General features: G+C 44.3%; 1 protein-coding gene and 2 long non-coding RNA genes across 4 annotated transcripts; 1 reads left to right on the top strand and 2 right to left on the bottom strand.

The window, feature by feature from the left end:
* Positions 1-1645: 1645 nt before the first annotated feature.
* On the bottom strand, positions 1646-7033 carry LOC130369546 (uncharacterized). The gene is made up of 3 exons (XR_008892810.1): positions 6954-7033; positions 5899-6050; positions 1646-1852 (listed from the first exon to the last, which is right to left on the bottom strand). It is a non-coding gene; the product is annotated as an uncharacterized LOC130369546 (long non-coding RNA).
* A 137190-nt stretch (positions 7034-144223) lies between these two features.
* On the bottom strand, positions 144224-283610 carry FGF1 (fibroblast growth factor 1). Of its 2 annotated transcripts, none has more exons than XM_056574912.1 (4): positions 283196-283610; positions 157404-157590; positions 156926-157029; positions 144224-149126 (listed from the first exon to the last, which is right to left on the bottom strand). In XM_056574912.1, exons 2-4 carry the CDS (start codon positions 157570-157572, stop codon positions 148932-148934), a joined length of 468 nt encoding a protein of 155 aa, XP_056430887.1. In that variant the 5' UTR covers positions 157573-157590; positions 283196-283610; the 3' UTR covers positions 144224-148931. The 2 variants fall into 2 exon arrangements, with proteins under 2 accessions (XP_056430887.1, XP_056430888.1); XM_056574913.1 differs by lacking the exon at positions 283196-283610 and adding an exon at positions 259603-259870.
* LOC130369543 (uncharacterized) lies at positions 152859-194398 on the top strand. Its single transcript, XR_008892806.1, has 3 exons — positions 152859-152945; positions 193454-193578; positions 193963-194398. It is a non-coding gene; the product is annotated as an uncharacterized LOC130369543 (long non-coding RNA).
* Positions 283611-288358: the final 4748 nt, after the last annotated feature.

Below are 288358 nucleotides of genomic sequence, written 5' to 3'. Positions count from 1 at the left end.
ACTGCTGGTTGGTAATTCTCCACAGGCCTGCAGTGAATTGTAGTTTTAATAACAGCTTGCATGAAAAGGAGCTCCGCTGTGCTGCAATGGGCGGGGTGGTTGATGTGTGGGAGGGAGAAAAGTGACCTCACCCTTACAAACAAGGGATCTTGAGACTTGAAGTTGGAGGGAGGGAACTCCAACAGAAAATCCAGCAGAAGCCTTCTGGAGGACTCACAACACAGCCATTTAGCCCTAAAACAAGCATGAATCCTTCCTGAGCATATCAATTACTGTCTGATAGGTAAATATTAAAGTCACCCTGTGTTGGATTTAACGCACCAGAACGCACATTTAGGTCCTAAGGTGCATTCCGACTATGAAGCTGCCGGGACCTCACCATTAATGGTGGACATCAGTGATCATGCTGATGCCCACCATTAACATACAGATGATCACAGCATCTAAAGCACTTGCCATGCTGGTATACACACATCTGACTGCCTGCAGCACAATCGCGGGGGTCCGATGAGTGAAATAAGCGTTCGTAGCTTTCCTTAGGTATCATTTGAATCGTGTCAATCCACAGAATAAACATATTTATTCTGTTAACATTTATCATTTTCTTTAGCACATAACATTTCGATTGCCTAACACAACCCTTCTTAAGTCTTCTAATGAATGTCCTGCGGCACCTTTTTGTCAATATCTGCATGTAAAGCTTGTGAAGGGAGCTTTATTTGGCCTGCACACCTCAGATGCATGCAACTTGGTTGTGTTGTTCTCTTGGAATTTTCTAACTATCTATCTATCTACTATAGATGTTTGGTTGAAATAAAAGCCATCCATTCTTTTCACTTGGAAATTGGTGTGCCGCTGCTTCTTTGCATATCTATCTATCTATCTATCTATCTATCTATCTCTCTATCTATCTATTTATCATTTATCCCATTCATCCATCCATTCGTCACCTGTATTTATCTATAACATATAGGACAAAACACTGAGCACTGTAAAACCATTACCTTTATCTAAGATTATTTTGGCAATCATCCCATTACAGAGTTCAAGTCATTTTTTAATTTAGACTTTAGCATTTGCGTAACGGAAACTAACACTTTTACAGTACTAGTTAACCAGGGGACATGCTTTCTGCTAAAGTCAATGATACAAAGTAGATATTTCTGGATATCATTAGCTTGTGGCAAATATGAAAAGCAATGTTTGTGGTAAGTTTATAAGTCACAGTAGAAATGAAATGTTACATTTTCTTGTGTATAAAACAACTACAACAACAACGATAATAACTGTAAACTTGTAAATGCCCTCTTATTATTGGTGCCTGGGAATTTGACTTAAACAGAAGTGTGTAAGATAGCGCCGGCAGGAGTCTGGATGAGCCCTAGTGGCTGCTGCTCACAGTGAAATGTGTGTAGTCATCGCACAGCTTATGTTCAGCTGCAATCTGTCATGTGAATAATTTATGGGGAGCTCCCATTCTTTGCCATATCTGTTATCATGTGTTCAGCAGTCTGGGGAGAATTAAAAACAGCCATTTCCTACTTTTGCTCCCTACAGCCTTAAGACATTAGTCAAGGGTATCTACACTCATTCCACACATTTCCCATCCTCTCCAAAGAAATGACACACTCCCGTCAAATTGTTTTATGATGGAAACATCCTGTTCGGATTTTATTTTCTGCTCTCATCGAATCATGCAGAAGAAGAACACATATCCTATGTAAGATCAGTTAATAGGTCTCCCTCTTCCTGCCCCTTCAGGCAAAGGACACTTCCTCAATGTGTCTGAATTGGTTGCAAGTGCTAGCACTCAGGGTGGCCCGCTTGCCCTCCAGCACAGCACGGTGGTAAACTGAAAATTAAACTGGGTTATTTTGCTTGAAGAGGCTTGTTAAATTCATTAGGTCAAAAAAGCACATTCCCAACTCCTGTTCTTTTTCCCGTAGGTGCCCTTCTCACCTTTGCACCCAGTTCAAGAACACTTTTGCCTATTTATGCCAGTTTATGTGAATTCCTATGCCAAATGGAAATTGTTGAAATAATGTGCAATGATAAAGAGAAAAATAGGTAGGAAGATAGATATATAGATACCTGTGAGATGCAAGTTCCGACATAATGCATTCGTGTTACAGGGTGAATTATGGCTGACAGCAGTCAGATGGACAAAATAGCATTCCGAAACCACTGCTTTGGGCACCCCTGATTAGAAGGGTATCAAGTGCCTGTACCCTTGAGCCTTCGCCTCCCAGTGGAATTTAAGGTTACCATACACATGATACCAGAGTGATGATAACCCAATGTTCCTTTGTGACTGACAGCTCATTGTGTCAGTAAATCTGTCCATGCATGCAAAGCCCATGAATGAGACTTTTGCCACTAGGATATCGTGAAACAACTTGTAAACTTTACTTCTTTTGCAAATCCAGAAAAATACAGTCTATTGAATACAGCTTTAAATAGTACAGCTTAGGAGTCAGAAGAATGCAGACTTGATCACTGCCCCTTGAAATTACTCTGTAAGAGCAGCTTTGATTAATCTTATGCAACTTGTAGATGTATGTAGAAGTGACATCTGCAGATATGTGTGCAGTGATTAAGCTCTGTAGTTCTTAAGTCTGAATGACTGAAACTACTGGATGAGGATCTTCACAGGTGGTTAAAGGGGTTTTCCGGCCAAAGAGCAGCACCCACATTGTATGTGGGGGCTGCGTCTGCAGTCTGGGAAAGCTCTTTCTTTCTGGTACTGGGGACTTGATGTGACGCCACGCCGTCATGCCCCCTCCCATAGACATGATGTGGCTTAACGTCATGAGGGGGCACAGCGTTATGTCACGCCCCCCTGTCCCGGAAACAAAGAGCTTTCTGAGACTGGAGATGCAGCTCTGCATAAAATGTGGATGCTGCACGGAGATTGTGGGGGTCCTAACAGCGGGATAGGGGATAAGGTGCCTTTGGCCGGAATACCTAACCATGCTGTCAGGTGCAATATACAGGACTCCATTATCTCTCCCATAAGTGACACAACACTCAGAAAGTTACATCCAAGGAAGTCCCTGACTTAGCAGACAGGCTGGCCCAAAATAGGTAAGGGAAAGGCAGAAAGGTCCTTGTACAATTTCACCTTTCTTAAAAGTACTTTCCTCTTGGAGGCTAAAATAGTGTAGAAATGTATCCTTGCAGTGGGACTAGAACTAGATTAAAGGACAGAACTGTACATATATGGCCTTTATGGAGCTAGCTGAAGCATGGCTAGATTTTGGATTCGTATGAATCTAACTATAGCATGTTGCATTTGGGTTGGCTCCTGCAATTTTTTGACAGAAGCTGACATGTGATCAAATAAATTAAGCTGTTCAAAAAATACAGTTGCAATTTACCTCAGCACTTAAAGGGGTACTCTGCTGCTGGACATCTTATTCCCTATCAAAAGTATAGGGCATAAGATGTCTGATCGCAGTGTCCTGCTGCTGGGGCTCCCCACGATCTCCTGCAACACCCGGCATTCTAAACAAATGCTGGGTCCTGACAGCAGTGATCGTGACATCACGGCCACGCCCTCGTGATGTCACGCCATGCCCCCTCCATTCATGACACACCCCCTCCCATAGACATGAATGGAGGGGAGTGGCCATGATGTCACGATCATGGTCACCGGCTCTGAACATTCTGAAAAAAATGAAAGCTTTCTTCCAGCTGCAGACTGGACAGAGTGCCTATGTTGATCCCGGTCTACAACCAAAAATCCTTACAGTAGCATCAGAAATGGACTGTGGAACAATGGGCTGGTCTATGGATCACGACATGGTGCATGGTAAGTGGGCCAAGAGCTGGCAACAGGATGCATTAAAGGAAGAAGGCAAGCAGGCAGTGTGATTCTCTCGGCAATGTTCTGCTGCCACAACAAAAACATTGTTTATTAATGGTTTTGAACATGACAAAGAATTCAAGGTGCTGACTTGGCCTCCATATTTTAAAGGGGTACTCCAGTGCAAAACTTTTTTTTTTTAAATCAACTGATGCCAGAAAGTTAAACAGACTTTGAAATTACTACTATAAAAAAAAAAATAATCTTAATCCTTCAGGTACTTATTAGCTGCTGTATACTACAGAGGAAATTCTTTTCTTTTTGGTTTTCTTTTCTGTCACGACCACAGTGCTCTCTGCTGACATCTCTGTACATGTCAGGAACTGTCCAGAGCAGGAGAAAATCCCCATAGCAAACATATGCTGCTCTGGACAGTACCTAAAATGGACAGAGGTGTCAACAGAGAGCACTGTGGTCATGACAGAAAAGAAATCCCCCCCCAAAAAAGGAATTACCTCTGTAGTATACAGCTGCTAATAAGTACTGGAAGGATTAAGGGGGGCGTCACCTGAGGAAGCTCGACGGAGTGAAACATATGTAGGGGTTTGGCATATCCCTGGGTAAGGCTTCTTATATCATTTGGTACTGGTTATCTTTTTATTTTATTCTGCTGTGTTACTCACCACTTTGGTCCTATATATATTCTGTTCCAGTATAAGGGAGTTATCTTACTTTTATCTATTGAGCTAGTTACAGCCTCCCCTGGCATATGTCTTCCTTGGTGTTATCCTACTGTGCCATTCTTGTTGTATGTATGTTTTTAATATATGTATTATTCTCAATAAAGATTTGGTCTATTTGATTAAATTTACTATTGTTGGCTAGTATTTCTTTTTTGGTGTAATAATTTACAAATCTGTTTAACTTTCTGGCACCAGTTGATTTAAAAACAAAAGAAAATACATGTTTCTCACTGGAGTACCCCTTTAATGTCTGTTTTATAGCAGCAAGTTTGTGGCTATTGTAAGTTGAGTGATCCCTCAACTTACAATGACCTCAACATACAATAGTTTCAACATACAATGTTTTTTTTCTGGACCATTGTAAGTTGAAACCAGACTCAACATACAGTGTACAGACAGTCCAGATCTGTGTGATGTGTCACAACTGGAGGAACTGAGCAATCAGAATGGGCATTTTACTGGTAAATCACCTGTATTACTGAAGTGCCTGCACTGGCTGGATGTCTGGTAGCGCCCCCTACAGTACAGGGAGGAACTACAAATTCTGTACTACTCCTTACCTGTGCCAGGGTTAGCTGCTCCTTTTGGACACCAAGTAAGGGTGGCTCCATTTGGGACACTGTGTGTACTGTAAAGAAGATCCTGTCCTCTACTTAGACCATTGTTTCCCAACCATGGTGCCTCCAGCTGTTGCAAAACTACAACTTCCAGCATGCCCGGACAGCCATCGGCTGTCCGGGCATGCTGGGAGTTGTAGTTTTGCAACAGCTGGAGGCACCCTGGTTGGGAAACACTGACATAGACAGTGATTTACAGCTCCCAGCAGATCTTTCTTACTTATATATGTAAGGACTTGCTTTATCTATATTAGTTATCTACTTATTTTTCTTTAATCGTCACATTTTCCTATTTTTGGATGACATTTTGGTGGCTTCAGAACCAATTACCAGGTTTCCATAGAGTTATGGTCTCAGCATACAATGGTTTCAACATACAATGGTTGTCCTGGAACCAATTAATATTGTAACTTGAGGGACCACTGTATAGTTTTCTCTGAAGCGGAGTCTATAGTAAAGCTCCAGCTGGCCCATACACCTTAGCTGGCCAGACATCTTGAGTTTTGTACAGCACTAAGGATAAGGGGAGAAATACCCAAGATCATTTAAAGGTGAAACCGGGATCTAAACTTTTTTTTTTTTTATTTCTTTTTTTTTTTAACAAAGGTGATAAAATGCTCAGATGAAATTATTCACATTAACTGCAGTTTCCTTATTGAGCAAACAGGGTTACAATTCATTTGTTAAGTGTAGTAGTCCTGTAACCACAAGTGATTTATACGCCATTCCTTACCTGCATAGGGCTGTTCTGTGTAATCCATCATCTCCGGTGATGCTTTTTCCCTTTGCTCCTGCAACATGTATCATATTCAGAAACAGGCATGCAGCCACCTCTAGGGTATAAACGCCATCTATCATCTGTCACTTCATGATCTCTACAACAGACTCCAAGGGGAGAAAGAAGAAGAAGGTATATCTATTAGCTGGTACTGCTGGTAAACTGAGTCATGGAGGGGAAGTAGAGGGATTTCAGACATTTTTTTTAAAGCTGATGAGATATCCAAGGAATGAGATTCTGTTGCCATTTTGCCGTCTAAAATTGACTTTTTTAGTTGTCTAAAATTCATTCTTCCTTCTTTTATTTCATATTTCCTTTTAACATTTTTTTTTACTGACAAGTGATAAAAAAAATCAATATATGTTTTATCACACAAGATCCCCTTTTATCTGGAACAATGAAGGAAAAGATGTATATAGAAGATTAAAGACCTCCTTGTGTTACCGATGTCCTGCTTTATCTATGACTCTACTAGACAGGAGAGACAGTGACTACCGTATATTCTCGAGTATAAGCCGACCCGAATATAAGCCGAGGCCCCTAATTTCACCCCAAAAACCCAGGAAAAGTTATTGGCTCAACTATAAGCCTAGGGTGGGAAATACATCATCACCCTGTCATCATCCAGACCCCGGTCATTAACACCCCCGTCATCATTACCCTGTCATCATCACCCTGTCATCATCCAGACCCCAGTCATCATCACCCTGTCATCATCCAGACCCCCGTCATCATCACCCTGTCATCATCCAGACCCCCATCATCATCACCCTGTCATCATCCAGACCCCCTTCATCATCACCGCCTGTCAATCCCTTCAATCAGTGGTCTTCAACCTGCGGACCTCTAGATGTTGCAAAACTACAACTCCCAGCATGCCAAGACAGCCATCGGCTGTCCGGGCATGCTGGGAGTTGTAGTTTTGAAATATCTGGACGTCCGCAGGTTGAAGACCACTGCCCGGCCTTCATCATCATCTAGACCCCCCCCCCCTTTAGTTTTCTACTCACCTCCCCTCGGTGGGAAGGTAGGGTGAGCTGGCCCCGGACTAGTGACATTGCCTTGACGACGACGCACAGGGACGTTCATGCGCAGGGACATCCCTGTGCGTCGTCGTCAAGGAAATGTCACTAGTTCGGGAGTGGCCCGGAGCAGAGAAGAGGGCCTCCCAGTGAAGATGGACAGCCCGGAACAGCTAACCCTCCCCACCGGATGGTCCCTGCAGCATAGATGGCCTGGACCAACTCACCCTTCCTTCCCACTGAGGGGAGGTGAGTAGAAAACTAAACGGGGGGTCTGGATGATGACGAAGGCCCGGCAGTGGTCTTCAACCTGCGGACCTCCAGATGTTTCAAAACTACAACTCCCAGCATGCTGGGAGTTGTAGTTTTGCAACATCTGGAGGTCCGCAGGTTGAAGACCACTGAAAGGGATTGACAGGCGGAGAGTTCACTCTAGTATAAGCCGAGGGGGGCATTTTCAGCACGAAAAATCGTGCTGAAAACTCGGCTTATACTCAAGTATATACGGTAAGCATGCGGAAGTCAGAGGTATTTCGTGTACAAGATGTGCTGATATCTAGTACAGTTTGGCCCTGTTCACATGTCTTCACGGTGGAAGCCTCGCTGCTCTGGTGGATTCATCACACAATGGACACCTAGGGCTCCTGATGACCCAACTGACTTGTAAAGGGGTCTTCTGGGTTCCCCAATGTGTCAGTGTCAGTTTGACAAGAAAAATAGCTCTGCATGCAGTAGTATAGTCACATGTCACGAGTGATAGAACTTGCAATCGAAGCGTTCATGCATTTAAACATAGCTTTATTCCTTCCCCATAAAAGTTTTATGGTTGGGTATAAAATACCATTATTATACTCAAAAGGGCTGTATTACATGTATTCTGAATATGCTACTGACTTCCTTATGGAGGAATAGAAAAAGACCACTGGTTTGTTGCAGAATATATTAATACAGTATTATTATTATTATCATTATCATCATCATCATTATTATTATTAATAATACTATAATTAATACTACTACCAATATTAGTATTATGATTTATTTATTTAGTGTTTAGCGCTGAGGAACTGTACATGTGAAGAAGCAGGTTTAATGACATAATATGTAACGGAAAAAAACACAAAAAAAACAAGTACAAACAACATGCCCACAAAGGGCTTACAGTTTACCAAATACTTCCACAACATGTTCTGGAATCCTAACCCACATATTGTAAACCTTTAACTAGCCAGAGCAATAGGTCATCAGTGCAAGAAATCAATGGGTAGAACACTATTCTTCTTAGTTTAAGCACATGCTATCACTTGAAATAGTGACATATAGCGGAGAATAATAAAATATTTAGTAGAAAAACATTACTATTGATGTCTTACAATATTAAAGCAGCAAATGTAATCAAATAATAAAGAAAGAAAGAACAAACGAAAGAAAGAAAATGATACACACCAGTTTAAAGGGGTTGTCCTACCTTTGTACTTTTGGCTTTTCTGGCTCCTCCAGCCTGTTTGCAGCTGCCGGAGCTAGTCAGAAAAGCTGAAAGCAGCCGAAGCTCAGAAGTTCCATGATTTACGTAACTCCCATTGACTTAAAGGGTGATATTCAAATGGCATAGCCCTGTGAGCTATGCTGTTTACATAACTCTTGGAATTACATAAACAGTAGCAGTGGGGCTATGCTGTTTGGGCAACTCCCCATAAAGTCAATAGGAGCTAAGCGAATTCCTTAAAGGGGTACTCCACTGGAAAAAAAATTTAAATCAGCTTATGCCAGAAAGTTAAACATATTTGTAAATCACTTCGATTAAAAAATCTTAATCCTTCCAGTACTTATCAGTTGCTGTATACTAAAGAGGAAGTTCTTTTCTTTTTGAATTTCTTTTCTGTCTGACCACAGTGCTCTCTGCTGACACCTCTGCCCATGTCAGGAACTGTCCAGAGCAGGATAGGTTTGCTATGGGGATTTTCTCCTACTCTGGACAGTTCCTAAAATGGACAGAGGTATTAGCAGAAAGCACTGTGGTCAGACAGAAAGGAAATAAAAAAAATAAATGAATTTCCTGTGGATCATACAGCAGCTGATAAGTACTGGAAGGATTAAGATTTTTTAATAGAAGTAATTTACAAATCTGTTTAATTTTCTGGCACCAGTTGCTTCAGCTGCTTACGGCTTCTCCATTCACCTCCAGCCGCTGCAAACAAACAGAAGATAGCCAGAGAAGTGGAATTACCATGGTGGGACAACCCTTTTAAACCCCCGCTCATGCCCCAGTTGTCCTGCTTACCTCCTTCGTGTCAATTTCAGGAGTACTGACTTCCCAGCAATCACTGACTGCTTTAGGAACTTCGAATTACGATTGTGCAGGGACTGCAGGGGTCGCATGTTGGCATAGCCAGCAGGACCCCCTTGTAGTTGCTTACCGGTACTTCACTACCGCTGCCCTGTTCTGCCGTCCACATAATGGAGTCCATTGAGGAGCATGTCACACACGCCACTCTGCTTCCTCCGTAGCGTTACGCTGGGTGCAGGAGAGTGACGTGTGTGATAGCCTGGGGGGGTGTAGGGTATGGGGAGTGTAGCTGTGCGGTAAATAAAGGGTGCTTGTTAACCCTTGCTATTCGTGACGCCAGGGTGAGGGCTCCTCAGTAATGCTTATCCTATCGCCACCCTTCCGAAGAGAGCGATAGGGAGGTAGGGAATAATAGAATGTCCACAACCGGAGAGTTTTCTTAAACAGGTATAACTTTTACTGAAGGTTTTCTGCAAGCTTCAATAACGGAACAGTCTCTATGCATACAACTGCTTTCTTTGGAGATTGACAAAGGTTGGGACTTTAGCAATTTAGAGTCTTTAGGTATTATGAGCTGTTCCACTGGATTTAGGGGATTAGTTGTGGTCCAGTAGTTACACTAGCTTTAGCGGGGGTAGATTAAAACTCACGGTTTTAGTTCTGCTAAGGCTGGTAGGTTTTTGAGGCCTAGCGTGTCTTTGTAAGTTGCGCAGATCCATCCTGCTAGTCCGGCCTCCACGAGAGCAGCAACCCAAGAGAGCGATAATTGGCTACAGCTCCCTTATATGGGCAGGGGCTGGACTGGTGCTAATTGGTCCATTACTGATGTCAATCACCATTACAAAGATTTGTGGGTAACACGTTACCCAAAGACCTCCTAAGGTCCTCCAACATACCATAGAGGAGATTAACATGGTCACATGACTGAAGGTCCTGCAATGCTAAACAAGGTAAGTACTATACATTATCCTAGATATATACTATTATTAAATATATACATGTATTAACATTGCACAATTAGACTTGAGAAGAGGCGACCTCTACACTAGGTACGGTATGTAATACGGTACCGGGACACCAAACGTGTATGTCACATGCTCCTCCATAAGACTCCATTATACGGACAGGAGAACGGGACAGCGGCAGCGGCGGGAATAAGAAAACGGGGCAGCGGAGCACTTCGCCTTTCAGACCCAGGAGCAGGTAAGCGTCAGCAGCCATGTTTTTTGGGGGGCATGTCGCATTTAGGATGCCCCTATGCTGCCAAAACAGCAAAAAAAAAAACACATGGCATACTATTTTGGAAACTACACCCCTCAAGGAACGCAACAAGGGGTACAGTGAGCCTTAACACCTCACAGGTGTTTGACGACTTTTTGTTAAAGTCGGATGTGTAAATGAAAAAAAAAATTTCACTAAAATGCTGGTTTTCCCCCAAATTTTAAATTTTTACAAGGGGTAATAGGAGAAAATGACCCCCAAAATTTGTAACCCCATTTCTTCTGAGTATGGAAACACCCATTGTGTGGATGTCAAGTGCTCTGCTGGCACACTAAAATTCTCAGAAAAGGAGGAGCGCCATTGAGCTTTTGGAGACAGAATTTGGTTGGAATAGAAGTCGGGGGCCATGTGCGTTTACAACCCCCCCCCCCGTGGTGCCAGAACAGTGGAACCCCCCACATGTGACCCCATTTTGGAAACTACACCCCTCACAGAATTTACTAAGGGGTGCAGTGAGTATTTACACCTCACTAGCGTTTGACAGATCTTTGGAACAGTGGGCTGTGCAAATGAAAAATTACATTTTTCATTTTCACAGACCACTGTTTCAAAAAACTGTCAGACACCTGTGGGGCGTAAATGCTCACTGTACCCCTTATTACATTAAATGAGGGGTGTAGTTTCCAAAATGGGGTCACATGTGGGGCTCTATGAAGGCTTTGTAAACACACGTGGCCTTCAATTCCAGACAAATTTTCTCTTCAAAATCCCAATGGTGCTCCTTCTCTTCTGAGCATTGTAGTGCGCCAGCAGAGCACTTTATATCAACATATGGGGTATTTGTATACTCAGAAGAAATGGGGTTACAAATTTTGGGGGCTTTTTTGCTGTTTTTCCTTGTGAAAATGAAAAATTTTGGATAACACCAGCATTTTAGTGAAACATTTTTTTTTTCATTTTCCCATCCAACTATAATGAAAATTCGTCAAACATCTGTGGGGTGTTAAGGCGCACTATACCCTTTGTTACATTCCGTGAGGGGTGTAGTTTCCAAAATGGGGTCACATGTGAGTATTTATTTTTTTGCGTTTATGGCAGAACCTCTGTAAAATCAGCCACCCCTGTGCAAATCAGCAATTTAGGCCTCAAATGTACATAGTGCGCTCTCACTCCTGAGCCTTGTTGTGCGCCCGCAGAGCATTTTACACCTACATCTGGGGTATTTACATACTCAGGAGAAATTGCATCACAAATTTTGGGGGTCTTTTTTTCCTTTTAACACTTGTGAAAATAAAAAGTATGGGGCAACACCAGCATGTCAGTGTAAATTTTTTTCTTTTTTTACACTAACAGGCTGGTGTAGCCCCCAACTTTTCCTTTTCATAAGGGGTAAAAGGAGAAAAAGCCCCCCAAAATTTGTAGTGCAATTTCTCCCGAGTACGGAAATACCCCATATGTGGCCCTAAACTGTTTCCTTGAAATACGACAGGGCTCCGAAGTGAGAGAGCGCCATGCGCATTTGAGGACTAAATTAGGGATTGCATAGGGGTGGACAAAGGGGTATTCTACGCCAGTGATTCCCAATCAGGGTGTCTCCAGCTGTTGCTAAACTCCCAGCATGCCTGGACAGTCAGTGGCTGTCCGGAAATGCTGGGAGTTGTTGTTTTGCAACAGCTGGAAGCTCTGTTTTGGAAACACTGCCATACAATACGTTTTTCATTTTTATTGGGGGGGACAGTGTAAGGGGGTGTATATGTAGTATTTTACTCTTTATTATGTGTTAGTGTAGTGTTTTTAGGGTACATTCACACTGGCAGAGGTTTACAGTGATCTTCCGGCTAGAAATTTGCGCTGCGGCGAAACCTGCCCGTGTGAATGTACCCTGTACGTTCACATGGGGGGCAACCCTCCAGCTGTTTCAAAACTACAACTCCCAGCATGTACTGACAGACGTGCATGCTGGGAGTTGTAGTTTTGCAACAGCTGGAGGCACACTGGTTGGAAAACCTTCATTTAGGTTCTGTTACCTAACTCAGTATTTTCCAACCAGCGTGCCTATAGCTGTTGCAAAACTACAACTCCCAGCATGTACTGATCGCCGAGGTGCATGCTGGGAGATAGTAGTTATGCAACAGCTAGAGGTACGCAACTACAACTTCCAGCATGCCGAGACAGCTGTTTCGGCATGCTGGGATTTGCAGTTTTGCAACATCTGGAGGGCTACAGTTAGAGACCACTGCACTGTGATCTTCAAACTGTGGACCTCCCAGATGTTGCAAAACTACAAATCATAGCATGCACAGACAGCAAACTGCTGTGTGCGCATGCTAGGAGTTGTAGTTTTGCAAGATCTAGAGGTCAGTATAGAGATCACTGTGCAGTGGTCTCTAAACTGTAGACCTCCAGCTGTTGCAAAACTGCAAATCCCAGCATGCCCAAACAGCTGTCTGGGCATGCTGGGAGCTGTAGTTTTGCAACATGTGGAGGGCTACAGTCTCAGACTGTAGCCCTCTAGATGTTGCTAGGCAACTTACCGACTTCCGTTGGATCCAGGGAGCCGTCCTCTTCTGCCGCACGACATGCCGCCTGTGCCGATCACCGCAGCCAATCGCGTCCAGCAGCCTCAACCGACGGGTAAGTGGATCTTCGGCGCCCGGTCCCCTTCGGTTCCCCATTCGGCCCGGCCTATTGAGGGTGGGCAAAACGGGGAAAACAAAAGGTAACCCCGCCACCCCTGATCTGCTATTGGTCGTCGCGTCTGATGATCAATAGCAGGGATAGGAGAGGTGGCACCCCTGCCACCTCACTCCTATCCCTTCAGGGGGATCGTGGGTGTCTTAGACAACCGTGATCCCCTTATATTCCGGGTCACTGGGTCACCATAGACCCGTATGACCCGGAATCGGCGCAAATCGCAAGTGTGAATTAACTTGCGATTTGCGCCGATTGCCGACATGGGGGGGTCTGATGACCCTCCTAGGCATTTGCGCGGGGTGCCTGCTGAACGATATCAGCAGTCACCCCGGTCTGGTCCCCAACCGGTGCGCGGCGGGGACCAAAATTCCCACAGGCGTACAGGTACGCCCTGGGTCCTTAAGACCCAGGTACAGAAGGCGTATCCATACGCCCTGGGTCCTGTACGGGTTAAAACCCACATGGTGCTTTTCTTGGTGTTTTTTAACTCCCATAGGCTTCTATGGGAGAAAAACGCCACATATTCAGGGACAAAAATGCCATATGGTCAACATGCTGCGACCTTGCAAAACCGCCAAGGAGCTGAAAAACGCCAAAAAGAGTGAAAAAACACCAAAAGGATTTAAAAAAAAAAAACGTGGAAAAAGAATTTTGTGTTTTTTCCTTGATTTACAGTCAACATCTGGCCGCATCGATTTCTCAATGAAAAAATGCCATGGGGGCCGTTTTGGAATTTTTGGGAGGAAAAACGCCCCAAAAAAACGAAGTGGAAACCTAGCCTAAGTGACACAAACTTACAATGTAAGTCTATGGGATTTTCTCTGTCTTCTCTCTCCATTAATTCTTTTGATCATTTGGGTTCTAGACACTTAGACCCAGACAAATCAATACTTTTTAAACTTTTTTCTAGGACATGTGAAAAGTTTTTTAAAGCTACATGTACACTTTTGGTTATGGTTCTAAACAACCCTAATAATGGAAACCAAAGGTCCAGCAGAGAACAGCTTCATTTAAAACTGATTTAAAGTGGTACTCCGCCCTAGACATCTTATCCCCTAACCAAAGGATAGGTTATAAAATGTCCGATTGCAGGGTTCTCGCCGCTGGGGACCCCCACAATCTCAGCAAACTTCACTCTAAGCCAGATGACTGGCGATGCAGGATGGAGGCTTGTAGTGTCCCGGTCATGCCGCGCTCATGCATCATGGCCACGCCCCCTCAATGCAAGTCTATGGGAGGGGGCATGACAGTCATCACGCCCCCTCCCATAGACTTGCATAGAGCGGGCATGGCTGTAATGTCACGCTCTAAACGCTCTAAACTAATACTGGGTGCAGCACGGCGATCAGACATCTTATCCCCTATCCTTTGGATAGGGGATAAGATGTCTACAGGCAGAGTACCCCTTTAACCCCTTAAGGACCAGGCACATACTCATACGTCCGTCGAAATTTCGGTCCCCGCCGCGCGCCGGGCGGGGACCGGACCGCGGTGACTGCTGATATTGATCAGCAGTCACCCCGCGCAAATGCCCGGGGGGGTCATCAGACCCCCCCATGTCGGCGATCGGTGCAAATCGCAAGTGAATTCACACTTGCGATTTGCGCAATTCCGGGTCATTACGGGTCTATGGTGACCCGGTGACCCAGAATATAAGAGGGATCGTGGGTGTCTAAGACACCCACAATCCCCCTGAAGAGATAGAAGTGAGGTGGCAGGGGTGCCACCCCTCCTATCCCTGCTATTGGTGGTCTAGACACGACCACCAATAGCAGATCGGGGGTGGGGGGGTTAACTTTCGTTTTCCCCTTCCTGCCCTCGCACAATAGGCGGGGCAGAACGGGGAAACGACAGAGGACCGGCGCCGGAGTCCCCTTACCGATCTGCGGAGGCTGCGGGCGACGGAGATCGGCGGGTGGCGATGTCGTGCAGCAGGCTCCCTGGATCCTACGGAAGCCGGTAAGTTGCCTAGCAACATCTGGAGGGCTGCAGTTCGAGACCATTATATAGTGGTCTCTATACTGTAGCACTCCAGATGTTGCAAAACTACAACTCCCAGCATGCCCAGACAGCTGTTTGGGCATGCTGGGAGTTGTAGTTTTGCAACAGCTGGAGGGCTACAGTTTGCAGTGTTCTCTATACTGTAGCTCTCCAGATGTTGCAAAACTGCAAATCCCAGCAGATCGGCGGGTGGCGATGTCGTGCAGCAGGCTCCCTGGATCCGACGGAAGCCAGTAAGTTGCCTAGCAACATCTGAAGGGCTGCAGTTCGAGACCATTATATAGTGGTCTCTGAACTATAACCCTCCAGATCTTGCAAAACTACAACAACTAGCATGCCCACACAACTGTTTGCTGTCAGGGAATGCTGGGATTTGTAGTTTTGCAGCATCTGGAGGGTCACAGTTTGCAGTGTTCTCTATACTGTAGCTCTCCAGATGTTGCAAAACTGCAAATCCCAGCATGCACAGACAGCAAACAGCTGTCTGAGCATGCTGGGAGTTGTAGTTGCGATCCCTCAAGCTGTTGCATAACTACATCTCCCAACATGCCCTTCGGTGATCAGTACATGCTGGGAGTTGTACTTTTGCAACAGCTGGAGGCACACTGGTTGGAAAATACTGAGATAGGTAATAGAACCTAACTGAAGGTTTTCCAACTAGTGTGCCTCCAGCTGTTGCAAAAGTACAACTCCCAGCATGCATGGTCTGTCAGTACATGCTGGGAGTTGTAGTTTTGAAACAGCTGGAGGTTTGCCCCCCCCATGTGAACGTACAGTGTACAATCAGACAGACAGGCTTACAGTAAATTTTCTCCTTCAAGTATGAGCTGCGGCAAATTTTTCGCCGCAGCGCAAACTCCTAGCAGGGAACTCACTGTAAACCTCCGCCAGTGTGAATGTACCCTAAAAACACTTCACTACACTACAGCAACACATAATAAAGGGTAAAACACTACATATACACCCCCTTACACTGTCCCCCCAATAAAAATTGAAAACGTATTGTACGGCAGTGTTTCCAAAACGGAGCCTCCAGCTGTTGCAAAACAACAACTCCCAGCATTTCTGGACAGCCACTGACTGTCCAGGCATGCTGGGAGTTTAGCAACAGCTGGAGGCACCCTGTTTGGGAATCACTGGCGTAGAATACCCCTATGTCCACCCCTATGCGATCCCTAATTTAGTCCTCAAATGTGCATGAAGCTCTCTCACTTCCGAGCCTTGTCGTATTTCAAGGAAACAGTTTAGGGCCACATATGGGGTATCTCCATACTCGGGAGAAATTGCACTACAAATTTTGGGGGGCTTTTTCTCCTTTTACCCCTTATGAAAAGGAAAAGTTGGGGTCTACACCAGCCTGCTAGTGTAAAAAAAATTTTTTTCTACACTACCATGCTGGTGTTGCCCCATACTTTTTATTTTCACAAGTGTTAAAAGGAAAAAAAGACCCCCAAAATTTGCGATGCAATTTCTCCTGAGTACGGAAATACCCCAGATGCGTGCGCAAAATGCTCTGCGGGCGCACAACAAGGCTCAGGAGTGAGAGCGCACTATGTACATTTGAAGCCTAAATTGGTGATTTGCACAGGGGTGGCTAATTTTACAGCGGTTCTGACATAAACGCAAAAAAATAAATACCAACATGTGACCCCATTTTGGAAACTACACCCCTCACGGAATGTAACAAGGGGTATAGTGAGCCTTAACACCCCACAGGTGTTTGACAATTTTTCGTTAAAGTTGGATGGGAAAATGAAAAAAAATATTTTTTTGCACTAAAATGCTGGTGTTACCCTAAATTTTTCATTTTCACAATGGAAAATAGGAAAAAAGCCCCCAAAATTTGTAACCCCATTTCTTCTGAGTAAGAAAATACCCCAAATGTGGATGTAAAGTGCTCGGCAGGCGAACTACAATGCTCAGAAGAGAGGAAGTACCATTGGGATTTTGAAGAGAAAATGTGTCCGGAATTGAAGGCCACGTGTGTTTACAAAGCCCCCATAGTGCCAGAACAATGGACCCCCCAACATGTGACCCCATTTTGGAAACTACACCCCTCATGTAATGTAATAAGGGGTACAGTGAGCATTTATACCCCATAGGTGTCTGACAGATTTTTGGAACAGTAGTCCGTGAAAATGAAAAATAAAATTTTTCATTAGCTCAGCCCACTGTTCCAAAGATCTGTCAAATGCCAGTGGGGTGTAAATACTCACTGCACCCCTTATTAAATTCTGTGAGTGGTTTAGTTTCCAAAATGGGATGCCATGTGTTTTTTTTTTGCTGTTCTGACACCATAGGGGCTTCCTAAATGCGACATGCCCCCCAACCAAAATTTGCTCTCAAAAAGCCAAATATGACTCCTTCTCTTCGGAGCATTGTAGTTCGCCCGTAGTGCGCTTCAGGTCAACTTATGGGGTACCTCCATACTCAGAAGAGATGGGGTTACAAATTTTGGGGGGTAGTTTCTGCTATTAACCCTTGAAAAATGGGACATTTGGGGGAAACACACATTTTAATGATTTTTTATTTTTATTTTACATATGCAAAAGTCGTGAAACCCCTGTGGGGTATTAAGGCTCACTTTATGCCTTGTTACGTTCCTCAAGGGATCTAGTTTCCAAAATGGTATGCCATGTTTTTATTTTTATTTTTTTTGCTGTTCTGGCACCATAGGCGCTTCCTAAATGCGACATGCCCCCCAACCAAAATTTGCTCTCAAAAAGCCAAATATGACTCCTTCTCTTCTGAGCATTGTAGTTTGCCCGTAGTGCACTTCAGGTCAACTTATGGGGTACCTCCATACTCAGAAGAGATGGGGTTAAAAATTTTGGGGGGTATTTTCTGCTATTAACCCTTGCAAAAATGTGAAATTTGGGGGGAAACACACATTTTAGGGAAAAAATTAAATTTTTTTTTTACATATGCAAAAGTCGTGAAACACCTGTGGGGTATTAAGGCTCACTTAATTCCTTGTTACGTTTCTCAAGGGGTCTAGTTTTTTTTTTGCTTTTCTGGCACCATAGGGGCTTCCTAAATGCAACATGCCCCCCAAAAACCATTTCAGAAAAACATACTCTCCAAAATCCCCTTGTCGCTCCTTCCCTTCTGAGCCCTCTACTGCGCCCGCCGAACACTTTACATAGACATATGAGGTAAGTGCTTACTCAAGAGAAATTGGGCTATAAATACAAGTATACATTTTCTCCTTTTACCCCTTGTAAAAATTCAAAAGTTGGGTCTACAAGAACATGCAAGTGTAAAAAATGAAGATTGTGAATTTTCTCCTTCACTTTGCTGCTATTTCTGTGAAACACCTAAAGGGTTAAAACACTTACTGAATGTCATTTTGAATACTTTGGGGGGGGGGTGCAGTTTTTATAATGGGGTCTTTTATGGGGTATTTCTTTTTTTTTAAATAATTGTTTATTTTCACAATTTTGAAAATTTCCATAACAAAGGGAAACAGTTATACAAAAATCATATCAACAGGAAAATAACAGTAAAAAATAAGGACAATAAATAAAAAAGGAGAAGGAAGAGTATTGAGGGGAAAGAATAAGAGGTATTGAGTAGTAGACCACAGGGGGGCCTCATCATCACGTGTCCAACCGTCAAATTTCAGTAAAAAGGAGGTCTCAGGTTTATAAATAAGTCAAGCGGCATGGAAAAGATTATTCTGAATTAAGAACAGTAATGAAAGGCAAAAATAAGGAGGCAATTGTAAATTACATAATTTCTAATATGAAGACCCTTCAAATCCACTTCAAACCTGAACTGGTCCCTGAAAAATAGTGAGTTTGAAAATTTTGTGAAAAATTTGAAAATTGCTGCTGAACTTTGAAACCCTCTGGTGTCTTCCAAAAGTAAAAACATGTCAATTTTATGATGCAAACATAAAGTAGACATATTGTATACGTGAATAGCAAAAAAATTTTGGGGAAAATCCATTTTCCTTACAAGCAGAGAGCTTCAAAGTTAGAAAAATGCACAATTTTCAATTTTTTCATAAAATTTTGGGATTTTTCACCAAGAAAGGATGCAAGTTACCACAAAAATTTACCACCATGTTAAAGTAGAATATGTCATGAAAAAACAATCTCGGAATCAGAATAACTAAAAGCATTCCAGATGTTTAAAGTGACAGTGCAAAAATGTGCAAAAAACGCTCTGGTCCTACGGTGTAAAATGGCCTGGTCCTTAAATGGGCACTGTCACCAACTTAATTTTTTGATGTGTTGTAGTACTTATGTACTACAACATATCTCTAATATACTTTTCTAATTTTTTTTTTCATTAAAACGGTTTTAATTACATTTAAAAAACGGCCACTAGGGGTCACCCTCCTACTGGTCGGCTGCAGCCTGGCGTGACGTCACGCCTGAAAAAGGACTGATTTTGGCCTGGTAATCAGTCCTTTTCATTTAGGCTGCTCTTGCTCCCTGCCTGTCAATCAGACAGGCGGGAGCGAGCGCATTGGCTCCCCGGCCACTGGCTGGGAGGCCACTCCTTCCGCACATGGTATCACCGCCGCCGCTGCCTCTGCTTGCTCGCTACCGGACTCTGCAGTATCAGTAAGTACAACGGAGGGAACGGGGTATGCGGGAGGGGGGTTGTGATGGAGGGAACGGGGTATGGGGGAGGGGGGTTGTGATGGAGGGAACGGGGTATGCGGGGGGGGGGGGGTTGACGGAGAGAACGGGCTAGCGCCGTAGCGCCGCATTGCACTAACTTATAGTTTATCTACACAGGGTGCCTCCAGCTGTTTCACTACTACAACTCCCAGCATGCCCTGACAGCCAATAGATGTCAGGGCAAGCTGGGAGTTGTAGTGGTGAAACAGCTGGAGGCACCCTGTGTAGATAAACTAAGGGCGGAAGTCCCCCCCCCCCCCCCCCCCCCAGCAGGTATCAGTGACATGGTGCCTGCTGGTGAAGTCTGCCTGGTAGCAAGCACACTACCAGGCAGACAAAAAGTTATTTTTAATATAGTAAAAATAAAAATTAAAAGAAGGGAGGGGGTTAGGGATAGATTGGCAATAGGCAGGGACGGAAAAAAAATAGGATGGTGGGAGCTACCCTTTAAGGGGTTAAAGGGGTACTCCCGAGGGAAACTTTATTTTTTAAAATCAACTGGTGCCAGAAAGTTAAACAGATTTGTAAATTACCTCTATTAAAAAATCTTAATCATTCTAGTACTTATTAGCTGCTGAATACTACAGAGGAAATTATTTTCTTTTTGGAACACAGAGCTCTCTGCTGACATCATAACCACAGTGCTCTCTGCTGACATCTCTGTCCATTTTAAGAACTTTCCAGAGTAGAAGAAAATCCCCATAGCAAACATATGCTGCTCTGGACAGTTCCTAAAATTGACAGAGATGTCAGCAGAGAGCACTGTGGTCATGATGTCAGCAGCTAATAAGTACTGGAAGGATTAAGATTTTTTTTATAGAAGTAATTTACAAATCTGTTTAACTTTCTGGCACCAGTTGATTAAAAAAAATGAGTTTTCCACCGGAGTACCCCTTTAAGGCCCCTTACTTGGTGTTACAGACAATAGTCAATTGGTTTATGCACAAATACACTATTGGAATGTATTAATGATATGTGAGCAAACATGTTGGCGAGGGAGTTAGGGAATATGCATTTATCCAGCCAACAGCTCGTGAATGAATATAGAATTTTTCAGTCACAACCTTGCCTTGCAATTATGTATGTGTCTTTATAGAGGCAGTGGTCATTTGCATATAGCAAGGCCACACGTGTACCTCTTCTTCTTCAAACGATTCTTTGTTGTTATTTAAGCACATTACCATAGATCCCCATTGTTCAGTGTATTTTACCTTGGCTGTAGATATAATGGTGCCTTACATCACAGCTTGTGTTTTTGCTTAGAGGCACTTTAGGATTATGAAAGATCAGGACATACTGTTTCTTCCGAAATTAATTGCTTTTAGGACTGATATTTTATTAAGTTAACATTGACATTTCTCATTGTTAATAAACTATACTGTATGGCACATACTGTATGGCACAACCTGAAGTTGGCAGCAGCATGGCTAGTACATAAAGTGGCTGAATGACACAGCGTGGAGGTGGTGGCAGCATGAGGAGACCATATAGTGGCTGAATGGCACAGCCTGGAGCTGGCTGCAGCATTAGGAGAACATATAGTGGCTGAATGGCACAGCTTGGAGTTGGCGGCATCATGAGTAGAACATATATTGGCTGAATGACACAGCGTGGAGGTGGTGGCAGTATGAGGATACCACATAGTGGCTGTATGACACAGCCTGGAGGTGGTGAAGCATGAGGAGACCATATGGTGGCAGAATGAGACAGCCCGGAGATGGCAGCAGCAGAATCAGGAGTCCTAAAAGTGACCCAGTGACAGAGTGGTGCTGTGGGTGGCAATACCAGTACCCGCTGATGAAGGTAGGTGACAAAAGGTCTGATGCAGAGGAATGTTTGTAACTCGGGAGCAGCACCTTAAATCTTTTTGGCACTATCCATATTTGTGAAGTGTTGGTGTAGCACCATGGTAAACCTACTTTGATGCATCAGGCATTGGTGGGTGGAAATCCTGGCTGATCCATGCCTGATTCATCTTCACAAAGGTCAATCTCTCCACATTTTATGTTGACAGATGAGTTCTCTTTGGGGTGGCTATGGCCCCCGCTGCACTAAACACCCACTCTGATGGCATACTACTGGATGGGCAGGACAGCTTTTCCAGGGCAAACTATGCTAGTTGCAGCCACAAATCAAGTTTGGCTGCCCAGAAGTCTAGCGAATCTTCAAGGTGTGTTGGCATCACCACCTGCTTGTTCAGGTCCTGCTCCAGATCTACCTGCTGCTGATGAGCTGCTTCACTATGCGGGTGAAGAAAGGTACTCATCAGCAACTGTAGACTCAGGCTGCTGCTGATGGAGCTGGTACTGCTCCTGTCACCCCACCCCTCCCCAGCAGCCTTGGCAGTGGAAGGTGAGCGCAAAGGGCCCCCCGAGTCAGACCTGCGAGAGAATGGACGATGGCACCGATAGGCATAAGCCAACTGACTACGTAGGATGTCTCTGTAGTAGGTCAGTTTGTCCTCACATCAAGAAATCGGTGATGGCTTTTCTCTGTTCGTACAGTTGGTCCAACATATGGAGGGTGGAATTCCAATGTGTGGCAATGTCACAAATAAGACTATGTTGGGGGATACCTTTCTGACCCTGCAGCTCAAGGAGGGTGTGCTTTGCGGTGTACGAGTGACTGAAGTGCATGCAAAGTTTCCTTCCCATTCTTAGGATGTCTTGCAAATGGAGGGAACACTTCAGGAACCGCTTTACAACCAGATTGAACACGTGTGCCATGCAGGGCGCAGGGCTCAACCCTCCTTTGTCGCATCGCAGACAAGATGTTTTTCCCGTTGTCGGTCTCCATGGTTCCCATTTCCAGTTTTCAAGGAGTAAGCCATGCTCTGATTTCTTTATGAATGACTTTTTGCAGTTCCTCTGCCTGTGTGACTCCGTTCTCCAAGGCAAACCATGTAAAGAACAGAGTGACACCGCTGTGCCCTGCACACATGGTATGCTGAAAGGGCACTAAGACTTGTCTGTCCAGTGGAGGCTGAGGACACGGTGGAGGATGAGGAGGCTTAGTCGCACACTGTCACAGGACCAATGACCTGAGAGCGTGGAGGAGGAAGGAGGAAGCGGCATGACCTGTCCAAGTCACTGTTGTGGCTGTGCAGGAACCACATACTGTACACCCAGTGGGCCATAAAGGAAATGTATTATCTGTGACCATAGTTACAGCTCCAGACGTCAGCCCTGCCGGGCACTGCCGGTACACACCAACAGGCTCAAGAACTGTCCCACCTTCTGTTCCACAAAATAATGCAGGGCTGGTACTGCCTTCTTCGCAAAGAAATTACGGCTTGGGACTCTCCACCTCGGCTCAGCACAAGCCATCAGTTCTCTGAAAGGTGCAGAGTCAACCACTTGAAAAGTGAGGGACTGCAGCACCAGCAACTTGGATAGGAGCACATTCAGCTTCTACGCCGTTGGATGAGTGGGTGCATACTGTTGTCTCTTGGACATGGCTTCACCAATGAATTGCTGGCTGAATGACTGACTAAAAGTAGGAGGAGCAGGAGCATCTGGAGTGACAGAAGGAGGGTATGACACACTGCTCCCTTCGGCTGAGGTGGTGGAGCCTTGGCTGGCTGAAAGAGGGAGCGGCGTGGCACTGGGTAATGCAGCAGGCTGCATGTACTTAGATGTAGGTATGTGGTATGCACTTATGAGGGCAGAAAAATGCGCTACAGTACGCTTAAAGAAGTAGTGGAGTAAAAACACCAGCCAGTGATTACTTTTGCCTGGCTTTTCACAGTATCTAGGCCCTTGACAGATTAACAAGTACAAAATAGTACACTATTTAGATGTAGGTATGTGGTATACACTGATGAGGGTAGAAAAATGTGCTACAGTTCGCTTAAAAAACGTATTTTTGCACAACTCCAGCAGTACACAACAGTGCTGCAGCACACAGTCGCTGTGTACTAAACCCAAAATTGCACTCTCTCTCACAGACTATAGGAATGGACTTCTGTGTGTATTATACCGTCTACAGACTAGTATAACCAGCAGACCATTTGTTGTGGAACAAAGAGGGCAGAAATGCGCTGAAAAATGATTCCATCATCCTCTGCTAAGGTTTCTCAAGCTGCGCCAGGCAACACACAGCTCTCTGCCCCTCTTTGTAATATAATGCTGTAAAAAGTGACTGGGAGCTTAATGGCTGCAGTAAAAAATATTTTCAGGGAAAAACACACTGCTCCTTGTCCACCAGAATGCTGATGTGACTAGGAGGTGAAACGCTGCTGGAAAAAGCTTCTCTGTGTAACATACAAAGCTCTGACAGTCCTATTTCTCTGCAGTGAAAGGATGAAGTGACTAACTGGAAAATGGCTGCCCATTATATGGGGCTGTGACATCACAGGGGTGACTGGCTGCTGATGGGCTGCATCCTGCATGTGATTCAGGGTCATCCCACCTACCCTTGTTCCCGCCTTCCCAGAGTTCCTTGCCCCATGTCCTCACATGTGGATCTGCCATTTTAGATACCCTGGAGCTTGAACCGTACTAAATGGAGTTTAATGAAGCGATTCGCGCAATAGAATTGTGGCAATAATCGCATTCGTTACTAATAAAATTTTTCATGAAATTCGTAACAAATTCGGGTTCGTCAGATTCGATTCACTCATCTCTGGTCTGCAACAATGTTTAGATAGGTGGTATATCCACATGAATGCCTGGACCCAAAGTATGCCAGGAAACCATTGCCCAGAGCATCACACCACTTCCAATGGTTTAGGGCCCTATTAGGCTAGGTTCACATATGTCCAGCATCCGGCATTGGTGAAATCAGCCTAGATCTAGACGCAACTGATGCCACAACTGATGACAAGTTGTCATCAGTTGTATGGCATCCGGCATCCATTGTTTCTCGCCGGCAGACGCAGCAAGCTGTGTTCCCCTTTCCGGTGCTCTCCGGCATGTCCAATCATCCAGCGTCAAAACTAAGACACTGAATGATTGTGAACTGTCCTATTCAAATGAATGGGATTAGTTCTAGCATCAGTTTCCCTCAGTGTACGCCAGAGGCAAACAATGCGGATGCCTGATATATGTGAACCAAGCCTTAGACTGCCTCATGCTAGCTGTAAATAAGCGCCAGTCTCACCTATGGCTGATGAATTCTCCACTAGCTACAAGCTCTATTGTGTAAATTGGAAGAAATCCGCCATGAGGCCATGTCTTGCACTTCCGCTTTAACTCCTACGACTTTCCACAGTGTGCACCTAGCACAAACAGTGATTAATTCACCCTATATATGGAAAATAATACATGAATGGTTGAATTATGGCTGTTTAGGTTGTTGGCCATGCTGGGCCATTTGTAAAGGTAGTCATGGCATATGAGGCTCATTATTCACATGTTTACATTCTTTTGCTTAGGCTACAATGTTTGCTTAACCAGTGCTAAGTGTGGCCACTTCATTTAGACCCCCTGCAGGGCAAGTGTTTGTGTTCCATTTTATTCCCTCCTTCCTGAATAACAGTAAACAGAAAGAGGAAACAGGAGTTCAATGGGTGACTCTAATGCTTCAGTGAAGAATCTTTGGTTTACAAATCAAAGTAGGTTTATGATGTGGTCAGGTGTGGAAGAATTTCTTTATTGCATTTACCATGTTCTTCACACAATCCTTATGAGATGAATAGATTTCCTAGTTTAGTATACACTCTCTGTAAATTACAGACTAAGGCTCATATGCAGAAATATAGCTGTGCGTGAATTTCCTTGTATTTTTATGGAGTTGCAAAACCATGAAAGCTCTACATATTTTACATCTTTTGGGTATGTTCACACTACGGATTGTGAACGGAATCTCCGCTCGCAGAATTCCACGAGTGGAGATTCCATTCTGGCGGCCGCCGTGGACCGTGTAGGACCATGCGGCACTGCGCCGTCATCATTGACGGCTATGCGGTGTTCGCGGACTTCCACACAAAGAATGAACATGTTTTTTCTTTGCACGGAACAATTTCAGCGACAGAATTGTCCGCCTGCTGAAATTCCGCAGTGTGAACAGGTCTCGCGGAAACCCATTCACACTGATGTTTATGTTCTCAATGCGTAAATCCGCTGGAATTACGTAGTGTGAGCAACAAGTGTGAGTCTCAGGAAATGGTGTCAGAATAAAAGTGCAAGGCAGGTGTTGTAATATGATGCATTAAAGATGACTACAATCCAAATGTTCATCTCTTTATATCAATATGTTGCTTATTACAATGGAAATTACACATGATTTGTACTGGATGCCTCAAAAGTCTCTATATACTGTATAGGGAATAGTGTATAGGGAATAGTATGACCTGAATAAGTCAACCATGGCAGCCATTGCTGACTGAAGTGACTGTGTCCCCCGGGTACAGAGACTTCTGAATCCCCGAGTGTCAGATGCCATCTAATAATCCATCACTATACTTCATACCATGGGTCTATTTTAGCTGCAGTGCCCACAGTTCTTGGATATATTTATTCTGAAATATTTACCATTGTATTTCTAAGGTTTAGAAGCCAAGAACAAGCTGATGGAAATAAGTAAACTGAAATCTTTTAATCTGATTACTTTGAACAAATCTGCTTGGTTGTGTGGGAAAATATCTTCCCATAGGAACATATTGCGGTATCAGGCATCTATAGCACACATGGCAGGGAGAAGGGAGTCTGAGCAGAACTGGGCCCTCACTCTTAAAGGGGTACTCTGCCCCTAGACATCTTATCCCCTATCCAAAGGATAGGGGATAAGATGTCTGATCGTGGGGGTCCCACTGCTGGGGACTCCCACAATCTCCATGCTGCACCCGGCGTTCGATTAGAGCATCGGGTGCAGCGCCAGAGGCTCGTGACATCACGGCCACGCCCTGCTTGTGACTTTACGGCCATGACCCCTCAATGCAAGTCTAGGGCGGGAGCGTGACATCCATCACGCCCCCTCCCATAGACTTGCATTGAGGGGCATGACCATGAAGTCACGAGCGGGTGGGGCTATGAAATCACGAGCCTCCATCCCACATCACCAGTCATCTGGCACAGAGCAAAGTTTGCTCCGTTCACCGGAAGTCTGGAGTGCCGCAGCCGAGATCGCGGGGGTCCCTAATGGCGAGACCCCCGCAATCCGACATCTTATCCTCTATCCATTGGATAGGGGATAGATGTCTAGGGGCGGAGTACCCCTTTAATGGGGCACAAAGCAGCAGCAAGTATGGCCTCTATGCGATTCATTCTATGTGTTAGGCCCCCATTGTTACGCCGAGCGCTCCGGGTTCCCGCTCCTCCCCGGAGCGCTCGCTTCACCTCCTCCGCTGCAGCGCCCCGGTCACGTCCTCTGACCCGGGGCGCTGCGATCCTGCTGCTAGCCGGGATGCGATTCGCGATGCGGGTAGCGCCCGCTCGCGATGCGCACCCCGGCTCTCCTACCTGACTCGCTCCCCGTCTGTTCTGTCCCGGCGCGCGCGGCCCCGCTCCCTAGGGCGCGCGCGCGCCGGGTCTCTGCGATTTAAAGGGCCACTGCGCCGCTGATTGGCGCAGTGGTTCCAATTAGAGTTATCACCTGTGCACTCCCTATATTACCTCACTTCCCTTGCACTCCCTTGCCGGATCTTGTTGCCTTAGTGCCAGTGAAAGCGTTCCTTGTGTGTCCCTTGCCAGTGTTTCCAGACCTTCTGCCGTTGCCCCTGACTACGATCCTTGCTGCCTGCCCCGACCTTCTGCTACGTCCGACCTTGCTTCTGCCTACTCCCTTGTACCGCGCCTATCTTCAGCAGCCAGAGAGGTGAGCCGTTGCTAGTGGATACGACCTGGTCACTACCGCCGCAGCAAGACCATCCCGCTTTGCGGCGGGCTCTGGTGAAAACCAGTAGTGGCTTAGAACCGGTCCACTAGCACGGTCCACGCCAATCCCTCTCTGGCACAGAGGGTCCACTACCTGCCAGCCGGCATCGTGACAGTAGATCCGGCCATGGATCCCGCTGAAGTTCCTCTGCCAGTTGTCGCTGACCTCACCACGGTGGTCGCCCAGCAGTCACAACAGATTGCGCAACAAGGCCAACAGCTGTCTCAACTGACCGTTATGCTACAACAGTTGCTACCACAGCTTCAGCAGTCATCTCCTCCGCCAGCTCCTGCACCTCCTCCGCAGCGAGTGGCCGCTCCTGGGATACGCTTATCCTTGCCGGATAAGTTTGATGGGGACTCTAAGTTTTGCCGTGGCTTCCTTTCCCAATGTTCCCTGCATCTGGAGATGATGTCGGACCTGTTTCCCACTGAAAGGTCTAAGGTGGCGTTCGTAGTCAGTCTTCTGTCCGGAAAAGCCCTGTCATGGGCCACACCGCTCTGGGACCGCAATGACCCCGTCACTGCCTCAGTACACTCCTTCTTCTCGGAAATCCGAAGTGTCTTTGAGGAACCTGCCCGAGCCTCTTCTGCTGAGACTGCTCTGTTGAACCTGGTCCAGGGTAATTCTTCCGTTGGCGAGTATGCCGTACAATTCCGTACACTTGCTTCAGAATTGTCCTGGAATAATGAGGCCCTCTGCGCGACCTTCAAAAAAGGCCTATCCAGCAACATTAAAGATGTTCTGGCCGCACGAGAAATTCCTGCTAATCTACATGAACTTATTCACCTAGCCACTCGCATTGACATGCGTTTTTCTGAAAGGCGTCAGGAACTCCGCCAAGATATGGACTCTGTTCGCACGAGGCGTTTCGTCTCCTCGGCTCCTCTCTCCTCTGGTCCCCTGCAATCTGTTCCTGTGCCTCCCGCCGTGGAGGCTATGCAGGTCGACCGGTCTCGCCTGACACCTCAAGAGAGGACACGACGCCGTATGGAGAACCTCTGCCTGTACTGTGCTAGTACCGAACACTTCCTGAGGGATTGTCCTATCCGTCCTCCCCGCCTGGAAAGACGTACGCTGACTCCGCACAAAGGCGAGACAGTCCTTGATGTCTACTCTGCTTCTCCACGTCTTACTGTGCCTGTGCGGATGTCTGCTTCTGCCTTCTCCTTCTCTACAGTGGCCTTCTTGGACTCTGGTTCTGCAGGAAATTTTATTTTGGCCTCTCTCGTCAACAGGTTCAACATCCCAGTGACCAGTCTCGCCAGACCCCTCTACATCAATTGTGTAAATAATGAAAGATTGGACTGTACCATACGTTTCCGCACGGAGCCCCTTCTTATGAGCATCGGATCTCATCATGAGAGGATTGAACTTTTGGTCCTCCCCAATTGCACCTCGGAGATTCTCCTTGGACTTCCCTGGCTTCAACTTCATTCCCCAACCCTGGATTGGTCCACTGGGGAGATCAAGAGTTGGGGGTCCTCTTGTTCCAAGAACTGTCTAAAATCGGTTCCCAGTAACCCTTGCCGTAACTCTGTGGTTCCTCCAGTAACCGGTCTCCCCAAGGCCTATATGGACTTCGCGGATGTTTTCTGCAAAAAACAAGCTGAGACTCTACCTCCTCACAGGCCTTATGATTGCCCTATCGACCTCCTCCCGGGTACTACTCCACCCCGGGGCAGAATTTATCCTCTCTCTGCCCCAGAGACTCTTGCCATGTCCGAATACGTCCAGGAGAATCTAAAAAGGGGCTTTATCCGTAAATCCTCCTCTCCTGCCGGAGCCGGATTTTTCTTTGTCTCCAAAAAAGATGGCTCCCTACGTCCTTGCATTGACTACCGCGGTCTTAATAAAATCACGGTTAAGAACCGCTACCCCTTACCCCTCATCTCTGAACTCTTTGATCGCCTCCAAGGTGCCCACATCTTCACTAAATTGGACTTAAGAGGCGCCTATAACCTCATCCGCATCAGAGAGGGGGACGAGTGGAAAACGGCATTTAACACCAGAGATGGACACTTTGAGTATCTGGTCATGCCCTTTGGACTGTGCAATGCCCCTGCCGTCTTCCAAGACTTTGTCAATGAAATTTTTCGTGATCTATTATACTCTTGTGTTGTGGTATATCTGGACGATATCCTAATTTTTTCTGCCAATCTAGAGGAACACCGCCGGCATGTCCGTATGGTTCTTCAGAGACTTCGTGACAACCAACTCTATGCCAAAATTGAGAAATGTCTGTTTGAATGCCAATCTCTTCCTTTTCTAGGATATTTGGTCTCTGGCCAGGGACTACAGATGGATCCAGACAAACTCTCTGCCGTCTTAAATTGGCCACGCCCCTCCGGACTCCGTGCTATCCAACGCTTTTTGGGGTTCGCCAATTATTACAGGCAATTTATTCCACATTTTTCTACCATTGTGGCTCCTATCGTGGCTTTAACCAAGAAAAATGCTGATCCCAAGTCCTGGCCTCCTCAAGCAGAAGACTCCTTTAAACAACTCAAGTCTGCCTTTTCTTCGGCTCCCGTGCTCTCCAGACCTGACCCTTCCAAACCCTTCCTATTGGAGGTTGATGCCTCCTCAGTAGGAGCTGGAGCTGTTCTTCTACAAAAAAATCCTTCCGGGCATGCTGTCACTTGTGGTTTTTTCTCTAGGACCTTCTCTCCAGCGGAGAGGAACTACTCCATCGGGGATCGAGAACTTCTAGCCATTAAATTAGCACTTGAGGAATGGAGGCATCTGCTGGAGGGATCAAGATTTCCTGTTATTATCTACACCGACCACAAGAACCTCTCCTACCTCCAGTCGGCCCAACGGCTGAATCCTCGCCAGGCCCGGTGGTCTCTGTTCTTTGCCCGATTTAATTTTGAGATCCACTTTCGTCCTGCCGATAAGAACATTAGAGCCGATGCTCTCTCTCGTTCCTCGGATGCCTCAGAAGTTGATCTCCCTCCGCAACACATCATTCCACCTGACTGCCTGATCTCCACTTCTCCTGCCTCCATCAGACAGACTCCTCCAGGAAAGACCTTTGTTTCTCCACGCCAACGCCTCGGAATCCTCAAATGGGGTCACTCCTCCCATCTCGCAGGTCATGCGGGCATCAAGAAATCTGTGCAACTCATCTCCCGCTTCTATTGGTGGCCAACTCTGGAGACGGATGTTGGGGACTTTGTGCGAGCCTGCACTATCTGTGCCCGGGATAAGACTCCTCGCCAGAAGCCCGCTGGTTTTCTTCATCCTCTGCCTGTCCCCGAACAGCCTTGGTCTCTGATTGGTATGGATTTTATTACTGATTTACCCCCTTCCCGTGGCAACACCGTTATTTGGGTGGTCGTTGATCGATTCTCCAAAATGGCACATTTCATTCCTCTTCCTGGTCTTCCTTCTGCGCCTCAGTTGGCTAAACAATTTTTTGTACACATTTTTCGTCTTCACGGGTTGCCTACGCAGATTGTCTCGGATAGAGGGGTCCAATTCGTGTCTAAATTCTGGAGAGCTCTCTGTAAACAACTCAAGATTAAATTAAATTTTTCCTCTGCATATCATCCCCAGTCCAATGGACAAGTAGAAAGAATTAACCAGATCCTGGGTGATTATTTGCGACATTTTGTTTCCTCCCGCCAGGATGACTGGGCAGATCTCCTTCCATGGGCCGAATTCTCGTATAACTTCAGGGTCTCTGAATCTTCCTCCAAATCCCCATTTTTCGTGGTGTACGGCCGTCACCCTCTTCCCCCCCCTCCCTACCCCCTTGCCCTCTGGTCTACCCGCTGTGGATGAAATTTCTCGTGACCTTTCCATTATATGGAGAGAGACCCAAAATTCTCTCTTACAGGCTTCTTCACGCATGAAGAGGTTCGCGGATAAGAAAAGAAGAGCTCCCCCCGTTTTTTCCCCTGGAGACAAGGTATGGCTCTCCGCTAAATATGTCCGCTTCCGTGTCCCTAGCTACAAGTTGGGACCACGCTATCTTGGTCCTTTCAAAATTCTGTGTCAAATTAATCCTGTCTCTTATAAACTTCTTCTTCCTCCTTCTCTTCGTATCCCTAATGCCTTTCACGTCTCTCTTCTCAAACCACTCATCCTCAACCGTTTTTCTCCCAAATCTGTTCCTCCCACTCCTGTTTCCGGCTCCTCGGACGTCTTCTCGGTCAAGGAGATTTTGGCTGCCAAAAAGGTCAGAGGAAAAAATTTTTTTTTAGTAGACTGGGAGGGTTGTGGTCCTGAAGAGAGATCCTGGGAACCTGAGGACAACATCCTTGACAAAAGTCTGCTCCTCAGGTTCTCAGGCTCCAAGAAGAGGGGGAGACCCAAGGGGGGGGGTACTGTTACGCCGAGCGCTCCGGGTTCCCGCTCCTCCCCGGAGCGCTCGCTTCACCTCCTCCGCTGCAGCGCCCCGGTCACGTCCTCTGACCCGGGGCGCTGCGATCCTGCTGCTAGCCGGGATGCGATTCGCGATGCGGGTAGCGCCCGCTCGCGATGCGCACCCCGGCTCTCCTACCTGACTCGCTCCCCGTCTGTTCTGTCCCGGCGCGCGCGGCCCCGCTCCCTAGGGCGCGCGCGCGCCGGGTCTCTGCGATTTAAAGGGCCACTGCGCCGCTGATTGGCGCAGTGGTTCCAATTAGAGTTATCACCTGTGCACTCCCTATATTACCTCACTTCCCTTGCACTCCCTTGCCGGATCTTGTTGCCTTAGTGCCAGTGAAAGCGTTCCTTGTGTGTCCCTTGCCAGTGTTTCCAGACCTTCTGCCGTTGCCCCTGACTACGATCCTTGCTGCCTGCCCCGACCTTCTGCTACGTCCGACCTTGCTTCTGCCTACTCCCTTGTACCGCGCCTATCTTCAGCAGCCAGAGAGGTGAGCCGTTGCTAGTGGATACGACCTGGTCACTACCGCCGCAGCAAGACCATCCCGCTTTGCGGCGGGCTCTGGTGAAAACCAGTAGTGGCTTAGAACCGGTCCACTAGCACGGTCCACGCCAATCCCTCTCTGGCACAGAGGGTCCACTACCTGCCAGCCGGCATCGTGACACCCATGCTCTATATACACTATACAGGGGCCTTGATGATGACAGGAGAGAAGGATTAAACCTATCAATTTTAGTCTGCCTGACCCTTTTGTTTTCTGGAAGATAGGCTGCCACCTAGATCTGTTTGGCACCAGGTTACCTACTTCTTCCCATTCACAACATATCAAACAAAAGTCGACTGACAGCTGTTGATGGTGTAAGCATACCTTTGATCTAATAGATAAACTATACATGAATGTTGTGATGATGGTGACATCAATGTCAAATATAGATAGCTCACCGTAAGAGCATGTTCACATATGAGATTTGTAGATATCTCATCCACATGCATTGATTTACAGTGAAGATTTTCAAACTGCAGCATGACAATTATGGTATTAAAAATGCGGGGGGGGGGGGGGGGGGGGGGATTTATTGCAGATTTTGCCCATTGACTAAAATGAGAAAGTTAAAGGGGTTGTTTTATATACAGTATATAACACACACACACACTGGCCACTTTATTAGGTGCACCATGGTGGTACCTGGCATACTTTCTATACAGTGCTGGAAAATCTGCAATAAATCCACAGTTGTTGGGAATTTGCTGTGGAAACACTAAATCTGCACTATAATCTATACAATTTGGTATGGATACGCTGCTGCAAATTTTGGAGTAAAAACTGTGGATTTACTTGGTCAGATATAACTTAGCTAAGCTGCTTTTTGTTATGGGACAGTTAGGTTTTCATACATCAGATACAGGGGTTGATGTACAAAAATAATTTTCTCTGAATTTAAAGGGGTACTCCGCCCCTTGACATTTTGTCTCAATTCTAAAAGAAAGGGGATAAGATGTTTGATCGTGGGGGGGATCTGGCTACTGGGCCCCCTGGCGCTCTGAACATTTATGTTTAGAACACCAGTTTCTGGTGGCCCTGGTTGTGACGTCACGCCCCCTTAATTTATGTCTATGGGAGGGGGCTGTGACGGCGGTGGTCTTTTGACTCAGAGGCCCTCATTTACTATTCTAAACCCAACTTGTTTTGTCGGGTTTTTTTGTCGCATCTTTTTCTGCGACATGTCGCAGACATCGTGCGCCAGTCTGCGACACGATGCAACATTTTTTCCCGACGGACCCGATGTGGATTCTCCCAAACCTGAAAAAGGGGCATAACCCGACATTTCTGAGCTTTCCCACGTATTTATTAAGGTTTCCAACCCGAATTTGTTGAATTGTTGTGGATTTTTTCCCGACAACTCAGAGGAGTTGGAAACCAAACCTACAAAACCCACGTGCGACAAACAGGATGCGACATAATAATAAATACCAGGGGAAAAAAGCAGTCGGGTAAGAAAGCAAGATAGACTTACAACCCGATTTTCTAAGTAAATGAGGGCCAGTTTGTGCAGACAATGAGTCAACAAGGAGTGTTGGGAGATGTCAGCTCTGAAGTCTGCAGAATTGTTAATGCAGCACCTGACAGTAAAACAGGCTGTAACTCCGAATTTGTACAAGTCACTAAATTTACATCTATGTACAGTACTTCAATTTGTAAAGTACATAATGAGGTATGGCATGATCTGCTCATTAAAGGGGTTGTCTGAGGATAACATTTTTTTTTATATATGGCTGGGGGTGATGCAAAATTAAAAATTTTATACTCACCTACCTTAATCCCCTGCAGCTGCCATTCCAATGACTTCCGTTCTCTGATTTTCACCTCTTCTGGTTCCTATAGCTTGTTATGATGCCTCCTAAACTAGGAAGAAGTTGAGTTTATAAATGAGAATTTTCTCTTTTTCTTTGTTTTTCCTGTTCATTTGTGTGAATTGTGTTTCCATTTGCAATTGTCATCCTAAAGAAAGTATATCCAGGGCCGATTTGTATGTGTGAATTCATTTAGAATTGATTTCCAGTTCACGCTTACGTGTTCTGTAAATGTTGGCTTTGAAGGACTGTACCTTTAAGAGCAGCAAAGGATTGATAAGTAGATTGACACGGTGGTCAGAGCATCAGGAAATCAGTTTTTAATACAGAATGCAGATGGCAGGATCCTCTGCTGGTAAAACCACTGAATAATCAATACCCAAATGGAGCTGCACACAGAGGTCTCCAGGCTAATGTCTGCGTGACACATTTTCTAGCAGCATGAAATGATGAGGACGTTCTGAAGGTTATATACAATTGCTACAATCATTTCTGTACATTTTACAACAAGCATGGCCCGATGCAAATGCCAGTGAAACGTGACAAAGAGATTGGCTTCATCTTCCAGCAATATCAACTTTCTCCATATGAACCAACTCCTATTCTTATTAATATTACATATATACGTATTGCTTGTGCATAGGGCATTATAAGAAGCTGGTCTGAGCTTTTATACCAAATTGTAATCATTGGGAGCTCAGACTGAGTTTATTGTGCAAAATGTTGGTAACGCGGATTGAAACTATTCCATGTTTATTTGGTTACTTAGCTTTTTTTTTTTTTTCATTTGTGAAGGTATGTTTTACTCATAAACCGCAGCAAATAATAAGTAGAATATCGTCCTTGGTTTAATTTCAGAGAGGTACCACAGGAAGTATCCTTATATATCCTATTACAAAGCATTTAATTTGTAATGGTAAACGTCTTGATGTCAAGGCCAAAAGCTAATAGGAATTTTTCTTCTCCGACTCTGCACACAAAATTACACTTGATAGGAATTCAAGATTTCTACAAACTCTTTTCAAACTTGCAGCCACGTGGATCCCAGCATGTCTGGTTTACTAAAGAGATTTAATATATGTCTGGCCAAGGAGAACATTTGGTGTAAAAGGATAAAAAGCCCAAGCCTTAAATTGTTTCATATTGTCATAACAAAAAGGATGTGCCAGTACATACAAACACACACGCAAAGCGCAGTTTAAGTTTGTTTTAGTCCCCTATGGGAGGTTTGTGATCCTGAATAGTGCGGAGGCACACATTTGGAAGGGAAAAAGCAAAAAGAAGGCATGAGGAAAGCCTTCGCTCCAGAGGAGTGGTCTGACAAATATAAGTATCGAGTAGGCTACTATGAATCCTTCTGCTGGCTGATGTTATGTCACTACAAACAGTAAAGACATAAAAATGTTCAAAGGTAAAATGTTGGTAAAAAAGGGAGTTCAGTCCTCAGGTTCCACCTGGTTGGGATATGTGGAGGGGGGGAGGAGGAGTGAGGGAGGGAGGGGTAAGAAAGAAAGAAGAAAAAAAGGAAGCCAGGAAAAGGGAGAGAAGGGGGGGGGGAGAATATAGAGAGATGAGGGAAAGGAGTAAGGAAAATCAAGATTGAACCATAAAGGGTGAATAATAATTAATTTATTTGTACTGTGTGATAAAACAGAATTTCGCAAAAGGAGGTGTGGCTTAGGGCCCTTGCGTTCGCCTCCTCCGCACACAAATATATACACAATAATAAATAATAATTTTAAAAAGATCACATTTATCAAATGTATTACCTAATAATAGTAATAAAAAGCTCACATAAAGAATAAAAGAATAATGGAATTTGCTATAAAGAGTAACCCCTTAGTTAATTAGCAATCTTTTCCAATGTCTATAATGGTTACTTTGTGAGAAATAGTCAGCACTATGCACTGTGTTGTAATGCTGTTGAACAAACATGTTTCTGTGGAAAAAAGAAATGTTCCAAATCAATATTGTGTAGCGGCGCTGAGCGCTTTGCACGCCGATCTGCTCCTGTAAAAAAGGTAGAGCAGTTTATAGGTGCAGCATTCTGCTCCTGAATGGAGAGATGCAAGTCTTTTGGCTGCTCCTGTAAAGTAGGAAATGGGACTATGTCCAGCTCGCCCGTTGTTGGGCCTAGCTATCACAACCATGCCCCCTCCCAAAGACTTGCATTGAGGGGGCGTGGATGTGATGTCATGAGGGGCGTGGTCGATCCCCAGCAGTGCGAAAACAGCGTTTGGAACATTTACTTTCGAATGCTGGCCAGTGGAGTACCCCTTTAAGTCAAAAGGGTCATTGGAAACTACTGGGAATCGGTACTGTGTTGTGTTTTCCCTTTATATCAGAAATTATGAAAAAAGATATGAAAGGGGCCAAAGTATAAACCATTTTAGCCCATACCAATTTTAATATAAATTCTGTCACAATCATATTTTCTTGTTCCTCATTAATGTGAGACACAATGAGAAGACTGATAGATACAGATGTCCACTACATCTTTTATAGACATAACACAAAAAGAGTATATAGTGAAGAGAATAGTGAATTAATCCTGTTAACTCTCATAAAATGAGATCAGTCTTTGTATACACTCTAAAACGTTCTCCATCATATTCAGATTTGTCACAAGGAGTGCTGCCAATGGGGGAGATTTATCAAAACCTGTGCAGAGGAAGAGTGGTGCAGTTGCCCATAGCAACCAATCAGATTGCTTCTTTCATTTTCCACAGGCCTCTAAAGAGGCCTGTGGAAAATGAAAGAAGCAATCTGATTGGTTGCTATGGGCAACTGCACCACTCTTCCTCTGCACAGGTTTTGATAAATCTCCCCCAATATGACCATGTGGGCCTTTCACTATTAATACAAGCAATTGATGCATGGTGGTAAACATTTCCGCTTCCTTGTTAGCCAGGACACATTGGCGACATATAATCCTTCAAGTTAAGGTCCAGCTTTTCACATGTGGCTGTGTATCAGCTCTGTAATGTCACAAGCCCATGACTAATTCCATTTGCTGTTTAAATGCTTTCTTGTGCTTGCTTTTACACTTCAGAGATATCCGAGTCCTTCCAATTAGCCCATCTACCTGTCAGGAAAGACTTTCCTGCTTGGAGTTCTTGGCTAGCAAACTTTTCCCAGCTGGCGTGGTCATGCTCCCTGATGGTGTTCAATAAACACACATGGGGTCTTCATGTAAGGGGCTAACTATATATTTACATGAATATGCCACCTATGAAGTCATAGCCATGTATAATGTCTAGTATATGCATAGTCTTTTGGGAGAGAAATGCCAAATGTTCATTGAAATACAATACAAACCAAACTGTGCTTCTTCACTGCACACAATACTGATTGTGTCTAGCCTGGCTGTTGCTTAGTTGTAAATATAAGAGTATATTGCAAAGTTTGGGCTTCCGAGCAATGTTTTAGGCTTTTCTAAAATTCTCCCATGCGTGATCCTTAGGCTTGAATTCCACTTGTTTTTTTTTTCAGCGGTTTTTTTCACTGAAAAAAATGCCAGAAAAAAACACCAGTGCAATTTCCTGCGTCTGACGTTTTTTCTGGCATTTTTGCATTTGAGTTGAGATTGCATATATGGCCCCTTTGGAGTTGTTTTCAAAATGTGTTGGGTACCAAAAAAAAAAAGTATGCAGTAGGGATGGGAAAACCTTTATTTAAGGAACATTTTATTTTTTATAATGAACTTTTAATAAATTTTTAATAAAGTGTGTATATGTGTTACACTTTTTTTTCTTTTACATTTCTTAGGTAGTACTACTACTCCCAGCATGGAACAGACTGTTCCATGTTGGGAGTAGTAGTACCTGTACTAACAGACATATTGCCCCGGATGTCAGTCATGACACCCAATGCGATCGTCCATAATGTAGCAGAGATGTGGAGCGGCTCTATACAGCGCTCGCATCTCTGCACTATACTCCGGCCAGTGATATGAATAGAACATCACTGATTCATATTTCCCACCCAGAGTGGTGATTGGCCGGATGGTTGCAGCCAATCACAACTCTCAGCGGGAAATATGAATCAGTGATTTTCTATTCATATCACTGGTAGGCCAGAGTATAGTGCAGAGATGTGGAGCGCAGGAGAAAGCTGCTCCATCTCTGCAATAGATAGGACGATAGCAGCAGGTGTCAGGAGTGACATTTGCTGTGATCTGTCCTTAACTGCAGGTACTACTACTCCCAACATGGAGCACACTCTGCTCCATGTTGGGAGCTGTAGTACCTGCAGCTAAGGAAAGATCACAGTGGATGTCACTCCTGACACCCGCTGTGATCCTTCTGTATAATTTATAGATGCGGCGGCCGCTGTTCTATCGTCCCCTGTACTGACGTATATATACACCTATTCATATTTCCCGCAGAGAGTTGTGATTGACTGAAACCATCTGGCCAATCACAGCTCTCTGTGGAAAATATGAATACATGTATATATATATGTCAGTGCAGGGGACCATAGAAGAGTGGCGGCTGCATCTATAAATTATACAGAAGGATCACTACGGAACCCGGGGTGATCTGTCAATTAGTACAGGATCTACTACTCCCATCATGGAACAGTGTGTTCCATGCTGGGAGTAGTAGTACCACCTAAAAAATAAAGACAAAAAAGTAAAAAACACACACATACACTACATTTTTATTATTGTCGACTATATTTTTTAGTGCCCTGCCGGCACACATAAATTGAAAATGAATAAAAATTTTGTTATAAATAAAGATATGTCCGGCATCCAACATAGGTGAACTCGGCCTAAATCTTGTCATCAGTTGTATGGCATCCGGAATCCATTGTTTCTGGGCAACGGACATGAGAATGCAGCAAGCTGCGTTCCTCTGTCCGGTTCCCTCCAGCGTGTCCAACCATCTGGTGTCAAAATTGAGATGCAGGATGATTGTCAACTGCCCCATTCAAATGAATGGGATCAGTTCTAGCATCAGTTTCCCTCCGGTGCACGCCAGAGGGAAACTGTGCAGGGAACCGCACATGAACCCAGCATGATATGGTGTGCACTCAGATGAGTGGGAGACCATATAATACATGGTTGCATTAAGTCCTCCAGAGCAGGAGAAACGATTTGCGTAAGTCCTCTACTCTAATGGTACGCTCGTTGAGTTACGAACCTGTTTCCTGCTGCAAGTATTTTGCAGACGATTTTCCCCAGTGGAAAATCCGCAGCAGACCCCATTGAGGTCAGTGTCATCTGCTGCAGATTTTTTGTCATGGAAAACCCACAGCAGCTCAAACCTGCAGTGAGAAACACAATTGTAACCCGCCCATGTGAAGATACCCTTAGTCTGGGTTCACACAGTGTATTTTCACGTGTATTTCATTTTAAAAAAAATGTGCTCTCTGTAAGTCTATTGGACAGTGGTTGTCTGTACACATCCATGTTTTTTTTTACATATTGCGTGCAAAAGCAACTACTTTCCCAAAGAAATTCATTGAGCACAATAATGTTAAAGGGGTATTCCAGGCAAAACCTTTTTTTTATATATATATCAACTGGCTCCGGAAAGTTAAACAGATTTGTAAATTACTTCTATAAAAAAAATCTCAATCCTTCCAATAGTTATTAGCTTCTGAAGTTTTCTGTCTAACTGCTCAATGATGATGTCACGTCCCGGGAGCTGTGCATGATGGGAGAATATCCCCATAGGAACTGCACAGGTCCCGGGACGTGAGTCATCAGAGAGCAGTTAGACAGAAAACAACAACTCAACTTCAGAAGCTAATAACTATTGGAAGGATTAAGATTTTTTAATAGAAGTAATTTACAAATCTGTTTAACTTTCTGGAGCCAGTTGATATATAAAAAAAAAGTTTTGGCCTGGAATACCCCTTTAAACATACAGACTCAATTTAAATCCGCAATTTTGAGGACATGTTTTTCACAATAAAATATTCCTTAAAATACACTGTGTAAACTAAGTCTTAGGCTGGGTTTACACAACGTGAAATTTTAATTTTATTTTGCAGCCAAAATTTTACAGATTTCGAACGCATTTTTGCAGCAAGTCAGTGCGTAAAATAAAATATGCATTAAAGTTTGCACAGTATACACCCAGCCAGATGGGTTTTCACTAGTTTGTTTTTTGTTTTTTTTTTTGCAAAAAAGCGGTAAAAAAATAAACTAAAATAACTGCCGCATTTGAGTTTTTGTGTATAAAAATGCAGCAGCCATATGTTAGCTGGAACTCAGTAGGAATATATGAAACATTAAACCCACTTAATTATTTTTTTTTTTTTACTCTTCACTGGTGTTTTTTTGGATTAGTGCCAATTTTCTAAATGTGCTGCATGAGGTAACTATGATGTTTTTTCTGTGCATCCATTTTTTTTCCCAAGATCGTCAAGAAAAACGTAATGTGGGTTTAACATTTGAAGTTTTTTTTTAACGTTTGTTACTGCTCGTGATCAGTTTTAGGCAAGTTTTTACCTGCGTCGAATCTACTAAAGTGACAAACAAGGAACAACGACAAACAAGGACTAAGGAACAATGACTAAAGTAAGTCCTATTGACTTTGAATGGGGTTTGTCTGGAATCTGTTGTTTCACAGAGGTTGAATGCGTAAAAACTTAGGACATGTAGAATTTTTATCTGCACTTTAGGGTACATTCACATGTGCGTATTTTTGCTGCAGATCTGCTGCAGATTTGCTGCCCATTGTAGTCAATCTGCAGATCTGTAGCAGAAAATATGCATTTGTGAACACACCCTTACTCCTCTAATTTGAACGGGCTCTGCTAGCGGAGCTCCTATAAAGGGAGTTAAATGCTGATGTGAACCCGGCCTTATCTGAAAGCAGTAAAAACAGAAAAATGGTCAAAAAAGCAATTTCCACTAAAATGAAAGAACACCAGACAAAATTTCTGAATAAATGCCAAAACGCAGGAAAAAGCAAGGTCAATATTTTTAAAAATATCTTTATCTAGTTATTTTCCAGTACAATGGGAATCCAGTTTTGGGACAAGATGGACTAGTGGTAAGGGTAAAAATGGATTGTTTTATATGGGTCTAACCCTCTCCAAACTATGCACCTTTTTTTCTGGTTGTATACTATTGACACGTGAGTTAAAGGGATTATGCAGGAAAAAACTTTTTTTTTATATATCAACTGGCTCCAGAAAGTTAAACAGATTTGTAAATTACTTCTATTAAAAAATCTTAATCCTTTCAGTACTTATGAGCTTCTGAAGTTAAGGTTGTCCTTTTCTGTCTAAATCCTCTCTGATGACAGATGTCTCGGGAAACGCCCAGTTTAGAAGCAAATCCCCATAGCAAACCTTTTCTAAACTGGGCGTTTCCCGAGGCAGGTGTCATATATATATATATATTTATATAAAAAAAAGTTTTTTACTGGAATACCCCTTTAACTGCATTGTAGCATTACTGAAAACAGCTGTACACTCTTAGGCTGCCTACACACTATATAATTTCTCTGCTTTAAAGATCCTTTATAATGTTCCGTTAAGTAAACCCTTAAAACCAGCCGTTAAACGGGCGTCACAAAATCCCACATGGCCATTACAAAATCTCAGTCAAATCTATGGAATTTTGTGATTAGCCGTTAAGACCCGTTAATGCCCGTTATGAATAAGAGATGTTACTTTGTGAGGGGAGAGAATTAGTGCATGTACCGTTTTTTCTCCTGTCACAACATAACGTCCATTATTCATAACGGGCGTTAATAGGTCATAATGGCTAATCACAAAATCCCATAGACTTGACTGGGATTTTGTAACAACCGTATGGGATTTTGTAATGGCCATTTAAAGGCCGGTTTTAAGGGTTTCCTTAACGGAACATTATAACGGGTCTTCAAAACTGAGAAATTACCGTATAAAGTGTGACAGCAGCCTTACATACCAATGGGCGCAGTTGGCATTTTATTCTGTTCAGAATAGCCTAAGTAGCACCTCATGGCTTACCAATATACTGGCAGTGTACAGATCCATTATGGAAGTGAGATAGGCTCTGATAACAGTGTGGTATTTATGTCTAGACATAGTCCAATAAAATAATCATAAGTTCTTATTATGTTGAGACCTAATGCATTTGGATTGTATCAGCCCTAATGCATTTGGATTGTATATGTGGCTTATTGAGTATGGTAGTAGCTGATCAACATTAGCATGCGTGTGGTTGACAAACATGAAAAAGATGCCAGGGTGTCTGCTAATGGCAGATCACCTTCTGGAAACATTGACCCAGTCTTACTAAATATGTCCAATTCTTAAATTGTAAACATAGACTAGACAGTCTAAGTATGCGTCAGATGTATCACAGTGGCTCAGGCGATTTGATAAACATGTTACATTTTCAAACTATTTGGTCTAAATGTAGAACACCTACCAGTTGGCTTAAATTGTGGAAGAGTCTTTCCCCGAAATTTTGGCACATTTTTGGCACACAGTGTTGCATCTTAAGCCACACCCATTATACCCAAGCCACGTCGCTTTAATAGGAGTCATACCCCTTTTATGTCACAACAGATAGGTGTCTAAAAGTTTCTAACACATAATAAATGAGGTGCAAGTCATACAAGACTTGTTTTTTTTTCAAATTACACTGGAATTCTAGCACATTTACAATAGTAAAACTGCCCAATGACTGATGTGAGAGAGACACTCTTCATACTATGCACTGTTCTGCTTCCTGCTTACTGCATTGCTTCCATAGATCAGAATAACCAAGTACAGTGGTCCCTCAACATACGATGGTAATTCGTTCCAAACGAGCCATCGTTTGTCGAATCCATCGTATGTTGAGGGATTCATGCAATGTAAAGTATAGGAAGCTGTACTCACCTGTCCCCGCCGCTCCGGACCGCGTCGCGCCGCTCCCGATGGTGTCCCCGCCGCTCGAGATGGTGTCCCCGGGCCTCCGCTGGGCTCTCCGCTGTCTTCTCCGGTCCTCCGCTGTCTTCTCCAGTCCTCTGCTGTCTTCTCCGGTCCTCTGCTTTCTTCTGCAAGGCCTTACTGGGCCTGCGTAGCGACGTCATTATGCCGCTGCGTACGCCATTCCTATTGGATGACGGAACGGCGTGGGCAGCAGCGTATTGACGTCATCGAAGAGGGCCGAGAAGACACCGGAAGACCAGCGCTGGACCCGGAGGGCAACCCGGAGCATCATGGAGGGGTAAGTAATACTTACTGCACCACACGGGGAACATTAAGCTGCTATGCGGCAGCAGCTTAAGCATTTGGCGCTGCCGGATAGCACTTAATGTGATGGCCCCGACATATAAAAGCATTGTATGTCGATGCTGACATCGACATGCGATGGCCTCTGAGAGGCCATCGTATGTCGATTTGATCATATGTCGGGGCCATCGTAGGACGGGGGGTCACTGTATTATCTATAGTACATAAATGGCTCTAATTTTACCAATGCAACAACTATAACTAGTATCTTTTGTCAGTGAGACACCCAGTAGAGAAAGCCAAAACTTTTGGTCCCGTCAATCATTGTTAGAGCTGTCATGTGACGGACCCAGCAATGCTGACAGTTCTCAGACTAAAGCTGCACAATGATAATTCCAGTTATGGGAGGAATATTGAATATTCAAGTCCCCAAGTAGGGCAATAAAAGTAAAAATAAAGTAAAAGAGTAGATAAACAAATATAAAAAGTCACAATAACTATAATAAAATGAAATATAAAGATACACAACTGCCCTTTCCCCCATTCTAAATGATATATGATAAAGGCTGTAGAAACAAAAACTTGCCAAAATTACTGATTTATGTTAATCCCGCCTCTGTAAAATTGATATAAAAAGTGATCAAAATATCACCCCAAAATGGTACCAATAACAACAGAAACCTATCTAGAAAACAACAAGCCCTCACACAACTTTGTTGATAGAAAAATAAAAAAATTCAAACATTATGTCTCTTAGAATATAGATCAACACAGAGCAAATATAATCAAATAACAAAGTACATAAATGAGGTATAGTCATAATTGTATTAACCTGCAAAATAAAATCACCATGTCATTTATACTGCACAGTAAATACCATAAAAATAAAATTTAAAGGGGTTATCCAGGAAAAAACTTTTTTTTAATATATGAACTGGCTCCAGAAAGTTAAACAGATTTATAAATTACTTCTATTAAAAAATCTTAATCCTTTCAGTACTTATGAGCTTCTGAAGTTAAGGTTGTTCTTTTCTATCTAAGTGCTCTCTGATGACACGTGTCTCAGGAACCGCCCAGTTTAGAAGAGGTTTGCTATGGGGATTTTCTTCTAAACTGGGCGGTTCCCAAGACACGTGTCATCAGAGAGAACTTAGACAGAAAAGAACAACTTTAACTTCAGAAGCTCATAAGTACTGAAAGGATTAAGATTTTTTAATAGAAGTAATGTACTAATATGTTTAACTTTCTGGAGCCAGTTGATATATAAAAAAAAGTTTTTTCCTGGATGATCCCTTTAAACAACTTGCCTTACAGAGGCTTTTTGGTAATCCTGCCTCTGTAAATATGCAATAAAAATGTAACAAAATGTCAGACATACTCCTAAATAGTACCAAAACCTCAACTTTTTCCACAGCTCCATTGGTGAAAAAAAAGTTATGGCTCTCAAATTTGGCGACACTTAGAAAATAAATAAATGAATAAATAAAAAAGTTATGGTGTAAATGTGATACACTAAAAAAAAGGTACCGTATTTTTCGCCCTATAGGACGCACCGGCATATAAGACGCAAAATCTAAAAAAATAAAGATTCTGAATCTAACAGTGGTCTTCAACCTGCGGACCTCCAGATGTTGCAAAACTACAGGCTGTCCGGGCATGCTGGGAGTTATAGTTTTGCATCATCTGGAGGTCCGCAGGTTGAAGACCACTGGTATAGGAGGTAGTACTCATGTGTCCCGACCGCTCCGGACCCGTCACCGCTGCCCTGGATGTCGCTCCATCGCTGTCGCCGCGTCCCCGTGGTGTCCCCGACGCTTCGGACTTCTTCCCCGCGATCCACGCTCTCCGTCGCAGTCATCACGTCGCCGTCATCACGTCGCTATGCTCGCCGTTCCTATTGGATGACGCCGTGCGTGACGACTTGATGACGTAGAAGGAGAGCGCAGGGGATCCCGGCACGGAGAAGACACCGAGGAGGCAGGTAAGGTCCCTCCCGGTGTCCTGTAAGCTGTTGGGGACGCCACGATTTCACCGCGGCGGTCCCGAACAGCCCGACTGAGCAGCCGGGTTAGTGTTATTTTCGCTTCAGATGCGGCGGTCAACTTTGATCGCCGCGTCTGAAGGGTTAATACAGGGCATCACCGCGATCGGTGATGTCCTGTATTAGCGGCGGGTCCCGACCATTGATGGCCGCAGGTATTGGCCGTATAAGACGCACCAACTTCCCCCCCCCCAGTTTTGGGGAAGAAAAAGTGCGTTCTATACGGCGAAAAATACGGTAAATATATTAGGTGTTTTACCATAACTGTACCAATTTGCAGAACAAAGTTAACACGTCATTCATACTGTATAGAAAACCATGTAAAAACAAAATAATAATAGAAAACAGAAATAAAAGAACAGATTTTTTTATTTATACCACCTGGCTGCTAAACTTCTAAAAACCCCTAACATCCTAGAAAAGTAAAAGGCTCTTAACAAATGGTTTTCTTTTTGGAACACAGAGCTCTCTGCTGACATCATGACCACAGTGCTCTCTGCTGACATCTCTGTCCATTTTAGGAACTCTCCAGAACAGCATATATCTTCTATGGGGATTTTCTCCTACTCTGGACAGTTCCTAAAATGGACAGAGATGTCAGCAGAGAGCACTGTGGCCATGATCTCAGCAGAGAGCTCTGTGTTCCAAAAAGAAAATAATTTCCTCTGTAGTATTCAGCAGCTAATAAGTACTGGAAGGATAAATATTTTTTAATAGAAGTCTTTAACAACTCTGTTTAATTTTCTGGCACCAGTTGATTTAAAAAAAAAAGTTTTCCACCGGAGTACCCCTTTAATGTCAATGGTAAATTTTGGCCGATTTTCTCGTGAAAAACTCCAACATTACGTAAAAAATTGAAAAAAAAAAAAGCTTTTTTTGTGAATTTCATATTCTTTGTTTGTAAACGAAAGATAGTCATGTCACATAAATTAGTTATTAATTCACATATACAATAGGTCTACTTTATGTTGGCATTATTTGTTAAGAGCCTTTTACTTTTCTAGGATGTTAGGGGTTTTTAGAAGTTTAGCAGGAAAAAATAATTTCCTCTGTAGTATTCAGCAGCTAATAAGTACTGGAAGGATTAAGATTTTTTAATAGAAGTCATTTACAAATCTGTTTAACTTTCTGGCACCAGTTGATTAAAAAAATACGTTTTCCACCGGAGTACCCGTACAAGGTATCGCAATGTGTCAGAATAACTTGGATAAGTCGAAAGCATCTGGAAATAATTTTAACATAAAGTGAGACAGGTCAGATTTGAAAACTTGACTCGGTCTTTAAGGGGTTATGTTATTTTTATCTTAAAGTACAAGTGAAATGTATGCAGTTTTGTTTACCGGAGTCTGTAATGCTGTGCTTGTTGATCTAACGCCTACTTCAGTTGCTCACAAAAGTAAGTGTTATTGGTAGGCCTAGGATGGCGAGTAGGAGACAAAAGTGTATATTACTAATTTTAGCGCGGCCTTGGTTATCCTGAATCCTGTGAGGCTAAGGAGATGATGACAGCTTGTCCCTATAAATGACACTCATAGCCAGTGTGTGAACACGTCACTTGGAAATCTATTCTGCAAGCACGGATTATGCTTGTGTACACGACTCCCTCTAGTGGCCGGAATGAACACACAGGCGTGCTTTCTAACGAATGACAAATATCGAGTCTGTCAACAGTGTGGCGGTACGCTATGGAGGTAGATTAACTATAAATTGAGATTAACATGTGGAAACAAGTTTACCATACACTATATAGCAAATGAATATAATTTGTGTCTGTGTGACAGGCGGTAATAATTCCTGCCGCTCAGGAACCCTGTGATTATCTGGGGTAATGAGGGGGAACCCGCACTTAATTGGCTCTGGTTAATTTCAACCAATAGATCTAGTTTATATCAGGAAAACAGCTGCACTTCCCTAAACAGTAGGTTTGAGTGCTCCCTAAATGTAGGTTTGGTATATGTACCATCCCTCCGACTGTTTCACACGGAGCCAGCAGTGTTCCCAAAGCCACATCTACATTACCCAATGAACCAGTGTGCCTCCAGCAGTTGCAAAACTACAACTTCCAGCATGCCCGGACAGCCTTCAGCTGTCCGGGCTTGCTGGAAGTTGTAGTTTTTCAACAGCTGGAGACACACTGGGTCTGGGAAACACTGCTAAATGAACATAAGTGGCATTTTGGTCTCTAAGCTTAAAGGGGTACTCCCCTGGAAAAAAAAATTTTTTAAATCAACTGGTGCCAGAAAACTAAACAGATTTGTAAATTACTTCTATTTAAAAATCTTAATCCTTCCAGTACTTATCAGCTACTATATGCTCTAAAGCAAGTTCTTTTCTTTTTGAATTTCTTTTCTGTCACGACCACAGTGCTCTCTGCTGACACCTCTCTCCATGTCAGGAAGTGTCCAGAGATTAAGCAAATCCCCATAGCAAACCTTCTCTGGACACTTCCTGACATGGACAGAGCAGAGAGCATTGTGGTCAGACAGAAAGGAAATTAAAAAGAAAAGAATTTCCCGTGGAGCATACAGCAGCTAATAAGTACAGGATTAAGATTTTTAAATAGAAGTAATTTACAAATCTGTTTACTTTTCTGGCATCAGTTGATTTAAAAAAAGTTTTCCAGTGGAATACCCCTTTAAGAGTTACTCCAGCAATCAACAACTTATTTCCTATCTACAGGATAGGGGATAAGTGCCTGACCACAGGGGGGCTGACCTAATTCTCATAGAGAATGCATAGAGTGTGTGAAAACCCACTATGGAGATTGTGAGTGTTCCAGAGGTCAGACTTGCTGGTGTACTTCTTTAAAGGGGTACTCCATTGGAAATTTTTTTTTTTTTTAAATCATCTGGTGCCAGAAAGTTAAACAGATTGTTAAATTACTTCTATTTAAAAAAAAAAAAAAAAAAAAAAAATATATATATATATATATATATATATATTCTTCCAGTACTTATTAGCTGCTGTATACTACAGAGGACGTTCTTTTATTTTTGAATTTCTTTTCTGTCTGACCACAGTGCTCTCTGCTGACACCTCTGTCCATTTTAGGAACTGTCCAGAGTAGGAGCAAATCTCCTTAGCAAACCTATCCTTCTCCGGACAGTTCCTGACATGGACAGAGGTGACAGCAGAGAGAACTGTGGTCAGACAGAAGGATTAAGATTTTTAAATAGAAGTACTGTTTAACTTTCTGTCATAAGTTGATAAAGAAAAAAAGGTTTCTAGCAGAGTACCCCTTTAAATTGAAACTTTGCTTTCCTGTTTCATGAGCAGAATATGTAGCCCAGAACGTGCTGGTTCTTATTGCTGTTCAGGAAAAAATCAGGCATCCTGCATATAGGACTCACACTTAGAGGACTGTATTACCAGGACTATATTTTATAAAAATTATATGTTTTTATAGTCACACAGTAATGCATCTCGTACATGGCCAAAAATATTATTATATCGGGTAGGTGGAAGGACCGGTAAAATATCAGTAGTAGTAGTGATTTTTAAGACAGGTAATGCTCAGATGTAACCAGGGATGTGCACAGACATTTTGGAGGGCAGGTGCTCAAGTTAAAAAAGTTTACTTTACTGTGTGTAGCATGCCTATACTGTGACATCACTGTGTATATTATCTCTGTACTGTGACATCACTGTGTATTATCCCTGTACTGTGACATCACTGTGTATTATCCCTGTACTCTGACATTCATGTGTATATTATCCCTGTACTTTGACATCACTGTGTATATTATCTCTGTACTGTGTATTATCCCTGTACTGTGACATCACTGTGTATATTATCTCTGTACTGTGACATCACTGTGTATATTATCTCTGTACTGTGACATCTCTGTGTGTATTATCCCTGTACTGTGACATTCCTGTGTATATTATCCCTGTACTTTGACATCACTGTGTATATTATCTCTGTACTGTGACATCACTGTGTGTATTATCCCTGTACTATGACATCACTGTGTATATTATCCCTGTACTGTGACATCACTGTGTATATTATCTCTGTACTGTGACATCACTGTGTATTATCCCTGTACTGTGACATCACTGTGTATTATCCCTGTACTGTGACATTCCTGTGTATATTATCCCTGTACTTTGACATTGTCACGATGCCGGCTGGCAGGTAGTGGATCCTCTGTGCCAGAGAGGGATTGGCGTGGACCGTGCTAGTGGATCGGTTCTAAGTCACTACTGGTTTTCACCAGAGCCCGCCGCAAAGCGGGATGGTCTTGCTGCGGCGGTAGTGACCAGGTCGTATCCACTAGCAACGGCTCACCTCTCTGGCTGCTGAAGATAGGCGCGGTACAAGGGAGTAGACAGAAGCAAGGTCGGACGTAGCAGAAGGTCGGGGCAGGCAGCAAGGATCGTAGTCAGGGGCAACGGCAGGAGGTCTGGAACACAGGCTAGGAACACACAAGGAAACGCTTTCACTGGCACAATGGCAACAAGATCCGGCAAGGAAGTGCAGGGGAAGTGAGGTGATATAGGGAAGTGCACAGGTGAAGACACTAATTGGAATCACTGCGCCAATCAGCGGCGCAGTGGCCCTTTAAATCGCAAAGACCCGGCGCGCGCGCGCCCTAGGGAGCGGGGCCGCGCGCGCCGGGACAGGACCGAGGGAGAGCGAGTCAGGTACGGGAGCCGGGGTGCGCATCGCGAGCGGGCGCTACCCGCATCGCGAATCGCATCCCGGCTGGAAGCGGAATCGCAGCGCCCCGGGTCAGTGGATCTGACCGGAGCGCTGCAGCGGGGAGAGTGTAGCGAGCGCTCCGGGGAGGAGCGGGGACCCGGAGCGCTCGGCGTAACAGTACCCCCCCCCTTGGGTCTCCCCCTCTTCTTAGAGCCTGAGAACCTGAGGAGCAGACTTTTGTCTAGGATGTTGTCCTCAGGTTCCCAGGATCTCTCTTCAGGACCACAACCCTCCCAGTCCACTAAAAAAAAAGTTTTCCCTCTGACCTTTTTTGAAGCTAAGATCTCTTTGACAGAGAAGATGTCCGAGGAGCCGGAAACAGGAGTGGGAGGAACAGATTTGGGAGAAAAACGGTTGAGGATGAGTGGTTTAAGAAGAGAGACGTGAAAGGCATTAGGGATACGAAGAGAAGGAGGAAGAAGAAGTTTGTAAGAGACAGGATTAATTTGACACAAAATTTTGAAAGGACCAAGATAGCGTGGTCCCAACTTGTAGCTAGGGACACGGAAGCGGACATATTTAGCGGAGAGCCATACCTTGTCTCCAGGGGAAAAAACGGGAGGAGCTCTTCTTTTCTTATCCGCGAACTTCTTCATGCGTGATGAAGCCTGTAAGAGAGAATTTTGGGTCTCTCTCCATATGATGGAAAGGTCACGAGAAATTTCATCCACAGCGGGCAGACCAGAGGGCAAGGGGGTAGGGAGGGGGGGAAGAGGGTGACGGCCGTACACCACGAAAAATGGGGATTTGGAGGAAGATTCAGAGACTCTGAAGTTATACGAGAATTCGGCCCATGGAAGGAGATCTGCCCAGTCATCCTGGCGGGAGGAAACAAAATGTCGCAAATAATCACCCAAGACCTGGTTAATTCTTTCTACTTGTCCATTGGACTGGGGATGATATGCAGAAGAAAAATTTAATTTAATCTTGAGTTGTTTACAGAGAGCCCTCCAGAATTTAGACACGAATTGGACGCCTCTATCCGAGACGATCTGCGTAGGCAACCCGTGAAGACGAAAAATGTGTACAAAAAATTGTTTAGCCAACTGAGGCGCTGAAGGAAGACCAGGAAGAGGGATGAAATGTGCCATTTTGGAGAATCGATCAACGACCACCCAAATAACAGTGTTGCCACAGAAAGGGGGTAAATCAGTAATAAAATCCATACCAATCAGAGACCAAGGCTGTTCGGGGACAGGCAGGGGATGAAGAAAACCAGCGGGCTTCTGGCGAGGAGTCTTATCCCGGGCACAGATAGTGCAGGCTCGCACAAAGTCCACAACATCCGTCTCCAGAGTCGGCCACCAATAGAAGCGGGAGATGAGTTGCACAGATTTCTTGATGCCCACATGACCTGCGAGATGGGAGGAGTGACCCCATTTGAGGATTCCGAGGCGTTGGCGTGGAGAAACAAAGGTCTTTCCTGGAGGAGTTTGCCTGATGGAGGCAGGAGAAGTGGAGATCAGGCAGTCAGGTGGAATGATGTGTTGCGGAGAGAGTTCAACTTCTGAGGCATCCGAGGAACGAGAGAGAGCATCGGCCCTAATGTTCTTATCGGCAGGACGAAAGTGAATCTCAAAATTAAATCGGGCAAAGAACAGAGACCACCGGGCCTGGCGAGGATTCAGCCGTTGGGCAGACTGGAGGTAGGAGAGGTTCTTGTGGTCGGTGTAAATAATAACTGGAAATCTTGATCCCTCCAGCAGATGCCTCCATTCCTCAAGTGCTAATTTAATGGCTAGAAGCTCTCGATCCCCGATGGAGTAGTTCCTCTCCGCCGGAGAGAAGGTCCTAGAAAAAAACCCACAAGTGACAGCATGCCCGGAAGAATTTTTTTGTAGAAGAACAGCTCCAGCTCCCACTGAGGAGGCATCAACCTCCAATAGGAAGGGTTTGGAAGGGTCAGGTCTGGAGAGCACGGGAGCCGAAGAAAAGGCAGACTTGAGTCGTTTAAAGGCGTCTTCCGCTTGAGGAGGCCAAGACTTGGGATCGGCATTTTTTTTGGTTAAAGCCACGATAGGAGCCACAACGGTAGAAAAATGTGGAATAAATTGCCTGTAATAATTGGCGAACCCCAAAAAGCGTTGGATAGCACGGAGTCCGGAGGGGCGTGGCCAATCTAAGACGGCAGAGAGTTTGTCTGGATCCATTTGTAGTCCCTGGCCAGAGACCAAATATCCTAGAAAAGGAAGAGATTGGCATTCAAACAGACATTTCTCAATTTTGGCATAGAGTTGATTGTCACGAAGTCTCTGAAGAACCATACGGACATGCTGGCGGTGTTCTTCTAGATTGGCAGAAAAAATTAGGATATCGTCCAGATATACAACAACACAGGAGTATAACAGATCACGAAAAATTTCATTAACAAAGTCTTGGAAGACAGCAGGGGCGTTGCACAGGCCAAAGGGCATGACCAGATACTCAAAGTGTCCATCTCTGGTGTTAAATGCCGTTTTCCACTCATCCCCCTCTCTGATGCGGATGAGGTTATAGGCGCCTCTTAAGTCCAATTTAGTAAAGATGTGGGCACCTTGGAGGCGATCAAAGAGTTCAGAGATGAGGGGTAGGGGGTAGCGGTTCTTAACCGTGATTTTATTAAGACCGCGGTAGTCAATGCAAGGACGTAGGGAGCCATCTTTTTTGGACACGAAGAAAAATCCGGCTCCGGCAGGAGAGGAGGATTTACGGATAAAGCCCTTTTTTAAATTTTCCTGGACGTATTCAGACATGGCAAGAGTCTCTGGAGCAGAGAGAGGATAAATTCTGCCCCGGGGTGGAGTAGTGCCCGGGAGGAGGTCGATAGGACAATCATAAGGCCTGTGAGGAGGTAGAGTCTCAGCTTGTTTTTTGCAGAAAACATCCGCGAAGTCCATATAGGCCTTAGGGAGACCGGTTACTGGAGGAACCACAGAGTCACGGCAAGGGTTACTGGGAACCGGTTTTAGACAGTCCTTGGAACAAGAGGGCCCCCAACTCTTGATCTCCCCAGTGGACCAATCCAGGGTTGGGGAATGAAGTTGAAGCCAGGGAAGTCCAAGGAGAATTTCCGAGGTGCAATTGGGGAGGACCAAAAGTTCAATCCTCTCGTGATGAGATCCGATGCTCATTAGAAGGGGCTCCGTGCGGAAACGTATGGTACAGTCCAACCTTTCATTGTTTACACAATTGATGTAAAGGGGTCTGGCGAGACTGGTCACTGGGATGTTGAACCTGTTGACGAGAGAGGCCAAAATAAAATTTCCTGCAGATCCAGAGTCCAAGAAGGCCACAGTAGAGAAGGAGAAGGCAGAGGCAGACATCCGCACAGGCACAGTAAGACGTGGAGAAGCAGAGTAGACATCAAGGACTGTCTCACCTTTGTGCGGAGTCAGCGTACGTCTTTCCAGGCGGGGAGGACGGATAGGACAATCCCTCAGGAAGTGTTCGGTACTAGCACAGTACAGGCAGAGGTTCTCCATGCGGCGTCGTGTCCTCTCTTGAGGTGTCAGGCGAGACCGGTCGACCTGCATAGCCTCCACGGCGGGAGGCACAGGAACAGATTGCAGGGGACCAGAGGAGAGAGGAGCCGAGGAGAAGAAACGCCTCGTGCGAACAGAGTCCATATCTTGGCGGAGCTCCTGACGCCTTTCGGAAAAACGCATGTCAATGCGAGTGGCTAGGTGAATAAGTTCATGTAGATTAGCAGGAATTTCTCGTGCGGCCAGAACATCTTTAATGTTGCTGGATAGGCCTTTTTTAAAGGTCGCGCAGAGGGCCTCATTATTCCAGGATAATTCTGAAGCAAGAGTACGGAATTGTACGGCATACTCGCCAACGGAAGAATTACCCTGGACCAGGTTCAACAGGGCAGTCTCAGCAGAAGAGGCTCGGGCAGGTTCCTCAAAGACACTTCGGATTTCCGAGAAGAAGGAGTGTACAGAGGCAGTGACGGGGTCATTGCGGTCCCAGAGCGGTGTGGCCCAAGACAGGGCTTTTCCAGACAGAAGGCTGACTACGAAAGCCACCTTAGACCTTTCAGTGGGAAACAGGTCCGACATCATCTCCAGATGCAGGGAACATTGGGAAAGAAAGCCACGGCAAAACTTAGAGTCCCCATCAAATTTATCCGGCAAGGATAGGCGTAGACCAGGAGCGGCCACTCGCTGCGGAGGAGGTGCAGGAGCTGGCGGAGGAGATGACTGCTGAAGCTGTGGTAGTAACTGCTGTAGCATAACGGTCAGTTGAGACAGCTGTTGGCCTTGTTGCGCTATCTGTTGTGACTGCTGGGCGACCACCGTGGTAAGGTCAGCGACAACTGGCAGAGGAACTTCAGCGGGATCCATGGCCGGATCTACTGTCACGATGCCGGCTGGCAGGTAGTGGATCCTCTGTGCCAGAGAGGGATTGGCGTGGACCGTGCTAGTGGATCGGTTCTAAGTCACTACTGGTTTTCACCAGAGCCCGCCGCAAAGCGGGATGGTCTTGCTGCGGCGGTAGTGACCAGGTCGTATCCACTAGCAACGGCTCACCTCTCTGGCTGCTGAAGATAGGCGCGGTACAAGGGAGTAGACAGAAGCAAGGTCGGACGTAGCAGAAGGTCGGGGCAGGCAGCAAGGATCGTAGTCAGGGGCAACGGCAGGAGGTCTGGAACACAGGCTAGGAACACACAAGGAAACGCTTTCACTGGCACAATGGCAACAAGATCCGGCAAGGAAGTGCAGGGGAAGTGAGGTGATATAGGGAAGTGCACAGGTGAAGACACTAATTGGAATCACTGCGCCAATCAGCGGCGCAGTGGCCCTTTAAATCGCAAAGACCCGGCGCGCGCGCGCCCTAGGGAGCGGGGCCGCGCGCGCCGGGACAGGACCGAGGGAGAGCGAGTCAGGTACGGGAGCCGGGGTGCGCATCGCGAGCGGGCGCTACCCGCATCGCGAATCGCATCCCGGCTGGAAGCGGAATCGCAGCGCCCCGGGTCAGTGGATCTGACCGGAGCGCTGCAGCGGGGAGAGTGTAGCGAGCGCTCCGGGGAGGAGCGGGGACCCGGAGCGCTCGGCGTAACAGACATCACTGTGCATATTATCTCTGTACTGTGACATCACTGTGTATTATCCCTGAACTGTGACATCACTGTGTATATTACCTCTGTACTGTGATATCACTGTATTATCCCTGTACTGTGACATCACTGTGTGTATTATCCCTGTACTGTGACATCACTGTGTATATTATCCCTGTACTGTGACATCACTGTGTATATTATCTCTGTACTGTGACATCACTGTGTATTATCCCTGTACTGTGACATCACTGTGTATATTATCTCTGTACTGTGATATCACTGTATTATCCCTGTACTGTGACATCACTGTGTATTATCCCTGTACTGTGACATAACTGTGTATTATCTCCGTACTGTGACATCACTGTGCATTATCCCTGTACTGTGAAATCACTGTGTAGTAAGCCTGTACTGTGACATCACTGTGTGTATTATCCCTGCACTGTGACATCACTGTGTGTATTATCCCTGTACTGTGACATTACTGTGTGTAGTATGCCTGTACTGTGACATCACTGTGTGTATTATCTCTGTACTGTGGCATCACTGTGTGTATTATCTCTGTATTGTGACATCACTCTGTGTAGTAAGCCTATACTGTGACATCACTCTGTGTATTATCCCTATACTGTGACATCACTGTGTGTAGTCTGCCTCTACTGTGACATCACTGTGTGTAGTATGCCTCTACTGTGACATCACTGTATGTATTATCCCTGTAATGTGACATCACTAGAGATGAGTGAATCGAAGCAGAGAAACCCAAATTTGTCACGAATTTCATGAAATATTTGATTCACAACGAATGTGAATATCATTGCGATTCTGTCGCACAAATCACTTCATTAAACTCCATTTTACAGAGTTCAAGGACACTTAAAATAGCAGATCCACATGTCAGTACATGGGGCAGGGAATTCTGGGAAGGCAAGGCGGGAAGTGAGGTAGGAGGGATGACTCTGAATCACGTGCAGTATTCAGCCTATAAGCATTCAGTCACCCCTGTGATGTCACAGCCCTATATAATCGTCAGCCATGGACAGACTGTGTGTCTCTGTGTGTTACACAGACACGCTGAATTGATCATAACACAGCTTTCCACTTCCAACTTCTAGTCACATCATCGTTGTGGACAGAGAGCAGTGCTTGTTCTCACTGAGAAGGATATTTACGCCAGCCATTAACCTCCCAGTCACTTTATTCAGCAATTTATCAGAGAGGGGAAGAGAGCTTTTCGTTGCCTCATACATTTCAACAAGCTGCAAAGAGTAAAGAAAGTCCAGCTCACCTCCCGTATTGTGCTATGCATGGACCGGTGCCCGGCCAGGCGCCCCGGATACTGGAAAGTGAAGGAGAAGTCCAGCACTGCAGTGAAGGCAGCTTTATTGAGTGAGAAGCGCACAGTAAAAACACACTAGTCTATTTCAACAAGCTGCCTGAACTTTATTAACCTTAGCAGAGGAGGCATAAATGATTTTTCAGCGCAATTCTGTGTATTTTTACACAAGAAATCATCTGCTGCTTATACTAGTCTGTAGACGGTATAATACCCAGCAGTTCACACCATTCTTAATACTCTGTGACAGAGTGCAATTTTGGGTTTAATACACTTTTTTTTTTTTTGTGGTGCTGCACTGTTGTGTCCTGCTACTGTGCAAAAATAAGTTTTTTCAGCGGACTGAAGTGCAGTTTTCTGCCCTCATATGTGCATACCACATACAGTGCCTACATAAAAGCAGTGTACTATTTGGTATCTGTAACAAGTCTAGATACTGGGAAAGTCCAGGCAAAAGTAATCACCGGCTGGTGTTTTCTGAAAATACGTTTTCCAAGTGTACTGCAGCGCATTTTTTGCCCTCATACGTGCATACCACATACCTACATCTAAGTAGTGCACTTTTTTGTAGCTGTTAATCTGTAGCAAGCCTACATACAGCGAAAGGCCAGGGAAAAGTAATCACTGGCTGTTGTTTTATGAAAATACGTTTTCCAAGTGTACTGTAGCGCATTTTTTTGCCCTCATACGTGCATACCGCATGCCTACATCTAAGTAGTGTACCATTTTGTACCTGTTAATCTGTCAAGGTCCTACATACTGTGAAAGAACAGCCAAAAGTAATCACCGGCAGGTGTTTTAAACATTTTTTTGAAGAGTTTCTAAGCTCATTGTAGCGAATTTTTCTGCCCTCACAAGTGCATACCGCATACCTACATCTATGTAGTGTACTATTTTGTACCTGTTAATCTGTCAAGGTCCATCATACTGTGAAAGTCCAGCCAAAAGTACTCATCGGCTGGTGTTGTACTCAGATACTTTTTTAAGTGTACTGTAGAGCATTTTTCTGCCCTCATCAATGCATACCACATACCTACCTCTAAGTAGTGTGCTATTTTGTTCCTGTTAATCTGTCAAGGGCCTACATACTGTGAAAGGACAGCCAAAAGTGCACACCTCCTGTTGTTCTAGACAAATACTGTTTTAAGCGTATTGTACTCCCCTCATATACACACTAAGTATGCCAGGCAGAGAAGTGCCAGGACGTGCACAGAGGAATGGCAGAGGCCTAAATCCTTAAGGCAGAGGTCACAGCAGACTAAGGGCAAGTGGCAGCAGGAGTCGCAGTGAGAGGCGTTAGCTCCCGTTATCAGCTTGCGGTCGTGTCTCGACCAGCAACCCATCTGCCATCGTCGATTGGTTAACACGGTCATCCTCTTCATCACAAGTGACATCTGACACCCCCAGTCAACAGTCGTTGGGTTCTTCAGACACAACCCTCAGTTGGCATGGCCCGGGAGCAGTCCCTGTCCTCCCATTGCCTCTGTCCTATGCTGTTCCCTATCCTACAGAAGTATCTTATGCTGTGGGTTCAGTTCCACTATTCTCTGAGGACGATCTAATAGAGGACAGTCAGCAGCTACTGTCCAGCCAAGAAGTGGAGGAGACATGCGATGCTTCCTCCGCTAGGTGGGCAAGAAGTGTTGAGGAGAGTGACGTGGGAGGCGGTGTTGCCAAGGTTCAGTGTCCTGAAGCAAACACTGTTGAGGAACCTGAGGAGGACATCAGTGACGTGCAGACACAACTCGATGATCATGAAGCCGATCGCAATTGGGTGCCGGGTGGAGGAGGGGCTTAATCACCATCATCAGGAGAAGAGAGTTGCAGGTTGCCCTTGAGGCAGCAGCTGAGCCAGCAAGGCGGTAGCATGGTTGACAGTCAGCGTGATGGCAGAAGTGGAAATTGTGGAGCCAAACGTGCCCGGGGAAGACTACCTTCCTGGGAGGTAGTGGAACAGGGGTTCCTGGAGAAAGCGGCAGTAGCAGTCAATTAGTGCGGACTGTTGGTGGGAAAATCATCTACTCGGCCGTGTGGCAGTTTTTCATCAAGCATCCGGAGGAGGTTGACATAGCCACATGCAAGATCTGTCAGCAGAAGGTGAAGTGTGGCCAGGGTCCCAATGTTGGCACCACGGCCCTGCGTCAACACATGCTTCGCCACCATAAAGCGGCCTGGAAGAACCGTGGTTCAGATGTAGTGGTCCAGCCTGCTGCATCACCCAGTGACACGTCGCTCCCTCTTTCAGCCCGCCAAGGCTCCACCACCTCAGCCGAAGGGAGCTGTGTGTCATACCCTTGCTCCAGATGCTCCTGCTTCTCCCACTTTTATTCAGCCCTTCCACCAACAATCCATCCAAGAAGCCAGTGGCGTTGCTAGGGTTGGTGTCACCCGGTGCGGTAGAAAATGGTGTCACCCCACACCTACCCCCCTCCACATAATAAAGTTTTTACCCTGTTGTGACGGATGCCACTGGTGTAGCGCATTGTGAAAAATTCCAGTATAATAATTAAATATACCAATTGCCACAGAATGGAAAAGCGCTAAAAAGGTTTTCACCATTTAAAACTACAACTCCCAGAATTACTTAAATGGGTACTCCACTGGAAATTATTTTCCTTTGAATCAACTGGTGCCAGGAAGTTAAAATCTGAATCCTTCAAGTAAGTAATTTACAAACCTGTTTAACTTTCTGGCACCAGTTGATTCAAAAGAAAATGTTTTGCAGCGGAGTACCCCTTTAAGCAGTGGTGAGGTTATGCTGGGAGTTAAGTTTCACTCATCTTAACTGCAGAACTTACAAGTGACTATAGCTCTGATAGGACATAATGAGGAGAATACACAATGATATCAGTGACTACAGGTGACGTCTTCTCTATAGTGAGGAGAATACACAATAATATCAGTGACTACAGGTGACGTCTTCTCTATAGTGAGGAGAATACACAATAATATCAGTGACTACAGGTGACGTCTTCTCTATAGTGAGGAGAATACACAATGAGATAAGTGACTACAGGTGACGTCTTCTCTATAGTGAGGAGAATACACAATGATATCAGTGACTACAGGTGACGTCTTCTCTATAGTCTTTCCTTATCTAATTCAGATGGTATATACCACCGGGTCCAGCTAAATGTTCTCTCTGCAGAACGTGACGCCCAGACGGCTCCTCACTATGTCAGCGCATTCTCATCCTCTATATGAAAATAATTATTATTATTATAAATCTGCCAGACACTGTATCCTCTAAATATAATAAACTAGTATACACTAGGGCTGCACGATATATCGCAAAAACAATCGAATCGCAATTTTTGCCATATATATCGATATGGCCCCCGGGAAAATTTGCGATTATCTGCCCGGGCCGATCCCGTGTGCGGCTGCAGTGCGGGCCGGCCAGGGCAGATAAAAACAAATTTAAATATTAAAAGTCTGTGTTACCCAACCAGTGTGCCTCCAGCTGTTATGAAACTACAACTCCCAGCATGCCCGGACAGCCAAAAGCTGTCAGGGCATGCTGGGAGTTGTAGTTTCACAACAGCTGGAGGCACCCTGGTAGAGAAACACTGATCTAAGTAAAGGGCGCAGGGATAAAAAATAATTAAAACATTATGCTCACCTCTTCCCGGTCCCTGCATCTGTACACCTCCGTGCGGTCCCGGTGTCTCTATACAAGCTGTAGGACCTTTACCTTCAGCCAATCACTGGCCGCAGCGGTGTCACATGTCAAGCCAGTGATTGGCTGAAAGGTAAAAGTCCTCAAAGGTCTGCAAACACACACAAAACTAGAGTGTGTGCTGCCGGGGAGGAGGAATGTGACGGGAATATGTGACAAGGGGTGAAGGATGCAGAATGTGACAAGAGGGGGGAATATGTAACAGGGGGGGGGGATATGTAACAAGGGGGGGGGATATGTAACAGGGGGGAGGAATATGTAACAAGGGAGGGCAGAATGTGACAAGGGGGGGAATATGTAACAAGGGGGGGAATATGTAACAAGGGGGGGAGGAATATGTAACAAGGAGGGGGGGATATGTAACAAGGGAGGGCAGAATGTGACAAGGGGGGAATATGTAACAAGGGGGGCATTGGGAATATGTGACAAGGGGGGAGGGGGAATATGTGACAAGGGGGGGAGGGGGAATATGTGACAAGGGGGAGGGGGAATATGTGACAAGGGGGGAGGGGGAATATGTGACAAGGGGGGGGAATATGTGACAAAGGGGAGGGGGAATATGTGACAAGGGGGGGAGGGGGAGTATGTGACAAGGGGGGGAATATGTGACAAGGGGGAGGGGGAATATGTGACAAGGGGGGGAGGGGGAATATGTGACATGGGGGAGGGAGGGGCAATATGTGACAGGGGGGGAGGGGGAATATGTGACAAGGGGGGAGGGGGAATATGTAACAAGGGGGGAGCAGAATGTGACAAGAGGAGGGAATATGACAAGAGGGGGAGGGGCAGAATGTGACAAGAGGGGGGGGGGGAGATGTGAGATGTGAAATGGGCGATGGGCATAAAATGGGTGAATAGTTGTAAAATTGAGAAGATTGGACATGAAATAAGGGGATTTCACTATTTATTTATTACATTGCATCACATATCGAAATCACAATATTTAGGCCCATAATCGCAATCGCACATTTTTCTCATATCGTGCAGCCCTAGTATACACTACACTCTATGAATATAAACCTCACACACCGTGCCCCCAGCAGTAGCACCCCCATCATCCACCAGCTGATGCTATTACCACAGAACAGGGGGGTAGGGGGAATGGGCGGGCCAACACCCCCCAGCAGTAGCACCCCATCATCCACCAACACCCCCCCCCCCATTCCCCCTTATGGTAATAGAATCAGCTTCTGGATTATGGGGGTGCTACTGCTGGGGGAGGGTGCTGGTGGATGATGGGGTGTTACTGCTGGGGGGTGCTACTGCTGGGGGGGTGCTGGTTGATGATAGGAGTGCTACTGCTGGGGGAGGGGGCGGGTGCTGGTGCATGATGGTGGTGCTACTAATGGGGGGGGTGCTGGTGGATGATGGGGTGCAGCCTCATCATCCACCAGCAACACCTCCCCCCCAGAAATAGCACCCCCATCATCCACTGATGGTGGTGCTACTGCTGGGGGGTGCTGGTGTATGATGGGGTGCAGCCTCATCATCCACCAGCAACACCTCCCCTCCAGAAATAGCACCCCCATCATAAACCAGCACCCCCTACCCAGCTGGATGATGGTGATGCTACTGCTGGGGGGTACTGGTGGATGATGGGGTGCAGCCTCCTCATCCACCAGCAACACCTCCCCCCCCCCCCAGAAATAGCACCCCCATCATCCACCAGCACCCGTCCCCCCTTCTGGATGATGGTGGTGCTACTGCTGGGGGGGGGGGGTTGCTGGTGTATGATGGGGTGCAGCCTCATCATCCACCAGCAACACCTCCCCCCCAGAAATAGCACCCCCATCATCCACCAGCACCCCCCCCCTCTGCTGGATGATGGTGGTGCTACTGCTGGGGGGTCCTGGTGGATGATGGGGTACAGCCTCATCATCCACCAGCAATAGCCCCCCCATCATCCACCAGCACCCCCCTTCTGGATGATGGTGGTGCTACTGCTGGGGGGGTGCTGGTGTATGATGGGGTGCAGCCTCATCATCCACCAGCAACACCTCCCCCCCCCCAGAAATAGCACCCCCATCATCCACCAGCACCCCCCCCCCCCCTTGCTGGATGATGGTGGTGCTACTGCTGGGGGGTGCTGGGTGGATGATGGAGTGCAACCTCCTCATCCACCAGCAACACCTCCCCCCAGAAATAGCACCCCCATCATCCACCAGCACCCCCCAGCAGTAGCACCCCCATCATCCACCAGCACCCCCCCCCCTGCTGGATGATGGTGGTGCTACTGCTGGGGGGTGGTGGTGGATGATGGGGTGCAGCCTCATCATCCACCAGCAATAGCACCCCCATCATCCACCAGCAACCCCCCCCTTCTGGATGATGGTGGTGCCTACTGCTGGGGGGGGGTGCTGGTATATGATGGGGGTTACAGCCTCATCATCCACCCAGCAACACCTCCCCCCTCCCAGAAATAGCACCCCATCATCCACCCAGCACCCCACCCCCCCTGCTGGATGATGGTGGTGCTACTGCTGGGGGTGCTGGTGGATGATGGGGTTGCAGCCTCCTCATCCACCAGCAACACCTCCCCCCCCAGAAAATAGCACCCCCATCATCCACCAGAACCCCCCCCTACCCCCTGCTGGATGATGGTGGTGCTACTGCTGGGGGGTGCTGGTGGATGATAGGGTGCAGCCTCATCAATCCACCAGCAATAGCACCCCCCCCTTCTGAATGATGGTGGTGCTACTGCTGGGGGGGGGGGTGCTGGTGGTATGATGGGGGTGCAGACTCATAATCCACTAGCAACAACCCCCCCTCCCCAGAACTCCCACAGCACCCCTTTTTCTCTGTACCTGGCTGGCTCGGCTGCTCCAACTGTCCCCGGGCTCACTAGTGTGGGGCCTGATCAGTGCGGACGGCGCATCATGTTAGCGCCATCCATCTAGCTCTGCCCGCTGACGTCCCGTCACAAGCGGGGACGTGTGCCGGAGCTACGGGGGGGGGGCAGTTTGGTGCTAATTTGAGGGACGGGGGTGGCTGTCAGCGCTGAGGACTGGGGTGGGATTGTGCTGGTCAGCGCTGAGGACCGGGGGGGGGCTGTTGTCAGGGGGGCACTGAGGACCGGGGGGGGGGGGGGGTGGCGGTTGGTGCTGTCAGCGCTGAGGACGGGGGGGGGGGTGTGGCGTGGGGTGCTGTCAGCGCTGACTGAGGACCAGGGGGGGGGAGATGGGGGGTGGCTGTCAGCGCTAACTGAGGAGGGGGGGGTGCTGGCAGAGTGGTGTCACCCCATCAGCCTGGTGTCACCTGTTCCGCACCCCCTGCACCCCGGTCACAAGTCACAACGCCACTGCAAGAAGCCATGTCCAAGAGACAACAGTATGCGCCCCCACTCATCCAACGGCACAGAAGCTTAATGTCTAAGTTGATGGTGCTGCAGTCCCTCCCTTTTCAAGCGGTGGGACTCTGCATCTTTCAGAGAACTTATGGCTTGTTGCCGAGCCAAGGTGGAGAGTGCCAAGCCGTAATTTCTTTGCGAAGAAGGTTTGTACCAGCTCTGGTGGGCCGGTCCTTGAGCCTGTTTGTGTGTACCAAAGTGCACAGCAGTGCCGACGTCTGGAGCTGTAACTACGGTCAGGGACAATATATGTCCCTTTACGGCTCACTGGGTGAATGTGGTTCCTGCACAGCCGCAACCCCAACTTGGGACAGGTCACGCCGCTTCCTCCTCCACGCTGTCAGGCCCGTTGGTCCTGTGACAGTGTGCGACTCCGCCTCGTCATCCTCCACCGTGTCCTCAGGCCTCCACTACCCGGACAAGTCTCAGGTGGCCCTTCAGCATAACATTTGTGCAGGGCACGGCGGTGTCACGCTGTTCTTCACATAGTTTGCCTTGGCGAAAAGAGTCACACAGGGAGGAACTGCTAAAAGTAATTCGTAAAGAAATCAAGAGGCATGGCTCACTCCATGAAATCTGGAAATGGGCACCATGGTGACCGACAAACGGAATAACATCTTGGCCATGCTGCAACAAGGAAGGGTGAAACATGCGCCCTGCATGGCAACACGTGTTAAATCTGGTTGTCAAGCAGTTCCTGAAGTGCCCCCCCCCCCCCCCCCCCCCCCCCCGATTTGCGAGACATCCTAACAATGGGAAGGAAACTTTGCATGCACTTCAGCCACTCGTACACCACAAAGCACACCCTCCTTGAGCCTGCAGCGTCAGAATGGTATCCCCCAACATAGTCTGATTTGTGACATTGCCACATGTTTGGAATTCCACCCTCCATATGTTGGACCGACTGTACGAACAGAGAAAAGCCATCACCAATTTCTTGATGATCCAAGTGGATAGGGGTACTCTCCTGTGTAACTTCAATGTGAATAAGTGGCAGCTCATACGTGACACCTGCCGTTTACTCAGGCCCTTTGAGGAAAGCCCACATTATGCGTAAATTCGCCAGGATTATGGGGATGAACGACATCATTCCACTGCTTAATTTCCTACAAGTGTTGGAAACGATGGCTGGTCAGTGCAATGGAGACGTTGCGCCTACATCTCACGGGCCACATGAGCCCTGTGGGGGCTGAACTGGAGGAGGAGGATGAGGGGTACAGTAGAGCACAGTTTAGGTTTGATGAGATGGGCGGTGTTTTCTAGTCATCTGACAGGAGTGGAGGAGCATGATCAACTAGAGAAGCTAGAGGGTTATGAGGAAGGCGAGACAGAGGACCCAGAAACACCGTGGCAGTATGCAGTGGAGATCGAGGCAGGGAGTCCCTCCGAGTCACCATTCAGCAGGGGGATGACTTCTGGCTCTCCACCTTATTGGACCCTCGCTACCGGCACAAAATGGGGGTCTTTTTTTACACCCACTGAGAGGGCGGACAAACTGACCTACTACAGAGAGATCCCACATAGTCCAATTGGCTTATGCTTATCGGCGCCATTGTCCATCCACTAGCAGGACTTACTCCGGGGGCCCTCTGCGCTCACCTTCCACTGCCATCAGCATCAGCCTGAGGTTCTACAGTCGCTGATGAGTACCTTTCTTCACCCGCATATTGAAGCAACCTCATCAGCAGCAGGTAGACACGGAGCAGACCTGAACCAGGCAGGTGGGTGGCATACCTTGACATAGCCATGCCAAACAAACATTGAAACATCCGCTGGACTTCTGGGCAAGCCAAACTTGATTTATGACCGCAACTAGCAGAGTTTGCCCTGGAAAAAGCTTTCCTACCCGGCCAGTAGTCTTGGCATCAGAGCGGGTGTTTAGTGCGGCGGGGGCCATAGTTACCCCAAGGAGAACTCATCTGTCCACGAAAAATGTAGAGAGAATGGGAGAGATTTATCAAAACTTGTGCAGAGGAAAAGTTGACCTAGTTGCCCATAACAACCAATCAGATCGCTGCTTTCATTTTCCACAGGCCTTTTTGAAAATGAAAGAAGCGATCTGATTGGTTGCTATGGGCAAACTGGGCAACTTTTACTCTGCACAGGTTTTGATAAATCTCCCCCAATGACCTTTTGTGAAGATGAATCAGGCATGGATCAGCAGGATTTCTACCCACCAATGCCAGATGCATCCGAGTAGATTGACCATGGTGCTACACCAACACTTCACAAATATGAAGAGTGCCAAACAGATTTAAGGCACTGCTCCCCAGTTTACAAACATTCCAGTCACCTTCATTACCAGGTACTGGTATTGCCACCCACCGCACCACTCCATCACTGGGGTCACTTTCAGGACTCCTGATGCTGCTGCCACCTCCAGCCTGTTTCATTCAGCCACTATTTTGTCTCCTTAAGCTTCTGCCAACTCCAGGCTGTGCCATTTAGCCACTATATGGTCTTTCTCATGCTTCAGCCATCTCCAGGCTTTACCATTCAGACACATATGGGCTCCTTATGCTTTCCCCACCTCCAGGCTGTGTCATTCAGCCAATATATTGTTTTTCTGATGCTGCTGGGACTGTCTTGGATATTACCTACAATTTTTTTATGTTAGCACTAGCAAACATACATGCTCAATCGAGATTTCAACCTTGATCTTTTAATGTTAGGGGTTGTGAAGCTCTCTTATGTACGCATCCTGCTGCCTGATCCAGGATGTGTGTTTCAGGAACTACTTGGCTAACTGATGCTGCTGGGCCTGTGAATAAAATTTTTTGATGTTAGCACTAGCTATCATACATGTTGTATACAGATTTCAACATTAACATTTTAATGTTTGGGGTAGTGAAGCCCTCTTGTAAACTAATGTTGATGCCTGCTCCAGGCTGTGTGTTTCAGCAACTATATGGTTTAGTGATGCTGCTGGGCTTGGGCCTTAAATTCTTTGATGATAGCACAAGGTAACATACCTCTTCAATAGAGATTTCAACATTGATCTTTCAATCTTAGGGGTTATGAAATCCTCTTGAGTACTGCTGCTGCCTGCTCCCGACTGTGTGTTTCAGGAACTAATTGGCTTACTGATGCTGCTGGGCTTGGGCCTTAAATTTTGGCATGGTAGCACTAGCTAACTAGTGTTGCTCGCAAATATTCGCAATGCGAATTTTATTCGCGAATATCGCATATTCGCAAATTCGCGATTATTCATGAATATAGCACTATATATTCGTAATTACGAATATTCTGTTTTTTTTTTGTTTTTCCACAGTACACATCACAGTGATCATCCCTGTCTGCTTCCAGTTTGTGTGGTGTAAAGAAGGCTCTAATACTACTGTGTGAGACTGGCGTGCGAAATTTTTGTATATGCTAATTTTTGCATGTGTAAATTTTCGCATTTGCGAATTTTCGCATATGCCAAAATAAAACGAGAATATTACGAATGTGCGAATATATGATGAATATTCGTCCATATATTCGCGAATATTCGCAAATCCGAATATGGCCTATGCCGCTCAACACTATAGCTAACATGCACCTTCAATAGAGATTTCAACATTCACCTTTTAATGTTAGGGGTTGTGAACCCCTCTTGTGTACTCATGCTGCTGCCTGCTCCTGTCTGTGTCATTCAGCAACTACATGCTTTAGAATGGTCTGAAGAAACGCCCGGAGGGGCGTGAAACAATTGTCACTCAGTGTTGCTTCCACCGCCCCGGCGTCCCACACCGCTGTCAGCAGACTGCCGCATCTATAATAAAGAAGTTGTGATCCACCATCCGAACGTGAGTGCCTCCTGATTTCTTCTTTTCTTCTGCTTTGTATGTTGTGACCAGGAGAGGATTGAGCACCGCAAGGATAGTTGGACACATGGTTATGAACGCTGCCTGAGCTCCTGGTGTCAGTGCACATAGTGTACTTAATTGCTACACACAGCAGCTGTGTCGGTTCTGTGTCTTGGTTTTAGACATGCTTTAGTAATGGTGCTGGGCCTAGGTCATTACCTCTATATGTTTATGGTAACACTAGGTACCATACATCTTCAATGGAAATTTCAAAATTGATCTTTTATTCTTAGAGATTGTGAGGCCCTATTGTCTCCTCCTACTGCCACCTCCAAGCTCTGCCATTGTGCTTCCATGTGACTCCTTGTTAGATTTGGCCATTTGTACCCACACGCCGGGGCCCGGGACACTAAAACTTGGGAGTTAAAAGTTTAATTTCAAAATCCTTAATTTAAATTTCAAAATCTTAAATTTAAATTTCAAAATCATACATTTCTATGGTCTCCTCATGCTTCTGCCAACTCCAGGCTGTGTCATCCAATATATGGCTTACTGATTGTCACGATGCCGGCTGGCAGGAGGTGGATCCTCTGTGCCAGAGAGGGATTGGCGAGGACCGCGCTAGTGGACCGGTTCTAAGCCACTACAGGTTTTCACCAGAGCCCGCCGCAAAGCGGGATGGTCTTGCTGCGGCGGTAGTGACCAGGTCGTATCCACTAGCAACGGCTCACCTCTCTGGCTGCTGAAGATACTGAAGAAAGGCGAGGTACAAGGGAGTAGGCAGTAGCAAGGTCGGACGTAGCAGAAGGTCGGGGGCAGGCGGCAAGGTTCGTAGTCAGGGGAGATAGCAAAGGTACTGGTACACAGGCTATAAAACACACAATACGCTTTCACTGGCACTAAGGCAACAAGATCCGGCGAGGGAGTGCAAGGGAGGAGACTAGATATAGCCAGGGAACAGGTGGGAACCAATTAAGCTAATTGGGCCAGGCACCAATCATTGGTGCACTGGCCCTTTAAGTCTCAGGGAGCTGGCGCGCGCGCGCCCTAGAGAGCGGAGCCGCGCGCGCCAGCACATGACAGCAGGGGACGGGAACGGGTAAGTGACCTGGGATGCGATTCGCGAGCGGGCGCGGGGGACCGGGGAGCTGCAGGGAAAGAGACGCCGTGAGCGCTCCGGGGAGGAGCGGGGACCCGGAGCGCTAGGCGTAACAGTACCCCCCCCCCTTAGGTCTCCCCTTCTCTTTATCGGGTAACTGCCTCCCCTGGGATGAGGACACCGGGAAAGGATGGAGGGATTCCTCAACGGCAGGCAGAACCGCAGGAGTAGGAATGGGGAGAGAGGGCAGAGGGCGGGACCTGGCACGGGGCAGTGTGACACCAGGACGAGGGTCATGAGGGGACACAGAAGCTTGCCTGATGGAACTGGGAGGGGGGGAGGGGCATTTCCTGTGGCAGGCAGAGTCCTTAATGACCTTAGGGGGACCAGATACAGGAGGAACCACAGAGTTACGGCAAGGGTTACTGGGAACCGGTTTTAGACAGTTCTTGGAACAAGAGGACCCCCAACTCTTGATCTCCCCAGTGGACCAATCCAGGGTTGGGGAATGAAGTTGAAGCCAGGGAAGTCCAAGGAGAATTTCCGAGGTGCAATTGGGGAGGACCAAAAGTTCAATCCTCTCGTGGTGAGATCCGATGCTCATAAGAAGGGGCTCCGTGCGGAAACGTATGGTACAGTCCAACCTGGCTCCGTTGACCGCGGAAATGTGGAGTGGCTTGACAAGACGGGTCACCGGAATACGGAATTTATTCACAAAGGAGTCCCGAATAAAATTCCCAGAAGCTCCAGAGTCCAGGCAGGCCACGGCTGAGAGGGGAGAGCTGGCTGAAGTGGAAATCCGAACAGGTACCGTGAGACGTGGAGAAGCCGACTTGGCATCAAGAGACGCCACACCCACGAGAGCTGAGTGCGAACGTGCGTTTCCCAGACGTGGAGGACGGATTGGGCAATCCACCAGAAAATGTTCAGTACTGGCACAGTACAGACAAAGATTCTCTTCCTTACGGCGATTCCTCTCTTCCAGGGTCAGGCGAGACCGATCCACTTGCATGGCCTCCTCGGCGGAAGGCCTAGGCGCAGATTGCAGTGGAGACTGTGGGAGAGGTGGCCAGAGATCTAAGTCTTTTTCCTGGCGGAGCTCTTGATGCCTCTCAGAAAAACGCATGTCAATGCGAGTGGCTAGATGAATGAGTTCATGCAGGCTAGCAGGAGTCTCTCGTGCGGCCAGAACATCTTTAATGTTGCTGGATAGGCCTTTTTTAAAGGTCGCGCAGAGAGCCTCATTATTCCAGGATAGTTCAGAAGCAAGAGTACGGAATTGTATGGCGTACTCGCCAACGGAGGAATTACCCTGGACCAGGTTCAGCAGGGCAGTCTCAGCAGAAGAGGCTCGGGCAGGTTCCTCAAAGACACTTCGAATTTCCGAGAAGAAGGAGTGAACAGAGGCAGTGACGGGGTCATTGCGGTCCCAGAGCGGTGTGGCCCATGACAGGGCTTTTCCAGACAGAAGGCTGACTACGAAAGCCACCTTAGACCTTTCAGTAGGAAACTGGTCCGACATCATCTCCAAGTGCAGAGAACATTGCGAAAGGAAGCCACGGCAAAACTTAGAGTCCCCATTAAATTTGTCCGGCAAAGACAGGCGGAGGCTAGGAGTGGCCACTCGCTGCGGAAGGGGTGCAGGAGCTGGCGGAGGAGATGATTGCTGATGAAGTTGTGACTGAAGTTGGTGCACAATGGTGGACATTTCTGACATCTGGTGGGTTAGATGGGCGATCTGTCGGGCTTGCTGGGCGACCACCGTGGTGATATCAGAGGCAACTGGCAGGGGAACCTCAGCGGGATCCATGGCCGGATCTACTGTCACGATGCCGGCTGGCAGGAGGTGGATCCTCTGTGCCAGAGAGGGATTGGCGAGGACCGCGCTAGTGGACCGGTTCTAAGCCACTACAGGTTTTCACCAGAGCCCGCCGCAAAGCGGGATGGTCTTGCTGCGGCGGTAGTGATCAGGTCGTATCCACTAGCAACGGCTCACCTCTCTGGCTGCTGAAGATACTGAAGAAAGGCGAGGTACAAGGGAGTAGGCAGTAGCAAGGTCGGACGTAGCAGAAGGTCGGGGGCAGGCGGCAAGGTTCGTAGTCAGGGGAGATAGCAAAGGTACTGGTACACAGGCTATAAAACACACAATACGCTTTCACTGGCACTAAGGCAACAAGATCCGGCGAGGGAGTGCAAGGGAGGAGACTAGATATAGCCAGGGAACAGGTGGGAACCAATTAAGCTAATTGGGCCAGGCACCAATCATTGGTGCACTGGCCCTTTAAGTCTCGGGGAGCTGGCGCGCGCGCGCCCTAGAGAGCGGAGCCGCGCGCGCCAGCACATGACAGCAGGGGACGGGAACGGGTAAGTGACCTGGGATGCGATTCGCGAGCGGGCGCGTCCCGCTGTGCGAATCGCATCCCCAACGGCCATGACAGAGCAGCGCTCCCGGTCAGCGGGACCGACCGGGGAGCTGCAGGGAAAGAGACGCCGTGAGCGCTCCGGGGAGGAGCGGGGACCCGGAGCGCTAGGCGTAACACTGATGCTGCTGGACCTGGGTCTGTTCCTAAAAATTTAGTTATGGTAGCACTAGCTTCCCAAAGGCTTTGGTTTAAATTTAAAACTTCGTCTTTTTTTCTTAGGGATTGTGAAGCCCTGGTGTCTACTCATGTTGCTGTCAACTCCAGGCTGTGCCATTCAGGCAATATAGCGTTTACTGATGCTGATGGGACTGGGTCTGGGAATAAAATATTGTTATGGTAGCACTAGCTACCCCAAATCTTCTGTTTAAATTTACAACTTCGTCTTTTTTTCTTAGGGATTGTGATGCCCTGGTGTCTACTCATGCTTTTGCCAACTCCAGGCTGTGTCATTCAGGCAATCTATGGTTTACTGATGCTGCTGGACCTGGGTCCGGAAATAAAAACTTTTGTTATGGTAGCATTAGCTACCCAAAATCTTTGATTAAAATTTCAGAATTCATATTATAATCTTAAGTTTGGGAAGGCATAGTGTCTACTCATGCTGCTGCCATTCAGCCACTATATGGTCTCCTCATGCTGCCAACACCTCCACGCTGTGTCGTTCAGCCACTATATGGTCTCCTCATGCTTCAGCCTGATCCAAGCGGTGTCATTCAGCCACTATATGGTCTCCTCATGCTGCCAACACCTCCACGCTGTGTCATTCAGCCTCTATATGGTCTCCTCATGCTTCAGTCTCATCCAAGCTGTGTCATTCAGCTACTATATGGTCCCCTCGTGCTTCCAACACCTCCACGCTGTGTCATTCAGCTACTATATGGTCTCCTCATTAGTGTTGCTCGCGAATATTCGCAATGCGAATATTATTCGCGAATATCGCATATTTGCGAATTCGCGAATTTCGCGAATATAGCGCTATATATTCGTAATTACGAATATTCAGTTTTTTTTTTTTTCTTCACAGTACACATCACAGTGATCATCCCTCTCTGCTTCCAGCTTGTGTGGTGTAAAGAAGGCTGTAATACCACTGTATGAGACTGGCGTGCGAAAATTCGCATATGCAAAAATTAGCATATGTTAATTTTCGCATATGCGAATTTACACATATGTTAATTTTCGCATATGTGTATTTTTGCATATGCGAAAATAAAACGAGAATATAACGAATATGCGAATATTCGCGAATATATGACGAATATTCGTCCATATATTCGCGAATATTCGCGAATTCGAATATGGCCTATGCCGCTCAACACTACTCCTCATGCTGCCAACACCTCCACACTGTGTCATTCAGCCACTGTATGGTCTCCTCATGCTGCCAACACCTCCACACTGTGTCATTCAGCCACTATATGGTCTCCTCATGCTGCCAACACCTCCATGCTGTGTCATTCAGCCACTATATGGTGTTCCTCATACTGATGCCACCTCCAGGCTCTGTCATTGTGCCGCTCTGCGACAGTTATTCTAAAAGTGATGCCAGTAATCTACATGTCATTCTGAATAACAGTATTATTTCACTACCCCAGCACACTCCATATGCGTGTTAGAATACAGCTGTGTTCTACACCCCTGTGCAACACAAAAAGAGAAACACAGCTGCACACCCACCATTTGTAATTTGATCTACTTGCTTCTCAGCATAATTTCAAAAACTAACAGGTTGTTAGTATACATTTTGATCAAAAAGTACAAGCCCACTCGCCACTTCAAGGTCACCTCGTTAGAGTGGGTCCCTAACCTGACACTGGCGTAGCACCCGGTGGCGACCACTGCCTCAGAGACCCCATGCCCAACGGGGGGAGCGACCCAGTGGCCAGGCAGCCCCACTACTGCCCGACCAAGCCCCTGACTCTGGGCCACTCCACCCCACAGACAAAGCATCACATAAAAAATGGCCGCCACAGAGAACCACACCAGTATGAAACCTACCATGTGCTTACTGCCAGAGGGCTGGGAGAATGGTAGGAGGAAACCCTTATGCAGTTTCCTGATAATTAAAGGGGTATTCCAGGAAAAAACTTTTTTTTATATATCAACTGGTTCCAGAAAGTTAAACAGATTTGTAAATTACTTCTATTAAAAAATCTTAATCCTTTCAGTACTTCGGAAGTTAAGGTTGTTCTTTTCTGTCTAAGTAATCTCTGATGACACGTGTCTCGGGAAACACCCAGTTTAGAGGAAAATTCCCATAGCAAACCTCTTCTAAACTGGGCAGTTCCCGAGAAACGTGTCATCAGAGATTACTTAGACAGAAAAGAACAACCTAAACTTCAGAAGCTCATAAGTACTGAAAGGATTAATATTTTTTAATAGAAGTAATTTACAAATCTGTTTAACTTTCTGGAGCCAGTTGATATATAAAAAAAAGTTTTTTTCCTGGATAACGCCTTTAAAAACGCCTGGGCCAAATGTTAGTTTTTGAAATTATGCTGAGAAGCAAGTAGATCAAATTACAAATGGTGGATGTGCGGCTGTGTTTCTCTTTTTGTGTTGCACATTTGTAGTCTCTCCCTTCTTCCATGGCCAGCACTCTGCTCCACCCATTTGGCCCAGGCATTTTTAATTAGCAGGAAACTGCATAAGGGTTTCCTCCTGCCATTCTCCCAGCCCTCTGGCAGTGAGCACATGGTAGGTTTCATAATGGTGTGGTTCTCTGTGGTGGCCATTGTTTCTGTGATGCTTTGTCTGTGGGGTGGAGTGGCCTAGAGCCAGGGGCTTGGTCGGGCAGTAGTGGGGCTGCCTGGCCACTGGGTCGCTCCCCCCGTTGGACATGGGGTCTTGGAGGCAGTGGTCGCCGCCGGGTGCTACGCCAGTGTCATGTTAGGGAACCACTCTAACGAGGTGGCCTTGACGTGGCGAGTGGGCTTGTACTTTTTGATCATACTTGATGTATACTAACAACCTGTTAGTTTTTGAAATTATGCTGAGATGCAAGTAGATCAAATTAGAAATGGTGGATGTGCGGCTGTGTTTCTCTTTTTGTGTTGCACATTTGTAGTCTCTCCCTTCTTCCATGGCCAGCACTCCGCTACACCCATTTGGCCCAGGCGTTTTTAATTAGCAGGAAACTGCATAAGGGTTTCCTCCTACCATTCTCCCAGCCCTCTGGCAGTGAGCACATGGTAGGTTTCATGCTGGTGTGGTTCTCTGTGGCGGCCATTGTTTACGAACAACCTGTTAGTTTTTGAAATTACGCTGAGAAGCAAGTAGATCAAATTGCAAATGGTGGATGTGCGGCTGTGTTTCTCTTTTTGTGTTGCACATTTGTTCTACACCCCTATTGAGGCTCTCTGTAGGCCAGACATAGCCATTTTTTAATAGAGATTTGTCGCAAATAAATTCGGAACAAAACAAATTTTTTCAAATAATTTGCCAATTCAAATTTTTCAAAAGTTCGCTCATCTCTAGACATCACTGTGTGTATTATCCCTGTATTGTGACATCACTGTGTGTATTATCCCTGTACTGTGACATCACTGTGTGTATTATCTCTGTACTGTGACATCCATGTGTGCATTATCTTTGTACTTTTACATCACTGTGTGTATTATCCATGTACTGTGATATCACTGTGTGTATTATCCCTGTACTAAGACATCACTGTGTGTATTATCCTTGTACCTTGACATCACTGTGTGTATTATCCATGTACTGTGACATCACTGTGTGTATTATCCCTGTACTGAGACATCACTGTGTGTATTATCCCTGTACCTTGACATCACTGTGTGTTTTATCACTGTACTGTGACATCACTGTGTGTATTATCCCTGTACTGTGACATCAATGTGTATTATCACTGTACTGTGACATCACTGTGTGTATTATCTCTGTACTGTGACATCCATGTATGTATTATCCTTATATTTTGACATCACTGTGTGTATTATCCCTGTACCTTGACATCACTGTGTGTAATATATCTGTACTGTGACATCCATGTATGTATTATCCCTGTATTTTGACATCACTGTGAGTATTATCTATGTACTGTGACATCACTGTGTGTATTATCCTTGTACTGTGACATCACTGTGTGTATTATCCCTGTACTGTGACATCACTGTGTATTATCCCTGTACTTTGACATCACTGTGTATTATCCCTGTACTGCGACATCACTGTGTGTAATATGCTGGTCAATAGGGCATCAAAGGGCAGCTGCAGAAAAAGGACACGTCCCTTTCTATATCTCCCGGTGTGGTGGCCCAGTACAGGAGTTGCACCCCTGTACACTTGCTGTCCTGTCAGGCAGACTATATTTCGGTGTCCCCTGAATCCCTCTTTAATCTATGTAAATGGTTAATTATACCTCGTGCTACCAATTATAATGTCTTTATACTGTTATGTGCCTTTAAATACTGTTACCAAGTGTTGTAACCAAGGAAGGTACCAGTGATCACGTGACATATAGGGAGACCTATGGGACCCCTCCAGAGTCTCCCCCATATAAAGTCTGGGAGGAGCGAACTAGTCAGTCTAAGCTAAGCTGAGCTACAGTGAAGTCAGGTCCCGAGAGAGAGTGTCTGGTGTCCTAAGGAAGCCCAAGGCCTACCACGCAGCCACGCTTCCACTAATCGAGTGCCCCACAGTTGAATGTCAATACCTGGTAAGCTACATATGGGGTGAAGTCAGTCTAGTCAAGTCAGTTAAGATCAGTCTGTATCAAGTCAGCGTGGGCCTGCAGCAAATTGTCCAAATCCACTATAAGTCCCAGCAAGCCCTAAAGTCACTGGTCACCTCCTTGGGCCTAACTGAGCTGTCAATGCTATTATACCTGTCTACCTCAGTAAAGCTGCTGTTGTTCCATAACTTGGCGTCGGAGTCATTAATTGCCCCGTGCCTAGCGAAGGATACAGCGGCTTACCTTTGGGTGGTGCAGAGGTTAAACCATGCCCTGGCATCACAAATAAAAGGGGTTAATGCCATCTGCCCCTAGGGTATTAACATCTGCCCTCATCACACCCTCACCACACCGGAATGTAACAGTGATTTCGAGGAATACTTTTAACATAATAATAGGCAGCAAAGTAAAGTTGGAAAATCAAGTGCTATATTATCCTAGAGATCATTTTTTTTTTTACCCATATCATGTATAAACACCATTACTAGTCGTAGAGTGCCATATTCCAGCACAGAGGCATCGATGTGTTTGGTTGTTGTAACTTAATCATGTGATCACAAGTTTGGTTTTGTCTTGATTTTCCCTAAATTTCCCAAAATTGCTAATTATCAACAATTGTGCAAATCACTGTAAAAATGTGTCAGCCAAAATGCGGTAAAAACATGTAAGAACAGCCTAAAGGATTCAAATCTTCATTAAATACTTCTTTCACCCTCTAAAAAACCATGTTGAATTAGAAAATGCATCAAAACTGTATGTAGTGTGAATTGACACCAATCCATGTATGAGTCTCAGTTGTTTAGGCTTCTGGTTGCTGGAGTCTTGTCAGGTAACTAGGTCTGTCTTGTCAGGTGAATTGCAGTTATACTGCTTTACCCCTCTCTTTGCAAAAAAGATTCATGGGAGATGTAGGCAGCATGACAAATGCATTTCTACTCTGAAATAAAAAAATGTCTGAGAGCCCATGCCTGCTACATCAGCTATAACAGGTGAGCATAAAACATACACATGAGTCTCTTTATTATTCTCAAATAATAGCCTATGCTGCTTTATCTCAGAATAAAGGTTAAAAAAAAAAAAGTAAACCCTTGAAGAAGTCCCATGCTGATAAGTACAGAAAAACGTATGCCCAATACAGCTCCTGGGATCCTACAAGAACTGAACTTGATGTATGCTTATGTGGTGTCCCGGTACCGTATTGCATACCGTACCTAGTATAGAGGTCCCCAAAGTCAAAGTAACTACGCTCAGGTAGTGTCTCTCAGGTGGGACAGCCCCTAGTCGCCTCTCCTCAATTCTAATTCTCTAATGTTAATACATGTATATATTTAATAATAATGTATATCTAATATAATGTATAGTACTTACCTTGTGTAGCGTTGAAGGACCTTCGGTCATGTGACCATGTTAATATCCTCTATGGTGTTGGAGGACCTTTGGAGGTCCCCGGGTCACGTGTTGCCAACAATCCTTTGTAATGGTGATTGACACAAGTGTGGACTAATTTGCACTAGTCCAGCCCCTGCCCATATAAGGGAGCTGTAGCCAATTATCGCTCTCTTGGGTTACTGCTCTTGTGGATGCCCGACTAGTAGGATGGATCTGCGCAACTTGCAAAGACACGCTAGGCCTGAAAACCTACCGGCCTCAGCTGAACTAAAACCGTGAGTTCTAAACTACCCCTGCTAAAGCTAGTGTGACTACTGGACCGCAACTAAATCCCCTAAATCCAGTGGAACAGCGCATAATACCTTAAAGACTCTAAATTGCTAAAGTCCCAACCTTTGTCAATCTCCAAAGAAAGCAGTTGTATGCATAGAGACTGTTCCGTTTATGAAGCTTGCAGAAAATCTTCAGTAAAAGTTAAACTTGTTTAAAAAAAACTCTCCGGTTGTGGACATTCTATTATTATCTACCTCACTATCGCTCTTGGGAAGGGTGGTGGTAGGACAAGCATTACTGAGGAGCCCCCACCTTGATGTCAGGAATAGCAAGGGTTAACAAACACCCTTTAATTACTGCACAGCTACACTCCCCATACCCTACATCACCCAGGCTATCACATGGCTTTTTGGCATCACAAACAGGATACGGGTGTGTGCCTCCAGCTGTTGCCACCAAGTAAAGTGTACTCCCCCTGTATAAAAAACTGTACCCATGTGTTATGAAGCACCATATAAGAGTACGGAAGGTTGTGTATGGTGCCGCGTGCAGAAAGCACGCGCGAAAAGTAAGGGGGAGAAGAAAATTTTATTGATGCAGAAATGTGTAAAGTGAGAAGTGAATGTATGCTACGATCCTCTGGTCCGGTCAGCAATGCAAGAGTTAACCCGCTGCCAGAAAAGCGCGCAAAGAAAGCCCGTGCTGCGCCATGACCCGCCCCTGGACGTCAAGTGAGCGTATCGCAGCCAAAAGGGAACTTGAATTCGCAGTCGTTGTTTCCGGGGGGAACGGAAGTCGGGGCTGCACCGATGATGACCTTCCAGCCGGCAGCCATTTTGGAGAAGCCCAATATAAAAGGAGCCCTGCACAGTGACCTCTCAGTCTGCACAAGAGAGAGTCGAAAGGTACAGACATGGCGGAGAGCAGCGTTCCACGTGGCGTTCACCCCAAGATGGCACCAGAACAAAGGAAAGTTGCGGCGGTCACAGCCCAACTGTTCCACGATCTTGCCGACCGTTTGCAGCGGTTGTCATTGGATGAAGAGGGGGCCTGCAATCTTCCCCCACTGCCCGATGATGAAGATGACTGGCAGGATACCCATCCAGGGGACACCGCAGGAACACCTGGAGCTCCTTCACCGGTGAGACTGTCCCCTCACCACCGGACATGGGGTTCGTGGGCTGAGATCCCAATGGAGGAATCCTCTGTAAGTACATCATGAAAGGCTGCCTTCTCTTCCTCCACCAGCCCTGAGTCAGAAGTACCCTTGTCCGCTTTGCAGAGTGCATGACTGTGCTCACCAAAATTGCCCCAATGGGTCTTTGGGGATGAACCTGACTTCATTCAGTACATGCATGATGTTCTCCAACCCCTGCCTTGGAAACCCCTTCCACCGGTTCCTAAGGCACAGCAGAAAAGGGCCCGCCAGGAGGCTGAAATAGCAGACTTGATGGAAAAGCTAAAGGCCCGACACAGAGAACTTTCTGCCCCCAAGCATGTGCATCGGGATCATGAAGAGAGGGTCCGCTACCAAGAGAATACCAAAGAGATGGAGGCACTCTTCATATGCATGTGGGACCATCGCAGAGAAGGGGAGAAGCCCTTGGAACGTCGTAGAGCAACAGTGGCCAAGTTCGACAAGGTCAGAGGTTACGGTACCCTTCTTGATTGCCACACCGGCTATACCATCCTCGTAAACCGGCGAGCTGTACAGAGGCCATATCTCCAAAAAAGTTCCATTCCCTGGAGGTGGGTGAGATAGTGGAGTACACCCCCCATCCAGGGCCTGCGAGGAAAGTGGGCTGCCGCAGTCACCAGTAGTGTTGAGCGGCATAGGCCATATTCGAATTCGCGAATATTCGCGAATATATGGACGAATATTCGTCATATTCGCAAAATTCGCATATTCGCAATATTCTCGTTTTATTTTCGCATATGCGAAAATTTGCGTGTGCGAAAATGAACATATGCGAAAATTAGCATATGCAAAAATTAGCATAAACGAAAATTTGCGTATGTGAAAATTAACATATGCGAAAATTAGCATATACAAAAATTAGCATAAGCGAAAATTCGCACAGTAGTATTAGAGCCTTCTTTACACCACAAGCTGGAAGCAGAGAGGGGTGATCACCGTGATGTATACTGTGAAAGAAAAAAAAAAAAAAAAAACACGAATATTTAGCCTGCCCACCAGGTACCAACTAATGTGCTGCGGCCCACTCCCGACGAGGAGGTGGGGCCGAATCAACCAGCACCAACTGTTAACCTCAATCCTACAGTGTCACACTCTACCCTTACTAATGTGGTGTGGGGAGCCACATTAACTCTTTGCCTGCTCGTGATTCTGAGAGGGGTAGAGGCTCTAGGCGAGGAGCAGGATGACATCGCAAGAGTTTCATCTGAGCTGTGACACCTATATTGCTTTAAAGTTTTTTTGTCTTCACAGACTTTCTGCAACATTTAAGAAGTGTGCCTAGCAGGACGATGCTAAGACTGTTCGAGTTGTAACGTAACCATCAAGCTTTTGTGCCTGGTCCTTAGACCAAGAGACTTCTAGTGGTAGGAGATTCGTAAGTGTGTGCCCGGTTAGAGCTGGTAGCCATGAAGTTTAGACTCTTAGTGCAGGTGGACTGCTGATCCTTGCACGCTTGTTTACATGTATATACCTCAATGGTAACGTGACCTTCTTTGCTAAAATTTCACTAATCAGGTGAATGCACCTGAACCAAGTTGGAGTGTCTAATAAAAGTTTATGCTATTGTAACTAAATGTAAATGGTTATTGTACACAGAAAAATTAGCTTTGTACACGTGTATATAAAAAAAATTTAAATAATAGGTGTTGTAGAAGTTGCTAGTAGGTGGCTTTCTCAGCTCCTCTGGGAATAACAGTTCTATCACCCATCACTAACATCTTCTCAAAGGTCCACTAAGGGAGAACTACCCCTAAGGTATCAAGACTGACCTCTCACATAGTACTACACACATAGTGCCTCAAAATAATCACTTAAGTGTACTTACTTCACTTAAACTTAGTACACCAAACAAACAGCAAAAACATCTCACACTCTGTTTTGGGAATTGTAGCTAATGTCATTTTCCAATTCCTGCCATTGTTGTGTACACTAACTCTTCTCTCTCCTACGTGTGCGAGATGCCCTGCCTGGCCAGTAGGTGCTCTTGCGAGCTAAAAGTAATACACGTAATCAAAAGGTGACCTAGGTAAGGTTTATCTGTTGTGTTCTAGGGATAAGAGCGTGTAGCCAAGAGACCCTAGTAGCCAGTTCTATTGGTAGAAAGCCTCAGGCAAGCCAGTAAAGTTTCCAGTGTACTAAACAGGTAGCTAACATGGCAAAAATATATAAAGTGAGATTTAAATTGTCTAGTGAACTTAGGAAAAAGAATGTTAAGTAGGATGTAACTCATGTGAATAATATTATCCTGTTACTAAATTCATGAACCTAACAATCCTGTTCTTGAGTTTACCCAACCAAAAGTATGTACCTCAGAAAATGTTAAGTAGCTTTATAATGTTGTTACCGACTTTCACTTCGTCCCTCTGTCTTAGGGGACAGACGTCAAGGCCGACTTATTTTAAGTAAGGGGGTTTGTGGTGTCCCGGTAACGTATTGCTTACCGTACCTATTGTAAACCTACCGGCCTCAGCTGAACTAAAACCGTGAGTTCTAAACGACCCCCGCTAAAGCTAGTGTGACTACTGGACCGCAACTAAATCCCCAAATCCAGTGGAACAGCACATAATACCTTAAAGACTCTAAATTGCTAAAGTCCCAACCTTTGTTAATCTCCAAAGAAAGCAGTTGTATGCATAGAGACTGTTCCGTTTATGAAGCTTGCCGAAAATCCTCAGTAAAAGTTAAACTTGTTTCAGAAAACTCTCCGGTTGTAGACATTCCATTATTATCTACCTCCCTATCACTCTTGGGAAGGGTGGCGGTAGGACAAGCATTAATGAGGAGCCCTCACCCTGGCATCATGAATAGCAAGGGTTAACACACACCCTTTAATAACCGCACAGCTACACTCCCCATACCGTACATCCCCCACACTTAAATTATTCTCTCTGTCCTCTATATGTCAACAGTTTAAGGGCTTTGAACCACTGAAAGATTCCCTTTCAAAATGGGTATGGCATCTGTAAAAGGGTGGAGATTACATTCAGAAAAAAAAATGCATAGTTTTTGCCACACATTTTTTGTGTAAAACGAAGCCAAATTAAGGGTGCTAACGTAGACTAGAAAGGCCAGATTTTCAAAAGGTTTAAAGGGGTATTTCACCCACAGAAATGTTATCTCCAATGCAAAGGGGGGGGGGGGGGGGTGTCCGGACACTGGGACCCCCGCGATCTCCAGGCAGGCGCTGCAGCCTGATGATCATGGATACCTGGGGACGTCACATTGCGCTCCCTCCATTCATGTCTATGGGAGGGGGCATGACGGCTGTGTATAAGCAGTGACGTACCTACCATTTGGCAAACCCGGCGCATTCCATTATCCTGACAGCCACTGCGGCTTCTTCTGCAGTGTCCATCATGATAATGGAATGTGTCAGGACAGCAGGATCGGCCGCCACAGCAGGTATAACCCCATACCCCTAAATGCGGTATGCACCATGTCTGCAAGGAGCGCATGGGGAGCTGGTCAGGCCAGGGGCTGCTGGGAGCAGATGTGTCCCGCGTAGGCATGCACCTGTGCTCCAAGCCCTGATATCCCTGGAAGTGCACACAGAAGCAGCCTCCAGCACCTCACTGTTTACCAGCACTGGACGGTGAGTTTACTGACTGGGGCCTGAGGAGAGGACACTGAGCATGAAGACACTGTGGTTTCGGAGGGGGATGGGGGATTTGCAGTGTAGGCATGAGAAGACTGGATGGTGTGTGTGAAAAGACCGGGGGGGGGGGGGGGGGGTGTTGTGAGGAGACTGCGGAGGGGGGGGGCTGAGGGAGGGGGTGTTGTGAGGAGTGTGTGAGTGGTGTGTGTGAGTGGTGTGTGAGAAAACCGAGGATGGGGTGTGTTGTGAGGAGACTGAGTGAGTATGGAGGTGGGAGGTAAGGAGACTGAAGGATGGGGTGTTGTGAGGAGACTGAGGATGATGGGGGTGTTTTAGAGGAGACTGAGGATGGGGGTGGGGGTGAGGAGACTGAGGTAGGGGGGTTATTGTGAGGAGACTGCGGATGGGGGGTGTTTTAGAGGAGACTGAGGATGGGGTGTGTTGTGAGGAGACTGAGTATGGAGGTGGGAGGTGAGGAGACTGAAGGATGGGGTGTTGTGAGGAGACTGAGGATGGGGGTGGTGGTGAGGAGACTGAGTATGGGGGTGGGGGTTTGTGAAGAGACTGAGGATGGAGGTGGGGGGTATGGAAAGACTGAGGATTATGGGGTGTGAGGAGACTGAGGATGGGGGTGTGAGAAAACCAAGGATAGGGGGGTGTGAGGAGACCAAAGATGGAGGATGTATGTGAGGAGACCGAAGATGGGAGGGGGTTGTGAGGTGACCAAGGAAGGTGGTGTGTGTGAGGAGACCGAGTATGGGTGGGGGAACCGAGGATGGGGAGGGGGGGTTAGGTGACCGAGGATGGGGGGGTGAGGTGACCGAGGATGGGGGGGGGGGGAGTTGACCGAGGATGGGGGGAAGTGAGGAAACCGAGGATGTGGGGATGTGTGTATGTGTGTGTGTATGTATGCAGATGTGCGTATGATAGATGTGAGTATGTAAGAAAGATGTGCATATGTAAGATAGTTGGTTGTGTGATAGATATGTGTGTATGTCCTAGCGTTTTCCGGGCACACATTCTGCACATAATCTGCCATGTGAACATAGCCTTAGGGTCTGGGGATGGGGGAAGAGGAGCTTGGGGAGAACTGGGGGTCTGGGGTGACAGAGGAGCCTGGAGGAGGACAGAGTAGTCATGAGGAGAAGGACAGAGGGGTCTGGAAGAGGACAGTGCAGGGTGGGATTCAGCTTAAAGGAAAACTGTCAGCTTGCTCCCCCCACACTGATGGAGCATCCTCAGAGGTCCCTGTTACTAATTTGATGAGACTTCCTGTACATCTGGAAATGGACTAAAGTGTCTCTCTCGAAGGCAGTGTCCCATATGAGGGGGGATGCAGATACTAAATAAAGACCTCCTCCTCACTCCCAGAGGCAAATAATGTCTGTCTTCAAGAAATAAAGATACCCTGTTACAAGTTTGCTCCCCGGTTTATTGGGCCATTTGAAGTCCTGAAGCAGATTATTTCCTACAGACTTCGGCTATTTCCACTGGGTCCATAACTCTTTCAATATGTTGCTTCTGAAGCCTCTGATCCTCAACAGATTTTACAATTCTCCTTCCTCCTCAACATCCCCTGATCCTGCAGGAGCTGTCTGAACATGAGGTCAAGGGCATCCTCGACTGCAAGAGAGTTAGTGGTAAGAGGTATTTCCTGGTGGACTGAAAAAACTTTAATCCTGAAGAGAGATTATGTTAACCAGAAGACATGCCCAGCCCTCCTGAAGACATTATTCTGTTGTTTCAGATCTGGGAAGGGGGTAGTAAGAGTGGATAACAGAACACAGACGGTTGGGGGCACTTTCCGCCACTTGGCGTTCTCTGCTCCATTACTCCGCTATGTTCTCCGGGCTTCTATCATGGTGCTTCTCCTATGGCTGCAGTTCTTAAAGTTGATGTACCAGGTGACAACTACTTCATATCTACTTACACTTTATTCATACCCTAGAGGAGCTTTGGTAGATGAAAAACAGACTTCACCCAGTGCCTGTACTTCACCTCCTCCCACATACAGTGGGGCAAAAAAGTATTTAGTCAGCCACCAATTGTGCACGTTCTCCCACTTAAAAAAATTTGAGAGGCCTGTAATTTTCATCAAAGGTATCCATAAAATCACCTTGTCTGATTTGTAAAGAATTTATTTGCAAATTATGGTGGAAAATAAGTATTTGGTTGACAAAAGTTTATCTCAATACTTTGTTATAGACCCTTTGTTGACAGTGACTGAGGTCAAACATTTCTGTAAGTCTTTACAAGGCTTTTACACACTGTTGCTGGTATTTTGACCCATTCCTCCATACAGATCTCCTCTAGAGCAGTGATATTTTGGGGCTGTCGCTGGGCAACATGGATTTTCAACTCCCTCCAAAGTTTTTCTATGGGGTTGAGATCTGGAGACTGGCTAGGCCACTCCAGGACCTTGAAATGCTTCTTATGAAGCCCCTCCTTCATTGCCCTGGCGGGATGTTTAGGATCATTGTCATGCTGAAAGACCCAGCCACATTTAATCTTGCTGATGGAAGGAGGTTTTCACTCAAAATCTCATGATACATGGCCCCATTCATTCTTTCCTTTACACAAATCAGTCGTCCTGGTCCCTTAGCAGAAAAACAAAGCATGATGTTTCCACCCCCATGCTTCACAGTAGGTATCGTGTTCTTTGATACAACTCAGCATTCTTTCTCCTCCAAACACGACAAGTTGAGTTTTTACCTAAAAGTTCTACTTTGGTTTCATCTTTACCTAAAAGTTCTACTTTGGTTTCATCTGACCATATGACATTCTCCCAATACTGTTCTGGATCATCCAAATGCTCTCAAGCAAACTTCAGACAGGCCTGGACATGTACTGGCTTAAGCAGGGGGACACGTCTGGCACTGAATGATTTGAGTCCCTGGCAGCGTAGTGTGTTACTGATGGTAGCCTTTGTTACTTTGGTCCCAGCTCTCTGCAGGTCATTCACTAGGTCCCCCGATGTGGTTCTGGGATTTTTGCTCTCCGTTCTTGTGATCATTGTTACGCCGAGCGCTCCGGGTCCCCGCTCCTCCCCGGAGCGCTCGCTTCATTCCCTCCGCTGCAGCGCTCCGGTCACGTCCTCTGACCCGGGGCGCTGCGATCCTGCTGCCAGCCGGGATGCGATTCGCGATGCGGGTAGCGCCCGCTCGCGATGCGCACCCCGGCTCCCCTACCTGACTCGCTCCCCGTCTGTTCTGTCCCGGCGCGCGCGGCCCCGCTCCCTAGGGCGCGCGCGCGCCGGGTCTCTGCGATTTAAAGGGCCACTGCGCCGCTGATTGGCGCAGTGGTTCCAATTAGGGTTTTCACCTGTGCACTTCCCTATATTACCTCACTTCCCTTGCACTCCCTTGCCGGATCTTGTTGCCTTAGTGCCAGTGAAAGCGTTCCTTGTGTGTTCCTTGCCAGTGTTTCCAGACCTTCTGCCGTTGCCCCTGACTACGATCCTTGCTGCCTGCCCCGACCTTCTGCTACGTCCGACCTTGCTTCTGCCTACTCCCTTGTACCGCGCCTATCTTCAGCAGCCAGAGAGGTGAGCCGTTGCTAGTGGATACGACCTGGTCACTACCGCCGCAGCAAGACCATCCCGCTTTGCGGCGGGCTCTGGTGAAAACCAGTAGTGGCTTAGAACCGGTCCACTAGCACGGTCCACGCCAATCCCTCTCTGGCACAGAGGGTCCACTACCTGCCAGCCGGCATCGTGACAGTAGATCCGGCCATGGATCCCGCTGAAGTTCCTCTGCCAGTTGTCGCTGACCTCACCACGGTGGTCGCCCAGCAGTCACAACAGATAGCGCAACAAGGCCAACAGCTGTCTCAACTGACCGTTATGCTACAACAGTTGCTACCACAGCTTCAGCAGTCATCTCCTCCGCCAGCTCCTGCACCTCCTCCGCAGCGAGTGGCCGCTCCTGGGATACGCTTATCCTTGCCAGATAAATTTGATGGGGACTCTAAGTTTTGCCGTGGCTTTCTTTCCCAATGTTCCCTGCATCTGGAGATGATGTCGGACCTGTTTCCCACTGAAAGGTCTAAGGTGGCTTTCGTAGTCAGTCTTCTGTCCGGAAAAGCCCTGTCATGGGCCACACCGCTCTGGGACCGCAATGACCCCGTCATTGCCTCTGTACACTCCTTCTTCTCGGAAATCCGAAGTGTCTTTGAGGAACCTGCCCGAGCCTCTTCTGCTGAGACTGCCCTGTTGAACCTGGTCCAGGGTAATTCTTCCGTTGGCGAGTATGCCGTACAATTCCGTACACTTGCTTCAGAATTGTCCTGGAATAATGAGGCCCTCTGCGCGACCTTCAAAAAAGGCCTATCCAGCAACATTAAAGATGTTCTGGCCGCACGAGAAATTCCTGCTAATCTACATGAACTTATTCACCTAGCCACTCGCATTGACATGCGTTTTTCTGAAAGGCGTCAGGAACTCCGCCAAGATATGGACTCTGTTCGCACGAGGCGTTTCGTCTCCTCGGCTCACCTCTCCTCTGGTCCCCTGCAATCTGTTCCTGTGCCTCCCGCCGTGGAGGCTATGCAGGTCGACCGGTCTCGCCTGACACCTCAAGAGAGGACACGACGCCGTATGGAGAACCTCTGCCTGTACTGTGCTAGTACCGAACACTTCCTGAGGGATTGTCCTATCCGTCCTCCCCGCCTGGAAAGACGTACGCTGACTCCGCACAAAGATGAGACAGTCCTTGATGTCTACTCTGCTTCTCCACGTCTTACTGTGCCTGTGCGGATGTCTGCCTCTGCCTTCTCCTTCTCTACAGTGGCCTTCTTGGACTCTGGATCTGCAGGAAATTTTATTTTGGCCTCTCTCGTCAACAGGTTCAACATCCCAGTGACCAGTCTCGCCAGACCCCTCTACATCAATTGTGTAAATAATGAAAGATTGGACTGTACCATACGTTTCCGCACGGAGCCCCTTCTTATGAGCATCGGATCTCATCATGAGAGGATTGAACTTTTGGTCCTCCCCAATTGCACCTCGGAGATTCTCCTTGGACTTCCCTGGCTTCAACTTCATTCCCCAACCCTGGATTGGTCCACTGGGGAGATCAAGAGTTGGGGGTCCTCTTGTTCCAAGAACTGTCTAAAACCGGTTCCCAGTAACCCTTGCCGTAACTCTGTGGTTCCTCCAGTAACCGGTCTCCCTAAGGCCTATATGGACTTCGCGGATGTTTTCTGCAAAAAACAAGCTGAGACTCTACCTCCTCACAGGCCTTATGATTGCCCTATCGACCTCCTCCCGGGTACTACTCCACCCCGGGGCAGAATTTATCCTCTCTCTGCCCCAGAGACTCTTGCCATGTCCGAATACGTCCAGGAGAATCTAAAAAAGGGCTTTATCCGTAAATCCTCCTCTCCTGCCGGAGCCGGATTTTTCTTTGTGTCCAAAAAAGATGGCTCCCTACGTCCTTGCATTGACTACCGCGGTCTTAATAAAATCACGGTTAAGAACCGCTACCCCTTACCCCTCATCTCTGAACTCTTTGATCGCCTCCAAGGTGCCCACATCTTCACTAAATTGGACTTAAGAGGCGCCTATAACCTCATCCGCATCAGAGAGGGGGACGAGTGGAAAACGGCATTTAACACCAGAGATGGACACTTTGAGTATCTGGTCATGCCCTTTGGACTGTGCAATGCCCCTGCCGTCTTCCAAGACTTTGTCAATGAAATTTTTCGTGATCTGTTATACTCCTGTGTTGTGGTATATCTGGACGATATCCTAATTTTTTCTGCCAATCTAGAAGAACACCGCCAGCATGTCCGTATGGTTCTTCAGAGACTTCGTGACAACCAACTCTATGCCAAAATTGAGAAATGTCTGTTTGAATGCCAATCTCTTCCTTTTCTAGGATATTTGGTCTCTGGCCAGGGACTACAGATGGATCCAGACAAACTCTCTGCCGTCTTAAATTGGCCACGCCCCTCCGGACTCCGTGCTATCCAACGCTTTTTGGGGTTCGCCAATTATTACAGGCAATTTATTCCACATTTTTCTACCATTGTGGCTCCTATCGTGGCTTTAACCAAGAAAAATGCTGATCCCAAGTCCTGGCCTCCTCAAGCAGAAGACTCCTTTAAACGACTCAAGTCTGCCTTTTCTTCGGCTCCCGTGCTCTCCAGACCTGACCCTTCCAAACCCTTCCTATTGGAGGTTGATGCCTCCTCAGTAGGAGCTGGAGCTGTTCTTCTACAAAAAAATCCTTCCGGGCATGCTGTCACTTGTGGTTTTTTCTCTAGGACCTTCTCTCCAGCGGAGAGGAACTACTCCATCGGGGATCGAGAGCTTCTAGCCATTAAATTAGCACTTGAGGAATGGAGGCATCTGCTGGAGGGATCAAGATTTCCTGTTATTATCTACACCGACCACAAGAACCTCTCCTACCTCCAGTCGGCCCAACGGCTGAATCCTCGCCAGGCCCGGTGGTCTCTGTTCTTTGCCCGATTTAATTTTGAGATTCACTTTCGTCCTGCCGATAAGAACATTAGGGCCGATGCTCTCTCTCGTTCCTCGGATGCCTCAGAAGTTGATCTCCCTCCGCAACACATCATTCCACCTGACTGCCTGATCTCCACTTCTCCTGCCTCCATCAGGCAGACTCCTCCAGGAAAGACCTTTGTTTCTCCACGCCAACGCCTCGGAATCCTCAAATGGGGTCACTCCTCCCATCTCGCAGGTCATGCGGGCATCAAGAAATCTGTGCAACTCATCTCCCGCTTCTATTGGTGGCCGACTCTGGAGACGGATGTTGGGGACTTTGTGCGAGCCTGCACTATCTGTGCCCGGGATAAGACTCCTCGCCAGAAGCCCGCTGGTTTTCTTCATCCTCTGCCTGTCCCCGAACAGCCTTGGTCTCTGATTGGTATGGATTTTATTACTGATTTACCCCCTTCCCGTGGCAACACCGTTATTTGGGTGGTCGTTGATCGATTCTCCAAAATGGCACATTTCATCCCTCTTCCTGGTCTTCCTTCTGCGCCTCAGTTGGCTAAACAATTTTTTGTACACATTTTTCGTCTTCACGGGTTGCCTACGCAGATTGTCTCGGATAGAGGGGTCCAATTCGTGTCTAAATTCTGGAGGGCTCTCTGTAAACAACTCAAGATTAAATTAAATTTTTCCTCTGCATATCATCCCCAGTCCAATGGACAAGTAGAAAGAATTAACCAGATCCTGGGTGATTATTTGCGACATTTTGTTTCCTCCCGCCAGGATGACTGGGCAGATCTCCTTCCATGGGCCGAATTTTCGTATAACTTCAGGGTCTCTGAATCTTCCTCCAAATCCCCATTTTTCGTGGTGTACGGCCGTCACCCTCTTCCCCCCCTCCCTACCCCCTTGCCCTCTGGTCTGCCCGCTGTGGATGAAATTTCTCGTGACCTTTCCATTATATGGAGAGAGACCCAAAATTCTCTCTTACAGGCTTCTTCACGCATGAAGAGGTTCGCGGATAAGAAAAGAAGAGCTCCCCCCGTTTTTTCCCCTGGAGACAAGGTATGGCTCTCCGCTAAATATGTCCGCTTCCGTGTCCCTAGCTACAAGTTGGGACCACGCTATCTTGGTCCTTTCAAAATTTTGTGTCAAATTTATCCTGTCTCTTATAAACTTCTTCTTCCTCCTTCTCTTCGTATCCCTAATGCCTTTCACGTCTCTCTTCTCAAACCACTCATCCTCAACCGTTTTTCTCCCAAATCTGTTCCTCCCACTCCTGTTTCCGGCTCCTCGGACGTCTTCTCGGTCAAGGAAATTTTGGCTGCCAAAAAGGTCAGAGGGAAAAATTTTTTTTTAGTAGACTGGGAGGGTTGTGGTCCTGAAGAGAGATCCTGGGAACCTGAGGACAACATCCTTGACAAAAGTCTGCTCCTCAGGTTCTCAGGCTCCAAGAAGAGGGGGAGACCCAAGGGGGGGGGTACTGTTACGCCGAGCGCTCCGGGTCCCCGCTCCTCCCCGGAGCGCTCGCTTCATTCCCTCCGCTGCAGCGCTCCGGTCACGTCCTCTGACCCGGGGCGCTGCGATCCTGCTGCCAGCCGGGATGCGATTCGCGATGCGGGTAGCGCCCGCTCGCGATGCGCACCCCGGCTCCCCTACCTGACTCGCTCCCCGTCTGTTCTGTCCCGGCGCGCGCGGCCCCGCTCCCTAGGGCGCGCGCGCGCCGGGTCTCTGCGATTTAAAGGGCCACTGCGCCGCTGATTGGCGCAGTGGTTCCAATTAGGGTTTTCACCTGTGCACTTCCCTATATTACCTCACTTCCCTTGCACTCCCTTGCCGGATCTTGTTGCCTTAGTGCCAGTGAAAGCGTTCCTTGTGTGTTCCTTGCCAGTGTTTCCAGACCTTCTGCCGTTGCCCCTGACTACGATCCTTGCTGCCTGCCCCGACCTTCTGCTACGTCCGACCTTGCTTCTGCCTACTCCCTTGTACCGCGCCTATCTTCAGCAGCCAGAGAGGTGAGCCGTTGCTAGTGGATACGACCTGGTCACTACCGCCGCAGCAAGACCATCCCGCTTTGCGGCGGGCTCTGGTGAAAACCAGTAGTGGCTTAGAACCGGTCCACTAGCACGGTCCACGCCAATCCCTCTCTGGCACAGAGGGTCCACTACCTGCCAGCCGGCATCGTGACAATCATAAAGAAGAAGACTCTTAAAGAAGAAGTTACCGGTCTGTCGGAGCCAGAAATCTTGCTTGTTTGTAGGTGACCAAATACTTATTTTCCACCATAATTAGCAAATAAATTCTTTAAAAAAATCAGTCAATGTGATTTTATGGATTTTTTTTTCTCATTATGTCTCTCATAGTTGAGGTATACTATGATGAAAATTACAGGCCTCTATCATCTTTTTAAGTGGGAGAACGTGCACAATTGGTGGCTGACTAAATACTTTTTTGCCCCACTGTAACCATGATGTATCTGCTGTTGATAATATAAGAATATAAATATGTATTTTGCTGTTGTGACTTCTTTCTCAAGATGGTGCCATGTGATCTCTTCCAGCCAATCATCTTAAAAGTAAATTATATGAATATTCTCTGTTCCTTTTTAACTCTCCTTAGAAGCAAGTTGAAGGGTTTTCCTTGCTCGATTATGACATCGCAACCCGATAATAGAGCCTCTTTAAATGACTGACAAAAAAAGAATAAGTGGTAAAGAAATGGATACACATGTCCACATTTAGGTGCTAAAAGGAACCAGATAAGTACACTCATTGCCCTTAAAAAATTATGCACCCACATAGCATAATCGTATGGCTTCAAAACTCAACATGAAGATATGTACATGATTACAGGTGTGGTCTGATGAGACACTGGGTAGTGCAACAAGAGGGCATAAAATTGCTTCCCTTCACTGCCCTAGCACTCTCAGAGTCTACTTTGGGTAGTGTACCTGACTACATTAAATGCTAGACATGCCTCTATGATGCACTCCAAGGTTTATTGCCCATTTGACACACTTTCCCATATTGGTGGACTGAGAGAAGCAGGTTGGTTGTTTTGACAAATTGCTGCCATCTTGGTCATTCAGGCCACGTTATTAGGAGGTATTAGGAGCATTAGTTACATAAAGAAGTTGTGGTGTCAGCGGGGTGCAATGCAGGGTAGCTGTTATAACCGTAGGGGCAGATGTTATTACCCCTTCTTGTCGTGACGCCAGGGCATGGTTTAGCCTTAACCACCAGAAGGTAATACCGCTGGTCCTGGGCTAGGCACGGGGGGGGCAATGAAGACACCGATGCCAAGTTATGGACAATGGAAGCTTTACTGAGAGAAGACAGATGACCCAGTATATGCAGTACAGCCAATATCCCAAGGAGGTGACCAGTGACACAGGGGGATCTCACAGGCTTGCTGGGACTTGCAGGATGTAGAGACACTTTAGTGACTATATAGAAGACTTGACATGACTGATTTAACAATTGACATGAAGATGACTTTGAGATTACTTGAGCTGACTTGTGGCTGCAGACTTTAGGCTTGAGGCCTTCAATGTCTGGACACACTCTGAGATGACTGCACTGGACCTCAGCAGGAATGGGAGTTGTAGTTTTGAAACATCTGGAGGTCAGCAGGTTGAAGACCACTGCCGGGCCTTCGTCATCATCCAGACCCCCCCCCCCTTTAGTTTTCTACTCACCTCCCCTCAGTGGGAAGGAAGGGTGAGCTGGTCCGGGCCATCTATGCTGCAGGGACCGTCCGGTGGGGAGGGTTAGTCGTTCCGGGCTGTCCATCTTCCCCGGGAGGCCCTCTTCTCCGCTCCGGGTCGGCCCTGGACTAGTAACGTTCCCTTGACGATGACGCACAGGGACGTTCATTCGCAGGGAAGTCCCTGTGCGTCATCGTAAAGGCAACGTCATTAGTAGGGGGCCGGTCCGGAGCAGAGAAGATGGCCTCCCGGTGAAGATGGACAGCCCGGAACGACTAACCCTCCCCACAGGACGGTTCCTGCAGCATAGATGGCCCGGACCAGCTCACCCTTCCTTCCCACCGAGGGGAGGTGAGTAGAAAACGAAAGGGGGGTCTGGATGATGAAGAAGGCCCGGCAGTGGTCTTCAACCTGCGGACCTCCAGATGTTTCAAAACTACAACTCCCAGCATGCCCGGACAGCCGATGGCTGTCCGGGCATGCTGGGAGTTGTAGTTTTTCAATATCTGGAGGTCTGCAGGTTGAAGACCACTGAGAAGGGGTTGACAGGCGGAGAGTTCACTCGAGTATAAGCCGAGGGGGGGGGCGTTTACAGCACGAAAAATCGTGCTGAAAAGCTCGGCTTATACTCGAGTATATACTGTAAATTTATGTCCTGGACCAAACAAAACAAACCAGGAAATTTGCTTAACATCACTTCTAAGCTGAAACATTGAATATTGCTGCCAACTCACCACAGCTGTCAGTCATACCGTATCATGGCTAAGTCTGGTATTCTGCATGTTTCTTGAAAAGGACCCCAGGCAAACCCGGATCCACAGTGTTGCACAATAGGAGTAACGGAAATCCACATGTCCCGAGGAGCAAAATATTCAAAGTACAGTATTTCTATTTCAGTGAATTGTATAGATCAGTATTGCCCATAGTAACTTCCAGATGTTGAACATGCTTCTCAGATGGAAGGAGACTCGCTTTTTGGAAGAAAGCATAACATATAGAACATCTGGACAGCAGTGGGGACTTAAAGCATTGCAGGAATGAACAGGTCATGAACAAATAGTTTGCACCTGCAGTACAGCTGTGAATGTACAAGGGTCATGGAGAAGGAGGAAGGAGGACATAGGAAGACGTTGTTTCACCATTAGATCCTATTCACAGGGCACAGAAAATAGTTGTACTCTCTGTGCACCTGGCTAACATTTGGGTGTTTTGACTGATTAAATCCTAATTTAGGTGTACAAGACATTGCAAAAAATATCAAAGCTTTTTATATGCATCATGACAGCTGCAGATGCATTCGCAAAGGCGCATAAGATTGCATCGATTTACAGGAGGGAACAGGAAACATAAAACAGACTCTAATGACCGTGCTATTCTGTGCTGCCTATCCATCACATTGATATCAGCGCCAGACTAGATAGAGAAAACAATTATACTTAGCCAAGACAATGATTCTATAACAATACGGCTATTCTGTGTGCATCATTGGTGTTCACAGATTTGCGGACTGTACATCAATAGGTTGGACTTATGGCCAAAACCACAATGGGACTGCTGTTACAGAGGCAAATGTGGCAGTAGTTTTATCACAATGGCCCCGATTTATCAATTTATCTGCCTGAAATAAAAACTGTCAGGTTTTGCCCATAACAACGAATCACAGCTCAATTTTGATATACCAGAGCCCATAAGATACAAAAGCTGAGTTGTGATTGGTTGTTAAGGGCAACCCAGAGACTTTGGCTGTCAGGCAAATGTAGGTCAATGCAGTTACATCCAGTGACTCACAGATGACATGTTCTCTGATTGGGGACATTTAATTTCCTTTTTTTTCCCCTTGTGGCCTAGATGGCCATGGTGACTTCTACCAGCTGCAGAATCTACCATATAAACATCTAAGGCTCCACACTTTTCCAGCACTACACCAGTTCAAAACTTCTATCCATAGTGCCCACACACTTAATAATAGAGCCTCTCAAACAGTGTGCCCCCACAAAGAATTTACCCCCCCCCCAATAGTGCCCACACACACAGTAGTTTCCCCCGTAATGGTGTTCAGCACAGTAGTCACCCCCTCCCCTAATAGTGCCCCATAGAGTAATTCTCCCCCCAATACTGCCCCTATGCAGTATTCTCCTACTACTGCTTCCACACAGTAAGTCTGCTCCTCCTAATAGTGCCCCCCACAGTACCCCCCCCCCCCCCCAATAGTACCACTGTAGAGTAATAGAGGGAACATTTTCTTGGTAATGTAGTGGATTAGTGTGGTGAGGGTAGTAGTCTGGAGGTGTCACTTGGCTGAGTGCTGTAACACAATGGTGAACCCACAATTACCTTTTTCAAATAAAGCAGTTCCCCCTACACAAAGCACAGGGAAAGTACTTCTAATAACAAGAGTTCAAGTGAACAACTGTAAACTCTAAACCCTAGAGGATGCAGGGTGGACAGGTAAGCCCTGGGTGCCTGGGACATACATGTACGTCCTGCGTCCTGCTGCGGCTATGAAGCAAGTGCAGGAGCTGCTATCAGCAGTCAGGGACCCGCTGGTAATGACGGACATCAGCAATTGTGCTGATGTCCGCCATTAACCCCTCAGATGCTGTGGTCATTAAACAAAAAACAAGCTCTCATATGGGTCTGTGAATAAAAAAGTAAAAAAGTTATGGCTCTTAGAAGGTGAGGAGGAAAATCACTCTCTCTTGAAGCAGTACAATAAAAAGCAGGTACTTTGAATTTGTCCTGTTTTTAATAATACTGTTTTGGTTTCAGGAAAATCAGGAAAACAACATTTGTTGTTTATAGATTATGCTTTTAGCAGATATTTTTCTTTGGTGCTTTTGCATGTGTACTTGGCATTGTAGATGGAGACCAACTCTCTGAGGCACTAGCTTGCGTCCTAATTCCTTCAGCTAGCTAGACAAGGATTTTCACAGTAGAGTGAACCATAGTAAAACTGTAGAACGTTACTCAACTTACTTTTATGGGCAATGATGCAACACATCACTTGGAAAGGTGTATCCAGAAGATGTTCTCCAACCTAATAATGTGGCACTGGACTGGGACAAAACAACATGGAGTCCTTGTATATCTTCCCTTCAATACTACCCTTTTTCTGTATGGCTTTCTTTCTTTTTCACCCACTGCGCAATTATTTTAACACACACAAAAAAACTGTAAAACCAGTGATCATTTTTCCCTATGACTAATATAGAGTAATACTAATTGCAATAAAACATGAGGGAAATTGACCTTTCATTACCATATTAACCTGTGTCTGCCAACTTGTGTTTATGAAGCAAGGCTAAACATTCAAGGCTCAAAAGTTTGCATACGCTGGCATAAATGGTAAAATTTTACTAATCACGCTAAAAAAAAAAAAAAAAAAAAACAGCAACAAAAAACAACTGTCTTTTATTACTGTAGCCATTTATTATTACCACTGCCTGAAAAAATAGGGATACAAAGAAATCCCACAAGGATTTCAAGGAGCACAATATGATGACACCTAATGAGCTATACATGGTTAAGTTGCCAGAAAGAAGGCTACTGCACCAATGCCACAAAAATGCCCAGTTACTATATGCCCGACAACACTTCACAACTTCTGACACACTGTAATTTGAAGAGGGGTCAACAAGGCCTATAACAGAAAGAATTCCATCCCCACAGTAAAGCATGGGGGTGGCTCACTGATGTTTTTTTTTTGGGGGGGGGAGGGTGGGGGTGGAGGGAGCTCTAAAGTCTCAGAAGATCTTGTGAAAATTGATGACAAAGTAAATGCAGCATTTAGACCTTAGACCCTAAAGTGGTTATCCAGGAAAAACTTTTTTTTATATATATATATATATATCCACTGGCTCCAGAAAGTTAAACAGATTTGTAAATTACTTCTATTAAAAAAATCTTAATTCTTTCAGTTCTTATGAGCTGCTGAAGTTGAGTTGTTCTTTACTAAGTGCTCTCTGATAACACGTGTCTCGGGAACCGCCCAGTTTAGAAGCAAATCCCCATAGCAAACCTCTTCTAATCTGTGCAGTTCCCGAGACAAGCAGAGATGTCAGCAGAGAGCACTATGGCCAGACAGAAAAGAACAAGTCAACTTCAGCAGCTGATAATTATTGGAAGGATTAAGATTTTTTAATAGAAGTAATTTACAAATCTAAAACAAAAAGGGGGTGTGCAGCTCACAATTAACGAGCCGAGGTAAGGAGGTTGTACACCTACACCTGGTGTTATAGATTTAAAATGTTATATTCAAACAGTGACCAACCCCTCAAGACTAGTATCAGTTGCCTGATACATAGATGAATAGTTGTAATAATGAAAAACTAGATTGTGCTTCAATTATAAGACACAGATTAAAAATATGTTAGTTTATTTAAAATATAAAATGATGCAATTTGACCTCTTAGCACAGGGCCCTTGTGCCGAGGAAAACAAATACATGTGATTATGACATATAATTTATTAAGAACATACACCGATATCTAGCATTGGTAAGAAAATAGCAAATGAATATCACTTTCGGTAATCCGGCAACTGGTAGTCCAGAAGTATTATAAAGTCCCGTATATAATATGGGATTCCGATATACTGGATGTAAGGAAAATGGTATAGTTACCAGCCTGATGAAAGTCCCAACATATTGTCACCTAAGGACAGATGGTGAGGTCCATGGTCTTGGATGGTAAAGACACTGGCATGCGTCACCGCGGCGGTCTGCCTGCCACCGACCGGATTGAATAGAAGCCGCTCCCAAGATCTTTCGCTATAGATGGTAACAAGCGCTGAACTATTGCAGACCTCGTGGTATCCTGATGGCGTGTGACATCACAGGCGCTCGGCAAAGCTGCCTGGAAGTTGGACTCGGATTGCACTGCTGGTTTGGCACAGAATAATCAAGGCAGGATCGGGATCTTCAGGTAAATAATAGTTAGGTATCAGTGATGTACAAGTAGCTTAAATACACCTAGACGCGTTTCAGGGCTCTTATATGTTAAACACGGCCCTTTCCTCAGTAGGCATGTATATGTTTTTGAAGCTAGAAATCCTTTATATATTCATCCGGTCGTAATCAAATAAATTGCACAAAGATGGGTGAACAAAAGCTTGGAGCGGATCATTGTGAAGAATACTTGATTTGTAAAACCCGACCTTGCATCGGTATCGGCCGGTAATTAAAGCGGTGTTTGCGGGTTTTTGTTACCGCATTTGTATAGACATATGCTATTGAGTTTGGTAGTGGCTGTGCAGACCCCCAGGGTCCCTCCTCCTTACTTTATTGAGGGTGGTCTCTGGGAACCTCCACGTCCCCTACATATACATCACATCAAGATTTTCATTCAAGAAAGGTATACATGTAATGTCTGAGTTTGAGTAATGTATTTTAGATTGATTGAGTATAGGGATGCAAGATATCTCAGTACTCTATTATATATTGTATTTTATTTAATTTTTAATTTTATTTTTACCTTTATTTTTATTTTAATTATATTGTATTATTATATCTTATTCCATATTTAATTTATTTAGAATCTCATATTTATTTACATATTTACTATTCATTTTCATTGCTCTTCATTTATTTCTATTTCTACTCTATTCTATCTTTAGTCCGATTCCTATCTATTTTTATTTATTTTTATTTATTATTTTTTATTTTATTTTTATTTATATTCCTTCCTATTTCTATTTTTCATGTATTAATTTATTTTGTTGCAGTTTTATTACAATTTAATATATATGGTTTTGTGCACTTAAAAGTCATGTTTCACATTGTGTTTATTAGTCTATGATGTCTATATTGTTGCTGTTATTCAAATTTTATATGTCTATACACATTATGTGGTAACAAAAACCCGCAAACATCGCTTTAATTACCGTCCGATACCGATGCCAAGTATCATCTTTGTGCAATATATTTGATTACGACCGGATGAATATATAAAGGATTTCTAGCTTCAAAAACATATTCATGCCTACTGAGGAAAGGGCCGTATTTAACATATAAGAGCCCTGAAATGCTTCTAGGTGTATTTAAGCTACTTGTACATCACCGATACCTAACTAATATTTACCTGAAGATCCCGATCCAGCCTTGATTATTCTGTGCCAAACCAGCAGTGCAATTCGAGTCCAACTTCCAGGCAGCTTTGCCGAGCGCCTGTGATGTCACACGCCATCAGGATACCACGAGGTCCGCAATAGTTCAGCGCTTGTTACCATCTATAGCGAAAGATCTTGGGAGCGGCTTCTATTCAATCCGGTCTGTGGCGGGCAGACCGCCGTAGTGACGCATGCCAGCGTCTTTACCATCCAAGACCATGGACCTCACCATCTGTCCATAGGTGACGATATGTTGGGACTTTCATCAGGCTGGTAACTATACCATTTTCCTTACATCCAGTATATCGGAATCCCATATTATATACGGGACTTTATAATACTTCTGGACTACTAGTTGCCAGATTACCGAAAGTGATATTAATTTGCTATTTTCTTACCAATGCTAGATATCGGTGTATGTTCTTAATATATGTCATAATCACATGTATTTGTTTTCCTCGGCACAAGGGCCCTGTGCTAAGAGGTCAAATTGCATCATTTCATATTTTAAATGAAATAACATATTTTTAACCCCTTAAGGACCAAGGGCATACAGGTACGTCCTTGGTCCTGCTCTCCTGATATAACGCAGGATTACACAGTAACCCCGCGTCATATCACGGCGGGCCCGGCGTCATAGTGAAGCCGGGACCCGCCTCTAATAGCGCGTAGCGCCGATCGCGGCGCCGCGCGCTATTAACCCTTTAGCGGCGCGCTCAGAGCTGAGCCGCGCGGCTAAAAGCGAAACCGAAAGTGGCCGGCTAGCTCAGTCGGGCTGTTGGGGATAGCCGCGGCTAATCGCGGCATCACGAACAGCTGACAGGACAGCGGGAGGGCCCCTACCTGCCTCCTCGCTGTCCGATCACCGAATGACTGCTCAGTGCCTGAGATCCAGGCATGAGCAGTCATGCAGCAGAATCATTGATCACTGGTTTCTTATGAGAAACCAGTGATCAATGATGAAGATCAGTGTGTGCAGTGTTATAGGTCCCTATGGGAGCTATAACACTGCAAAAAAAAAGTGAAAAAAAAAGTGAATAAAGATCATTTAACTCTTCCCCTATTAAATGTTTGAATCACCCCCCTTTCCCAATAAAAAAAAACAACACAGTGTAAATAAAAATAAAAATAAACATATATGGTATCACCGCATGTGGAAATGTCCGAATTATAAAAATATATCATTAATTAAACCGCTCAGTCAATGGCGTGCGCGCAAAAAAATTCCAAAGTCCAAAATAGTGCATTTTTGGTCACTTTTTATATCATTTAAAAATGAATAAAAAGCGATCAATAAGTCATATCAATGCAAAAATGGTACCGTTAAAAACTTCAGATCACGGCGCAAAAAATGAGCCCTCAAACCGCCCCATACACGGAAAATAAAAAAGTTATAGGGGTCAGTTTCTCAGCACAAGGTGTTGGGCCCACACAAGTTCCACTGTGATTTTGTTTATAATATCAAGTAATATATTTTTATAAATTAATTTTATTTGTGTGAATATAAGTTGTAATTAGTGTACTGTGCCTTTAAAATGTTAGCAGTGAACCCCATGTGACCATCTGAGCCAATGAGACCCCAAAAGTCTCTCCTGTATAGTGAGGTACAGGGGAGGAGTTAGTCAGTCTAGCACTGGACTTCAGTTAGTCTAGTTCCATCCAGGCTTCTGAGCAACAGCTAAGCTCAGGTGTGCTGTGTGTTGTGTGCTCTAAGTTGAGGCCTACTTCAGCTCTAAACTTTCTACTGGTCATCCTACAAGGTTCACTCGCAGGAGGAATACATGGCCCTGCAGAATAGTCTAAAGTGCCTTGGAAAGACACTAGCAACCAGAATCCCAAGTTACAGGCTACAATTCCATTCGGTGAAAGCACCACAAATCTCAGAACGGCAACAGGGCTCACAAGGGGTATGCTGCACTCTTACATCAAGGCCAGCTGTCTGTGTGTTACCATCTTCACAAGCTCAGTAAAGTTATCCATAACCTGATGTCGGTGTATTTTTTGCTCATTGTGTCTGCCCCAGGAGAAGCAGTATCCATGCCTTCAGACCGTGGATTGGAAAAACGGTGCCCTGACGTTTTTCCGTCCTGAGACCCCCCATGTCGGCGATCGGGTCCGGGCCAATTTCCGTCCTGAGACCCCCATGTGCGGCGAATCCGGCCCAATCTGGTCACTGGCCCTAAAGGATAGGAGCGAGGTGGCAGTGTTGCCACCTCCTCCTATCCCCTGCCATTGGTTGGTCAGTACGATTGACCAATGGCCTTTGGGGGCGGGGTTTAAAGTTAGTTTCCCCCGCTCTGCCCACCGATCAAAGTCCGGGCAGAGTGGGGGGGGAACACGTGCGACGAGGGGGGAGCATGGGCGACTTACCAGACCAGCGTCATCGGAGCAGCGGCGGTGGTAGGAGGAGCGTGGCCGGAAAGTGCGGCAGTGGAGGAGGCTGCAGTGAAGATCGCCAGTAAGTGATCTTTACTGTGGCCTTCTAAAAGCTGCAAAACTACAACTCCCAGCATGCCCAGACAGCCAAAGGCTGTGTAGTGGTCTCTTAACTGTGGATCTCCAGATGTTGCAAAACTACAACATTCAGCATGCACTGACTGTCTGGGTATGCTGGGAGTTGTAGTTTTGCAACATCTGAAGTGGCACAGTTTGGAGACCACTATACGGTGGTCTCCAAACTGTAGCCCTCCAGTTGTTGCAAAACTACCATTCCCAGCATGCCCAAACAGTCAGGGATGCTGGGCGTGTAGTTCTGCATTATCTGGCCCTTCATATGCTGCAGAACTACAACTCCCAGCATGCCTGGACAGTATGGGCATGCTTGGAGTAGTAGTTTTGCAACATCTGGAGGACTACAGTTTGGAGACCACTACTTAGCGGGCTCCAAACTGTTCTTCCCCAGTTGTTGCATAACTACAACTCCTAGCATGCCCAGACTGTCCAGGCATGCTGGGAGTTGTAGTTCTGCCACATCTGAAGGGACAGATATGGCAGAACTACATTCCCAGCATCCCTGACTGTCTGGGCATGCTGGGAGTTGTAGTTTTGCAACAGCTGTAGGCACACTGGTTGAGAAACACTGAACTAGCGTCTGTTTCCTAACTCAGTGATTCCAACCCGTTTGCCTCCAACTGTTGCAAAACTACAACTCCCAGGATGCACTGACAGACAGTGCATGCTGGGAGTTATAGTTTTGCAACAGCAGGAGGCACACGGGTTGGAATCACTGAGCTAGAGTCTGTTTCTCACCCTCTTACACGTGCAAAACAACAACTCCCAGTAATGCCGGACAGCCATTGACTGTCCTGGCAGGCTGGGAGTCTTGCAACAGCTGGAGGCACCCTGTTTGGGAAACAAGCCCCATCCTTGTATTCGGGTTCGCCCCTATTGCAAATTCCTCATCCAGGCCTCAAATGCGCATGGCGCTCTCTCACTTCGGAGCCCTGTTGTATTTTAAGGCAACAGTTTAGGGCCACATATGGGGTATTTCCGTACTCAGGAGAAATTGTGTTACAAATTTTGGGGGGCTTTTTCTCCTTTTACCCCATATGAAAGGTAAAGTTGGGGTCTACACCAGCATGTTAGTGTAAAAAAATAAAAACTTTTACACTAACATGCTGGTGTTGCCCCATACTTTTCATTTTCACAAGAGGTAAAAGAAAAAAAAGAACCCCAAAATTACTAACGCAATTTCTTCTGAGTATGGAAATACCCCAGATGTGGATGTAAAATGCTCTGCAGGCGAACTACATGGCTCAGAAGTGATGTACATTTGAGCCTAAATTGGTGATTTGCACAGAGGTGGCTGATCATTACAGCGGTTCTGACATGAATGCAAAAAAAAACCAAAAACACATGTGACCCCATTTTGGAAACTACACCCCTTACGGAACGTAACAAGGGGTATAGTGAGCCTTAACACCCCACTGGTCTTGGGCTTTTGAAGAGAGAATTAGGCTGGAATTGAAGGGCATGTGCGTTTACAAAGTCCCCATGGTGCCAAAACAGTGGACCCCCCCACATGTGATACCATTTTGGAAACTACACCCCTCACGGAATCTAATAAGGGGTATAGTGAGCATTTACACCCCACAGGTGTCTGATAGATTTTTTGAACAGTCGTCCATAAAAATAAAAAATTAAATTTTTCATTTGCACAGCCCACTGTTCCAAAGATCTATCAAGTGTCAGTGGGGTGTAAATGCTCACTGCACCCCTTATTAAATTCTGTGAGGGGTGTAGTTTCCAAAATGCGGTCACATGTGGGGGGGGGGTCTATTGTTCTGGCAGCAGGGCGGCTTTGTAAACGCACATGGCCCCCGACTTCCATTCCAAACAAATTCTCTCTCCAAAAGCCCAAAGGCTCTCCTTTTCTTCTGAGCATTGTAGTTTGCCCGCAGATCACTTTATATCCACATATGGGGTATTTCCATGCTCAGAAGAAATGGGGTTACACATTTTGGGGGCTTTTTCTCCTATGTGAAAAAGAAAAATTTGGGGTAACACCAGCATTTTATAAAAAAAAATGTTATTTTTACTTCCCAATTTAATAAAAGTTCGTCAATCACCTGTCGGGTGTTAAGGCCCACTTGTTACGTTCCTTGAGGGGTGTAGTTTCCAAAAAAGTATGTCATGTGTTATATTTTTTTTTTACTGTTCTGGCATCATGGGGGCTTCCTAAATACAACATGCCCCCCCAAAACCATTTCAGCAAAATTCACTCTCCAATAGCCCAATGTCGCTCCTTCCCTTCTGAGCCCTCTAGTGCACCCGCAGATCACTTTACATCCACATATGAGGTATTTCCTTACTCGAAAGAAATGGGGTTACAAATTATGGGGGGCATTTTCTCCTATTACTCCTTGTGAAAATGAAAAGTTTGGGGTTACACCCTTTTAGTGTTTAAAATCACATTTTTCATTTTCATGTCCCATTTTAACGGAAGTTCGTCAATCACCTGTGGGGTGTAAAGGCTCACTATACCCCTTGTTACGTTCCTTGAGCGGTGTAGCTTCCAAAATTGTATGCCATGTTTTTTTTTTTTACTGTTCTGCCACCATGGGGGCTTCCTAAATGGGACATGCCCCCCAAAAACCATTTCAGCAAAATTTGCTCTCCAAAATACCATTGTAGCTCCTTCCCTTCTGAGCCCTCTAGTGAACCCATAAAGCACTTGACATCCACATATGAGGTATTTCCTTACTCGAGAGAAAATTAATTACAAGTTTGTGGGGCCTTTTTACCTTTTACCCCTTGTAAAAATGAAAAAAAAATGAGGCTATAATAACATTTTAGTATAAAAAAAATTGAGATTTAGATTTTTCTCCTCCATTTTGCTGCTATTCCTATGAAACACCTAAAGGGTTAACAAACTTTTTGAATGTCATTTTCAATAATTTGAGGGGTGCAGTTATAGGGAATTTCCAACATAAAGACCCTCAAATTCACTTCTAAACTTAACTGGTCCCTGAAAAATTCAGATTTTGAAATTTGTGGAAAAAATTGGAAAATTGTTGCTATACTTTGAAGCCCTCTGATGTCTTCAAAAAGTAAACACATGTCAACTTTATTATGCAAACATAAAGTAGACATATTGTATATGTGAATCAATATGTAATTTATTTGACATGTCCCTTTTCCTTACAAGCAGAGAGCTTCAAAGTTAGAAAAATACAAAATTTTCTAATTTTTCCATACATTTTGGAATCTTTCACCAAGAAATGATGCAAGTATCGACGTAAATTTACCACTATCATAAAGTAAAATATGTCATGAAAAAACTATCTCGGAATCAAATTTACAAGTAAAAGCATCCCAGAGTTATTAACACATAAAGTGATAGAGGCCAGATTTGCAAAAAATGCTCCCGTCCTTAGGGTTATAATGGGCTCTCTCCCCAAGGGGTTAATGACACACTTTAGCAATAAGAATTCTGCTATAATTCCGCTAAGCCATTTGGACTGGAACATGATAATCACACATGTAACATATGTACATTTTGCAGCAGATTTTTCATGGCCAAATCTGAGGTGGAAAAATACACAGAATGTGAATCTCCCCTAAGAGAAATTCACTGCCAGGATTCTCAACCTTTTTCATTTTGAGCTATTCTTCAAAGAAAGTAAAACAAATTTTTGAGCTTCTGAGGGCGGCTTAGGTCTTGGTAACTGCCAAATAGAGGTTAGTATCATTATGCCTAATCTTTTCCTCGAATGTCCTATTAGACCAGGGATTCCCATCCAGCGGGCTAGTGTGTGCAGTCCAGGCCACAGACAAAGGAAGCTTGATTTTGTGAAGTTCCCTCCCCATGTATATCTGTCCCAATTTTTTGCGCCAGAAAAAGGAGAGCTGGTGTTACGCCGAGCGCTCCGGGTCCCCGCTCCTCCCCGGAGCGCTCGCTTCACTCTCGCTACCGCAGCGCTCCGGGCAGCTCCACTGACCCGGTGCGCTGCGATACCGTCTCCAGCCGGGATGCGATTCGCGATGCGGGTGGCGCCCGCTCGCGATGCGCATCCCGGCTCCCGTACCTGACTCGCTCTCCGTCTGTCCTGTCCCGGCGCGCGCGGCCCCGCTCCCTAGGGCGCGCGCGCGCCGGGTCTCTGCGATTTAAAGGGCCACTGCGCCGCTGATTGGCGCAGTGGTTCCAATTAGTGTGTTCACCTGTGCACTCCCTATTTATACCTCACTTCCCCTTCACTCCCTCGCCGGATCTTGTTGCCATTGTGCCAGTGAAAGCGTTTCCTTGTGTGTTCCTAGCCTGTGTTCCAGACCTCCTGCCGTTGCCCCTGACTACGATCCTTGCTGCCTGCCCCGACCTTCTGCTACGTCCGACCTTGCTTCTGTCTACTCCCTTGTACCGCGCCTATCTTCAGCAGCCAGAGAGGTTGAGCCGTTGCTAGTGGATACGACCTGGTCTCTACCGCCGCAGCAAGACCATCCCGCTTTGCGGCGGGCTCTGGTGAAAACCAGTAGTGACTTAGAACCGGTCCACTAGCACGGTCCACGCCAATCCCTCTCTGGCACAGAGGATCCACCTCCTGCCAGCCGGCATCGTGACAGTAGATCCGGCCATGGATCCCGCTGAAGTTCCTCTGCCAGTTGTCGCCGACCTCACCACGGTGGTCGCCCAGCAGTCACAACAGATAGCGCAACAAGGCCACCAGCTGTCTCAACTGACCGTGATGCTACAGCAGCTACTACCACAGCTTCAGCAATCATCTCCTCCACCAGCTCCTGCACCGCCTCCGCAGCGAGTGGCCGCTTCAGGCCTACGACTATCCTTGCCGGATAAATTTGATGGGGACTCTAAATTTTGCCGTGGCTTCCTTTCTCAATGTTCCCTGCACTTGGAGATGATGTCGGACCAGTTTCCCACTGAAAGGTCTAAGGTGGCTTTCGTAGTCAGCCTTCTGTCTGGAAAAGCTCTGTCATGGGCTACACCGCTCTGGGACCGCAATGACCCCGTCACTGCCTCTGTACACTCCTTCTTCTCGGAAATTCGAAGTGTCTTTGAGGAACCTGCCCGAGCCTCTTCTGCTGAGACTGCCCTGTTGAACCTGGTCCAGGGTAATTCTTCCGTTGGCGAGTACGCCGTACAATTCCGTACTCTTGCTTCAGAACTATCCTGGAATAATGAGGCCCTCTGCGCGACCTTTAAAAAAGGCCTATCCAGCAACATTAAAGATGTTCTGGCCGCACGAGAAATCCCTGCTAACCTACATGAACTCATTCATCTAGCCACTCGCATTGACAGGCGTTTTTCCGAAAGGCGTCAGGAGCTCCGCCAGGATATGGACTTTGTTCGCACAAGGCGTTTTTTCTCCCCGGCCCCTCTCTCCTCTGGTCCCCTGCAATCCGTTCCTGTGCCTCCCGCCGTGGAGGCTATGCAGGTTGACCGGTCTCGCCTGACACCTCAAGAGAGGACACGACGCCGCATGGAGAATCTCTGCCTGTACTGTGCCGGTACCGAACACTTCCTGAAGGATTGTCCTATCCGTCCTCCCCGCCTGGAAAGACGTACGCTGACCCCGCACAAAGGTGACACAGCCCTTGATGTCAACTCTGCTTCTCCACGTCTTACTGTGCCTGTGCGGGTATCTGCCTCTACCTTCTCCTTCTCTACTATGGCCTTCTTGGATTCCGGATCTGCAGGAAATTTTATTTTGGCCTCTCTCACCAACAGGTTCAACATCCCGCTGACCAGTCTCGCCAGACCTCTCTACATCAATTGCGTTAACAATGAAAGATTGGACTGTACCATACGTTTCCGCACGGAGCCCCTCCTAATGTGCATCGGATCTCACCATGAAAAAATTGAGTTTTTGGTCCTCCCCAATTGCACTTCCGAAATTCTCCTTGGACTACCCTGGCTTCAACACCACTCCCCTACCCTGGATTGGTCCACTGGGGAGATCAAGAGTTGGGGCCCCTCTTGTTCCAAGGACTGTCTTAAACCGGTTCCCAGTACTCCCTGCCGTGACCCTGTGGTGCCTCCTGTAACCGGTCTCCCTAAAGCCTATATGGACTTTGTGGATGTTTTTTGCAAAAAACAAGCTGAGACTTTACCTCCTCACAGGCCTTATGACTGTCCCATTGACCTCCTCCCGGGTACTACTCCACCCCGGGGCAGAATTTATCCTCTCTCTGTCCCAGAGACTCTTGCTATGTCTGAGTATATCCAGGAAAATTTAAAGAAGGGCTTTATCCGCAAATCTTCCTCTCCTGCCGGAGCCGGATTTTTCTTTGTGTCCAAAAAAGATGGCTCTCTACGTCCTTGCATTGACTACCGCGGTCTTAATAAAATCACTGTAAAAAACCGCTACCCCCTACCTCTCATCTCTGAACTCTTTGATCGCCTCCAAGGTGCCCACATCTTTACCAAACTGGACTTAAGAGGTGCTTATAATCTCAATCGCATCAGAGAGGGGGATGAATGGAAAACGGCATTTAACACCAGAGATGGACACTTTGAGTATCTGGTCATGCCCTTTGGCCTGTGCAACGCCCCTGCCGTCTTCCAAGACTTTGTTAATGAAATCTTTCGTGATCTCTTATATTCCTGTGTTGTTGTATATCTGGACGATATCCTGATTTTTTCTGCCAACCTAGAAGAACACCGCCAGCATGTCCGCATGGTTCTTCAGAGACTTCGTGACAATCAACTGTATGCCAAAATGGAGAAATGTCTGTTTGAATGTCAATCTCTTCCTTTCCTAGGATACTTGGTCTCTGGCCAGGGACTACAAATGGATCCAGACAAACTCTCTGCCGTCTTAGATTGGCCACGCCCCTCCGGACTTCGTGCTATCCAACGTTTTTTGGGGTTCGCCAATTATTACAGACAATTCATTCCACATTTTTCCACCATTGTGGCTCCTATCGTGGCTTTAACCAAAAAGAATGCCAATCCTAAGTCATGGCCTCCTCAAGCGGAAGACGCCTTTAAACAGCTCAAGTCTGCCTTTTCTTCGGCTCCCGTGCTCTCCAGACCTGACCCATCTAAACCCTTCCTATTGGAGGTTGATGCCTCCTCTGTAGGAGCTGGAGCGGTCCTTCTACAGAAAAATTCTTCCGGGCATGCTGTTACTTGTGGTATTTTTTCTAGGACCTTCTCTCCAGCTGAGAGGAACTACTCCATCGGGGACCGAGAGCTTCTAGCCATTAAATTAGCACTTGAGGAATGGAGGCATCTGTTGGAGGGATCAAGATTTCCAGTTATTATTTACACCGATCACAAGAACCTCTCCTATCTCCAGTCTGCCCAACGGCTGAATCCTCGCCAGGCCAGGTGGTCTCTGTTCTTTGCCCGATTTAATTTTGAAATTCACTTTCGGCCTGCCGATAAGAACATTAGGGCCGATGCTCTCTCTCGTTCCTCGGATGCCTCGGAAGTAGAGCTCTCTCCGCAACACATCATCCCCCCTGACTGCCTGATCTCCACTTCTCCAGCCTCCATCAGGCAAACTCCTCCAGGGAAGACCTTCGTTTCTCCACGCCAACGCCTCGGAATCCTCAAATGGGGTCACTCCTCCCATCTCGCAGGTCATGCGGGTATCAAGAAATCCGTGCAACTCATCTCTCGTTTCTATTGGTGGCCGACTCTGGAGACGGATGTTGTGGATTTTGTACGAGCCTGCACTGTTTGTGCCCGGGATAAGACTCCTCGCCAGAATCCCGCTGGTCTTCTTCATCCTCTGCCTGTCCCCGAACAGCCTTGGTCTCTGATTGGTATGGACTTTATTACGGACTTACCCCCATCCCGTGGCAACACTGTTGTTTGGGTGGTCGTTGATCGATTCTCCAAGATGGCACATTTCATCCCTCTTCCTGGTCTTCCTTCAGCGCCTCAGTTGGCAAAAAAATTTTTGTACACATTTTTCGTCTTCACGGGTTGCCCACGCAGATCGTCTCGGATAGAGGCGTCCAATTCGTGTTAAAATTCTGGAGGGCTCTCTGTAAACAACTCAAGATTAAATTAAACTTTTCCTCTGCATATCATCCTCAATCCAATGGGCAAGTAGAAAGAATTAACCAGGTCCTGGGTGATTATTTACGCCATTTTGTTTCCTCCCGCCAGGATGACTGGGCAGATCTTCTACCATGGGCCGAATTTTCGTATAACTTTAGAATCTCTGAATCCTCCTCCAAATCCCCATTTTTTGTGGTGTACGGCCGTCACCCTCTTCCCCCCCTCCCTACTCCTTTGCCCTCTGGTTTGCCCGCTGTGGATGAAATATCTCGTGATCTTTCCACCATATGGAAAGAGACCCAAAATTCTCTTTTACAGGCCTCATCACGCATGAAGAAGTTTGCTGATAGAAAAAGAAGAGCTCCCCCCATTTTTTCTCCTGGAGACAAGGTATGGCTCTCCGCTAAATATGTCCGCTTCCGTGTCCCTAGCTACAAATTGGGACCACGCTATCTTGGTCCTTTCAAAATCTTGTGCCAGATTAATCCTGTCTCTTACAAACTTCTTCTTCCTCCTTCTCTTCGAATTCCTAATGCCTTTCACGTTTCTCTTCTTAAACCACTTATCATCAACCGTTTCTCTCCTAAGTTTGTTTCTCCCACTCCTGTTTCCGGCTCCTCGGACATCTTCTCCGTTAAAGAAATACTGGCCTCCAAGAAGGTCAGAGGGAAAACCTTTTTCCTGGTCGATTGGGAGGGTTGTGGTCCTGAAGAGAGATCCTGGGAACCTGAGGACAATATCCTAGACAAAAGTCTGCTCCTCAGGTTCTCAGGCTCTAAGAAGAGGGGGAGACCCAAGGGGGGGGGTACTGTTACGCCGAGCGCTCCGGGTCCCCGCTCCTCCCCGGAGCGCTCGCTTCACTCTCGCTACCGCAGCGCTCCGGGCAGCTCCACTGACCCGGTGCGCTGCGATACCGTCTCCAGCCGGGATGCGATTCGCGATGCGGGTGGCGCCCGCTCGCGATGCGCATCCCGGCTCCCGTACCTGACTCGCTCTCCGTCTGTCCTGTCCCGGCGCGCGCGGCCCCGCTCCCTAGGGCGCGCGCGCCGGGTCTCTGCGATTTAAAGGGCCACTGCGCCGCTGATTGGCGCAGTGGTTCCAATTAGTGTGTTCACCTGTGCACTCCCTATTTATACCTCACTTCCCCTTCACTCCCTCGCCGGATCTTGTTGCCATTGTGCCAGTGAAAGCGTTTCCTTGTGTGTTCCTAGCCTGTGTTCCAGACCTCCTGCCGTTGCCCCTGACTACGATCCTTGCTGCCTGCCCCGACCTTCTGCTACGTCCGACCTTGCTTCTGTCTACTCCCTTGTACCGCGCCTATCTTCAGCAGCCAGAGAGGTTGAGCCGTTGCTAGTGGATACGACCTGGTCTCTACCGCCGCAGCAAGACCATCCCGCTTTGCGGCGGGCTCTGGTGAAAACCAGTAGTGACTTAGAACCGGTCCACTAGCACGGTCCACGCCAATCCCTCTCTGGCACAGAGGATCCACCTCCTGCCAGCCGGCATCGTGACAGCTGGTAAGAAAAAACAAGAAACATCCCATGGCAGAGAAATAGAAAGAGAAAAATCACACATTAAAATAGTATACATTGAACAAAAACAGGCATCTCAATGGCTGCAGTTAGTACAATCATATACTATACTTACTGGCAAAAATGACTAAAAACGCCAGCCGGTATATCCAACCTTTTCACTGCCTAGACTTCTGCAAAGAGAAGGTTGGATTTGATTGACAGCCCAGCAGAGTGGGGCACGTGCTGCTGCGCACTTCTCCAAGCTGTAACTCGTGATCAGAATGGGTCCCAGGAGTAACGAACGTATACGTTTTTCTTTTTCCACAGAAGTGTTAGTGACACATGATGTGTTATAGCTCTACATGTGTACTGTATATGTTTAAAACATGTACGTTGGTTTTCTTTTTTAACCCCTTAAGGACTGAGCCCTTTTTCACCTTAAGGACTCGTCCATTTTTTGAACATCTGACCACTGTCATTTTAAACATTAATAACTCTGGAATGCTTTTAGTTATCATTCTGATTCCGAGATTGTTTTTTCGTGACATATTCTACTTTAACGTAGTGGTAACATTTTTTGGTAACTTGCATCCTTTCTTGGTGAAAAATCCCAAAATTTGATGAAAAATTTGAAAATTTTGCATTTTTCAAACTTTGAAGCTCTCTGCTTGTAAGGAAAATGGATATTCCAAAAAATTTTTTTTTATTCACATATACAATATGTCTACTTTATATTTGCATCATAAAATTGATGAGTTTTTACTTTTGGAAGACACCAGAGGGCTTCAAAGTTCCGCAGCAATTTTCCAATTTTTCACAAAATTTTGAAACTCTCTTTTTTTCAGGGACCAGTTCAGGTTTGAAGTGGATTTGAAGGGCCTTCATATTAGAAATACCCCATAAAAGACCCCATTATAAAAACTGCACCCCCCAAAGTATTCAAAATGACATTCAGTCAGCGTTTTAACCCTTTACGGGTTTCACAGGAATAGCAGCAAAGTGAAGGAGAAAATTCACAATCTTCATTTTTTACACTCGCATGTTCTTGTAGACCCAATTTTTGAATTTTTGCAAGGGGTGAAAAGGAGAAAATTTTTACTTGTATTTGAAACCCAATTTCTCTCGAGTAAGCACATACCTCATATGTCTATGTAAAGTGTTCGGCGGGCGCAGTAGAGGGCTCAGAAGGGAAGGAGCGTCAAATGGTTTTTGGGGGGCATGTCACCTTTAGGAAGCCCCTATGGTGCCAGAACAGCAGAAAAAACACATGGCATACCATTTTGGAAACTAGACCCCTCGGGGAACGTAACAAGGGGTAATGTGAACCTTAATACCCCACAGGTGATTCACGACTTTTGCATATGTAAAAAAAAATAATAATTTTTTAACCTAAAATGCTTGGTTTCCCTAAAGTTTTACATTTTTAAAAAGGGTAATAGCAGAAAATACCCCCCAAAATTTGAAGCCCAATTTCTCCCGATTCAGAAAACACCCCATATGGGGGTGAAAAGTGCTCTGCTGGTGCACTACAGGTCTCAGAAGAGAAGGAGTCACATTTGTTTTTTTTGAAGGAAATTTTGCTCTGGGGGCATGCCGCATTTAGGAAGCCCCTATGGTGCCAGGACAGCAAAAAAAAACCACATGGCATACCATTTTGGAAACTAGACCCTCGGGGAACGTAACAAGGGGTAAAGTGAACCTTAATACCCTTCAGGTGTTTCACGACTTTTGCATATGTAAAAAAAAATAAAAAAATTTACCTAAAATGCTTGGTTTCCAAAAAAATTGACATTTATACAAAGGGTTAAAGCAGAAAATACCCCCCCAAAATTTGAAGCCCAATTTCTCCCAATTCAGAAAACACCCCATATGGGGGTGAAAAGTGCTCTGTTGGCGCACTACAGGTCTCAGAAGAGAAGGAGTCACATTTGGCTTTTTGAAAGCAAATTTTGCTCTGGGGGCATGCCGCATTTAGGAAGCCCCTATGGTGCCAGGACCGCAAAAAAAAAACACATGGCATACCATTTTGGAAACTAGAGCCCTCGGGGAATGTTACAAGGGGTTAAGTGAACCTTAATACCCCACAGGAGTTTCACAACTATTGCATATGTAAAAAAAATAAAAATAAATTTACCTAAAATGCTTCTTTTCCCAAAAACTTTACATTTTTAAAAAGGGTAAAAGCAGAAAATACCCCCCAAAATTTGAAGCCCAATTTCTCCCGAGTACGGCGATACCCCATATGTGACCCTAAACTGTTGCCTTGAAATACGACAGGGCTCCAAAGTGAGAGCGCCATGCGCATTTGAGGCCTAAATTAGGGATTGCATAGGGGTGGACATAGGGGTATTCTATGCCAGTGATTCCCAAACAGGGTGCCTTAAGCTGTTGCAAAACTCCCAGCATGCCTGGACAGTCAACGGCTGTCCGACAATACTGGGAGTTGTTGTTTTGCAACAGCTGGAGGCTCCGTTTTGGAAACCGTGGCGTACCAGACGTTTTTCATTTTTATTGGGGAGGGGAGGGGGGCTGTGTAGGGGTATGTGTATACGTAGTGTTTTTTTACTTTTTATTTTATGTTTTGGTAGTGTAGTGTAGTGTTTTTAGGGTACAGTCGCACGGGCGGGGGTTCACAGTAGTTTCTCGCTGGCAGTTTGAGCTGTTGCAGAAAATTTGCTGCAGCTCAAACTTGCAGCCCGATACTTACTGTAAGCCTCCGCCCATGTGAGCGTACCCTGTACATTCACATTGGGGGGGACATCCAGCTGTTGCAAAACTACAACTCCCAGCATGCGCTGACAGACTGTACATGCTGAGAGTTTTAGTTTTGCAACAGCTGTAGGCACACTGGTTATGTATCACGGAGTTTGAGACCTTACTCAGTGTTTCAAAACCAGTGCGCCTCCAGCTGTTGCAAAACTACAACTCCCAGCATGTACGGTGCATGGTGTAAGGTGACTGCTGGGAGTTGTAGTTTGCAACAGCTGGAGGCACACCGGTCGTGAAACACTGAGTTAGGTAAAAAAAAAAAACTCTTAAGTTTCACAACCAGTGTGCCTTCAGCTGTTGCAAAACTACAACTCTGAGCAGTCAGCGACAGCCAACGGGCATGCTGGGAGTTGTAGTTATGCAACCAGCAGATGCACCACTACAACTCCCAGCATGCACTTTAGCTGTTTGTGCAAGCTGGGAGTTGTAGTTATACAACAGCTGAAGGTACACTTTTTCATAGAAAAAATGTGCCACCAGCTGTTGCAAAACCATAAGTCCCAGCATGCCCATAAGGGAATGCTGGGAGTTGTGGTGGTCTGCCTCCTGCTGTTGCATAACTACAGCTCCCAGCATGCCCTTTTTGCATGCTGGGAGCTGTTGCTAAGCAACAGCAGGAGGCTGTAACTCACCTCCTGCTGCTGCTCCATCGCAGGCTGTCCCTCGCCGCCGCCGCCATCGCTCCTGGGGCCCCTGATCCCAACATGGACGCCGGGGATCGGGGTCCCCAGCACCCGGGGTCGTCTTCCCGCACCCGCTCACGCCCTCCGGAAGAGGGGCGGAGCGGGTGCGGGAGAGACACCCGCATGCAGGCGCCCTGATTGGTCGGCCGGTAATCCGGCCGACGAATCAGGGCGATCGTGAGGTGGCACCAGTGCCACCTCACCCCTGCAGGCTCTGGCTGTTTGGAGCCGTCAGAGACGGCCCCGAACAGCCAGTAATTCCGGGTCACCGGGTCACTGGAGACCCGATTGACCCGGAATCGCCGCAGATCGCTGGACTGAATTGTCCAGCGATCTGCGGCGATCGCCGACATGGGGGGGCATAATGACCCCCCTGGGCGATATGCTGGGATGCCTGCTGAACGATTTCAACAGGCATCCGGCTCCGGTCCCCAACCGGCTAGCGGTGGGGACCGAAATTCCCACGGGCGTATGGATACGCCCTGCGTCCTTAAGGACTCGGAATGCAGGGCGTAGCCATACGCCCTGCGTCCTTAAGAGGTTAAAAGCTTTTACAGTTTTACATAGTTATATAAAAAGGTATACATTTAAAACCTATACAACTGTATGCAACATTGAGTCAAATTGGTCTTGTTTTGATCCATGGTTTGTGGTATACATCATGGATGTGTGTGGTACAGATGTAAATGTAGCCTAACACAAACTAACTCTTCAAACTGCTCCTAATTCAAAACTTGGCTTAGGTAAGGATAGGTTCACATCTGTACCATACACATACATCTGACATATACCATAAATGTATGGACCAAAACAAGACCCATATGGCTTAATGTTCATTTGTTTTTACTGTATACTTTTTCTTTCTTGTGGCATAGGTTTGTACAGGATTGCATATGCTTTAAATATATTCTTTTTATTTTTAATTTTTTTTGTTAAAATGTAAATACTGTAAAACCATCAAATAAAAGTATGCATTTTAAATACTTACACACATAGACCTATGCCATACCACACGTCATTTATACACTTCTATGGGGAGAAAAAATATACTTTTTTATTTGTGTACAATACTTATCTAGACCACAATAATTGTAGTTAGTTGTATAGGGGACAAAACACGCTGTAATGTCGAGCGCTCCGGGTCCCGCATCCATCCCATAGCGCTCACGGCGTGTGTCCTCCTGCAGCGTCCCTGTCTGTCCCTCTGACCGGGAGCATTGCTACAGTGCTGCCGTCAGGGATGCGATCCGCATCGCGGCACAAGTCCGCCCACGGGACGCATCCCGTTCTACTTACCTCCCCCTGCCTGCTGTGTCCTCCCGGCGCGCGCGGCCCCACTCTCTAGGGTGCGCACGCGCACGCGACAGCTCTCTTAAATTTAAAGGGCCAGTGCACCATTAATTGGTGCCTAGAACAATTATAAAAAGAAAGGAGGTGCGCTCCTGGTGTAATACTGCGGGATGAACAAGAAAGGTGTATGGATGAATTGCACCTTACCGTGTGGTGTTGTACTAAGAGCACAACACCTGAGATGGCATGTAGACTTGCTCAAGTCGATGACAGGTGGCAGCCTCGGTGTCCAATTCCCGTAACTTCTCAGTCCGGTGTTTAAAAGTGTTGTATGAACAAAAGGTGAGAGACTATCCGATGGCGCCTTCCTGAATAACTAAAAATTGCCGAGAGTTTAAACAAGGCAATTTTATTGAAAATAGTGCTCTGCAGGGTCAGTTTCCTGATGAATCTATTTATATCTAAAAAAAAGTTGTAAATCGTCCCCTTTATTAGAGGGGCAGAAGGAGAGTCCTTTTTCAAGGACTGATGTTTCATGAGGGGTAAGGTGATGTTTAGAGAGATTAAATATTTTTATTGTTCCCCTACTATTGTTGGTAGCAATTTCCCTAAATCCTTCTTTCCTTTTTTCTTTTCCCTCCTCGTTTTCCTCTACGTCTTCTATTTTCCTTTTGTTCTTCCTTTTCTGGAACATGACCGGAATGCTCGACTGTTTGGTCTGGCTTATCTCTAAAAAAGGTGCCACGGAAATGTTGGTAGCATCATTCAGTGTGCTGGTATTAGGTTCATGACTCCTGTCCTTAAGGTAGGGAGCTAGAGAATTCTTGTTATCCGTGTTGTCTATAATCACAAGATCGCCCTCCGTATGAGATGTTTCTAAGGGTATGACCTCCGAAGGGGAAATCGCCTCATGTATGGACAAATTGAGGTCGCTCAGATCAGATAGAACCCATACTTGTTTGCTTGGTGTCAATTCGAGGATGGGAGGTGTGTTCCTTAAGGCATCCGTTCTCTCTTTCAACAACTTCTTAACTTCTATAGTAGCATTCTGGTACTTCCTAGAGAGATTGTGACTAGCCTGGAGAAAGAGCGATTTCGGGGTGCTCAGACAATCTTGTCTATTATTCATTATTCTTCTTTCAGGGGTTTTATATATTCCCTCTATCGGTGTGGGTAAAAGTTCTTGTTGGGCAGGGGAAGTCCCAAATTCCTCAATATTATCCGGATTACTCTGATGCAGAGGGGTACGTGTGCTTTCATCTTTACCATAACTTTTACCACCTCGATTTCCAATTGTCAAGTTATTTCCATTCCGCTCGGGGTTCTTTTCTGTACTTGCTTATGATCGAGAGTGAGTAATATCTGATTGTTTCCCTCTTTTCTTGAAACGTGTGTTAGTAAAATATTGATCATTATACATGGTTGGTGTGTTGCGATGTTCAATAGGAGCCCCCTCCCTATTAGGTGTTTTAATGTTACCCTCATTCATCTTCCCATCATTAACTTTACCCCGCTTGGAATAATTATTCCAAGACCAGGGGTTTCCTGTTGCATAATCTAACCTGTCTCTGAGCAATTTATTTGCTTTTTTCTCTATAACCTCTTTTTCCAGTTTCGACAATCTGGTCGTAATCTGAGAGTTAATCTTAGTAAAGCTGGCATAACCTGAAAACATCTGTAATTCTTTCATTAGAGACGCCACTTCATCGTTTAAATCATTACATAGTGATATACGTCCATAAGCTCATGCCACCCTTTGGTGTAATCAGTATCATTTTTAAACGTAGAGCCGAAAGTAAGTCTCAAACCTCTCGGTTTGATCTTTTCTTTCTGATATATATTAAGAAAATCCACATCTATCTGATGTTGCATTCCATCTTTCAGTTTAGCTTCAAGTTGAAAAAAGAGTCTAGTCATAAGTTCGAGGTAAATTTCTTCCAGGCTGCTGCTGTTACCATTAGCAACCTGGTTACCTTAATTTCCCCCAGATGCCGGTTCAATCAGCTTGCAAATCAATTCATCTCTATGTTGAAACCGTTGTTGATAGTAATCCATGGTGAGAGTTACACCGGTGCAGCAGACCTCAGGGAATTACTTCCCTTGCCGGAATGGATAAACACCACCGTAATCTGTAGAACAATTATAAAAAGAAAGGAGGTGCGCTCCTGGTGTAATACTGCGGGATGAACAAGAAAGGTGTATGGATGAATTGCACCTTACCGTGTGGTGTTGTACTAAGAGTACAACACCTGAGATGGCATGTAGACTCGCTCAAGTCGATGACAGGTGGCAGCCTTGGTGTCCAATTCCCGTAACTTCTCAGTCCGGTGTTTAAAGTGTTGTATGAACAAAAGGTGAGAGACTATCCGATGGCGCCTTCCTGAATAACTAAAAATTGCCGAGAGTTGAAAATAGTGCTCTGCAGGGTCAATTTCCTGATTAATCTATTTATATCTAAAAAAAAAGTTGGAAATCGTCCCCTTTATTAATTGGTGCCTGGCCCAATCACTGTAAAACACTATAAAACCCCACTTTCCCTTTCTGTCCTTGCCAGATCTTGTTGCCTAGTGCCTTGTGAAAGCGTTTCTTGAGTATATATTGCCTTTGTACCCAGAACCTTTGCTGTTGCCCCTGACTACAAACCTTGCCGCCGGCCCTGACCTTCTGCTACGTCTGACCTTGCCTTGTCCTTCTGTACCGCGCCATCTCAGCTGCCAGAGAGGTTGAGTCGCTACCAGGTGGAACGAACTGGGGGCAACCGCCGCAGCAAGTCCATACCGCTTTGCGGTGGGCTCTGGTGAATACCAGTAACCCCTTAGACTCCGTTACCCTGGTACGGCCCACGCCATCATTTCTCTGGCACAGAGGATCCACCTACAGTGTCCTCATCATCCGCCAGCCCGGATCCTGACACACACCCAAACGTGACCTACTTTTCACTACGTTGGCATAATCAATGCGAACCGGGCCAACACAAAGGAACACCCTATAAGGGCACAAATAACAAAAAGCTAAATAGAATGAGGAGAAGAGGTGAGGGAAGCAAAGAAAAAGAATTAGATGGAGGAGAGAAGGAGGGGATACAGAAATACGAAGGGAAAATGAGAACATCGGGGACCACAGAGGTCAGCAAGGGACACACAAACAAAACAAGGGCAACACCCATAGTTACTAGAGAATAAGGGGAAGGGGGAGGGCCAGGTGGGGGCTCCCCATGTGACAAGGGGAAGTAACTTGCCCAACTGTTGGGACTCGGTACAGAACATTTCACAATGCCTTTCCTCTTCGATAGATGTTTCTTCAGATGTCTTCTTTGGCTCACAACTCCAGGGAACTTGTCATTTAATTTTGTATGTTTTATACCAATGTATGCTGTTTATCCTGTATAAAGTGTACTGTGCCTTTATGGGAAAGGTTTCAAAGGAGTCATGTGATCACTGTGGCCAATTAGAGTCAAGTCCTAATCCCCCTGGTCTGGCTAGATAGGGAGGAGTCATTTAGTGTGAGTTCAGTCAGGACAATGTGACTATCCTTGCGGCATACCTGCCCCATACTTCTAATGGGGACAGGTTCAGAATCTGGTATGTGAGGAGAAGAGGAAAGGAAGTCAAGTCCTGTGCAAGGAGGGGAAAGTGGAAGTCAGTGCAGCATCCGATTCAGAGAAGTCTGTGGAGAAGTCAAGTGCTGAGCAACTACACCAAACCGCTTGCATCCTGCCATCCAGGTCAAGTCTGTCAAAGTCCAAGTTGCTGGGAGAGGTCACCACAGCGCCGAAAGGTAACCTGTAGCGCAAGCGAAGGAACGAGGGTAGAAAGCCTCTGGTCCGAAAGCTTCGGTACAAAAGTCAAAGTTCACCCTTGGTGGTAAGCAATTCCGCGGATGTAGGGGGGAGTACCACAAGTCTATGTTAGTTGTCTTTCAAGTCAGTCTTAAGTTCAGCTTAGCAGAGTTAAGTCGTCACAGATGCACCATAATTACAAGTCCAGAGTGCCCAGGGATTTAAAGTGACATCCTATGCAACTTTACCTAATTAATTGTACTCCCAAGTTTGCTGTTATACTACATGTACTGTAGCATTTGCCTGCAAGACCTTTTCAGTAAAATTAGTTTCCATGACCCTACACCTATGGTGTTTATTGCCCCAGTGCTTAGCCGAGAAGCTGCTATCCTTGGAGTCTGGAGGTTAGCAATACCCTGGCGTCATGAACTCTATTCCAATCAAAACACTCATTACAAAACAGTCATTACACTACACGTGCCACTCTGTTAGCCACCACACAAGGTGCAGTATCCAGGTGTCTCCTGAAAGGTGGAATAGTAGAACCAGGTCTTGGTATACCGAGCTGTATGGTGATGGAGGTGGGCAGTGAGGTCCTCTATGCGCTGCAAACTCCAGGATCTTTGTGATCCATAAAAACCCTTCATTCTTAGTTAATGAGGGCCCATGTGTGAATATGCATCAATGCCTGATAATTATATGCTTGATTCAGCACCTCGGACAGATCATCTATATATTGGGACATGTGAAAAGCTTTGGGACTTTATGTTTTGACACCTAATAGACCCTAATGAGTCATGGTCTCCAAAATGTGGATCTCCATCTGTTGCAAAACTACAACTTCTAGCATGCCTGGACAGCCGTTGGCTGTCCGGGCATGCTGGAAGTTGTAGTTTTGCAACAGCTGGAGGGCCACAGTATGAAGACCACTGCTATAGAGTCGAACAACATCTCAGGATACAGAGCTCAGTGCTAGCTTGAGAACCTAGATTGTTAACCCTATTTAAGAGAGCTATGTAGTTTTCTACCCTGGGGAGAAAAAAGATGTTTTACCATTGACTGATATATATTAGGTAAAGACCGTATTCAATATATAATAGAGAAATATGTCAGAATGAATGCATGCTAACACACAATTTAGGTTGTGCGTAGATCAGGCCAACACTAGAATTTGCCTGAAGTGATCTTGGCTTGGTGCATGGATGAGTTAAACAAAAGGTAATAGGACGTACATTGCTGGTGGTTCTGAGCAGTCAGCAGTTGTGGATCCTTTCTGCCAAGCAGTAAATGAAAACAGCCATTGATATACAATATGCTCTTCTGGATTATGCCTTCCTTCCTGTTGGAATTAAAAGGTGACATTGTACAGAGAATGCAGCAGATGGAGAGCCTGGGATGTGTTCCTTACCACAGCAATAGTGAGAATGAAAAGTAAGTGTAAAGTATAACAAATAGTTGAATGTTATACAATAAACCATTAAAAAGAAGTGTAAAATAATGACTATATTAAAAAAAGTAATATGTAACATAGTAACATAGTTTGTAAGGTTGAAAAAAGAGACAGAGTCCATCGAGTTCAACCTAAAACCTTCTGTGTTGATCCAGAGGAAGGTAAAAAACCCAGAATGAGGCTGATGCAAATTGCCCAATGACAGAGGAAAAATTCCTTCCCGACCCCAATACGGTGATCAGAATAAATCCCTGGATCAATGTTCTAACCCCATATAGCTAGTATCCATAACCTGTAATATTTTTCCAGAAAAATAAAGTTGTTTATTGAGTCAGAAATCACAACATCATGTGGCAGAGAGTTCCATAGTCTCACTGCTCTTACAGTAAAGAATCCCTATCTGTGATGACGGTGAAACCTTCTTTCCTCGAGATGTAGAGGATGCCCTCTTGTCATGGTTATCGGGTTAGGTATAAAAAAAAGATCACTAGAAATACAGTACAGACCAAAAGTTTGAACACACCATCTCATTCAAAGAGTTTTCTTTATTTTCATGATTATGAAAATTGTAGATTCACACTGAAGGCATCAACAATATGAATTAACACATGTGGAATTATAGACATAACAAAAAAGTGTGAAACAACTGAAAATATGTCATATTCTAGGTGGAAAGTGTCCCCAAGTGCAGTCACAAAAATCATCAAGAGCTACAAAGAAACTGGCTCACATGCGGACCGCCCAAGGAAAGGAAGACCAAGAGTCACCTCTGCTGTGGAGGATAAGTTCATCTGTGTCACCAGCCTCAGAGACCAGGTCAATGCCACACAGAGTTAAAGCAGCAGACACATCTCTAGAACAACTGTTAAGAGGAGACTGTGTGAATCTGGCCTTCATGGTAGAATATCTGCTAGGAAACCACTGCTAAGGACAGACAACAAGCAGAAGAGACTTGTTTGGGCTAAAGAGCACAATGAATGGACATCAGACCAGTGGTCTGATGAGTCCAAATTTGAGATCTTTGGTTCCAACCAACGTGTCTTTGTGCGATGCAGAAAAGGTGAACGGATGGGTTCTACATGCCTGGTTCCCACTGTGAAGCATGGAGGAGGAGGTGTGATGTGTGGGGGTGCTTTGCTGGTGACACTGTTGGGGGTTTCTTCAAAATTGAAGGCATAATGAACCAGCATGGCTACCACAGCATCTTGCAGCGGCATGCTATTCCACCCGGTTTGCATTTAGTTTGCATCATTTATTTTTCAACAGGACAATGACCCCAAACACACCTCCAGGCTGTGTAAGGACTATTTGACCAAGAAGGAGAGTTATGGGGTGCTGCGCCAGATGACCTGGCCTCCACAGTCACCAGACCTGAACCCAATGAAGCCAAAAGGCTAAGCATCTCTGGGAACTCCTTCAAGACTGTTGGAAGACCATTTCAGGTGACTACCTCTTGAAGCTCATCAAGAGAATGCCAAGAGTGTGCAAAGCAGTAATCAAAGCAAAAGGTGGCCAGAACCTAGAATATGACATATTTTCAGTTGTTTCACACTTTTTTGTTATGTCTATAATTCCACATGTGTTAATTTATAGTTTTGATGCCTTCAGTATGAATCTACAATTTTCATAGTCGTGAAAATAAAGAATAAAGACTCTTTGAATGAGAAGGTGTGTCCAAACTTTTGGTCTGTACTGTATCTCTATACTGTCCATTCATATATTTGTACATTGTGATTAGATCGCCCTTAAGACATCTTTTCTCTAAACTAAATAACCCTAAGCTTGATAACCTGTCTTGGTCCTGTAATCCTCCCATACCATTTATTATCCTTGTCGCCCTCCTATGCACCTTCTTCAGTTCAGCCATGTCCTTCTTATATACAGGTGCACAAAATTGGACACAATACTCCATATGTGATCTGACTAATGATTTATATAGAGGCAAAACTATGTCCTTAGCACAAGCCTCTATGCCACTTTTGATACATCCCATGACTTTGTTAGCCTGGGCAGCCACTGCTTGGTACTGATCACTAAAGTAGTTTACTGCCCACCAGTACACCCAAGTCTTTTTTGGTAGACTTTATGTAAACATATTGGGTATTTCCGTACTCAGCAGAAATTGCGTTATAAATTTTGGGGGTCTTTTTTTCCTTTTACCGCTTGTGAAAATGAAAACTATGGGGCAATACCAGCATGTTAGCGTAAAATTTTTTATTTTTTTACACTAACATGCTGGTGTAGACCCCAACTTTTCCTTTTCATAAGGGGTAAAAGAAGAAAAAGCCCCCCAAAATTTGTAACGCAACTTCTCCCGAATAGGGAAATATCTCATATGTGGCCCTAAACTGTCACCATGAAATACAACAGGGCTCCAAAATGAGAGAGCGCCATGAGCATTTGAGGCCTAAATTAGGGATTTGCATAGGGACAGACCCAGATGCAAGCATTACACTTGCCTCCGCCACAAAATTACGCTACAACAGTGTTTCCCAAACTGGGTGCCCCCAGCTATTTCAAAACTCCCAGCATGCCTGGACAATCAATGGCTGTCCGGCAATACTGGGAGTTGTTATTTTGCAACAGCTGGAGGCTCTGTTTTGGAAACTGTGCTGTACAAGACGTTTTTAATTTTTATTGGGGGGGAGGGGGGGGAGGGTATCAGTGTAAGGGTGTGTAGTGTTTTACTTTTTATTATGTGGTAGTGTAGTGTTTTTAGAGTACACGGTCGGGTTCACAGCAAGTTTTTCCGCTGGGAGTTTGAGCTGCAGCAGAAAATTTTCCGCAGCTCAAACGTAAAGCGGGAAACTCACTGTAAATCCCTGCCTGTGTGAATGTACTTTTTTTAGGGAGTGGGGGGTTGCAAAACTCCAACCCCCAACATGCACCGACACACCGTGCATGCTGGGAATTGTAGTTTTGCCACAGCTGGAGGCACAATGGTGGGGAAACACTGAGTTAGGTTACAGACTAATTCAGTGTTTCTCTACCAAGGTGTCTCCATCTGTTGCAATACCACAACTCCCAGCATGTCCAGACTGTCCAGGCATGCTGGGAGTTGTAGTCCGGCAACATCTGAAGGGCCAGATGTTGCAGAACTACAACTCCCAGCATGACTGACTGTCTAGGCATGCTGAGTTGTAGTTTTACAACATCTGGAGGGCCACAGTTTGGAGACCACTGCACAGTTGTCTCGAAACTGTGGCCCTCCAGATGTTGTAAAACTACAACTCCCAGCATGCACTGATTGCCAAAGGGCAAGCTGAGAGTTGTAGTTATGCAACAGCTGGAAGGGGCACAGTTTGGAAACCAGTGTAGTGGTCTCCAAACTGTGTCCCCCCAGATGTTGCAATACTACAACTCCCAGCAAGTCCAGACTGTCTAGGCATGCTAAGAGTTGTAGTTCAGCAACATCTGAGGTCGTAGAACAACTCCCAGCATGCCTTACTGTCTGGGCATGCTGGGAATTGTAGTTTTGTAACATCTGGAGGGACACTGGAAACCACTGCACATCCAGGTGTTGCAAAACTACAACTACCAGCATGCCAAGACTGTCCAGGCATGCTGGAAGTTGTAGTTCTGCACAATCTGAAGGGCCAGATGTTACAGAACTACAACTCCAAGCAAGACAAAGGCTTTCTGGGCATGCTGGGAGTTGTAGTTTTGATAACTTTTACAAGGCCGCAGTGAAGATCACTCACCAACAATCTTCACTGCTGCCTGCCATCTCCGCTGCCGCGCTACAACCGCCGGTCACAGCCGCCCGCTGCTGATCACGGCAGCCCCTTAATCGCCGGTGTACACCGGTAAGTAGCTCCAGCAGCTCCCGCAGCCTCTGCCACTCCCTGACCCCGGCTCTCAACCTTAAACCTCCCGCCCCCTCCTGCCATTGGTCGGCCAGTCCTGACTGACCAATGGCAGGGGATAGGAGGAGGTGGCACCCCTACCACCTCACTCCTATCCTTCATGGTAATCGGGCTGTCTCTGACAGCCCCGATCACCTTAATTTTCCAGGCGATCGGATCGCCAGAGACTCGATCAGCCCGGAAAAGCCATGATTTGACAGTCAGAATTGACAGTCAGAACACGGCGATTGCCGAAAAGGGGGGGTCTCAGGACCCCCTAGGCGATGTGCTGGAATAGTAATCCCGTTCCAATCACCGCCCCGTGTGCGGCAGTGACCGGAATTCCCACGGGCGTACAGGTATCGTATCGTATTGACCCATAGAATAAAGAAAACATGTAATTTTTACGGTAAAGTGTACAGCGTGAAAACAAAACCTTCCAAAATTTGCTAAATTGCGGTTTTCTTTTCAATTTTCCCACATAAATATTTTTTTGTTGCGCCGTACATTTTATGGTAAAATAAGTGATGTCATTACAAAGTAAAATTGATGCAAAAAGCAAGCCCTCATATGGGTCTGTGGATGAAAATATAAAAGAGCTATGATTTTTAGAAGGCGAGGAAGAAAAAACTAAAATGCAAAAATAAAATTGGCCTGGTGCTTAAGACCAAAATGGGCCTGGTCCTTAAGGGGATAATAAAAATATTGAAAAAAATGGACCCAGTACTGACCCATGTGGTACCCCACTTGTAACTGTCACCCAACCAGAGTAAGTGCCATTGGTCTTCAAATATCTTTAAATATAAGAAATAAAAGGGTCTGTCTAGCATGGTACTTAATTCTTGCAAATCCTGGGATTGATGCCATCTGGGCCCAGTGATTTTTGTGTTTTTATGTTACTAAGGCGGCACTGCACTTTTACTTTGTTTAAAAAGGGGAGATTTGCAGGAGAATTTACCTTGTCGTCGTCGTCCCCCCCCCCCCCCCCCTGTTATCTGACATTGTCATTTAGTAGATTGGCCTTTTCCTCATCCTCCTCCACCATTACCCCCATATTATTTCTTAAGGGGCCAACATTTTTAGTTTTAAATTCCTTATTATTTATGCAGCTAAGAAGCATTTTGGGGTTCTTTTTTCATTTCTATGGCAATTCTTCTCTCTGCTGCAATTTTGGCTAGTTTTATTTCTGTTTTACAGATTTTATTTCTCTCTTTATAATTCTTTAATGTTTCCCCACTAACTTCTTGTTTGAGTAGTCTAAACGCTTTCCTCTTATTGTTTATTGCTTTTTTAAACAGTTTTGGTTAGTCAAATTTTGTCTTTTTCTAGCTCTTTTATTCTTGTAGGGTATATGTCGTTCACGATTAGTGTTGCTCGCGAATATTCGCAAATGTGAATTTTATTCATGAATATTCGCGAATATAGCACTATATATTCATAATTACGAATATTCGGTTTTTTTATCCACAGTACACATCACAGTGATCACCCCTTTCTGCTTCCAGCTTGTGTGGTGTAAAGAGGGCTCTAATACTACTGTGTGAGACTGACGTGCGAATGTTCGCACATGCGATAATTTGCATATGCAAATTTTCGCATATGCGAATTTTCGGTTATGCCAATTTTTGCATATGCAAATTTTCGCATATGCGAAAATAAAACGCGAATATTACGAATATGCGAATTTAGCGAATATATGCCGACTATTCGTCCATATATTCGCGAAATATCGCGAATTCGAATATGGCCTATGCTGCTCAACACTATTCACGATATCTATTTAGGATGCTCTTAAAAGTGTCCCATTTAGCTTGTGTACTTTTATTACTGAGGGCATGGTCCCAATCTATGTAGCTTTGGTCCTCTCTTAGTTGTTGAAAATTGGCCTTCCTGAAGTTTAAGGGTACATTAACACATACAGGATCCTGCGCAGATTTGATGCGCAGGTTTTGTAACTGCAGATTAGAAGCTGTGCTCAGTCATTTAGTTTACATTGAAAACCTGCAGCAGAAAATCCTGTGCATCAAATCTGCACACGTGTGAACGTACCCTTAGGGTCTATTCACATGTACAGTATTAAAAAAAAAACTAACTTTAACTCACTTTCCTATGTTCCCTCGTTGCGCCGATATCGGCAACCCATTCTTCTGGCGCTGTTCGGCTCCCCGCTTCTTAGAATCGGAACGTCACACTGCGGTTAGCGTATCACCGGTCGCGATAGGCTGAGAGCACTGTCATGTAAGGAGATCACTTTAACTATTACTTCGATGTCTGTGTGATTCAGAGGAGAAACAGCCCCTAAGAGGGATTTTTTATGGCCACTCTTCGTATATGCTCTTTGCGGTCAGGATGAATCCAAATCCCGCCTTCCTTACCGCCAAGCAGTGCTCCAGGAGATCACCCCACACCACTAGCCATTGATTTGGGCTATATGCACTTTTAGTTTGCACTCAAGGTGAGCATTCTGCACAAGCTTTTACCATTTGTATTTAGGTTAAAGCACCAGGCGCCATTGGGGTCTGTTTTATCTTATTCACTCTATGCTTAATGGAGGCACAAAAATGATGTGTGAACAGCCCCAAATATATACAGTATGATTGTGTGGATTAGTGTCAAAGAAGTTGGAGGCCAAAGAAAAATCAGTAGCTTATGTGTTGAGAACTTCCCTGCCAGTTATGTCATTGGGCTTGTATCCTAGCACGTCAATGTAATATTACAGATGCAACTTTTTTTTTACAGTGAGGTTTACCACTTCCCAGTTAGCAACTGATTCTGGCATTGTACAACTTTCCTGTACATCCCAGGGGCAATTGTTATGCTAGATATTTGTAAATTGTCTCTATTTTATAGTTGGATGCTGCGGGCAGATTTCACATTGTTTCACATTACCAGTAAATCAGCCTAGAAGGATTCCGAAACCCACACTGCTGCTTTTGGAACAGATGGTCCCGGGTTACAGAATGTCCCATATTCATGTTTATCCAGGAACAAAGCGCGCCTTTCAAAGCATGAAAGTAATGACAGGAACTCCATTGGTGAAAGGAAACGCCTCAGTTCTGGAAGGAAGACTTATCCCTCTTGGCTATTTTAATACTAAAGTTGGATTGTAGAGGGAAAACAGTTCACTGTGTCATTAGAAAACACAACGGACATCTTGAGATATTTCAGTTCATTATGATACGTTGCACCTGGTAAATACAGATTGCACAGCTGCTCTGAATGAATGCACCAAGGAAGCAGAAATCTTCTTATTCTAATGCATCATGGCCTAAGTTCCAATGTCTTTTTTTTTTTACCACCTTTGGTGTAGTAAGACGTCAATAGGGCCACAAACATAACTATGAACTACAATGTAGAAATGCATAGTGTGTTGTCCCGGTACCAAACCTAGTTCTGTACCATCCTTAAGTCCCCTCAGGAAGAGTTCCTTAGGTCCACAGGGGACTCCTGCAGGGCCTCCCCCAGGTTGTGTTATATTACGTGTATTGTATAAATGCCATGTGTATTTATTATGTTCATTTAATGCGATTGTTCATTTGTATAAACGTTGTACAAAGTGTATAGAGTGTTCGACATGTGGCCTGCAGTCACATGACATACCCAGAGTTCCAAGGGCACAGGTACCCCAAGCAACTAGCAACCAATGGGCTTTAGTCCAGCCCACTTAGTTCCTGCTATTGAAGAAAGCACAAAGTCCTGTACTATCCAAATTCATCTCATCTAGGCCAAAGCCTAAAGACCAGCAGCCACTTCTAAACTGTAAGTCAAAGCTACTTCTACAAATCAAGTACCTACTGTCAAGCTCAAGTTATATCAGTAGTACAGTGGCTTGCATAATTAATACAATAACTACAAGTCCAAGCAAGCCTGCGAGGTTTCCTGTGTCCCGGTTACCTCTGTGGAAACTGCATCACTGTAAAGACTGTTTCCTGCATATTACAAATAAAAGTTCCAGTTACTTTAAATCCTTGCTGTGGACCTTTATTCATTGCATGCCATTTTTGGGCTGGTTGTCGGTGGTGTCCTATATCAAAACAACCACATTCTGGCATCACGAACACTAAGGGGTTAACAACATCTTGCCCCCGGGGTTAATACCACCAGACCCTGCTACATCCATTGCAACACACCGTGGTCACCACAATAGTGTTCTGCGTTTCCTATACAGGAGGCTAACATTGCAGGCTAACATTTATTTGACATTTACGTTGGAGTGCACTTGTCAGTCAGCCCGGCGTGGCTGCCTGCTCCAGGTCCTGGCCGGAGTGGCCATTGTGCAAAACTGTGAAACTTTTGCAAAAGTCACAACATAAATGATTGTGTATACTGTACGCCTAGGAAACCACGCCCAAACCATAACCACGAAATTGCTTCAACATTAATATGGCCTAGTCCATATAGACCTAAAAAGGCCTTGATAAATAAACCCCTTTTTGCGTATGATGGGGGGGGGGGGGGGAGTAGTGCGGCCTATATGTGAACTTGTGTTCCAAAAATGCACAAAAATTTTAATGCATGATTCCTAAGTAAAGTAAACCAACTTAAAGTTAGTATAAACTTAGGCTAGGCTTAAGAATTTGACAATATTAATAAATTCCAGTGTCACTTCAAACATTTTCCAAAACTGTATTTAAATGAAAACTTTCAGCCTGTTCATCCACACTAAACCCAATACACGGGGTTATAGTGAACAGGAGTCCAATGAGGGCTCACTTACTTAAATATGTCCAGTAGGTCCTGAGATACAGTCATGGCCGTAAATGTTGGCACCCCTGAAATTTTTCTAGATAATGAAGTATTTCTCACAGAAAAGGATTGCAGTAACACATGTTTTTCTATATACATGTTTATTCCCTTTGTGTGTATTGGAACTAAACCAAAAAAGGGAGGAAAAAAAGCAAATTGGACGTAATGTCACACCAAACCCCAAAAATGGGCTGGACAAAATTGTTGGCACCCTTTCATAATTGTGGGAAAATAAGATTATTTCAAGCATGTGATGCTCCTTTAAACTCCCATGGAGCAAGTAACAAGATAAAATCCCACCTGAAAGCAGATAAAAAGTAGAGAAGTTCACTTAGCCTTTGCATTGTGTGTCTGTGTGTGCCACACTAAGCATGGACAACAGAAAGAGGAGAAGAGAACTGTCTGAGGACTTGAGAACCAAAAATGTGGAAAAATATCAACAAGCTCAAGGTTACAAGTCCTTTCTCCACAGATATAGATTTGCCTTTGTCCACAGTGTGCAAAATTATCAAGAAGTTTGCAACCCATGGCACTGTAGCTAATCTCCCTGGGTGTGGACAGAAGAGAAAAATTTATGAAAGGTGTTAACGCAGGATAGTCCGGATGGTGGTTAAGCAGCCCCAAACAAGTTCCAAAGATATTCAAGCTGTCCTGCAGGTTCAGGGAGAATCAGTGTCAGTGCGAACTATCCAATGAGATTTAAATAAAATGAAACGCTATGACAGGAGACCCAGGAGGACCCCACTGCTGACACAGAGATATAAAAAAGCAAGACTACATTTTGAACTTGTGTAAGCCAAAATCTTTTGGGGAAAACATCTTGTGGACAGATGAGACCAAGATAGAGCTTTTTGGTAAAGCACATTATTCTACTGTTTACCGAAAACAGAATGAAGCCTACAAAGAAAAGAACACAGTACCTACAGTGAAATATAGTGGAGGTTCAATGATGTTTTGGGGTTGTTTTGCTGCCTCTGGCACTGGGTGCCTTGAATTTGTGCAAGGTATCATGAAATCTGAGGATTACCAACGGATTTTGGATCACACTGTACAACCTAGTGTCAGAAAGTTGGGTTTGTGGTTTGTGTCCGAGATCTTGGGTCTTCCAGCAGGACAATGACCCCAAACACACCTCAAAAAGCCCCCAGAAATGGAAGGCAACCAAGCGCTGGAGAGTTCTGAAGTGGTCAGCAATGAGTCCAGATCTAACTCCCATTGAACACCTGTGGAGAGATTTTAAAATTGCTATTGGAAAAAGACACCCTTCCAATAAGAGAGACTTGGAGCAGTTTGCAGTGGAAGAGTGGTCCAACATTCCGGCTGAGAAGTGTAAGAAGCTTATTGATGGTTATAGGAAGCGACTGATTTCAGTAGTTTTTTCCAAAGGGTACGCAACCAAATATTAAGTTAAGGGTGCCAATAATTTTATTTAGCCCCTTTTTGGAGTTTGGTGTGACATTATGTCCAATTTGCTTTTTTTTTTTTTTTTGTTTAGTTCTAATACACACAAAGGGAATAAACATGTGTATAGCAAAACATGTGTTACTGCAATCCTTTTCTGTGAGAAATGCTTCATTTTCTAGAAAAATTTCAGGGGTGCCAACATTTACGGCCACTGATGGCTTGACTGTGCGCACGGGTAATACGGTAAGAGCCGACTGCTGATGCGCAGGCGAGAATAGACTTCAGTTTATTGGAAAAATAGATGCGCATGAGCGATTTGGTACGTAGTGATCATGTGAGTGCAGGAGGATCACATGACTGGAATGCGATGGACAGCCCAAACATCCCTGCAGTGACGCAGCGGATGTCTACATAAACAACATACTGTAGCTGATTGGCTCTGGAAAAGATAAGCACCGGCCGAAATCCATCAATGAACATTGTCAGTGGCATCTGATGTCAGTAAGAAAGTGGATATTGATTGGTCAACTGGACTCATAATCAGTATTAGGAACTCTGTTTGGATAGCCAGAGAGTCACCGGAGGATCGTATATGCTGTGAGATGAAAGAATGTTTATTGCCTAAGAGGATTATGACATGATTGGGACATAGGATATAAAAAGGGCTCAGATCCCATTGACACTCAATTCTGTCAGTAATCTCCTTGATAAAGCCAAGTGAGTGGCGAAACATGTTGGGGTATGACAGCCTGACATTTTAAATGCTTTCCCAACACATCTTCAATTATTAGTCCTCACATTATGTATCTCTAAAGAACTATTAGCGGGAGGAATAAGCCAAATAAGCCCAGAGCTGCAGTGCACAGCAGGGACGGGGCAATATGTAAAAGTGACTGGGATACATAGATATGGAATTAAATAGACAGTTCTCGACATGTGACCTCACCTTAGTAGTGACTTCTCAATAAAGTGGTTGTCACCGCATATCATATAGTGCTGTCAGGTACAGAGAAATATAGTGGAGTGAGATGTATATCACTCAATAAGGGCCACATATAATGCCTATGTTCTATACACACTAATATAGTGGTAAAGTCATAATATACTCCATACAAGTATATGGAAACAGCACCTATTGACATCTAATTAGACACGTTATCATCAATATACTTACCAAGAAGCTGGTCGTCAGGGTTCTGTCTATGTTAGTATTGCATATGTGACATCAATTTGATGTGATTGGGTCAGTGGTTTTAAGTGTGTGTTATTGGTTCTCACCTCTTAATTTTGAATTAAAGTTACATTTTATTAGAGCACATAATATATATAGAGGCATCTTGTTAACCCCCCTCTCGGGGTTAAATTGTTGTTTAACATTTACGGTCATGACTGTATGTCCCCCAGAAGATCCTCTTCTCGATTCAGTGAATTGTATGCAGGGAGTGACTCCACTTTCCTAGCAATGAATATGTAAATTTAGCCGGTGAAGCCCCGACCCTGCGCATAATTTGCTGAATTTAGAAGAGGATATTCTAGGGGATATATCTAAGGACCTACTGGACATATTTAAGTAAGTGACCACTTGTTGGACTCCTGTTCACCCAAGCTATAACCAAGTGTATTGGGTTTAGTGTGGGTGACCAGGCTGACCGTTTTCTTTTAAAGAGTACCTGTCACTAAACTTTTAATATATTGTCCCTTATATAATTATAAGAAATTTTACTATTTACTTGCTGTAAAAAAATTTACCTTTATATTTTTTTTATGTTATTGAAAAAACGGCCACTAGGTGGCTCTGTTCTGTTCCCTGTCACAAGTCAAACAGTTGGTTTGGTCTCCTCCAGGCCTGGCGGGGGATCAAACTCAGGAAGTGCGTGCAGGGCATGGTAAGGGGAACACTTATTTTCTCCTGCCGGGAGCTCACACAATGTGAGCAAGGAGAAAGGCATGATACAGAGCTTTTTAAAGCACATAAAAACATTTTAAGGGAAGGAGGGGTGTTAGGAGTAGTTAGGAAATACCGTATAATCTGAGTTATTTTAGAAAATATGGTTTGATGACAGGTACTCTTTAAAGTCTACCTTCCACTTCAGGAACTGGTAAGTAACTGGCCCCATACAGGAGATCACAGGGATATGAGCAGTCAGACCTTAAGCAATGAGACACTTATCCCTTTTCCCCTATAAGTTAGGTGTCTCAGAGTACCCTTTTAAGCAAAAAAAACATCAACTTTTTTTTCTTGATCAATTTTTTTGAGTCCTAAACACAGTTATTTTTGGGACATATTTTAAGACATTATTGGGCTTTAGCAATAGCAATTCTGTGTTTTGGGCTGAGTTTGGGACATAATACAACCATTCTTTGGCCATTTCACACCTCCACAAAAAAAAAGACAGCCCAAAAACTGTGTGTGCACATAGTCCTAGGGTGACCCTACCATTTTGCCAACAAGCTGTCTCACCCTCATTTCCAACACATTTCTTACTGCATTAATGTTGAGAAAAAAGAGAATAAAAACACAGGGCACATATGGAGTTACCTAGAGAAATGTAATGTTTTGCTTTGAAATAATATCTGTTAATTGCTTTTCTTCCAGTGATTTCCAGTCCATGTATTATAAAAGAACGAGCCAGCAGCTGCAAATTAGTAATTGTAGAAAACCATAAAACTGTGCTATGCTCAAACTTTTAGTACAGCGACTTTTCCAGGATCTGTTGAAAAAATGTTGCTCTAGGCTGAAAATCATAAATCATAAATTCCTCACATTTCTGGAACAGGGAAAAAGTTCTATTTACACAGTGTGCAGAACACAATTCTAGCATGTGGGGTACAAGTAAAAAACACATTTTACAGAGTTCTGCTTAGTATAAATGTTCATTTTAAACATATCCTTAAATGAACATGACCAATTCTAGTTGTCACAAAATAAAATGTGTCGACTATAATAAGGACATTTCATGTAACACACAACATTGTATTATCTGCTTGTGGACTGCCCAACATATTTAGGCCGGTCCACAAATAAATTTGCAGAGATCTTCCCAAATGTCTCTTCAGCGTCTGCAGCTGTCCATTTAGCTGCAGAAAGGAAGATCTGGCTGTCAGAGACTCTCCAGAATGAAGGCACACATGGTATATTAGGTGTCTGTTTTCCTAAGAGTGCCACTGTACACAGTTCAGTAAGGGCATCTTCCCACGAGGAAAAGAAGCTGCAAAATAAGCCATGAAAGAAGCTCCAAAGTCAGGTCCAAAAGTAGCCCCCAAATAAAGAACATATCACTTCACCTTATTCAGCGTTCTTCTTATCAACATTCCCATTGAAGTCAATGGAAGCTGAAAACCATGTTGTTTTGGGTCTTCTTTAGGTGCTTCTTTAACAAGCTTCTCTTGCTTGCAGCCTTCTTTGGGGCTTCTTTTTTGGAACTTCTGTTCCATTTTCTTTCACAAGTCTTTTCTGGAGCTTTTTTGCCAGCGTAAACATGCCCTATGTAACAATGGAGCCCATTTCTCTAACTCCAGCTGTGATTACAGGTACCAGGTAGTTGCAGGAACTGCTAGGTTTTAGGTTTTGTATTAATTAGATTACAGCATTTACCTATAATGGGGTAGACCAAATTCTGGAAGTTACCTGTTTCAGACTTTGTTGAAGTCCTCTCTGTCAGATTCCGCTGCCGAGATAGTATCACAACTTAAGAGACGCTTAAGGGACAAATAGTGCTGACGGGCCCTTTAGCTTGTGGTTGGAGGTACAGAATCTCCTCTGGCCATACCTATCCTGGTGACAGACTTGCACGTGGGGTCTCTCTGTCAGATGCTCTGCAGTCAGTGGCATCTCGACTGTACCCAATGAAATGTAGGTAAGGGAGAGGGACTTTTCTTGTTACCATGGGCTGCCCCTGTGAAGATCTCTTCTAAAAACAGGAGAGAAGGCGCTCCATAGGGTAATACCACCGGAGATGGGGGGAGGGGTAGTGTAAAAGCTAATTTTAAACTGCTCACCCTGGGTGGTTGTGTAGCCTCATACACAACAATGGAAATCGCTTGGATACAATGGTCCGTCTGCGGCCCTCCTGGTGTGGATTCCACAACGTATAGGTACAAGACAAGGCTTCAGTATAGAATGCTGGAGTACATAGGCGCTGAACGGATCCTGCCTGCCTGATGAATCTGTGCTTGCGCAGGGAAACGCGTTGCATCAAATAAATTGGATTTTACTTTCTTACCTGCTGTGTCCTGGGTCCGTTCAGCGCCGATGTACTCCTGCACCCTATACTCCTGCAAGACTCACAGATCGAGGATAACATCCATCAGGTTTATTACCAATAATGCAATATGTTTCACTGCGCATGCGCAGCTTCTTCAGGCAGCTGAAGAAGCTGTGCATGCGATGCGAAACGTGTTGCATTACTGGTAATAAACCTGATGGATGTTATCCTTGATCTGTGAGTCTTGCGTCCTAATCAGCGCCACGAATCCTGGTTTATTCTAAGCCCTTTATCCCCAATCTCTACTAAGTCAGAAACAGTGGCCATTTACCAAGCTCACCAGCTTCAATGTAAATTCTACCTCAGGTCTGTACCATCTAAATTGTCTACTGTATTTTACAGATCTGCAACCAGTTCAGTAAATATGAACTGGTTTTCCAACATCAAAGCATTTCAGGATCTATTTCTTAGTGCCCTGATACTGATGACTGCTTCATTGGAGTCGTGGTAAGTAATAATTCACAAAACAGTACAGCCACCATCCTCACCACAGGTCTAAACCACTGCAACACTCCTGGTATCATGACCAAACCACTGCCAGCCTAGTAACTCTCACATAGAAACTGCTCATATACAGCCATGGACTCCTCACTACAACTTGGCATTATTACAATCTTAAAAGGGTTTTCCTAGCAGGGAGTGTTTTGGTTTGTTTTATCTTCTTCTTGGACTGCAAGGAATGTAGCAAAAAGGCAAACTTACCTGACCTGTTCCCCTACGGCTGCAGGGAGCATCAGTGGAACTAATAAAAAAGGCTTATAGTGGCGACCAGGCGCTAGAATAATCCAGCAGTGGCAGGAGAGTGGGCAGAGTAAGTATACCTCTTTGTTATGCCCCCTGCAGCCCCAGAAACATATAAAATCCCCCCTGCTGGACAACCCCTTCAACCCCCTTGAGGACACAGCCCATTTTGGCCTTAAAGGGGTACTTTGGTGAAAACAAATGGTTTCAAATCAACTGGTTCCAGAAAGTGAAACAGATTTGTAAATTACTTCTATTTTAAAATCTCAACCCTTTCCGTACTTATCAGCCGTTGTATACTACAGAGGAAGATACTGTATGTGGTTCTGTCCAGTCTGAGCACAGTGCTCTCTGCTGAAACTCCTGTCTATTTCAGAAACTGTCCGGAGTTCCCCATAGCGAACCTCTCCTACTCTGGACAGTTCCTGACATGGACAGAGGTGTCAGCAGAGAGCACTGTGGTTAGACAGAAAAGAACAACACAACTTCCTCTGTAGTATATGAAAAAATACACAACAGTTATTAATATAATGCAAAACTAAAATCAAATAACATAACCTCATAGGTAGTGTTTCCTTGGTGCATCATCAGAGGGAAACATGGGGGTATGCACAGAATATATGTAATAGAATCAAGCTGAGCCTGCTTCATATCTACAGAGGGCCAGATAATTCTGATGCTGACCGTTTAAAACCTTTGGATGCCGCAGTCAATAGCCTTTGGGTTGTCATGGCTGTCAGGGGCCTAATAAAGGTCTCAGGCATGCCATGAGACTGCAATCGCAACCTTCTATAGAAGATTGTCGAAATGACAGTAAACTGCAATTACAACAGCTTTTTAATCTGTTCCTATGTTGTACATTTTTATCGGTGAAACACTTTGACCATAAAACATAAGAATTTATGGCACAAAGAGCTTCTTGCCATATCCTCCTGCATTGGATTGACAGCCTCTGTGCTGCAGGGAATGGAACTGATGGGCTCTTGAGGTGTTCAGCAACACCTTGTGGGCACTTAGGGAGATTGGCCGACATATTTGCAGTAGCTTCTGACATATGTAAGAGGGTTCCTGTACCTGAATAATGCAAAAAGAACTTCTTGGATGACCACAAAACAGAAGAGCTGGTGTTAAACATGTTTGCAGTCTTTTTAAATGTGGGTATTTATATAATGGTATATTATATCCACTTCCAGATAATCTTGGAAATTTAGTGAGAATCAATGGGACATGTTTTATCAGGATAACAAAGGGATGAAGGAACGGTTTTAAGGCAGATAGGACAGACACATGTGGTGATTGCTGGAATTAGCACCATAAAGTTACCCTAAAAACACTCCAATAGAAGTGCTCATAAAAGTAGTGTTGACTAGAGATGAGCGAATCGAATCTGAGGAAGTCAAATTCGTTCCAAATTTCATAAAAAATTCAATTCAGCCCGAATCTGAACTTCGACTCGATTCTAAATAACAAATTTCTTCATTAGCGACACCCCTGTGATCGTCTTGTATAATGTATAGACCAAGTGGCTTTCTCCTGCGCTCGCATCTCTGCAATAAATAGGACAATCGCAGCGGGTGTCAGGAGTGACACCCGCTGGGATCTGTCCTTAACTGCAGGTGCTACTACTCCCAACATGGAGCACACTCTGCTCCATGCTGGAAGTTGCAGTACCTGCATTAATAGACAGATCGCAGCGAGTGTCACTTCTGACACACATTGCGATCATCCTGTATAATGTATAGATGCGGGCACCCAGCCGCTCTTCTCTGGTCCCACTGTAATATGAGAATATGCCGTAAATTTACCTATTATTCATACTTCCCAAAGAGTTGTGATTGGCTGGAACCATCTGGCCAATCACAGCTCTCTGTGGGAAATGAATAGGTATATATATATATATATATATATACAGCAGTGCAGGGGACCATAGAAGAGCGGCCGGCCGCATTCATACATTATACTGGAGGATCGCAAAGGGTGTCAGAAGTGACACGGGTGATCTGTCAATTAGTACAGGTACTACTACTCCTTCATGGAACAGTGTGTTCCATGCTGTGAGTAGTAGTACTACCTACAAAATATTAAAAAAAAAAAATGTGAAAAACATACACACACTACATTTTTATTATTGTCGGCTATATTTTTAGGTCCCTGCCCACTCAAATAAATTGATCCCTGTTTAAAAATTAACATTAACATTTTTTTTTTCGTTTCAAATTTTGTGACCAGAAAATTCAGCACTCAATTATGCATTTCATAATTTTTATTTTTTTTGTTTCATTCTAAATCATAATTTTTTTAATTTTCACTTTACTTTTTTAGCCCCATTTTTAATATTGAGCGCTGAATTCTCTGGTCCCTGCCCACTCCTGAAAATAGAAAGACAAAAAAAAATGTTAATCTTAATTTTTAAACAGGGATCAATTTATGTGGGTAGGCAGGGACCTAAAATTGTAGCCAACAATAATAAAAATGTAGAAAGGGGCCATTTAAATGTATTTTTTTTCATTAGTAACGTACTTTAATATTGTGTTTAATAAAGTGTGTGTGTCTATTTTTTAGGTAGCACTACTGCTCCCAGCATGGAGCAGACTGTTCCATGATGGGAGCTATAGTACCTGTACTATTAGACAGATCACCCCGGGTGTCACTCCTTACACCCGATGTGATTGTCCTATCTATTGCAGAGATGGAACGGCTTTCTCCTGAGCTTGCATCTCTGCACTATACTCCGGCTGGCCAGTGATGTGAATAGGATTCACATCACGTTTTCATATTTCCCGCAGAGAGCTGTGATTGGCCAGATGGTTCCAGCCACTCACAGCTCTCCGCTGTAAATATGAATATTAGGTATATATATGCATATACTCATACTACAGTGGGACCAGAGAAGAGCGTCTGGCCGCCCGCATCTATACATTATACAGGATGATCGCATCAGATGTCAGAAGTGACACTCGCTGCGATCTGTCTATTAATGCAGGTACTACAGCTCCCATCATGGAGCAGAGTGTGCTCCATGTTGGGATCGGTAGTACCTGCAGTTGAGGACAGATCACAGCAGGTATCACTCCTGACACCAGATGCGATCATCCTATCTAGATGCAAGAAAGCCGCTTGCATCTAAATATTATACAGGACAATCGCAGCGGGTGTCAGGAGTGACACCTGGGGCAATATGTCTATTAGCACAGGTACTACTACTCCCATCATGGAACAGTCTGTTCCATGCTGGGAGTAGTAGTACTACCAAAAAAAATTTAAAAAAATTGAGAAAAAAAAAGTGAAACACACACACTTTATTAAACACATTATTAAAATACATTACTAATAAAAATTTGGTGAGAATTTATTCGGATCGAATCGTTTTGTTTTTTTTTTCGGCAAATCGGCCGAATCAAATTTTTCAAAAATTCGCTCATCTCTAGTGTTGACCAATGTAATCATTCCATTTTATTCTGGTAAGATTGTATTCTACACCAAAACTGATTATTTCTTCTCACTTTTAAATAATAGCTATGCCCCTTGTGCTCAACATTCTCCAAATATGTGCTGTCCTCCCACTTAAAATGATTTAAGCCACTCACTCACAATGCTTGGATTGGCAACTACAGGATTATTTCCAACCACCCCATGTGTAAAGAAACTTCTGGCTGCACACAGGCTGTTCCAACCTCACAGCTGCCTCCTCTATACCGCTCCATGCTAACAGTGATAAAAATATGAAATCCCATTTCCACAGTTATGGTCCAAACCCCCAATTATTTATTTTTTCCATATCTATTTTTCAAACAGGTTGCTTCAAGGAACAACAAAAACGTTGTTATTCCTGATGGAGAAGGAGTTTCTCGAATTATTAACACTCTCAGTGCCAGATGATGGTTGTTGTTGGCACATGAGTAACGCTTAAAGGGGTACTCCGGTGGAAAACTCTTTTTTTTTTTTTTTAAATCAACTGGTGCCAGAAAGTTAAACAGATTTGTAAATTACTTCTATTAAAAAATCTTAATCCTTTTAGTACTTTTTAGCAGTTGTATGCTACAGAAAAAATTCTTTACTTTTTGAATTTCTTTTTTGTGTTGTCCACAGTGCTCTCTGCTGACACCTCTGTCCGTGTCAAGAACTGTCCAGAGCAGCATAGGTTTGCTATGGGGATTTTCTCCTGCTCTGGACAGTTCCTGATACGGGCATCAGGTGTCAGCAGAGAGCACTGAGGACAACACAAAAAATAAATAAATAAAAAATAAAGATTTTTCTCTGTAGCAAACAGCTGCTAAAAAGTACTGAAAGGATTAAGATTTTTTTACAGAATTAATTTATAAATCTGTTTAACTTTCTGGCACTAGTTCATTATAAAAAAAAGTTTTCCACTGGAGTACCCCTTTAATCCTTCCAGTACTTATTAGCTGCTGAATACTACAGAATAAATTATTTTCTTTTTGGAACACAGAGCTCTCTGCTGAAATTCGAGCACAGTGCTTTCTGCTGACATCTCTGTCCATTTTAGGAACTGTCCAGAGTAGGAGAAAATCCCCATAGCAAACATATGCTGCTCTGGACAGTTCCTAAAATGGACAGAGATGTCAGCACAGAGCACTGTGTTCATGATGTCAGCAGAGAGGAAAAGAATGTCCTCTGTAGTATTCAGCAGCAAATAAGTACTGGAAGGATTAAGATTTTTTAATTGAAGTAATTTGCAAATCTGTTTAACTTACTGGCACCAGTTGATTTAAAAAAAAAAAGTTTTCCAGAGTACCCCTTTAATGTAAAAACCCAGATTTATGACCAGTATGAAGTTTAAAAATCATAGCGTGCTATGTTTACATCTATGTGTTTTTTGTTTTACAGATTACAATGTAAAAACACTGTCCTTTGTAAAAACATCCTGTCAGCTCTTTTTTACATTTGGAAATCTTAACAATTTATATGTTAGTTTACCATTTACAGAATAGAATGTGAAGCCATCACTAATCATGCAGTATCTCACCTAAATGAGTACTGTATTCCAACATGATAATGATCCCAAACACCCCCCCAAGATGGCCTTTGCCTTGCTTAAGAAGCTGATGGCAAAGGTGATGGACTGGCCAAGCATGTCTCCAGACCTAAACCCTGTTGATCATCTGTAAGGCATCCTCAAATAGTTGGTGGGGGAGCACAATATCCCTAACATCCACCAGCTCTGTGATGTCATCATGGAGGAGGGGAAGAGGACTCCAGTGGCAACATGTGAAGCTCTGATGAACTTCATGCCTAAGAGGTTTACAGCAGTGCTGGAAAATAATGGTGGCCCCACAAGATGTTGAAACTTTGGGCCCAATTTGGACATTTCCACTTAGGAGTGTACTCACTTTTGTTTCCAAGGTTTAGATATTAATGGCTATATGTTGAGTTATTTTGAGGGGACAGTAACATTACACTTTTATACAGGCTGTGCACTCACTACTTTACATTTTACCGGAGTATAATTTCTTCAGTGTTGTCACATAAAAAATTATATATATATTTAGATAAAGGTGAGGGGTGTACAATGGCCTTAACATGCAATAGTGTCAACATACAATGGTCTTTTCTGGACCATTGTAACTTGAAACCAAACTAAACATACAATGCTACGGACAGTCCAGATCTGTGAAACGTGTCAATGGGCGGAAGAACTGACCAATCAGAATGGGAATTCACTGGCAAACCCCTGGATTACTGAAGCGTATGCACTGAATTCCTGTCTGGTAGTGCCCCCTACAGTACAGGGAGGTATTACATGTTCTGTACTACACTTTACCTGTACCACATTTAGCTGCTCCTTTGGACACTTAACTTTTTGGGGAAACTGTATGTACCCTACAGAACCCTGAAGAAGCTCCTGTCCTCTACATAGACAGTGATTAACAGCTCCCAGTAGCTCTTTCTTACTTTATATGTAAGGACTCGCTTTATCTGTATTAGTTATCTACTTATTTAATCCTCACTTTTTCCTATTTTTGGGTGACATTTTGGTGGCTTCATAACCAATTACCAGGTCTCAACATACAATGGTATCAACTTACAATGGTCGTCCTGGAACCAATTAATATTGTTCCTTTAGGGACCACTGTAGTTCCATACCTTAGCTTCTGAGTTGAACTTCTGCTGTAAAAGGCGCCTCTTAGGGGGGAGTTGAGACCCTTTACGTTCATGGAGACACATGGCGGGTACCAGGGGGAGAGGAACACAAGGAAAATGAAGCACTTACCATTATCTAGAGAACAGGAAGAGGATTCAGGAAAGATGGTATGGCCCTCAAAATCACCAGGAGAGGACAGTCTGGACCCCAGGAGCCTAAATGAGGACAAGAAGGATAGGGAGAGACAAATGCCAAAGAGGGGACCAGACCCCAAGAGGGACAAGACAAGACAACAGAAGCCACAAAAGACAAAAAAGACAACAGAAAACACATCCAAAAAAGAGACCAATGACCTAAAAGGTCAGAGAGGAGGAAAAACCAATTCAATACCAACAACAGTCAGTCCAATTGACACCTCCTCGGAGGGGGAAGTGAGAGAACGACTACCCAAGAGGAGACCGTGGAAGCAAGGCCATGCCAATCCGAGTACTTAAAAATAATAAAGATAAGAGTACCGGAAAAAAAGAAGGCACATCCATAACTGAGACAACTGGCAAAAATTTAGTAAGAACACTCAATCATGAGTAAGGACATGGCAAAGAAATAGCATGAACGGTTCAGGTCAGGGGAGAACCAAACACCACCAAGTCCTTTGTCACAGGGAGAGAAACAACATTAGAACTTAGCCAGGATCCTAGAGCCACATTTCTTCAAGTAGGAGCAGCCGAGATGGCCCACCAGAGAGGAGAGGCAGCCCTCCGGGCCGAGCCTGACCGCCGGTTGCTGACCGGCTGCCACACCGGAGGCAGTGGAGGAGAGGGGGGGGGGGGGAGTCAGACCCCAGTCCACTAAGGAGGGAACATTGATGTCCAGGGCAATACAAAAATCAGGGAGATCGGAGAAGGACCTGAGAACAGCAGAGCATCCTTCCCTACGGCATGTAGGGCAAAGGGAAAACCCCATCTATAGGGCACCTGATGACTCCTCAGTACAGCAAGGAGAGGTTAAAGCATTCCCCTCTTTCTCAGGGTGATCCAAGACAAGTCCTGAAACAACTGGACAGGAACAAAGTCAAAGTTCCGGAGGGTGCGTGCCTTAGTTCTGATAGCCTCTTTAATTTGAAAGTCATTCACACAACAGATGACATCTTGGGGGAAACTCGCTGAGGATTTAGGATGGAGGGCTTGGAGTGCTCTGTCCAGTTTTATCTTATGGGAAGAGGGTTTGCCCAGGATGAGATTAAAGATGGCTTCCAGCGTGACATGCAGATCTTCCTCATGAGTCGCCTTGAGCAAGCTACACACCCGAATGTTGTTGCAGCGGCCCCTGTTGTCAAGGTCCTCCACGTGATCATGAAGGTCTCCTAGAAATTCAGATTGGGAAGTAATAGTAGACTGCAGGCGGGCGACATAGGCTCTGGTAGAATAATGGGCGTCCTCCAACTCCTCCCCCCTGACCGAGACGTGTTGCAATGTCTGGCAGGTGTCTTTAACCTCAGAAATCAGGGATTTAAAGTCTTTCTTAGTTGGGAATTCAGAAAGCAAGGGACTTCATATAGAAGGGACAGAGGAGACCCCAGGCAAGCCCAAACAGTCCAGCTCAGCATCAGATACAGCATCCCAGGCAGTCCCGGTCCCCCCAGGCAATGGGTCAGTAGGTATTCCATGGGAGGTGGGGGGGAGTCCGCTGGGAAGTGAAGCGAGGGGACCTGCATTGAGCTTACCAGAGGGGTGCATCCTGGAAGGCACAGGCATGAGGGTAGAGGCTTTCGGAAACAGGGAGCAGGCGTTGGAACCCGGACGTGTATGGGGGACCCCCAGTGGAGGATCAGAGGACAGGGGACCACAAGCAGGCATATCAAGCAGAGCAGATGGGGCAGTCACAGTGAGACCCCCGAGGACAGCAGGTGGATGGGGCAGCACAGCAGAGGAAGGAGGAGTAGGGTTCACCACCAGAGAGGACCAAGATGGAGGCCGTAGGGGCTGGGGGGGAAGGTCATAGTCCCCAAAGCAGCAGGAGGCAGCTGGGTAAGGTCTTGTTTCACCTGCAGTATAGCTGGGGCAGGGAGACACCGAGGAGCAGAGGGCAGCAGTGTACACAGAAAGTTTTGACCTGATGCAGGAGCCGAGGATTCCGGTGGAGCAGGCAGGAGGAGCGCAGATGCCGGCAGCAAAGGAGGAGTCCCAGGCAGCTGCAGGGTCTCGTCAGCCGCAGAGGAGGTGAGTGGAAAGTCGTCGGTGCAGTCCGGAGCTATGGAGCGCGACCGCACTGCAGGAGTGGAGGGATTCCAGGGCAGTGCAGCACCCGCAGAGCAGGACTGGAGCCCTGAAGCAGATCCTGTAGTGTCGGACGCGCAGCCCTCAGCTGTGCCAGAGGGCCGTAAGTAGCGAGTTATGCAGCTGGAGGACGGGGGGGGGGGGGGTGAGGGAGGCTTCCTGGACCGGCAGGAAGTTCTCCCCATGGGTCGGTACCAGCATATTATAGCTGCAGAATGGCCTCAAGGAGCGGGAGCTCACACACTATGCGGCCATACTCATTGCACGCCTCGCCACGTCCCCTTATGGCATGGTTTTTGAATATTTTTTCATTGGATTTATAGATATACACCTGTAAAATTAAAAGAATAGATATTGAACAAAGGCAAGGCATAGTAACAAAGAGATACTGGATGTAAGATGCAGCTATGAAGGTGTTGCATGTGAAATAAAATAAAGTAAGAGATTTAACACAAAGAAAGAAACATTGAAAACGCAACACTTTTTTAAAATTTAGGATTAATTATATTATATTGTTTCATTATATTAGATTTATTCACATGTATGACAAGAACATTATACACAACACCTCAATGCAGTATATACCATTATAATACTGGTTACTTACAGTCATAATGTATTTGGCTCAATATGATAATGATGCACACATGGCATTTGATTTCCACAGACACAGCATGGTATATGTTACATTATCATACGGTCTTGTAAAATGAAGCTGTAAGAGGTCTTTTTATGGTCCCTTCTTCTCTGTTCTCTCTTTCTTCACAAATAAATATCCCAAAGCTGTTCATATACTTGCTGGCTGATATCTTAATACTACATGATGATCAGAACTTTGCATTACACAGAAAGGTCAAATGGCTGCCAGACACCATATTTGGGAGTAAAAAATGTCACCATTCCCCATCCTTGTTTTACTGCAGCAAAAGACAGATGGGATCCACCAACAATTATCTAATGTATATAAACCAGATTAAGGCTCCTATAGTCTGGATGAAAAGCTTTGTACTTTACTAGCTATACTACCTCTTCTGAGCTGTATATTATGATGATGATTACTTATTGTTATTATAAGGGAATGTTTCCCTGGCTCTGAGTCATGGCTCTAACCGTCTACTGATGCCTTCCTCAGAGTTGATAGGAAGGGATGAGGAAACAATCAGTGCAGAGACCTCAGGGCACCTAACGTGAAGGATCCACCACTTAGGCATCTGCACTTGTGGTGCCCAGAACATTAAACCTAGGTCCACTTGGCCATGCAACACATCACTATCTTCGGAGTTTTGTCTCTTCGTCTTGAAGGTTCAAAACTGCTGTTAGACTCCTTTTATATTCACTGTCATAAGAAAAACCCTTTTTAACTTTACATGTCTTAAGACTTTGGTGAATTTAGTTTAGATTTACCAGATGTTTATCTTGAAAGCAGAGAAAAGTACACACCAGAACCCAGTAAATTGCAATCCAAGCAAACAATGCCAATGGGTAGAATTTATCTGCCTTTTCCTGTGTTTTAAGCAAAAATTTAGAGCATTGTACAAACATTTTTGACTTTTCACACCAGTTTGCTGTAAAACTTTGATACATTTCCCCCATTATCCTATGTAGAAGGATTAAATCTTCCAATGTTCTGAACCTTTTACAATGGGACCTAATCTCTCCCATCCCTAGTCCCTACCTAATCTCTCCCCTCCTTAGTCCCTACCTATTTTAAAGGGGTTCTCCGGTGCTTACACATCTTATCCCCTATCCAAAGGATAGGGGATAAGATGCCTGATCGCGGGAGTCCCGCAGCTGGGGACGCCCGTGATCATGCACGCGGCACCCCGTTTTTAATCAGTCCCCGGAGCGTGTTCGCTCCGGGTCTGATTACGGGCGACCGCAGGGCCGGCGACGTGTGACGTCACGCCTCCGCCCCCGTGTTACGTCACGCTCCGCCCCTCAATGCAAGCCTACGGGAGGGGACTCCCGCGATCAGGCATCTTATCCCCTATCCTTTGGATAGGGAATAAGAAGTGTAAGCACCGGAGAACCCCTTTAAGTATCCTCCCAAGGCCACAGCCCCCAACTGGGTGACAGTCCCTTCCAAACTAAGTGCACAAATGGCCGGGTGACAGAACCAGAACCATAGTCAGTAGTTCAAAACGAGGTCAGAGCCAGTCAGTAACTATACCAGAAGCCAGAACCAGAGTCAGGACCAGGTGAGAACATCCAAACCAGAATCAGGAAACCAGGGAAACAAGCCAGAGGTCAGAACACCATAGATCCAATCAGCAGATATACAAAGTGTGTGACACATCAAGGATGCAATCACAGATGTCTGTTTGAATCAGCCACTTCTCAGAAATCGTGGGAGCGTCGGTGACATACGAGATTGATCTGGCATCTAGTTCCCTGATAGGCTAACCAGCCTTGCTGTCATTGAGGCTGGTTACCATGGTCCCTGAGCAGCAACGTCAGCACCGCACAAGCAAAGATGGAGAGAGTGCCGCTGAACTGTGGCCAGGTAAGTATGTAATTTTATTGACAAATAAAAAAAATCATGTGAATCTATCCTTGCTGGGGCTGAATTTTACTGAAAACCAGAATGCTTCCAGTTTAATGTCTAATTTTATATCCATTATATAAAGACCACAAAAATATAGTTTGGGATTGTTAGCCTCTTACATCCTAGAATCAGTTTAAGTCTAGGTCATAATGATCAAGATGCAGTAAGCAGTGAACAGTAAAAGTGAATCACTCTTCTCCAAGAATATACAAGAATGTGTTCACATTTCTTTCCTTTTTATGTCATGTAGGATTGTAAAAGTAGTTCAAAATGTGGCTTTAGGGAAAAAAAAAGTCTATCTAATCATTGTCCAATCTATATATTCAAACCATTCCAAAAACTAACTTTCTGTCTTCTCTACTGAATGTGTCATAGCAACAAGTTAGGGTCAGGTGGAAATAGTGTATCTGCAGGATTGAACTACACAGAGTTTATTTGTCTGTTACCATGGAGACCCAAAAGGTCTGTATAAAAGATAAAACACAAAATTGTAGAAAATATTAAAACAGAATACATCTGAAGTCTTAAGCTCTATACTGATGAGAAAGAGAAGTGTATTCATATCATGTGTCTTTCAACTTCGTTTGACGTCCGTGGCACTGCTATAGCAAATGCCTGGGAGGTGGTCTCTTTGCGTTAGGTGCCCACCCGCCTTCTTGGCAATTGTGAAGCAATAGCTGCAACATCAAATGCTGTTTCTCTAAGTCATGAAGATTGCATGACTACAAACACTAGGTACCATTACTCTTTCCTCCCTGACATATGTATAGTGCTATCAGCAGTATCAGGGTAGGTGAGTATGATTTCATTTTTATCCATGTATGGCACAATTGGGTGGTGTCAGAGAACGCATTTAAATACAATCACCTAATATAAAACTGCAAAGTGATAAAATAAATAAATAATATGTTAATGAAAAATTATCATTGATACATAAACATTATTGTTTCACTGACTAAAATATGTAAAGAGTCATCCTCTGACATGTTCCTATAGAGCAGTAGTAATGCTGTAATTAAATGTGTAATGGTTGTATCCATCTAATACTAGCATAAACATTTTAAAAGGGAATATTTGTTTCCATCATTTCTGCCAACATAGCAAAATGAACTACCTGCTCTCCCTTAGATATACAGGAACATCCATAGCTGCATAGGAACAATGGAGATAACTTATTCGGACTGGCCTACAAAATGCTAAGTATGCGCGAGCAAGATTACCAAAAAAGTTAAGAGGTGCTGACCAAAAGTTCCAACTTTTGTGAAAAATATGCATGCACAAAAAATGCTACTTTTTTGTACTGGAAGGCTGGTTTATTTGCCTTGATAAATTCCCCTCTATGTGCTATAAGTTCTACAGTATTTAGATATGGTTGTATCTGCATATCTGAGGTGATGAATACAATTATGCAAATACTTGTAACTACTATGCAGATAGAATCATATCTGCATCTAGGAAAATCTAAGTCAACCCTCTTAAACTCAAGATACCATTTAGGCTACATTCCCATATGCAACACGGTTGCTGGCAGGGATGCGGCAGCGGGCCTTTTTTAAAATTTTCTGCGCCACATGCTATTCATTTGAATGAGCCGAACTGAGTCAGATAGTGACTTGATAGTGATAGTGACAGTCAGCTAATTTTTGAACTGTTCACTGTTTTTATTGCCGTACTGAAAACCGGGGTATGCCGCGGTTTTAAGTCCGGCAATAAAATTGACACTGCTGCAGACTGATTCAAAGCCTGCTAAAAGACTATTCTATCATGGACAGTCCGGATGCCAGTGAAGAAGAGGATTAAACCCCTCTCCTTCTTTGTTCTCCCCTTTGTGTGTCTTTTTCTTGCAATAAAACTTTGGGCCTGTGATCTCCCCACCCTATCCCCTGTTTTCCCAACTCCCTTCCTCTATCGCGGTCCCCTATGCCTTGTTGTTTGACATTGTTGTTTTTCATAACGTTTTTATGATGTATGCAGGAGTGTTAGTATAGCATGTGGTGCGATGTACTGTATAGCGTAGGGAACCTGTGTTGTATATTGTGTGTATGGTGAATATATTATTTATTGTATGTGTGATTGATGTTTGATTGCTAATAAAGTTATTTTCACTAAAAAAAAATAAAACTGACACTATCTTACTCTGTTTGGCTCATGGATCCGGTGGGGATACAGCAGCGGGCAGTTGTGAAATTTCCCCACTGCATCCGGCAGCCAATCGTAGTGGGAATGCACCCTAAAGGTGATTTCTACTTTCCAAGGATATGCACTAGTATTCTGCAACATCTTAGAATGTTAGTAATCCTCTAAAAAGGTTAACAAGCAATGCATGGTAATTATAGGGCTACTTAGCTCACTAATACAGAATATACACACATCCCTTATTTTAGTGTTTGCGCTGTCTGTTTTTACGATCAGTAGTATACTTCAGAGGCCTTTCTATCATTGGTATCTGCTTTAGTCATTTCCTTGGTTGCCCCCCACATTCCCCTTGCATACATTAATTACTTCCCTGAAAAATAGTTAGGGCAAATGACTGCCTCCTGGAATCTTTGCATTTTTATAAGAATATGAGTTGTAAGCATTTCCTTTTAATATTCTTACTTTGGTCTTTGAACAAAATATAATAATTATTTACAGCAATGCCACACAAAGCAAGTAGGGCAAGAAGCCCCTAGTCAGTTGACACTGGCAATGGAAGGAACAGGATAGCTTTTTGGCCATAATGAGTCCGGGATCCACGCTTGCATGTGCCATTCTTCTTAATGCCGACAAACCAGTTCAGTTCAGCGTACTTCTGTGACTTATATGTATTGTAGCTATTTTCCTCTACAGTCTCCAGAAACAGGCATTCCTCATTCAGCGTCATCTTAAAAAAAAAATTAAAATAATAATAATAACCTCAGTTTATTGCTTGTGGGAAAACTAAACTTTAGTGTTATATTTAGAGAACTTGGATGGGACTGCTGTGTTAGAGATACATTTTGGCTAAGCAAATTATTGCTGTTGGTTAGGACATGAAACCAAAGCTACCCTGGACTTCCTGCTGCGGCTATGTCTGGGATTTATTTAAAATCTGCACTTTTTGCATTTTTCGTTCACTGTAGGTAGTGTCTTACCACTAATAGAACCAATTACCGTTCTTATGTTCATTTCACAGTCATAGTTACATGCTCCAAGTGAGGATAAATACTTAATTGGGGGGGGGGGGGGATTCTGCAAAAATGGAATCAGATTAAACCATTCTTTATAGAGCAAGTACATTAAACTTTACACACTGTTATATTAACTTTTTTTATACAAAGGTAGAAAACATATAATTTAGGAGCATGTAGTCATAAAGTTAGAGTATAGTTAGTCTCCCAACAGTTCTCATTGAGTACTGTCAGATTACACAAAAAAATGATAATAATAATAATTAATTTTGTTACCCAGTACCTAATCCTGACCATGTACATCTAGATTTTATGTCTCTATCACCTATATTTATTATAACAATACCTCTTTTCATTAGCTCACAGTGTTAGAAATCCTCTCAGGGGAAGGGGGCGTGTCCATCTCTTGTGGCGGTGGGAGGGGATTGGTGTGTCTTGTCCATAAGTCATCTCTTGTCCATGACTTATGGACAAGCTAATGCTGCTGCAGGAATGATTAGTGTCCCAGTAGGTATGGGGGACCCCTAGTGGTGGGACTTTCAGGAGCTGTTTTCTTTATTAAATATTCAAAACATTTTTAACAACAGTAACAACATATAAACAGTTTTTGGCTCTGTCAGTGCCCATTTAATATTTTATCTAAAGTGTTGTGCTGTTTCCTGTATAAAACAAGTGCTGAAGGGTCCTTTTCACATCACGTTGTGACCCTTAGTTTGACATGTACTGTACATTGAAAAAAACTTCCAGCATATACCATCACCAGGTCCCATTGTAAACAAAAAAGATATATGGTAATATATCTACAGTGGTCTACATTTTCTTTATGGTATACCTTTCAATGGAGTACTAAGCAGGCCCGACCCTGCTTAGCTTCCAAGATCAGACAAGATCGGGCATGTTCAGGGTGGTGTGGCCTACGGCCACACTACCCTGAACACACCCGATCTCGTCTGATTTCGGAAGATAAGCAGGGTCAACCCTGGTTATTACTTGGGATACTGCCTGGTAATACCAGGTGCTGTGGGCTTTCTATGGAGTAGCATAGTGTCTCACACTATCCCATACCTATGCTGTGTGTTACGCCGAGCGCTCCGGGTCCCTGCTCCTCCCCGGAGCGCTCACGGAGTCTCTCTCCCTGCAGCGCCCCGGTCAGACCAGCTCTCTGAGACTTAAAGGGCTTGTGCCAGTGAAAGCGTTTAGTGTTGTCCAAGCCTGTGTTACCAGATCTCCTGCTTCCCATTTTGACTACGAACCTTGCCGCCTGCCCCGACCTTCTGCTACGTCTGACCTTGCCTCTGCCTAGTCCTTCTGTCCCACGCCTTCTCAGCAGTCAGCGAGGTTGAGCCGTTGCTAGTGGATACGACCTGGTTGCTACTGCCGCAGCAAGACCATCCCGCTTTGCGGCGGGCTCTGGTGAACACCAGTAGCCTCTTAGAACCGGTCCACCAGCACGGTCCACGCCAATCCCTCGCTGACACAGTGGATCCACAACCTGTAAGCCGAATCGTGACACTGTGTATAGATATTGCAAGCCAAACTGTATGAATGGAGGCCTATGGATGTGTAGCATACTCTTTCTGGGGTACATGCTAGCAGGGTCTTATGCCCTCTTATGTGTGTAGGTCTTTGGGTAAATAAACAAACTGTGCTTCCCTATTGCTCACTCTCTGAGGTTTTACACACACACATCCTGGCTGTGACTCAATTTCTGTATGAAAACTGCTAAACTTTGGACAAAAATACATCCCACGCTCAGTGTTTGAGAAGCTTTGAAAATCTAGAAGCATCACAAAAAAAAATTAGTCCCCTTAAAAAAAGAAATCACAGAACCATTGGTATAACTGCCATGAAAGAGGCAGGGCATCCATTTTCACTCAGACATAATGTGCAGCTTCTGATGACTACAGACGACGGGGTGGTATAGAATATTAAAGAGTTAAAGCTTTACTATGGAACCCCGTTCTTTAAGGCATGACTTTTTTGCATAATTCCTGCGCTGTGACATCCCTGCGTTATCCCAGAACTGTGACATCATGAATGCATTATACTTACATGTGACATCATTATTTTTACGTTTTGTTATGTACAATGTATAAGGTGACGATTTTTGTGTGCATTATTCTTGTGCTATGATACATCCATGATTATCCCTGTACTGTGAAGTGGGACATTCCTGTGACATCACTGTGGTCATTATCCATGTGACATGACAGTGGGCATTAGGCCTGTGACATCACTGTAGGCATCACTATGAGATTTTCCATGTGAGATCACTGCGGGCATTATTCCTGTGACATCACTGTAGGCATTCTCCCTGTGACATCACTTTGAGCATTCTTCCTGTGACATCACTCTGAGCATTCTCCCTGTGGCATTACTGTGGTCATTATTCCTGTAACATCACTGTGAGCATTATCCCTGCAACATTGCTGTGGGCAATATCCCTGTGACATCACTGTAGGCAATATCTGTCTATTATGACATCACTGTTTAAATTATTCTTGTGTGTTAGTGATACAAAAAATAATAAGCTTTTGCTGAACTTGCTGGTGAAGTTGGTCATGGTGGAGTACAGCCCCACTGGGCATTTTGCTATAGGACTCCATGGAACACTAATTGTTTGGTATATTATAAAGTCTGAACACTCAAATCCCCACCTATATAATCCTTTAAATAGGCACTGTCAGATATAAAAACTTTTGATATGTTGTAAAGCATGCAAAAACAATAAGTTTTGCAATTGCTTTCATTAGAAAATTTTCAGTATTTCATACAGAAAATGCCAGTCAAAGAACTGCCCCCCTCTGCCTCCTGGAGCGCATTTAGTGCTTCTGTGAACACTGCTTCGTCCTGGACACCGGGACGTTTTGGAGGGGGGGAGGGGCTGTACACACTGCAGAGACTCATGTGAAGAGAAGGGGAGGGGCAGGAAGCCTGCTTCCAGCTCTCACACAGCAGACATCAATGAGAGAGGCAGAAACATGCATTGCAGATGAAAAAGTAAGTGTCCAAGCATGTACCGGTATGTTACATAGTTACATAGTTAGTATGGTTGAAAAAAGACATACGTCCATCAAGTCCAACCAGGGAATTGAAGGGAAGGGTGTAAGGGGATAAGGGGAAGGGATGTAGATGTGTGTGTGTGGATATACCCTGTTTCCCCAAAAATACACCCTACCCCGAAAATAAGGCCTAGCTGGATTATCGGGGTGGGCTGCAATATAAGTCCTACCCCGAAAATAAGACCTAGGCCAGGTGTACTCAACTGGCGGCCCGCGGTCCAGATCCGGACCGCGGCCGCCAGTAATGCAGCCGCTCTCAACAACTCCCCCCTCTTGAGTAATGCCCCCCCCCCTTTGGCTGGTCCCTCAGCAAGTTAATTGAGCCGGGGCAGGGACGCTGTTGCTTTAAAAAGTCCGCGCGTATGCACGCCCGACGTCACTGACGTGTCCCTGGCCCGGCTGCTAAGCAGCAGAAGGAGATCCAGCCAATGCAGAGAGCTGCAGCTTCTACAAGTTGCGGACGCTATGAAGGTGGGGAAGTGCTGGTTTCTACTGGGGATGAAATGTGTAGTTTATTATGGGGGGCACTGTAGGAGTGTGGAGGATGACGGGGGAAGGGGAGGATGGGGGGCTGTAGCAGTGTGGAGGATGGGGGGGGGCTACAGGAGTGTGGAGGATGGGGGGGCTGCAGGAGTGTGGAGGATGGGGGCTGTGGGAGGATGGAGGGCTGTAGCAGTGTGGAAGATGGGGGGGTGGCATCCTCCACACTGCTACAGCCCCCCATCCTCCACACTCCCACAGTCCCCCATCCTCCACACTGCTACAGCCCCCATCCTCCCACAGCCCCCCGTCCTCCACACTCCTGCAGCCCGGTCTTATTTTCGGAGAAACACTGTATATGTATGTATGTATATCAGTGTGTCTCTCTAATGTGAATGTGTAAGAATATATGAACCCAGTGTGTGTGTGTGTGTGTGTGTGTGTGTGTGTGTGTAATAAAAGGGGACTACAATCATATCCTCATGTTGTTTCAAAACTAAAACTCCCAGCATGCCTGCACAGCCAAATGATGTGTGGGCATGCTGGGAGCTATAGTTTTGCAACAGCTGGAGGCACCCTGGTTGGGAAGCACTGGACTGAGGAGAGGGAGGGGAAGGAGGGGGAGTGGTTATTACAGTGAGTACCCACCCCCTGCTTCTGGTAGATAAAATTAAGGTATTTCAGAAATAAAGCTAATTCTGAGAGAAATGTAGGTCACAGACACATACAAAGTACATGTACATGATCAGGATAAGATACTGCGCAACATAGAACAGTTTTTTTTTTTTGAGTGATCTGACGGGTACGCTTTAAAGAAATAGGGGTGTGAAGACTGCACCGTGAAAACAACCTTGTAGGTAAGTGGGTGCCAGTCCCCAGAAGCTTGACCAATCAGGTGATAGTCAGATTGAAACGTTGTGTCATCTGTATGTGTTTGGACCAAAAAACTACACGTTATTTGGACACCATACTTGCAGCGCCGTCTTCCATCTCTTTGTTGTACTATATAATCCTTTGTGTTATTGTCAAAAGTCAGAATTCCACTTTAAGGTATATGCTCGAGATTGCTATACATACACCTTTAAGCAATAACATGAGGAGATGGAGGAGAAACGGTTGGGGGCTTCAAAAGAGGCTTAGATACTATCTCAGAACAAAATAACATTAATGCTTATGCAGAAATATAGAATCCCATCCCCTCCCTTCATTTACCCATACCCCTTCCCTTCACCTCCATGGTTGAAATTGATGGACATCAATCTTGCTAACTATGTAACAATGTGCGGTGACACAGGGGGGTTTGGTTGTGGTACAGGGTTCTCTGATACCTCTAGTCCCATTCATCCCAGAGTGGGTAAGTCACGGTTAAGGTTATATATGACAGATGTCACAGGTAGCTAGAGTTAAAATGAACATCAAGTGTCCACTAGAGTCATTATAAAACTGTCCCTGGTTGAACTGATGGTATATAGTCTATATTCCTTGGGGCCCTTCCTGGTGGTGACAGTGTCTTGGCTGGGGGTATATGGAAGGCCTGTAATTTTATTTGTAGAGAAGTCACAGATCTTGAACAGTTCCAACAAAACAGTACCTGAGGTAGAAGATGACAGATGGTGCTTCAAGAGTTAACCTGTGTGAAGTGTTGCTGTTCCACAAGTAGTACCTAAGGCTGGGTTCACATCATGTTTTATCCCATACGGGAGCGCATACGGCAGGGGGGAGCTAAAACCTTGCGCTCCCGTATGCTTTCGTATGGGCTCCCGTATGTAATTCATTTCAATGAGCCGGCCGGAGTGAAACGTTCGGTCCGGTCGGCTCATTTTTGCACCGTATGCGCTTTTACAACCGGACCTAAAACCGTGGTTGACTACAGTTTTAGGTCCGGTGAAAAAGCACATACAGCGCAAAAATTAGCCGACCGAACGTTCCACTCCGGCCGGCTCATTGAAATGAATTACATACGGGAGAGCATACGAAAGCTTACGGGAGCGCGAGGTTTTAGCTCCCCCCCTGTCGTATGCTCTCCCGTATGGGAGAAAACCTGAAGTGAACCCAGCCTAAGTCGGTTGGTTCTCAACTGAAAATGTTAATTTGGCCAGACCAGAGGTGCACAAATGCACAGATGTGCTAAGGGGCCCAGGATTATTGTTATCCCCTCAAATAGAGAGTTCAGAAGAAAGAAGAAAATCCTTAAGGACGGGGTAAAGTCTTTACACAGGATATTGTAGTCCTTTGTGTAGTAACCTATACTTGAACAGTATATGTGATTCTGGTAAGCTTTAGGATCTTTGCTCTATTTCTAACTTGTAAAGCAGCAGCAACTCTTGCATACTTTTAGACGCTTTTGAGACAATGTGGTCTGGCAAAGCTAGACTTACAGAGGTAGCCATGGTTATTATAATAACCCCACTTACATATCAGAAGATTTAAGTGAATTCTGGAGAATACCAGTGAATACTAGGTTAAAGCATTTTCTGTCAATTTGCAAAAACTTTTTATATACCGTAGATAATAACATTACATAACAATTTGTAATATACAGTGGTGAAAAATGTGTATATTTTTGGGTGAACAATGCTTTCTCTGCAGCTATTGTCTGTGTGCCTCTAGTAGGAGCCCAAATACAGGAAGGGACAAGCAGGGCTCTGTGGAGGCTCCTGGCTTGTCAATCATCCTGCTGTGTGTAGCACACAGCCTCACTGCACTGCACATAACCGTGCTTGTCCTCATTGCACAGAGCCCTGCTTGTCCATACTGCACAGAGGCCTGCTTGTCCTCACTGCACAGAGCCCTGCTTTCCCTCACTGCACAGAGCTGTGCTTGCCCTCACTGCAAAGAGCCCTGCTTGTCCTCACTGCACAGATCCCTGCTTGTCCTCACTGCGCAGAGCCCTGCTTGTCCTCACTACACAGAGCCCTGCTTGTCCTCACTGCACAGAGCCCTGCTTGTCCTCACTGCACAGAGCCCTGCTTGTCCTCAGTGCACAGAGCCCTGCTTGTCCTCACTGCACAGAGCCCTGCTTGTCCTCAGTGTACAGAGCCCTGTTTGTCCTCAGTGTACAGAGCCCTGTCTTCCCTCAGTGTACAGAGCCCTGCTTGTCCTCACTGCACAGAGCTCTGCTTGTCCTTACTGCACAGAGCCCTGCTTGTCCTCACTGTACAGAGCCCTGCTTGTCCTTACTGCACAGAGCCCTGCTTGTCCTCAGTGCACAGAGCCCTGCTTGTCCTCATTGCACAGAGCCCTGCTTGTCCTCAGTGTACAGAGCCCTGTTTGTCCTCAGTGTACAGAGCCATGTCTTCCCTCAGTGTACAGAGCCCTGCTTGTCCTCACTGCACAGAGCTCTGCTTGTCCTTACTGCACAGAGCCCTGCTTGTCCTCACTGTACAGAGCCCTGTTTGTCCTCACTGCACAGAGCCCTTCTTGTCCTCACTGTACAGAGCCCTGCTTGTCCTCACTGCACACAGCCCTGCTTGTCCTCAGTGTACAGAGCCCTGCTTGTCCTCACTGCACAGAGCCTTGCCTGTCCTCAGTGTACAGAGCCCTGCTTGTCCTCACTGCCCAGAGCCCTGCTTGTCCTCACTGCACATATTTGTTAATCAATGTATATTACAAATATAGAAATAATATCAATATCTACATTAAATAAAAAGTTTTTGCAAATGACAGTGCCCATTTAACTATAGTAATTGTGGCCACAAGAGGTGAAAGCAAATAGCAAAAAGTGTACAGTTTGTCAATATAAGTAAATGGGTATAACTCCATTTTATTACCTGCTATAACCTGGTAACATAGGAAAAGTGCAATTACAAAACTTTACAGTGGATTTTGCATACAGTATGGCATGGTCAGGTGATATTTTATCAAACCATACAAAAATATACTTGTACAGGGACACTGCACATGTTTTAGCTTCAACATTAGTCAAGTCCACCTTGCAAATGGAGCATTAATCCCAAAATGATCATACTTACTGATCCATACAAAAGGCCAGTGGAGTCCATAGCCAAATAATTCTCAGAGCCAGTGTCTTTGATACACACCACGCCTATGGTTTCTGAACTCAGTTGTAATCTAACTAAAACAAGATAAAAAATAATGGCAATCACAACAACAATATTAATAGAGACAAATGCTAGTGTAGTCAAAAGTCCAGTATATTGTTACAGTTTGATGAAAAAGGGTAAAAAGCAACAGTTTATACAATTAAGTTTACATTTTTTATAGTTTTAGGGGTGGCCCCTTTGGACAACCTGTTGTACTGCCGATTTGTTGTTTTACTGGCATCAGCCCGGCTTCTCTAACCATCTTTACAGTGATAAAATTACAGTTGACATCCATTTATTACACTTTTCCACTGGGTGTGAATATGGCATGTGCTGTATAAAGGTTCCAGATAACCAACTCCATCTCTATCTGTAAGAAAGTGATTTTGAGCTGAAGTGCACTTACTGTTTAGGTCATCCCTGTCTCTTGTTCCATCTACCACTCCATCGGGGAGTATGCGCAGGAAGTAGCCTCCATTACTGCAGTAAAGGAGTTTGGGTTTCTTGTAATTTCCCATTGGAAGGTCAAACTTCTCGGTCATTGGGTTAAAAGTTGTGATATTTCCCTCTGCCATGATCCTTGGCGTTTAGCACTGAAAGTTATAAAATATAAAATATTCTTACCAGAAATGAAAAAGCAATGTTAGTGAGCAGCTCACAATGAGGACTACAGGTACAGTAAGCAGAGTGAAGCTACAGGTATAGTGGAGATATGTACCACTCAAAGGTGGAGATACTAAAGACTCTTTTTAATGTAATTGAACCCCCTAACAGCCACATTACAAAATAAAATATAGAGGGATGCTTCCTTTTGTATTAAAGATACCTTGGGAAAACACCACAGGACCAACGCCAAGATGGTCCGGCAAACAGAACTCCACTAATAATACTCCACCAGAATTCCACTCGATTATGTTAAATCACTGCAGCACTTTGTGAAAACACTAGGACTAATGCTGAGATGGTCAGTAGAACAGAGCTCCACTGTAGCCAGGACCAGACCAAAGGACAAGACAACTCCACACCCTAGGGTGCAGTCAACTGATCACTAACTTGAAGTCCCGCCAAAGAATAAATTCTAGTATAGCTGTATTCTGCAAATAAAATACTGTTATACTGGAATCTATTCTATCAGTCACATTATAGTTGAAATAACCTTCCGGAAAGTTTTTCTTCTATTTTGTAAATTTTAAATTACTGTATGAGGCCTTATTTTTTGTGGAATGAGTAATAGTTTTTATAGGAACCATCTTAGGAACCAACCAGTTGTATTTAAAAAAAAACGGCATACCCTGGGAGAAATTACCTTTTTGCACTGATTTAGAAAATATGACTAGCCATGCAAAAAGCTATCCTTTATTTAACACTTTAAGGACACAGCCCATTTTGGCCTTGAGCACACACCCAATTTTCATTTTTGCATTTTGTTTTTTTTCCTCTTTGCCTCTTAGGAGTCATAACTCTTTTATTTTTGCATCCACAGAGCCATTTGAGGGCTTTTGCGTGACCAATTGTAAATTGTAATGACCTTATTTAATTTTGGTATAAATTGCATGGCACAAACAAAATAAAAATGTGGGTGAAAATTAAAAAGAATGCTGCAATTTTGCAACTTTTTGGGTATTTTGTTTTTAAGCAGCACACTTTATGGTAAACCCAACAATACCGATCTTCATCTGCTATTTTATTATTTTACTGCTTTAAAACAAAAAATAGTCAAACTTTAAAGGGGTATTCCAGGCAAAAACTTTTTTTATATATCAACTAGCTCCGGAAAGGTAAACAGATTTGTAAATTACTTCTATTAAACAATCTTAATCCTTCCAATAGTTATTAGCTTCTGTAGTTGAGTTGCTGTTTTCTGTGTAACTCCTTTCTGATGACTCACGTCCCGGGAGCTGTCCAGCTCCTATGGTGATATTCTCCCATCATGCACAGCTCCCGGGACGTGACATCATCATTGAGCAGTTAGACAGAAAACTTCAGAAGTTAATAACTATTGGAAGGATTAAGGTTTTTTAATAGAAGTAATTTACAAATCTGTTTAACTTTCCGGAGCCAGTTGATATATAAAAAAAAGTTTTTGCCTGGAATACCCCTTTAACAAAACAAATATTGGTGAAATGGGTCATTCTTACCCCTATAACTTTTGAATTTTTCCATAAACAGAGCTGTATGAGGACTCTGTATGCAGACATGATCTGCAGTTTTTATTGGTACCACTTTTGCATCACTTTTTATTTCATGTTTCCTGGCATGTGATATGACCAAAAATCAGCAATTTAGGACTTTGGTATTTTTCTCCCACAGATCACTGTACTGGATCATATTATAATTATTTATTTGATGAGCTTAGTTATATTAAATAAAAAAAAAAAAAAAGGATTTATTACTTTACATGTTTTAAGGTGTTGTTTCAAGGAACACAATACAACAATACATATACAAAAATGAGCTACATGATCTGATTGACAGCGTCCGTTGCTAAGCTGGGGGGGGGGGGGTAGTTTTAGCCTGTAAAACTTGGATTCTTGGCTGTCACAGGTATGCTTGTTTATTGTATCAGGGAGAGGGGGATATTGCTAGCAATAAAGGACCAGCTATTTTGAAATCCAAAATGCTTGATCCCGCTTCCCCACAGGAAGCCCTCATACACATCAGATCGCTGGCCCATCCCATTCATCATTGGGTTCAGTCAACTACTCTTTCATATGTTTGGCCAATATTATGATGGAGTTTCTTATATTGAACTTGGTGCTAAAGAGAAATTGTGTTAATATATAATATGCAAAACATTAGTTTGAATTTTGTTGTGATACAAGGACACAGCAATAGAAGGGAACTGCAAGTGCCCCAGAACTCTGCAGGACTTCTGCTGGTCCTCCAGAGCCAACTTTAGCACTGGCTTAAGTGTGAGGTCTTAAGTGCCCAACCTTTCAGAATAGCTCAGCATTCCCTTGTAAACTATGTCTTTACCAGCCGATTTTGACCTTAAGGACCAGGCCAATTTTATTTTTGTGTTTTCGTTTTTTCCTCCTCGCCTTCTGAAATCCATAACTCTTTTATATTTCCATCTACAGACCCATGTAAGGTCTTGTTTTTTGCATGACCAATTACCAAAAAATGTATGTTGAACCCAAAGAATCGTTTTTTTAGGGAGGAAATTTAAATGAAAACCACAACTTTGGAGGGTTTCGTTTTCACACAGTACACTTTACAGTACAATTGACATGTGTTTTTTATTCTGTGGGTCAATACAATTATAATGATACACCAATGCTAGATACTTTTCTATTTTTGTACCGCTTAAAAAAATCTCAAACTTTTTGTACAAAATCAGTAATCTAAAATCGCCCTATTTTGACCACCTATAACTTTTAAATTTTTCTGTATATGGGGTGATATGAGGGCTCATTTTTTGGGCCGTCATCTGTACTTTTTATTGATACCACAATTGCATATATAAAACATTTAGATCACTTTTTATTAATTTTTGGGGGAATAAAATGGGACAAAAAAAGCAGCATCTTTTGCATTTTTTACATTTACGCCGTTCACTGTAGAGGATCATTAACATTATATTTTGATATTTTAGGGGGTAAAATGGGAAAAAGGGGCAATTTTTGTTTTTATTGGGGGAGGGGATTTTTCACTTTTTTTCACTTTTAGTTTACATTTTTCAACTTTTTTTTTTACACTTTTTATGTCTCCATAGGGGACTATCAATAGCATTAAGTCGATTGCTAATACTGTTCAGTGCTATGCATAGGGCAGCGCTGTGGGCGATCCGATCATCTATTTTAACATGCGCATTGCCACATCTAAGGGGTTAATGGCGGACATTCACGCGATCGTGGATGTCCGTCATTACCGGTGGGTCCCCGGCAGCTGATAGCCGCCGGGACCTGCAGTATATGATGCAAGCACCGCTCCGATGCTCGTGGTTATACACAGGACGTAAATGTACATCATGGTGCGCTAAGTACTGCCTCACTAGGACGTACATTTACATCCGTGGTCTTTAAGGGGTTAACCCCTTAAGGACCAAGCCCATTTTAATCTTAAGGACCAGAGCGTTTTTTGCACATCTGACCACTGTCACTTGAAGCATTAATAAGGATGCTTTTACTTTTCATTCTGATTCCGAGAATGTTTTTTCGTGACATATTCTACTTTACGTTAGTGGTAAATTTTTGTCCATACTTTCATCATTTCTTGGTAAAAAATTCAAAAATTTTATGAAAAAATGTAACATTTTGCATTTTTTTTTACTTTTAAGCTCTCTGCTTGTAAGGAAAATAGACATTCCAAATAAATTATATATTGATTCACATATACAATATGTCTACTTTATGTTTGCATCATAAAGTTGACATGTTTTTACTTTTAGAAGACATCAGGGCCACATTGCGCTTCAAAGTTCGGCAGCAATTTTCAAATTTTTCGCGAAATTTTCAAAATCTGAATTTTTCAGGGACCAGTTCAGTTTTGAAGTAGATTTGAAGGGCCTTTATATTAGAAATACCCCACAAATGACCCCATTATAGAAACTGCACCCCTCAAAGTATTCAAAATGACATTCAGAAAGTTTGTTAACCCTTTAGGTGTTTCACAGGAATAGCAGCAAAGTGAAGGTGAATATTCAAAATCTAAATTTCCTTTGAATTTTTACAAGGGGTAATAGGAGAAAAAGCCCCCCAAAATTTGTAACCCAATTTCTCTCGAGTAAGAAAATACCTCATATGTGTATGTGAAGTGTTCGGCAGGCGCAGTAGAGGGCTCAGAAGGGAAGGAGCAACAATGGAATTTTGGAGAGTGAATTTTGCATGTCGCATTTAGGAAGCCCCTATTGTGCCAGAACAGTAAAAAAAAAAAAACACATGGCATACTATTTTGGAAATTACACCCCTTAAGGCACGTAACAAGGGGTACAGTGAGCCTTAACACCCCACAGGTGTTTGACGACTTTTCGTTAAAGTCAGACGTGTAAATGAAAAAAAAAGAAATTTTCACTAAAGTGCAGTTATTTTTTCCCAAATTTACAATTTTTACAAAGGGTAATGGGAGAAAATGACCCCCAAAATTTGAAACCCCATCTCTTCTGAGTATGGAAATACCCCAAATTAGGGCGTAAAATGCTACAAAAAAAATGAACTACAATGCTCAGAAGAGAAGGAGTCACCTTTGGCTTTTGGAAAGCAAATTTTGCTGAAATGGTTTTTGGGGGGCATGTCGCATTTAGGAAGCCCCTATGGTGCCAGAACAGCAAAAAAAAAAAAACACATGGCATACTATTTTGGAAATTACACCCCTTAAGGCACGTAACAAGGGGTACAGTGAGCCTTAACACCCCACAGGTGTTTGACGACTTTTCGTTAAAGTCAGACGTGTAAATGAAAAAAAAAGAAATTTTCACTAAAGTGCAGTTATTTTTTCCCAAATTTACAATTTTTACAAAGGGTAATGGGAGAAAATGACCCCCAAAATTTGAAACCCCATCTCTTCTGAGTATGGAAATACCCCAAATTAGGGCGTAAAATGCTACAAAAAAAATGAACTACAATGCTCAGAAGAGAAGGAGTCACCTTTGGCTTTTGGAAAGCAAATTTTGCTGAAATGGTTTTTGGGGGGCATGTCGCATTTAGGAAGCCCCTATGGTGCCAGAACAGCAAAAAAAAAAAAAAACACAGGGCCTACTATTTTGGAAATTACACCCCTCAAGGAACGTAACAAGGGGTACAGTGAGCCTTAATACCCCACAAGTGTTTTTTGTTCAAGTTGGATGTGTAAATGAGAAGAAAAATGTTTTCACTAAAATGCTGTTTTTCCCCCCAAATTTTACATTTTTACAAGGGGTAATAGGAGAAAATGCCCCCCATAATTTGTGACTCCATTTTTTTTGAGTATGGAAATACCCCATATGGGGATGTCAAGTGCTCTGCTGGAGCACTATAATGCTCAGAAGAGGAGGAGCGCCATTGAGTTTTTGAAAAAAAATTTTGGAATGGAAGTCAGGGGCCATGTGCGTTTACAAAGCCCCCTGTGGTGCCATAATAGTGGACCCCCCCCACATGTGACCCCATTTTGGAAACTACACCCCTCACAGAATTTAATAAGGGGTGCAGTGAGCATTTACACCCCACTGGCATTTGACAGATCTTTGAAACAGTGGGCTGTGCACATGAAAAATAAAATTTTTCATTTTCACTATACCCCTTGTTACGTTCCGTGAGGGGTGTAGTTTCCAAAATGGGGTCACACGTGGGTATTTTTTTTTTTTGCGTTTATGTCAGAACCGCTGTAAATCAGCCACCCCTGTGCAAATCACCAATTTAGGCCTCAAATGTACATAGTGCGCTCTCACTCCTGAAGCTTGTTGTGCGTCCGCAGAGCATTTTACGCCCACATATGGGGTATTTTTGTACTAAGTAGAAATTGTGTTACAAATCTTTTTATCCTTTTACCTCTTGTGAAAATAAAAAGTATGGGGCAACATCAGCATGATAGTGTAATTTGTAAAAAATTTTTTTACACTAACAGGCTGGTGTAGGTAGACCCCAACATTTCCTTTTCATAAAGGGTAAAAGGAGAAAAAGACCCCCAAAATTTGTAATCCAATTGCTCTCGAGTAAGGAAATACCCCATATGTCTCCCTAAACTGTTTCCTTGAAATACGACAGGGCTCCGAAGGGAGAGAGCGCCATGTGCATTTGAGGACTAAATTAGGGATTGCATAGGGGTGGACATAGGGGTATCACTACACCAGTGATTCCCAAACAGGGTGCCTCCAGCTGTTGCTAAACTCCCAGCATGCCTGGACAGTCAGTGGCTGCCCCAAAATGCTGGGAGTTGTTGTTTCGCAACAGCTGGAGGCTCCATTTTGGAAACACTGCCATACAATACTTTTTTAGTTTTATTGGGGGGGGGGGGACAATGTAATGGGGTGTATATGTAGTGTTTTACCCTTTATTATGTGTTAGTGTAGTGTAGTGTTTTTAGGGTACATTCGCACTGGTGGGGGTTTACGGTGAGCTCAACCTTGAAGCAGGAGAATCACTGTAAACCCGCCCGTGTGAATGTCCAGCTGTTGCAAAACTACAACTCCCAACATGCACTGACAGACCGTGCATGCTGGGAGTTGTACTTTTGCAACAGCTGGAGGCACACTAGTTGGAAAACCTTCAGTTAGGTTCTGTTACCTAACTCAGTATTTTCCAACCAGTGTGCCTCCAGCTGTTGTAAAACTACAACTCCCAGCATGTACTGATCGCCGAAGGGCATGCTGGGAGATGTAGTAGAAGATCTGAAGGGCCACAGTTTAGAGACCACTGGACAGTGATCTCCAAACTGTGGCCCTCCAGATGTTGCAAAACTGCAAATCCCAGCATGTCCAATTAGCAAACAGCTGTCTGGGCATGCTAGGAGTTGTAGTTTTGCAATATCTGGCGGCTACAGTTTATAGACCACTGTATAGTGGTCTCAAAACTGTAGCCCTTCAGATATTGCTAGGCAACTACACACCGGCTTCTGTAGGATCGCAGCACAAGGGAGCCGCATTGCCGTCCTCTGCCAACCACGGCCAATCGCCGATGGTAAGTGGACCTCCGGCGCCGGTCACCGTTGGTTCCCCATTTTGCTCGGACTACTGTTGGTGGGCAGAACAGGGGAACCAAACTTTAACCACCCTGCCCCAGGTCTCAGGACGCCCCTGGGCATTGGCACGGGATGCCTGCTGATCGATATCAGCAGTCATCCTGGTCCGGTCCCCGCCCGATGCACGGCGGGACCGAACTTCCAACAGGTGTACAGGTACGCCCTGTGTCCTTAAGTACCAGGTCGTCAGGGCGTACCTGTATGCCCTATGTCCTTAACAGGTTAAAACGGTACTCCGCTGGAAAACAGATTTGTAAATTACTTCTATTTAAAAATCTTAACCCTTCCAGTACTTATCAGTAGCTGTATGCTTCACAGGAAGTTCTTTTCTTTTTGAATTTCCTTTCTGTCTGACAACAGTGCTCTCTGCTGACACCTCTGTTCATGTCAGGAACTGTCCAGAGCAGGATAAGTTTGCTACGGGAATTTGCTCCTACTCTAGACAATTCCTAAAATAGACAGAGGTGTCAGCAGAGAGCACTGTTGTCAGACAGAAAGGAAATTCAAAAACAAAAGAACTTTCTGTGATGCATACAGCTGCTGATAAGTACTGGAAGGGTTAAGATTTATAAATAGAAGTGATTTTCAAATCTGTTTAACTTTCTGGCACCAGTTGATTTAAAAAAAAAAGGGGCACTAGACATCTTATCCCCTATCCAAAAAATAGGGGATAAGATGTCTGATCGTGGGGGTTCTGCCGCTAGGACCCCCGCAATCTCTGCTGCTGGACCGCAGTCATCAGGTGCACAAAGCAAACTTCACTCCGTGCCTGATGACTAGCGATGCGGCACTGACATCATGGCTGTGCCCCTCATGATGTCACGCCCTGCCTCTCAATGCAAGTCTACGGGAGGGGGCGTGGTGGCTGCCGCGCCTCCTCCCATAAACTTACATTGAGGGGGCGTGGTCTTGACTTGACAAGCCTCCCGTGCAGCAGCCGGCATTTTAAACGAACGCCAGGTGCTGCAGGGAGATCGCGGGTGGTCCCAGCAGCGGACTCCCGCGATCAACCATCTCACCATACTTTGGATAGAGGATAAGATGTCTAGGGGTGGAGTACCCCTTTAAAGTAGGCATCTTTTAAAAAACATGTAACATGGGGACAATTTAGACCATAGAACCTCTTGTAGTTGTGTGCCATTTTAACATACAGTACATTTCAAAAAGGCAGTATGCATCTAATACAGTGGCAGGTTGCACCTTAAATGGCAGGGTGCAACGTTGGGATTGGGAACCTCTGTTTTTGCTTGGGTGTTGCAATTCAACAAAACCTGCCTTGTAGCCATAGCTTTAAATATATAAATGCTGACAAGTCACATAGACCATTTCTATTTCCAGAACTGTAGGTTGTCTACAAGGGTAAGCATATATAGTGTTTCACAGACTCATAATCATTCCTTATTGTTCTTCCTTCAAAACCATAGCAAACTGTAGGCTGTTTACATGGAGACACAACCATAATTTCTTTAAAATGCAAAGCTTATGTGGGAAACCATGGCCTAAAAATTATTGGTTTAAATGCCAAAAAAAATCCACATAAGAGCTATGTTAAGGAGAACTCATTTCATAGATTGCTGTTGGATTTTTTATTTTACCGTAAGTCAAGTGCAGGGTTTAATTTTCTATATTTAGAGCAAATCATGCTTCTTGTAGAGAGTCATCAGTAGTTGTAAAAAGGCTGCAATATGTTTCATACATTTCATCTGTTTATATCATAATACTACAAGCTAAAAAAAAAGTATTTCAAGAGAAAGTTCACCTCAGGAGCATAACCATATGCAGTGAAGAGGAAGCATTTGCACCCAGATCATAGTGGCTGAGAGTGCCCAAAAGCCCTTCTGCTAAACAGGAAGAGCCCAGCATAAAAAACAGTCCATGTTAAGTAAAGGGGTCTTTCATAGATTTTGCAGTGGGGACTAGTAGCCAGATTACAAACTGCAGTTAAGAAAGTAGAAATGCATTCACTATTTGGTGTTGTGCTAGTAGTACACAGTTTCAAATCAGTGAAAAAGCCATTCGACAGCTACCCACAGACTCCCGCAGCCAAGAGTACTACTAATCCCATCATGCAAAGTACTTGTTTCCATGATGGGAGTAGTAGTTCACCGGTCTGCGGGTGTCTGCAGGTGCCTGTAGTGACTAGATTAGCGCTTTTAATACTGCTCCCCTCATGGGAGAGTGTCTGTTTGACAATTGAAGCAGTAGAAGTAGGGATGGCTCCTGCCGGGAAGCAGGCGACAGGTTCCCAGGCCGGCTATCTATAAAACCACTGAACATTTCTGTATTATTTCAAATACCCCGCTGAGAGCTGTGAATGGCCAGGTGATGCCAGCCATTCAGGGCTCCTGGCTGGGATTATAAATATCAAGTGGAGAGTTTGACATATACATCATCGGGGAGCTGCGCAGCATACCACCCGCTCTCTGGTTTATAGTACAAGTACAAGTATTTTCCATGATGGCAGTAGTAGTAGTAGTAACGCAGCACTGTAAGCGTCCTGGGCGGCTGCGGAGTAAACAGTACAGAACGGTGCCGAACAGTACAAAACCACGGTTTTGTGCACAGGAAAAAAAAAATCACAAACCTTACACAACCGGATACATCTAGTTTGGAAATTTGTTGTAAAGTAGGTCAATGTTTACAGTTTTCTATATGGTTGCATATGGTTTTCAAGTACAAAAACGTATACGGCAACCGTATAGCAAAATAGTGATGTGAATGCACACTAAGAAAAGTAAACCTTCCTTATTAGGCTGGGTTCACACTGCGTTTTGACGATACGGTCACTGGATCTGGTCACTTTGCGGCATACCACGGTTTAGGTCCGGTCACAAAACTGGATAAGGGGCAAAAATGAGCAAACCGTAGTCACTATCTGACTCCAGTCGGCTCATTAAATGAATGAGATTCAGGCCGGGTCCATATTGTCAACTCGTAGTGGGAATCCAGCCTAAGTTAGTGCTGGACAAGCAGGTTTTGTTTTATGCCCATGTGAACATGGCTATATTTAGTTTCCGGACAATAAACTGCAGGAGAAGCCCTGTATTTGAACTATGTCTCTGATTGGTGCTTTATGCCATTTGTCCATCTCTACAAAGCTAAACTATGACAGTATATACACATATGCATATCCGATATAACTTATCTTCCCCCTGTATGCCTCTCCACCCTGTGTGGGTCACCACACATTTCTTCTATAGGGGATGTTGTGGTAGCTTGGGGGTGTGGGGTAGGTAGACTCTAGCTGTGCAGTGATGAAAGGGTGTTGGATTAACCCTTAACTGTCGTGACGCCAGGGTGGGGGTTCCTCTCTGTATATATATCCTACCGCCAGCTGTCCTAGGAACGATAGAGAGGAATAAAGGATTGTCCACAACCGGTATTTTAGTAAACTGAAGATAACTTTACTGCAGACTTTATGCAGGTTAAACGTAGTAACAGTCTTGACAGAGGACCGGACTTTAGGTTCCTCACAGGTTTGGTTGGGACCTTATAGGGAATAAGCTTGAAGTATTTGCTTTACGCTGTTCCACTGGATTTAGGGGAATTGTTTAGGTCCAGCAGTCACGTAGGATTAGGATTGAGTTAGATTGAACTAACGGTTTTGTATTCGGCTGAAGTGAGCAGGCTTTAGGCCTAGATTTGTCTTGAAGGTATACACAGAGCTTCTCTCTGCTAGTCCGGAACCCAAGAGGGAAGAAAAGACAAGAGAGCGATCATTGGGTAACAGCGCCCTTATATCTAAAGGGGTGGGCTTCAAGCTTATTGGTCCCCCAGACCTGTCAGTCCTAATACAAAGCATTGTGGTACAACATGTGACATGAGCACCTGACCTGGAAGGTCCTTAACCTTAGCAGAACAATATAATTATCAATCATGTGACCTAAGGTCCTGGAAACAATATTTACACTATACATTATATATACAATATACACATAAAACCAAAGAAGGAAGAGGCGACCAGGGATCATCCCACTAAGAGCATCATATTAGTACGGAGGAACTCTGACTTTGGGGACTTATAACACAAGGTACAGTACACGTACAGTACCGGGACACCACAATGTAGTTATACATGCCACCTATTCAAACAAAATGCAGAATGTGTTCTGTGTTATACATGGTTGGGCTGTATCTTCCATTGAAGTAATTTATTTCTAAGTGGCTCTCCAGATTTGTATTATGTGTAATTTTTTTCTTTTTGTTCTAAACATTGGCTACAACATTCATTTACTGTGGTCCCTAAAGTATATGTTAAGGCTTGCTTTGGAATCTATAATGTAACCATAAATAAGTGATAGTATGCGAAAGACTAAGCATTACCGAAAAACTTATGTATGTATATATGGTAGGCATGTCAAAAGATGTTAAAGGGGTATTGCAGGAATTTTTTTTATTTGACTATGCTACGGGGCTGTAAAGTTAGTGTAATTCATAATATAGTTTCTGCACATGTGTGTGACGGTTTTCTCCCAATTCTTCTGTGATTTTCACCCCAATATTTATTTTTAACAGCATACAAAATGAGCATTGTCACAGATTTTTCCCAGATTGCAATGCGGCCGACACCTGACTCACTAGTCAGCTGATGACAGGGAGCCTGTCTGCTTCAATGGGTGGAGGGATCGCTTGGTGGGAGAGAGATCAATCTGCAACTATGCAACAGCTGTAGACACCCTGATTGAAAACCACAGGTCTTTTGAATGGGTGCAGCTCATTTATGTTTCAATGGGTGGGGTGGCTGATGTGTGGGAGATAGGAAAATGGAATTATGGGATTTGTAGGCAAAGAAGGAAACTCAAACAGGAAATACCAGTTCATAAAAAGATAACCACAGTGGTAATCTTACAACATGGCCATTTAGCCCCGAGACAAGTGCAGATCCTTCCTAAGCATCTCCATTACTGTCTGCCAGGTACATACTAAAATCACCTTATGGTGGAGAACCCCTTTAAGGTTCTATAAGTAGAGAACTTTCTGGCCCCTTAAATAGAGCCATGATCCTTTGTCATAGCTTTCGGGTATAAAAAAAGGACACAGGTCTGCTCAAACTTTCTCTCCTTTCTCAAATATATCAATTTGTATTTTAATTTATGGGGTTTGCAGTTTTTGACTCATTACTAAGGTGTTATGCAGCAAAACTTTTTTTTTTTTTTTTTTTTAAACTAATGTGCACAGGCTGTGTGAGCACATAAAAAAGCCTCTACTTACCCCCAGTCTTCCCCCATAGCCTCTGTAATCACGTTGCCCAGTCTCTGGTGAACTTCACTTCCTGTAGCTGTCACAATGTCTCTTAGCCAATCACTGGCTGCAATGGTGTTTCGCATCATCCAGTGATTGGCTAAAGGGCAATGTGAAATACTGTTTGCAGTTCTGGGAAGTAAAGTTTACTGGAGAACAGGTGCGTTGATACCAAATGCTTTGTGGGAGCACAGTATGTAAGTAGAGGCTTTTTATGTTATAACACTGCCCAGGCACATCAGTTTCTAAGAGGAATTTTCTGGATGACCCCTTTAACTCTTTAGAGCTACCCAATGTACATGTTAGTTCTGTTAAATAGTTGGGTCCAACATCTTGAACCATTGATCAAACTCATGAATTCCTTTAGAAGCAACAATTATTGATCACAGCACCAACAAGCCCTAACCTCAAGATGATGCATAAAAATGTTAAAGTTTGGAAATATGAATATATATATATATATATATATATATATATATACATATATATATATATATATATATATATATATATATATATATTTATTTATGTGGTGTCCCAGCACCAGTGACTGTCCCATGGTTTTGGACTGTCTAGGGCAGCCTGGCAGCACTGTGTTGGGCCCACTAAAATACTGTTGATAGAACAATTATGTATTTGTCATAATATAAGAATAATATATATTCCTAAATTAATTTTATTATTTTTATATGTATATATGTTTAATCTGTTATTGTGCCTTTAAGAATGCTACCCATGAGACTCTGCAGTGAACCCCATGTAACCCTGCCTGCCAATGAGGCCCCAAAAGTTTTCCCCTTGTATAGTGAGGTGTAGGGGAGGAGTTAGTCAGTCCACTGCTGGCATTAGTCCAGTCTTGTTCCAGCAAGGATCCTGAGCAACCGCTTGGCTCAGGTGTGCTGTGTGTTGTGTGCTCTGAGGAGAGGCCTACTTATACCCTAATCTCTATCCTGGTCATCCTGCAAGAAAATACAGTTGGGAAATTCATGCCCCTGCGGAGAAAGCTACAGTATATTAGCAGGATCCTAGCTACCAGAATTTATTCATTCAGTTACTACAAGTCTCAGAAAGGCAACAGAGCTCCCAAGGAGTTACGCTGCACTCTTGCACCAAAGGCCAGTTGTCTATGCAGTTTCACCTGCATCTGCTCAGTTAAGACAGTTATCCATAACCTGACGACAGTGTTTTTATTTGCTCATCGTGTCGGACCCAGGAGAAGCTGCCTTCAGCCTCAGACCATGTTTAGGATAACAGTGCCCTGGCATCACAAAGTGATCAGGTATTTCCACCAAGACCACCTCGTGTAACCGTATATATATATATATATATATATATATATATATGTATAAATATCGTGAGAATTTGACAGGAATGGTGGCCGCAGACAGTATTTTCCCCGAAGATACCTATCACACTAAGTTTTATAATAGTGTATTTTAGGAAGTGCATGAGCCAACCTAGCCTGGGTGTTACAAATGGGATTCAGGATAGAGTTAAATATCTGGTAAAACCTAGCATGCTAGGGACTTTTGGTAAGTCCTATTTTCAGGCATAAAATTTTATGGATTGAAAGGCAAGTTTGGCAATGGGGGCCCTTCATGCTTCCTGGACTACACCAGGTTTTCAGACAAGCCCAGATCAGCACAGGTGCTGAAGACAGCTGGTCACGGACTGTTAAAACTAGCTGAAAATTAGTCTGCTTGTGAGGCTGAGACAAACCTGACCCTCTTATGGGAGTTGTACTCAGGAAGGCTGCAGCCTCTAAAGCAGACCTTGTGACAAGTATCATTGGTGTGAGGTAACACTTTTAAAGCTTGTTTTGTAGAGTGGGCTGTAGAAAGCCACTTGGATAGCGAGGGCCAGTAAAAGTGTTTAGTTAGTGCTGGACAAGCAGGTTTTGTTTTCTTTTATGCCCATGTGAATATGGCTGTATTTTGTTTTTGGACAATAAACTGCAGGAGAAGCCCTGTATTTAAACTGTGCCTCTGACTGGCATTTTTATGCCGTTTGTCCATCTCTACCAAGCTAAACTCCGACCGTATATACACATATGCATATCTGATGCAACTTATCAGAGAAAATGCAGCTGGACTCTCCCCCCTTATCCTATTAACAAGAGGGTCTACAAATCTAGTACTGCTGACAGCCCCCTATGGCATTTCTGTATGCTTTAAAGGGTTTTTTCTGGCTCCGGCTCCTGCAGTCCATGCCAATTAGCTTCTATTTGTGAAAAAGTTGTGGCCTACCACACATTTCTTCTTAAGGGGATATCGTTATACATGGCACCTATTCAAATAAATGGAGAATGTGTTCTCTGTTATACATGGTTGCGCTGTGTCTTCAAGTGAAGGAATTTCATTCTAAGTGGCTCTCCAAATTTGTATTATATAAGGTTTTTTTTTTTTTTTTTTTTTTTTTTTTAGGCCCTGAAGTCAAGGCTAGCTTTCTATTTAATAATGTAAGTAAATTAAATGTATAATATTTAATATTGAAGATAAACAAAATATTATAAATACTTAACTAGTGTGTTTTTATGTAATGGTTTGTGTGCCGGGTGGTTGTCTATAGTCATAGACTGACCCTCTATTTTGTCTTCCTAAAGCTGTGCCCTCATAGTTTAAAATAGCTCGAAAGGCGTGAAATAATATGCTTTTATCTCTAACATAGTATTTTTATATCATATGCTTCATTTCCAGCTGACTGCAATACCACAAGCAATGAGATGTGAGGCCTCCTTCCACTTTCCTTTTTGTCTTCCTGGCCAAAATTTGGTTTTCCTCATGCTTTTTAGTCTTTAGAGATTTTACACATGTGGGCCTTATATAGGGTGATATTACCCGCTTGGCAAGAACATAATGGTTTGCAAAGGAAAGAGAGCGGCCTGCCCAAAAAAAAACATATAATGTCTTTAATTATAGGCTTCTGTTCTATATTTTGAAGTATTAGTCAGTTCTAAAAGCAACTAGAAGAAACAAACATTGGAAGAAAATAAGAAGAGATTCTACTTCAGGGGTACAATTACTATGAGACTACGGTGCTTTTGCCCTGCACTTAAACAGATCACTTAGGAGATTTTCCACAACATTCCTCAAAATTATCTCTTTCAACAGGGTTCTCCAAACTATGGCCCTCCAGCTGTTGCAAACTACCACTCACAGCATGCCCGGACAGCCGTTGGCGGTACGGACATGCTGGGAGTCACAGTTTTGCAACACCTGGAGTGTCACCATTTAGAGACCACTGCCTTACAACATAAAAATGGCAAATAAGTATTAACCCCATAAGGACCCGGAGGTTTTTAGTTTTTGCACTTTCGTTTTTTCCTCCTTACCTTTAAAAAATCATAACTCTTTCAATTTTGCTCCTTAAAATCCATGTGATGGCGTATTTTTTACGCCACCAATTCAACTTTGTAATGGAATCAGTAATTTTACCCAAAAATCTACGGCAAAACGGAAAAAAAACAGTGTGCAACAAAACTGAAGACAAAAACATTTTGCAGCTTTTGGGGGGCTTCGGTTTACACCTTCTCTTTATTCTGTAGGTCCATACGGTTAAAATGGTACCCTACTTATATAGGTTTGATTTTGTCTTACTTCTGGAAAAACTCATAACTACATGCAGGAAAATGTATACATTTAAAATTGGCATCTTCTGACCCCTATAACTTTTTTTATTTTTCCGCGTTCGGGGCGGTATGAGGGCTAATTTTTGTATTGATTGGGCTTTTTGATCGATTTTCATTCATTTTTTCATGATATAAAAAGTGACCAAAAAGACGCTATTTTGGACTTTGGAATCTTTTTGCGCGTACGCCATTGATCGTGTGGTTTAATTAATGATATATTTTCATAATTTGGACATTTTCTGCATGTGGTGATACCACGTATGTTTATTTTTATTTACACCGTTTTTCTTTTAAATGGAAAAAGGGGGGTGATTCTTACTTTTATTAGGGAAGGGGTTAAATGATCTTTATTCACTTTTCTTTTATCACTTTTTTTTAAGCAATGCTATAGCCCCCATAGGGGCTATAACACTGCACACAATGATTTTTTACATTGATCATTGTTATCCCATAGGATAACATTGATCAATGATTCTGCCGCTTGACTGCTCATGCCTGGATCTCAGGCACTGAGCAGTCATTCGGCGATCAGACACCAGGAGGCAGGTAGGGGGCTCTCCATGTGTCCTACAGCTGTTCGGGACACCGCAATTTCACCGTGGCAGTCCCAAACAGCCCACTGAGCTAGCCGGAGATAGTTTATTTTCATTTTAGATGCGGCGATCAAATTTGAATGCCATGTCTAAAGGGTTAATAGCACGCAGCACCACAATCATTAGCCACGGGTCCGGGCCTTACCCGCTATGACACGGGGCCACGGTATGGCCCCGCGTTATAGAAAGGGAGCAGACTCAGGGCGTATAGGTATGCCCTTGGTCCTTAAGTGGTTAAAGAGAATACTGGTTTATAGTGCAGGTAAATAGCTATAAAATGAGGGGCTACTCACGGAAATATGTTGGATAGGTGCTGCGTTATCCTTGTAAATAGTTTTATTCCTAATGTGTCCCAGCACGCATAGGAGACGGGGAGATGGCTGGCTAAGCTCCCCTGTCTCCTCCATATTTCCCTATCGGCCCTGCCCCCTTCATTGCAGCACCTAACCAACGGATTTTAGTGGGTAACCCCTTATTTTACAGCTCTTCCCCCACACTATAATGGGTGTATACTGGGTTTAGTGTGGATGAACTAGCTGTCAGATTCTCTTTAAACGATTACATATTTCACACGGGGACCACAAACTAATTTACAATAGAAGCAACACGTGAAAACAGGTTCTGATCATACAAGTGTCAAGGCTTCTGTTAATATCAATGGCATGACTGCTATGATAGAGCTGCTTTTGAACAGATTCCAAAATATCCGATTGACTTATAATGCAGTCTGCCAGAGGTTTCATTATTTTTGGCTGCAAGGCCAGCGCTGCCAACTATTTCATATACATGAGAGAGTATTGCATTTCTATTAATACACAAAACTATGCACAATTTAAAAAAATGATTTTCCAGATATAAAGTCAGGTCTAAGCTGACTTACAGTGTCTTTCGTGTAAGTCCACAACAGCAAGATTGCATAAGTGACGAGGAGCTTTATCTATATCCTCTAAGGGTTAATAATTTAAAAGCAGGGTAGGTGGGAGGGATAAAAACCACATCCTCTGTGCAGCCCACCATTGGAAAAGGAAGCCATGCAGACTGGCCAATTTCTAGGAACTGAGGTCATGCAGGTTCTATTGTACATTGATGGTAAATGCATTAAATCCCTACCGTAGATCTTACTTCTGACTTGTTTTTTAAGTATAATATTGCTACCACAGCAAGCAATTGTTTACTTTACAGATGAAGATAAAACCCCTATTCTTTTAATGCCTATTTGCAGTGATGTGTTTTTTGTCATATATCTCTTTTAGTTACTGCTACTAAGCCATTGAAAAGAAAATTATTTAGGATTATTGCTAATATATTATATATATCATCGGTCCAATAAAAAAGGTATTACAAGATACTGCAACTGCCGATGATTTTGCTTTTTGCATCACTGGACTAATACGGCTACTCCTAACTACTCTATATATATATATATATATATATATATATATATATATATATATATATGTATATATATATGTTAGGGATGTCCCAATACCATTCTTTTAAGTACTCGCCGATACCAATTACCGATGCTTTTTATCAATGTCACGTGACAGGGGGTTTTTTTTAACACTTTTTTTTTTTATGGGAAAAAGGCATTTTTTTTATAGTTTTTATAAGTAAAAGGGCTTTTTTTATATTAAAAAGATATATAGTTTTTTATTTTTTACTTTTTGAAAAGGGGTAATTCAAATATTTATTGGAGAAGGGGTTAATTCACAATTATTATTAGTATTTATTTGCAAATCTTTCCACAATGTTTTAGTCCCCATAGGGGACTATTACATGTAGTCTATAGATTGCATATACTCATCAATACTATGCCATAGCATAGCAATGATCAATGTTATCGGCGCTCATTTACTACTGCCTGGCTGGAGCGATGATGTATAACATATTACATATGTTATATATATCTATATGTATCTATATCTATCTATCCATATCTATCTATATGTATGTTATACATATCAACAGTTTAAAAATAACAGACTTTCAACCTGAGCCCAAAATAAATAGAAGTCCATGAAGCAACTTGTCCTGGTTATTGTAACTGCAACTATTATTATTTTACAGCTAACAGTAAATGCGGCTTTATGTATGGCATTTATCAACTATTTTAACCTCTTTTCGTTTTCAACTTTTTGTGAGACTTTTTGTCCTGAAGGGATTTTTGCCAAAATTGCTTACTTGAACGAAAATGTTCAAGTAAGCAAGTTTGGCAAAAATCCCTTTAACTTTGCAATAGTTGTGAATTTATCATGTGTGACTTTTCTTCAAGTGCTACCAATATTGATGCACAAGGCTTCAAATGTCACAAACCAATATCAGCAATGTTTTTTTAAGACAAAACTTCCGGTCAGAGGTTAAGAATGCGGTGAGCGTGGACTGAATCAGTCAGCGCCAGGACTGCACGGATATTGCTGTCCCGATAGTTGGCAATGCATGTGATGTGAATTCCACCAGAACATTGAGCAGGTTCAATGTTCTGGTGGAATTATTTGATCAAAATTTTCTGTTGGAAATTCCAACCAGAAAATTTTACAGTGTTAATGGATTAACGGAAAACCTATTCACCTACATGTTGTATTCATGCAGCGGGATTTATTACTGAAATTTCTGAGCAGAATTCTAGTCGGTAATTTTGTAGTGTGAACCCGGCCTTAATGGCACAGGGCTTCCGGCCCAGTTCACTGCATAGTGCAGGTTGCTGAACATCTGATCAGCACCCCACTGATCAGCAATTGATGATCATCAATAAAAAAGGTCCCTGAAAACCCCATTAATGAATATTGCAGCTGTCATGTCAACACACCTTCAACAAATACATTATTATGTTTGTTCTGCATGAAAAGTGTTTTATATTCCTTATTTCTCCAGTTTGTGTTCATCCAGCTCTATTCTCTTACTGCACTCTACAGGTCAGTGACTAACATGTCTGGCCCAATGCCTGGCAAAAGTAAGTGCTGTCTTTGAGCCTGTCATGTATTAATACTTCACAGAAGCACCATTGTTGGAATGAATGACCTTGACTAAAGGGTATATTTCTTCCTTTATATGAGAAATTAATCTTGTAATATAATGTGCTCAGACCACAGTCAGCCCTGTCTAGATGTGCTGGGCCAGTCACATATATTATATTTGGCTTTTTAGGGGTCTTCTTTGGTCTAGTACTTTGTGATAACCTTGACAAAAGGAAAATTCTCTCTTGGCAGCAGGTACTTGCTTCCTACAGAGGTTCCATGAAACTACCCATTGCTGATTGTGAGGCATACAATAGAACTGTCTGACAGTGCCAGGAAAACGGATCGAGAGGGTTGATATATGTGTTTAATTACCGCTGGCTCCTTCCTTTTAATAAGATCTTGTCACTTATTAACTTGAACTTTAGCTTGTACTTTTGTCATTATGTCTGTAGTCAGTCCTGAATTATTGACTGAAGAAACTTGATTTGGTAAAGAAACCAAATATAAGAACATAGCTTATACATAGAGGGTTATGGTATCTCGAATACATCTAAAATGCTGCATATACAGTTACACATAATTAAGTATTATTTTTGCATGGTCACTATACTATATTTAATATATTTATTGGTGGGGTCCAATTGTTTGGAAAACATGGAAGCTATTTAGGCTTTCTGCGAATACAAATATTATTGGAGAAGAAATACAGTTAGATGCAGCATTAAAGGGGAACTCTGCCCCTAGACATCTTATCCCTTATCCAAAGGATAGGGGATAAGACTTCTGATTGTGAGGGTCCTGCTGCAGGGTCCTGGCGTTAGTTTAGAACACCAGCTGCAGCGTCGGAGTCTCGTGACGGCTGTCACGCCCTCTCCCATAGACTTGCATTGAGAGGGAGGGCCTGCCGTCATGAGGGTGCTTGGTCGTGATTATTAAATCTTAGTCTGGGATTCAGTTCTGAGCTTGCTCTGTCTGTCTGAGTGTTGCTTTGGAAGAGAGGCAGCTGAAAGAGAGTTGTAAAACAGGAAATATCTTCTGTGTGGAGTGAATCAGTGGAGTTGGAGTGACTTGTATGAGTACTTACATTTGCACATAGAGGGATCACTGATAGAATTTTAAAAAGCCTTTTCACTTTTTTTTCTCTACTCTGCCTCTAGAGGGAGGGGTAGATTGGTCACAGGTGCTTAAATCTTAGTCTGGGACTCAGTTCTGAGCTTGCTCTGTCTGAGTGTTGCTTTGGAAGAGAGGCAGCTGAAAGAGAGTTGTAAAACAGGAAATATCTTCTGTGTGGAGTGAATCAGTGGAGTTGGAGTGACTTGTATGAGTACTTACATTTGCACATAGAGGGATCACTGATAGAATTTTAAAAAGCCTTTTCACTTTTTTTTCTCTACTCTGCCTCTAGAGGGAGGGGTAGATTGGTCACAGGTGCTTAAATCTTAGTCTGGGACTCAGTTCTGAGCTTGCTCTGTCTGAGTGTTGCTTTGGAAGAGAGGCAGCTGAAAGAGAGTTGTAAAACAGGAGTTTGAAAGCAGGAGTTTTAGATCGCTGTTAGGCTAAGTTTCCACTTGGTTTTCTTTCTGGCAGTTTTTGGAAAACTGCCACTGCAGTTTTTGAGCCAAAGTCAGAAGTGGATCCATAAGGCAGGAGACGTGTAAGTCCTTCCTTTATATTTCCCATTCCTTTTGAATACACTTCTGGCTTTCACTCAAAAACTGTACTGGCAGTTTTCCAAAAACTACCAGAGAAAAAAACAAGTGGAAACTAAGCCTTAGTGTTACTTTCCTTAGACTGTAGGGACTTTAAACTCACAAGGTCTACTGAGAATTTAATTGTAATATTTACTCTCTGTTTTTGGCTGTTAATCTGTGAAATCCCCAAAACTAGATGGCCTCCATGTTGGAAAATGCAGTCCGGTGTACATCTTTCGCGATGTATGCAATCCTTGAACAGCAGTGTGATGGTGCATATTGCTGTGCGAGATGTGTGCGAGTTGCTCATTTGGAAGCCCAATGGAGCAAATGGCAACACTGATATGCATTGACAACTTGGAGAGGTCTCCTGCTCACTGAGCAAGCTCTCTTTGGGGTAAAAGTGGGACAGAGGTGCAGGACAGTCAGGCAGCTAGCTGGGTTACAGTTAGAAAACAAGGTAGAGGGAAGTGTCAGGGAGGCTAGTCCTGAACTGGCACACCCCAACAAGTTTGCCCGGTTAGCAGATAAGCGGGATGCCATTTCAGAGCTAGCAGTACTGCAGCAAGATACTGCCTCTGACCGCAAGGGGGGTGTCTTGTCCAGTAAGGAGGGAAGGAGGAGTGCAGGCCAGACAGGTACTGGTAGTGGGGGACTCTATTATTAGGAGGACAGACTGGGCGATCTGTAACAAGGGCCAAGATCGCCGAACAGTGTGTTGTCTACCTGGTGCTCGAGTTTGGCACATCGCTGATCAGGTTGACAGGTTGCTGGGTGGGGCTGGAGAATACCCAGCAGTCATGGTACATATTGGCACTAATGACAAAGTAAGAGGTAGGTGGAGTGTCCTTAAAAATTATTTCAGGGACTTAGGCTGCACACTTAAGGCAAGGACCTCCAAGGTAATGTATTCTGAAATAGCCACACCAGAGAGGCAGTGGGAGATCAGGGAGGTAAACAAGTGGCTTTGAATCTGGTGTAGGAAGGAGGGGTTTGGGTTCAAGGAGAACTGGGCCGACTTCTCTGTCGGATATCGGCTCTACCGTAGGAACGGGCTGCACCTCAATGGGGAGGGTGCAGCTGTGCTTGGGAAGAAGATGGCTAGAAGGGTGGAGGAGTGTTTAAACTAGGGACTGGGGGGGAGGGAACCTATAACATAGAGGGGGAAGATAGTGTAGATAGAGAGGGGGGGCTTATTAATGTACCTGGGGGTGGAGCGGAGGGAGGGGTCAGAATAGTTCATAGGGATAGGCTTCATAGTAAAAAAAAAAAAAAAACATACACCACTGAATTGCATGTTGACTAATGCCAGAAGTCTGACCAATAAAACAGACGAACTGGAGTTGATAATGTCTGAGGACGATTATGACATAGTGGGTATAACAGAGACTTGGTTGGCGATAACTGTGACTGGGTTTGTCTTTATGTAAAGTCCAGTCTGAAGGCCGCACTGCGGGAGGATATATGGGAGAGAAACGATAATGTGGAGTCATTATGGGTAGAAATATATGGAGATAAAAATAAAAAATATTCTGCCAGAAGATCAATTACTGAAGCAAATAAACAAGGCAGCAAATCAGAATGAGGTTATAATAATGGGGGACTTTAACTATCCTGATATAAACTGGGAGACTGAGAATCTCATAAAGGAAACAGGTTTCTTACTATAACTTAAGACAATTATCTGTCCCAAATGGTGCAGGGCCCGACCAGAGGGGGCGCCCTACTAGACTTAATATTAACCAACTGACCTGAAAGAGTAATTAATGTGCAGGTAGAAGGACACCTAGGGAATATTGATCATAATATAATACATTATAACTTGTTCTTCAACAAGGGAATCTCTTGAGGGGCCACAAAAACAATAACCTTAGGAAGGCAAAGTTTGATTTAACCCATTATAGCACGTTATTAATAACAGACTTTATTAATAATGTCCGTTATTAATAATGGGATTTTCTAACGACCATATGGTATTTTGTAACGGCCGTTTAACGGACGATTTTCAGGGTTTTTATAATGGAAAATTGAATGGATCTTTAAAATGGATAAATTTTACAGTATGACAGCAGCCTAAGATAGAGATAGGCATAAGGCTATCCTTCATTTAAGATAGACATAGACTTTAAAACGGATACATTTTACAGTGTGAAAGCAGCCTAAGATAGAGATAGGCATAAGGCCATCCTTCATTTAAGATAGACATAGATATAAAGATATCCTTCATATAAGATATAGATAGGCATAAGGCTATCCTTCATATAAGATAGAGATAGGCATAAGGCTATCCTTCATATAAGATAGAGATAGGCATAAGGCCATCCTTCATTTAAGATAGACATAGATATAAAGATATCCTTCATATAAGATATAGATAGGCATAAGGCTATCCTTCATATAAGATAGAGATAGGCATAAGGCTATCCTTCATATAAGATAGAGATAGGCATAGGGTTATCCTTCATATAAGATAGAGATAGGCATAAGGTTATCCTTCATATAAGATATAGATAGGCATAAGGCTATCCTTCATATAAGATATAGATAGGCATAAGGCTATCCTTCATATAAGATAGAGGTAGGCATAAGGCTATCCTTCATATAAGATAGAGATAGGCATAAGGCTATCCTTCATTTAAGATAGAGATAGATATAAAGATATCCTTCATATAAGATAGAGATAGGCATAAGGTTATCCTTCATATAAGATAGAGATAGGCATAAGGCTATCCTTCATATAAGATAGGGATAGGCATAAGGCTATCCTTCATATAAGATAGAGGTAGGCATAAGGCTATCCTTCATATAAGATAGAGATAGGCATAAGGATATCCTCCATATATGATAGAGATAGGCATAAAGCTATCCTTCATATAAGATAGGGATAAGCATAAGGCTATCCTTCTTTTAAGATAGAGATAGATATAAAGATATCCTTCATATAAGACAGAGATAGGCATAAGGCTATCCTTCATATAAGATAGAGATAGGTATAAGGATATCCTCCATATAAGATAGAGATAGGCATAAGGCTATCCTTCAAATAAGATAGAGATAGGTATAAGGATATCCTCCATATAAGATAGAGATAGGCATAAGGCTATCCTTCATATACGATAGAGATAGGCATAAGGATATCCTCCATATAAGATAGAGATAGGCATAAGGCTATCCTTCATAGAAGATAGAGATAGGCATAAGGCTATCCTCCATATAAGATAGAGATAGGCATAAGGCTATCCTTCATATACGATAGAGATAGGCATAAGGAGATCCTCCATATAAGATAGAGATAGGCATAAGGCTATCCTTCATATAAGATAGAGATAGGCATAAGGCTATCCTTCATATACGATAGAGATAGGCATAAGGATATCCTCCATATAAGATAGGGCCAGGGACTATTAACAGTATTCAGATTACTGGGCAGACTAGATGGGACAAATGGTTCTTATCTACCAACACATTCTATGTTTCTAGTTATATCTCCATATTTATTTGTGTTGTAAAATATATATATATATATATATATATATATATATATATATATATATTTTACAATACAAATATATATATATATAGGGAATTGCACACATGACAAAAGCTAAACAAGCAGAAACATTCTTAAAAGAAGAAATCATTAAAGTTAAAGAGCAGGATGGACATAGGGCCACCAAACTTTCTGTATCTGAGACCTTAGCAGAAAACAAGTGTCAGTTCCTAGACCTTTATTCTCTGACTGGAGTGAATACACAAGCTGACATGATGCCCATTGAAGGGGAGATTTTTGGCTATATTGCATCTTCTTTTAATGTTCATGTTTTTTTGCAGTTGACATGTATTATATGTTTGTGTAGCATGTGTCTTTTTTTCTTACCTGTTTGTGGGCCAGGAAGTTCTGTAGTTCTGTGTTGGATCTCTTACTGTTATCCACATGTTAGGATTAGGCTATGGACAACATGTCATGGCTTTTTTTTCTCTGTTCTTTCAGAACTGCATGAGAGAAATAAGCCACACACCCTCATCTCCCCCTCCAGGTGGTCACAGGGGTGCATAAGAGAAAGAAGCCAGAGCATGGGGAGAGAGGACGTACACAGCTCCTCATCTCCCCTCCCCCTGCTCTGTCTTCTGAGGACGCAGGTCTGCACTGAAAGAAGACAGAGAAGATACAGTGTTTCTCCGAAAATAACACACTAGGGCTTATTTGCAGGGTAGGGCTTATTTATTTATGGGGGGGCTGCAGGAGTGTGGAGGATGGGGGCTGTGGGAGGATGGGGGGCTGTAGCAGTGTGGAGGGGGGGCTGTAGCAGTGTAGAGGATGCCGCACCCCCCCCCCCATCTTCCACACTGCTACAGCCCCCCATCCTCCCACAGCCCCCCATCCTCCACACTGCTATACAGCCCTCCAACCTCCCACAGCTCCCCATCCTCCACACTCCTGCAGCCCCCCATCCTCCACACTCCTGCAGCCCCCCCATCCTTTACACTCCTGCAGCCCCCCCCCCATCCTCCACACTGCTACAGCCCCCCATCCTCCCCTTCCCCCATTGTCCTCCACACTCCTACAGTGCCCCCCACCCCTCTGCCATAATAAACCAGCACTTCCCTACCTTCATAGCGTCCGCAACTGAAGCTGTAGCTCTCGGCGGCGGTGGGATCTCCTTCTGCTGCTTACCCGTAGCCAAGGGACCAGCCAAGGGGGGGGGGGGGGGGGGCCGCATCACATTGCGCCAGTTGAGTACCCCTGGCCCTAGGTCTTATTTTGCAGCCCACTCCGATAATCCAGCTAGGGCTTATTTTCGGGGTAGGGTGTATTTTCGGGGAAACACAGTAAGAGTGTTATCTGAAGGGGAGGATAACAAGGTGCATGGGCTGGGGATGTATAGGCTGCAGGGAATAAATCTCTGACTGGGGATGATTTCTATGTGTGAAGGGGGGGGGGGACTCCTGAATGACACATGCTGGGAGTTGTAGTCCCTGTTATGTGTGTATGCTAGTGTTTACAAACCAGTGTGCCTCCAGCTGTTGCAAAACTACAACTCCCTGCATGCCTGGACAGACGTTGGGCATGCTGGGAGTTGTAGTTTTGCAACAGCTGGAGGCACACTGGTTGGGAAACACTGTCCTAGCCTATTCAACATACACATCATGTTACATCAGTGTTTCCAAACCAGTGTGCCTCCAGCTGTTGTAAAACTACAACTCCCAGCATTCCCTGACAGTCTTTGGGCATGCTGGGAGTTGTAGTTTTGCAACAGCTGGAGGCACACTGATTGGGAAACACTGGCTTAGCCTATTCAGTATATTACAAACAAAGTGCATTGTTTCCCAACCAGGGTGTCTTCAGCTGTATCAAAACTACAACTCCCAGCATGCCTGGACAGCTTTTGGCTGTCCGGGCATGCTGGTACTAGTAGTTTTGCAACAGCTGGAGGCACCCTGGTTGGGAAACACTGGTGTATGCCCTACAGACGTGTGGTGAACTACAACCCCCAGGAGACTACAGAGGCAGCATGCTGGTGGTATACCACAGACTGAAGACTCCCGAATGACACATGCTGGGAGTTGTAGTCCCTTTTGTGTGTGTATGCCAGTGTATCCCAACCAGGGCTGATTATATTAGTGTGCTGTGTATAAGGGGGCCGACCCGGGAAAATAGTAGGGTGGGTAAAGGGCGGAACAAACAAACAAAATGAAAAAGGAGCCACCCCAAACCAGCAAGGCATGTTGCATGCTGGGATTTGTAGTTTTCAGCACAGCAAGAAACAGGAAATAGAAGCAAAGATAGGAAAACAAAGTGGGGGATAAAAAGACAACAAAGAACGGAAATAGAGTCGCCTAAACAACAAGAATAGAAATGAAACAAAACAAAAAGGGTAAGTCAAAAATGGAAAAACACGTTGACCACTGGAGTACCCCTTTAACAAAGGATAAGAAATGCCCATATGAACCAATAAAATTCCATCTGTAAACTGAGAGGTCTTGTGCTACATTTCATACATCTCCTTGATTATTTTCTATATTCAGAGAGTATGAGCATCCTTTATCCTAAAACTACACTGTTCTGTTACTGGAATCACCATTACTTGAAAAAAGGTGTAATTCTGGTTGCATACACAGTAGCAATCTTAAGAGAAAAAAAACCTCAAAATAATCTGAGGGTAGGGGGAAGTGCTATTAAGACATAACTTTTAATTAATTAGATAAAATACACCCAAATAGTGATTCCATCACCATTAAAATTGCTGTAACACAAGATCCATTTAGATCACCACCCATCCGGCGGATTTATCATAAGAAATACTCATATATCAAAAAAAATTCCCATGTATCAAACGTTCTCTACTCGTTTCTGGCCAAGTTAAGGGCGTCTTCAGGAGAGACTATAGATATAGAGATGGTATAAGTGTAAATAAGAGCAGATATCACATGCAGAGATCTCCAGTAGGAGATGATATATCTGTTTAGCTGGGTGGCATGTTGATACTACATGCCGCCCTAGGGTGTGATCAGGTTCAGCAGGTCCACCGGAGATTTATAGATGCCACCTAGGGAAAAAATCTAGAATAATATGCCCCATTGCATGATATCCTGATAACTGTATATAATTCTTTTAGGTGTCCACTCACAGTACTCTCCGTGGTTCCATATACCTAGAAAAAGGAATAATATACTCCTGTAAAGAAAGTTCCGCTGTTCCTGCAAGAAAACTAGCTGGTATGCAGCTAGTACGCTACTTAAAGTTAGCTGAACAGCATGCCGATCACTGGATCCCGGAGGGTGCGCAACCCGCAATGGCGGGGAGCCGGAGTAAGTCAGACCGGCTTCTCTGCGCTCACCTTCCGGGTCCAACGGTGTCTGGCGTCATATCCTGGCGCCCAAGCGTGACGTCAGCACTCTCCGCCCCACTCTGACGCCCACAGGAGGCGGGCAAATTGCCAGACGTCATGCTGCAGTGTTGGACCAGGTAAAATTGAAGCATGATTATTGGCTGAGTTACGGATAACATTAACTCCTTCGTGACTGGTCTAAATAGAAGGCACATTAATTCTCCTTCAAGACTAAAAAATTGCTAATGGGGAGAGTGTTAGAGATCAGTATAGATACCAGGGCTAGGTAATTTGTATAAGATAGGGGAAATGTCCCCACGATGAACAGAGCTCATAGTGCCCATTCATTGTCTAATGGGCTTTCAAACATTGCCAAACGCTGAGCTTGGCAATGCTTAGAAGCTCCATAAAATTCCATCAATTTCTGGCTGTGCATGCACACTGTGCTATGTTCATTCTGGGGGATGTTTAACCTCTATGGATTGGCAAAAAAGAAAGTTGCAACAGCACTCTAGGTCAAAAAATGGAGGCTCTTAGTGCACTTTTTGATCAAAATGTGTCCCCCCATCCACCACGCGGAGGTGGCCTCATATCAGAGGGCACCTGTGTATTAGGTTGCTGTGCTGGCTATTTTTCCTTTTGTTTTTACTTTGTAAGTTGGGGGGTGTGGCACCCTCTTCAGCGGTGCACCCCACCCCTCTCAGACTGGAGGTGGTTTAGTCAATGGCTGATCCAACATGTCACACAGTCAGAGGCTATATGCACAGCAGAGGTGAGTTATCATGTTAGGGTCCCATCTGATATGAGGCCACCTCCGCGTGGACCGTTTTTGATCAAAAAGTGTGCTAAGAGCCTCCATTTTTAGACCTAGAGTGCTGTTGCAACTTTCTTTTTTGTACATTTTGTATTTGCCACAGCAGCGGGCACCTGTGTATTAGGTTGTTGTGCTGGCTATTTTTCCTTTTGTTTTTACTTTGTAAGTTGGGGGGTGTGGCACCCTCTTTAGCCGTGCACCCCACCCCTCTCAGACTGGAGGTGGTTTAGTCAATGGCTGATCCAACATGTCACACAGTCAGAGGCTATATGCACAGCAGAGGTGTGTTATCATGTTAGGGTCCAATCTGATATGAGGCCACCTCCGCGTGGTGGATGGGGGTACACATTTTGATCAAAAAGTGCGCTAAGAGCCTCCATTTTTTGACCTAGAGCGCTGTTGCAACTTTCTTTCTTTTTTGTACATTTTGTATTTGCCACAGCAGCGGGCACCTGTGTATTAGGTTGTTGTGCTGGCTATTTTTCCTTTTGTTTTTACTCTATGGATTGGCAGGAGCCCCTATTTTCTCCCCATTATTGGGATAGGGAATAACATGCTGAGATGGGAATTCCCTTTTTAATCCTGTATAAGAAGAGGACTATATGAACTGATGTACTAAATGACTACTTCTAGTTTTGCATGTGAGTGTCCACCACATTTAGCTACCTGTATCATTTATTGTCCTTAGTAGTTATCAGTATCATCTTGGCTTCCCCAAGACTCATAAATAAAAAGATAAAACTTGCTGATCATGTTGAAATGTTGATTTTCATATAGATGGAACAGGATTGTGTAATGTGTAAGTGCGTCTTACAGTATAGACAAAGCTTGTAACATCTGACCAAGTGACCTATCAATGTAGCATTGCAAGTTCTTGTGACAACACTAGTTACTTTGTTCACAACAACAAAAGGTTAGTCCATTTTTTTAGGAAAGTTGTATACTTTCGGAAGTAGACATCTACAGTGGGTGAATACTAACTTTAGCTCTAACATTGGTCGGGTCATCACTGAAGTCAGGCGCAGGCTCAAACCAGAACCGTTCTGCAGTCATCTTGTGAATCATAAACCACATCACCACCTCTGTTGTTGAAGTGGTTGTGGTCATTGACTTATATGGCTCAATCAAACATATTACTTGCATGAAAAAATCTTGTGGCTGAAAATTATGTGGGCCAGTTCACATTAATAGAACATTAAAATACATCAGAAAACCATGAACACCTCCACGATCCCAGACATAGAAGTAACAATAGAAATATGTTATAACAGAAGGGAATAACATTTCTAAGCTTGATTGCTTCCATGATAAACATTGGACATAACCAGCATAGTCAAGTAATTAGATAAATATGCAAATGTATTTATGTAAGAAATTCTACATAGTGTTAATATACTAGATCTATGGAGACTGTTTACCTGTGTTTGGTTGACACAACAGAGAATCTGACACATTGGAGAGCCCTTTTAAGATGTTTTCTCAATCTCTGCCTGTTTCCCTAGCCTGATTCACTTCCTCAGAATCAATACAGGTTTGCCAGTTATAGGGGGATCATGCCCATCCCATTACTTACAACATCTACTACTACTTATTTGTTTTATTAAACATTTTCACAAAAAACATAGTTTGTAGCATATAGTACTCATAGACCCTGCAATGTTGTAATCAAAAACACCCAACAAATATGCATTTTTTAACTTTAGATAGGGTTAGCATTGCAGATTCATATGCTAAACAAAAGGAGTAATCATTCTAACCCTGGATGACACTAATGGGGAATTGGCACATGGGTAATAGACAGAGAGATACCAGTTAGCCTAGGTTCATACTGTGTCAGTGCATCTGTTTTATCTGTATCTTATCAGTAGCAAAAATAGCAGAGAGGGGGATCTATTGCCAACATCACCAGGACTTACTCCCCCCACCCCCACCTCCAACTTTATGAATCCAGGTTTTACTTGCCAGGTGAAAAATACCTGTTACACTAAGGTCATATTGCATTAGTGCCCCCATTAATCATATTTGTCTGCAGGATCCTGACAAATACTGTAAATGGGAGCAGAGGATGTAATAGTCAGAATATCGGAAACATTACCTATATACTGGACATAGTCAAATTTCACACTTTCAAACATTAACCTTTCTGATATACCCCATAAGAAATGTAATTTCCTTTTTATAGAAATGATGGCTTTGTCCAAACTGAAGCACAGGCATGATAGTACTCCTCTGCGCTCTCCTGTCTGATAGTTCTCCTCTGTGCTCTCTCTTGTCTGATAGCACTCCTCTGTACTCTCTCCTGTCTGATAGCACTCCTCTGTGCTCTCTCCTGTCTGATAGCACTCCTCTGCGCTCTCCTGTCTGATAGTTCTCCTCTGTGCTCTCTCCTGTCTGATAGTTCTACTCTGTGCTCTCTCCTGTCTGATAGTACTCCTCTGTGCTCTCTCCTGTCTGATAGTTCTCCTCTGTGCTCTCTCCTGTCTTATAGTACTCCTCTGTGCTCTCTCCTGTCTGATAGTTCTCCTCTGTGCTCTCTCCTGTCTGATAATACTCCTCTGTGCTCTCTCCTGTCTGATAGTAATAGGGATGACCCTTATGTTACCTGTCTAATAGGGCTCCTCTGTGCACTCTCCTGTCTCATAGTACTCCTCTGTGCTTTCTCCTTTCTGATAGGACTCCTCTGTGCTTTCTCCTGTCTGATAGGACTCCTCTGTGCTATCTCCTGTCTGATAGTACTCCTCTGTGCTCTCTCTTGTCTGATAGGACTCCTCTGCGGTCTCTCCGGTCTGATAGTAATAGGGATGACCCTTATGTTTCCTGTCTAATAGGACTCCTCTGTACACTCTCCTGTCTGATAGTACTCTTCTGTGCTCTCTCCTGTCTGATATTACTCTTCTGTGCTCTCTCCTGTCTGACAGTACTCCTCTGTGCTCTCTCCTGTCTAATAGGACTCCTCTGTGCACTCTCCTGTTTGATAGTACTCCTCTGTGCTCTCTTCTGTTTGATAGTACTCCTCTGTGCTCTCTCCTGTCTGATAGGACTCCTCTCCTGTCTGATAGTTCTTCTCTGTGCTCTCTCCTGTCTGATAATACTCCTCTGTGCTCTCTCCTGTCTGATAGGACTCCTCTGTGCTTTCTCCTGTCTGATGGTACTCCTCTGTGCTCTCTTCTGTCTGATAGTACTCCTCTGTGCTCACTCCTGTCTGATAGTTCTCCTCTGTGCTCTCTCCTGTCTGATAGCACTCATCTGTGCTCTCTCCTGTCTGATAGTACTCCTCTGTGCTCTCTCCTGTCTTTAAGGACTCATGATGTTCTCATACGTCTTCATTTCAGAGTCCTTAAGGACTCATGACGTATGAGAACGTCATGAGCTTTCCCGGCCCCCCGCAGCCAGCTGGAGCGGAGCCGGTGCCCGATGCCTGCTGAAATCGTTCAGCAGGCATCGTGGCATATCGCCCAGGGGGGTCATGATGACCCCCCCCCCATGTCGGCGATGGCCGCAGATCGCTGTACAATTCAGCCCAGCGATCTGTGGCGGATTCTGGGTCATTCGGGTCTCTAGTGACCCGGTGATCCGGAATTACTGGCTGATCGGGCTCGTCTCTGACGGCCCCGAACAGCCATAGCCAGCAGGGGTGAGGTGGCACTGGTGCCACCTCACGATCGCCCTGATTCGTCGGCCGATTTACCGGCCGACCAATCAGGGCACCTGCTGCGGGTGTCACTCCCGCAACCTGCTCCGCCCCTCTTCCGGAGGGGTGCGGGAAGTGGACCCCGGCAGCTGGGGACCCCGATCCCCGGCGTCCCTGTTGGGATCGGGGCCCCAGGAGCAGCGGCAGCAGCGACGAGGGATTGACATGTGTGCGGGAGCAGCAGTTGGAGGTGAGTGACAGCCTCCTGCTGTTGCTTAGCAACAGCTCCCAGCATGCAAAAAGGGCATGCTGGGAGCTGTAGTTATGCAACAGCAGGAGGCAGACCACCACAACTCCCAGCATTCCCTTATGGGCATGCTCGGACTTATAGTTTTGCAACAGCTGGAGGCACATTTTTTCTATGGAAAAGTGTACCTTCATCTGTTGTATAACTACAACTCCCAACTTGCACAATCAGCTAGAGTGCATCCTGGGAGTTGTAGTGGTGCATCTGCTGGTTATATAACTACAACTCCCAGCATGCCCGTTGGCTGTTGGTGACTGCTGAGAGTTGTAGTTTTGCAACAGCTGAAGGCACACTGGTTGTGAAACACAGAGTTTTTTTTTACTTAACTCAGTGTTTCACAACCAGTGTGCCTCCAGCTGTTGCAAACTACAACTCCCAGCATGCACCGTACATGCTGGTAGTTGTAGTTTTGCAACAGCTGGAGGCACACTGGTTGTGCAATACTGAGTTAAGTAGTAAACCAGTGTGTCTCCAGCTGTTGCATAACTACGATCCCCAGCATCCCCAGCCAAAGTAGTATGCCTCCAGCTGTTGCATAACTACAACTCCCAGCATGCACTGATAGACCATACATGCTGGGAGTTGTAGTTTTGCAACAGCTGGATGTTTCTCACCCCCCCCCCCCCCCATTGTGAATGTACAGGGTACACTCACATGGGTGGAGGTTTACAGTAAGTATCCAGCTGCAAGTTTGAGCTGCGGCAAATTTTCTGCCGCAACTCAAACTGCCAGCGAGAAACCACTGTGAACCCCCGCCTGTGTGACTGTACCCTAAAAACACTACACTACACTAACACACAATAAAAGAAAAAGTAAAAAACACTACATATACATATACCCCTACACAGCCCCCCTCCCCAATAAAAATGAAAAACGTCTGGTACGCTACTGTTTCCAAAACGGAGCCTCCAGCTGTTGCAAAACAACTACTCCCAGTATTGCCAGACAGCCACTGACTGTCCAGGCATGCTGGGAGTTTTACAACAGCTGGAGGCACCCTGTTTGGGAATCACTGGCGTAGAATACCCCTATGTCCACCCCTATGCAAGTCCCTAATTTAGTTCTCAAATGCGCATGGCGCTCTTTCGCTTTGGAGCCCTGTCGTATTTCAAGGCAACAGTTTAGGGTCACATATGGGTTATCGCCGTACTCGGGAGAAATTGTGTTACAAATTTTGGGGTATTTTCTGCTATTACCCTTTTTAAAAATGTAAACTTTTTGAGAAGCCAAGCATTTTAGGTAAAAAAAAAAAATCTTTTTTTTACATATGCAAAAGTCGTTAAACACCTGTGGGGTATTAAGGTTCACATTACCCCTTGTTACGTTCCCCGAGGGGTTTAGTTTCCAAAATGGTATGGGATTTTTTTTGCTGTTCTGGCACCATAGGGGCTTCCTAAATGTGGCATGCCCCTAGAGCAAAATTTGCTTTCAAAAAGCCAAATGTGACTCCTTCTCTTCTGAGACCTGTAGTGCACCAGCAGAGCACTTTTCACCCCCATATGGGGTGTTTTCTGAATCGGGAGAAATTGGGCTTCAAATGTTGGGGGGTATTTTCTGCTATTACCCTTTTTAAAAATGTAAAATTTTTGGGAAAACAAGCACTGTAGGGAAAAAAATATTTTTTTTACATATGCAAAAGTCGTGAAACCCCTGTGGGGTATGAAGGTTCACTTTACCCCTTGTTACGTTCCCCGAGGGGTCTAGTTTCCAAAACAGTATGCCATGTGTTTTTTTTTTTTTTTTGCTGTTCTGGAACCATAGAGGCTTCCTAAATGCGGCATGCCCCCAGAGCAAAATTTGCTTTCAAAAAGCCAAATGTGACTCCTTCTTTTCTGAGACCTGTAGTGCGCCGGCAGAGCACTTTTCACCCCCATATGGGGTGTTTTCTGAATCGGGAGAAATTGGGCTTCACATTTTGGGAGTTATTTTCTGCTATTACCCTTTTTAAAAAGGTTTTTTTTTTTTGCTGCTCTGGCACCATAGGGGCTTCCTAAAGGTGACATGCCCCCCAAAAACCATTTGTCGCTCCTTCCCTTCTGAGCCCTCTACTGAGCACGCCGAACAATTAACGTAGACATATGAGGTATGTGCTTACTCGAGAGAAATTGGGTTTCAAATACAAGTAAAAATTTTCTCCTTTTTACCCCTTATAAAAATTTAAAAATTGGGTCTACAAGAACATGCGAGTGTAAAAAATGAAGATTTTGAATTTTCTCCTTCACTTTGCTGCTATTCCTGTGACACACCTAAAGGGTTAAAACACTTACTGAATGTCATTTTGAATACTTTGGGGGTGCACTTTTTATAATTGGGTCATTTGTGGGGTATTTCTTATATGAAGACCCTTCAAATCCACTTCAAAACTAAACGGAGTTTGAAAATGTTGTGAAAATTGCTGCTGAACTTTGAAGCCCTCTGATGACTTCCAAAAGTAAAAACTCATAAATGTAATGATGCAAACATAAACTAGACATATTGTATATGTGAACCCCAAAATTGTTTTATTTTGAATAACCATTTTCCTTACAAGCAGAGTGCTTCAAAGTAAGAAAAATGCTAAATTTTCATTTTTTCATAAAATTTGGGGATTTTTCACCAAGAAAGGATGCAAGTTACCACAAAAATGTACCACTATGTTAAAGTAGAATATGTCACGAAAAAATAATCTCGGAATCAGAATGATAAGTAAAAGCATTCCAGAGTTATTAATGTTTAAAGTGACAGTGGTCAGAATTGCAAAAAACGGCCGAGTCCTTAAGGTGAAAAAGGGCTAAGTCCTTAAGGGGTTGAATGTGTAGTCAAACTAACATGTAATCTTCTCACTCTATAGTTTCCATCATGTTTTACACTTTAAAAAAAAAATTATTGCCATTTTCTGACTATTCTAGGGTATGGTATTTTTTTTACATTTATGCCATTCACCATATAGGATAAATAATGTTGAATTTTAATAGTTCAGACAATTCTGCATGCGGCAGTACCAAATATGTTTGTTTTTATTATGTTTACATAGTTTTTTTTATATAGAAAATGGGAAAAGTTGATGGTGATTTAAGCTTTTAATATGGAAGGGGTTACATTTTTTTTTTTTTTTTTACACTTTACTAGTTCCCTTGGAGGACTTGTATGAGGCTCCAGACAAGACTATATCAATGGAAGAGCTACAGCAGCCCAAGAAAGAGAGATAAGCCCTCTGGCTGCCGGAACAATGTATCTCTTAACCCTCCCTCCCGGTCAGGCTGCAGGGAGGGGGCAATCCACACCACTATACCACCAGGGAGCATTTAAATGTCCCTTAACATGCTACTGTCAGGTTGGACAGCAGTGATCTAAAGGTTTAATAGCTGCCCACCCCGAAATCAGCTGGGGCCACTGGGTATGGCATGGGTTCAAGTTAGGAACCAGAAGCCCACATCATGTCCTTAACAGCACCATGATGTATACACATCAAGTGTATGTCTTACATGTTTATTTTTTATTTAAATCAGTAAGTATGTAAAAGTCAAATCATGTTCCCTCTGAGAACCCACAAAGCAGAACTTTCTGTTGCTCAGTTCACTAAGACGTTTACCTTCACTTTCTGTCTCCCACTATACCGCGGCTGGCAGCACGAACAGAAGGACCCGGACCGAGACAGGGGAAGCCGACCTTGTTGATGGGGTTGCCGGCACCTCTCCGGGCACCTCCGAGATAGCAGCTGTCACGATGGGGCAGATGAGAAGGGCTTCCCGTCTCATCTGCTTATTTTATGGGTATGTCTTTTTTTCGGGGAAACAGGGTTAGTAGACTAACTTTTCTGCCCTTGTCTAACATTTAAAGAAGCAAACATCTGGGAATACCCCTTCAAGAGAAACATGGAGGTCAGTTAGGTCTCTCTGGCTGAGAACACAGAAAGCCTGTATGTGTGAGAAACTCATGTAAAAAGGTTGCTGGAAGTGTTTTTGGTAAGCTGGCAAAAAGAAGCTCTTCAGTAAGTTAGGGATGTTTTTTGTATAGTAAGTGCCAGACAGGCAAGGATTTTCTTTTGCTGCTGTTTTGTTTGCTTTGATTTATTTTGCAATCTTTTAAATAAACCTATACATTGCTGTTGTGATGTTGGCCTCTTCTTGATTAGACAAACATGTGTCCTCTGACCCCAGCAAAAGTGATAGCAGTTATATATGACTGAATATATATATATATATATATATATATATATATATATATATATATATATACATATATATATAAAGGTCCAGAAATCACTGCACAAGCAGGTCATAGGATCAATAAAAGCTGGTTTTCTTTATTCCCAAAGTAAAGTGCAACGTTTCGGCTACAATAGCCTTTATCAAGCATGCTTGATGAAGGCTATTGTAGTCGAACTGTTGCACTTTACTTTGGGAATAAAGAAAACCAGCTTTTATTGATCCTATGACCTGCTTGTGCAGTGATTTCTGGACCTTTGTACTATTATCCTGGGCTGGCTGCCTGGGTAGTCACTTGCACGGAGGTCGGTCCCCGGTGCGGTCTCACCTTCCAGTTTATATATATATATATATGTGTGTGTGTGTGTGGTAGAGGGTGTGATGCAGGGCGGATGGGATTACCCAAGGGGCAGATAGCCTCAACCCTCCCAGGGCTTATATAGGGGAGACTCTGGTGAGGTCCCATAGGTCACCCTTAGGTCACACGGTCACTGACACCTCACTGGATTACAATCACATGACAACTGTTTAACCACATGACAACTGTTTTTAAAGCTATAACATTTCTATACACAATACATAGTATAAAGATAACTGTACAAGGGGAACAGGTGCCGGGGACCCAGGGGACACTGCAGGGAGGCTGCCTGGCAGGGCAAACAGCGTACAGGGGTACAACTTCCGTACTGGGCCACCACATTCATATATATATATATATATATATATATATATAAATCACAATGAAGGAGCACTGTGGTACAAAGGATTCTTGATCCAAATGGGTGCACAGCTCCAGGACCAGACCAAGTCCTCCAATAATATCCCAAAAATTGGAGAAGCGGCACTCCAATGAACGCTGAAATCAAATAGCTTTATTCACACATCTTGCTTGAGAAAGGCTCTAGTGAGGAGACGAAATGTCACTTTTTACAGATGTGTGAATAAAGCTATTTAAATCAGTAGGGACTCATTATGGTTATAGGTTCAACTTGATGGGCTCTGGTCTTTTTTCAACCTTATGAACTATGTTACTATGTTACTACTATTGGAGTGCTGCTTCTATATTTTATATATATGTATGTATATATATATATATATATGTATGTGTATATATATATATATATATATATATATATATATATATAAAGGGGATGAGTATTTACCTGCTCTCAGGCCTCTTACCCCAGCCAAGCCAGATCACCCTGCTCTGTACTGACGAGTGGCAAAAACCACGAAACAGCTGTCTGCAGATGGGTAGAAACTTCCCTTTTGGGGAGTAGTCTGGCTTGGCATAAAATCCCGATCAGCATTTTATAAGGAGCTAAGCTGATACCAGGGAACATTACCTGAAAAGGTGATGTAATGAGCTGCTTTGCATATTCCCCTATATATATATATATATATATATATATATATATATGTATATATACCGTATTTTTCGCCGTATAAGACGCACTTTTTCTTCCCCAAAACTGGGGGGAAAAAGTCGGTGTGTCTTATACGGCGAATACACCCCTATCGCGGCGGTCCCTGCGGCCATCAACGGCCGGGACCTGCGGCTAATACAGGACATCACCGATCGTGGTGATGCCTTGTATTACCCTTCAGACGCGGCAATCAAAGCTGACCGCCGCGTCTGAGGGGAAAGTGACACTAACCCGGCTGTTCAGTCGGGCTGTTCGGGACCGCCGCGATTTCACCATGGCGGTCCCGAACAGCCCGACTGAATAGCCGGGTTAGTGCTTACAGGACACCGGGAGGAACCTTACCTGACTCCTCAGTGTCTTCTCCATTCAGGGATCCTCTGTATGGCCGGCGCTCTCCTTCCTCGTCATCACGTCGTCGCATATGTGCGTCGGCGTGCGTAACGACGTGATGGCGGCGACGGAGAGCGAGGATACCCAGCCGGCAGCAGAGACGTTCCAGAGCGACGGGGACACGGCGACAGCGATGGAGCGACATCCAGGGCAGCGGTGACGGGTCCAGAGCGGCGGGGAAACGTGAGTATTACCTACTCCTGCAGTGGTCTTCAATCTGCGGACCTCCAGATGTTGCAAAACTACAACGCCCAGCATGCCCGGAATGCCAACGGCTGTCCGGGCATGCTGGGTGTTGTAGTTTTGCAATATCTGGAGGTCCGCAGGTTGAAGACCACTATTGGGTTCAAAATCTTTATTTTTTTTGATTTTGCCCCTAAAAATTGGGTGCATCTTATACGCCGGTGCGTCCTATAGGACGAAAAATACGGTATATATATATATATATATATATATATATATATATATATATATATATACACACACACACAGGAAATATAGGAATAACAATATTTCACTATATTTTAAATAAACTAAAAAATGCCTACCATAAATACCTGGGGATATGGAAATATGGAAAACCATATTTAATATAGGGACAGTAAGATTTATTGTAATACATTTACAAGTCACTCCTACAGTCTTTATCCAACAAGGCGAAAAGCAGAGGAAATGCTTTCCATTATTGTTGAGGACCCAAAATGCATTAATATAAAAAAAATTTACAGTTTCTTACCTCTCTGGTCCCACACTTTTCCCCTGTTTATGCTCCCCTTTGAACCCCTGTCTTCTTTTTGTAGTGGACTTCAGTGACTGCTGCAACCCATCAGCAGTCTCAGCGGTTATGGGCCATACTCCGGGCATCATGACTCACATCACTAAGCATTGATGCCCAGAGTACAGCCATTGTGCGCTGAGGCTGCTGATTTGTCATTTGACATTCCCTCCAAAACAGCAGACCTGGGTTCCTAAATAGGGAAATAGTGCAGAGTGGGAGGGGCATGTAACTGTTAGTTTGTTATTTTAATGCATTTGGGACCCTTAAAAAAATAAAACAAATCTGGTTAACCCCTTTTAAGAAGCAATCCAGGAAGTTTTCGCCCATATTATGCACACTCTCCATCACTAGTCCTTCGGTGCTTTTTGTTTTACACCAGCACAGCTACATCCATGTGATTCATTACCGGAATTGTAAAAAATGTTGCTACGATTTTCCCCAAATCACTGTAAAAACTATGCTATTTTGCACTTTTGTGCATATCACTATTAACCCCTTAAGGACCAGGCCATTTTACACCTTAGGACCAGAGCGTTTTTTTACACATCTGACCACTGTCACTTTAAACATTAATAACTCTGGAATGCTTTTAGTTATCATTCTGATTCCGAGACTGTTTTTTCGTGACATATTCTACTTTAGCATAGTGGTAAAATTTTATGGTAACTTGCATCCTTTCTTGGTGAAAAATCCCCAAATTTGATGAAAAATTTGAAAATATTGCATTTTTCTAACTTTGAAGCTCTTTGCTTGTAAGGAAAATGGATATTCAAAATAAAAAAAATTTTGATTCACATATGCAATATGTCTTCTTTATGTTTGCATCATAATATTTACGTGTTTTTACTTTTGAAAGACATCAGAGGGCTTCAAAGTTCAGCAAATTTTCAAACTCACTATTTTTCAGGGAGCAGTTCAGGTTTGAAGTGGATTTGAGGGGTATTCATATTAGAAATACCCCACAAATGACCCCATTATAAAAACTGCACCCCCCAAAGTATTCAAAATGACATTCATTAAGTTTGTTAACCCTTTAGGTGTTTCACAGGAATAGCAGCAAAGTGAAGGAGAAATTTCACAATCTTCATTTTTTACACTCGCATGTTCTTGTAGACCCAATTTTTTAATTTTTACAAGGGGTAAAAGGAGAAAATTTATACTTATATTTGTAGCCCAATTTCTCTCGAGTAAGCACATACCTCATATGTCTATGTAAATTGTTCGGCGGGCGCAGTAGAGGGCTCAGAAGCAAAGGAGCGACAAGGGGATTTTGGAGAGTACGTTTTTCTGAAATGGTTTTTGGGGGGCATGTTGCATTTAGGAAGCCCCTATGGTGCCAGAACAGCAAAAAAATCACATGCCATACCATTTTGGAAACTAGACCCCTTGAGGAACGTAACAAGGAATTAAGTAAGCCTTAATACCCCACAGGTGTTTCACGATTTTTGCATATGTAAAAAAAAAAATGTTTTCACTAAAATGTGTGTTTCCCCCCAAATTTCACATTTTTGCAAGGGTTAATACCCCCCAAAAATTTGTAACCCCATCTCTTCTGAGTATGGAGGTACCCCATAAGTTGACCTGAAGTGCACTACGGGCGAACTACAATGCTCAGAAGAGAAGGAGTCATATTTGGCTTTTTGAGAGCAAATTTTGCTCGGGGGGCATGTCGCATTTAGGAAGCCCCTATGGTGCCAGAACAGCAAAAAAAAAAAACACATGGCATACCATTTTGGAAACTAGACCCCTTGAGGAACGTAACAAGGAATAAAGCAAACCTTAATACCCCATAGGGGTTTCACGACTTTTGCATATGTAAAAAAAAAAATGTTTTCACTAAAATGTGTGTTTCCCCCCAAATTTCACATTTTTGCAAGGGTTGATAGCAGAAAAGACCCCCCAAAATTTGTAACCCCATCTCTTATGAGTATGGAAATACCCCATGTGTGAACGTCAAAAGCTCTGCTGGAGCACTACAATGCTCAGAAGAGAAGGAGCGCCATTGAGCTTTTGGGAAAAAATTGTTTGGAATGGAAGTCAGGGGCCATGTGCGTTTACAAAGCCCCCCGTGGTGCCAGAACAGTGGAACCCCCCACATGTGACCCTATTTTGGAAACTACACCCCTCACAGAATTTAATAAGGGGTGAAGAAGTATTTACACCCCACTGGCATTTGACAGATCTTTGGAACAGTGGGCTGTGCAAATGAAAAATAAAAATTTTCATTTTCACGGACCACTGTTCCAAAAATCTGTCAGACACTTGTGGGGCGTAAATGCTCACTATACCCCTTATTGCATTACGTGAGGGGTGTAGTTTCCAAAATGGGATTACATGTGGGTATTTATTTTTTTGCGTTTATGTCAGAACCGCTGTAAAATCAGCCACTCCTGTGCAAATCACCAATTTAGGCCTCAAATGTACATAGTGCGCTCTCACTCCTGAGCCTTGTTGTGCGCCCGCAGAGCATTTTACGCCCACATATGGGGTATTTCTGTACTCAGGAGAAATTGCGTTACAAATTTTGGGGGTCTTTTTTTCCTTTTAAGGCTTGTGAAAATAAAAAGTAAAGGGCAACACCAGCATGTTAGTGTAAAATGTTTTATTTTTTAACACTAGCAAGCTGGTGTAGCCCCAACTTTTTCTTTTCATAAGGGGTAAAAGGAGAAAAAGCCCCCCAAAATTTGTAGTGCAATTTCTCCCGAGTACGGAGATACCCCATATGTGGCCCTAAACTGTTTCCTTGAAATACGACAGGGCTCCGAAGTGAGAGAGCGCCACGCGCATTTGAGGATTAAATTAGGGATTGCATAGGGGTGGACATAGGGGTATTCTATGCCAGTGATTCCCAAACAGGGTGCCTCCAGCTGTTGCTAAATTCCCAGCATGCCTGGACAGTCAGTGGCTGTCCGGAAATGCTGGGAGTTGTTGTTTTGCAACAGCTGGAGGCTCTGTTTTGGAAACACTGCCATACAATACGTTTTTTATTTTTATTGGGGGGGGGGGACAGTGTAAGGGGGTGTATATGTAGTGTTTTACCCTTTATTAGGTGTTAGTGTAGTGTAGTGTAGTGTTTTTAGGGTACATTCACACTGACGTGTTACGGTGAATTTCCCGCTAGGAGTTTGCGTTGCAGCAAAAAATTTGCCGCAGCCCAAACTTGAAGCAGGAAACTTACTGTAAGCCTGCCCGTGTGAATGTACCCTGTACGTTCACATGGGGGGGGGGGGCAACTCCCAGCATGTACTGACAGACCGTGCATGCTGGGAGTTGTAGTTTTGCAACAGCTGGAGGCACACTGGTTGGAAAACCTTCAGTTAGGTTCTGTTACCTAACTCAGTATTTTCAAACCAGTGTGCCTCCAGCTGTTGCAAAACTACAACTCCCAGCATGTACTGATCGCCGAAGGGCATGCTGGGAGATGTAGTTATGCAATAGCTGGAGGTACGCAACTACAACTCCCAGCATGCCGAGACAGCTGATTGCTGTTTGGACATGCTGGGATTTGCAGTTTTGCAACATCTGGAGGGCTTCAGTTTTAGAGAACACTGCAAAGTGATCTCCGAACTGTGGTCCTCCAGCTGTTGCAAAACTACAATTCCCAGCATGCCCTGACAGCAAACAGTTGTTTGGGCATGCTAGGAGTTGTAGTTTTGCAAGATCTGGAGGGCTACAGTTTAGGGACCACTATATAGTGGTCTCGAACTGTAGCCCTCCAGCTGTTGCAAAACTACATATTCCAGCATGCCCAAACAGCTGTCTGGGCATGCTGGGAGTTGTAGTTTTGCAACATCTGGAGGGCTACAGTTAGAGACCACTGTATAGAGGTCTCAAACTGTACCCTCCAGATGTTGCTAGGCAACTCACCGGCTTCCATCGGATCCAGCCGCACGTCATCGCCGCCCGCCGATCTCCGTCGCCCGCAGCCTCCTTCGCCCGCCCGCATCGGTAAGTCGATCTTCGGCGCCGGTCCGCGTCGTTTCCTCGTCCTGCCCCGCCTATTGTGGGAGGGCAGGACGGGGAAAACGAAAGTAAACCCCCCCCGCCCCCGATCTGCTATTGGTGGTCGCGTCTAGACCACCAATAGCAGGGATAGGAGGGGTGGCAACCCTGCCACCTCACTCCTATCACTTCAGGGGGATCCTGGGTGTCTTAGACACCCGCGATCCCCCTTACATTCCGGGTCACCGGGTCACTATAGACCCGCAATGACCCGGAATTGCGCAAATCGCAAGTGTGAATTCACTTACGATTTGCCGCGATCGTTGACATGGGGGTCTGATGACCCCCCTGGGCATTTGCACGGGATGCCTGCTGAATGATTTCAGCAGGCATCCCACTCCGATCCCCGCACGGCAGGGACTAGAACTGTCCATGACGTAAATGGGTCATGGGTCCTGTAGGGGTTAAATGATTTTGGAAAAACACAGCTAAAACAGCCATAACGCCATAAATATGTGTGAAAAATGCTGTAAAAACTTAACATGTGAACACAGCCTATAGAATCTCAATTGTGATTATAGGTCAAATCTTCTTTACCTTGCAATATTTCTCTAAAAATGCACTTTTAGGGTACGTTCACACACAGATTTGATGCGCAGGATTTGATGCACAGGATTTTCTGCTGCAGATTGTAATGTAAACTAAATGACTGAGCACAGATTTAATCTGCAGTTACAAATCCTTTGCATCAAATCTGCGCAGGATCCTGTATGTGTGAAGGTACCCTTCATAAGAAATACATAAAAACTGCACATGATGTGAACTTACCTGAACCCACCTATTAGTCTCATGAGTTCACCTGGCCCTAGCAGCCTAAATAGATGTCCATGATAAAATTCACCCCCTCTCCCAGGTGAGCACAAGGCATACAGAAAGACCTCTACATTCCCTAATGGTGCCTAATATGCTGCACCATATATTGAGTGCTTCTTTAAATCAATAGTACATTAAGAAGGAAGGAAATACATCTGTGGTAGCCCTTGGGGGGTGTATAGTAGTGGTGGTATGGTATAGGTATAGAAGGGGTTGATGTTAACCCTAGAGTTCGTGATGCCAGGCTGAGGGCTGGTATGCTGAATCAATGTTCCGGCCTGTCGCCGCCCTTCACAGTAACGATAGGTGCATAAAATAACTGAAGGTCCACAAGGAGATTTAAACTTGAACTTGAATAACTTTTACTGAAGTTCTTGCAGTAACCACGGCACAGTAACAGTCTCATACAAACAGTCCTTAGGTTGCTTAGTGACTGGCAGTAGTTGCGGACCTTGAGTTAGACATAAAGTCCCTGAATTTAGGAAGAGATTTGCAGATCCGTCCGGATTTAGGGGAGTTATTAGGTCCGGTGATGCTGCAGAGTGTTTGGGAATTGATACACTCTATAGTTATAATTGTTCAGCCGTTGCCGCAAGGCACAGGCCTAACTCACTGCGATTACTGCTGTACAGGTCTTGCTTGCTTGCTTACCCAGGAACAAGAGAGGTGTTGCTAGCTCAGCAACCCATGAACAAGAGAGAGAAAAGATGGCCGCCGCTCCCTATATGGGCAGGGGGCGTGGCGAATCTGATTGGCCCGAACGTCTGCCATTCACCATTACATGGTGAGATGGGATTGCTTACGTCACAGGGCCTTCAAAGGTCCTTAAGCTAAATACCATAGAGTTCACCTTGTCACATGACCCGCAGGTCCTGCATCGCTAATGGAAACAAGTAATTAACCATTTATTTACACATGTTATTCTATTTATATTAACCTACGAATAAATTAGAGATCTATAGACTAGAATAGAGGCGACTACGGGTACACTGGCTAACAGGGATCCCTAAATCCTAGGGACTCTGGCTATGGGGACCCATAAATAACAAGTACCGTATAGAATGCGGTACTGGGACACCACACATCTGTCACATATAACCTTCCAAATACAGATCCTATCATTTCTGGCCAGTAAGTAAAGAAAGAAAAGTCCATTAAAGTAGAGGTCTCATTTTCTAAAAGCCATTTTCTAAGAGCTCACTCTGCACAATATGTACATACATATGGAGGAGAGAAGAGAAAATATTTAACCTTTTCTGTTCTGCGTCACAAAAGGAAGTCTAGAACAGACAGTGATTATATTATGACATGATATCTGGAGGTTTTAGCTCTGGAGAAAGAATGTCTTTGTTACGGCTAACATTGGTTCTTTTCTCTGTGAAAAGTTCAAATTCAGTGAAAGCAGTAGATTCCTTTCTTTTGGAATCTGTGCTGCGGTTTTTCCTTTCCAGTAAGAACAAAACAGTATAAAGAAGGAAGTAGAGAGTAGAATAATATGTCATTCAAGCCACCATTATCCCGCTCTGGCACTTGTTGTGATTGGGACTGTGTATCAATAGTTGGACAAAACAATGTTATATTCTACTTTCTGCCTCTGGAGTCATTCCATTTCATCTTCCCCGGGGACGCACTGTAGAAGTTTTACTGAGGAACTAGTTTAATCCCCAGATAACCCCCCGGAGACCAGACAGGCATGCAATACATTGCAACATAATCACTGGCGGCAAACTGCTTGACTTTTCTCACCCCAGAGACATTATTTTGTGGAAAATGACAACGTGATTGGAGGCTTGTTTATGCGCTGTTGAGTCTTTACTGTACACAATAAAATATAACACAGTGAAAAGGAGCATTGTTTTAGTCATTCTCCTAAACTCGATAAGGAAAGGGATAAGACACAGACATGCATGAGGCGCCGTGCATTTGAGTGATTGTCAGGGGCGTAGCTATAGGGGGGCAGAGGTAACAGTCGCACCAGGGCCCTGGTGCCTAAGGGGCCCCAAAGCACATCTGCCGATAAGAGTCCTGTATTATAACTGCCACATGAGGCATTGTTGTAGATTTTGCATCGGGGACCAGAAGATACAAGTTAGGCCTCTGGTGATCACATTATCATACACCAACAGAATCACCATTTAAAGCATCATTTTCTGCATTCTAAAAATCAGGATGGTAACTGTATAGACAATTTATATGAAAAGGCACTTAAAGGGGTACTCCAATTTATTTTATTTTTTTAAATCAACTGGTGCCAGAAAGTTAAACAGATTTGTAAATTACTTCTATTAAAAAAATCTTACTTCTTCCAGTACTTATTAGCTGCCGAATACTACAGAGGAAATTCTTTTCTTTTTGGAACACAGAGAATCAGGAGCACAGTGCTCTCTGCTGACATCTCTGTCCATTTTAAGAACTGTCCAGAGTAGGAGAAAATCCCCATAGCAAACATATGGTGCTATGATCAGTTCCTAAAATGGACAAAGATGTCAGCAGAGAGCACTGTGGTCATGATGTCAGCAGAGAGCTCTGTGTTCTAAAAAGAAAACAATTTCCTTTGTAGTATTCAGCAGCTAATAAGTACTGGAAAGATTAAGATTTTTTAATAGAAGTAATTTAAAAATCTTTTTAACTTTCTGGCACCAGTTGATTTAAAAAGAAAAAAAAAAAGTTTTCTACCGAAGTACCCCTTTAACGGGGTACTCCAGTAGAAAACACATTTTTAAAATCAACTGGTGCCAGAAAAACAGATTTGTGAATTACTTTTTATTTAAAAATCTTATTTCTTCTTCAGTACTTATCAGCTGCTGTATGCTCCTAAGAAAGTTGTATTTCTTTCTGGAATTCTTTTCTGTCTGACCACAGTGCTCTCTGCTGACATCTCTGTCCATGTCAGGAACTGTCCAGAGCAAGAACAAATCCCCATAGCAAACCTCTCCTGCTCTGGACAGTTCCTAACCCCTTAACAACTCAGGACGTAAATGCATGTCCTGGTGCGGTGGTACTTAACGCAACAGGACGTACATTTACGTCCTGTACATGACTGCGTGCATCGGAGCGATGCTCAGGTAATGCACGGCAGGTCCTGGCTACTGATGGCAGCCAGGGAATCGTTGGTAATGGCCGACATCTGTGATTGCGAGGATGTCCGCCATTAACCCCTCAGATGCCGTGATCAATACAGATCGCCTCCAATCTATTCTCCAATCCATTATAGAAGTGATGCTGCATGGTCCATACACACACTAGCTAGAGAACCTTCTAGAAAAAGGAAGAGCTTGCTGAGCCTAACCTCTCTACACAAAGGATCAGAAAGAGGGAGGAATTGAGGGGAGCTTCCTAATTTCCTTCTGTCAGTATGAAAGAAGAAAGGGGAACCTGTATAACCTGTGGGGAAAAGGTGTAGAGATGTCCCACATCTTCATCCTAGGACCTTACTAGGCTTCAGGTCAGGCCTAAAACCAAGTGGCTGCCAAGCTACAGATGCTTAAAGAACCTCTACCCTGCAGTTGAGCATTGCAGCTAGAAGAGTAAGCAGAGACTTTCTGGGACAAAATGAGGGCCAACCAACATTTTATTAATGACATAATGGCCCTCATTTACTATTGCAAACCCCACATGTTTTGTCGGGTTGTGCGCCAGATTCTGTCGCATTGTGACAGAAATTCTGTCTGCGCCAGATTTTGCGCCAGAATTCGCGCCAGAATTGAAAAAACCTTGTCTAACTCTCCATTTTGCTAAGAAAACCCGAAAAGGGGGCGTGGCTGTTGAGAAAGGGGCGTGGTCTCCTAAAAGGGGCGTGTTCCTGACATTTTCACAAAAACCCAACATATTTACTAAGGTTTCCACATAAAATGTGGTGGATTTGAGCTGAGGAAAACCCGACAGATCAGAGCATGTGTAAAAAAAGCAAAATGTAGGGAAAGTGGAAAATGTGGGGAAACTTTTGTAAATACCGTGGAAAATAAATTGTAGGGAATTAAAACCTACAAAGAAACCTACACAACACTCTTAGTAAATAAGGGCCAATAAGTTATTGACTCTCTATTGCACTTTAGTTTGTGGGTTACCCTAGCTCTAGCCGAATCCTGCCATTGAACTGTATAAGAGACTGTACTGTCACTTGTGTAAAACGTTTTTGGTATATAGTAAAGTTATTAAGAGCTACATCAACCATGGTGAGGTAGAACTACAGGACCCAGCTTTTCTCACAGGTTTTCTACATCGCCTCAATATTTCTGTTCAATTTTGGCTGCCACAATGCAACAATCACAAATTGGTGGTGGTGGGGGGGGGGGGGGAGTTTCCGCTTGGCAACATCCTCTATACATGTACAGTGGTTGCGCATTAAAGTGATATTAAAGGGGTATTTCAGGTAAAAATCTATATATATATATATATATATATATATATATATATATATATATAGCTCCAGAAAGTTAAACAGATTTTTAAATTACTTCTATTAAAAAATCTTAATCCTTACAGTAGTTATGAGCTGCTGAGGTTATGTTGTTCTTTTCTTTCTGACAACAGTGCTCTCTGCTGACACCTCTGCTTGTCTCAGGTACTGTCCAAAGCATTAGAGGTTTGCTATGGGGATTTGCTCCTACTCTGGACAGTTCCTTAGACAATCAGAGGTGTCAGCAGAGAGCACTGTGGTCAGACCGAAAAGACCAACTCAACTTCAGCAGCTGATAACTACTGGAAGGATTAAGATTTTTTTAATAGAAGTAATTTACAAATCTGTTTAACTTTCTGGAGCCAGTTGATAAAAAAAATTAAGTTTTTTCCTTCTTCGTACATGGCTAGTGTTGCCTGCTATTAGCAGCTGAGAATAGACATCAGTGGCCAGCATCAAAAACACCTCGTCTGCCAGTCATTTACCACCCTAGATGCTGTGGCTAATAGTTACCATAGCATATAGGTGTCACGATTCGGCTTACGGGTTGTGGATCCGCTGTGTCAGCGAGGGATTGGCGTGGACCGTGCTAGTGGACCGGTTCTAAGAGGCTACTGGTTTTCACCAGAGCCCGCCGCAAAGTGGGATGGTCTTGCTGCGGCAGTAGCAACCAGGTCGTATCCACTAGCAAAGGCTCAACCTCGCTGACTGCTGAGAAGGCGTGGGACAGAAGGACTAGGCAGAGGCAAGGTCAGACGTAACAGAAGGTCGGGGGCAGGCGGCAAGGTTCGTAGTCAGGGTGGATAGCAGAAGTTCAGGTAACACAGGCTTTGGACACACTAAACGCTTTCACTGGCACAAGGCAACAAGATCCGGCAAGGGAGTGCAAGGGAGGAGATCAGATATAGCCAGGGAGCAGGTGGAAGCCAATTAAGCTAATTGGGCCAGGCACCAATCATTGGTGCACTGGCCCTTTAAGTCTCAGAGAGCTGGCGCGCGCGCGCCCTAGAGAGCGGAGCCGCGCGCGCCAGCACATGACAGCAGGGGACCGGGACGGGTAAGTGACCTGGGATGCGATTCGCGAGCGGGCGCGTCCCGCTGTGCGAATCGCATCCCCGACGGCCATGACAGTGCAGCGCTCCCGGTCAGCGGGACTGACCGGGGCGCTGCAGGGAGAAAGACGCCGTGAGCGCTCCGGGGAGGAGCGGGGACCCGGAGCGCTAGGCGTAACAATAGGTGGTTAGAATCCACATGTCAGTCCCTTCTGCCCTCTGATTTCCTCCCCCCACAATGCAATGACAGTACACTTCAGTACTTTAGAATTTCAGTGTATTGTACTAAGCAACTGCATAGTTTAGTCTCCTACGTAAAACCAGATGTTTAAAAATTATAAAAAATATTCCACATTAAAATTTCAAAACACCTCCCTTTTCTTATTTTTCAAATAAATAAATAAATGTGACTAAAAAAAGAATTTTTGCATTCCAGAAAACAGTGAAAAAAGTGATAAATAAGTCTACACTAAAATGGTACTGATAAAAACGCTATCACTGCTTTTTTTTTAATGAAAACGTTATATGTGGTTATATGGTACATATGGTTATGCACAGCAATTTTAAGTTTTTATTTTTTAAATTTTTTTAAGAAGTAAAACATAACTAAAACTTTAGCATCTCTGTAAGTGTACTGACCTACAGAAACAATTTAACATGTCAGTTTTTATCACAAGATGAATAGAGAAAAAACAAAATCCCCTAAATTTGCAGAATTGCATTATATTATGTGGTAAAATAAAGGGTGTCTTACAGCAGAGAATGGGGCAGGTGCATTTAAAAACAAAAATCCATAAATGTTGGGCAACCATTTTAAGAACTCTGACATGGACGCTACCTGGACCCATTGCCTTATTTAACTTTAAAGTGTGTTTGTTATTTAAAAGCAAACTTTAGAGAACGTAGAGAAGTGCACAGTTGTGTGCTTCACACCCATTTAATCCGGTTTCACTACACAGGCTCCATAGACTTATAATTGGGACATCTGATACAACTGTACAGAGATCACAGCAAGCTAGGTAGCGAAGGGCATAACCGTGCACTTCCCTGCACTTGTTCCTAAGATTGTGGGGATCTCAGCACTGACACTCTAACCAATCAAAACTTTACACATGCCCCTGTGACATGTCAATTTTTTTTTAAATAACAGGGACACTTAAAGACAATGGACATAAATGTACATCGTTGTGCCTGGTACCTAAAGCACCAGTGGTGTTCCAACTAGGAGATGCGCTTGCTTCATAGACTGTAAGTGAAGAGTAATCTTGTTGACTGGGTGACTAAAATAATAGATGGCGGAGGGGCAGTAGACATCACATATCTAGATGAAAGTTAGGTTTTGACACTGTCCCACATAGAAGACTTATCAATAAACTACAGTCATTGAGCTCGGACTCCCATATCGAGTGGATTAGGCAGTGGCTGAGTAACAGACAACAGAGGGTTGTAGTCAATGGAGAATATTTAGAGGAAGGTCTTGTCACCAGTGGGGTACCTCAGGGATCTGTACTGGGACCAATTTTGTTTAATATCTTCATTAGTAATATTGCAAAAGGTCTCGATGGTAAAGTGTGTCTTTTTGCTGATGACACAAAGATATGTAACAGGGTTGATGTTCCTGGAGGGATCCGCCAAATGGAAAAGGATTTAGGAAAACTAGAGGAATGTTCAGAACTCTGGCAACTGAAATTTAATGTGGATAAGTGCAAAATAATGCACCTGGGGCATAAAAACCCTCAGGCAGAATATAGAATATCGGACACAGTCCTGACATCAGTATCTGAGTAGAGGGATTTAGAGGTCATTATTTCAGAAGACTTATAGAGCAGCAGGAAATGCTAGCAGAATGCTTTGGTGTATAGAGAGAGGTATTAGCAGTAGAGAGGAAAGTTCACATGCCTCTGTACAGAACACTGGTGAGACCTCACTTGGAGTATTGTGGCCGTATCTCCAGAAGGATATAGAAAGTCTAGAGAGAGTTGAGTGAAGATACTAAACTAGTACATGGATTGCCGGATAAAATTTACCAGGAAAGGTTAAAGGACCTTAACATGTATAGCTTGGAAGAAAGAAGAGAGGTGATATGATAGAGACTTTTATATACATAAAGGGAATCAACACAGTAAAGGAGAAGAGTGCATTTAAAAGAAGAAAAAATATAACAAGAGGACATTGTTTTAAATTAGAGGGGCAAAGGTTTAAAAGTAATATCAGGAAGTATTACTTTACTGAGAGAGTAGTGGATGCATGGAATAGCCTTCCTGTAGAAGTGGTCGCTGCAAATACACTAAGGGTATGTTCACACGTACATGGATCCTATGTAGATTTGATGCGCAGGATTTGTAACTGCAGATTAGAAACTGTGTTCAGTCATTTAGTTCACATTGAAATTTGCAGCAGAAAATCCTGCACATCAAAACTGTCGGACGTGTGAACATACCCTAAAGGAGTTTAAGCATGCATGGATGGGATAGGCATAAGGCTATCCTTTATATATGATATAGATAGGTATAAGACTATCCTTCATATAAGATAGAGATGGGTATAAGGCTATCCTTCATATAAGATAGAGATAGGCATAAGGTTATCCTTCATATACTATGGAGATAGGCATAATGCTATCCTTCATATAAGATAGAGATAGGTATACGTCTATCCTTCATATAAGATAGAGATAGGTATAAAACTATCCTTCATATAAGATAGAGATAGGCATAAGGCTATCTTTCATATAAGATAGAAATAGGCATAAGGCTATCCTTCATATATGTCACGATTCGGCTTCCAGGTAGTGGATCCTCTGTGTCAGCGAGGGATTGGCGTGGACCGTGCTAGTGGACCGGTTCTAAGAGGCTACTGGTGTTCACCAGAGCCCGCCGCAAAGCGGGATGGTCTTGCTGCGGCAGTAGCAACCAGGTCGTATCCACTAGCAACGGCTCTACCTCGCTGACTCCTGAGAAGGCGTGGGACAGAAGGACTAGGCAGAGGCAAGGTCAGACGTAGCAGAAGGTCGGGGGCAGGCGGCAAGGTTCGTAGTCAAGATGGATAGCAAGGGTTCAGGTAACACAGGCTTTGGACACACTAAACGCTTTCACTGGCACAAGGCAACAAGATCTGGCAAGGGAGTGCAAGGGAGGAGATCAGATATAGCCAGGGAGCAGGTGGAAGCCAATTAAGCTAATTGGGCCAGGCACCAATCATTGGTGCACTGGCCCTTTAAGTCTCAGAGAGCTGGCGCGCGCGTGCCCTAGAGAGCGGAGCCGCGCGCGCCAGCACATGACAGCAGGGGACCGGGACGGGTAAGTGACCTGGGATGCGATTCGCGAGCGGGCGCGTCCCGCTGTGCGAATCGCATCCCCGACGGCCATGACAGTGCAGCGCTCCCGGTCAGCGGGACTGACCGGGGCGCTGCAGGGAGAGAGACGCCGTGAGCGCTCCGGGGAGGAGCGGGGACCCGGAGCGCTAGGCGTAACAGTACCCCCCCCTTAGGTCTCCCCTTTTTTTTGTCCGGTAACTGCCTCCCCTGGGATGAGGACACCGGGAAAGAATGGAGGGTTTCCTCAACGGCAGGCAGTACAGCAGGAGTTGGAATGGGGAGGGAGGGCAGAGGGTGAAGCTTGGCACGGGGCAGGGAGACACAAGGACGGGAGCCATGAGGAGGCACAGAGGCTTGCCTGACGGGACTGGGAGGGGGGGAGAGGCACTTCCTGTGGCAGGCAGAGTCCCAGTTCTTGATCTCCCCGGTGGTCCAATCAAGGGTGGGAGAATGAAGCCGGAGCCATGGCAGATCGAGGAGGACCTCAGAGGTACAGTTGGGGAGAACGAAGAGCTCAATCCTTTCTTGGTGGGGTCCAATAGACATCAGGAGGGGTTCTGTGCGGTAACGCACGGTGCAATCCAATCTGACTCCGTTGACCGCGGAAATGTAGAGCGGCTTGACGAGACGGGTCACCGGGATGCTGAATTTATTCACAAAGGACTCCAAAATAAAATTCCCAGAGGCACCAGAGTCCAAGCAGGCCACGGCTGAGAGGGAGGAGTTGGCTGAAGGAGAAATCCGCACGGGCACCGTGAGACGTGGAGAAGCAGACTTAGAACCAAGAGACGCCACACCCACGTGAGCTGGGTGCGTGCGTGCGTTTCCCAGACGTGGAGGACGGATAGGGCAATCCACCAAGAAATGCTCGGTACTGGCACAGTAAAGACAGAGATTTTCTTCCCTACGGCGATTCCTCTCTTCCTGGGTCAGGCGAGACCGATCCACTTGCATGGCCTCCTCGGCGGGAGGCCCAGGCGTAGATTGCAACGGATACTGTGGGAGAGGTGCCCAGAGATCTAAGTCTTTTTCCTGGCGGAGCTCTTGGTGTCGCTCAGAAAAACGCATGTCAATGCGGGTAGCCAAATGGATGAGTTCTTGCAGGTTGGCAGGAATCTCTCGTGCGGCCAGCACATCCTTGATGCGACTGGATAGGCCTTTTTTAAAGGTCGCGCAGAGAGCCTCGTTATTCCATGATAACTCGGAAGCAAGAGTACGAAATTGGATGGCGTACTCGCCCACTGAAGAATTACCCTGGACCAGGTTCAGCAGGGCAGTCTCGGCAGAAGAAGCTCGGGCTGGCTCCTCGAAGACACTCCGGACTTCAGCGAAGAAGGACTGGACTGTGGCTGTGGCAGGATCATTGCAGTCCCAGAGCGGTGTGGCCCAATACAAGGCCTTTCCTGAAAGAAGGCTTACTACGAACGCCACCTTAGACCGTTCTGTAGGAAACAAGTCCGACAACATCTCCATATGCAGGGAACACTGAGACAAAAATCCACGGCAGAGTTTAGAGTCCCCATCAAATTTGTCCGGCAGGGACAAGCGGAGGCTAGGAGCGGCCACTCGCTGCGGAGGAGGTGCAGGAGCTGGCGGAGGAGATGGTTGTAGCTGTAGCAGAGGCAGAAGTTGCTGTAACGTGGCGGTCAACTGCGACAGCTGCTGTCCTTGTTGGGCAATTTGCTGCGATTGCTGAGCGACCACCGTGGTAAGGTCAGCGAGACTTGGCAGCGGCACCTCAGCGGGATCCATGGCCGGATCTACTGTCACGATTCGGCTTCCAGGTAGTGGATCCTCTGTGTCAGCGAGGGATTGGCGTGGACCGTGCTAGTGAACCGGTTCTAAGAGGCTACTGGTGTTCACCAGAGCCCGCCGCAAAGCGGGATGGTCTTGCTGCGGCAGTAGCAACCAGGTCGTATCCACTAGCAACGGCTCTACCTCGCTGACTGCTGAGAAGGCGTGGGACAGAAGGACTAGGCAGAGGCAAGGTCAGACGTAGCAGAAGGTCGGGGGCAGGCGGCAAGGTTCGTAGTCAAGATGGATAGCAAGGGTTCAGGTAACACAGGCTTTGGACACACTAAACGCTTTCACTGGCACAAGGCAACAAGATCCGGCAAGGGAGTGCAAGGGAGGAGATCAGATATAGCCAGGGAGCAGGTGGAAGCCAATTAAGCTAATTGGGCCAGGCACCAATCATTGGTGCACTGGCCCTTTAAGTCTCAGAGAGCTGGTGCGCGCGTGCCCTAGAGAGCGGAGCCGCGCGCGCCAGCACATGACAGCAGGGGACCGGGACGGGTAAGTGACCTGGGATGCGATTCGCGAGCGGGCGCGTCCCGCTGTGCGAATCGCATCCCCGACGGCCATGACAGTGCAGCGCTCCCGGTCAGCGGGACTGACCGGGGCGCTGCAGGGAGAGAGACGCCGTGAGCGCTCCGGGGAGGAGCGGGGACCCGGAGCGCTAGGCGTAACAATATAAGATAGAGATAGGAATAAGTCTATCCTTCATATAAGATAGAGATAGGCATAAGGCTATCCTTCATATAAGATAGAGATAGGCATAAGGCTATCCTTCATATAAGATAGGGATAGGCATAAGGTTATTCTTCATATAAGATAGAGATAGGCATAAGGCTATCCTTCATATAAGATAGAGATAGGTATAAGGCTATCCTTCATATAAGATAGAGATAGGCATAAGGCTATCCTTCATATAAGATAGAGATAGGCATAAGGCTATCCTTCATATAAGATAGAGATGGGTATAAGGCTATCCTTCATATAAGATAGGGATAGGCATAAGTCTATCCTTCATATAAGATAGAGATAGGCATAAGGCTATCCTTCATATAAGATAGAGATAGGCATAAGGCTATCCTTCATATAAGATAGGGATAGGTATAAAGATATCCTTCAATATCCTTCATATAAGATAGAGATAGGTATAAAGATAGAGATGGGTATAAAGATGGGCCAAATGCTTCTTATCTGCCGACACATCATATGTTTCTATGTAAGGCAGCTATTAGCAGCTGTGCACTCGCAGTCAATGATGGATAATGCTGATCCCGCCATTCTCCATCATTAACCCCTTAAGTGCTGTGATTAATAGCGATCACGACACTTAACCACCACAATGACAATGGCACTAACCGATCAGCACCCCCAGAACATGTATGCATGGGACCAATTGGTTCAAGTGGTTGGGTCCTGGCTCCGATCTTCTGATGAGGCTAGCTCCAGTAGCTGATCACCAGTAATGCTTTGCAACAGCAACATAACACTGTGTAAGCAATCTGAAGATTGCATGTAAAATACAATAAAAGTTATAGGGGTCAGAATACAGCAATTTTATTACAACATTTTATGTAGATTTAGTTATGAGATTGCTCTGACAATATCCTCCTGACTGACACATTCGGCCCATTTTCTGAATGTGTACATTTGTTTTGTGATATAGAAAAGTGTAGGTCCCTGCACTTTTCCATCTCGCAAAATAAGAGAATAAGTTTGGAAAATGGTCCAAATGTGTCACTTGATTAGTAAGTCCAGCCTTTTAAACTGAATAGGCCTGCTGTCCATACTCCGCAATATACATCAACATTGCTTTTTGACAGGTTGCAGACAGCTCAACATACAGGGCAGACACGATGTGTACATAGCCTAACTGTCATAGCAATCGATGTTAAATATTAGTAATATAAATAGTTATATTCATTCAAAATACTTCTTAACAATGCAGAAATGTGTTAACAAATATAACAGCTAAGTGTAATGATCCCAATACTTTTCCTGAGTCATTACATAATCAATTTTTACCACTAGGTGGCAATGTCTTACCACTTAGATAAAGTCACAGTTTTTATAGCAGGCATAAAGGCTTTCTGCCACAAAGATAATGTCCATGGCACATAATAGTGAAATAATACGACAGCAAAGAGATATCTTCATGGTGTACTGTTAAAGGTGTATTTGCAGTTATGTAATGTTTATGCCACAAGCTACCTCTGACTGTCTTAGACCAGGTCTACACAATGCAGGTTTGGAGTTATTTCTGCATCCAGAGTAAACCACCAAAAGAAAAAGAAAATTATGTTGTTTCCAATCCTAATTTTGGTTACAATTACCTTTACCCCACATGTAAAGAATGTCTCCCTGGTCCTTTGTACAGCTCTTGGAATCACTAAATGGTGTACCAGTGCTTTGTAATGATATACTTAAAGGGAAACTGTCATCAGTTTCACACGCACTGGTACAGGCTGGTAGTGCGGATGACACTGATGATAACGATACTTACCTGCCCTATCCGTAGTCCCATTGGCCTAGTATCTTCCTTGTTCAGGGGGAGCTTCAAGAGCACGCCGTTGTCACTGCTGCTGCTTCTCCAAGTCCGCTCTCAGTATGTCCCAGTGAAGAAGCAGCAGTGTTGACATCAGCGTGCACCTCAATCTCTGCCTGCACTCCAAGCCTGATGCCCGAATGGGGAACATAACTGGCCAACAGGGTTTAAATCGGGTAAAGGTAAGTATTGTTATCGTCAGTGTCATCTGCACTACACCTGTACCAACAGGTTAGTGTGAATCAACAAGAGCAGTGGGGACCTGGAACCAAGGGAAACAGAGCCGCCCGCTAAAACAGGGAGCAAGGTGCTTATTAAGCCTAACTATAGTAATGCCAGAAAGGGAAAAAAACTTTTTCTTTAATGTGTCCATTTGACTGTGTGGTTGGAGGCTGGGTGTTTTCTCTTTTTGAATCAGTGGCAGTGTATCATGCCATCTGCATGTATTCTCAGTGCCCATTAGACCCATAAGGCTGAAGGTACATTGCTGTAGACTTCCCTCGTTATTCATGTCTGTCTTGTTCATCTATGAAGGTGTTATGGCTAGTCATTATGACTGGCATTGTGACTCTGATAAGGTCTGAGTGTTATGATGGTTAATATTTAAGAATTTATTATTATTATTATTATTATTAAACCCTTAAAGACACAGCCCATTTTGGCCTTAAAGGGGTTATCCATCATAAGATGACTTTAGTACTTACTTGCCAGTCAGTAATGGACATGCTTAGGAAGGATCCGTGCTTGTCCTGGGGCTAAATAGCTGTGTTGTGAGTCCACCATGACGCTGTTGCTTTCTTTTTGTGAAATGGCTATTTCCTGTTGGAGTTCCCTTCCTCCAACTCCAAGTCCCAGGATCCCTTGTTTGTAAGTGTGAGGTCATTTTTCTCCCTCCCACACATCAATCGCCCAACCCATTACAGCACAGCTGAGGCCCCTAGCATGCGTGCTGTGATTGAAACTACAATTCCCTGCAGCCCTGTGGAGAATGATCTCCCTCCCAGTGGTCGCTCCGCCTATTGAAGCAGACATGTTACCTTTCAACACCTGACTAGTGATGTAATATATTGGGTCGCACTGCAATCTGGCAACACTCATTTTGAATGCTGCTAAAGTGAACATTGGGACAAAGATCACATAAGAATTGCAATATCAGCCATCAAACACAGGTACAGACACTATATTATGAACAACACTAACTTTACAGCCCCTGTAGCACAGAAAAAATATTCCAGGAAATTCCAGGAAAAAACTTTTTTTTATACATATCAACTGGCTCCAGAAAGTTAAACAGATTTGTAAATTACTTCTATTAAAATATCTTAATCCTTTCAGTACTTATGAGCTTCTGAAGTTAAGGTTGTTCTTTTCTGTCTAAATCCTCTCTGATTACACCTGTCTCGGGAAACGCCCAGTTTAGAAGAGGTTTGCTATGGGGATTTGCTTCTAAACTGGGCATTTCCTGAGACACGTGTCATCAGAGAGCACTTAGACAGAAAAGAACAACCTTAACTTCAGAAGCTCATAAGTACTGAAAGGATTAATACATTTTTTAATAGAAGTAATTTACAAATCTGTTTAGCTTTCTGGAGCCAGTTGATATATAAAAAAAGTTTTTCCCTGGAATACCCCTTTAAGGCCAATTTTCGTTTTTCCCTCCTCCCCTTCTAAAAATCATAACGTGTTCAATTTTGCACCTACAGACCCATATAAGGGCTTGTTTTCTGCGTCACCAATTGTACTTTGTAATGACATCACTTATTTTATAACACACTCTGTGGTGAAACAAATAAAAATTGTTTGTGGGGTGAAATAAAAAAAAACACCACTATGCAATTTTTTGGGCTTCCGTTTATACGCAGTGCAGTTTTCAGTAAAAATTACACTTAATCTTTATTCTGTAGGTCCATACGGTTACAAGGATACCCAAATTATGTAGGTTTTATTATATTTTAATACTTTAAAAAATTATAACTACATGCTTCAAAATTAATTTTTTTAAAATTGTTATTTTCTGACCCCTATAACTCTATTATTTTTCTACATACAGGGATGTGTTTACGCCATTCACCGAGAGTGATAATAAATATTATATTTTATTAGATCAGGCATTTATGCACGTGGCGATATCAGACATGTAGTTTTTTTTTTACTACTTTGTTTTATTTTTATGGGAACAGGGGATAATTTATATTTTATTGGGAAGGGGACTTTTAAATATGTCTAAAACATACAGTGTAAAAAAATATATTTCTTACACTTTCTAAGCTCCCTTCCTTTGGGGACATTTAATTTAATATCAATCATAACATTACTATGTACTGTTCAGTTCTATGGGCGTTCTTTGTTCTTTATAGTTTGGAAGCTCGACGATTCTGCATGCTGGAGGGCAGTAAGAGACCTCCGGCAGCCATATGAGCTTATCAGACCCCCCCCCCGATTGCACTGCAGGGGTGCAATAAGCCCACCGGAACCTCTGGTTTTGCTATAGATGCCGTGATCAGCATTGATCACGGCATCTATAGGGTTAATGGCGGACACAGCGGGATTGCTGATGTCCACCATTATTGGTCAGGCTACAGCTGCTGATAGCAGCCGGTGCTTACCCGCTATGTGCGAGCGTTGCTTCTGCGCTCGTTACATAGCTGCGCTGTAAATGTACGGCACTGTGCACAAAGTTACTCGCTGCGGCGCTGTGCATTTACAACGTGTGTCCTTAAGAGATCAATACATAATTTTTTTTATTTTTTTCTTATTATTAATGCTTCTTAGGCTATTTAATCCAACCCCATCTATCCAAGTCTAAACTCAGATAAAAAGCCAGCACAACAACCAAATACCCGATGCACGCCACTGTGGCTAACATACAATATACAAAAAGAAGGCAGCAGCAGCACTCTTAGACAAAAAATGTAAGGCTCTTTGTGCACTTTTTGATCAAAATGTGTCCCACTTCATATGGGACATGCTTAAAGGGGTGCTCCGCTGCTCAGCATTTGGAACAAACTGTTCCGAATGCTGGAACCGGCGTCGGGAGCTCGTGACGTCATAGCCACGCCCCCTCAATGCAAGTCTATGAGAGGGGGCGTGACGGCTGTCACGCCCCCTCTCATAGACTTGCATTGAGGGGGCGGGGCTATGACATCACGAGCTCCCGGGAACAGTTTGTTCTAAATGCTCAGCAGCGGAGTACCCCTTTAATCCACTCACCTCTGCAGGGCATATGGCCCCTGACTGGGTGAATGCAGAATCCACCATCAGTTTAAAAGAAAACTGTCAGCAGTGGACAGGGAGGGGTGGATGATTCAGAAGGGTTGCCACTCCCCCATATTTGCATCGCAAGCAACACATAGAAAAATAGCCAACACAACTACCTAAATACACGGGTGCATGCCGATGTGGCTAATACACAATATACAAAAAGAAGGTTGCAGCAGCACTCTCGGTCAAAAAGGGGGACACAAGTGCCTTACATGTTTTGACCAAGAGTGCTGCTGCAACCTTCTATTTCTATATCAAGTCTATATTTCGGTGGGTAAAGGTTCTGCAAATATATTTCTATTATGCTGAAGTTTTAAATCCATGACTAAACTTTCTAAAGTAATACAATATACAGTGTCTAGGCCAGTGGTCTTCAACCTGCGGACCTCCAGATGTTGCAAAACTACAACTCCCAGCATGCCAGGACAGCCAAAGGCTTTCCTGGCATGCTTGGAATTGTAATTTTGCAACAGCTGGAGGCACACTGGTTGGGAAATACTGCTTGCCCTGGGAGAACGTACTTAGCAATTTGCGCCATACATTGCAACTCCTTTTTTAGGTTAATTAATAGGATTTCAGTGCAAACGATCCTACTCAGATTCCCCTCAGAAGCACCAAGCAGCGAATATTAACCCTTCAGTCACCTCACCATCTGATATAACGTTGTGATTGTAGATATAAAGTTACAAAAAAAAAATGTTTCACAGTACTGAATGCTTTATTATCTGTGTTATTTGTATATATAGTTTCCAGAATCACATCTATTTTTAATGAAATGTATTTCCTTTAAATTCCTTTTTTTCCCAAAGATAATTATAATAATGTTGATAATCCAGCTGTAATTTTTAAATCTGGTCACTAGAGGGAGTTAGAGACCACACTGTGGGATAAGCATTAGATTTAATGGGGGAGATGTATTTTCCTTGGAATAAGGAGAGGCTATGTGCTCCTGGACACCATTGGTCAGGAACTGTTATCAAGTTTGACCTATCATAAAAGTTGCTATTATGCTTTCAATGTTGTACACAGCAGAGGGGAAAGGGTTCTAGAGGGAGCATTTTGCATATATTCCTTAGGCCCATTTCACACTACCGGTATCATCCTGCTTTTTTACTGCCGTTATTTTACAATAATGGATGGAAAAAAAACGTGATGCAATAACTGATAATAACGGATGATAACTGATGGCCATTATTATTTGTAATTTTTTTTTCTTAAAAAACCTGATGTTGTTCATCCGTTATTACCAGTTACATCAGTTTTTTTCCATCAGGTTTTTAACCCTTTTTTGTAAAGCTGCACTGAGCATGCTCAGTAGGAAAAACAGATGTTAAAAAACGGACAATAAGGGATCATAACGCTTGTTTGTTTGTTTGTTTGTTTGTTTTTAACATCCATTTCCCATAGACTTCAATGTTAAATTTTAACAGCCGTAGTTTGCCCTTTATTTTTGCCGGACCAAAAATTTGTGCATGCACCGTCTTTTGTGCCGACAAAAATAATGGACATTAGTAAAAACAGACATACCTGATGAAAAAGGATGGTCAAAAAATCCCATTGACATGAATGGGATTTTTTGACATCCGTTTTCAGGACTTTTTGCCGGAAGTAATAACGGAGGATTTTACAAAATGATACCTGTAGAGTGAAAGGGGCCTTAGACTAACAAAAGCAGCATTTGTATCCACTCTATACCTTATTATATTTATATTATTTACCTTGGTAGTCTTCTGAATTGTCTTGGACTATGCTAGTTAGTGCCTGCCCTAAGGGCTCTGGCTGATCAGTTGTCCTCGACTGGATCGGCTGGAGTGGTCCCTCCCCCCTCCCCTTTTGTGGAGTTAGCCCTTTGGGTGCGCATTTGTCTGAGGAGGTTAAGGGCAAGATTTGGGAGAATGCTTATGTAGATAAATGGTCCCTAGTTTCCACGGATAAGCATACTGTGGATAAGGAGCGCAGGGTCTTGGGTGAGCGGTCTTTTGACCGTAAACCCAAGGTTGCAAAAACTATCTTGAATTGGTTGCAAACATCTAGTGTGCTGGGGTGTGTGATGGACCAGAAGCATCCTGAACGTTGTTCAGAGATGTTTATTTACCAGGATATGATCTACTTATCTTACAAGTCCCATGGGGGTTCTGCGTGGTGGCGGTATGATGAGAAGTTCAGGAGGTGTCTGGCCCTTCAACCGGATATGAGATGGGGTGTGAAGGTGACGGATGTGTGGCTTAGGTTGTTGTTATCCCCTAAACAGGCGTCCTTTCTTCCCAGGGCCGCTGCGGCAGGACAGAGGTCTGGGCCTTGCTCAGTGGCGTCACCCGGGGGCATGCTGGCTATTCAATGAAGGCCACTGCTGTTTTTTTGGGTTGTGCAAATACAAGCATGAGTGCTCCTCCTGCGGGGGAGCCCATGCTGCTGTCAAGAGTACCCGCCCCGTCTCTAAATTGCCTGGCAAGCCCGCTGCCTCAGGTGACCACAAGGACCATGGTGAGCGTGGCCGCAATGGGGCCCTGGCTCGACCTTTATCCTAATAAGGAGGAGGCCGATCAATTGCGTTTTGGGTTTTCTTTTGTTTTCTTATCCCATTTTTTTTTGACAGTTCCCCCGTTTTGCTCCTAATCTCAAGTCCGCCAGGGATCATCCGGTTGTTTTGCGGGAGAAATTGGCGGAAGTGGTTTCTAGGGGCAGAATGGAAGGTAATTTCCAATCCCCTCCTTTTCTGAATCTCAGGGTTTCCCCCTTGGGTTTGGTGCCTAAGAAGGAGGCGGGAAAATTTCGGTTGATCCACCATTTGCCCCATCCTGAGGGTTCGTCAGTCAACAACGGTATTTCGGAAGAGGATTCTTCTGTGCAATATGTTTCGTTTGACAGGGCGGTGGAGTTGGTGCATAAAGCGGGCAGAGGAGCGTTGCTGGCCAAGTCGGATGTGGAGGTGGCTTTCTGCCTTCTACCGATGCACCCTGAGTGTTATCATCTGTTGGGTTGTTGTTTGGATGGTGATTATTTTTATGATGTGTGCCTCCTTATGAGTTGCTCCATATCCTGCCACTATTTTGAGCTGTTCGGTTCTTTCCTTGAATGGGTGGTGTTGCATGAGAGCGGTTCTTCGTCGGTCATGCATTATTTGGATGATTTTCTTTTTGTTGGTCCTGGAGATTCTGGTATGTGCCGTTTTTTGCTTGATACATTTAGTTTTTTCATGGATTGTTTTGGGGTCCCTTTGTCCGCGGACAAGACGGTGGGCCCTTGTACGGTGTTGTCGTTTCTTGGAATTGAAATCGACACGCTGGCAATGATCTTCCGAGAAACTGCGTTCCTTGCTGATCGGTTTTCTTGGGGCTCGCAAGGTGTCTCTGGTTCAGTTCTAGTCACTGCTGAGTTTATTGAATTTTGCATGCAGGATAATGCCTATGGGCCATGTTTTTTCCAGCAGGTTGTCATTGGCCACTAAGGGCGTGCAGCATCTGAGCCACCGCATCCATGTGACTAGAACGCTGAAGACTGACATTTCGGTCTGGCTGGGTTTTTTGAAAACGTACAATGGGCGGACCTGTTTTCAGTCTGTTGTGATGAATGGGGAGCTCGCTCTGTTCACGGATGTGGCCGGTTCTGTTGGTTTCGGGGCGGAGTTTGGTTCCCTGTGGTGTGCTGAGGCATGGCCTGAATCTTGGCAGTCTTCCAGCTCCCCTTCTGTGATCAAACTGTTGCGTCGCCTTGTGCTGCGATGTTTGGAGTTTAATGTTTATTTCAGGGCTCAACACGTCTCTGGTGTTGAGAATCGGGTTGCTGACACTTTGTCCCATTTCCTTTGGCAGGAATTTTGGAGGCTGCTCCCGCAGGCAGATCCGGAGGGTTGCACGTGCCCGGCCAGCCTGTGGGACATCGTGGGCAATGCCTAATGTCTTTGGTCCGCTCCTAGGTGGCTCCTGCAACTTGGTCATCACACAGTAAGGCATGGGCGGAATGGTTGGAGTTGGTCTCTAGTGTTGTGTCTGATAGGCTGGAGGTCACTCTGGACTATTTGCTGGCGCTGCGTTCTAAACGGGTGTCGGGTGCTGTTGCTGCGTGGCGTATGGCGGGGGGGGGGCCTTATATTTTTAGCTTTTGGGTTGGTTGGATGTTAATAAATTTTTTGTCATCCGCCAGGCCCTGAAGGGTTGGGCTCGGGAACAGGCTAGCCTTGATGTACGGCCCCCAATTTCGTATACGTTTTTGGGTTGTTTTGTGGCAGGAACGGACACTGTCTTTTCCTTGCCTTTCAAGGTGGTTTGTTTTCCATGGCTTTTGCGCTGGCTTTTTTCAGAGCGATGAGAATTGGGGAACCTCTTCCTCCTTCACGTCTCCGTCCTGGAGTGCTTGGGAAATCGGACGTGTTTTTTGGTGACAATTTTGTGCGGTTGCATATCCGTCGGTCTAAGACCGATCAGTCGGGGCAGGGCACGTGGCTGGTGCTGTATGCTGTGTTCGGGGACGCGTGTCCTTTCCACTTGTCATCCTCTTTTTCAGCTGTGCAGCCATGGGGCCCCTCTTTTCTTTGCACGAGGACGCCTCCCCGCTTACCCAGTTTCAGTTTTTGGCGTTTTTTTGGCATTGCCTTACTTTGGTGGATTTGGATTTTTCTGAGTTCAGAACTCATTCTTTTCGAATTGGGGCCCCTACGAAGGTGGCGAGGGCTGGGCTACCGGAGTCAGAGGTGCAGCAGGTGGGGCACTGGAGATCTGCGTGCTATGGCCGATATATTCGCCCTGATTTGATGGTTGACATGTGAATTTTGTTTGCAGGCGGATCTCAGCCGGTGGTGTGGGTGCTCGGACAATCTTATGTGTTTCGGGCGAGTCAGAGAGCGGAGGTGCATCCTGGTGGAAGGAACCTTGGATTTCAGGGCGTGGAGATCTGCTGGTGTGGCATCAGGGGGTTGAGGTGGCCCAGGTATTGGCCAAGGTGGTGAGAATCGGTCGGTTGTCCCAGGGTCCAGTGTTGCTTGCCTTACATGCCGGGGGTAACGATCTCTGTTCCACCCCTCAGGCGGGGCTCCTGACCATGATGAGAGCGGATTGCATCAGGTTCCCTGTTTTCATCTTGGAGCGCCTCCTGATGTGGTCTGAAATCCTTCCTCGGGTGGTGTGGCATGGGGCACGGGATCCGGTGGCTGTAGAGAGGGCACAACGGATGGTAAGTGCACGCATGTCTCGTTTGGTGCGTCTCCGTTCAGGCGTGATGGTTCGACACGTTCAGTTAGAGGGGGAAAACCATACCTTTCTTGGGTCAGATGTTGTTCATCTGACAGATATCAGGCTCGATATCTTCTTGGCGGGATATCAGGATGGCATTGAGCATGGCCTGTATCTCCTGGGTGGGGGTCAGAGCCCAGTGTAGGGCTAACTGGTCTCCTCCGTGGCTGCAAGAAGAAGGTGAAAGCGGGGTCAACCTGGGGTAGACCTGCACACAGGACGGTGTGGCAGCACCTCTCAGGTTGGCAAGAAGCCAACGGTGCCTGTGTTTATAAAGTTAAATTATTGTTGAAAGTTATTTTTATAAATAAAGCTGTGGCCGATCCTCACCCACAAAAAAGTTAAACTGTTGTTTGTTTCAGTTATTTATTTAATTATTTATTTATTATAGAAGGGGGAGGGGTAGTTACAGTTTAATAGGAGGTAAGTGGGTTCAACAGTCTGGCTGGGCAAGCTGTGACTAACTAGCTTGCCCCCTGACTGGAGAGCAGTTTAATGGTTAAAACAATGCAGGATAGTGGTTTATTCCCCCTCCCCCACCTGTAAACTGCCCAGCAACGGCAGTGGTATGTCCCAAGGGTGGGGAGGAAGGAGTGCGCCTATCAGGGTGCTCAATTTTTCCCGGGGTTTCGTGGGTATTTATAGCGTGGCTTTCCCTCCCCTCCCCCTCAATCTGCCCTTGGACCCGGAGTTTTGCCCTCCCTCCCTTTTTGTATGTTTTTGTTGTAAGTCACAGCTTGGCGGCAAGAAGAAGGTGAAAGCGGGGTCAACCCGGGGTAGACCTGCACATAGGACGGTGTGGCAGCACCTCTCGGGTTGGCAAGAAGCCATGTGCCTATGTTTATAAAGTTAAATTATTGTTGAGAATTACTTTTATAAATAAAGCGGTGGCCGATCCTCACCCACACAAAAGTTTCAGTTATTTATTTAATTATTTATTTATTATAGAAGGGGGAGGGGTAGTTACAGTTTAATAAGAGGGAAGTGGGTCTCAACAGTCTGGTTGCTATGGGCAACTGCACCACTCTTTCTCTACAGAGTCCTAAGTCCTTATGTTAATGTAAAATAAAAACATTTTCTTTAAAGGAAAATTGTCAGCTTGCTCCCCCCGAACTAATCAGTGGTATTGGCTGGTAGTGCAGGGGACGCTGATCAGTGTGATGCCTACCGTGCCCGGATCCGCCCCGCCGTTCGGCTGTAATCTTCGATTTTCGGTATATGCTAATTCGGTGCTAACTGGCACTCTGACTGGCACTCTGACCACTGGCCGCAGCGCCTCCCAGCTCATCAATATTCCTCCCCTCCCTCTGCCTCTCCCTCTTCATTACAGAGCAGGGAGAAGAGGGAGAGGCGGAGGGAGGGGAGGAATATTGATGAGCCTGGCGGCGCTGAGGCCAGCGGCACTGATGCCAGAGTGCCAGTTAGCCCGACCTGTGCCAGGTAGCACCTAATTAGCATATACCGAAAATCGATGATTACGGACGAACGGAAGGGGAGATCCGGGCACGGTAGGCATCAAACTGATCAGCGTACCCCGCACTACAGGCCAGTACTGCTGGTTAGTGTGGGGGGAAGCAAGCTGACAGTTTTCCTTTAATAAATCAACAAAGATTTCTACTGTTTTGTTTTAACTTTGCTATTATGGGGGAGTTATGGGGGAGTGCAGAATGACATTATCTTTTTTTCTTTTTTCTTTTTTTTCTTTTTTTTTCTTTTCTGCTACATAACAAAATGTGAAAGGGTCTGAAAACTTACCTAATGTATTGTAATTACTAACAGTGATGAGCGGCAGGGGCCATATTCAAATTCGTTATATTTTGCGAATATATGGTTTAATATTTGTCCTATGTTCGCGAAATTCGCATATTCGCTATGTTCGTTCACTTTTTTTCCCATGCGAAAATCGTAATGAAATTCGTATAGGGCGTATGCGCAATTATATCTTTCAACTAACACTATACCCTACTAACCTACCATATCTAACACTAACTATCAATTCCGTATATAATTTGATTTGCTTTAAAAAAAAAAAAAAAATAAAGCACAGCACAGACAGTGTTCAATCTCCTCTCACAACCACATGAAACTGCAAAAAAAAAACCCTGCTGGGAAGAATCTTATATAGTGAAGGGGAGGGCAACTTTCCTATTGGTTGCTAGGGATGTTACTAACCTCTGACAACTGTATTCCCATCCTTCTCATTGGCCCACAAGCTAAAAGAAGGGAGGGATCAGTGTCCTCTGGAAGTGCGGATATTCGTGAATATCCGCATATTTGCATATACGAAATATTCGCGCTCCACACTGACAGTAAATAATATCGGAACCTTCTTTGGACCACAAGCTGGAGGCAGGAAAGGATGATCACTTTTTTTTACACAGTACACATCATTGTGCTATATTATAAATATGCGCAAAATCGCGAAGTGCCCATATTCGCGGTAAAAATTAGCATTTCGAATATTCGCGCTCAATACTAATTACGATATATAAAATCCCCTGGAAGACAGTAAGGCTTTCAATGCCTAGTACCACCCCAGTACCATACTGTCTGTATTGAGAATAAACACTCCATTGTAGTCCTTGCGGTTCAGAATTTGAAATGCTTTGAATAGTCTTTGTATTCATTTGCCTCTGCCTCACATTTACATAAACGTAAATTATTTTAAAGTAGGTTTCAGTCTAAAAAAAAAAGCAACTAGCCAACAAAAAATTACGCTTTTTCAATGTCAGTCACCTTTCTTTGGAAGTGTAGAAGTTATTTATAGGCATTGCTGAGAGCCAGGAAATAATGATCTCAGTACAGGATGATGCTGACAGATTGCATTATAAATCTAAATCATCCTTCCGTAACAGGATATTTACTAGAATAGCTGCTCACACAATAATAAGGTACTATAAAGGTGGTGTTTAAAATACCACACCGGCACATTCCATATTTACATAAACCATGGCTGCAATGTACTCCTGCATCTTACAGCGATACCAGTTCATTTCCCAGAGTTTTTACTATATTGATGATGCTAACAAATGACTGACGAAAGAATGCAGTATGGTAAAAAAAATAGAAGAAAATATATATCAAAGGCAACACTGGCAAAATCCATATTATAAAATGCATGTCTCAATAATTTGGGTCTAGGACCTTAAAGGGGTACTCCGCCCCTAGACATCTTATCTCCTATCCAAAGGATAGGGGATAAGATGTCTGATCAGGGGAATACCACCGCTGGGGCCCCCCGCGATCTTCCTGCTGCATCGGGCATTCGTTTAGAGTCGGGTGCAGCGGCGAAGGCTTGTGACGTCACTGCCACGCCCCGCTCGTGACATTACGGTCACGCCCCCTCAATGCAAGTCTATAGGAGGGGGCGTGACTGTCATCACGCCCCCTCCCATAGACTTGCATTGAGGGGCATGGCCATGAAGTCACGAGCAGGGCGAGGCTGTCATGTCACAAGCCTCTGCCCTGCATCACCAGTCATCCAGCACAGAGCAAAGTTCACTCTGTGCACCGGATTTCTGGGGTGACACAGCTGAGATACCGGGGGCCCCAGTGGCGGGACCCCCGCAATCAGACATCTTATGTTTAGGGGCGGAGTACCCCTTTAACTGCTCTTCTGGCTCATGAGCTACAGTTTTTGGTGTTAGGAAACTACAGTGCTGCATATTGGGGAAAATGTTATACATGTACTTATACTTGTGCATATATAATATATTCAACGTGTATTTCATATTTATGTGTGGTATTCCCAGGTTGGTAAAATATATTTTGTCCTTAGGAGCGGTGCTTGCATCAAGCACACCAGGTCCCGTCTGCTATCAGCAGCCAGGGACCTGCCGCTAATGGCGGACATCAGTGATTGCGCTGATTTTTCCACATACAGGGCTATGTATGGGCTTATTTTTTGCACCATGATCTGTAGTTTTCATTTACACCATTTTTGTTTTGATGGGACCTTTTTTGAACACTTTTTATTCATTTTTTAAAGTATCTGAAGTGACCAAAAATGCGTAATTTTGGACTTTGGTATTTTTTTACTTGTATGTCATAGTAACATAGTTCATAAGGTTGAAAAAGACCAGAGTCCATCAAGTTCAACCTATAACCCTAATAAGTCCCTACTGAGTTGATCCAGAGGAAGGCAAAAAAAAAACAACAACACATAACTAGAGGTAAAAATTCCTTCCCGACTCCAAATATGGCATCAGAATAAATCCCTGGATCAACATTCTGTCCCTATAAATCTAATATACATAACCAGCAATGTTCTTACTCTCCAAAAATGCATCCAGACCCCTTTTAAATTCTTTTACAGAGTTCACCATGACCACCTCTGCAGGCAGATCATTCCATAGTCTCACTGCTCTTACAGTAAAGAACCCCCGTCTGTGCTGGAGTAGAAACCTTCTTTCCTCTAGATGTAGAGGAGGCCCCCTTGTTATAGATACAGTCCTGGGTATAAATAGATCATGGGAGAGATCTCTGTACTGTCCCCTGATATATTTATACATAGTTATTAGGTCTCCCCTAAGCCTTCTTTTTTCTAAACTAAATAACCCTAATTCTGATAATCTTTCTGGGCACTGTAGTCCTCCCATTCCCCGTATTACCCTGGTTGTCTGTCTTTGAACCCTCTCCAGCTCCACTATATCTTTCTTGTACACTGGTGCCCAGTACTGTACATAGTATTCCATGTGTGGTCTGACTATTGATTTGTACAGTGTGTGACAGAGTGTCTGGAGAAATAGTGGACGGGGTCTATGTGTGCCCGAGGTTCCTCACTTATGTAATTTAACCTCTTAAGGACCCAGGACGTATGGGTCCTGCGATATAACGCGGAGTCACACAGTGACCCTGCATCATATCGCGGCGGGCCTGGCGTCATAGTGAAGCTGGGACCCGCCTCTAATAGCGCGCGACACTGATCGCTGTGCCGCGCACTATTAACCCTTTAGCCACGCTAAAAACGAAAGTGAAAGTTGACGGTTAGCTCAGGGAGCTGTTTGTGATCGCCACGGTATAATCGCGGCATCCCGAACAGCTGTAGCACAGGAGGAGGTCTTCTTACCTTCTCGATGTGCTGTCCGATCGCCGAATGAATGCTTCAAGCCTGAGATCCAAAACACTGATTGATCCATTCTTATGGAGATGGATCAATCAGTGTAAAAGATCAGTTAATGCAATGTTATAGCCCCCTATAAGAGCTATAATATTGCATAAGAAAAGTGTAAAAAAAATCATTAACCCTTTCAATTATCCCTTCCCCTAATAAAAGTTTGAATCACCCGCCATTTCCAAGAATAAAAAAAACACAGTGTAAGTAATAATAAAAATAAACATATGTGGTATCGCCGCGTGCGGAAATGTCCGAATCCTAAAAAATATACCGCTTTTTAAACCGCTCGTTCAATGGCGTACACGCAAAAAAATTCCAAAGTCCAAAATAGCGCATTTTTTGATCACTTTTTATACCACAAAAAGGGAATAAAAAGTGATCAAAAAGTCTGATCAGAACAAAAATGGTACTGACAAAAACTTCACATCACGGCGCAAAAAATGAGCCCTCATAGTGCCCTCAACACCGAAAAATAAAAAGTTATAGGGGTCAGAAAATGACCATTTTAAACGTATAAATTTTCCTGCATGTATTCATGATTTTTTTCTGAAGTGATACAAAATCAAACCTATACAAGTAGGGTATCATTTTAACCGTATGGACCTACAGAATAAAGATAAGGTATCATTTTTGCCGAAAAATGTACTGCGTAAAAACGGAAGCCCCCAAAACTTACAAAATAGTGTTTTTTCATCATTTTTGTCGCACATTGATTTTTTTTCCCGTTTCACCGTAGATTTTTGGGTAAAATGACTAATGTCATTACAAAGTAGAATTAGTGACGCAAAAAATAAGCCATCATATAGAATTTTAGGTGAAAATTTTTAAGAGTTATGATTTTTTAAAATTAGGGAGGAAAAATTGAAAATGAAAAAACGGAAAAAGCCCGGGTCCTTAAGATGTTAAAGCAACCAGGGAACTGTTCAGCAGACGTCTCTGCAATTCGGGTTTGTATAAAACCTGTGTGTTTTTAGGGCCTGTGTTGCTGGAGTGGGGAGAGAAGGGTGGGCCCCCACTCCATCCGGACAGTCCGGGTTTTGGGCTGTCAGGTAATCACTCCTCAGGTGTGCTGGCCTGATATAAGGCTGAGAATGCAGACACATCTCTCTCTCAGCCTGGGAACAGGTTATCTGCATGGAACCTGTGAGAGCACTGCAAGTGGTATGGACTTTGCTATATTGTTTGGTGCCCGGTATTAGGCCGACACTTGGTTTGTGAGGTTTCCTCTTGTTAGTTAGAGCTGGACAGGCTTAGGATTTTGTTTTTATATTTTATGTTCTGTACCTCAACCTGACAATAAAACTGGCTGCGGTCAGTTAAACGAATTCCCTGCTGTTTGGACTGCAATTTCTACTGTGTTCCTGCAAAACTGTGCCTGTCTACCCAGGAGACGTCATCCCCGTTACCTAATCCCTTACAAGTGGTACAGAGTTAAGCATCATCTGCAAAGATTGCTACTTTACTATTCAACCCCTCTACAAGGTCATTAATAAATATATTAAATAGAACAGGACCCAAGACGGACCCCTGTGGTACCCCACTAGTAACAGTCAACCAATCAGAATAAGTACCATTAATAACCACCCTCTGTTTCCTATCACTGAGCCAGTTACTTACCCACAGTGGCGTTGCGACCGGGGTGCGGGGGGTGCGGCACGCACAGGGTGACACCATCCTGATGGGGTGACACCAGGTACGCCGCCGGTCTTCAGTTGCGCTGCCTGTCTCTGTACTAGCAGCACCCCCCGGCCCCACTTGCGCTGTCTCTGTAATAGCATCACCTGCCCCCCCCCCCCCCGGTCCTCAGTTGTTGCACCTCCGTACTAGCACCCCCACCCTCCCCCCGTCACCTGCACAGTGAACCGGCCTGCGCCCCCACATCTTCTGTTGCGCCGGTCCGACGTCCCTCCGCAGAGCCGGCGCAGGAGGACGTGACGTCACTCGCAGAGCGCCCGGAGAGAAGGAGCGCTGCGCTGGATGGGTGAATGAGTGTGTGTCTGTCTCACTCTCTCTGTTTGTGTGTCTCTGTCTGTGTGTGACTGTGTGTGTGTGTGTGTCTGTGAGTGTGTGTCTCTCTGTGTGTATTTGTGTGTGTCTGTCGCTATCTCTGTCTGTGTGTGACTCTGTCTGTGTGTGACTGTGTGTGACTCTGTGTGTGTGTCTCTCTGTGTGTGTGTGTCTCTCTGACTGTGTGTGTGTCTCTCTCTCTCTCTCTCTCTCTCTCTCTCTATCTGTGTGTGTGTCTCTGTGTTGTGTGTGTGGTTTTTTTTGTGTGGGGGGAGGGGGGGGGGTTTGTTTGAACCAGCGATCTAATGTGGGGAGACTTTGACCTATTGTGGGGAACATGCACGGGAACCTGCGGCCTCATGGGGGGAAACTACTACCAAATGTGGGGAATCTATGCTACCTAATGTGGGGAAACTGCTACCTAATGTTGGAAAACTGCTACCTAATGTGCGAAGGCTGCTACCTAATGTGGGGAATCTGTGCTACCTAATGTGGGGAATCTGTGCTACCTAATGTGGGGAAATTACTACCTAATGTGAGGTAACTGGTACCTAATGTGTGGAATCTGTGCTACCTAATGTGTGGAATCTGTGCTACCTAATGTGTGGAATCTGTGCTACCTAATGTGGGGTAACTGGTACCAAATGGGGGTAATCTATGCTACCTAATGTGGAGAAACTGCTACCTACCTAATGTGGGGGAACTGCTGCCTACCTAATGCTCCCCCTCCCCCCTGGCAGTAGCACCCTCATCATCCACCAGCAAACCCCCCACCAGCAGCAGCACCTCCATCAGCAGATCCTGATGGTGAATGATGGGGGTGCTCCTGCCAGGAGGACGATCCTGCCGATGGATGATGGGGGTGATACTGCCAGGGGGGATGGCCAGTAGCACCCTCATCATCCTCCAGCAACACCTCCCCAGTACTAGCATCCCCATCATCCACTAGCAACAACGCCAGATTTATATTCAGAGGGTACAGTATGTGGCAGATTTATATTCAGAGGGTACAGTGTGTGGCGGTATATTCAGAGGGTACAGTATGTGGCAGATTTATATTCAGAGTGTACAGTATGTGGCAGATTTATATTCAGAGTGTACAGTATGTGTTGGTATTATATTCAGAATGTACAGTGTGTGGTAGTATTATATTCAGTGGGGTATGGTGTATGGAAGGTTTATAATCAAAGAGTATAGTGTATTATATTTAGAGAATACAGTGTCTGGCAGGTTTATAATACTTGTTTTCAAATAGAGGATGAGAATGCGCTGACATAGTGAGGAGACGTCTGGGCGTCACATTCTACAGAGAGAAGTTTTAGCTGGACCAGGCGGTATGTACCGTCTGAATTAGATAAGGAAAGACTATAGAGAAGACGTCACCTGTAGTCACTGATATCATTGTACATTCTCCTCACTATAGAGAAGACGTCACCTGTAGTCACTGATATCATTGTGTATTCTCCTCTCTATGTCCTATCAGAGCTGTAGTCGCTTGTCAGTTCTACAGTTATGATAAGTGAAACTACAACTCCCAGCATAACCTTACCACTGCATAAAGGGGTACTCTACTGGAAAAAAAAAAACATTTTAATCAACTGATGCTACAAAGTTAAACAGATTTATAAATTACTTCTACTTAAAAATCTTATTCCTTCCAGTACTTATTAGCTGCTGTATAAGTGATTCACAGGAAGTTATTTTCTTTTTAAATTTATTTTCTGTCTGACCACAGTGCTCTGTACTGACACCTCTGTCCATGTCAAGAACTGTCCATAGTAGGAGAAAATCCCCATTGCAAACCTCTCCTGCTCTGGACAGTTCCTAACATGGACAGACAGAGCACTGTGGACAGACTGGAAAGAATTACACAATTTCCTGTGGAGAATACAACAGCTTATAAGTACCGTAAGGATTAAGATTTTAAATAGAAGTAATTTAAAAATCTGTTTAACTTTCTGGCACCAGTTGATATAAAAGAAAATGTTTTCCAGTGGAGTACCCCTTTAAGTAATTCTGGGAGCTGTATATTTCAATGGTGAAAACTTCTTTAACACTTTCCCATTCTGTGGCAACTGGTATATCTGATTATTATACTGGAATTTCTCACAATGCGCTACAACAGTGGTGTCTGTCACAACAGGCTAAAAACTTACTGAGAAGGCTAAGGTATGGGGTGACACCATTTTCTACCGCTCTGGGTGACACCAACCCTAGCAACGCCACTGCTTACCCACTTACACACATTCTCCCCAGCCCAATCCTTCTCATTTTATGCACCAACCTTTTATGTGGCACTGTATCAAATGCTTTGGAAAAATCCAGATATACGACATCCAGCGATTGCCCCTGGTCCAGTCTGGAGCTCACCTCCTCATAAAAGCTGATCAGGTTAGTTTGACAGGACCGATCCCTCATAAACCCATGCTGATATGGAGTCATACATTTATTTTTATCAAGATATTCCAAAATAGCATCTCAAACAAACCCTCAAACAATTTACATACAACAGAGGTTAAACTAACAGGCCTATAATTCCCGGGGTCTTTTTGACCCCTTCTTAAATATTGGCACCACATTTGCCATGGGCCAGTCTTGGGGAACAGTCCCTGTTACTATAGAGTCCCTGAATATTAAAAATGGGGGTCTGTCTTAATTCCTTTAAAACACAGGGGTGAATGCCATCTGGAACTGGTGAATTGTCTACTTTGATTTTATGTAGGCGGCACTGTACTTCTTCCTGGGTTAGACTGGTGACCTGTGCTAGGGAGTTTACCTTATCTTGCTGTATTTCACCTGGCATTTCATTTTCCTCAGTGAATACAGTGGAGAATAATTTGTTTAATACATTTGCTTTTTCCTGATCCCCGTTTATAATTTCTTCTTTATCGTTTTTTACAGGGCCAACACTTTCATTTTTGACCTTTTTGCTATTTATATAGTTAAGAACATTTTGGGGTTAGTTTTACTCTCTTTGGCAATGAGTCTTTCTGTCTCTATTTTTGCGGCTTTTAACTGTTTTTTTTTTTTTACATATTTTACATTTTTCTCTATAGCTTTTTAATGCTTCCTCACTGCCGTCCTCTTTTAGTAGTTTAAATGCTTTATTTTTGTCATTTATTGCCCCCTTAAGGTTTTTATTCATCCCTATTGGTTTTCTTTTATTTCTGACCCTTTTATTCCCATAAGGTATCGACATCTTACAGTGAGAGTTAATTTTTTTTTTTTTTTTTTAAAGTCTCCCATTTAGTGTCAGTATTCTTGTTTTTGAGAACATTATCCCATTTTATATTGTTATCCAGGAAAAAAACTTTTTTTTATATATCAACTGGCTCCAGAAAGGTAAACAGATTTGTAAATTACTTCTATTAAAAAATCTTAATCCTTTCAGTACTTATGAGCTTCTAAAGTTAAGGTTGTTCTTTTTTGTCTAAGTGCTCTCTGATGACACGTGTCTCGGGAACCACCCAGTTTATAAGAGGTTTGCTATGGGGATTTGCTTCTAAACTGGGCAGTTCCCGAGACACGTGTCATCAGAGAGCACTTAGACAGAAAAGAACAACCTTAACTTCAGAAGCTCATAAGTACTGAAAGGATTAAGATTTTTTTATAGAAATAAAATGTATGCCATGACTAAGGGCCAAACGGCCTGAAACGCATCGGCGTCTAGTGGTGCTCCAACCTTGCACACATGCACTGTTGCCCTAGTGCAAATTTTTTCTTCTGCTTGTCTATGGACTTTTAACCTGGATTTCAATAAAGGAATGATTTTACACAGTGCTGGCTCCACCTGCTCCTATGCTTTCTAATTTATAAATCTGTTTAACTTTCTGGAGCCAGTTGATATAAAAAAAAAAATGTTTTCCTAACCGCTTTAAGGGCTTCTCTGAGTTGGTCAAACTTTGCCTTCCTAAAGTTCATTGTTTTTGTGGCATCAACTGTGCAGTTTAATTTGCATTATATTTTACTAGTTCAGTCATTTATGCGTGCAGCAGTACCACATATGTTTATGTTTATTTTTGTTATTTTTGTTTACATTATTTATTTTAAAAATACTATTTTTTTTCTAGACCCATAGAGGGCTATAACATGCAATCTTGCGATTGCATATACTGGACAATGCTGAGCTCTGGATCAGCATTTATCAGTGTTATTGATGCTCTGCTGTTCTAACCTGCTTCCTGGAGCATCAGAGCACCGATTGGATGATCAGGCGGCAGGTAAGGACCCTCCCGCCATCCACTCAGCTGATCCTGCATTTAGATGTTGAGATCAACTTTGATTGCAGCATCTAAAGAGTTAATGCCGGGCATCAGCCCAATGTACAGCATTAACCGTGGGTCCTGGCTGCTGATAGCAACCGGGACCCACTGGGTGTGAAGCGTGCTCAGCTCGTGAACGTGCTACAAACTGCGGGAGCGGGACCAGGGTGTACAGGTGTGCCCTTGGTCCTTAAGAGGTTAAAAAACTTTAGGCATGTCACAGAGACATGTCAAAAGTTTTGATTGATCAGGATCTGGGTTTTCAGACCCCCAATGATTGGCAAAATGAACTGGGAAAAGTGTGCAGATAAGCACTTCCCTCCCCATTTCACTGCTCTTTCTGTCTCTCTACAGGGTACAATCTCCATAGATTCAATAGAGAATTAACCTCCTGCGGTGAGGCTTGGAGAGAGAAGTTTTTAGCTGTGCATGTTTGAAATGTCTCTATGACATGTCAAAGTTTTTTCAAATGACAGGGAAACTAACTCTTTGGTACCTTAGTGCAATAGGTGAGGGTAAAATTAAATGTGGAAGTAGAAGACCCATTTACTGTCGCATCTTATGGTCAGTGTACAGTGAATGCCTGAGAGCCTGCTCTGTATCATGCATGAAAAGATCTGGTACGGTACCTTGTAAGCTTTGTCTATCATGATAATTCTGTATCAAACATTGACTAGATTTTTAGATGTGTACATGTCAGTGAAACAAAATTACTCCATTTCATCCCCAGTGCAAGTGAAAGTCATTGCACTTATATTCCACCACTGAAGTGTGAGAACCCGAAGGGTTAATCTGCACTGAGGTCTTTTGTTATTCTGGTTACTGTGGAAATGCCCTGTTCTCTGGATGGTCAGCTGACCTCGTAGGATTTTCACCTGCTTAGCTCCCTATGGAAACCCTCAGTATTCATCCAGGCATCGCCTGCGAAAGAGCTCATACTCCTAGCTAGCGTTTGTATTGTATCTTGTATTTCTGGCATATTTGACCCATTGGCTCCACTCTCTGACTCCTCTCTTGTTCCTCCGATTTGTTTTTTCTGTAATCTCTTGGTACTGACTTGGCTTGTGGACTGTGACATATTTTGTGTTTGTTTAGTTATTGCAGTGTCCCGACCTAAATCTGTTTTGTAAGTTTATTTTGTTGACGTCTTTACGCCCTGCACTTATTCAGGCAGGGACTGTCATCGTGGTTGTGGACCCGTCGCCTAGGCGGGTATGCAAGTAGGCAGGACAAGTGGGAGCGGGTGAGTTCAGGGCTTCACTTTTGACTGCCCATACATGACATAAAGGTGGAACATTCCTCTGGATTTGAGTCATTTTGAGGAGATAAGAAATAAAATGTGGGATTTTTTTTATATAAAAAAATATATATATTAATGTCCCTGTTGTCATTAAAGGGGATTCCAGAAATGTATCTCCTATTCACAGATCTCAGGAAAGTGGTCCCCAGTTTCCCGTAGAATGTAGGGGCGGTTTGGGCATGTGCAACGCCACTCCATTCATTCTATGTGAGAAGTAGAAAAAGCCAAGTACAGTGTTTGTCTGTTTCTGTGGCTCTAATAGAGAATGCATTGAGCAACAACATGCATGTTGAAATCCGTTGGAGTTGGACCCCCAACGATCTGCTACTTATCCTCTATCCTGTGGATAGGGGAAAACTTTCTCCCATGGGAAGACACCTAACAAAAAGATTTGCATGTCACAGAGATCATACAGTGGTTTTGATCAGTAGGGGTCTGGGTGTTCAAATTTCCACCTATCATTAGAACAAGCAGGGAGAAGCACACCGCTGTGTGCTTCACTCCCTAGCTAGCTGCAATCTCCATCAAGTTGCACTAGAGTCTTTGGAGACAGTTGCAATTGGAAAGAGATCGGAACAAGCTAAAGATTGGTTTGGGCCTGAACGTTTTGTTAAATGGCATGGACACTCAGGGCAGGTGCAAGGATTTTTGTCACCCTAGGCGAAAGCTAATTTTGCCACCCCTTGACCCTGCCCATTGGCTCCGCCCTTTGACACACCTCACCTTACTACTGGGGTGACACACTGTAATAAACCTCCTCCTCATGTAATCACCTTACTACTGGGATGGCACACTGTAACAAACCTCGTCCTCATGTAATTACCTTACTACTGGAGGTTACATGGTGGTACTGGCTAGACAGGTGTTTCGGGTGAGCGGGGGCTACTAACTTTCTTGCAGTGTGCAGAGCGGCACCCCCCATCAAGAGGGTTCTCTAGGTGGCTGCCTATTTTGCCTATAGGCAGAACCGGCCCGGGGGACACTTTAAATCCCAGGAAAACCATAAATCTGTTAGACTAATCCAAGAACTTACTATGATTTTCCTTTTGTAGGGCGGTATTATCCTAACCATTTCCCTGAACTGGTCAAAACATTTAGCATTATGCATTAAATTATATATCATCTGTCAACACCTTGTAATATTACTGAAAGTGAACCTGACTTCTATTTATTACTTTTTATCCATTATTAATACCTTTATTGGCTAACCAGAAAATTATATTGGCAAGTTTGCAAAGCATATCAGCTCCTTCATCCGGCAAGTTAACAAATGAATAATGGTGAGATGTTTAACAGATGTTATACTAAGACATTGTACATAAGGGTGATATATCATTAAGATAAGCCAAAGCAATAAAGTTGAGGTTTTTTGTTACAGATAGAAGGTAAATAATAGTGATGGTGTGTCCAGAGATTTTGTATGGTCTGCCGTGAGGTGTAAGCTGTGTCTATGCAGTCGGTCATAAATCCAGTTGTTAGATTGAATTCTTGCTGTATTGTACTGCCCGAATCACAAGAAGCTTGAAAAAGGCTTTATGATTTCCTCTGAAATACAACAGCATTTCAGCAAAGACATGGTTTCAAATTTGCCAGGAACAGTACAACTAGTCATCAGGGCAGCCTCAATTAAAGGGGTACTCCAGTGGAAAACATTTTTTTTTTTAAATCAACTGCTGCCAGAAAGTTAAACAGATTTGTAAATTACTTCTATTTAAAAATCTTAACCCTTCCAGTACTTATCAGCTGCTGTATACTACAGAGGAAGTTGAGTTTTCTTTTCTGTCTGACCACAGTGCTCTCTGCTGACACCTCTGTCCATGTCAGGAATTGTCCAGAGCAGGATCGGTTTGTTATGGGGATTTTCTCCTACTCTGGACAGTTCCTGACATGTTCAGAGGTGTCAGCAGAGAGCACTGTGGTCAGACTGAAAATAAATAAAAATAAAAAAGAACTTCCTGTGGTGCATACAGCAGCTGGTAAGTACTTAAAGGATTAAGATTTTTAAATTGAAGTAATTTACAAATCTGTTTAACTGTCTGGTACTAGTTGATTTTAAAAAATTGTTTTCCACCGGAGTACCCCTTTAAGCCTGATGGGCAGAAACCATGATTTTGCCTTCTTATTTCATAGTAAATCATAGTTAACTGGCCTTATCTCTGTTTCATGCTACTCATGGTTCAGGTAGCAATAATCCACTGACAGGTTTGCTTAAACGGCACATTGATTTTTCTTTCTAATAGTCTGAGCGCAGTTGTGAAGCTGGTGGGGGAGCTGTACACAAGTAGGGTCTTTTGCCTTCACTTTTCAGTATGTCTTAGCATTTATGCAAGGTTTATTTAATTCAACTTTGCTAAACAAAGACCTATAGTTTTGCACAAAGTTGACTTCAGCTGTGAGCACACGTAGAAGCTAGCATATCCGCAAACCATCTGTCACATACAGACAATCAGATTACCATATTTATCGGCGTATAACACGCACTTTTTAGGCTAAAATTTTTAGCCTAAAGTCTATGTGCGTGTTATACGCCAATACCGCCCCAGGAAAGGCAGGGGGAGAGAGGCCGTCGCTGCCCGCTTCTCTCCCCCTGCCTTCCCTGGGGTCTAGAGCCCTGCTGCCGGCCCTTCTCACCCCCTGGCTATCGGCGCCGCTGCCCGTTCTGTCCCCCTGACTATCGGTACCGGCGCCGATAGCCAGGGGGAGAGAAGGGGCAGCGGCACCCATTGCCGGCGCCGCTGCCCCGTTGCCTCCCCCCCATCCCCGGTGGCATAATTACCTGGGTCGGGTCCGCGCTGCTGCAGGCCTCCGACGTGCGTCCCCTTCGTCGTTGCTATGCGCGGCGCATGACGTCAGTGCGCCGTGCATAGCAACGACGCAGGGGACACACGCCGGAGGCCTGCAGCAGCGCGGACCCGACCCAGGTAATTATGCCACCGGGGATGGGGGGAGGCAACGGGGCAGCAGCGCCGGCAACGGGTGCCGCTGCCCCTTCTCTCCCCCTGGCTGTCGGCGCGGCTTCTCTCCCCCTGGCTATCGGCGCCGGCAATGGGGCGCCGATACCGATAGTCAGGGGGACAGAACGGGCAGCGGCGCCGATAGCCAGGGGGAGAGAAGGGCCGGCAGCACGGCTCTAGACCCCAGGAAAGGCAGGGGGAGAGAAGCGGGCAGCGACGGCCTCTCTCCCCCTGCCTTTCCTGGGGATGTATCGGGGTATACACGCGCACACACGCACACTCATTTTACCATGGATATTTGGGTAAAAAACTTTTTTTTACCCAAATATCCTTGGTAAAATGAGGGTGCGTGTTATAGGCCGATGCGTGGTATACCCCGATAAATACGGTAGATTAAAATGTTTTATATATCATGTACCATTTCGGTTCCTTTTTTTGCATGTACACACACCAAAAATAGCTATTATCTCAAATGGAAGATAAATACATGTATAATGTATATTATATATCTTTCTGTGCTTCTCCTCATAATTTTCAGGTTACATATCACACAAAAAAAAAATAATACAGGGCTTTATCTACTATTAAACAAGAGGTGTTGCCATATTAATGCAAATGCTATTTAATATAAAGGTTTAGCAATACAATTAGCTGTAAACCTGCAATGCCAACATAAAAAAACATAAATACAGAATAAATGACAGACAAAATTACATAAATAAGCGTGTGTCTTTCTAAACAATAGCTCCTATGATGTAATTGTAAAGTAAGATCCTGCAGTCTTCTACAATTAGTGTCCTAGTAAAAGGATGAATCATCAAGAAGACAGGAGCAAACAGCTTCAAGGGCAGTCATACATGTAGTGGAAAAACTAAAATCCCACAATCCTTAAAATTGTTTAGATTTAATGCATTTGAATGTGCAAATCTTCTGCAACCACTCCTGTAATAGTGCACATACAGAATAGCTGTAAAGCTGGCAGTTGGCAGCCAAACTGCAGCAAGGCTCCTTCTCTCCACTGCAGACTCCAGACTCTCTGCACTGTCACAGGTGGCAACAGCATCAGACGCACGTATGGGCCGCACACATGCTGTCTCTTTAAGGGTTTATGTGCGCTCCTGATTCTGCTCCCTCTCCAATCACTGCCAGGCACCACCTATATAAGGGCGCTCCACCATTCCTGTGGTGCCTGGTCAATATTGTAGTTTCTGCAAGCGAAGGTATCATCTTCTGTTTCCTGACCTGTTCCTGACTTGTCTGTGCCTGATTCCTCTGCTCTTGTTTAGCCTTTCCAGTTTATGACTCGCAGCAAGCATGTTCCATCTAGCTGTGTGGTGGCCTAGTACAGGAGGTGTTACCCCGTACCCTTGCTGACCTGTCAGACAGCCTCCCTATGGTGTCCCCTGGGCCCCCTTGCATCTGTCCCCCCATGTAAATATGCTACATTATACCATGTAATGTATTCAGAAAGCTTTGTTCCTTTAAGTGTCTGTTTACCATGTGACTTGACATGTGATTGTTACCCAGGAGGTACCATGACCAGGTGATCCCAGGGGTGACCTATGGGCTCCCTGCTAGTCTCCCCCCATATAAGCCCTGGGTGGAGCTAGCTCGCTCTCTTTTAGCTTAGAGCTCTTGTTGCTGAGGTCCAGTGCAGTCAAGTCGAGTCCTAGGAGTGTCCAGAGTCATTGGAGGCCTCAAGTCAAGTCTGCAGCCACAGTCAATTGCATGTAAGTTAGTCATAGCTTTGTCAGTCATTAGTCAATTCAAGTCAGTCACAGAATGGCCTCCATGTTGGAAAATGCAGTCCGGTGTGCATCTTATACAATGTATGCAATCCTTGAGCAGCAGTTCGAGGGTGAATATTGTTGTGTGAGATGTGAGCGAGTTGTTCGTTTGGAAGCCCAGATCCTGGATCTAGAGGAACAACTGGCAACATTGAGATGCATTGACAACCTGGACAACCTGAGCAGGCACTCTCGGGGGTAGAGGTGGGGGAGGACAGTGGGACGGAGTTGCAGGACAGTCAGGCTGCTAGCTGGGTTACAGTTAGGACTAGTCAGGCTAGTCCTGAACTGGCATACCCCAACAAGTTTGCCCGCTTGGCAGATGAGGGGGATGCTATTTCAGAGCTAGCAGTACTGCAGCAGGATACTGCCTCTGACTGCCAGGGGGTGTCTGCTCCAGTAAGGAGGGAGGGAGGAGTGCATGGCAGGCCAGACAGGTACTAGTGGTGGGGGACTCAATTATTAGGGGGACAGACAGGGCGATCTGTCACAAAGAGCGGGATTGCCGAACAGTGTGTTGTCTACCTGGCGCTCGAGTTCAGCACATCACGGATCGGGTTGACAGATTGCTGGGCGGGGCTGAAGATGACCCAGCAGTCATGGTACATATTGGCAGATGGCTAGAAGGGTGGAGGAGTGTTTAAACTAGGGACTTGGGGGAGGGAACCTACAGCAAAGAGGGGGAAGATAGCGTAAATAGAGAGGTGGGAATTATTAATGTACCTGGGGGTGGAGCGGAAGGAGGGGTTAGAATAGTTAATAGGAATAGGCTTCATAGGAAAATAAAACATATACCCTTGAATCCCATTAACCCCAATAACATAAAAGATGGAAATGTAAAGTGTATGTTCACAAATGCCAGAAGCCTAGCAAATAAAATGGGGGAGCTGGAGGCCTTGATACTGGAGGAACATATTGATACAGTTGGGGTCACTGAGACATGGCTGGACTCCTCGCATGACTGGGCTGTCAATCTGCAGGGTTTTACATTGTTTCGCAAGGATAGAATGAACAGGAAAGTTGGTGGAGTCTGTCTGTATGTGACAAGTGGTATGAAAGCCAGTGTGAACGATGCCATAGTGTGTGATGATTATGATGATGTGGAATCACTGTGGGTAGAATTACAAAAGGAGGGAAATACTGAATAAATAATATTTGGTGTAATCTACAGACCCCCTGAGGAAATAGGTCGGCTGTATAAACAAATAGAGAGGGCTGCCTGGGCCGGTACAGTGGTAATAATGGTAGATTTTAACTATCCAGACATAGATTGGGGTCGGGGGTTGGCTAAAACTTCAAAGGGGCGACAATTCCTAAATTTATTGCAGGATAATTTTATGGGCCAGTTTGTGGAGGACCCAACAAGAAGTGATGCCTTGTTGGATCTGATCATTTCCAACAACGCAGAGCTGATTGGTAATGTAACTGTGCGGGAAAACCTGTGTAATAGTGACCACAATATAGTTACTTTTGACTTAAAATGTAGAAAACAAAGACAGACGGGGAAGGCAAAAACATATAACTTTAAAAAGGCAAGTTTCCCTGGGCTGAGATCTGCACTACAGGACATAGACTGGGGGGAGGTGTTGTCAAATACTGATACAGAAGGTAAATGGGACATCTTTAAATCAACTCTAAATAACTATACAGCTAAATATATACCAAAGGGGAACAAATATAAACAATTAAAACTAAATCCTACATGGCTGACAAATGATGTTAAAAGAGCAAAAAACAAAAAAATAGCCTTAAAAAAATACAAATCTGAGGGGTCAGCTATAACATTTAAACAGTACAAGGAGCTTAATAAAATCTGGAGAAAATGTAATAAAAACAGCAAAAATTCTAAATGAGAGACAGGTGGCCAAAGAAAGCAAAACTAATCCTAAATATTTTTTTAGATATATAAATGCAAAAAACCAAGGACAGAGCATGTAGGAACCCTTAAAAATAATAATGGGGAGGTTGTCACGGGCGATCAAGAGAAGGCGGAGCTACTGAATGGGTTCTTTAGTTCTGTATATACAAGGGAAGAAGGAGGAGCTGACATTGGCCAGGTCAGTGCTGGTAACACATCATGTAATGTACTGAACTGGCTTAATGTAGAAATGGTACAAGGTAAGTTAAGTAAAGTAAATGTAAGCAAATCTCCAGGACCAGATGGACTACACCCAAGAGTTCTTAGAGAGGTAAGTTCAGTAATATCTGTACTCTTGTTCATGATATTTAGGAATTATCTGGTGTCTGGTATTGTGCCAAGGGACTGGCGCAAGGCTAATGGGGTACCAATCTTCAATAAGGGCTCTAGGTCTTCCCCAGGAAATTATAGACCGGTAAGTTTAACGTGCATTGTGGGTAAATTGTTTGAAGAACTTATAAGGGATTACATACAGGAATACATAGGGGATAATTGTATTATAAGTGATAGCCAGCATGGGTTACTAAGGATAGAAGTTGTCAAACCAATCTAATTTGGTTTTATGAAGAGGTGAGTAGAAGCCTTGACAGAGGAATGGCTGTGGATATAGTGTTTCTGGATTTTGCTAAAGCGTTTGATACTGTCCCTCAGTTGTCTGACAGGTAAGTTAAGGTCTTTGGGTTTGGAAACTTTAGTTTGTAACTGGATTGAGCACTGGCTCATGGATCGTAACCCAGAGAGTGGTGGTCAATGATTCGTACTCTGATTGGTCCACGGTTATTAGTGGTGTACCCCAAGGTTCAGTACTGGGCCCGCTGTTGTTTAATTTATTTATCAATGATATAGAGGATGGTATTAACAGCTGTTTCTATCTTTGCAAATGACACCAAGCTTTGTAGCACAGTACAGTCTATAGAGGATGTGTATAGGTTTACAAGATGACTTGGATAGACTAAGTGTCTGGGCATCCACTTGGCAAATGAGGTTCAATGTGGATAAATGTAAAGTTATGCATCTGGGTACTAATAACCTGCATGCGTCGTATGTCTTAGGGGGGATTAAACTGTCAGAGTCACTGGTAGAGAAGGATCTGGGTGTACTTGTAGATCACAGACTACAGAATAGCATGCAATGTCAGGCTGCTGCTTCCAAAGCCGGCAGGATATTGTCATGTATCAAAAGAGGCATGGACTCAAGGGACAGGGACATAATACTCCCCCTTTATAAAGCATTGGTACGGCCTCACCTGGAATATGCTGTTCAGTTTTGGTCACCAGTCCATAAAAGGGACACTGTGTTGCTGGAAAGGGTGCAGAGACGCGCAACTAAACTAATATGGGGCATGGACCATCTTAGCTATGAGGAGCGATTAAAGGAGTTACAATTGTTTAGTCTTGAGAAAAGAGGTTTAAGGGGGGATATGATAAACGTATATAAATATATTAATGGCCCATACAAAACATATGGAGAAAAACTGTTCCAGGTTAAGCCCCCTCAAAGGACAATGGGGCACTCCCTTCGTTTGGAGAAGAAAGGGTTTAGTCTCAAGGGGCGACACGCCTTCTTTACCATAAGAACTGTGAATTTATGGAACAGTCTACCTCAGGAACTAGTCACAGCAGGAATGATTAATACATTTAAAACAGGGTTAGATACATTCCTGGAACAAAATAACATTAATGCTTATGCAGAAATATAAAATCACATCCCTTCCCCCAATATCCCACCACATCCCTACCCTTCAATTCCCTGGTTGAACTTGATGGACGTATGTCTTTTTTCGACCGTACTAACTATGTAACTTTAGCAACTGTCAAGTCAGCTCGGCGTGTATTAAATTGTCCAGTCCTTCTACAAGTCCATGCAAGCCTTTAAGGTCTCTGAGACACTGGTCACCTCCGTGGGCCTGAGCTGAACGGTATAGACTTTACCATCTGTCTACCCTCAGTAAAGCTACCGTTATCCATAACTTAATGTTGGAGTCATTATTGCCCCCCGTGCCTAGCCCAGGATCTAGTGGTATACCTTCGGGTGGTATCGATGTGTTAATACTATCTGCCTGCTAATCACTTAGCCTGCCCTGTTGCATCTGATTCAGCCATCTCTAGTGTCAGCCCACTCTCATCTGCCTGCATCCCCAGTGCTTGGCTACGGGGCATTCTGGCCAGCTTGGCCAGCTGCTACTTACCGAGACCACTCCCGCGTTAGCGACCTGGTGTCTCCCCTGCAGCTAAGCCAAGCTTCTGCATCCTGTAGCAGGATAGAAGGTGAAAACTAGGGGAAACTTAGACTCCGCTCACAAGTTTGGCTCTACACTAAACCAGCAAGTGGCACAGCGGGTCCACGCCTATTGGGGCTTTAAAATATCAGTTCAAGTTTAGAATACCAGTGGGGGAAAAAACAGCTCTTGGCAGGGCTAATGCTTGAATAAAATGGTTCAGGGCACAAAGGAGGTAGAAACCTTCATTTCTGGCTTAAAGTTTACCTATCATTTGCAAAAAAAAAAATTATATAATGCAGATAATAACATTATATTTAGATTTGTAATATACAATGGTTAACAAATTTGTATATTTTGAGTGAAAAATGCTGTCCCTGCAAATATTGCCTATGTGTCTCTGTGCAGAGACAAACAGGATGGGACAAGCAGGGCTCTGTGCAGGCTCCCGGCTTGTCAATCAGTCTGCTTTGTATGCCAGGGTTGTATCACAGAGCCTTAGTGTACAGAGCTCTGCTTGTCCTCAGTGCACAAAGCCCTGTTTGTCCTCACTGTGCAGGGCCCTGCTTGTCCTCACTGTGCAGAGCCCTTCTTGTCCTCACTGTGCAGAGCCCTTCTTGTCCTCACTGTGCAGAGCCTTCTTGTCCACACTGTGCAGAGCCCTTCTTGTCCTCACTGTGCAGAGCCCTTCTTGTCCTCACTGCACAGAGCCCTTCTTGTCCTCACTGCACAGGGCCCTTCTTGTCCTTACTGCACAGGGCCCTGCTTGTCCTCACTGCGCAGAGCCCTTCTTGTCCTCACTGCGCAGAGCCCTTCTTGTCCTCACTGCGCAGAGCCCTGCTTGTCCTCAGTATACAGAGCTTTGCTTTTCCTCAGTGCACAGAGCCCTGCTTGTCCTCAGTGCACAGAGCCCTGCTTCACCTCACTGCTCAGAGCCCTGCTTGTCCTCACTGCTCAGATCCCTGCTTGTCCTCAGTGCACAAAGCCCTGCTTGTCCTCATTGTACAGAGCCCTTCTTGTCCTCAGTGTGCAGAGACCTGCTTGTCCTCATTGTACAGAGCCCTTCTTGTCCTCAGTGCACAGAGCCCTTCTTGTCCTCAGTGCACAGAGCCCTGTTTGTCCTCAGTGCACAGAGCCCTGCTTGTCCTCAGTGCACAGAGCCCTGCTTGTCCTCAGTGCACAGAGCCCTGCTTGTCCTCAGTGCACAGAGCCCTGCTTGTCCTCAGTGCACAGAGCCCTGCTTGTCCTCAGTGCACAGAGCCCTGCTTGTCCTCAGTGCACAGATCCCTGCTTGTCCTCAGTGCACAGAGCCCTGCTTGTCCTCAGTGCACAGAGCCCTGCTTGTCCTCAGTGCACAGAGCCCTGCTCGTTCTGCCCATGCAATAGCTGCAGGGGCAAGACAAACATTTTTCACCCACAAATATACACATTTGTTAAAAGGGTACTCAGGCCCTAATACATCTTATCCCCTATCCGTAGAATAGGGGACAAGATGTCTGATCGCGGGGGTCCCGCCGTTGCAGACCCCCGCAATCTGTCATTCCGCACCCACCATTGTGAGCTCTCTGCAGCGGTGGAGGCTCTGAGTGTGAAGCGTGATAGGGGATAAGATGTATTAGGGACACCTTTAGGATAGGGGATAAGATGTATTAGGTCTGGAGTACCAAGCCCATTTTCACCTTAAGGACCAGGCCAATTTTATTTTTGCGTTTTCGTTTTTTTCCTCCCCGCCTTCTAAAATCTATAACTCTTTTATATTTCCATCTACATACCCATATAAGGGCTTGTTTTTGTGTGACCAATTGTACTTTGTAATGTGACCTCTCATTTTACCATAAAATGTATGGCAACCCCCCCCCCCCCCCCCCCCCCCCAAAAAAAAATTTTTGGGAGGAAATTTAAATGAAAACCCAAATTTTGCACATTTTGGAGGGGTTCGTTTTCACACTGTACAATTTACGGTAAAAATTATATGTGTTCTTTATTCTGTGGGTCAATACGATTAAAATGATACCCATGGCTAGATACTTTTATATTTTTGTATCGCTTAAAAAAAATCTTTACTGATTTTGTACAAAAAGTTATCTAAAATCGCCCTATTTTGACCACCTATAACTTTTTCATTTTTCCGTATATAGGGCGGTATGAGGGATCATTTTTTGTGCCGTCATCTGTACTTTTTTTTAGATACCACATTTGCATATATAAAACCTTTAGATCATTTTGTATACATTTTTTTTTTTTTTTTTTTTTTTATAAAATGTGACAAAAAAGCAGCATTTTTGGACTTTTTTATTTTTTACGTTTACACCATTCACCGTACGGGATCATTTACATAATATTTTGATAGTTTGGACATTTACGCACACGGCGATCCCAAATATCTGTATTTAAAAAAATTACGCTTTTTGGGGGTAAAATGGGAAAAACTGACAATTTTCATTTTTATTGGGGGAGGGGATGTTTCACTTTTTTTTTTACTTTTACATTTTTCAACTTTTTTTTTTTCAACTTTTTATGTCCCCATAGGGGACTATTCATAGCAATCATTTGATTGCTAATACTGTGCAGTGCTATGTATAGGACACAGTACTGCTCAGTATTATCGGCGATCTTCTGCTCTGGTCTGCTCGATCTCAGACCAGAGCAGAAGACCCCGGGAGACAGCCAGAGACAGGTGAGGGGACCTCCGGCCACCATTATGGATGATTAGATCACCGCGGTAGCGCTGTGGGCGATCCGATCATCCGTTCAAAGTACCGCAATGCCGCAGATGCTGTGATCTGTATTGATCACGGCATCTGAGGGGTTAATAGTGAACATCCGCGCGAGCGCAGATGTCGGCCATTACGGGCGGGTCCCCGGCTGCTGCTAGCAGCCGGAACCTGCTGTGTTTGACGCGAGCAACGTTCCGATGCTCACGGTCATACTCAGGACGTAAATGTACGTCCTGGTGCGGGAAGTCCCGCCAAACCAGAACGTATGTCAATGGCCGAATTGAGGGAAAAGTTAAAGGCCCGACACAAAGAACTCTATGCCCCCAAGCACGTGCATTTGCCTTAAGAAGAAAAAGTGCGGTATCAAGAAAATACCAAAGAAATAGAGGCAACTGTGGCCAAGTTCAACAAGGTCAGAGGTTATGGGACACTCCTTGACTGCCACACTGGGCAGACCATCCTCGTAAACCGGCGAGCAGTGCAAAGGCCATATCTCCATAAGAAGTTCTACACCTTGGAGGTGGGTGAAATTGTGGAGTACACCCCCGTCCAGAGCCTTCGTGGAGAATGGACTGCAGCGGTCACCAGACCAACAGCCCCAACACAGCTTGACTTCAAATATTTTCCGTCAACTGATTGGGAGTCCGATCCCTTCAACTTGAGGCCGACAAGGTCTGCTCCTGAAGCCTCCACCAGCGTACCCAAGGAGGAGGAGATTCAAGAGTCAAGTTCATCATGATGAACTTGACTCTTTGCTGTACATAGAAGATTCTATGTACAACAAAGAGTCAAGTTCATCATCTTCTACATACTGTCGAGAGTCAAGTCCTGACCAAGTCCAGGAAAGTAGGCCTAAATTGCGGGCACCAAAGACCGTACCTAGACCCTCTCGGAGCAATTAGAGTTTGTCTGTTCCAGAGGTACCAACGCACGTACCTAGGCCCTCTCGGAGCAATGAGAGTTTGCCTCCTGCACAGGTACCAAAGTATGGACCAAGGCCCTCTTCTGACATGGAGAGTTTGCCTGCTTCCAGGGTACCGACGAAGGAGTCATGGGTCCATCCTAGTTTGGAGATGGTACTCAAGCCCTATTGCCCCACTTTGATCCAGGCTAGAAAGCCTGTGTCCCCTGCTAATGCTGCCTACCACCACTCCATCCTCACCAATGTGGTGTGGCAAAGCTATGTCAAATCCAATCCTGCCCCTGATGTTGGCAGATACAGAGGAACCCAGATAGGAACTAGAAGAGTAAAGAAGAATATTTTCTAAAGAGACTCTAAAGTAATGTCCTATTGTTTCTTGTGTTAACCACTTTTGTTTTGCAGCAACCAAGTTCACGAATTGTGCCTAGCAGGACTGTGCTAAGATTGTTCCAGTTCAAAGTTAAGCAATGCAACCACTAAGCTTGTGCCTGACTATTAAGTCAAGAGACTCCTAGCTTGTAGGAGATTCATTAAGGACTGTACCCAGCTGAGTTGTGGTTAAGGCCGTGTTTACCTTTCCCTTTAATTGAACTCTTAGTGTAGGTGGACTGCTGATCCTTACACGCCACTTTGTATATTTCCCTTTAATTGGACTCCTAGTGTAGGTGGACTGCTGATCCTTACACGTCTGTTTTATGTATATACCAGCAGCTTCATAAGAACTCTTATGCTAAATGTTGCACTTATCAGGTGAATGCGCCTGAACCATGTTGGAGTGTTGATAAATGTATATGGTTCTTGTACACAGGAAGATATCCTCGTGTCTGTTTACATAAAAAATAAGTAAGGTTTGTACATAGAAAGATAGTCTAATGTCTATGTACATGAAAAGTGAGTCAGAGTTGTACACGGAAGAATGTCAGTGTATTGCACGTGTACACTCAACACTAAAAACGTAAATAATTCTTGTACATACAAATATATATATATAATGTTAAAGGTGTTTAGTAGGTAACTTAGCAGGTGACACCCCGGCTCCTCCGTGGGTAGTATTATTGCTGTCGCTCATCGCTAGCACCTGTCTCAACCGAAATGATAGGGAAGATTGCCCTTAAAATAGTACTTATACACATAGTACTTTAAACTACTCACTTAAATGTACTACCTCAATTTCTAGTACATACACCAAAACAAAATATTTCCCCCATTTAAGTAACACTTAGGAATTGCAGCATATTGATACCCAATTCCTGCCACTGTTAGGTACACTTTTTCTTCTCCTTCTTTGCGTGTGTGAGATGCTCTACCTGGCCAGTAGGTGCTCTAGCGAGCTAACAAATGAAACACATAATTCTTAAAGTAACCTAGGTAGGTTATGTGAAGTGCTCTAGGGATAAGTAGCGTGTAGCCGATAGACCCTAGCAGCCAATCTTACTGTGACCTAGCTTCCGGCTAGCCAGTATACCTTATGTGTACTAACAGGTAACTTATAGTGGCAAAAGAATAAAAATGTGTGAGATAATAAAAATGTCTAGTCAGCTTGATGCTAAAGGTAAATAGAGCTGTACTAATGTCTAGTTAGCCTCGTAAAATGTGTAGAGGGCTAATAAAAAATGTCTTAGGAGCTAGTAACTAGATGTCAGTTAGCTACCTAATTGTATAGTAAGTTTAATAAAATGTTTAAGAAGCTAGAAACTAAGGGTTAGATAGCTTCATTAATGTCTAGATAGCACCAATGTCTAGATAGATTTCCATTGTCTAGTCCAGATACTAATAAGGATATCAGAGAATGTAAATGTGTTCAATGTTTACTTAGAATGTATAGCAGAATTAACAGGTATCATCCTGGTTTAGTCCTAGTCCCTCTGCCTTAGGGGACAGGCGCCGAGGTCGACTTATCTTAAGTAAGGGGGTTTGTGGTGTCCCGGTACCGCATCCTATACAGTACCTGTGTAGAAGTCCCCATAGTCGGAGTCCTTAGAACGTCGGGGTCCTTCTTATCTAGTCCACCCCTTGTCACCTCTTATCTAGGTATTACTTATCTAGCAGTTATTTAGGATTTATATAGATATAATTGTACAAATGTATATAAATGGTTAATTACCTGTACGGAGTGTAGCAGGACCTGCGGGTCACGTGATCAGGTATACTCTATGGCTTTTATGCTTAAGGATCTCTTGGAGGTCCCTGTGACGTATTTCACCCATCACTCCCTGTGACGGTGAGTGACAGTTGCTTGGACCAGTAAACAGTGGCCCTGCCTCTGCCCCTGCCCATATAAGGGAGTGGCGGCCATTACTCTCTCGCTCTTGTTCCCGGGCTTTCAAACGAGCAGGATCTGCGCAACTGTCTTCCGCAGTGAGTTAGGCCCGAGCCTTGCGGCAACAGCTGATCTATTCAGAATCCTGAGTGTATCAATCCCTACGCACTCTGCAAGATCACCGGACCTTATCTATCCCCTAAATCCGGCAGCATGGACTTGAGACAAGCTTTTGGGTGAAATCCTACAAACTCCACATAATGCCATAATTACTGCACACATGACCCAGATCTGTCTCAGGTAAGATGGTTCTTGCAACTGGAACAGGATTTGAGACTTACTTGTAGCAGGCTCATCTCTCATTGGTTCCCCACATGAACGTACAGTGACGTCCACCGAAAAACCTTCTGATTGGCTACCTCCTCTTATGAATGGAATAGTGGACCTTTCAAAAACATAAACAATGTAGTACCCGCTCATCCAAGCCTCGGGATCAATCCGGAAACCATCCCGCTTGCTGCAAGAGGCCCGGGACAAATGCAACTCTGATTTCTTCTAATTTCTTCTTCTTTTTTGTTACATATTGAATTGGACTAAGTCTGATTAGTATTGTTTTACACTACCTCATCCAGAAAGTGCTATTTTTCCATACTTTGAATATTTGCTTAGATTACCGGCCATTTGTGACCGAGTTCATGTTGAACTTTAACCTTTTATCTTGGCGCCATTTTTAAGTGTATAAATGAACATGTGTATAGGAAAATGTATGACAGCCAACTTTTAAGCAATTGAAAAAGGGAAATTATATTCCCGAAACGCGTTTTGCCATATGTCATATGTTTTAATTGTTTTCATGGAACAATAAAAAACTCTTGGTTATACCATATCCTGCGTTACAAAGTCTGAAGTGGATCGCATGAAAGCAGCGCCAGGGCAACGGAACTTTTCTTGCCATGTACAGTTGTCTACCATTACCGACCCCACCTCTGGAAGGTGACCGGTCCTACAGGTTGCAGGCTGGAGCTTGAGATCGATACGTCTGTACCCCATACGGAGGGGTTACGTGCATGAACCCAAGTGTCCTGCCAGGTGAGCACAACACCTATTTTGCGGATCCTTGGTATTTATTTATTTCTCATAGAATTACACTAGGCGCTGTCCACCTGTCTTTTTTCTCTTTCTCTCTGAAGTCTCTTGACTTAAACAGGACAAATGACAGGCCTGAACTTAAAGGGGTATTCCAGGAAAAAACTTTATTTTTTAGATCAACTGGCTCCAGAAAGTTAAACAGATTTTTAAATTACTTCTATTAAAAAATCTTAATCATTCCAATAATTATCAGCTTCTGAAATTGAGTTGTTCTTTTCTGTCTGGCAACAGTGCTCTCTGCTGACATCTCTGTCTATCTGGGGAACTGCACAGAGTAGAAGAGGTTTGCTATGGGAATTTGCTTCTACTCTGGAAAGTTCCCGAGACACGTGTCATCAGAGAGCACTTAGACAGAAAAGAACAACTCAACTTCAGCAGCTCATAAGTACTGAAATGATTAATATTTGTTAATTGAAGTAATTTACAAATCTGTTTAACTTTCTGGAGCCAGTTGATATATATTTTAAAAAAAGTTTTTTCCTGGGTAACCCCTTTAACTGACAAAGGTAAACTCTGACTAGGTGTATGTACTTTTCTGTAACTCACTAGTCTACCTAGCAGGAGCAAAGCTAAAAGAAATATTCAATTTCTCCCTAGGCATTTCCAGAAGCTTCTGCATAGAAGCTAACTAGGGATTGTGTGAAGTGGTCAATGATTCACTTCTTTTATACAGGATATGCAAATATGTACCCCTACACATTTGGGATACATCAGTGTATGTTGTAATGGCAGTGTAATACACAGAAATTGTTATGCAAGTTAACTCACGATTCCCCAAACACAGATTAAGGCAGTTAAAAAAAAATAAAGGTTTCCTCAGACACATGACAGCTTCCAATATTATATAGCTAGGACTCAGGTGTAGGGACACTGCAACAACACATATTTATTTATTCTTTTTACAAAGGTGTTCACAATGCCCTTTTTTATGTTAGGCCTTTTTGGTGCCTCCACTGGTGATTAAATGAGTGTATAGATTCTGTCACTTTGAAAAGTGCTGCCCTGAGCTTACCTAAACCACTGTGCCTGCTTTTTAGGGTGCCCACCTGTTTAATAGAATGGCCCCAACCACAGTGCTGGACCCTACTCTGCTACAGTGCATGGCATATTAAATTTCATTACATTAAACAAACACTATACAGAAGTCATGGAAGAAGGTCAGGACACAATGGGTTAACAGAAATAAAACTAAATACGAAAAACTGGATAAACAGACAAACAGTAAGAGTAATAAGACAGGCTAAATCCAAACCTAGAGTGGTCACAGTACAAATACAGAAAACAGAAGAATAGTCCAGTCACTTAGCCAAGGGTAAAAATGCACAGGAAAGTAAGGAGCAATTTAGGAGCTGGTACAGAAAGAACGCAAACACAGGCACTGAGTAACAGACTGGCTTGGCTGAGTAAAAATAAAATAAAAATAAAACAATCATAGGCTTTCTATAAAAAAAAAAAAAAAAAAAAAAGAATAAGAGTACAAGAAAATAACCACTGTGCTTCCCTCCAACCTAGATCAGGCATCCTTCACAGGCAGAAATTTCATTAACCATTGTTCAAGTAGCCTTTATGTTTGTTGTTTTAGGCATCATTACTCTTATTTGTTGGACATGGTCCTGCTGCTGTCCTTTTTATCCTTGCGTACAGCAGAAAAAGTAAACATATATTATCTCTCTCTTGACTTATTTTGGGATATTTGGCATTGTGGTTTTAACATTTTAGCCATGAAAAACGACATCTTTTTTAGTAAAAACCACAAACACCCTCACAGCTCTGAAAAATCTTCTAACAAGTGCAAGGTGTCCCTTTCTAGTAGACTGTAAGATGCCCATGTACATGGCGGTTGTTTTTTTTCTGTGTTTTATCTTCACTTGCGGCTGATACTGTTTTGTAGGTAGTAAGTTTGCAGTAAGAGTATGTTCACATGTGGCAGATTTGCTGTAGATTTTGTTGCAAAGCTGCTGCTGATTTTCCATGGATTTTGACTTCCTTATTGAAGTTAATTGAGAAAATCTGCAGCAAATCTACAACAAATCCACTGCGTCTAAGCATGCCCTAAAACCATGTGTCACAGTAGGTAGAGAACAGTGCAACCCTAAATTCAAACCAACCACTGTCCCTATCTACTTGAATAGGCCACCCTAAGCAGCAGCCTCCAACTGGGAGATGATCCCTAAACTCACTAGGTGCACAGAGGGCAAAGGATGGTCAACCAGGTCAAAACCACACACACACATGTCATGGTCAGTATCAGAGCACGGACTGGAATTACCAGGAAATGAGCCAGAGGGTCAGAACCAAGAGGACTATGCAGCAGAGTTACAGAACTGGCAAAGCGTTAGGTGTTAAGAAACAGTAATAAATCAAGGACAGCACTTGTGTTACGTTAAAAGAACCACAACCACTCCTGAACTGCAGGACAATAACACAGGTGTCTGCCGGTCACAAAGCCTGGTTAAATGTCCCACCATTCAGGAGGTGTGAACACCGGTGATGAAACTGATTGGCCCAGTGCCAGCATATCCAGATTGGTCCATTTGATCTGCCTTAAAGGGGTACTGCAGCCACAGGATAGGGGATAAGTAGCTGATCGCAAGGGGTCTGACCACTGGGACCCCCGCAATCTCTGGAACGGGACCCTGTCTCGCTCAGTGAGGAGCGCGTGACATCTACTGCTAGACGGCATCTGCTCCATTCTTTTGTAAGGGAGTGCCGATGATGCCCAAGTGCTGGACTCAGGGTTCTTTTGAGCTCACATAGGAATCAATGGAGCATTGCAGTCTACCACACACTCTCCTCACTCAGAGCCGGTTCGGGAGATTGCGGGGAGTCTCAGCAGTCAAACCCCCCACGATCAGCTACTTATCCTGTCAATAGGGCATATGTTAAAGGAGTAGTCTCACGCAAAAAAAAGTATTCCCTATCCGCAGAATAGGGCATAAGTTTTAGATCGCAGTGGGTCCCAGTGCTGGGGCTCCTCACGATCTCTTTTATGGAGCTATGGCTCTCCCGAAGTGGGGGCTGCCTTGCCCCCTTCATATATCTCTACGGGAGAGCCGAAGATAGCCGAACGGCTCCCACATAGAGATATATGGAGGGGACGTGATGGCCCCAGCTTCAAGCGGGACTGTAACTTGCCACTCCAGGGGAGAGCCGGTGTTCCATACAGGAGATAGCAGGGCCCTAGTGCTCGGACCCCCAGATAACCCCCTCCCCCGCGTGATCTGAAACTTATCCCCTATCCTGCAGATTTTTTACACAAGACTACTCTTTTAACTTTGGCTGCAGTACCCCTTTAAATTAGGATAATGATTAGTTCTGTGACATGCAAAGGGCACCAAGATGCTCTCCACAGAAGTGAGAATAGGTAAATTCCTGAGACCATGAGAGATTTTATTCTGCATGGTCCATGTAGCAAATACTGCCATATTTACAGGCATCTGAAAAGCCATCATAATTTGACTATATTATTTTTTTTTATAGTAAATGCAGTGCAAAAATGATAAGAAAGACAGTAGAGAAATGCATCTTTGCAGTACTGTATGAATCAGAACAGCAGGACTCCGATCATGTCTTCCCTCTGTGCAGATGGCTCCTTTAATTGTTCATAATTGTTTAAATACATTTCAGGGAAAACATACTTCCATTGCTCATAGCATTTCATTAGTTTCTGTATAAAGCAACTTCCCACAGCTATAATGTAGCCACATTAAAGGGAACCTGACAAATAGGTTATGTAAGTAATTAGGGAGAAATATTTTAATCTTTTAATGGTGGGTGGGCGGAAGCAGCAGCTGTGACTCTTTTCTGGCTGCGTGCTCCCAGCTTTCAGGTGTAGGCAATGGCAATGGTCTGCCCTGGGCGCCATTGACAGGGAAGCCCCCCAATCCACCTGACCCAGCAGATGCCACACAAATTATAATCCACTCCAGGATCCCCACCAGGTCAGTGGGCTCCAGCTAATTGTGTAGTATGCAGGAAGATTGCCTGCCTACTGGGGCTATTGCCTGCCTAATAGGGCATTACTTGCCTACTCAGGGAACTACCTGGCTTATTGGTGGGATAACTTGCCTACCAGGGGGACCGCTTGCCTAATTGGTTAACTCCCTGCCGTGGGGGACAAGCCCAATGGGGAACCTATCTACCATCCTACTATCTACCTGTCCCACCTAATGTGGGACCTACTTACATCTCCCTTTTTACTGCTTGGGGCACCAAGGGGGGGGGGGTATTATTAGGGTAGGGTCACATGTAGCGCATCCAGCGCAGTGTGGAACATGTAGCGCAGTGTGGAACAGTAAGCTCAACTTTCCTGATCAGTGCCAGGCAGCTGCTGCCAAGGCTAACAAAGTCATGGGATGTGTGAAGAGAGGCGGCATAGAGGCTTGGCACAGCGACATAGTTTTGCCTCTGTATAAATCACTAGTCAGATCACATATGGAGTATTGTGTCCAATTTTGGGCACCTGTATATAAGAAGGACATTCCTGAACTGGAGAGGGTACAGAGGAGGGCGACAAAGATAATTAATAGTATGGGAGGATTACAGGACCAAGACAGGTTATCAAGCTTGGGGTTAATAAGGGACAGTTTGATCACAATGTACAACTATATGATTGGACAGTACAGAGATCTTTGGAGTGATCTTTTTACACCTAGGCCAATAACCATGACAAGGGGGCATCCTCTACGTCTAGAGAAAAGAAGGTTTCACCTACATCACAGGCAGAGATTCTTTACTGTAAGAGCAGTGAGAATCTCTGCCACATAATGTTGTGATGTCTGACTCAATAAACAACTTCAAGGGGGGCCTGGGTGTTTTTCTAGGGAGTAATAACATTAGAGGTTATGGATACTAGATTTCTACTGTATGTATAGAATGTTGATCCAGGGATTTATTCTAATTGCCGCATTGGAGTCAGGAAGGAATTTTTCCTTTCATGAGGTAATTGGCTTCAACCTCATGTTTTTTTATATTATTTTTTTTGCCTTCCCCTTGTCTTTTTCAGCCTTACAAACTATGTTACTATATTCTGGCTGTGTTATAGAGGGCTCCATTTTTTTGGAGGTAACAAAACATTTCTGGCAACTGATTTTTGTTTTGTTTTTATTTATGGTGTCCACTGTGTAGGGTAACATTACATTTTAATAGTTTGGATAGTTCCACATTCAGATACTAATTATGTTGTTTTACTATATTTGTTTATTTTATTTGCTATTTTACTGTTATTTGAACATGCAATGGGGTAATCCCTTCTACTGTAGACTGGAATACTAATGGATGGGTGTAATAGGGGTACAATCACAGCAGGTCTGGGGGAAGACATCAACTGAAAGCCAACCCTTAATCTTGTCATGGAGGGAGGGGTGCAAGAAGAGGCCACAAGGGACCGGCACCCAGAATCTAACTGCCTACATTCTGCAGTCATTATAGAATGGGGCAACTAAAGATTTAAATGGGCAGGATTAGGGTTGTTTCAGATCCTGGCCATTGACAGCAGGTGTCATCTTAAAGGGGTGTTCCAGGATTTTTATTTTTTTATTTTACTTTGCTACAGGGGCTCTAAGGTTAGTGTAGTTCATAATATAGTGTCTGTACCTGTGTGTGTGACGGTTTTCCCACAATTCTTCTGTGATTTTCACCCCAATATTTATTTTTCCCAGGTTGCAATGCGGCCAAGACCTGACTCACTAGTCAGCTGATGACAGGGAGCCTCTCTGCTTCAATGCATGGAGGGATCGCTTGGTGGGAGAGAGATCAATCTACAACTAATGCAACAGCTGTAGGCACCCTGATTGAAAACCACAGGTATTTTGAATGGATGCAGCTCATTTATATTTCAATGGGTGGGGTGGCTGATGTGTGGGAGGAAGGAAAATTGAATTATGGGATTTGTAGTCAAAAAAATAAAACTGAAACAGGAAATACCAGTTCACAAAAAGCTAGCCACAGTATTGTGGTATCCTCACAACATGGCCATTAAGCCCCAAGACAAGCGCAGATCCTTCCTAAGCATGTCCATTACTGCCTGCCAGGTACGTACTAAAATCACCTCATGGTGGATGACCCTTTAAGTTTACAGCTGGAACCTGAGCCCACTCTGAACTTTCTTAACTTCACCATAAAGTATATCATGAGGCATAAGAACTTAAAGGGGTTATCCAGGAAAAACATTTTTTTACACATCAACTGGCTTCAGAAAGTTAAACCGATTTGTATTTTACTTCTATAAAAAATCTTAATCCTTTCAGTACTTATGAGCTGCTGAAGTTGAGTTGTTCTTTTCTGTCTAAGTGCTCTCAGCTGACACCTGTCTCGGGAACTGTCCAGAGTAGAAATAAATCCCCATAGCAAACCTCTCCTACTCTGTGCAGTTCCCGAGACAGAAGAGGTGTCAGCAGAGAGCACTGTTGTCAGACAGAAAAGAACAACTCAACTTCAGCAGCTGATAATTATTGGAAGGATTAAGATTTTTTAATAGAAGTAATTTACACATCTGTTTAACTTTTTGGAACCAGTTGATATATAAAAAAAATTTTTTAAAGGACAGCTTCACGTAAAAAGGCATGTGAGGTTATGTTCAGTGTATTTTCAAGTTGCCTAAAGTTGTCACTATTGCTGCAGGTAACTTTTTTTTACTGGCATTTTTTTTTCTCTGAAACAGTCGGATTTTGATATTCCGCCTGTTATTTCTTAATTATGGCTGCATATATGGCCATTAGGAATTATGCATTATACAATGTGTGAGCTGACGGCCCCTTTCATACAACATATTTTACAAAAATACATTTGTAATTTTAACTCAATTTCACATTTCACACTGTTTGAACATAGCCTAAAAATGAAATCTCATTACTTATTTGAAGGGTTATTCTTAACAGTTGTGTCTAAAGATAACTTTTTTACTGAATATAATTAAAGGGGTCATCCAGGCGTACTCTTCCGCCCAAACTGACATCTGCATGTTGTTGGTAAAGTAACTATAAAATCCAGAGAATGTCATGCATGGTTTGGATAAATTACAATAGCACCCATGGACCATACTTGCTGGCCTCGTGTGATTGTCTTGACAACCTGACTGCCCGGCACGCAGTAGCATCTCTCTACATCCAATAAGAGTTATCCTGGACGACCCCTTTAATCATCATCTTGTCAACATTATTGTCTTTATTCCAGCTTGAAAACAACGGTGCCAATATTGTAGATATACTGCCTACTAAGTTTACATTTCAAAGCAGTAGCAGCAGAGACTACACAGTTACATGTATTCTAGCTTTTTCACATAGAAATACACCACATAAAATAATTAGACACTGTACCATAATGCCCTATACCAGTTCTCAAACTGTTAGAAATTAAACATCTGGCAGGAGATAAACATAATTGTAAATATATTACACCCTAAAATTACCATCTCTGTAGCCTAATGTATTATCAGCCACTATAGTGAGGATCACCTACCTGTAGCAGTCCAGCTATAAGGGTCTTATTCCTGTGAATACATAGATTCTAGGGAAGCAGCACTTGTAGCAAAGCAGATAGGGAAAGATGAGGGGTGGAGCAGTGTTGTCAGCAAGTCAGTCCAGCGTTACATGCTTTCTTCTGCTGTGATCCAGAAAAAGCCATTGCTCCATGTAAGAAGCCTGGCATTTTGCAGATTTTGAATCACAGCTGTGTGAATGAGCTGCAGGCTGAGGCATGCACATGAAATGATCTTATGTTAATAAAAATGTAACCAACAGGCAGGGAAAGAAGAACCTGTTCACATACAAGGACTTCTGTCTTCCCTTACCTGGGCTGATAGATTTCTCTAGGATCTGGGGTGTCTAATGATGCTCACGAAATTGATCTGCCTTTACCTAGTGGAAAATGCTTGCTTTTCCAGAAACCACACTTCTGATTAACTAAGGTCTGACCATGTGTAGGAAGCAGTAAAAATTGAGAAAACATATGTTTGCACTAATTCCACTGAAGTGATCGAGGGTATCATGAGTTGCTGTCCGTGACTAAAGTAGCTTAAAGGAGTACTTGCTCCCTAGACATCTTATCCCCAATCCAAAGGACCACCGCGATCTCCCTGCTGCACCCAGAGGCCCGTGACATCACTGCCACGCCACGCTCATGATGTCACGGCCAACCCCCCTCAATGCAAGTCTATGGGAGGGGGGGGGTGACAACGTCACGCAACTTCCCAGAGACTTGCATTGAGGGGGCATGGCCGTGACGTCAGGAGCCTCCACATCACTAGTCATCCAGCTTGGAGCAAAGTTTTCTCAGTGCACCGGATGTCTGGGGTGCTGCAGCCGAGATCGAGAGGGTCCCCAGCGGCAGGACCCCCGCGATCAGACATCTTATCCCCTATCCTTTGTATAGGGGATAAGATGTTTAGGGGTGGACAGGCTGCGATTCCACTCTAAACTCTATCTTTCACATAAGTCAATGTAAAATCCATAACTATATTTTCTAGCCTATTATACAATGAGTGCCTTCATTTGATTACATACATAAATTAAATATAGTTACCAACATTTATACAGCAGAAAGTGAGGCATTTAGGCTAGGAATGCTACCTAAATGAGAATGCATTCTGGCAGACCAGAGAAGCAGATTGCAGATAATACTGTTAAGTGCTATGTCTTTGCATAGCACTGAACAGTATTAGCAATCAATAGATTGCTATAAATAGTCCTTTATGTTAACATAAAAAAAAAATTTTAAAGTAAAAAAAATAAATGTACATAAGCCCTTCCCCAATAAAAAATGTAATCTCCTTTTTTTTACATTTACAAAAGAAGTGTAAAAAAAAGGAATAAACATATTTGGTATCAGCATGTGCATATATGTCCAAACTATTAAAATATAATGTGGATGGTCGTAAACAGCATAATTGTAAAAAAAAAAAAAAAAAAAATGTCCAACATTGCTGCTTTTTGGTCACATCACATCCCCCAAAAGCAATAAAAAATTCACATATATGCAAACATGGTACCAATAAAAAAAAAATACAGCCCATGGTGCTAAAAATGAGCCCTCTTACAGCCCCACATACAAAAAATATAAAAAGTTATATAGGGTCAGAATAGGGCAATTTGAAACACTTACTTAAAGTTTGTGGTTTCTTTTTTTTAAAGGCAGTGCAACAATAGAAAATCATGTAAACATAGGTATCAATTTATGTGTATTGACCCGCAGAATAAAGAGAGTATGTCAGTTTCACCGTAAAGTGGTAAAAAGGAAACTCTCCAAAAGCAAAATTGGAAATTCTTTCCAATTTCCCCACTCAAATGAAACATTTTTGGTACATGTTATAGTTCAATGAGCTATGAAATTAAAAAGCTTAATTGGTCAGGCAAAAAACAAGCCCGCATATAGATCTGTGGATGGAAATATAAAAGAGCTATGGCTCTTAGAAGGCGAGGAGGAAAAAACAAAAAATGCCAAAATAACATTGACATAAATGTCTTTAAAGAAAACCTGTCATAAGATTTTACCATACATAACACGTGTCATCAGTGGCGTAGCGAACGGGGTGTGGGGGAGTGACACCAGGTGAGAGTCTGTGAGCGGCGGAGCTGCGCAGCTAATGTTGACATCCTTTACGCAGGCCGCATCCTGGAAGAGCAGCCCCGGAATGCACCCCTGCCTGGTGAGCCATTTGCGGGGTTGGGGTGGGGGTGGGGGGTTAGATGCACGGTGCAGCCAGTCATGATAACTCACAATGGGGGTGATAATGCAAACATGATGACAATAATGGGGGTGATAATGCAGACATGACAATAATGGGGGTGATGAAGCAGAGAGGATGAGGTACAATAATGGGGGTGATGATGCAGACATGATGAGGCACAATAATGTGGGGGTTAAAAGGCTGACATGAATCATATCAGCCTTTTAACCCCCACAACCCTCATATTATTGTGCCTCATCATGTCTGCATCATCACCCCCATTATTGTACCTCATCATCTCTGCTTCATCACCCCCCAGCCCCCACATTACTGTGCATCATATGTTATGATGCACAGTAATGTGAAGGTTGGGGGTGATGATGCAGAAATATGGCACAGTAATGGGGGTTATAATGTAGCCATCATGAGGCAGAATAATTTGAGGCTTTTTATGGGCTACAGTATTAAGTATTATATTCAGAGGGCACAGTGTGTGACGGTATTATATTTAGAGGGGCAGTGTGTGGTGATATTGTATTCAAAGGCTGCAGTGTGTGGCAGTATTATATTCAAAGTACGCAGTGTGTCGCAGTAATATATTCAGCAGGACCAGTTTGTGGATGTATTTTTATTCAGAGGGTACAGTGTGTAGTAGTATTATATTCAGAGGGTGCAGTGTGTGGTAGTTTTATATTCAGAGGGCGCAGTGTGTGGCAGTATTATATTCAAAGTACGCAGTGTGTGGCAGTAATATATTCAGCAGGACCAGTGTGTGGATGTATTTTTATTCAGAGGGTACAGTGTGTAGTAGTATTATATTCAGAGGGTGCAGTGTGTGGTAGTATTATATTCAGAGGGCACAGTGTGTGGCAGTATTATATTCAAAGTACGCAGTCTGTGGCAGTAATATATTCAGCAGGACCAGTGTGTGGTTGTATTTTTATTCAGAGGGTACAGTGTGGGGTAGTATTATATTCAGAGGGTGCAGTGTGTTGTAGTATTATATTCAGAGGGTCCAGTGTGTGGCGGTATTATATTCAGAGTGTACAGTGTGTGGTATTATTAAATTCAGAGGGTAAAGTGTGTGTTAATATTATATTCAGAGGGAACAGTGTGGTAGTATTATATTCAGAGGGTGCAGTGTGTGTTAGTATTTTATTCAGAGGACGCAGTGTATGGCAGTATTATATTCAAAGTACGCAGTGTGTGGCAGTAATATATACAGCAGTCTGACCACAGTGCTTTCTGCTGACACCGCTGTCCATTTTAGGAACTGTCCAGGGTAGGAGTAACTCGCCATAGCAAACCTATCCTGCTCTGGACAGTTCCTAAAGTGGACAGCGGTTTCAGCAGAGAGCACTGTGGTCAGACAGAAGAGCAATTCAAAAAGAAAATAACTTCCTCTGAAGTATACAGCAGCTGATAAGTTCTGGAAGGATTGAGATTTTTTAATAGAAGTAATTTACAAATCTGTTTAATTTTCTGTCACCAGTTGATTTAAAAAAAATTAAATAAAATGTTTTACAGGGGAGTACCCCTTTAATCACAAATACTATACAAATAAGGACAACCATGCAGGGTCACACTCACCACTAACACCTCAACGCACTCTTCATCAGGAAGAAAATCTATATAAACCATCATATTATTCCAGTGTAGCACAGCAAGCTATGCTGTTTCCATTCCCTTGTCTTTCTTCCACATATGTATTCTCACTCTCTATTGCAGTGGATTGTACTAGATTTTGGTCAAAGATGAACACATTTTCACTTTCTGCCAAACTTCTCAGTGTGAACTACAATGTAAATACTCATTACAGTCTCAGAAAGATATTGCAAAAAATAGTCTTAAATAGTTCTATACCATTTTAGACTTAGATCTCCTTGTTCCAGCAGAGCGTGCTCTTTTTATTTAATGAATTAATCACATAAGCAGAAAAGTGTAACATTTTCCATGCATGGGCCATGAAACTCAGTCTATCAGACCATTAGGCTTCATTACAGGTCTCAAGTTTGGTTGGATACATCCTAGGCAGCCAAACTGGATAATATCGGGCCAATATGTTCTTGGACTTAGTGTCTGGTTGACATCCAGTGTTACTACAGTTTATTAGACCTCTTATATCAGCATTTCTCAGCATTTTAAAAATGAATTGCAAAGTTAAGTTAAACTCTGCAAATAAGTTTAAAGGGGTACTCCACTGGCCAGCGTTCGGAAGTCATGCCCCCTCCCATAGACTTGCATTGAGGGAGCAAGACCGTGATGTCACAGGGGCGTGGCCACTCCCCGCAGCGCGAAAACAGTGTTCGGAACATTCCGACCGCTTACCAGTGGAGTACCCCTTTAAACCATATGGAACTTTACTATACAAATTATTTTAGACTTCCTTTACAAACACTTTGTTTTGCTTGCAAGGCCATGCATTGTGTTTTTTATTTTATTTCATATGTTTTAGATGCCTTGTTTTTTTCTTCAGACATTTACCGTATTTTTCGCCGTATAAGACGCACTTTTTCTTCCCCAAAACTGGGGGGGAAAAGTCGCTGCGTCTTATACGGCGAATACACCCCTATCGCGGCGGTCCCTGCGCCCATCAACGGCCGGGACCCGCGGCTAATACAGGACATCACCAATCGCGGTGATGCCCTGTATTAACCCTTCAGACGCGGCGATCAAAGCTGACCGCCGCGTCTGAAGGGAAAGTGACACTAACCCGGCTGTTCAGTCGGGCTGTTTGGGACCGCCGCGATTTCACCGCGGTGGTCCCGAACAGCCCGACAGAATAGCCGGGTTAGTGCTTACAGGACACCGGGAGGGACCTTACCTGCCTCCTCTGTGTCTTCTCCGTTCAGGGATCCCCTGTATGCCAGCGCTCTCCTTCCTCGTCATCACGTCGTCGCGTACGTGCGTCTTCGTGCGTAACGACGTGATGGCGGCGACGGAGAGCGAGGATACCCGGCCGGCAGCAGAGACATTCCAGAGCGACGGGGACACGGCGACAGCGATGGAGCGACATCCAGGGCAGCGGTGACGGGTCCGGAGCGGCGGGGACACGTGAGTATTTACTCCTATGCAGTGGTCTTCAATCTGCGGACCTCCAGATGTTGCGAAACTACAACTCCCAGCATGCCCGGACAGCCAACGGCTGTCCGGGCATGCTGGAAGTTGTAGTTTTGAAACATCTGGAGGTCCACAGGTTGAAGACCACTATTGGGTTCAAAATTTTTATTTTTTTAGATTTTACCCCTAAAAATTGGGTGCGTGTTATACGCCGGTGCGTCCTATAGGACGAAAAATACGGTACAACTTGCATTTTTATTTTAGCGTTTTCAAGTTCTATGGAGAAGAAGATGTGCTAGAAAAAATGCAATACAGAGCGCATGTAACAATATGAAAAAAAAACTGGATTCCGAAAATAAGTGAATAACCGGACTCCGTTCTGGAGATCACAGGGGGCCCCTAGTGGTCGGAACCTCCACAAACAGACACTTATTCCCTCAGGATAAGGGATTAGTTTTAGTTACCTGCAATATCTTTAAAAAAGAAAACATTGAACCCTGGAATAATAAAAATGGTCACACTGTTTCCTTCATAGAAAATGACAACTTGGAAACTCTTGAATAATAAAAATGCTTACAGTGTCACTGCATAGAAAAAAAATACCCACATTATGCTCGCTTAATAAAATAATAAACACATAGTGCCCCCACTTATCTTAACAACTGGTCTGGGTGAACAGAAGAACCAACTGCATCTCACCTCTGCCTGTTGATCCAGAGGAATGCAAAAAACACTGTTAGGGGTATCCTAATGACCAAATTCTAGTGGAAAAAAATCATGTAAAATATGACAGAATAAGTCCCTAGACCAAAATCCTATCTTTAGAAATCGAGTACTAATAACATTTAATCATTTAAACCTATTTTCACATTTTTTTATTTGTTAGTCTGGTTATCAGGGGTACTCCGATGGAAAACTTTTTTTTTTAAATCAACTGGTACCAGAAAGTTAAACAGATTTGTAAATGACTTCAATTAAATAATAATAATGCCTCCAGCTGGAACATCAATTCTGTTTCATTTAAAAACAAGAGACTTTAAAGGGCTACTTTATTTTTTTTTTTTTGTAAATTACTTCTATAAAAAAAATCTTAATTCTTCTAGTACTTATTAGCTGCTGAATACTACAGAGGAAATGGTTTTCTTTTTGGAACCCAGAGCACTCTGCTGACATCATGACCACAGTGCTTTCTGCTGACATCTCTGTCCATTTTAAGAACTGTCCAGAGTAGAAGAAAATCCCCATAGCAAACATATGCTGCTCTGGACAGTTCTTAAAATGGACAGAGATGTCAGCAGAGAGCTCTGTGCTCGTGATGTCAGCAGAGAGCACTGTGTTCCAAAAAGAAAAGAATTTCCTCTGTAGTATTCAGTAGCTATTAACTACTGGAAGGATGAAGATTTTTTTTAATAGAAGTCATTTACTAATCTGTTTAACTTTCTGGCACCAGTTGCTTTAAAAAAAAAAAGTTTTCCACTGGAGTACCCCTTTAACTCAGTAAGGACAAAGTGAAAAAAATTTTTTAGAAATATTTGCTTTTTTTTATTTTTTTGGTTCAAAAGGCAAAACTAAAATGTTTCTGGCTTTTGCTTGTGCAGTGTCCCAGTACTCATTTCCCAGCTACAACAGTGTGACATCATGTAGCTAAGGAATCTCTTTCTATATGCCTAAATATGAATATGGGGTATTGTGAGTTAACACGAAAAACTGTTGTTGTTTGTCACACTGCCATTTTAGCACACATTAAGGTATTACAAAAGTGTAAGGGTTAATGTTTGCACTTTTGCTGGGGGATTATTTAATAAAAGATGAGTGCATAATTGGTCACCTAACTCTACCTAGTCAATTTCTATACAAAACCAACAGACAACACACAGGGAAGAAAGTTAGTATATAGACTCTAATGATGTATTATACAAGTGTATCCCCTATTTGTATGTATAGGCATCAGTTTGTGAACTCCATATAAATATATATTCATAACAACAAAGAGAATGTATTTTTTATATTCATGTTTGCTGCTATAGGTTGTGACCTATCTACTTATATGTCTAGTTAATAGATTCTGGGCAGAGCCGGTGATATCAGTGTATTGATGCTGTATTCCTCTTTGCCAATTCACTTTTTATACTGTATGTTACTGATTTTCCTTATATGTTTAATAAACTTGTCATTTAGACACATTACTGTATTTGATTCTAAGTGACTCCAATTGGTTCTCTTTGTTCTCGTCAATTTCTTTGTAGAAACAAAGGGGCTGGACCCAAATAGGGCACCATGCCGCATACAGAGTAAAGTCTTCATGCACCTCAGCACAGTAAGCCAACCCGGTGTATGCCCTTAGCATTAGAGTTTAAAGTAATTGGACTTTGTCTTACATCAGGATTAGCAATATAACTAAAGTGTGAGAAGTACAATGGAAACCCTTAGTCAGTATATTTGCTGCCAAAGCCTTCCTAAAGGAAACAGTGACCAACTTTCCACACATCTACCTTACAAACGGTAACTTTGCAATCATTTGCCAAAGTGACTTATTACTTGGATTCTGCACAGTGACTTTCATTTTTGTTGCAAGTTACCAGAAGGTCCGGAAATTTATTACTGCACTCTTCCCAGACCTGTCCCTCCACATCTACTATGGCCTCAGATAAGTTTCTTTTCAGTCGGAACAGAGGAGGAGGAGAAAGGGTGGGGAAGAGAGCAGAGCCCCAGCTGTGGGGCAGACCTGCAGTGTGCAAGGCCACAAACTTGTTTTAACCCATTAAAGGAGTACTCTGGTGCAGAGTATTCCTGCTCCGTCCTGCCTGGGCTGCAAAAAAAATGAAAATGAACCATTTCTCACCTTCCTGGGTTTCCGTGGAGCGCCACTACAGCTGATCGGTCCTCCAGTCCATCCTCTTCATATTTCCGGGTGTAACGAAGCGTCACATGGCGCTCAGCCTATCGACGGCCGCCGCGATGTTCTGCCTCGGCCAGAGATAGGCTGAGCACTATGTGACGCTTCGTTACATCCGGAAGTATGAAGAGGATGGACCGGAGGACCGATCAGCTGTAGTGGCACTCCGCGGGAAGCCAGGAAGGTAAGAGATGGTTCATTTTCATTTTTTTTGCAGCCCGGGCAGGACGGAGCAGGAATACTCTGCACCAGAGTACTCCTTTAAAGCGTACCTGTCATAGTGCAAAAAAAAGAAAAAAAAGTGATATGTTACCCAATCCTGATCATGTGCATATAATTTTTATGTGTCTCGGACCTATATATCCAGAGATATAAGCATTTATCTGCTGGTGAGTTACTTTTTCATTGTGCAGGCTTTGAGGGGGCGTGTCAGTCTGTCTCCCTCACAGGAGCAAGCCCGGGCAGTCAGCCAATCAGTACTCTCTACTCTGTAACCCTTTCCTCTCTGGTTTTATGCTGTGTCATGTGTCAGAGGAAGATACTTGGAGCTTGCCTGCAGTAATCAGAAGACATTATGGTGAATTCATCACAGGATAAAATGTATAAATATAAGAATAGATCTTTATAAAATTAGTGCAAGGATTTTTTAGATAAAAGTACAGCATTTTTATGAATACATGTTCTATCTGTTTTATCTTCTCCTAGTAAAGCTGGATGCTAATCAGCATAGCTGTCACTATGTGTGTCATTCATCTTTCACAGACTCCTGAATGTCTGATCAACTTCTTTGTTATTCAGGAGTCCGAGAAAGCTTTGACTATTTCAGCATGCTGGGAGTTGTAGTTTAGTAACAACTGAAGCTGCAGTGTTTGTAAATAACTGTGTTAGAGCAGTGTTGCCTCCAGCAGTTGTAAAACTACAGCTCCCAGCATGCCCACACATCCTTTATCTATAGTTTTGCATACACAATAGAAATCTCCTATACTGGATACCGGTATGCTTTACGGCCGGTATCCAGTATGCTGTAAAATCTAGTCTAGTCTGTCTGGCTAAAAGACAGGTGACCCCTAATGGTGGCTATTTTGAGCTTGAATTTCAGGTGAAAATTAAAAAAAAATTTAACAGGTGTATATTGTGAAATGTCATATTATGAGTCCTGCAATATATGAAAAGTTTTTTAACAATGACAGTTCCTCTTTAAAGATCAAGCCCTCTTTGGCCTTAAAGGGGTACTCCACTGGAAAACATTTTTTTTTTCTTCAAATCAACTGGTGCCAAAATGTTAAACAAATTTGTAAATTACTTCTATTTAGTACAATTGGTTGCACAAAAAAACAAGCCCTCATATGGGTCTATGGATGGAAATATAAAAGACTTATGGAGGAAAAAACTAAAATGCAAAAATAAAATTGGTCCGGTCCTTAAAGGAAAACATTATTTTTTTTTTTAAATCCACTGGTTCCAGAAAGTTAAACATATTTGTAAATTACTTCCATTTAAAAATATTAATCCTTCCAGTACTTATCAGCTGCTGTATGCTCCACAGGAAGTTCTTTTCTTTTTGAATTTCCTTTCTGTCTGACCACATTGCTCACTGCTGACACCTCTGTCCATTTTAGGAACTGGCCAGAGTAGAACCTATCCTGCTCTGGACAGTTCTTGACATGGACAGAGGTGTCAGGAGAGAGCACTGGGGCCAGAAAGAAAGGAAATTCAAAAAGAAAAGAACTTCCTGTGGAGCATACAGCAGCTGATAAGTATTGGAAGGATAAAGTTTTTTAAATAGAAGTAATTTACAAATCTGTTTAACTTTCTGGAACCAGTGGATTTAAAAAAAAAATGTTTTCCTTTAAGGACCGGACCAATTTTATTTTTGCATTTTAGTTTTTTCCTCCTTGCCTTCTAAAATCCATAAGTCTTTTATATTTCCCTCCATAGACCCATATGAGGGCTTGTTTTTTTGTGCAACCAATTGTACTTTGTAATGGCAATACTAATAAAATATTATTTGTGTGAGGAAATTTAAATTAAAATCGCAAGTTTGCTAATTTTTTAGGGTTTCGTTTTCACACTGTACACTTTACGGTAAAAATTACATGTTTTCTTTATTTTGTGGGTCAATACAATTGAAATGATACCCATGATTACATACTTTTCTATTATTGTACTGCGTAAAAAATCTCAAACTTTCTTTTTACAAAATAAGTGTAACGGCTGGTGATGAAGAAGTGGATCCGCTGGACCTGTGTGGATGATGATGTGGGCCGTACCAGGGAGCACAGTCTAAGGTGCTGCTGATTTTCACCAGAGCCCACCCCAAAGTGGGATGGACTTGCTGAAGCAGGTGGCACCCAGGTCGCTATCCCTGATACAAAGGAGCAAGGTCAGGAGCATATCAAGAAGGTACGGTACACAGATAGGCAGAACACACAGAAAACGCTTTCTCTAAAGCTCAAGGAGACACAAAGATCTGGCAGGGGTCAAGGGGAAGTAAGTCCCCTTTATAGGGTCAGCGCCTGGTAATTACCAATAACCGGCGCGCTGGCCCTTTAAATCTCAAAGAGCTGTTGTGCGCACACTAGGGGACAGGTGTGTGCACGCCAGCAAACAGAGCACATAGGAGCATGGAGAGGTGAGTAGGGGCAGGGAACACGGGTGTGCCCGCGATCCGGGAAGTGGACTGCAGCACCAAAGGGGCAGAGGCGAGCGCCTGGGGCCAGGACAATGGACCGCAGGAGCGCACATAACAGCAGGGGAGAGCCTTCGACCGGGACACCAGACCTGAGGAGTGCGTCTAACAGCAGCCGAGCACCTGCGGCTGGAACGCCAGACCACAGGAGCACTTGTCACAGTTCCCCCCCCCCCCCCCCTTAGGTCTCCCCCTCTTTCTAGGGCGCAGAAACCTGAGAACCAGATCCCGGTTCCCAGGATCCTCAGGTTCTCCTCAGGTTCCCAGGATCTCTCCTCAAGACCAAACCCCTTCCAGTCCACCAGAAAGAACCATTTTCCCCTGATGGTCTTGGTGGCGAGAATCTTCTGAACTTCAAACACATCAGAGGCCCCGGAAACAGGAGTAAAAGAGATGTTCTTCTGAGAGAACCGGTTAAGAACCAATGGCTTGAGAAGGGAGATGTGGAAGGAGTTCGGAAAGCGCAGAGAAGGAGGAAGATGTAATTTGTATGCAACCGGATTAGAACTTTAAAAGGACCCAAGTACCATGGCCCCAGTTTGTAACAAGGTTGCTTCAGATGAACATACTTTGCAGAGAGCCAAACCTTGTCCCCAGGAGAATAGACTGGTGGAGATCTCCTCTTCTTATTGGCCTGGGACTTCATGCAAGAGGGGGCGAAAGCTAAAGAACGCCAGGTTTCCTGCCAAATAGTTTGAAAGTCCCGGACTAAAATACCTACTGCTGGTACATTAGAAGATGCGGGCAGAGGAAGCGGAGGACGAGGATGATGACCGTAGACAATAAAAAATGGAGAGGTACCAGTAGACAGTAGACTCAGAGTCATGATGATTGTAAGAGAACCTAGCCCAGGGAAACAGATTGGACCAGTCGTCCTGCCAAACGGAAACAAAATGGCGAAGACACTCTCCAAGAACTTGATTTACCCGTTCTACTTGGCCATTGGTTTGTGGATGGCCGTTTGGTATGCTGATGAAAAATCCAATTTGACTTTGAGACAAGAGCAGAGGGCCCGCCAAAACTTGGAAACGAACTGAACCCCCTGTCTGAGACAATGTGTAACGAAATACCATGCAGGCAGAAAATATGTCGGAAGAATTGATCTGCCAACTGAGGAGCTGAAGAAAGTCCAGGAAGAGGTACAAAATGAGCCATCTTAGAGAAACGATCAACGACCACCCAGATGAATGTGCAATTGGAGGAAGACGGCAAATCGGTGATAAATTCCATGGCAATGTGGGTCCAAGGACACTCAGGGATGGGCAGAGGCTGTAATAGGCCTGCCAGTTTGCTACGAGGCATTTTGTCACGGGCACAAATTACGGAGGTACGGACATAGCAACATCGCACTCCAGGTTTGGCCATCAATAATGATGGGTGACGAGCAAAGTGGATTTCCGTACTCCTGGGTGGCCAGACAATAAAGAAGAATGTCCCCAGTTCAACACCTTAGCCCTAAGGCGAATGGGCACAAAAGTTTTTCCCGGGGGAACTTGCTGAAGATCGATCGGTGCTGCCGAAATCGATCGGTCAGGAGGCACTATATGACGAGGCTTAGGTTCCTGGTCCACCACATTGGAGGCTCTAGAGCGGGCATTGGCTCTGATGTTTTTGTGCACTGTACAAAAATGAATGAGAAAATTAAACCGGGAAACGAAAAGTGACCACCTGGCCTGCCGAGGGTTCAGACGTTGTGCAGACTGTAAGTAAAGAAGATTTTTATGGTCCGTATAGATATTGATGGGAAAAGTTGCTCCTTCTAACAAGTGATGCCATTCTTCCAAAGCGAGCTTAATGCCTTATAACTGCTCAGGCACCTACTGAAGAGGCATCCACTTCTAGGTAGAATGGCTTGTCAGGATCAGGGCTCGTTAGTATGGGTGCAGAGGCAAATGCTGACTTCAAACGACAAAAAGCCTCCTCCACTGCAGATGACAAGGACTTGGGGTCAGCACCTTTCTTGGTAAGAGCCACAATTTGAGCTACCAAGGTGGAGAAGTGCAGAATGAACTACCGATAATAGTTGGCAAACCCAAGGAAACGTTGAATAGCCCGTAGGCCAGAAGGTTGCAGCCAGTTAAGAACCGAAGACAGCTTATCAGGATACATCTGTAGGCCTTGGTTGGAGACAATATAGCCGAAGAAGGGTAAACTCTTAGGTGAGCACGATCCACCTGCATGGGCTTTTTGGCAGGAGATAAGGAAGTAGGCTGATGCGGCCAGTGAAACACCGGAGCCAAACGGGGAAGACGAGAACGGGCAGGTTCGTGTTCTTGTCGGAGCTCCTCTTGCTTCTCGGCAAAACGCACATCTATGCGGGTTGCCAGCAGAATCAATTCACTCAAGGAAGATGGTGAGTCCCGAGTGGCTACAGCATCCTTTACCCTGCTAGAAAGTCCCTTCTTGAGGGTCGATGTGGTGGAAGACTCTCTGCTTGCTCCTCGCAAAACACATCAGTGAAGTCTTGATACGAAGTAGGCAGACCCGGCACAGGGGGACAAGGAATGGGATGCTTCAGTTGAATAGTCAACAGACAGCGATTCTGGCAGTCCTGGCACCAACGTGAGACTTCTCTGGAATGCCAATCGAACACTGGGGTGTGGAATTGCAGCCAAGGAAGACCGAGGAGTACCGAAGAAGAACAGTGAGAAAGCACGTAGAACCTGATCCATTCCTTGTGCATAGCACCCACTTGAATCCTCAGAGGTTCTGAAATGAACTTTACCATGGTATTCAGACACTCCCTGTTGATAGAGGAGATGTACATTGGTTTTGCGAGTTGTGTGACTGGAAGATATTTGTAGACCTGAGTGGCATCTACAAAGTTCCCTGCAGAACCGGAGTCCACAAAGGCAGAAACGTGGAGCAAGGATCCGGTAGAGGTGAAGAGCTGGACAGGCATGTATAAACGAGGAGAGGAAGTATTCACACCTAGAGACGCCTCTCCCACGTGCCCTAGGTGCGTTCTTTTCCCGGACGCTGATGCCACATATTTATTACAAAAATGCTCCAGACTGGCAAAGTACAGGCACAGGTTCTCTTCTCGTCTGCGCGACCTCTCTTGTGGGGACAGGTGAGCACGATCCACCTGCATGGGCTTTTTGGCAGGAGATAAGGGAGTAGGCTGATGCGACCGGTGAAACACCGGAGCCAAACGGGGAAGGCAAGAACGGGCAGGTTCATGTTCTTGTCGGAGCTCCTCTTGCTTCTCGGCAAAACGCACATCAATGCGGGTTGCCAGCATAATCAATTCACTCAAGGAAGATGGTGAGTCCCGAGTGGCTACAGCATCCTTTACCCTGCTAGAAAGTCCATTCTTGAAGGTAGCACACAGGGCTGCATCATTCCCTCATAGTTGCCCACAGAAGAGTCCCCTTGGCGAAGGTTCAGTAGGGCTGTTTCGGCCGAAGACACCCGTGCTCCCTCCTCAAAGACACTTCAGAATTCCGAGAGAAAGGCTTGTAGATTGGATGTCACAGGATCACCTTTGTCCCAGAGAGGAGTTGCCCAGGCCAGAGCCTTGCCGGAAAGAAGGGTGTCCATGAAAGCCACTTCAGCACGTTCAGACAGAAACTGATCAGCCATAAGTTCCACGTGCATGGAACATTGGGTAACAAATTCCCTGCACAATTTAGGGTCCCCCTCATACTTGGTAGGCATAGACAGATGAAGTTTGGGACCAAGGAATGCCACGGATGAAGACTCAGGAGCAGGTTGCCGTTGTTGTTGCTGCTGCTGCTGCATGGAGAGGAGCTGTTCCATAATGGCAAACAACTGGTTCAGTTGTTGGGTTTGCTTATCTACAATTGTAGAGAGGTCAGCGACACTAGGCAAAGGCACCTTGGTGGGATCCATGGCCGGATCTTACTGTAATGGCTGTAATGGTGAAGTGGATCCGCTGGACTTGTGTGGATGATGACGTTGGCCGTACCAAGGAGTGGAGTGTAAGGTGCCACTTGTTTTCACCAGAGCCCACCGCAAAGCGGGATGGACTTGCTGCGGCAGGCGGCATGCAGGTCGCTACCCCTGATGCGAGTCATCCACACAGGCTGCCGAGGTGTAACGTGGCACAGGAAGGATAAGGCAAGATTGTAGTCAGGACAGACAAAAGGTCAGGCTGGCGGCACAGGAGCTTGGTCAGGGACGTAGCAAGGTGGTCAGAGGCTGGTGGCACAGGAGCAAGGTCAGGAACATAGCAAGAAGGTACGGTACACGGATAGTCAGAAAACACAGAAGACGCTTTCTCTAAAGCTCAAGGAGACACAAAGATCCGGCAGGGGTCAAGGGGAAGTCAGTCCCTTTTATAAGGTCAGCGCCTGGCAATTACCAATAACCTTTTAAATCTCAAAGAGCTGGCATGCGTGCACACTAGGGGATGGGTGTGCGCGCGCCGGCAAACAGAGCGCAGAGGAGTGTGGAGAGGTGAGTAGGGGCAGGTAACAAGGGAGTGCCTGCGATCTGGGAAGCGTACCGCAGCACCAGAGGGGGGGAGAGAGAGGAGCGCCTGCGGCCAGGACACTGGACCGCAGGAGCGCACATAACAGCAGGGGAGCGCCTGCGGCTGGGACGCCGGACCGCAGGAGTGCATCTAATAGCAGACAAGCGCTCAGTACAATAAGTATGTTTAAAATCGACCTATTTTGAACACCTATAACTTTCTAATTTTTCCATATTTGGGGATGAAGGAGGGCTAATTTTTTTGCACTGTGGCTTTTTTTTAGTACCATTTTTGCGTATATTTGACTTTTTAGTCGCTTTTTATAAATTTTTATGGGAATGTGATGTGACCAAAAAGCAGCAAAAAAATTTTTTTTTACATTTACGCAGTTCACCGTACAGGAGCAATAACATTATATTTTTATAGTTCATGAATTTACGCACGCGGCAATACCAATAAATTTTATTATAACCTTTTTTACGCTTTTTGAGGGTAAAATGGGAAAAAGGGGCAATTTATATTTTTAATGGGGAGAGGATTTTTCAAATTTTTTAAAACTTTTTTTTACTTTTTTCAACACTTTTTATGTCCCCATAGGGGACTGACTATTTATAGCGATCATTTGATTGCCAATACTGTTCAGTGCTATGCATAGGCATATCATTGATCAGTATTATCAGCGATCTTCTGCTCTGGTCTACTTGATGTCAGACTGGAGCCAGATCCCAGGAGAGCAGCAGAGGCAGATGAGGGGACCTCCGGCCACCATTTTGGATGTTCGGAGCATCCAATCATCCAATATAACGCCCGCATTGCCACAGATGCTGCTGATGTCCGCCATTACTGATGGGTCCCTGGCATCACGAACATTTAAGGGTTAATAACATCTGTCCCCTACACCTCTCATCGCACCCCCGTGCCGCACCACATTATCATGTTGGAATACTGTCCTGAGCATCTATGGGGCATCCTCAAACAAAAGGTGAGGGAGCAAATGATGGGTTCAGTATGTTACAGTACATGTTGGCATTCATGGTTCCCTCAATGAGCTGTACATCCTCAGTGCCAGCAGCACTTATGCCGGCCCAGACCATAACACTCCCACCACCATTCTTGACTGTGGGCGAGACACAATTATCTTTGTGCTGCTCACCTAGTTGTTGCCACACATACGCTTGACACCATCTAAACCAAATAAGTTTATCTTGGTCTCATCAGACCACAGGACATGGATCTAGTCAGTCTGCTTGTCTTCAGCAAACTGTTTGCGGGCCTTCTTGTGCTCCATCTTCTTTAACAGAGGCTCCCCTCTAGGGTGACAGTCATGCAGACCAATTTGATGCAGTTTGCGGCAAATGGTCTGAGCACTAACAAGCTTACCCCCCCAGGCTGACCCCCCACTCTTTCAACCTCTGCAGCAATGCTTCCCAAAAGACCCCAAATATGACGCTGAGCATGTGTACTAAACTTCCTTGGCTGACAATGATAAGCCATGTTCTGAGTGGAACCTGTCCTGGGAAACCACTGTATTGCCCACTGTGCTTCAGCTCAGTTTCAGGGTATGGAAATCTTTTTATAGCTTATGCCATCCTTATGTAGAGCAACAATTCTTTTTTTCAGATCCTCAGAGAGTTCTTTGCCATGAGGGGCCATGTTGAACTTCCAGTGACCGATATTAGAGAGTGTGAGAGCAATAACACCAAATTAACACCAGAACCCTGATAAAGCTAACAAATCACATCACATTGGGGAGGGAATATGGCTAATTAAGCCCAATTTGGACATTTTCACTTAAGGGTGTACTCACATTTGTTGCCAAGGTTTAGACATTAATGGCTGTGTGTTAAGTTATTTTGAGGGGACCGGCGTATAACACGCACCCTCATGTTTAAGATCAGCAGCTCGGCCATAGCCATATTACGACAGAGACCAGCGGTGGCTGCTGCGGACCCGAAGGATTATTTATCGGTATATAACACGCAAGTAGGGTTTCTGCATAATTTTTTTGTTTTAAAAAGGCCTGTTATACGCTGATAAATACTGTATTAACATTTACAAATACACGAGGGGTGTATTCACTTATGTGAGATACTGTACAGCATACTTTAAAGCTTTCCATAAACATTAGATTACAGTCAGCCATACCTGCCAATTTTGGAAAGATCGATGGAACAGTCAGGCTTGTTAGATTTCAGCATGCCCAATTCCTTTGTTATTGAGGACATTGCCACCACCAGAGGTCTCATGTAGAAATTTTTCACTATTGAAGTCTAGGATAGGTGTGTAAAGAGGGGATCAGGAGAAATAACTGATGACCGAACAAACATCCGGCCATAATGTATCTGATATGTATGACCATCTTCTGTATAGATAGAGTGAAAGAGTGGGCTTCCCTAGTGGGCCCCAGGAACCCTAATCCAATCCTTCATGTGCACCAGTTTTGTAAGGAAATATCCAGTTTATACATATACTTAAATATGTCAAATGAATTACAACTTAGGGTAAGGTCACATGGTATAAAATACGCATATAAATATGTTTTTATAAAATTCCATTTTGATAAAGGGCATCGACACCTTTAAAAAGCATTTTTAAATTTTTTTTTTGTACTTATTATGGCGCAAAAAACACTTGATTAAACCAATGTTTGCTTTCTGTTCTGCAGCTTCCTCAATGTCTGTCAGAGAAGCTACTTTCTGATCGATTACTCATCAGCTTTTCCTTTTCTTTTCTCTCCTGAAAAAACTTCTAAGAAAATTTAAGACCAGATAAAAGGTCAAATTTAGCCTGTAAACTTTTTCAGGCAAGGAATAAAAGGCTGATTAGAAGCCTGTCATAGTATAGCTTCTCTGATGTACTTTACTGGTAACAGCAGACTTTAAATAAGTTCTTTTTTTAATCAACTGGTGCCAGAAAGTTAAACAGATTTGTAAATTACTTCTATTAAAAAATCGAAATCATTACAGTGCCTATCAGCTGCTGGATACTACAGAGGAAGTTCTTTTCCTTTTGAATTTTTTTTCTGTCTGCCCACAGTACTCTCTGCTGGGGATTTGTTCCCACTCTGGACAGTTCCTGACAAGGGCAGAGGTGTCAGCAGAGAGCACTGTGGTCAGACAGAAAAGACATTCAAAAAGAAAAGAACTTCCTGTGGAGCACACAGCAGCTGATGAGAACTGTAAAGATTAAGATTTTTAAATAGAAGTAATTTACAAATCTTTTCAACTTTCTGGCACCAGTTGATTTAAAAAAAAAAAAATATTCCACTGGAGTACACCTTTAACCCCTTAAGGACCAGGCCATTTTACACCTTAGGACCAGAGCGTTTTTTGAACATCTGACCACTGTCACTTTAAACATTAATAACTCTGGGATGCTTTTACCTATCATTCTGATTCCGAGATAGTTTTTTCGTGACATTTTCTACTTTATGTTATTGATAAAATGTTGTCGATACTTGCATCGTTTCTTAGTGAAAAATTCCAAAATTTTATGAAAAAATTTAAAATTTAGCATTTTTCTTACTTTGAAGCTCTCTGCTTGTAAGGAAAATGGATATTCCAAATAAAAAATGTTTTTGATTCACATATACAATATGTCTACTTTATGATTGCATCATAAAATTGACATATTTTTACTTTTGGAAGACATCAAAGGGCTTCAAAGTTCAGCAGCAATTTTCCAATTTTTCACAAAATATTCAAACTCACAATTTTTCAGGGACCAGTTCAGGTTTGAAGTGGATTTGAAGGGTCTTCATATTAGAAATACCCCATAAATGACACCATTATAAAAACTGCACCACCCAAAGTATTCAAAATGACATTCAGTCAGCATTTTAACCCTTTAGGTGTTTCACAGGAATAGCAGCAAAGTGAAGGAGAAAATTCACAATCTTTATTTTTTACACTCGCATGTTCTTGTAGACCCACTTTTTTCATTTTTACAAGGGGTAAAAGGAGAAAATGTATAGTGATATTTGTAGCCCAATTTCTCTTGAGTAAGCACATACCTCATATGTCTATGCAAATTGTTCGGCGGGCGCAGTAGAGGGCTCAGAAGCGAAGGAGCGACAAGGGGATTTTGGAGAGTACGTTTTTCTGAAATGGTTTTTGGGGGGCATGTTGCATTTAGGAAGCCCCTATGGTGCCAGAACAACAAAAAATCCCCACATGGCATACCATTTTGGAAACTAGACTCCTTGTGGAACGTAACAAGGGGTAAAGTGAACCTTAATACCCTACAGGTGTTTCTTGACTTTTGCATATGTAAAAAAATATATATTTTTTTTCACTAAAATGTGTGTTTCCCCCCAAATTTCTAATTTTTGCAAGGGTTAATAGCAGAAAATACCCCCCAAAATTTGTAACCCCATCTCTTCTGAGTATGGAGGTACCCCATAAGTTGACCTGAAGTGCACTACGGGCGAACTACAATGCTCAGAAGAGAAGGAATCATATTTGGCTTTTTGAGAGCAAATTTTGGTCGGGGGGCATGTCGCATTTAGGAAGCCCTTATGGTGCCAGAACAGCAAAAAAAAAAAACATATGGAATACCATTTTGGAAACTAGACCCCTTGAGGAATGTAACAAGGGGTACAGTGAGCATTTACCCCCCACTGGTGTCTGTCAGATCTTTGGAACAGTGGGCTGTACAAAATTTTTAATTTGCACAGCCCACTGTTCCAAAGATCTGTCAGACACCAGTGGGGTGTTAATTATCACTGTACCCCTCATTACATTCCATGAGGGGTGTAGTTTCCAAAATGGGGTCACATGTGTTTTTTGTTTTTTTTTTGCGTTTGTCAAAACCGTTGTAATAATCAGCCACTCCTGTGCAAATCACCTCAAATGTACATGGTGTATTCTCCCTTCTGGGCCTTGTTGTGCGCCCCCAGAGATCTTTTGCGCCCACATATGGGGTAGCTCCGTAGTCGGGAGAAATTGCATTACAAATTTTGGGGGGCTTTTTTCCCTTTTACCTCTTGTCAAAATGAACAGAATAGGGCAAGACCAGCGTGTTAGTGTAAAAAATTTATTTTTTTACACTAACATGCTGTTGTAGACCCCAACTTCACCTTTTCATAAGGGATTAAGGAGAAAAAGCCCCACAAAATTTGTTAGCCAATTTCTCCCGAGTACAGCGATACCCCATATGTGGCCCTAAACTGTTGCCTTGAAATACGACAGGGCTCCAAAGTGAGAGCACCATGTGCATTTGAGGCCTGAATTAGGGATTTGCATAGGGGTGGACATAGGGGTATTCTACGCCAGTGATTCCCAAACATGGTGCCTCCAGCTGTTGCAAAACTCACAGCATGCTTGGACAGTCAACGGCTGTCCAGCAATACTGGGAGTTGTTGTTTTGCAACAGCTGGAGGCTCCATTTTGGAAACAGTGGCGTACCAGACGTTTTTCATTTTTATTGGGGAGGGGGCTGTGTAGGGGTATGTGTATATATGTAGGGTTTTTTTTTACTTATTATTTTATTTTGTGTTAGTGTAGTGTAGTGTGGTGTTTTTAGAGTATATTCACACGGGCGGGGGATTACTTTGCTGCATTGCAAACTTGCAGCCTGATCCTCACTGTAAGCCCCCTGTCCATGTGAATGTACCCTGTACATTCACAGGGGGAGGGGGGGGGACCTCCAGCTGTTGCAAAACTACAACTCCCAGCATGCACAGTCTATCAGTGCATGCTGGTAGTTATAGTTTTGCAACAGCTGGAGGCACACGGGTTGGGAAACACTGAGTTAGGAAACAGACAATCTTTCCCAACCAGTGTGCCTCCAGTTGTTGCAAAACCACTACTCCCAAACATTCTCAGGCATGCTGGAAGTAGTAGTTCGGCAACATCTTTAGAGCCAGATGTTGCCGAACTACAACTCCCAGCATGCTTGGAGTTGTAGTTTTGCAACATCTGGAGGACTACAGTTTGCAGACAACAAATACAGTGGTTCCCAATCTGTGCCCTTCCAGATGTTGCAAAACTACAACTCCCAGTATGCCAAAACTGTCCAGGCATGCTAGGAGTTGTAGTTCTGCAACATCTGAAGGGCCAGATGTTACAGAACTACAACTCCCAGCATGCCTGGACAGTAATAGCATGCTGAGGATGTGTAGTTTTGCAACATCTGGAAGGGCACAGTGGTCTCCAAACTGTGGACCACCAGATGTTGCAAAACTGCAACTCCCAGCATGCCCAGACGCCAAGGGCTGTCTGGGCATGCTGGGAGTTGTAGTGTAAGGGGACCAGATGGAGCAGTCCAGATCGCTTTACAGCGGTCTGGACTGCTGCAAAGGTCCCGCAACGCTGCGGAAGATCAACTCACCTGTCGCCACCGCCCCGTCGGGATCCGGGTCTTCAGGGATGAGGTAAGTACCGGGGCCGGGCCCCAGTACTCCCCCGTCCCCCGCCGCGTCCTCCGGTCTTCCTCCCGTCCTCTTCGGACTTCCAGGGGCCGGGCAGGGCGGGAGGAAGTAACCGCCCCCCCCCCCCCCCTGCGATTGGTCAGTTAGCTAACTGAGGAATCGCAGGGGATAGGAGGAGGTGGCAGGCTTGGGATCATGCAAAATTACCGGGAGGTCCCAGAGACCCGATCAGCCCGGTATCGTCGCAGATCGCAGGGGCTATTTCCAATGCGATTTGCGGCAATCGCCGACTTGGGGGGCCTACATGGCCCCCCTCGGCGTTTGCCCTGGATGCCTGCTGAAGCATTTCAGCAGGCATCTGCTTCCGATCTCTGCCCGGCGAGCGGCAGAGACCGGAAATACAACAGGACGTTCTCTAACGTCATTGGGCATTAAAGCCCAGGTAGCGGGGACGTTAGGGAACGTCCTATGTCCTTAAGAGGTTAAGGGCTATAGAACAGAAAAAAAAACATTTTTATTTAAGATCTTTAAGAAAAGTGTTTTGTACCATATTACACAAAACCACAAAATGCAAAGGGGGCAACGGGGCATACAACAAATGAATACACCAAACCCCAGCCACCAGCAGAAATGGATGTCGGGGTAAAAAAAAAAACCCTAAACAGAAAAACTCCCTCCTATCAAAGTGTTATATTAAAACTTAACTTTTATTAAGGGATCATTATAAAAGGTCCCACAAATAGTGCATTAAAAACTGCAGCAAAATCCCATTAGATGATATGTGACAATAAACAGGTAAAAAACTCCAAGGTGTGGACAGGATACACGGGCGCTCGACAACCAGGTAACAGGATAAAAAGGTTTATTTTCCCATAATGCAACGTGTTTCACAGCACAGCTGCTTCATGCCTGATGTATCCTGTCCACACCTTGGAGATTTTTACCTGTTTATTGTCACATTTCATTGGGACGAGGCGTGGCTGCCTGACACCTTATTTTCTATTCCACGACTTGATCCATTGTTGCACTTGGTGAAGTGTAACCCATTGGGGTAAGAGCAGCACTCACCATTACTAATTTCTCTGTGCAACAACAGTATTATACGATGGAGCGCTGTTTGTCTTTTGTCTCATTAGATTATATGGGCTCTCCTACCCGGAATATGCCACCTGTATCAACCAGCGTCTGCAGTATGCTATGCAATGTGGGAATAAGGCTGCTATTAAAATATATCACAAGTTGGAATGTTTATCCTTTGTCTTTGCTTAATAATAATAAAGGACATTTGAATGTAAAAAAAAAAAATATATATATATATATATATATATCACAAGTTTATCTCCCCTACATGTTTTGTGTTAAAAAAAAACACATCCTCAGGGGTTAAGAGACAATGGCCATAATAATAAGCACAAAGCATGAAATATTTTTAAATATGTTTATCACCAATAAATTATGGCCTAGAGATCAAAGACAACAGTTATTATAAAAACAGTAATACATGTAGTAAAGACTAACAGCATAAAAAGAGATGTAAACCCCTAGCGGTCACAAGGTTGGTGCATGTACATACAACAGCTGTTATAATTCCCGCTTACATCTCATATTTCAATTTAACCTTGCAAAATATGTATGTGAAACAACTGGTGCTTTTTATTAATGTTTTTATGTTTATCCACAAACCTGCAGTATACAGTGTATCTAGCCTCTGTTTCCTCTACTAGATGATATGCACTCTGCAGAACATACTACCACTGCATGCTGCATGCAGATCTTTTTTCCTCTCTCCTTGATTCCTGCGTATACACTATAAGAATTATTGAGTACATAATAGTATATAGTAGATAAAACCAGGAAGCAATCATGTAATCTTCAGCATATCATTATAATCTACATGTGGATAGCTCAGATAAGTAACCATTAATTCCCCTTACCTTAGGTTTGTGGGTTTTCGGCTTCTTGTTGTCTTCCCTTGGCCCAGACGCCGGTAAGGTAGCTGTTTCTTCTATCTAGGAGGCTAAGTGTTTCTAAATCAGATTAAAAGCCAATTTCTATTAGCAAAAAATATATATAACCTTGGGTGTGGAGGAGGTCAATGAAAAGCGTGGTTGATTCCAGTCGTCGTAATTTTTCAGACTCCCCCAGTTCCTACAAACCTGTTAATCTGAGCCAAGATGAGGTTATCAAGTACTAAATAACTTGGCCGATATAATGCGCAATGAGTGAAACTAAATGCAGCTATATTCTCCCAGATCACTTGGCACAGAAAGGAGCATGCCCAATTCATTCTCCCACTGGACATACCCTGTCCGTGCAGGCTGTGGTAAAGTCTCCCATGTTATGGTGCTCTGGCATCGGGACAGAAGAACAAGCAAAATAAGGACAATAATCTTGCATCCCTTTTTTTGTTTAAGCTATGCGGTCCTGTGGCTATTTTCGGACTGGATGTTCGCCCGAGATGTATTTCAAGGTTATTTTCCAATGTGTCTTTTCAAGACACTTTATACTGACTACATTTAGAAAATACAATCCAAAGCACTCAGGCTTTACAGAAAAAAAAAATAATCTGTGACCATAACTGTTGCTATTAAATACTTATGTTCTGTTATCACATCTGCTTTAGGGAAACTGCTGCATTATTCATTTTCCAAAAGAAGCAGAATAAGAAAAATTCCTACTATTGCATTTACTATAGTCAGAACAAATGACCAAAAAATGATATTTAATGTTATATCCAGAAGTGAATTTGTGTTTATTACAGGCCATTTGAAAAAGGAGACATAAAATATACAGATAATCTAAAATATATACAGTAAGTTGGGGCATAGTCTAAAACTCAAAGCAATAATTGACATGATTGTTACTTATTGATGAAAATATTGTTTATTGATTAAAGTGGTACTCCACCCCTAGACATCTTATCCCTATCCAAAGGATAGGGACAAGATGTCTGATCGCGGGGATCCTGCCGCTGGGGACCCCTGCGATCTTGGTTGCGGCACCCCAGACATCCGGTGCACAGAGCGAACTTTGGTCCGGGCCGGATGACTGGCGATGTGGGGCGGAGGCTCGTGACATCACGGCCATGCCCCTCAATGCAAGTCTATGGGAGGGGGCATGATGGCCATTATGCCCCCTCCCATAGACTTGCATTAAGGGGGCGTGGCCGTGATGTCACGAGCAGGACACAGCTGTGACATCACAAGCCTCCGGCGCTGCTCCTGATGTTCTAAACGAACGTTGGGTGCAGCAGGGAGATCGTGGGGGTCTCCAGCGATCAAACATCTTATCCCCTATCCTTTGGATAGGGGATAAGATGTCTAGGGGTGGAGTACCCCGTTAAAAAATTCAAGCTGTAATATGCGCCCTGTCAGGGCATTGAATGTAGATTTGTTTCTCTTTGATGTAAACATTACACAGCTATTCAGCTGACATCCCAAAATTTCTCTGGGCAACAGTTGTGCAGGAAATTATGTTGTTGTTTTTTTTGTTTTTTGTTTTTTGTTTTTGCATTGCTACACTATACTACGCAGCAAGGTCCAGGACCACAGCGCTAAAAATGGAAAAGTCCAGATATGTGCAAAAGAGCTGTAATTTATTGTTTGCCCAAATGCCACATTTCAGTTACGTGTTCATTAAACATACATGCACATATCCAGAGTTTTTCATTTTTTGTGCAATGGTCCTGGACTTTGCTGAATGTCTGGTATCTGGATTGGTCATTTGGATGACTACGGGCACAATGAACTAATCCAGTGCTGTCTTCTACTGCTTGTTTGCTACAATATACTAGAATAAGCTGTGTGGACACATTTTCTAAAATGAAGCTAACGCAGTCAGATGTCCCACAAAGTCATAGACCCAAAGTGATAATCATTGGTGACAGGAGGCTTGGTAAAATGTCATTCCCAATGTCTTCTTATTCCTAACCTTATCCTATATATGTGTGTGTGTGTGTGTGTGTGTGTGTATGTGTGTATATATATATATATATATATATATATATATATATATATATATGTGGAAGACAACCATGAAAAGGGGCTAGTTCATCTTGTCAGATTTCTTTATTTCTTCATTTATATTTCTTTCTTTCTTTATTTATTCAATCTTCTGAAGCATGCAAAGGTTTAGGATGTTTGCTCCTGGTAAAGTTCCTTAAAGGGGTACTCTGCTCAAATCATCTTATCCCCTTTCCAAAGGATAGGGGATAAGATGTCTGATTGCGGGAGTCCCACCACTGGGGACCCCCACGATCTCCAGGCCTGCAGCGGTGGTGTCCGGAACACGGAGGCTTGGAGCTTCTGCTTTCATGACGTCACACCCCCTCCATTCATTTCCAGCTTAATAAAGGTGAGTATTGTATTTATGTGCATGTGACATTGTCGGGGAATTTCTACCTGGAAAGACCAATTTGGGGTAATACATTGTTTACAACTATTACTTTAAATAATCTTCTTTTTAAGTACATTATAAACACTTAAAGAAAACCTATAATTTGCAAAAAAAAAATGTATATACTGTAGATAATAACATTGTATGTATATTTGTAATATGCTTTGGTTAGAAAATGTGTATTTTTTGGGGTGAAAAAATGCTGTCCCTGCAGCTATTGCATGTGTGTCTCTGTGATGAGTCCAAACACAGGAAGTGAGGGTGGGACAAGCAGGGTTCTGTGCAAGCTCCTCGCTTGTCAATCATGTTGCTGTGTGCACTGTAAGCACATCACAGAGCCTTAGTGCACACAGTCCTGCTTGTCCTCACTGCACAGAGCCCTGCTTGTCCTCACTGCACAGAGCCCTCCTTGTCCTCAGTGCACAGAGCCCAACTTGTCCTCAGTGCACAGAGCCCCGCTTGTCCTCACTGCACAGAGCCCTCCTTGTCCTCACTGCACAGAGCCCTCCTTGTCCTCAGTGCACAGAGCCCTGCTTTTCCTCACTGCACAGAGACCTGCTTGTCCTCAGTGCACTGAGCCCTGCTTGTCCTCAGTGAACAGAGCCCTGCTTGTCCTCACTGCACAGAGCCCTGCTTGACCTCACTGCACAGAGCCCTGCCTGTCCTCAGTGCACAGAGCCCTGCTTGTCCTCACTGCAGAGCCCTGCTTGTCCTCACTGCACAGAGCCCTGCTTGCCCTCAGTGCACAGAGCCCTGCTTGTCCTCAGTGCACAGAGCCCTGCTTGTCCTCAGTGCACAGAGCCCTGCTTGTCCTCAGTGTACAGAGCCCTGCTTGTCCCCACTGCACAGAGCCCTGCTTGTCCTCAGTGCACAGAGCCCTGCTTGTCCTCAGTGTACAGAGCCCTGCTTGTCCTCACTGCACAGAGCCCTGCTTGTCCTCAGTGTACAGAGCCCTGCTTGTCCTCAGTTTACAGAGCCCTGCTTGTCCTCAGTGCACAGAGCCCTGCTTGTCCTCACTGCACAGAGCCCTGCTTGTCCTCGCTGCACAGAGCCCTGCTTGTCCTCACTGCACAGAGCCCTGCTTGTCGTCCGTGCACAGAGCCCTGCTTGTCCTCCGTGCACAGAGCCCTGCCAATCCTCAGTGCACAGAGCCCTGCTTGTCCTCGCTGCACAGAGCCCTGCTTGTCCTCGCTGCACAAAGCCCTGCTTGTCCTCGCTGCACAAAGCCCTGCTTGTCCTCAGTGCACATAGACCTGCTTGTCCTCAGTGCACAGAGACCTGCTTGTCCTCAGTGCACAGAGACCTGCTTGTCCTCAGTGCACAGAGACCTGCTTGTCCTCAGTGTACAGAGCCCTGCTTGTCCTCAGCCCTGCTTGTCCTCAGTATACAGAGCCCTGCTTGTCCTCAGTGCACAGAGCCCTGCTTGTCCTCAGTGTACAGAGCCCTGCTTGTCCTCAGTGTACAGAGCCCTGCTTGTCCTCAGTTCACAGAGCCCTGCTTGTCCTCACTGCACAGAGCCCTGCTTGTCCTCACTGCACAGAGCCCTGATTGTCCTAAGTGCACAGAGCCCTGCTTGTCCTCACTGCTCAGAGCCCTTCTTGTCCTCAGTGTACAGAGCCCTGCTTGTCCTCACTGCACAGAGCCCTGCTTGTCCTCACTGCACAGAGCCCTGCTTGTCCTCAGTGTACAGAACCCTGCTTGTCCTCCCACACTTCCTGTATATATTGTCTCTGCACAGAGACAGACAATAGCTACAGGGACAAGACAGCATTTGTTTTTTTAAGGTGAAAAGAAGGATCTCTGCACTCGTAAGTACTTCTGAATAAATCTTGTTTTTTATTTATGCTTTCAAAATACACTTAAGCAGGGTTTTTTTAAGCCCTAGATTGAGTTTTTCTTCATATATCAATATGGCTAACAATACAACAAGAAAAGTGGAAAAAATGTAAATAAAAAATACATAGAAAGTTTAATTACATGTACATATAAAGCATGTGAATGAAACATCTGAGAGACATTATATAAAACATCCGGGGAAGTTTCCTTTAGCATATTAAATGACCCTGGACACTGTAGTTGCCCTTTTATGTTGTGTCACTAGAAAAGTTGGAAAATGAAACCCGCTGAGGATAGAACTGTCTGCCAGTAGTTTGCAAAGAAATTATCATGTACTTATTTTAAGAGCCTAAAAGGCTAAGATAAACAACCAATATTGAGTTGGGGGGGGGGGGGGAGGGGGGTATGCAGCATTTTATTTTTTGTACCTAAGGAGAAAATTGAAAAATAAAAAAAATAACAAGCACTGGGTACAGGACTGGCCCACTTAGCCAATTACTTGGCTAGACAGAAGACCACTGCAGCCAGTGATTGGCTGATCCTGCAGGTCCTACTTCATATTCTTATTTAGAAGCAGACATGACTAAACAGGAGCAACGGTGAGGTGCAGCTTTATATATGTCATTTTCTACCACATTTTTACTATATATAATGCTTCACAACATGCTATATATGGTAAAGTCTTTATCCTCACCATCCCTGGGAACATTTTTGCCCCCAGGGTTGGTAAGTATAAGAAGTTTTAAAATCCCCCTGCCGCTCTGTAAGTAGTCTCTTGGGCGGGGAGCTATACTTACCAGGTCCCGTTGCTCCGACCATAGTGACACCATTTCGGCATAGTTGACGGACTGCATCATTGCTCTGCT

This window comes from Hyla sarda, chromosome 4 (genome assembly GCF_029499605.1).
Source record: "Hyla sarda isolate aHylSar1 chromosome 4, aHylSar1.hap1, whole genome shotgun sequence".
Classification (NCBI taxonomy): Eukaryota; Metazoa; Chordata; class Amphibia; order Anura; family Hylidae; genus Hyla; species Hyla sarda.
This window is presented reverse-complemented; position numbering and strand designations above follow the sequence as displayed.

Excerpts from the sequence above, each read along its gene's own strand:
- FGF1 (XM_056574912.1), bottom strand. The coding sequence starts at position 157,572 with ATGGCAGAGGGAAATATCACAACTTTTAACCCAATGACCGAGAAGTTT. Across the intron at positions 157,030-157,403 it reads AGACAGGGATGACCTAAACA|TTAGATTACAACTGAGTTCA; the intron begins GTAAGTGCACTT and ends ATCTTGTTTTAG. Across the intron at positions 149,127-156,925 it reads CTGGCCTTTTGTATGGATCA|ATGACGCTGAATGAGGAATG; the intron begins GTAAGTATGATC and ends TTTTTTTTTAAG.